We start from the raw sequence: 283,921 nt of genomic DNA, 5'->3' as shown, positions 1-283,921 counted from the left end.
GAACCGCATGAGAGTGGGGGAGACAGTCCAGACAGGTTTCTAGTTTTGTTTTTTAAGTCTGTGTGCAATGATGGTAATGGATTGCCCCAAGTGCTGGACCTGGGGGAGGTCCGAAACCCTGGCTTTTTGGAGCAGATGGGATGGCATCAGCAGGGACCTCAGTACGTGTTGGACCAAGTCCTAATGGAAGCCAGTCAGCCCAGCCTGGCTTTCCCCAGAGCCTGCCTGAGGGAGGCTCTCGCCTACCTGCCAGCTACAGCAATATGAAAATAGCCTCAATAAAACAGCAAGCCTTTTCCCATATGCTCTGGGAAGGAAGAGGAAAAGGAGAAACAGGGATTGCTGAAGCACAGTAGAGTGACGATGCAGATGAGCTCAGATAGTAAAATGGGAACAGACTCCCCCAGGCGCTCCCAGAATAATTCAGCCTTTCGCATACTGCGGCGCTGGGGTGCGTGCTGGGAGCAGGGAAGTGGTCCTCTCCCCAGGAATCCTTCCAGGCAACTCCCAGCTAATGGCAGAGGTCTCCTCCCTCAGGATTTTACAGTAGGCACGTTGTGACAGGGCACACTGAAAGTAGTTGCAACCCAAATAACAAGCAAAGGCAGCATAGAGGGTTGTTAGCTATCTGCCACCATGGTAAGGAATTAAAAAATAAGCCATGTGTATCATTAGCTTATCTGAGAAATCATTTTTACAAAGTCCGTGGTGAGGAGCACAGCTCCTGCATGTCTCACATCAACTCAAAAAGGCACAAAAGGGGCCAAAGGGAAGATCCCAAGTGCAACCTCTTGGACCACCCCAGCTCTCAGCATCTCCAACCACTGCCAGGACCGATGCTCAGCCTCACCCTGCCAAGCAGGCGGCCAAATCACCACCACCGCGCAGAGCTGGCGTGGCTGCTGTGGTGATGGAAGCATCTCAGTAACAGCAGAAAGCACCAGACTGCTGCAGGCAAATGGCTCGTTGAAATGACTAACAAAGCAGATGTTCCCGGAGAGCCTGGGAGCGTGACATGAGACAAGATACCTACTCACCGATGGCCGGGTACGTCAGGGAAATTCAGCAGCAGCTCCCAGCCCTGCTCCAGCATCGGGGCTGAGCCATGCCCTGTGCACCCCACTTACTGTGGAGTCACTGCAGTCCTGCTTGGCATCATCCAGCACTGACCCAGTATTGTTAATTTCACATATCAAAAAGATTTTGTCTTATCCTAAAAAAAAAAAAAATCCTTAAAAAAAAAAATAATCAGGCTGTTCTGATCTGAAGGAGCCACGCTGTTAAGAACTGACCACAGACACGTTAACTAGGTTTCCAGTAAAGTGTTTCAGAGTGATAATGTACCAGTTTCAATAGTGCATTTCAATGTAGTTTCATGCTGTAAGAAGATCTGATAATACTTCACAGACCATTCTTGGTTTGCCATTCTTTGTCATTACTCATTTTTCACAGCAGCTTTAGGTACACCAGTGTTTCAGATATGAGGTTGATAATGGTTTGTGCACAGGTCCCCAGAACTAGACAATGCGAATGACAGAAATGCCTCCAGTCATTTTAATAGACGAAAAGTCGAGACTAAACCAAATCCAGCAAAAATATCTGGACTCAGCAACTCTTCCTGACATCCTTCAGGAAAAGATCTGCAAAAACAGACTCAGCCACCCGAAACAAAAATGCTTGTAGGCTTTTACATCTCTCCTGGTAGTACTGTAGCTTACCAAAACCCCTGCCAAGGAACGTAATTCTGCTTCCACCAGCAGAGGAAAATGTTTCCACTTGGTTTTTATGCAGTGGAGTAATTTCTGAGATACTTGCAGTGGTGTAAATCATCAGACAGCCCTGCCTTAATCATAGCCGGGTGCTAATGGGAAGATTGACTGCAGCAGTGGTGCTATGCTGCAGCTCTGAGTAGTTCCCAGCACCTGAAACACCAGAGGTTTAATTGTCACACAGTCACCTGGCCCTCCCCTCCAGAGCCCATTTCAAACCTCGTTTGGACAAGTGCCCATCCCGCACCGTCCTCTCGAAACCCAGGGATTCACACCGGCACCCAGCTGGGTGTCACCCGCCCCGGCGTCACTCTTTCCATTAGCTTCTGCACGGACACGCTTTGCTCTTCGTGACGGAAATGTGTTCCACGGCTGCCAGCGTCCTCTCCTAGCTTCTGAAAATCTGGCTGCTCTTCACCATCTTAATTAGCGCAGTTCATTATCGACAGAAACCAGGGGCTGGTTACCCAGCAGGCTTGCCAGCCCTGCTGCTTGCGCAGCCCCAGCTCTGCAGTGCTGCTGACAAAATTAAAAATCTCTTTTCCTCAGTAAACTCTCCCAGGACTTCAGGATAGCCTGGGAGAGTGTCCTGCACCCTGAGACAATGCCTGAATCATCCTGATTTGGGGCATTGCCCACAACCGTCCCTCTGGAGCTGCTTTTGCCATTTTCTGTTACCTGCAGCCCAGCCCAGGGTGTCCCCAGTGCACAGCTCATCAGAAAGGGGACAGAGCCACCTCCCCAGGAGCATCCCCCCGGTGCTGTGGGTGGCCCTGGGCTCACTCTGTCCTCGCTAGATGTCCTCGGCTGGGTCATGGTCAGCTCCCGGCTGCGCAGGGTTGCGCGTCATAGAAAATGACAGTGCCTCAGCCACCGCCTTCATGGAGCAGATGTGACACATCTGTGTGACTCACCAATGGCAGTGCTGCCACCAAGCCAGGATTTCACCCAAAGAGGGTAAAGAAAAATGCAAAAAAGAGTGCCTTTTTTGTTTCCCTCCCCCCCCCCCAAGTAAGATTCACCTTTGTGGAAGGGGAAAAGTGTGGTGGAGGATCTCATACACCGACATAGCTGTTCTGTAGAAAATCATCAACTTAGTCACCGGGGGTGGGGTGGGGGGGGTGTTGAAGGTTAAATTCTTGCTTCTCCTTTTTTGATAAAATGTGAAGCATATTTTAGTTATCATAAATGGCATCTTCCCCAAAGGGAAATGCACATGTCAGGTCTCTACAGGTTGATAATACAGCTAAAGAGCAGCTTCTGCTCACTTGCCTTCAACTGTCCGGCAGCTGGTTTCAACAGCCACCTCCGTGTTCTCAGCAAAGTGTGTCTTCAAAAAGTGGTGGGTCCAGCCAAAGCGCCGCTGTGCTCAAACCCAGGCAGGTGCACAAGCGGTGTGTGATGCTAAGGACCAGCCCAGGGGAGCTCAGCGCATTCCTGCTAAATTCAGGAACTGGCTGGAGAATCAAATTGCTCTTGGGGAAATTCCCACCCCCCCCCCAAAACTGCAACAGCTCAGGAGTTATCAGAATGGTTCAGCAGCCCACGGCTTGGGCACGTCACTCTCTTGTGATCGTTTCATCAAGATCTCCCAGGCAGGGTGAATTTCAATGGTTTGAGTTTTTTCTTCTTTTCCCCACCGATGTTAAGGAAATTTTCTATCTCAGCAAAATTTGAGGTGTAGTTCCCTGAAAAGCACTGCCCTGCCATTGAAGACAAACAGAAGCATCCACAAGAGAATGATGTAAAGCCCAACGCACATGCCAAAACGTGCACTGGTCTCCAAACGTGCATGTATTTCACAGACTCACCTCTGCCAACGGAATTAAACACAGGCTGATTGAACGAGGCTTTCTCAGTTTCCAGGAGGTTTCATAAGCTTTTTGATGTGGGCATCTGACATATTAGCAATTGGGCTTCTCTAAGCAAACATAATGCTAATGTATAGAAAATGCTGAAGTACAATGAAGATTTCAAGCTGCCTAAGAAGCGCTGGCCTGCAAGGCTGCTGGGAGGACCAGCAGTTCACAGAGAAACGAATCTTTCCTGAAAGGTTTTTCTGCGGGACAGAGCTGTGATCACGGACTAAGAAAAATGCCCAAGCCAATCAAATTTCCACTTCCAAAACCCGCAAGTAGCCCCCACGCACATCTTCCCTGTAGAATATAGATTGTTTACTATGCTTGCTTCTAATTTATTTTTTTCCCCTCTCTTGCAATTAGTACTACAATCATAATTCTCATTACCAGCCATAGTGATGCTTCGCTTGTTGCTGCAGTCCTGGGGGGCTCCCATGGACACTGGGTTACACTGTTGATGGAGCAAGGTGGCCCCTTGGAAAGTGGGCATCTAAAAGAAAGAGACATGAGACAGAGGACCAGAGAGGAGACACAAATTTGCCACATTTGAAGAAAACAGCTCATTCCAAGGATAGGGATTTTCCATAGTGAGCCTGAGGATCCCCAGCTGAAGCCCGTGGATGCTGCCGCAACTCTAGAAGAGTTTGTGCAGACGGTTCTGGGGTGCTGTTCCCCACCAACGGGCTCTTCTTCAGAAAAGGGTTGCTAATGTTTAGAAAACTAAAGCTGAAGTTCTTTACTTGGAAAATTCAAATGAACAGTCCCAGAAAACGGCAGCAGTTCCCAGGCGCTCTCTGCAGCACGCGGAGATACAGAGTCACACAGAACGGCACGTGCGTCGTTATTGGGGGAACCATCTGCTCTCCTGGGTCACAAAGCGCAGCCAGGGCACGAGAGACGCCTCGTGCCAAAATACCAAACTATGTCCACCTCCTGCAAAGCTTCAGGCTTTGGATGGCCTGGCTTTTCACATAATCACAGCGATGCCCTGGAGGGAAGAGAAACACCCATCATGTAGGCTGCCGCTGCCACGGAGAGTGATGCCACCGAGAGCGATGCCACCGGCAACACTGGCACCGAGAGCGATGCCACCGGCAGTGCTGGCACCGGGCGCCAGGCAGCAGCGTAGCCAGTACCAGACCCTGCTCTGCTGAAGTGCATGTCCCTCTCGCCCGGCTCTCCTGTTCCTCCCATCCTTATTTTTGGAAGAACTAAAAACCGATGGGATAGCAAAAGTCACACAGAGTGTTTTTTACAGCACCTGGGCTTGGCCTGAGGTTTGAGCCAGTGAGCAAGCCGGCTGTCCCACACAGCGCTCGGGTTTGCCCAGGAGCACCAAATGTGCTGATGGTGCAGGCAATAAATGATGCCTAATAGAGGAGAAACTGAGTGCTTGCTGCTATCAGCTCCATTTTTAAATTATCTGGGGAGCAAATGAATCACTCCAATAGCCAGTCAGCGCTGTCATAGATTTAGCTTTCACCAAAACTGAAACTTATGTTTCAGTAAATTCACTGTGGATTCTGTACATAACCCAGCTCTTAAACTCAGGTTTCAGTTTTGGCTGGGTTAATATTGCCTTGGGTACATATTAACTCGGGACTTGAATCAGTCTCAATTTCACAACCGTGAGGGGCCAAATCTGGTTTCGCTGGTGCTGGAGGCATGTGAACCCTCACGGAGGCACCCCGAGAGCACTGCCTGCTCCAGCCCCAGCCCGAGGGCAGAGAGGGACTGGAGGGGAAAGACAGCAAAAAGGGCTCTTTTGCTGCCAAGTCACAGCCGCTCGGCTCCCTGCTCCCTCCCTTATTTGATAATACGTGGCCTGTGGAAATGAGCAAAAACCAGGCAAAGTGGCACCAAATCCCCTGGAGCAGGCATGAGGACAAGCCCACGCTGGGAAGTCTCCTGCGCTGTTCTCCCACCTCCTGTTTGCTTAATTCCTTTCATCCAGGCTGGCCTGGCAGAGGTGCGTCCCTCCCCGCACTGGAGCTGCACAGCCGCCCCCCAGCTCATCCAGCAAGGTGGCTTAATGAAGGACACTACCACTCGCCTAACGAGGAGCAACACAGAGCTCAGGCATGAAAAACAGTGCCCCAAGCAAAAGTCCTGGGGGGCAAAACCGTCAGGGCGCCAGGGGAGGATTTAGGGGGTGCAAGCTGCCCCGTGAGCGGTAGCTGCGGGGTAAGAGCACGGTCTGCCCAGACTGATCAGGATGATTTCTCCCCTGAGCTCTGCAGGGTGGCTGGAGGAGAAGCTGGGAGGGAAAAGCGCTGCCTTCTGGTAAATTCAAGGTGCTGCCCAGGAGGTGTGCGGGCAGAGCCACCGCTGCCGCGAGCACGCCCGGCAAGGGGCCATGCACAGCACCCGATCCCCCACGGAAACAGCTTCGGCCCCGGGATGAGCAGGAGCTGCCACGCGGCTGCCCCAGGGCTCCACCAGCCTCCCCAGGACACAACCCCCACTCACCAGGTGCATACTGAGACCTGCGTGTCCCCAGAGCCCCAAAGGGTTTGTCCCACCCCAAGCCTTGCACTGCCCTCAGTGGCAGGAGAGCCCCCTCTTTCACCATCCATCACAGCCACCGTTTGCTTCTGGGTATAAATTCCCGGAAAATCATGCTATGAGGCAAGGTTAATTTGTCCAGAGGTTTATCCTGTTATCAGCCTGCCCGTACAGCTCTGCCCTGGCCCCAGCACACATGGGGAGCATCGGCGTGTCCGTGGGACATCAGCGTTCCTACCGCAGCCCGGGCAGACCCACGCAGGCAGGACGAGCCCTCTGCTAACCAGAGCACCCTCTCAGCTCGGTGGAAAACTGAAGACTCAGTCACCTGCTGCACATTCCCCCACTGCACAAAGAAACCAGCAAAATCCCTTAAATCAGGGGCTTTGCCAGGTTGTAACTCTTACATTTGACTATATTTTCAGCAAACACACTGCCAGCCTCTTCCAAGGAGCGGGTGATGAACTGCCAGTCTCCTTTCCTGACAAGCAGCGGACAGCTAGCAGGGGAAGTTCACTTCAGATCCTTCTTCTTTTTTTTTTTTTTTTTTTTTTTTGTAATACCATTTGCAGTGAAAGGGGGTTTCCACCATCCAGGTTCATCTCCCACTTCCTAGTTACAGCCCTCAAAAGCTAATGGAAAGCAATAAGCAAAAAGGGACATAAGAGCCTGATCCCATTACTGAAGGAAACCTTCCTCAGACTTCCACAAAAAGATAAATCCTGGGCAAATTGCTGAAGAAGTGCAGTGAGACCGGTGCTGAGCAGGAGCGGAGCAGACAGCCCAGCTCCCATGGAGGGAAGCAGGTGTTACCCCTGGGCACAATGCCGTCTCAGTAATAGCTTTTCAGTTACTGAATTCTACTGCTTTCATAACTCAAGTTCACATTTGCTTTGGGTCTCTGTAATTAGGATACCTTGCAGGAGAAACAGCCAGTTTGTATCACTCCCTGTAAAAAAAAAAATTAAAAAATATAATAATGAAAAAGAGAGAGAAAACAGAAGGGAGATCTGAACATGGAGGTAGAAAATCTAAACAAAATACGTAAACCTCTTTGAAACCTCCGAAAAGCACATCTGATGGATCATTTTTTAATCAAAAAATCTCTGCTTACGTAGGCGAGGTCAAACTATGATCATTCTTTCCCCGCCTACCTGTGGCACAGCCCGACGCGCACCCTGTGCTGAGGCTGTTAATTAGAAATTCCTCAACTTAAAATAAACAGATTCACCGAGAGGAAAAAACTTCTAGTAATTCTGTTTTATTGCTTTTTCACTGAAAGGGCAGTGGTGTCAGCAAGAGCCTCCGGGCTGACAATTCTGGGAATTTGCATCATGAAACTTGTTCACTTTGGCGTCTGGGGGGGTTCTGAGATGCCAGGTCCAAGTGCAGCCACCGCTGTCACTTTGCTGGTTGAGTAACGCACCAGCTCAGACCCCGGCTTCAGCCTGTACAGAACGGGGAGTCCCAGGACTCATGGCGTTATCACACTAATGATTTTGGAGCAGAAAGCCACAGCGGGGGCACGCAGGGAAATCCCCAGGCAGCGCCGGAGATGCTGCAGCATCCCTCACGGCACCGGGGATGACCCGCCATCACGTGCCGTCACGTGCGGCATCGCCAGTTGCGGCATGTGCTTATCTGCGTGTTGCGGAGTGGAAAAGAAAACCCGGGATTTCTCAACCCACAGCATGAGCTGCTGGGCACCGTACAAAAAAAAAAAAACCAACAAAAAACCACCCCGAAACTCCACTGCGTGAGTGACCCAGCGTGGTGTTTGGCTTCAGGCCGAGGGTCCTGCTGCTGATGTGGAAAGTGAGTGAAGATGCCTCCGTAATCCACCCCGACGGTCACGTTACACTTCCGAGCAACTGGTTTGCATTATCTGATTTCTCAAACCATGATAAACAGTTCCTGTCTTACGACTATTCATAACTATAAATAGTTTGGATTTGTATTATTGGTCAGAGTGTCGATGCTAAATCGTGAAAGACAATATTGACCAGAAGATCCACACAGCCCAGTAAAACCAAAACTAGGAAAAAGAAACTCATCAAAACAGCACTTGTGAAATGACCTGTTCAAGACAGGGGTTGCTCAAAACTGCCTCTGTAGAATGTTAAAAAAAATAAATAAAAAGGCAGTGCAAGAGATATTTGGGTGAGTCAAAATGGACCATGTATTCAGGATTTTTTTGCCTACTTTTACCTTCTTAACTTCCCTGCAAACGAACTCATCTGAGATAGCTTCATTAGAATCATAGAAGTGTTTAGGTTGGAAAAAGCCTTTAAGATCGTCCAGTCCAGCCATCAACCCAGCACTGCCAAGGCCACCACTAACCCATGTCCCTGAGTGCCACATCTACATGTCATTTCAGCACCTCCAGGGATGCTGACTGCACCACATCCCTGCGCAGCCTCTTCTGATGTTTGACAAGCCTTTTGGTGAAGAGAGGGGTTTTTTCCTCATATTTAATCTAAACCACCCTTGGTGCAACTTGAGGCCATTTCGTCTCATCCTAGCGCTTGTCACTTGGGAGAAGAGACCGACCCCCGCCTTGCTACAGCCCCTGTCAGGCAGTTGGAGAGAGGGGTCAGGTCCCCCCCCCATTCTCCTCCTCTCCTGGCTGAACACCGCCGGTTCCCTCAGCTGTTCCTCACCAGACTTATGGTCCAGCCCCTGCACCAGCCCCGTTGCCCGTCTCCGGACACGCTCCAGCCCCTCAATGTCTTTCTTGCAGTGAGGGACCCACAGCCGAACAGAGCATCTGAGGTGCAGCCTCACCAGTGCTGAGCACAGGGGGACCATCACTGCCCTGGTCCTGCTGGCCACACTGTTTCAGGTACAAGCCAGGATGCTGTTGGCCTCCTTGGCCACCTGGGCACACTACTGGCTCATGTTTAGCCAGCACCAACCAGCCCCTCCAGGCAGCTTTCCAGCCCCTCTGCCCCAAGCCCGTGGCGGTGCATCCTCCCTGCTCGCTTGGAGCACACGCTCCCCACTCCCTGAAATGCCAGCGCTGAGATCTCATCGGTGTCTACATGGTCAGAAACAGGACGGGACAGTGAGCATAAGAATATCCCTGCCAACAACTTATTTCAGGAGGAAAGAAAAAGAGAAGAAAGGTAATAACACCTCTGTTTGTATCCGGTCCCTTGCAGAGGGGTGAGGGCAGCATCCTTCACCTGGCGGATGGCCCGATCCTGCTCCAATGGGCTCCTTAGAAGACCCAGCAACAAGAGGGTATTGCAGCAGCACCACCCTCACCCACAGCTCCGCACACCCCTCACAGAGTGGCTTGAAATGGCAAAGTACATGCAACCTGGGGGAAAAAAGCACAACTCGCTCTTCTGAGTTGGCAGAGGGCACCCTGAAGTCCCAGGGCAGGATATTAAATAGGGATGTTCTTCTCTAGCTACTTTATAGGCTGCTGTGGACTTGCAAATATTGGGAGTTTTATGTATGCAAATAAAAAAGTACAAATATTTCTCAGTTAAGTTAATCACAAAAACACTGACTCTACAGATGGGAGGAACTCACCATTACTCGATGCTTTTATGTGATGATTCCAGCTTCATTTAGATCAAATGGAAGTTCTGGACCTGCTAAGAATTTTTATGTAAGGCTCTTTCTATGTCATATTATAAGTCACATTAGAGGTCACAGTAATGTCTTCTATTCATGATTAGTAACCGATTTCTGGACACTTAGATGTTACAAGACAAAAAAATGAAATTACTTAAATTTCCAAAGAGTAATTTGGGATTTACCTGTTGAGGTCAATATGAATCACATTGCAAATTTTGACAAGGCTGCTACAAAGCAGGTTTCCAGAAGTGAAAAATCTGATGTCATGCATTGCCAGCACAAAAAATTCTTGAGAAAAAAAAAAAAAAAAGGCATCCACTTTATGCTTCACCCATCAGGAACTGTTAGTCATCAGTGATGGGGCCGCTGAGAGAGCATTGCTTCAAAACTGCTCTTCACACAAGGTGAATAAAAGGCCACCAAGTCTCCACTTCCCCCAGAGCATCACTGGCCGCAGATGTCCCAGATCTGAAGGGATGAGAAATGGGAAATTTTTGAAAAGGAAAGAAAGAAACACACCATTATGATAGCCTGGAAACCTGGGGGATCCTCCAAGCTATATCTAGAATAGATAGTGCTTAAAATGCACAATGTTTCTTTGTCTGAAAGCAATGGCAGAGACCAAGAAGGAAAAAAAAATAATAAAAAAAATAAAAAAGTAAAAACTTGCTCACATAATAGCTTGCCAACATAAGCAAGGCTACACACATAGGCAGCCCCTTTTAACAAGAACCATGAGATGCCACCCAGCTCCAGAGGACAGGACCCCTGAAGACCCCCGAGCCCCAGCCCTGCACGTGCAGGGTCAGCCAGCACAGGTTGCTCAGGACCATGTCCAGGACCAGCCTTTCCTCCTGGCACACTGTGGGGGAAAAGCATTTCCCTCGATGCCTCTGTTTTACAGCAGAAACATAATTCTGCTGTCCTGCTGAGCATCTCCTGTGAACCTGCCGCTCTTAGAAGTTTGTGGGAGGTGGGGTAAAAATGTGTGAATGGCTTTTGAGTAACACGCTTTCCTTCCTGAAATGATCTTCTTGGCAAACATGAAAGCTGTTTCCTAAAGGTTTAGAAATACACCCACATCCCCCGGACACTCTTTAGGAAAAGGTGCTTTATTCATTCATGCAACCACTCCGTAGTACTTGCAGAGTCAATGCCTTTCCACAGCAGTAAGCAAGAATGAGTCAGAGTGAAACTGCACCGTCAAGATCTCTGACACGGCAAAGGAAATACAGGTAAACACAGCAGAGTATCATCCGTGCGCAGGCTAGAGTTTCCTTTGTGGAATGGACACATCTGGCTTACGCTTGTACCAAAAAAAACCCACAAAAAAACCAAAAAAACAAAAAAAACCAACAGGTTCCAAAACAAGGAGGAGGGAATTGCACAAGGCAGAGAACTGCTCTGCACACTCTGGATGTCAAAGTGAAATGACCTCATGGGGACCCCCAGGTTGTTCAAAATAAGAGAAGGTTAGAAATGAGCAGGCAGGAAGGAAGGAGGGCTCCCGGTGCCGTGCTGGAGAGGATTCCCGTGTGCCCAAAGCCCCTTTGCTTAGCATCCCACAAAAATACCGGCACCTAAACCTACTGCTGAGGATGAGGAGTGATAGCTCCGCTGCAGGGGAGCCAGTTTGCAGAGCCCAGGGCTGCATCCTCCACCAAAGGGCGTGGGTTTAGCTCCGGGCTTTGGTCCAGGGCTGCATGCAGCCCTGCTCCAGGGCACTGGCTCCTGACAGCATCGCACCTGCTGACCTCACCACATCAGTTTTGGTGCCCTGATGACGCCGCACCAGCCAGCCAAGTCTTGGCAGTGAAGCTTTCTTGACCCGTGGCAGATTTGAGTTAAGCTAAAGGGTGCAAAACACTCTCCCAGGGTGGGAGCCAAGGGGGAAAGCAGGGAAAGGTGGGATCCTACCAGGGGAATGGGTCAGGTTTAAAACTACTTGGTTTTGTCCGAGCCACCTGCTGCTGCTCGCTCTGCTCCTTTCTCATAGCTTCTGTTGGCAGTCAAGAGGAAAAAACACCTGGCTGCAGGGGAAGAAAGGCGGGCGACCGGATCTGCTGTGATTCAGATGAACTAGTGTGCCTGCAGTGATTCACCGGGACCAGGCTTCCTCATCTCCTCAGAAAGAGGCAACATCAACAACAAAAGGAAAACAAATCAGAACACAAAACCCCAGATCGTTTCTGCCTCCAACCCTTTGATTACTAATATTTCATCCCCTTCACTCTTACTCACACATACGTTCACCGAACATGCCTCTCTCTTTCTCCTAAAAATAAAATTTCCAAAATCTAAATACATGGAAACCAACACTTGGCATTTTCCAGCTTTTTTGTTTTTTTTTTAACAAGTTCCTTCACAGAGGTTTGCAAATTCAACTTGGAAGAAATTCAGTTCAGTGAATGAAATGAAAAGTGATTTGTCCAAAGCAATGCATTGCAGGCAGCCTGGGAAGAGCACACTAGTTCAAGATAACACGGGAGCTTTCAGGGAAAATCCTCCGATTTCAGGAAAGCTGAAGTCATCTCCACTTTCTCCTTCTTGGATTTTCACATTTGTCAGTGAAATCTTTATCACAAGGGAAGCAGGGGTGAGTGTACTTGTATATATAGAATAAGAGCAGGGAAACGGAAAAGGAGATGTCAGAGATGGTAGTTTTATCAGAGCTGGGACAATAAGGCTCAGCTAAGCCAGTACACCCAGTTCACGGAGTCACCGCTGGGTTGCTTGGATGGGGCTCGTGTCCATCTCTAGGAAATGAAATCGGATTAAATAACCAGAAACACAAATATTTGTGACTCGCTTATACACTTTAAAACCACTCACCGATGTGAACGTAGTAGCTCCCATGGCACAAACCCTGTGCTGGGTGAGCAGCCAGGCAGCCGAGCACCAGCCCCGAGGGCCCTGAGCATCCCCAGCCGGGCTGGGCTCCTCCGCTCCATCCCAGCACCCCACAGAACTAATCCTGTTAGCGGTCAGACACACCACCAGCTGCAGTTCGGGAGCACAGCCTCTGAGCATGCTGAAGGCAGGGAGAATCCACACCAACTTCAGCAGATGTGTGCATTAACTGGAAAAAAAACCCAAAACAAAACAAAAAGTTAACATTTATTATGTGTATTCTCAGTATAGCATTAGAATGCCAAAGAAGGAGACAGTGTGTTATTAGAGGTTCATCAAAAGCAATGCTGCTGAATTATGCATGATGCTGGGGATCCTAAGTGCAGGTTTGATACAAAGCTTTAAAAATAGAAACACTTTTTTTTCCCCTGACAGTAGGGCATTCATCTGAAAATAAAAAGTCATGGTGAGAATGCAGAAGTAACCTCACACACAGCACCTTTTCTTCTTTGCATTGTATCTGAAGCTTTCCTCTTTAGCCACATTTAAATTTACAAGAAGCAAGCAATGAAAAAAAAAAATGCAGAGTCTAAGCACAAAAGATTTGATGGGGTGTGAGGAGAGGAGGGGGGTCAAGAGAACAGGAAACCCAAGTTGACGGGAAACCCAAGTGACATTTGGTTTTAATGAATGACTTAAAACCCCAATATTGCTCGCCAGGAAATGGGGAGAGGAAATTGAGCGATGTTTTGAGAGTATAAATTAGGGGCTCCATCAAGGTGAAGGCTGCAGATCTGCTCTTTACCCTCCTGTGAAATTCAGCTGAGAGCTGGACCAAGAGGCAAGCAGCCCATCTCCGCAGCATGCAAACCTGCCCAGCCCTGCTCTTGCTGCTCCTGGCTGCCAGCGCCCTGCCTGCCAGGTGCTCGCCCACCGAGCCCAGCTGCCTCCACTTCTCGGAGCTCCTGCCTGCAAAGCTCAAAGAGCTGAGGATGAAGTTTGAGGAAATTAAGGATTATTTTGTAAGTATAATCCTGCTAGTCTCTTCTTCTTGTTTTATTTTTTTGTTGTTGTTTTGGTTTGTTGGGGTTTTTTTTGCAAAGTTCAGTGATTTGGATGAGGAGGAAGACAGCTTCCTCTTGGCAGAAACGATTTGGTTGTGTATTGCATTACGGGCTGGTGGGGGTGAGCAAGAGAAGCTGGGTTTCATTGCTTGCTGAGAGACAATGTGCAAAGGCTTTCTTCCTAGTTTCAATCACAATGAGCTCGAGATTTCATAATGAATCCTTGTGAGCCTGACTGGCCAGGCTTCCCCCCAAGTGTTGCAGATGAAAGTATTCACTGAATTTATAGGTAGGAAATTGTCCCTTCTGCAGGGTGACCCAGGTCCAGCCTCGCTGAAGTCAATGCTAGAAGAAAAGGGAAATCTTTTGCTACAGACTTTTTCTTTGAAACAACCACAAAAGCCTGAACATGATGTTTTATGACTAGAGAAACGCTGCAGTAACTAGCACTTGCTTCAGTGCCTGTGGGAGGTCACGGCTTTGCACAGCTGCTAGCAGGACCCCGGGGCTGCTGAGGAAGCAGTACGAGATCTACTCAGAGCACCTAGTGCACCAGGGCTGATAGAGATGGTTGGTCGCATCTTTTGTTACTATTTTAACATCAGGTTGTTTTAGCAATAAAACAAGACAGTTCTCCAGATCCAACCTTAGGCTAACGTCCTGGCTTGCATTTATTATCAAACAAACACAGCCAAGACTTTAGATTTCAAGCTTGCTGTAGATCTCCCAGTTAACGTTGGGAAGGAATATTGTTAGCCTCTCAGGAAAGCTTTTAAGTAACTCGGTGCCATGGGGTGACGCTTTGGGTGTTGCCAGCCCACCCCACCGCAGCTCTCTGGGCTGTCAGAGCTGACGGTGCCACAGGGGTGCCGCAAGAACAAACACCCTCCGCAGATCCCTTCTCCCCCATTGACTGGAGACTTACAGGGATAAGGAAACCAGGGCGATTAAACCCTCCTGCCCGGGGCAGCTGGCGGGCAGACAGGCTGGGGGGGAGGGGTACCTCGCCCCAGGGGCTGCCCTGAGTTTGACACTCATCTGAGGAGGGATGCGGTTTGCATCAGCGCTCTTACACAAACACCCTTTGCAGGAGTTGCACAGGAACAAAATCAAGGGCAGGGAAGTCTGTGATTTTGTTACCTTGCTGCCTCGACTGAGCGGTGGTTGCACTGCAAGGTCCCCAACCGGAGCAGTGGTGACTCCTGCGCCTGGCGTCACCGCGCTGTGCACGCAGGTGGGCTGGCTGCTCTTTGCCTTTGCTTCAGCCGGACCGTCAATGCAAAGCAGCGAAACGACCGTTTGGCAAAGGCAAAGGGAGAAGTGTTGACTGCCCGACTAAAGCTCACGTTTCCATTGCATCCTTCCACAGCAATCGAAAGATGATGAACTCAGCATCCAGCTGCTCAGCTCTGAACTGCTAGATGAATTTAAGGTAAGAGTGATAACTCTCATCTAAGTCCCTTATCCTTCTTCATCCCTTGGCCAGTGTTTTGTAAGAAAGGAAGCAGATAGGAAATCAAGGCATTTCCCAATGTCACACAAGGTCAGTTCTCCAGCCCAGCAGTGACACGTGTGTCTGTGGCAGGGCTGACGCATGGTTCTCCCCACATTGCAGCCGCAGCCAGCAGTGCTGTCATGCTGCAAGTGCTTTGACCACCAGCACGATTTTGATTTTTAAAAACACCCACACACACCGGCACTGGTGGCTGGCCCCAACACGGTTACCTCCTCTCGCCCCAGGGGACCTTTGGCTGCCAGTCAGTGTCGGAGATGATGCGGTTCTACATGGAGGAGGTGCTGCCCAGCGCCATGAGGACCAGCACGCACCACCAGCAGAGCATGGGCGACCTGGGCAACCTGCTGCTCAGCCTGAAGGCGACAATGAGGCGCTGTGTGAGTGGGGCTCAGAGTCACGGGGGTGGGGATGACATCAGTGCAGGGTCGGTCTCAGACCAGCAGCAGTGTGGGGAGTGGGTGCTGGGTGTTCCCAGGAGCAGGGGGCAGAAGCATGGGTGTCAGGGTGGTGTGGAGGAGCAGGGCTGTGGGCTGGCAGCCCCTATAAGGATGGGGGTTCTCCTAGCCTTGGCTCTCCAGGCTTTCATCAGTTAAATAACGATGCTCAGAGACTCTGTTCACTTATTTGCAGCCAGCCTCACCTGACAGAGTCTGGCTGAGGAGATAAGGGGAGGGAGGGCAGAGGGTCCATCCCTTACCTGGGTGCTGGAGCAGCGCGGCTCGGTGCTGATGCCTCCTGAACCCACGCCTGGGGTGGCTGTGACCCCATCGCCTGCCGCAGGCTGAGTCAGACGGGACAAACCCTGCCTGGGGCAGGGCGCACCGCAGGGCTGCCCTCACCCAGGGCTGGCTGCGAGGGGCACGGGGCTGGGAAAGGGTTCAGGATCCATGCCTCAGATCACGCCAGGCTCCTTTCATCAGTGCACGGTGCAAAGCAGCCACAGTTACTGCCCCAGCGAGCCCCATGGCCGCATGGGGGGAAGGGGAAGGTGGAGACTGGTGGGGCGGCAGTGACGAGGGGCAGGAGGAGGGGAGAGTTGCTGCCACACACCCCGGGAAGGAAACCTGTGTGGTTGAAGCCGTTGCTCTTGTCTTTTTGCAGCACAGATTTTTCACGTGCGAGAAGAGGAGCAAAACCATAAAGCACATTAAGGAGACATTCAGTAAGGTGAGGTCACCGTTGGCGTGGCTGTGCTGAGGTGGGAGGGACCCGCTGTCCCAGTAGATTTTGCTGCTGGCTTCAACTTAGGACAGAGAACAGAACACGAAAAAAATCTGTAATTATATGAGTAACTAAGGCAGAGGAATCCAGAGCGCGATGCTTGAAGGAGCAGCCGCGGGTTCCCCAGAGGGGTGGGTAGAGAAGCTGGAGGTGTCGGTGGAAGCACAGTGTGTCTAGCGATCGCGCATCACCTACGGCGGCACGCTCAGGCTTCAATGGGCTCTGCTCTCACCTGCAGATGAACGAGAACGGAATCTACAAAGCCATGGGAGAGTTTGACATCTTCATCAACTACATCGAAGAGTACCTGCTGATGAAGAGAAGGAAGTGAGAACGCCTACGGGGCTGCACCTTTCACACAAAATCCTGCTGATTGTTTCAGAAACCACTTTAGGCTGCAAGAGCTCACAAGAGTTTTAAGTTATCTTAGGGTTCAAGCCAAGAATTACAGGTCAATAACTTCCAGATTAATGTTGTATTTAAAAGGGTCTGTTTAAACAACTGAATTTAATATTTATTACTTCTAATACCTCAGTGTTTATGTTTACAATATGTTTTGAAGAAAAGTGTGATGAGTTTGTAAATACTATTTATTGTTCAATGTTTTAATACTGGTTTTAGTAGTGCTATTTTATTCATAGCTTCTAAACACCCAAAGCAGGGTTCTTCTGGGGGGCAGATAATGAGCAGAGCTTATCCTGAGTCCAATTTCACCGAGCACAGTCACCTGAGCAGGAGCAATTCCAGCTCTGAGTTCAACAAACTTTAATTTTAAGCAAATGAGAGCTCTCCTCATGCTCTATCCCTCTATTTATTTATGCAATCAAATGTCTTTATGCATAACCATGTCACTGTCTGTCACAAGTTCTGCAGCTGGAACTAGGCTCTGAAATATTCAAAATTATTCCATGGCTTTGCACTGAGCAAAACAATCGTAAACGTAACCACAGGCATTTTTTTCTGGTGTGCATGAAAAGCAATGTGGGGGAGGACCCGCGCTCCTGCGAACCACGTGCAATCATGGTACAGCAGCAGATCAGTTAACCCCGCCTCTAGTCTTCAGCCTATATACTAGTCCAGGTTAAAGAAAAGTAAAAAAAGAAAATAGCAGTAAGAATGAAATGTTTGGTTCTAATAGAACTTGGCTTAAATGTTGCTAATGACTGACTTCCAGAGCTGCTGGGTCGGCCACTCTGCACTTTCTAAAGTTAATCTTACTATTTTCCAGTCTTTGATTGGGTGTTGTTGTTGTTGTTAGTTTTTCTTTCAGAAGATAGAGGATATTTAATTAACCACCATTTTAAGGTGGCATGGGTAATTTGCATTCAAATACATGAAGCTGCGTGCAGCACTGACAATATTGGATGCTGAGCCAGAGGAAATCGCCAAAACCCGGAGGCATTTGCTTCTAATATTTAGAAGTATTAGGGCACGAATATGATGAAACACTGTCAGTTTGTTGTTTGCTTTGTAAGTTACCACTGAAAAGAGGCTATTTATACTTGATTTATTCTATTTGTACATTTATGGTGACAGAGGGGCATTCCTGCTGGCAGTCTGCCCACACGGGAACTGGTTATCCCAGAGCAAGGGCAGCCCCAAAGCAGGAACGCTGCTCCGTGCGTCGCTCCTGCTGAAAGCAATCAGGTGGTGTGGGCTCAAGGGCAGTGTGGCAGCCAAACACTGTAACATCTAATTTATGCTTCTTACCAGGACACATTAAGCTCCTGTTGAGCCCACTCTGTACTTGTTTTTCCACCAAACGCCTGGATTTCGGTGTTGTAGGAGAAGCAAGGACAGCCTCAGAACTGCAGCAAGAGCCCAGAGTGGTTCCACTCCTGGGGAGGTCACGCTGACGGGGGGCACCGTGCCTTGGCCACGGCTTCTGTCAATCTGTGAACTTTTGCATGGTTATCTGTATGAAAAGAAATCTTCTATTTTTGCTAATAAAGACTTCCTAATGAATACAGCCTCTGTTCTGTTCTTGCAAGTTGTTAACAGGGTTGTAAATCAGCACCAGCGCATAGATGCTGTGCCCAGTGTCACCAGGCTGGGTGACACAGATCCAGGCAAGGAGGACCACCGAGGGTGCGTTGCAGGCATTAATGACCAGGGAAGTGAGAAGACCTGAGGTCCTCACATTTAAACACAAATTTCTGATTAAATACCTGCCACTGATTTCTTACAGTAGAGAAACACTGGCCCCACAGTACTCCATGGGTCACTCCGGCCTCTAACTCTAGCAAGTGTTTCAGCCATTGCCCTTTTCAGAGCAGCATTTACAGTCACATAACTCATTATGTGCCAAAAAGTCATCGCTAATCACCAGGGTTCAGCATCCCTGTGCCTCCCTTCCCCTGGTTTACAGGAGAGAGCACTGCTGCCTCTGTTTATCTACTGGGATGTTTTTAACTTCACATCTGCTCTCAGTCAGAGGCGGCCTTGATCCTAGATCAGACAGTAGATACTAGCTAAAAGCTAGAATAACATAAATTAACAACAGAACCGCTTGCTTGTCCTCAGGCTGGGGATTATGTACCTATGCACATGGATCCGTATGCACAGCAGCTGAATCCTGAACAAAACCGAGCTGGCACACACGTGGGAATTAACAGCTCTGTTACTAAGAAACCCGGAATTCAACCAGTGTCACCATTTCCAAACTCCAGCTCCCACCGACAGCCTGGGGCGGCTGCTGGCAGGTACTCACCTGGCCACGTTCCTGTCTCACTTTGGAGCCTCTTTTGCTTTCACTGCTCTTAGCCCTTGTCTTGCAAGTCCGGCAGACTCCAGGTGTTGCTTGGCAGCTGGGGTTCCTTTCCTAACTGCATTAGAAATGAAAAAAAAAAAATTCAGGTAATACGATAATTTCTAGACATCTGTTCCTGCCCAGACTTCAGTCTGGTGTTGGCCAGTGGAATTGCTGAATTTGCCCCAAAAGACTGTGTTCTCAGTAAAACCTGCACTTAGGGGCACTGCTCAAAGCTTCACCCCAGGCAGAGCTGGTCCACACGCTCCCCTGACCCTTCTGCACCTATTTTCCTCCCTTTTACATAGCTTTTCTTCCCTAGAGAGGCAGGGAAGAGCTCTCAGGTCGAGGCAGGAGCCCCAGGACCCTTGTGAGCGACACTGGTGCCAGGACCCTGTTCTGTGCGGAGAAAAGGGCAGCATCAGCTCAGCTGCGGTGAGTTTTTCAGTAAAGCTGTCACTCTGGTTAAAGTAACCACAGGAAAGAAGCAAAGGGGATGCCTCTTGCTGTATAAAGGTTTCCAGTTGCCTGATGCTACAGAAGTCATCTGAATCAGAAGAAAAACGGAGGCAAAGCAAGTCAGCAATCTGGACGGATCAGCTGCCTGCTGGCAGGGACATCAGCGTGGGAGGGGAGCTAGCACGACAGGGAGATACAGCTCCGCTCCTCCAAAACTGGGCTGGGAATCTGGAGGGGCTGCAGAAAGGAGCTGTGGGGGTCCCAGCCAGGGACACGGGTTCACTGGGGGGAGCGAGGAACAGGAGCCTGCAGACACGTAGTGCTAGATCACCGTGCAAGCCATGTGCAAAGAAGTCCATGCCATTTGTCACCAAAACACAGGCATGCCTGCGTCATGATGCAGATCTGGTGGGCAAAGTCATGCAGAGACACCTCTGACTAAACATACTGTCCCAGTCTCTGCTGGGATGGAGTTTGTTTTCTTCTTAGTAGCTGGTGCAGTGCTGTGGTTTGGTTTTGCTGTGAGAACAAGGTTGATGGGACACATGGGTTTAGCTGTTGCTGGGTGATGTTTGTACTAAGTCAAGGACTTTTCCGTTCCTTGGGCCCTGGCAGCGAGAGGGCTGGAGGGACACAGGGAATGGGGAGGGGACACAGCCAGGACAGCTGACCCAAACTGGCCAAAGGGCTATTCCATACCATACGGCGTCATGCTGAGTATATAAACTGGGGGAAGAAGGAAGGGGGGACACCCGGCATTATGGTATTTGTCTTCGCCAAGTAACCATTATGCATGCTAGAGCCCAGCTTCCCTGGGATGGCTGAGCACCTGCCTGCCCATGGGAAGTGGGGAATGAATTCCTTGCTTTGCCTTGCCTGCAAGCGCAGCTTTTGCTTTACCTACTAAACTGTTCTTATCTCAACCCTCGAGTTTTACATTCCTTTCCAATTCTCCTCCCCACACCTCTGGGTGCCAGGGGAGTGAGCAAGCAGCTGTGTGGTTCTTGGTTACCAGCCAGGGTTAAAATAAGACATGTATGTATCATCCCCAAGACATTTTAGGAAGGGTGTTCTGGAAATCCCAGCAGAAGCAGTCTGGGCAAGCAAAGACAGCATCTACCATGGAGAGATGACGTCTCCAGTGGAGGAGCAATTGCCATGATTCATTTCTGGCTGTGCCCTCAAGCAGCCTTTTCCCATTGCTAGACCAGCCCCGTCCACAGCAGTGCCTCCTTGCCAGGACATGCCACTTAAAAAAAAAAAAAAAGGGGGACCCCCCCCCCCCCCCAAGGGTAGCCTGCAGAGCTGAGACCCAAGACACCATTAAAGTCATCTAGGTGACTCACAATACCTACCTCATACCAGAATCACAGCACCAGCATCACCCAGCTCCCTGCTCACAGCATCTCGCCAGCCTGCACCCTGACCTGGCAGCAGCTCTGCAGACTCCCTTGGGTCCCAACGTCAACTAACGCATGCCAAAAACATCTACATTTTGGGGGGAAAATGACAGAAACCCCTCTTTTGCTATGGCAGCATGATGCTCTGTGCACGCAGCGGGTGAGCTGAGCTGAGCCAAGAGCTGGCATGCTGCTTCTGCTGTGATAAGGCCCCAGCATCCCTCCACAAAACGCAACAAGACAGTGCCCCCCTGCACACTTCTGCCATGTGCAGCCTTCTGCCGCTCCTGCAATGCTGAAGCTGCTGCAATGGGGTGGCTGCGTGCCCCAGCACGGTGCGTTATCCCCATCGCTTAGTGCTGATGTAGTTCCTGCGAATCTCAGTGTCAGTCTGGCTGTTACAGTAACAGCACAAGACTGTCACATAGATCGGAGGTGGTGGTTTTCTGGTTTTTTTTATCCCACAGAAAGAAATGGTTTCCTGGCTGGGTATCTTCTTCCGGATCGCTCAGCCCACTGCCTGCTCAGCAGCTCGGTACCTGGGAGCCTGAGTTACTCGCCCGCCCTGGGCTGAGGGGGCTGCCTGCCCACCCAGGCTGAGCTCCTCACCTGGCCAAACGCTGTGCCCTGACCAGTGCCAGAGACATTCCCGTATGGCACGGGCTGCATGGGGTTAAATCACTTTTGGGGTTAAAAAAAAAATACAATAAAGGTTCAAATATTATACCCTAGAGGAAAAGGACTGGGGATTTGGTCTAAATACAGAGAACGGAGGATTATCAGACCTGCAGTTCCCAAGGGGTGGTTGCACTGCTTTTGAAGAGCAGTCACCATCAGGCCAGAAGCGACCCTGCTGGGAACAGCATGGCCAATCCAGCCCATTATAACATAGCCAATACTACGTAAAAAAATCCCATTTCTCCCTCCCAGCATGCCCCATCGGTCAGTGCCACTGGTGCTGCTGCCTTCAGAGAGTAACACCAAAACCCACAGCTAATTTCCATTTTCCTCTTTAGAAAGTCCAGTCAGTCTCACCCAACGCAAGCTCCAGCTGTGGCTGAAGCCCCCTGTTTCCAACAGCCCGGTGCGGGGCTCAGCGGCACAGCACCGGCAGACAGGGACAGACAAACCACTGCGGCCAGCAAAGTCCAGGCTTGCCTAACCGCGCCACCACGCAGGCAGGGGGTTTCATGGTGAAACCGGCTGAGCTGCAGCGGGTGAATCACTGCCAGCGAGCGCCGGAGCAGGCGTGGTGCCAATCATCCCCACTGCCCGCAGCGTGGCATTTGCAAGATGCTGCAGTGCAGGCAGTCACTAACTCCTTCCACTTCCCACCCCCAACCCACCCCCTTTGGAAGGAATCCCAGCTCACAGGAAGGTGCAACACCCAGCCAAGAGAGAAGAAAGTGTGGATGCTGGGTTTGCACATGGAAAAAGTGGTTTCACAAGTGCTTTAGTTTCATTGCTGCAACTTGTACACAAGCACACGCAGACAAAACTCCTGAGGGCTGGAGAAGTGCCCGAGCATCAGCTGCTCCCTGGTACGTAAGGAAGTTTCACTTCAAATAAGGAACATGCCAAAAGCGGCAACACACATGAGCATCTGCTGCCTGAAGGAGCCGTTTCTTCTGCTTTTTCTTTTTTTCCCTGCAGAAACTTTCCTGAAAGCCGTAAGCACCTGGTGCTGGGCAGTAGGTACCTGTTGTCCCTCCGTCAGCTCCTGTTGGGCAGCACGGGGAGGGTGGGTGAGCTGATCCCACCTGCACCCATGGGACTGTCCCCTGATCACAGCAGGGCACACATAGATGGCTCCTCTCATGGGCTGGGCATGAGGAACAAAACCCCACTGGCCTCTTCCTTGTGACAGAAGAAAAAAAAAATGTGTCCCAGCATGAGGAAAATGAGCACCTTCCCTGGAACCCTTCAGCTTCCTGAAGGCAGGCTTTTCAAGGTTCAAGGACCTGGCTTTTCATGAGACGAGGGACCATAAACACCAAAGCAAACCAAGCAAACTCCGTTTTAACTATTTTTACATTGCAAAAGCTTTCAGAACTTTCCTGATTTAGGTTGTGGTTACAGTTAATGCCTGTTATTTAACCGGAGGTACCGCTCAGCCCCACGCAGCTCGTGCCTCTCCCGTGCCCTAGATTTTAGCAGCGTGTGACTGAAACTGGGGGTTTTGTAATGAAAGAGGTCAGGTGGAGCAGGCAGAACAGGGCAGCATGCCCCGGCGGGGCACACGCCTTACCCAAGGGGAGCAGGGGAAGCAGGCATGGCCCCGGCTTCACAGCCTGCCACTTTCTTATCTCGGCTGCGCCTGAGTGGCGAGAGCCTGACTAATACCGGGTACGAGAGGGCACAGGATTACTAAAGCCAGGGGCGTGATGCCACCAGCACCTCGCTCGCCACAGCCACACTTTCGGTGCTTGGGGACCTGGTTTCTGGGAAGGGTTCATCTCCATCTCCTGGGGCCAGCATCCCGTGGAGCCATTGGGGTACAGCTGGACGGCAGGACACCAGCCCTGAGCATCCCTTCGAACCCAGGCCACTGGCGCATCCCACCCTTCCCCGTGGGGCTGCACTCCCAGCAGCTCAGCAAGTGAAACGTGAGCCCCACACCTATTCATCTGTGCTCTGGTGTTACCCGTAATGTGGAGGAGCAGCAGCTCTGGCTGTCTCATAGCAAGAGGCACGCAGAGGCGTGCGTGTTTTGCACCGTGGCATGGGGTCTGGCACACGTGGGGCTGCCCTGACCTGGCTGTCAGCATTGCCAGGAGCTTTTTTGGTCTCAGCATCAGTGGGGGTAGCAAGCGGTGCTCCCACAGGGATCACACGCAAGGCTGATGAGTGGCTGCTCTTGCTTCCAAGGAGCAACAACAGTTGCTCAGTAAGTGCAGGCAGGTGCTGGCAGCATCAGTCCTGCCTGTGCCCCTCGCTGGGGACAGAGCCCAGGGTCCTGCATGCAGCAGCATGGGAGCCCTGCAGAGCTATAGGTTATATAGGAACAGGCCTCACTCCTCAGGGAAGACAAACAACCGTTCAACTGTCACTTTGTCCCCTGCAAAAGCCCAGCCATCAGTTTTGTGCCGCCTTTGAAGTTCAAGGGCAGATTATTTGGGAGGATTTCACCACCTGCCATGACTTCAATGTTTCTTCTCTACCACTGCGCAGCAGTTTGCCCAAGCCCTTTTCTGAGCTCTGCAGGTTCCTGCCACAAAATCATCTACTCTCCAACAGCATGGGAAGATACAAGGCAAATCATAAAAAAGAAGTATAGGTTAAAATACGCTCCCTGCCAAAAAGAGCCCTGAACAACAAAGAAGCACACTGATGGTGGGTGAGGCCCTGCCCCCAGCCATTGCCACCCTGCTTCACTAGTCAGGGTCCAGCATCCCAGTGCAGAGCTTCAGGAGCACCCACCTCTCTCTCCCGGTGCAGCACCAGGACAGCGATGGGAAGCCGGACCTGAGCAGCCCCAGGGCTGCAGCCCACGCTGCCCATCACCGACCCTCTGGGTTATACACATGGAGACGAGCAGCCCAGCAGGATGCATCTGAGGCAGGTGGAGGAGATGCACAAACCTGGAGGAAGCATCGTACCACTTCTGCTGCTGCCACGGATGCTGTTGAGAACAGAGAGCGAATTACAAACAGAACTGCTAAAAGAGGCTCTGGGGTAAGCAAAGCCAAGCAATTCCTCCGGTTGTACCCGCAGCTGGTGAACGGGGGGGTTGTGTGAGACCACGGAGACATTTGGGAGCGAACAAGCTGGTTCTCAGAAAGGTGCCTGTTTTCAGCGAAGCTCCTTTCCCATGGGGCGCTCTGGCCTCTGCCGCCAGCCAAGCCCCCAGCGCGCCCCACCGCCCGGCAAGATACCGAGCACCTTCCATCTGCATCTCCTCCGCACGCAGGCGGTTTCGCAATGACTAAGGGCTGGTTACCCTCGGCAATACAGAGACCCGCAGCAGGCTGGAGAAGCAGCCACCTAACAGGAACAGCAGCCGCTTGCCTTCCTCCCTTGCGCTAAATCGCTTTATCCTGATACATCCTGAGGCTTCAGGGAGGATTCAGGTCCTGATACTGAAACTCAGCCCCGAGGTGGTTCACAAGTCACCTGTCGGAGTGCGAAGCAGCAGACTGACAATGCGATGCCACAGACATGCGTGAACCTCGCGGTATTTTGGGGTCTTATCCCAACTGGCGATCTGTCGGTTTGTGAGAGTGCGGTACAGATGCACCAGCTCACTCTTGGGGTTATTAGATGGTGAGGCAGAGGAAGGAAGGGAATTTATTGACTTGGTTCCCATCCATACCAGCTCTTTGGATGCTTAAATCAGAGCGCTTCCTTGGGCTTTCTGATGGAAGAGGAGATGGAGATTCCAGCCTCCAATGCAGGGAGAAAACAGTTTGGTACAGGTGCCAATTCAGCAGTTTAACCCAGCCAGTTCTCATTTTCTACCCTCTGCCTTCTGTAATTCATTGCTTTTTGCCTCTTGGCAGGGTCTCTCCACCATTTCATCACACCCTGAAGCAAAAAAATAGTTGGTTTTCCTCCAGACAATGGAGCTGGACTACAAGGTTCCTTTTCTGGCAGCAGTGCCAATTTGCTTTTTCCCTGAGCTGAAACTTCGTTTCCTGAATCTTTTGCAACACTGACCCCAGCTGCTGCGCTCGGCACATCTCACACACCCTCTCCATAACCTGCTCCAGCTTCCCACTGCTGGGTCAGCCAGAGTTGCTCTGACTCTCAGAGCAGTGGGGAACGGCTTTGCCTGTCCTGGTTGGAAAAGGTGCTGCAGAAGTCCAGAGCAGGATTCCTGTGGACCTGTTCTAGCCTAATAGAACAAGTTCTGGAGAACATCTTACTGTTAGTCGTGAAAAGTACTTTTTGTTCCTGAGCACCTTACTTTTACAGCTGGGTTTAAATCATCAGCCACCACTGCCTGTCATTCTACAGTCAGCACCAGCAGCCCTCAGCAGGATTGCTCTAACCCTGGGTTCAAGCAAGCCTGATGCTAACGGGTCCTTTACCAGTCTGGTATTTTTGAGCATTAAGCAATTCAGCTTAATTCAGCAAAAAAGCACGGCTCATCCCAAGCTCAACAGCAGGAAATCCTGATGACCTTCTGGTGCACCAGATCCCAATTCTTAGAAAAATACAACCATCATCTGCTATTTCACGGCAAGTTTTGTTTTTCAAATTGTACAGCTTACCAGTACAATTTGTCCCTGGGGTCCAAACCAACCTAGGAGTGAAATGCAACCTAAGTCAAAGCCTACTTGGCCAACAGGAGATGGCAGTTAGCTTCCACTCGATCTACAGCAGGCTGGCAAGTACGGATATGGGTGTAAAAACATCTACTCTCAGTCATAATCCTTGTCATTAGAAAACTAAGGGCACTAGCAAAATAGCAACTGTGCCCAACTGCTCAGGGCTCCTCTAGTCTCAATTGCACAACGTGTCTTCCTGTCCCAGGCATCCACGCGGGCCCCGAGGACAGTTTGTCCCTCTGGGGTTGTCCAGGGTTGACCAACCCTGTGGGAGTGCAGCAAACGGCCGCTGCAGCCCCGGCTCGAGGAGGGGGAGATGCAGCGCTGCCAGCTCCCTGGGCCTCCCCTCTGCCCTTGCAAGAGCAGCAGCTACTTCTCACATCGACAGACTAGGAAACGGAGATCGTCGTGATTCATCTCTCAGGTAGCAGCAAACACTGATGATCTACCTGGAGCAGAGCCAGACTTTTGATTAAAACCAATCCCTCTGATAGTGAGAAATAGATTTTTTTTTTCCTTAGCAGGAAGTTTGCTACTAAAAATAAGAAGGTGGGGTGAGGAGAGAGGGTTTATTTTCCTACTAACTACTAAAAATTAAAAATGTTGTGGTAAATCTTTCAAATATTCCTTCAGAGTCAGCAGGTCACACGTACAGTCCCTTGATTTTGTGTGAAGTGTTGGGCAGCTACGTCACAGCTCATACGTACATGGATTATGCGGTGAACGAGGATGCGAAAAGGTTACCTTAAGTCAAAATTCAAGTTGAATTCTGCAGCTTCAGCTCCAAACCGAGGCACTACTATTGGCACAAACCATATCCCTTCTTCAGCATCTGCACAGCATGGGATGCAGTTGGATTCCCGCGAGATTTCATTTGCGACTGTGAAAGGATGCCCGTCCGATGGGGGGGCAGCGCAGGGAGGGGGGAGGGCTGTGGGAGCGAGTACCCCTCAGCCAGGGCTCCCCGCAGACCGAGCTCTGTCCTCAGCCTGCTCCAGATATCAGCTGTGGAGATGATCCTGTCCAAAACCTGAGTCCGAGCCATGGCAGGAGGCTTCTAGGACGTGGCTAAAAGAAAGCCAGCGTCATGGGAGCAAGGGCAAAGTCAGCGCAGGGAAGAGGCAGCGAAGTCATAAGCCAAATGCACAAGAGGACAACAGTCCTGAACACTCCCAGGAGACCTTAAATGAGGTTCAGAGGCAAGGCCTGGATGGTGGGGAGCCTCAAGAAGGAAGCTGCATGCTGCTTCTGGGTCATTTTGCATGGACCCAGGCATCTTCTGTGTCTAGAGCTACAAGATACAGCCTTTGAGGCCCAGGGATGCCCTTTGCCGTCTCCCTGTGACATTTCTCCACAGCTGCAAGCCCAGGGTGCCAGGAGAACACTTTGGAAGAGGACTGTATGAGAAGGCACTGGGGAAGGTGTTCAGCTAGAGGTCCTGGTTCTGGGAAGGAGTAGGAGCGATGGCCAAGGAGCCTGCTGCTGCAGGACGAGGGGACACTGAGGCACATTTTGGTGGAAGCTGAGCCGGGGGGTCCCTTGGGCCGGGCTGCGGGGAAGCACTTGTGCCTGCACTGCCAAGGCGGTGACACCGGAGCAGCCTCTGTTCGTCATTGTCACCCAAGGGCACTGACAGTCATCACCAGATCCAGAGGGTGGATGTGGGATTGCGTTGGCTGCATCACCACTCCTGGTTTCCAGTTAGGCTTGAAGTATTTTCAGAAAGAGTTAGCAAGAGAGCCTCTCACATGCATATCTCATTGCTCTTTATCTTGGCGGCTCATCTTCAGCTTGTACTTGAAATCAGCCATTTCTTCTCTTAAGTCAAGCAAAGGCCAGGATGAACGGGGTGACTTCAGTACAGGTGTATGTACAGAGATTGCAGGGGTGTTATGTGCCAGCTGGAGCTACCAAGGAGGAAATTAGCACCATCACAAATTCAGTTCTGGTCAACTCCCTCCTCTTGCCAAATTACTTGTAGTTTCAGAGCATCTCTGCTGCAAAAAGTGTGAAAAGAAGAAAGCACACAGGCTGGCGGAGCTGCTCAGCATCACAGCACCCAGTGCCCTGAGCCCCCCATCAGCCGCCCCAGCGTCGCAGCATCCTCACCCCCACGGGAGCTCTCCCGGCTGCAGAGACAAACCGCAGATTCCCCAGGGGAGCGAGCTCCGCTGCGGCAAATCCCGGGGGAAGCAGAGCAGCAAACCTGCTTTTCCCCCATGGGGATGCACCTCTGCCAGCCCAGCAGCGAGTGCTGCTGCCAGCGCGGGAGCCTCGGAGCTGGGGCTGGCACGGGCAGCGTGGGGGCTGCAAAACCCCTCTGCTAAACGGGGCCAAGGGAACTGGAAACAGCAGCGTGAAATGGCAACAGCAGCAGTACTTAGCTGGGTCACAAGGTAACGTGGGATCCCCCCAGCTCACAAGGCTCAGCTAGATCCTGTGTGAGGACCCAACCCTGCACCAGATCACTGGAGAGCCCAGGATACCTGCGTCATGGGTATGGGGGGGCACACAAACTCAGGGGGTGTGGGGGGTGTGTGCGTTGAGTGCTTATAAATCCAAACCTGCTTCAACAGCCCCAGCCCTGCCCAGAGCATCCCCACACTGATGCTGCCCCATGTCCTCAGGTTTCCATACTCCACTCCCACGGCAGCTAGCAGGGCTTGCAAAGGGTCATGCCCACCATCTCTCGCATGTCCCAGGTCAGCGCCTGATGCAAAGATTTTATATCCTGGCTCTCCTTTGAGTGCTTTTTCCCAAGCACCACGTGTAGCATCAGTGTCATCTCCCCCAGACAACACTGGATTCCCTCACACCGCTTTTCTTCACCCTTACCTGATACCGGCAAGCAAATGGCACCGAGCATTCCCCCGCTCACAGCTGCCCTCTCCTCTGTTCTTCACCCTATTTATTTACAGCACTTCATGAGCAAATCTAAAAATTTTGCTTTCAAACCTGAAGCAACAAAATATTGCTCTGCGTGAGTAATTCTCTGTTCTCACCCGACGCCCACACTGACCCAGCTATTCCTTTTAGTATCAACAACTTTACAGAAAACAGACCTCTGTTTTTATCCACCTCACCAGCCACTGTGAAAGCAGTGACAGAAAGGAAGAGTCTGGGTGCGGCAGCGAGCGCACAGCCCCTCTGACAAGGGATTTCTGCCGGGACGGGAGGGAGAAGCAGAGGGTGCAGGGGGGTGACACTGTACCCACCCCAGGGCTGGGACACACAGGAGAACCCGGGGAGCTGCAGTAGGACCACCCCCAGGAGACCTTTCTCCACTGCTGGCTTCAATACCAGTGCCAAAATGGGGGGGGGGGGGGGGGGGGGGGGGGGGGGTGTCATCATGCAGCCCCCAGAGCAATCCTGCAGTACAGGCAGCTGGGTGGCCACTGGCGCCTGCTCTCCTCTGCTCTTCCCTCCCCGAACAGACAGAAAACATTTCAAGCTGCAAATCTTCCCACTGGAGTTGAGATTTGTGTCAGTGAGCACTGTGATTTCCAGAACAAGCTCTCAGCAATAAAGGAAACCTGAACACCCCCCAAGACAACCTCAAGGTTTTATTACTAGGATTACATTTGTTTAGAAAATCTCTTTTTTTTTTTCCAAAACGTTGAACCTGCGCAAGCTCATCAGACCTAACGGCAGCTGTGGGCTGAGCCCCCGGAAAAATCTGCCTGCGCTTCTCACCTCGCAGTGCCGTGCGTATTTGTACAGTCCACATTTCCACTTTGGTAGAGCAAGCGGCATCGTGCAAACAGACACGATTTACTGTTAGGCTTTTAGGTATTAGCTCACTGTTTTGGAACTTGGCAGCTAAAGAAACGACTCCTCCCTGCTTGGCTTTTGCAAGGGGGATCGGAGGAGGTCACCAAAGCTCCTCTTCTTGTCCATCTCCAGCTCCCATCTCGCAACAGCTCTGTGGGATTTGATTTCATTCCTTCCTGCCCCATTGTGCAGCAGCATCCCGCAGCAGCATCCATCCCGCAGCAGCATGTCTTGGAGCAGCCCACGTACCCCCAGGAACAGGACAAACGCTCCTGAGCCTTCCCTGCTCAAGTGCTACACGGTCAGAGCCACCACTGCTCACACCCCAGTCACCTTCTTACCTGTTCTACCTCTGGCACCTTCTTACGCCAAACAGCAAGGTGCCACCCTGCACCCTCCATCCGAGAGGCACAGCCTTGCAGTTCAGGCAAAGATGGGACCTCGGGTTTGGGGTCTTGTGCCAGCCGCCCAGCACAGTGCAGGGACCCCACAGCTCCAGCCTCTCCTGCCTCCACTACACCCACGGGGGGAGGGGAGACGGCACCTCGACAGCCCATCCTGGTTTACAGCCCCCAGCCCATAACTGCAGCTCAGCATCATTTACACCTTGAAATAACACGACACGGAATTCCAGCCCGATTCCTTCCCCCACCCGCTGGACAGCGAGGGAGCATCCCAGGCGCTCAGCTCCAGGGCCCATCAGCTGCAGAGCCAGACACGGCACTGCCTAAAGGCAACCAGGCTGCTCGGCCACAAAACCCAACGCTGGGCTTGTTCTGCCCTGTCCAGCCCGCGGGCAACCACGAGCTATGGCAGCATGAGTCTCAGGGACAGAGCACCAGAGGTGATACGGGATGCTCAGGGTGAGGGGTGCCACAAGGCCAGGCTGGGTCCAGCGGTGCACCCCGCATCCCACGGATCGCACCGGCAAACTTGCCCTAACCCTCGCTCTTCACCGCCCGCACAAGGACAGCGCGTCAGGTTTTGCAAATGCCTTTAAAGCACCATGAAGAGATGCAGCCTACCAGGCGTTTCTAAGACAACTCAAATGTTTCCTCCTGACAGATACAACATCGAGCCGTTTGCCAGACACCAGCACGTAAAAAAGTGCTTGTTTAAGCATTTTTAAGTGCAAAGGGGTGGGTTTGCACCAGGCAGAGGCAGCTCCGAGTTCCACTTTCAGCCTCTCACGTTACACTTTGTGCAAACGCCGCTGCACAGTGGTAAGTGTTTTGCTAACTTCTTGAAAAGACAAAAGTTTTTCAGTCAGTGCATCTCCAAACCACAACATGTGCCGACAGTTGTACCGTGCTGCTGGCCCAGGGCTGCGGCTGGAATCAGCCACGTGGGACCTGCAGAGCTGCCGTGGGGAAACTCCATCCAGGCTGCTGCTCCTGCACGCATCCCTCCTGGCAGCACCCTGCACGGGGCTCAGCTAAACCCCATATGCAATGGAGGGGGGGAAGAAAATAGAAAAAACAACACAGGTTGGCAAAAAGCAGAGCAAGCCTCTTGTGAACCTGATTTCAAGGTCACCAGCAGCTGAGGCGTGGGGAGAAACTTGGGACTCCCAGGGCCAGAAGACTCGCAAGAAGGGAGCAGAGCTGTGTACCACCCCGGGACCCGCCGCTTCTGGATGAGGTTGAAGCTCCAGGTCCTTCAAGGGCTGACGCTGTCCTGTCCCCCTCCCCACTACCACTTGCACATCAGTTCCTGTCCCTGAACCTCAAAATTTGCCCTGGGTAAGCTGAAGGGAAACATTTCCACAGCAGCAGCAAGAGCTCGCCGGGCTGCCTTCAGAGGAGACACGTGAAGCAGAGGCAGGAAGGAAAAAGCGGGACCCACAGGACAGTCTGTCTGTCCAGCGGACCCACGGACACCGGGCAGCCCGGCAGGGCAGGCAGGTCTCACCAGCACCAACGCAGAACCCTCCCAGGCCAAGCGATGCTCGAAGCGGTGGCTTTGATGAGCTGCTCAGCACCGGGGCGATGCTGGGGAAGCCCCCGGGACCAGCCCCACTCTGCCCTTAGCACCGGGGGTCCCACACGAACAGCTGGACACAGCGCTGGGGTCTGGTGCAGCACCCCAAACCCAACGGCACAGGAGTGAGCACTGGAGAAGATTCAGACTGAATTTCACCCAAATGTAGATTGAAAATACCTCTGGGGGCTCCTGCAGCCTGTTGCATCCCATCAATCCCATTAAAACCAGCAAGAGGCAGCACAAGAGCCGGGGGTGATGATGTGGTTTGAGCAAAGGAGCCCCCAGTAACTGGGGGGAGCATTGGGGTACCCCCTCCAGCTCACCATGGCTGGTCCAAAACCTGCATCCTCTGCACCACAGCCCGCCTGCAGCCAACCTGCATCGTAGGGTGCACATCCCACCCCGCATTTCTGTATCCCTAAAAGCCCAGAGGTACCAAGACCCTCTCCAGCAGGATAGGAAAGGTTGGGAACCCACCCCCCCCCCCGGCCCACAAGTCCCCTTCCCACGCCCCCATCCCCAGCACTTACTGTCCCATCCCGGAGCACCAGCTGCTTCGCCCCAGGGATCTTGTGTGGTTCCAAGGTACCCAAGTGCCGCAGGCGAAGCAAAATCCCGCAGCCGGGTCAGCGGAGAGGTTTCGGCAGCTCTGGCAGTGGCACCGCAAGGCTCATTCAGCCAGTGCTGTTGGAAAATACAGCTCCATCGGCCGGAGCAAAAAGTACCCCAGCTCCAAGCATGAAATAATGAAACAAATAATCAGAGAAAGCCTTTGGTGTCACGCACTTGGAGCCCTCCTGCTCCGCCGATTGGCAAAGCTCGTGGGCAGCGCTCTCGTACTCCCACCTGCCCAGCGCTCAGCTCAGGGACCACAAACTCACCCGGGGAGATGCTTGGGGGTCCCCAGCCTGGGCTCAGAGCCTGGTCCTGAGTCCCCCAGGGAAAAGCCCCACGCAGGGGAAGCAGAGAAGTGATGGCTTGGAGTCAAACAACCTAACAGGACCCGTCCGAGCCCCTCCACAGCCCCTGCTGCTGCACCAGCATGCCCCGTGCTGCCCACCCCAGCAGCCCCCCACTGCTGCCCCACCAGCAGTAGCAGGAGGAGGAGGGTGAGCAGGGTGAGGAAGGCATCTGGGGATCTCGCCACTTCCTCCCCTCCTGCAAACACTGCAGCCGACGCTCGTACAAGCAACGGCAGCAGCTCCCAGCACCCCCGCAGCCATAAACCCCAGCACCGCACCCACTGCGCACCCCGGGGGTGCCAGCCCAGAGGTGACAGCGGGGACCCGGCACGGCCGTCGGCAGCCCCAGTCCCCAAGGCCACGCGTGGTCCAGCACCCACAGCCAGGCTGCCATGCTGGATGCGCAGTTCCCCCTGCCGGTACCCGGGCACAGCACCCACGGCCACGGGTCCCACGTCCCCAAAGCCCCAGCCAGGAGGGGCACACATGCTGGGGAGGCAAGTGACTGCCACAGCCACGAGGTCTCGAGCGCCTGTCCCCAGGCAAAGCGATTTTGCAAGGACCAAAATGTTGCGTCCTCAGAGAACAACCTGGGGGAGCTCAGCCTCTTGGGTGGAAAAAAAGCAATTTCAAGACATCAGGAGAGCGGCCGCCCAGCCTGGAGCACCGGGGTGTTTCTTTGCAGCCACACAAGCAAGGAAGAGAGACTGGGTGACGCATTAAGTGTCTTTAATCCAAGGGACTGAAGAGCAGACCAGGAAGATTAGTATAAGCCAACAGACAAAAATTTTTTAAAAAAAAAAAAAAAAAAAGGGATAAAAATTGGTTTTTAAAACAAATTAAAATTCCATACAGTGTCTAAAAGATCACCTAAAAACTAAACATTGCTTAAAATTTTTTTTTCCCCATTCAAACACATTTAACGCAGTGAAACGTTGTGACAAATAATAATAATAATAATAATAATAATTCATGGACTAAAGACTTCAGAGCAGCCGTCCTGCTCCCAGGAGTGGAGGAGCATTGCCAGCCCCCCAGCCCCGGGGGGGGGGGGGGGGCAGTGCTGCTGTCCCAGCTTGAGCTACGGCCCCGTGCCTTTTCCACCCCGCTCCACGCAGGACAGCATCTCCCCCAGGGGGACAGCATCTCCCCCAGGGGGACAGCATCTCCCCCAGGGGGACAGCATCTCCCCCAGGGGGACAGCATCTCCCCCAGGGCTGGGGGAGCGGGCAGAGGCGGCAGGGAAGCATCTGCTCCCCACGTCCCTGCAGAGCGGGGTAAAACAGGGGGCACTGGCCTCCTGCTCGCCCCGTTTCCCCCCCCCCCCCCCCTGCCCACCCCTGAGGTCAGAACTGGATTCCAGGCACAGGTACAGACTGCGGTGCCCACGGCGGGGGGCTGGGGGCCACACGCAGCTGCTCGCCCACGGACACGACACACACCCCACGCACAGACAGACAGTGACACAGACGGTGCTGGCGGGGAGCCCTGCGTGCCGCCCGGTAGAGGCAAGGCTTCCAGGCTGGGGAGGGAGGGGGGTTGGCTTTTGGCTACCGTGCTTTAAAAGCAGCAGTTTTCCAGCCAGCAAAGCAGCATGGCAGCCACAGGGACCCCCCCCCCTTCCCCACGCCAGCCCTGCCACACACAGCAGGACGGGGGAGCAGGCAGCTCTCCTTCCCCACCCCTAACCCATTCCCAAGCCCGAAGCCCATCCTTAGCCAGCATCCACACCAGGAACACACTGTCTGGCTTTCAGCTCTACAGTAGTTTTTAAAAAATATTTATATGTTATATACCCTAAAAAGGTCACCACAGGAATTTCCATGTCTTTGGAAGGAAGGAAAAAAGAAAAAAATCAAAACCATTTCACGAAAGAAAAAAAAATTATCCAATTACCAGCGGCGTTCACCTACAGGACAAAACCCCTGGCCGCAGCGTATGGATCTGACGGGGGAATCTTACCGCCTGCTCCAGCAAGGTCAGAAACACAGGTGAGTAGCTAAAAATAACTAGTCTGGTATAAATGTCTGAATTCCATGCGCTTGATATAACAGTCTGTCTCTTTTTGTCTTTTTTCTTAAAAAAAATATATATATAGTTATTGCTTTCTCAAGGGCCGGCGGGCGCGGGGCACCCTCAGTGGGGGAGCGCGGCAGGCTCGGTGGGGTTTGCTTTCTTCCGCCTCTTCATCAGCAAAGGGTTCGAGGAATCTTCGATTTTCTTGATCTTGATTTGTTCATAGTCCACTCGCATGGTGGCCAGCGCGCTCGTCATCTCCTCCTGCGGGCAGGAGGCACAGGCAGCGCCGTCAGCAACACCCCGCGCAGGCACAGCCCGCAGTCCCCCAGGACCCCCAGGGTGGCTGTCCCCCCTCCGAGCTCCCACAGGGACAAACTGCTGCAGCAGGGGCTGAGGGTCACACCGCCAATTTTTCCAGCCCTGTCCTGAGCACAGATCTCCCCGGGAGCCAGCACCCTCGCACCCAGCCCGAATTTGCCCCGTTTGTGATGAGAAGGCAGAAGCGGACAGTGCCCAGATGGCACCCGGGGCTCAGAGCGTTTCAGAGAGCAACAGAGGGAGGTTTTACCTTCACGTCCTCCCACAGATCCTTCTCCTCTTTCAGCACGCGGCTGGTGTGCAGCGGGGTCTGTGGCACCTGCATGGATTGCTGCCAAGAGCAGAGGAGTGTGAGCTGGGAGCCGCAGGCATCCCACCCCTGCCCCATCCTCATCCCCATCCCACCCTGCTGCCTCATCAACCCCGCACTCACCATGATCCAGGGGTGGTTCATGAACTCCGTTATCGTCATACGCTGGGTCGGGTCAGTCTTCAGCAGGTTGCGTATCAGCTGCTTAACTGGAAGGGTTTGGGCAGGGCTGAGCGTTAGTGGGTCCCAGGGGGCTCTCCCCATGCTCCAACCCGAGCCAGTGGCCCCATGGTGCCTGCATGCACCTCCTGTCCCCTCCGTGCCACAGAGCTCATCCTGGTCAAACCCTTCAGCCAAAGCCTCTCCAGCAAAGAGGCGAAGCTGCAGCATCACTGGGAGGTGGCCCACGCTTTCCCCCAGCCCTCGCAGCGCTGCTGGACACAGGGCTGGCCCCGATGGGAAACCTCAGCCTGGGGACAAGCCATCGCAGGCACCACATTTACCTTCCTCCGATACTTCGGACCATTCTGGATTGGGAAACTCGTACTGGCCCATTCGGATTCGCTTCTTCATGCCAGGTGAGATGGCCAGGCCGTGGTTGGAGTAGAAAGGGGGGTACCCACACAGCCTGCACCAGGGGAGGGAGCAGAGAGTCAGTGCGTTGCCCCAAAAGCCCCCCAGCAGCGCCTGTGGGGCACGGGGCAGTGCCAGGAGCAGGAGCAGCGCAGCTGGGAAAGGCTCAGCCCCACCAGCCAGCAAACAAGGTCAGAAGCTGCATCCCCGCTTCTGACCATGGCAGGACGGCGAGGGACCTGTCGGACTTACAGAATGTACATGATGACACCGAGGGACCACATGTCACAGGACTTGTCGTACTTCTCCGGGCCCAGCACCTCCGGGGCTGGTAAAGAGAGAAACAAAGTCCTGAGTCAAAGCGGCAGCGCCCGGTGAGAGGGACGTGACCATCCCACGGAGCTGCCCAAGAGCCGCCTGCAGCTCCGCACAGTCTCGGCAGCCCTGCTCAGAGCAGCGCCAGCGCTGCTGCATGGGCACCAGCACGGCCACGCAGGCAGCAGAGGCAGCAGCGGTGCAGGGTGGTGCCACCTTGCAGCCCCGAGCATGATGCAAGGGAGGCTGCAGCACGGGGGTGCAACGTATTGGCCACACACACCGACACCACGCTCATCGCAGCCCACCGAGGGGTGGCATGCAACCCCTGCACGCACCAGCGAGCTGCAAACCTGCACCCAAAGCAGCCCCCAGCCCCAGGCATCCCAGACAGGGCTCGCCCCCAACACCACGCAGGAGCTGAGGCTCCAGGCTGGATGCAGAGCTGATGGGCTGCACGTGGCACCTTCCAAAGCCCCCCGGCTCTGCCCTCCAGCCCTGCAAACCTGCAAGCTCAGGACCCCCAGCCACTTACCCACATAGTATGGCGTGTAACACGGAGTGGCCAAAGAGTTGTGCGTGGTGGTTTCTTTAGCAAAGCCAAAGTCCGTGAGTTTTAGCACAGCATTGGGCCTTTTGGAGGTGTACAAGAGGTTTTCCGGCTGTGAAAACACAGGGAAGAAGTGAGCAGAAGAGCCAGAGCAGCCTCAGCATTGCCACAGGCCAAGCGGGGCTCGGCATCGCTGTGTGAGCGTGCAGCACGTACCTTCACATCCCGGTGCGCAATGTTGATCGAGTGCAGGTACTGAATGGCTTCCCCAATGCTCTTCATTATCTCTGAAGCCTCTGAAGCAGCAAAACAAAATACATCAGAAGCGTTTGTAAGCAAGATAAAATGAGCACCATTCCCTGGGTCAGTCTGCCGACCAGGAGCCAAAGACTCTGGCTGAGGCCAAAGGGGTTTCCTCCACCTGAAGTCCCTCTTTCCAAGCAGGGCCCCCCCCACCACCCAACCACGGGTCAAATGCAAACAGAAGAGAAACTCCCAGGAGAAGGGATGGGGCAGGCTCCAGCCCCTGACCCCCCCCACCCAACTGCACAAGCCCCAAGGAGGGGCTCGCGCTGGGGCAGGGGGGCTGATCCAGCCCCCAGCACCAGTAGGGACCCCAAATCTGCAGGGAAAACAGCTGGGAAAGTTTTCCCCATGGGATGGGAAGCCAAGGGAGGCAATGGGCTCAGGGTTTGGGGTGTGCGGACACTTCTGGCCACAGGAGCAGCAGGGATGGGATCAATGAGCTGTATGAGAGCCACATCCCCTGGACTTCATGTTTTTTGAGAGGAGTGGGTGTTCCTGAAGGTGACTGAAGCTCCTGCCTGTGCTGGAGTGGGACGGACAGGGTGTGGGGGTGGCTGAGCAAACATCCCCTGCTCTCAAGCCAAGTGCAAAACCCCCACTGGGGATTCAAAAGAGCAACTGAGGGTTTGGACTGGACCAGAGACACTCCTACAAACATCCAGGCATGGTCAAAGACAAAACGCCTCGTCCCCACGGGCTCCATACCCCGTTCCGTGAAGGCCTGGTCTCCCCTGTCTTGAATTCGGCTGAAGAGCTCCCCGCCGTCCAGGCTGGAAGAGAAGCAGGCAGCGTTAGATGCTGCTGCATCCGTCTCACCACTGGTGCAAGTGGCACCGCAACCTCTGATGCTCAGCCAGGAGCTGCACAGCTCGGCAAGAAACAGCCCCCTTCTCCATCCCAAGCCCTTGGATCGGTGTTTCTGGGCACGGGGTGCTTCAGAGCTGCCTCCTTCCAGAAATAAGCGGGGCAGAGCCTCCGTGCTGGCAGCGGAGACGCTGGGTGCAAGCGGACGTGGTCTCCCCACCAGCCCACAGAAACACATTTACAGTAAAGACAGCAAACGTGGTGAGAACGCTCCCAGCACACCCAGCCCCATTTAGCTCACAAGCCAACCACCTCGCCGGCACACTAACCCCGTGCAGAAGTGCTGAGCAAAGACTGTGGCACAGGCGAGGCGTTAGCAGCACCGAGATGGGCTCACGGATAGGACGGGGGAGGCAGAGACTGAACCCCGCTGCAGCAAAGCAGGCGCTCACACAAGGTGTTGGAGAAGGACCGAGGAAAGCTTGGTGTGGTTCCCTCCCCAGCCAAAGGCTCCCCAGGTACCCTAAGGAAAAACCCAGCTCCCAGAGAGATCAGGAGTGAGATCGGGGATAATTCTCCATGAGAACAGGGATAACGGTGCTTCCTGTCCCTGCCTTATCTGACTTGAGCAGAAACGGCTCCCGGCTTCCCCAGCACAGATAGCATCTCCTGCCAGCGCCCTTGACATTTGCTGGACATGTGCAATACAGATCGTGTGCAGCTACCGCTGCACGGAGCGGACAAGGAGACACACCATGCTCACACTGAAAGTCAAACGCTGCCTTGTGATGGGTGTTACACCCAGAGCATCCCTCAGGCAGCGGGCAGCTACCGCGGAGAGACGCTGCAGGGAGCTGTCGTTGCCCTGGGGGACTTGTTTCCTACCCTTCAGCTACTGCTTTCTTCCCACACAAACAGATGTGCCACACAAACCTTTCCCATCCCTGGCTGCCCAGCGTCCTGGCGTGGTTCTCAGAAGCCTCTTCCCACACAAGAGCCGCTCGGGCAGCTGCCGCGCCGCCTGCCCCGGCGCTGCTCACAGTGCTCCTCGCACCCGCTGCCCCCCCGGGCAACCTACTGGCTTGCCAGAGGAGAGGTTTTGGCAAGGAAGCTGCATCAAATCACAGCTGCGGTTGGGATGTGGTTTCAATACTTTCCCCTTCATTCCTCCTCCTCCCCAGGTTATATCAAGCATCTACCCGAATCAGAGCCACTCAACTGCCGCTGCAAGAGATGCAACAGCGTTAGTAGATGCGCCAGCTCGGCTTGGCTGCGCGCTGCCCAGCCGACTCCACCGCAGGCTGCTGGGGTGCCAGGAACCCACCGACTACCCTGACTTTCGATGGTCAAAGTCAGTTTGGTTATGATCTACCTGCAGCGAGAACCACAGGCCCTAAGCCTCCCGACAGCCGAGTGAGTTTTCAGAATGACTCAGAGCCAGCACAGCTCCTGCCGTCCCTCCAACGCCAGCAGTGCAGCACCTCTTCCAGGGCTTGCATCCCTACGGCTTGCAGGCTGCAGCCCCCAGCACAGCATCTCCCTGGGGTCCCCAGCACCAGCGCAGGAAGGTGCTCACCCCACTTTTGGCATCACCCCATTGCCCTGCAGGGCTGTGGGTGCTCCTGTGGGTGCTCCTGTGGGCAGAGGCCACCCCGGGACTCACCACTCCATGACGATGAGCAGACACTTCCTCCCTTGGTAGAGGTTCTCGTAGACGTCCATGATGCGGACGATGTGCGCGCACTGCGACGCTCTCCAGTGCAGCTCCACTTCCCTGCGGGCCTTCGGGCAGTCCTGCAGCATCTGCGAGAGAAGCGAGACCCCGTCAGACCTGAGCCCCCACAAGAGCCGGGCCATGGCACCCCCGGGGCACACTGCCCACGCAGGGAGGACGCAGGGGACGGGGCCAAGCGTGGGTGCTCTCTGGGGGTGGCATCGAGGTGAGCTCCAGCACGCTCTGTGCAATGCCTCCATCCCCATCTAGTGGGAAGAGCGTGAAGCCACCCGCCCTCGTAAGCCTCTTGCCCTCTCCTCCAAGGCTACAAAAAGCTTATCCCGGCTGCCTACCCCCTCCCTGCACCCCCGAGATGCCACCCCGGTGCCCAGCCAGCCTGTGCCACCAACCAGCAAGACTTCCATACTGCATTTAGGAGCAAACTTCTGCACACTGGTACCTCCACCACTGTGCCCCGGGGTGTCACCCAGCACCCTGGCTCTCCTCTTGGCAGCCCCCCAGCAAGTGCCACCCACCCATCACCTCCCAGACACCAGGCTGCTGCTCAGTGGCACTGCCAGGACCCTCCTGCCCTTACACACGGCAGAAAAGCACCTTGCCACGGCTTCAGAGGCCACCAGCCCCCAGCCACACGTGCCTGCGGACCGGACAACACAAACAGCCAGATGTTGCCTAAACAGCAGCTTTTCTCCCAAGCAGCAGCAGCTCTTTAATGAGGCCTCTGCCCTTCCCAGAGACAACTCGCAGTCTCCAGGTGCAGGAAGGATTTGCTCATCTGCCACATACTATTAATTACCATGTTTATCAGGATAAACAACTGGCCTTAATTATTATACTTCTAAATATAGAGCAACAAATGTGTCTATCTTGAGCAGTTCATTTTCCTTCCTGTCTCCAGCAGCTCTTGGGGCCAGGCTCGCCGGAATGCCCCAGAGCAGTTCTGCACCTCGATGTTGCAGTGAGTAGGGACACGTGGAAATGCATCCCACCCCCCGTGTGCATCAGTGGGAAACAGCAGGTTTGGTCATTTTACCAAGAGAGAGACAGAAACTTACTTCTTGCCCCTCTGCCCTCTCCCCGCCGAGCTCCCAGGGCTGCTCCGCAAGGAAGAGGAGTGTCAGCCCCTGGGATGCTTCACAGGCTTGGCAGGACCCGAAGCGGTGCCCAGTGCATAGCAAGGACCCCTCTGCCACAGGGGGATTCTACAGGAGCAAGGTTTAACGCTTGCTGCAGCCCCAAAAGACACACACTGCCTGTGATAAACGAAATGCTTGCTGACAGCACTCGTGTAACAGCAATTTGCACTCCTGCCTGCAACGGGCCACTTGCCCTTAGCTGCAGGGCAAGGGACAAATAGGATGCACACTTCAGCCCCCTGCCCGTAAACCCTAAACCCAGTAGGTGGGGTTTGGTCTCACCTCTCCCACCTCCCCAGCTCTCCTGCTTCCCGAGGAAACCCGTGCAGGTGGACAGGGTGCAGGGTGGCTTCTGGTACCAAAACATCTGGGGGCTCAGCAAAGACCAAAGTAGCCAAGCCACCCTTTGCACAACCATTTGCACCGACAGCATCGATGCAAAAGGAAGGCAGGAGGCTGGACAGCCCTTTCCTACTTTGCCATTGCTTAATTACCCTAAAAACCAGATCCTGCCAAAGCCATAAGCAAACACAGCGCCAGTCCCCTCCCAGCAGCCACACAGGCAGGGAAGGGGCCTGGAGAAAAGCTTGGTTATTTGCAGCTCCGCTTCGAAAAGCCTGGCGTGGGGAGCCAGGAAGCTGAAGACTAAAAAACAATTTGTAATTACGCACTGGGAAAATTGAACAGCAGGAAGCAGACAGTTAACATCCTTCTGCACAAGACAAACAGGAGATGTACAGAAATATATATCCAATTTTTAGAGGTCACTCGGAGCGCTTTTAAAGGAGCTTAACTGTATTTCTAATGAACTAAGAGGCAGCAGCCTCCATTACCTGTACCAGCACAGCCCTGATGTTTGCTTTTGTACACAGGCACCTGCAGGCGAGCAAGCAGCTGCCCCGGCGCGCTCAGAACACGCCAGCTGCAGCTCAGCTGCACCACAGCCAGCTCCCTCTGCCACAGAGAGGCCATGGAGAGCCTGCTCGCCTGCCTGGGAGAGGATTAAACCTCATTAAGAGTCTGGTTTGGTCTATTTAGGAAATGTTCCCCGTGGCAGGTGACAGCGCCGTGACAAGGAGCTGAAGACCAGGTGCAATGAGGCTGCAGGGGGATGCGGGAGGGACGTGGCAATGCCCAAACCACGGCAGAAGCAACCCACAAGCTCAGCATCACCCACATGGCCTCCATCCTGCCCTCAGCACACAGCACCGGCTCCCTGCGCCCCAGGGTCGTGCTGAGCATGGCACAGGGGGGAAGGACCCTTCGGTCCTGGTCCAGGCACAGCGAGGGCAGCGCTTGCACCAGTTCCTCACCAGTTTCTCCTCAGCAGGTAGCTCCCACAGCCGATGACTCTCACTCCCTCCTGCGCTCCTTGGCCGCAGCCAGCAGTGAAACCACCGGTGGGTGACATCCTGGCGTGCCAAGTGTCGCTCTGGTCATGGGAACTCCACATCGAACGTATTTGGGGGTGTGTGGTAACACTGCTCGGGTCCCTAATTTAGCTCCAGTATCCAGGGCAGCTTATGGCTGCAACAAGATTTATATTTCTTGGCTTGCAACAAGGAGGCTGGGATGGGAAAAGCACCTCGTGTCTCCCTGAGGTTCAGCAAGGGTGAACTGCCCCTGTCCCACCCCAGCTGAGGGTACCACTCTGGGGACACCGTCCCCTCCCACCCAGCAGCTTCAGAAGCAGGAGATTTTGCAACAGCCGTAATCCCGAGCACAACCAGAGTTAACCCTTTGTAGAGGGGAGACGGCAGCAGATGGACAACCTGCTGGAAACCCCTGACAGCCCCCTGCTGCTCCCAGCGCAGCTTTTCCACCTCTGTCCTCTTCTTTTCCCCTTCCAAGGGAGAGCTTCTTGGAGATCATTGTTTCAGATAGGAAAGGCTGCGCCACCAGCTCGCTCTTGCTGGAGTGGAGGGCTCAGCACTGGGGCAGCAGCTGAGCCCAGCACCGAAGCGGACAGTAACCGGATCCCCAAGCTACACAAGCATCCCCAGGATGGGGCACAAGAGCAGCGCTGCGCAGGGGGCTCGGCCACCGCCTCCGAGCAAAACCAGGTCCCTCGAGCAGGGGAGTCGTGTGCGTTTCCCTTTACAGTGGTTACATGCTTTAGGTGCTAGCTTTGCAGCCAGCGCAGGTCTCTGAACCGCCTCTCATCATCAGAGAGCATCTCTGCGTCTGGGTGTCCCTTCAAGACTGCGAGGGACAGGGGACAACCAGGACAGCCATGCACCCCAGAACCCTGCACTGTCCTGTCTCACTTCCCACTGGGAAGGAGGGAGAGCAGGGAAAGAGCCACCCCACCCCACCGCGGTTAGGGAGGCAATTCAGCTCTCAGCCGTGTTTCAGCTCTCCTCGCTGCAGCTCGACACCTCTGCGATTTCGGCAGACGGCGTTTGCTGCCATCCTGCGCCTTGGCTCAGCCCGGCTCCCCCAGGAGCCGTTACACGCTGTGAGAGAAATTAGTTACGTGCAAAGCTAAACACACTCATTAGCTTCAATAAAACCCACAAGCCAAGGGCTCTGAAACTGGGCCCACCAGCACACGGCACAGCCCAGCCACTATGTGTGGGACCCCCACGGCAGCAAAGGCTCCTCCCAGGCTCCCACAGCAGCGCCGGGATTTTCACCATCTCTGAAAGACAAACCCTGGAAGCAGATGCTGAAAACAAACCAGAAAACAAAACAGCTCGCGGGGCATCTGCAGGGGGATGGCACCCACCCAGCAAACCCAAACCCGGCAAGCTGCCTCCACGGTGCAAGGAACAGGGCTGCTCCCCGCCTGCCACCGGGAAGGAGCTTCAGCAGAAATGAACGGGCTGGGGGCTCTGCCCCGTCTGCTCGGCAGCACGGCGAGCTGCATCTCATCCCCCACCATCTCACGCCGAGCACAGTGAAGGCAGGTGGGCATGGGGAAGGAAGGAAGATGCCGGAGAAAACAAGGGGGCTGGAGCCACCTGCACTCACGTTCCCTCACCCGCGCGCGTCCTCAGGCACCACTGATTCAGTCTCGCCGCCTCCTCCTGGGATGATGTGCCATGAATCACAGCGGGTTGGCAAAGGAAGCTCCCTCCTCCGCTGGCACGGCAGGAGGTCCCAAACGACCCCGTCCCAGTCCTGCTGCTACCCACCGTGGGTGCCACTGCAGCCCCGAAGGGTACTGCCCCTCGGCGAGCCACGAGAACTTGCTGTGATCACTCGGATCGGCAAAATACCCCTGTGCAAGAGCTTGCAAAGGGAAACTCACCTCCCATGGGCAATTTCCATGAAAACTGAGGATCAGGCGCATACTGGCATGCCAAGCTGTTCATTTTCCTGGGCTCCTCCTCTTTGCTCTGGCTTCACGCTCACCCCGGGCGCCCCAGCTGCTCTTGCAGGCAGGGTATTTTTATTTCTGTGTGTATTTTGATCACACCCAATTCCCCTCGGTTCCCAGCAAAGTAGCACAGGCTGCACGCCTCACCTCTGCGGCAACTGCCCCTCCAACAGCCTCCTGCAACAGGACCTGCAGGAGCGTGCCCACGCCACCTCGAGGAGCTCCCCTCGGGAGCTGTCTGCACCACGGGGGTTAAAATAAACTCTTCTTAAGTTGCAATAAAAATAAACCTACAGTGAAGAAAGGCAGGCTGTCATCCTCCCGAGTTTTCAGCCCAGAAGCAAAGCAGAGGTTCCCCTGCCTGTACTGCGCACTCCAGGTTCCCCTGACTGGGCTAGCACGGGGCAAGGAGCACTTTTTCCTAATAAAGCAAAAGGATTTCTCTTCAAAGGATTTGCCTCTTCTAATCCCTCCATGAGCCCTAGTTGCCAACTGGCATCAGCTGCTTCACACATTTGTGGAGCCAGCGCTGGATGCTTTGCACATGCTGTTCCCACCTCACAGCACCGGGAAGGTAAAGCCCCCCTGCCCCCCGCCACCGGTCCCCGGTGCCCACCCCACGAGGCACAGTGCTGGGGGACCTGGATTAAACTGATCACCTCCCCTGTGTCTGTCTACGGCCTCTAATGCCAGCCCATGCGGGGAGCCCCCGAGCAACCGCCCCGAAGCTGCCCCAGCATCTCTGCTGGGACGGTTCGGAGGGGACAAGCAGCAGAAGGGCACAGGAGCGGCAAAGCTTCGTTCCACTTTTGCTGTTTATGAACTCTAGAAGGGAAATAAAATCACGAGTCCCAAAGCCCCTGAGAGGAATTACGTTACCAAACGCAAGGGAATTGATAGTTCAATCACAATGCAGTAACGCGCAGCTCAGGAAATCTCCCCCACATCACCAACCTTTACCTTAAGCCCATCCCCACTGCTCGCATCCCCCGTGACCCAGCGATGGGACTTTCCCCAGCTGGGGATCAGTTCTGCTCCATGCAAGCACACAGAGCCGCACAGTCCCTGCCTGAAGAGCTTTGAGCCCCAAGAGACCAGGCAAAAGCCTCATCCTCACGTTTGTTTTGCCCGGGGAAAGCCAGAGAGGAGACGAGAGGTGACGTGTCTGGAGGAGGAGCCGCGCATGGGTCCTGCAGCGTCCTGCATGCAGCGTGCCCCAGCCTGCCACGCCAGGGTGCTATTTAGAAGGGTGGCCGCTGCTCCTGGATGAGATGGCTTCACCCAAGCCTCACGGTTTGCAAGGCAGGACAGTACCACCCACCTTCTGGAGGGATGCTGGTGGTGGCTGTGGTGCCCGGGCAGCCGCTGAGGCTTTGGCTGTTTGGGAAGGACACAAGCACAGCCGGCTCCATGCATCAGTGGCTTCATGCCCCACTGCCATGAACAAAAGGTCATCCTCCACATTTACTTTCCTCGGGGAAGATGGAGAGGTTGGAAAAAGCGTCCCAGTAAGACAGAATTATTCAGATTAGAAAGAGCTACACACGGAGCAAGACTGGAGATGCAATTCAGGCCGAGCAAACGTGAACTGACACACATGCTCGAGCTGCTCGGCTGCATTCTCCGAGCCTGAATTATCGGAGCGCTTGGAGGAAGACCCAGAGCCATCGCAGCGAGCGCGGGGAAAGCTTTCCCACCGTGCGGACCAAGATGAGCAATGAGCCAGGCACGAAGAGGCTGCATGTGCAAGGGGCAAGCTAAAAACCCTGCAAGCAGCAGCCAGCACGCTCGCGGGGGCAGATGTCGGAGCAGGCAGCCTCATCCCTGCTCCTGCGGGTGATTTTGCAACAGGGCAGAGGATGGAAACGGGGCGAGGGAAGAGGCAGCTATTGCACCACGCTTTCACAAGGAGACCCATCGCACCGCTCGCCTGCAACGGTTGCACAACCCTCCATGCCCTGCGTGCTGCCAGCTCCCCTGCCCACGGCTCCCATGGGGGTCCATGCCCACGACGGGATGCTCAGGACCCCCTGCCCTACAGCCCCCACCCCCACCGCCCAGGGCATCTGCTGAGCATTTCCCCGCTCTTCCCCACGACAGATGCAGCAGCTATTCAGCCTTTTCAGGCCGCAACAAAAGCCTCTCCAGGCACACAAAGGCGAGGAGCAGAAGAAAGGCTGGGGCTTAAATAAGAGCCACCTGCCAGGGGCCTGTGCACCCCGTGCAACTGGGGTGCTGCTCCCCAGCCAGCCCCGTTCTGCAGAGCCCATTTACCAGCAGCACAATTATTCTTGGCACGTTGATTTCAAAGAAATGAAGCTCCGAAGCGGGTACTCAGAGGCAGTGCCCTGGATGCTGAGGGAAGGGCCACCAGTGTGGTGGGGACATGGCGGGTGAGGGCAGAGGAGGAGATGGGGAGATAGGAGGGGGCTGCAAAACTCATGGGAAAAAGTCAAAGCAGGTAAATGGCAACAAGGCGGCAGCACGAAGCATCCGCGCTGACTCACAGCACCAGCAGCAGGCTGGAGCTGGTGCTTAATGAACAGAAATAAATAGTTTCAAGCTTCACGTATCCGAGAAAAACAAAATTTGGGGCCAATTCAGTCCCAGGTTTTTGTTTTGGGATCATCCTCTTCTCCCCGTACACCAGAAGCAGCACCAGGTTTCAGTGACTCACCCACTGCTTGTCTCTCGGGATGCTCCAGGGCTGGTGTTAGTGGCCCAGGTGAGACAGGCACTAGCCATGGTCAGCAAGGCTCCCACGTCCTGCTGTGCAGAGGGATGCCCAGGAGATCCCAGGGAGCAGACCTGGATGGAGCGATGGAGCCACCCCCCTGGCCAGGACCTCCAGGACCTCCCTGTGAATCCAACAGGGACAAAGGGGGACATGATGGCCAAAATACCCCAACCCAGCCCATCCCTTCCTACAGTCACCCAAGATGTCACTTCCCACCAGGAAGTCTGAGCAGGGAAAGGACTCGGGGCTGGGAGAAGCTGCAGCCCAGCTCTGGACAGAGCCGCTGCAGGGGGGGTGATGCTCAGAGACCCCTCTGCAAACCAAACCAGTGCATCCCGCACGCCTGTGCTGCAGCCCCTGCCAGGGGCACGCCGCAGCCACCGGGGCCTTTAACAAAGCGAAAGGAAAGTGAAAAGCCAGGGAGGGGCGGACGTCTTCATGTGAGACATGGCTGCAGCCAGCGGATCTGCTCCATGCACAACCCCTTTACTCCCACCTCTTCGCAAAGCTTCGGGGCTGGGGTCAGCTCCTCCTCCTCCCCAAGCCCCATCCCCTGCCAGATTTCCTACCGGAGCTGCCGAGCTCATCAACAGAAAGGGGCACATACGTGCTTTTATGATAGGAAGTGGTTGATATTCGCAGGTGTGATTAATACATTAGTAAACACTAATGTCAACCATTAACTCAGCGCTGACCTATGTCCCCCCCTGCACTTCCCTCCCACAGGCACAGCTTGAAAAAGCCCCTTATCGCGGCGCTGGCACGGCCATCTCTGCCAGCCCCCTGCCCCAGGCCAGGGGCTTTCCCTCACACGGCAGACGCAGACGGACGGACCAGCTCAGCCTCTGCCAGGCAGCCCACGGACAGCACCCGGAGCATCCTTCTGGGTGCCTTGCTCTGCATCAGCCTCGCCACAACCTTGGGGACACGACCCCACCATTACCTCTGACCCCAGGGGCAGCTTCGGGGTGATTCCACACACCGACATCCCAGAACTGCTTTTATTTTTGGACATGCCCACCCCTTCCTTAAGTGCACTGGAAGTGATTTAGGGGAGAGGCTCAGACCGCCCAGACCCACGCCTGCAAGCGGAGGAGCCGTGAAGCCCTGCCAGAAGCCCCACAAACATCCACTGCTTCCCGGCAGCTCCTGGGCTCATGCTTTGCACAAAAATGAAGTTTCTCGGGGCCCGACCCATGGGCAGGGCACCCTGCGGGACAGACGGGTGGCTGCCACCCCCTCCCAGCACAGTGATCCTGCCTGCTGCCTTTCAACACAGCAATTAGAGCAGTGAAAATATATATATATATATATATTATTTTTTTTTTAAAGAGGGAAAAAAACCAAACAAACCAAAACACAAAGCCGCACCAAGGCCAACCACTCTCGGAGCACCATCCATCCCCGGCGCTGGAAGCAGTACAGCCTCGGGATGCGTTTCTTCCACCCATGCCAAGACTAAGGAAGGTTTTGTTTACACACCCTTGAAGCTTGGTGACGACAGCACGTTTTGCATCATTCTGTCCTTCCCCCAGCCGTTTATTTAATAGAGTTTCACCCTCATCACAGGCTTTGTCAACACCAGGGCACAGCAAATACCTTCCTGAGATGATGCCAGGGATGCGCAGCCCAGTGGTGCCCCACCGGCAGCAGCTGTGCCTTTGCCGGGAGATCCCTGCAGGGCTGCAGAGAGGAGCATCCCCCTAGCAGCTGGGATGAAACCTCGGAGGCACCCAAGCAGAGCCAATCTAAGGGGTTGGCATCGTCCTCCTGCACGGTGCGCCTCAGGCACGATGTCCAAACGGGTTTGAGGCTGCCAGGGCCTCGGGGCTGTGACTGTGGCTCTTTCCCGTGTGAGATAAACAGCTCCCGTGCCGGGTGGCCGCCGCTTTTGTTGGCAGCGGAGCTTGTTGTGCACAGGGGATGGCCAGGACAGGAGCGACCCAGGGATCTCATGAGACGCCTTTGTCTGCCCAGGCGCTCAGTGAGGCAAGGGCCCCGCGACCACCACCGCCCTCCGCCTGGTGCTGCTCCCTCCGCCTCTCACGCGGCACAACAGATAAAAAACCTCCAACACGATCAGCTCCGATGCAGCTGGATTCACGAGCCCACCCCCGGGGACGCACAGGGCAGATGAGGCTCCAGCACACGTGGGGCAGGGAGAGGGGCTGCTGCAGCCGACCCGCAGCGAGGCGTGTGATGAGAAGGGATGCTAACGAAGGGGCAGAGGAAAAGGGGAGGATTGCACCCCACTGGGTGATGGAGAGCGGCTGAGCAGCGCGCACAGTCACACGCTCCCGCTTTTCCCACCACAGCAGTCAGTGTTTTAGGGGAAATCCTGGAGGCTGAAGCAATGCAATGAAGGGCCAAGAGCCTCCTGCCACCCCGCAAGCCCAAGGGGCCGAGCAGGGTGGTTCTCCTCCACCAGCCCCTCTTCCCTCCGCACCAGCCATCCAGAGACTCCTTCAGCCAGGAGGAAAACACAGTTGCGTTTCTATTTTTAAAAAGCCCTTCTTTGCATCCTGCTGGCACCTCATTAAAGCTCCCAGGACACGGTGACTATTATTAGCTCCCTCCAGGCTTTCGGCAGCCCCGAGAGCCTCCGCGGCACCTGTTGGCAGCAGCCGCGCGGCCCCAGAGCCCGGGAGGTTTGGTGAAGCCTGGACGGAGCCCAGGCCACCAGCATCCCAGTCAGCACCGTAACCTCAAAACACCTCAGCCAACAAGCGTGCAAAGCTCATCACCAAGCGCCTGGGTGCACACGCTTCTGAAAACACCATTGGAGGAGAAACCTGAACCCCCTCCGTGTAACCAAGAGGGGAGCACCGGTATCTCCCGTGAAGAGGTCCTGCCCAACACACAGCACAAAGCAAGGGATCGGCAGCGGAGGTTTTACGCTTTTGCATCTTTTTAATCTATAGCAAAGACACATGCGCTCTGGGAAAGACTCACTGATGCTCCCGTGGATGCCCAGTACCCCACTGCTAGACAGCGTTTACCAGCAGGGGCCTTGACTTCTTACCAAATACAACAGACAGCAAGGGCAGCACGTTGCACGCGTTTTGCCTGTTAGATTAGAACGGGAAAGGGCTAAGAGGATAAAAGCAGGGACATTTAAACAAACTGACAACAAAACCTACTCCTGCAGCGACTGCTGCTCCTCTGGCAGGCCGAGCTGTTCATCTCGGGTATTGCCATACCCAGCCTTTACAAAGAAAGCTCCCCTGACAGACAGCGTTACAGACACCAGCTCATCCCGGGGCAGCGTTAACCGGGGCCCGGGGGAGCAGAGGCAGCCCCAGGGCACAGGGTGGGCAGGGGGAAGCTGCTCCCTCCGGGCTGGCCAGGGGCTCCTGGGTCCTGCTTTGTATGAATTTAAGCTTTTTCAATCCCACTTATTCAGGAAAAGAGCTTAGGGCTGGGGGAAGCCAAAGAGCAGACAGGCCAGCTTTTGTGCAGCTCGGCCAGCCGCCCACCCGAGGGCTCCAGCAGCCCCCGCGTTTCCCAGTGCAAACCCTGCGGCACACTGGTGCACACTGGTACGCAGCAGTGCTGGTGCCCGTGTGGCCCCGCAAAACCTAAGCAACCTCGAGCCAGCAAAGCCTCCGTTTCCTAAGCAAGAGAGAGGAATTAAGTCTTGGAGACTAAATTGGAGACTTAATTCCAATGGCCCATATGAGCAGCACCCCACAACAAGTTACCCCCATCTTTCCCACAGCGAGGTTTAAGGCTCTTTCCAAGGCTGCTGGCATGGTTTGGGTTCAGGGTGGGTTCAAGATCCAGATGTTCACTGCTGGTTAGGAGTCAAGTCACTAAAACCTTTGAGGCATCACTGCATCCCAGCTGAACCCTCCCTCCAGTGACATTCGCCTGGTTGTTTCAGTGCAGTCTTTGGGGAGAAAGAAGCGTGAAAGGAATGTTTTAGTAAAAGCCAGAGGCGTGTGACCTGCCCAGCACAGGCTGCCCTGGCTGCCAGAAACTGGCAAAACTGAGTTAACACCTAGAGCAGCCAGAAAACTCCTTGCCCTGGTTAGCTGGACCCCGCAGGGCTCAAGCCCTCCCCGCCCTGCAGTTCCTCAAGGCGAAGCCCAGAATATCAGCCAAAATCACCGCATGCTGAGGCACACGGAAAGCATAGTCCTCCATGAACTCCAGAGCGCACGAGGCACAGACCTGCTCCGAAGCTCCTGGGGAGCAGCTCCAGCTCCCAGCCAGCCTGCCCCACGACCGCCCGGGAGGTGCCAGAGCTGTCAGCAGCATGCAGAGACCACACTTTAATCCATTCCTAAACTCCTCAGCATCTTACTCACCCAGGCTTCATCACTCCAGCATTTGCATCTCTAATGACACCCACCCGAGGCCAGGCTGGCCATCTCCTCCAGCAGCAAGGAGCTGGGGAATGGGAGCACTGGGACACTTCGAAAAATCCTGGAGGACCCGGAGTCACCCCCTCCTGAATCCCACCACCCACAGCACATCGCGCATCATGGCAGAGTTTTTCTTTATCAGCAACTCTTCCTTACAACAAAAGATACTGGGAGTTTCAACCCCAACGTGGAATTGGCAGGGTGGGAGAGGAGATGGAGAGGGAGGTGTCGGCAGCCCTGCTCCAGCACAGACGCAGAGCAAGGAACGGGGTCGTTCCTTGCGGGGAAAAGCACCAGGGACAAAAGCAAAGGCCTCCACAAGCTCCTGGGCCAGCAAGGGGGAAGGTGTCCTCTGCAGCAGCCCGGCCAGGTGCCCAGCCAAGGGCTGCAATGCCCCCAGGCTCCCCAGAACAGCCGTGTCCCCGCACTGACGCTGCCCTGCCGGCGGCACGGGAGGCACCCACCTGAAAACACCGGATTCGCAGCCCCGATGACTTCCAGCTGATAACCCGGGTTCAAGCTTCCTGGCAAGGCCGCCCTTCCCAGCGCGGCGGCACCGCCACTTACGCAAGAGCCGCCCAGGTTTGCTCAGCAATCTGCCCAGCGCAACGGGCAGCGAGGTTGCGAAATGGCTGAAGAGGAAGAGAGAGACGCACCAGAGCCTGGAGGAGGCCGGGCTGGCCGGAGGAGGCTGTTACCGGCAACGATGGCTCCCGTAGCCTGTCCGTACCCGAAAGCAGCGGCTACGGGAGCTGTGGGGCCGCGGGAGCCAGCACTCTGCTGGCGACAGGTCGCTGGCACCCACAGCGGCACCGCCTGTGAGCGAGCACAGCCCCTGCCCTTTTGCTAAAACTAGTGGAAATAGAACGTTAAAATTATATTTTAGATGCAATAAGGCCATCCTTACCAGTGAAAATAAAACCACACCCCTGTTACCAGACCATCTTCCCCTTGCTTTTTATTTTATTTATTATTTTTGTTAACTTGGGCTGAAGATAATGTGCATATTTTTCCGGGGGGGGGTTTGATGTGATTGTATCTGCTTTCCCCCCAGCCCAGCCAAGATACCCAGGATGCCATCCTCACTGCCGAGCAGCGCTGCTCAGACCCGGCTCCCGCTTGCACCTATGGGCGCAAGAAGCGATGAGCTGTGGCTACTGGAATTGCAGGCTGACAGGACATGCTGCCAAATTTCCACAGCAGCCCCAGTTTGCGTTCCAGCCGCACTTCCCTGAAAACACACATTTGGCAGGAGGTCCAAGAAGCCTTTCGAGAGGCTGTCCTAGCTCAGTGCCGCGCACCAGCGCCGGAGGACACCGGGAGGACAGCAGACGGGGAGAGCGCTGCTCTGTTTCCGAGCCCTCGGTAGAAGATGCTCCCACCCATGTGTGCCCACAGGAACCCCAGAGGTGCTGCAGCCCTTGGGACAGGGACAGCGCAGAGTCCCAAGCTGCTGTGACACAGATTTAGCCTGTTTCAGCGTGTGGCAACGACAGCCCCGAGCCCGATTTACCCCCCTGGTCTGGGGCCAACAGAGCTGGAGAGGTTGAACTCAAGGTGGGTGCCCAGCGGAGCCGGCTGCAGCCAGGGGCACGCAAAGCCAGGCAGCAAAGTCCATGGTGATGATGACGAAGAAACTGAGTCCATCCCTCCACTGATCCTAAATCTACAGCCCAAAGCGGGTAAGGATATCTAGCAAGAGCAGAGCCGCAAAGCCCCAGCCAGGCCGGGCGCCCCAGGAACATTCAGATCTGGGTTTGCGTTTTGAACTTTATCTCTAGTTTAGGCTACAGCTCGCTGGACGGCCAGGCACAGAATCACATGCGGCCCTGACGCCAACAGCTTGAATAATCTCATTACATATGACGGCAAACGCCGTGCCAGCTGCAGACGGCTCGAGCCAGCGCGCTCACCTGCCCTCTCCGCTGGGAGGGTGTACTTTGTCACAGCAAAGCCACGTACCGACGTAACACCATAATCCATGGGAAGATGCTGTCATCCTCCCCGGCAGCATCAGACTGAAGATGGAGCCACAGCGAAGCTCCACGTGCTCAGAGACAAACCACGCTGGTACCCCATCCTGTATCCCCCTCCCGACGGGGGGTACCGTCCCCACCACCCTCCAAATGGCATTTTTGTGGCTCACAGCATCTCCAGCAAAACTCGTGTTTCAGGTCTTCTCGGGTCAGGGGGATCTACCAGCACTCAAGGACTCACGCCCAACAGCCCATTCCTGAGGCCACGAAGGAAATGGCAAGTTAATGCACTATTAAACCTGCCGGCCACTATAATCCTTACCTCAAATTGGTAAGATCTTAAAAGGCTGAAATCTTTGAAATGACTCAGCCATGAGGTACAAAGAAACAACAGCTTAAAAGGCTGTTAAAGCTCTCTGCATTCAGGCTTACTCTTGCGTGCCCTGCTCTAACCCCGCACCCGCTCCCCATCCATCTCTGCTGGGGAACCAAAACGAGAGCCCTCTCCAAAACGAGCCTCCAGGCACCAGTCACGCACGCAGTCCTCGTGCCGTCCAGAGCTGCAAGGAGAATGTATTTTAGCATCCTGCAGCCATGAAAGATGAGGGGCATCCACGGAGGAGATGGGAACCACTTTCAGTGGGATATGAGTCTCAGGGGCCTTTGAATTCCAATGCCAATGTCACCACCAGAGATGACCACGATGCTCGACAGCTCTGGACCACGCTGTGACTGCCCAGGCTGGAAAGAGGTTTCCTGGGGAGCGGTCAGCTAACGCTGTGCTCCCATGCCAGCCTCTGGAGCTGGTGGAGGGATCGCCCGGTCCTCGCAGATCCACACCCCCCCAAACCCCCCCCTCCTCCCAAACCAAGCTCAGCCGGGTCCTGAAGACCATCTCCCGGGTCCTGCCTCAGCTCTGCTGCCCACACCCCTGCCCCACAGGGCAGTGGAGCCCAGCGGCACAGGGCAGACATGGAGCTGCTGGGGGGCATCTGGCCAACACGGGGCCCCCAGAGCTGGCCCGTACCGGACTGCGGCAGCCGTCCTCGCCCGCTGCAGACAGCCCCGGCGCAGCGGAGGGGAGGCAGCGCGTTATTCTTGGAAACCAGGAGGTGAGGTCATGCTGCCTGAATGCTGCAACTTGAGGCCAGACGCGCGGGGCCAGTTGTGCTTGGAGAAGAGCCTGACTTCTGCAGCGGGCGGCCAGGCGAGGGCTGTCTCTGCAGGTCAGGAAGCCAGTTACATTCGAAACTAGGAGGAGGAAAGGGTGTTTTTTAACGAAGGAGGGCTCTTTCCTCCCAGTTTCTCAGCAGACAGTGCAAACCCCGGCAAAGGGATGGGTTTTAAAAGAGCATTGGCTACTGCCTCTGCTGCAAAGCCCTTGGACCACCCCGGTGTGGAGCATATGAGCCCACCACGAAGGCTCAGGAGATGCCAGATGCCAAAGCCGGAGCCACGCTGCTCCCCCGTCCCACAGGGACGGCCACACAGCCACTTCCAACCTGGCCATGCCTCCAGATGCCTACCATATACCCGCACTACCCTGCAAGCTCCACATCACCCATCAGGAGTTCATCCATCCCATCAGATCCCAGAGCACATCCTGGAGGTTTCCGGGATGAGAACAGTCACCAACTCGCTCTTTCAGGCTTCCTCGGCAGGAACTTTCCCAGAGTTTTCATCACCCGTGCCTACCCACCATCCAACGAACGCGTCAGGACACCTAGCTCTCAGTCTGCACAGCATCAAATTATTATTTATACACTGCTTTAAATGCTTTGGAGCAGGGAGCACGTGTCTGATAAAGCTCAGCGCCTGCTCTGCACCGCGCGCTACCCGGAGGCAGAGCCAGCGCCGCCGCAGCCCCGCAGACAAGCGCGGTCCCACACATCAGGCTTTCCCAACACGAGCGCTGGCAGATGGCAGAAACCTCTCCACAGGCCAGCGGGAGCTCGCTGTGAATGATAAAATAATCATTTTACCTGGCTGTACTTGGCTATTAAATCACACACACAGGAGCTGTATTTCTGTCCTGCAGGACAGCTGCGCAGGAAGGATTCATTCTGGAGCAAGCAGCTCAGCTCCTAAGCCCGGTAGCGCTTCTGACACTGCAGGACCTTCAGTAAATCACTATATCTCAGTTCCCCACCTCTGAAAACGCAAGAAACACCGATCTTTTGCAAGACCTACGGCTGATAACATCAGATTATTAAGAGGAAGAACCCCACCACTTCCTGAGCATGTGCCAAAGCAAAAAACAAGCCCCTGCTCCCAGGCCACTATCAGCACATCTCACTCACAGGTTTGACTGCTCAGAACATGCAATCATAGAACCATTGAACGGTTTGGGTTGGAAGGGACCTTCCAGACCATCTGGTTCCCACCCCCTGCCACGGGCAGGGACACCTGCCACCAGCCCAGGTTGCTCCCAGCCCCGTCCAACCTGGTCCTGAACCCTTGCAGGGATGGGGCACCCACAGCTGCTCTGGGCACCCTTCTCCAGCGCCTCGCCGCCCTCACAGTGAAGAATTTCTTCCCAACGTCTGTCTAATCTAAGTCTACCCTCTTTCAGCTTAATGTATTTCTAAGAGATTACAGCAAATCCTAAATCGTTTAAACAAACTCAAACCCCAAGTCAGTCGACTCCTTTGGTCAGCGAGATAATAAACCACCGCCTTGGAAACATCCCAGTGATGTCACTAGACTTTCCACAGCTTTTCAATCATGGCTTGCAAAGGCGGCCACAGCAAAGACATTTCTGATTATATAAAACACAAGGTTAGAGGTAATTAAAATAATCCCCTCACGGAGAGTGGGGCAGAAGTACAGCAGACACACTGCGAGTTGCTTCCCGTGAGCGTGAGCCCAGGACCTTCATCTAACTCCATTGTTTAGGGGTTATTTTTCCAGCTGGATTTTCTGGGGGTTAAAGCATTTGATCTCAAGGGAAGCTGCAGGAAGCCACGGGCAACAGGGTGCTTTGCTCCCCGAAACATCTCTGCAAAACCCCTAGCCATGATGGCAGAGCGAGCACGAGGCCAGCAGCTACACCCTGGAACTGCTCGGTTCCCAGCTACGAGACACCTGCCCGATTTCCATGATGGGCATCTTACAAGAAAGAATAATGAACCACGACTGGCCTTTTTCCTTCTTTGCCATCAGAGGAACCATCGCTCACAGATTATCTGATGAGGCTGAGAGCGAGACTGAGAGTGTTTCACGAACGTGCCCCGAAGCACCAGGGATGCTCCAGAAACGGGGCTGCCAGAGAGGCGACAAACGTGCAAGCGCTCTCCAGGGCCCTGCAAAGCTCTTCCAGCTCTTCCAAAGCTCACCAGTCCAGGGGAGAATCTCCCGGTTTGAAGCTGGGGTTAGGAGTGAAGTTCATTAATGGGTTTTAAAGGAAACCTGCTCCACAAAGAGCTCCATCAAGCGACGCGTACGGCAGAGAAAAACTCACCACCTGCCATTCCTAGTCCCCACCTGCGATTTCCTCGCCAAATGAAGGCAGCCAGCCACCAACCCAGTATCTCGCCTCAAGATTAGTCTTAAAAGTGGTATTTGCAGTAGGCGAGACAGACCTCGCTCCCAGCCCCACCGCTGGAGCCTGCGTCACTAATGCCAATGGCCTGACCACAACGAACACCGCCAAGTCAGACCAGCAGTGACCTACATACAGCAGGCTTTGCAGAAATTACAAGCCTAATTTTGCCTAATAATAAATCACACCAGGGTACAAGGAAAAAAAGGGGAAGAAACCACCTAGACCTCGCATTTCAGTTCCATGCATCACCTCTTCGCAGACTTTATGTTCCCACCCTGCAGGTACATCGCCTCCCATCAGAGTCGGGTCACGGGTGCGTGGGACCATCAGTGGCCTGCTTCCCACCAGGTAATCCAGGGATGCCACACTCCAGGTATTGCTCATTACCAAAAAATACAATAAAAATTGTGGGTGGGAAACTGCAAAATAAACAATAATGATCTATATGAAAAGTAACGGCATATCTCCTGTTTTCACCTAGGTACTACACAGCAGACGAAACTACCATCCGTTAACGCGCACGTGGCATCATTTTATTTAATGGTGCATCCCTGCCACACACTACTGCACTGGAAGGAGAAGAAAATGGGCTGTAACATTTTCACCGCTTCTGGAACACTGTCTCCAAGCTGAAACTCTCCCGGAGCGCTGAAAAGTTATCTTAAGAAAAGTGACTCTCAGCAAAATCCTCACCTAAATGCCTCTCTCTGTTCGGGAGAAAGAGGTTTAACAGCATAATAGTCGCTCGTGATCCAAGAGGAAGCACAACATAACCAGAAGACACCGTTAATAGCAGGGAGACACACGACAGTTTCCCTCTGATGAAGGATCACGTTGTACAAGATTTTGGAAGAGTAAATGTAAAGAGCAACGTTCCAAATGGAAAGGTTTGCTGCACAACCCAAGCAGGCAGCACAGAGAGGTTTCAGCTGTGGCTGCTGGCGAGGGGCCATCGGGAGTCTTTTAAGCATCATCTGAAACATGACAACTCGATGCAATCACTCCCGCAGATCCTGCTTTAGGTCATCTTTCCACACTGATGCAGCCCATGAGTAATTCGGATCCAAATACCTCTCTGCAGGTCTCGAACAGGGACGTTATCCCGGCTGCATACCAGGGGAGGGGGTGAAGCCAGCACGCATCGCGTCTAGGGCAGTCACCCTCGCCAAGTTTGGGCTCAGCAGTTCAGGCCAAATATCATAATCAAATAACCCCAGCCTGTGGCTCGCGCTCACCAGGGCCAGCTGGGTACGCACCGGCTTGTCCAAGAGCCCAAGCTCACACGTTGCAGTTTTTAAGGTGCTGGAAGGAATCGCTTACAGTAGCAGCTGCGCTGCTCTTTGACAAGCCAGAGACGCGTCCAACTGCCCAGCACAACTCTTCCCTCCCCGGCAGCGATGTGCAAAGGGATCAGGGAAGAGGAGCAACACTTTTCCAAAGCGGAGGTTCAGCATCGAATATACCTCACCCACCAAGAGCTGCGCTGATGCTCTGCACCACCCTGCTAACATCCTGTGCTCCAGGATGCTTCTCAACAAACACCACGGCCAAGGACCCAACACAACCCATGGCAGTAAATCCCATCCCCGTCTCCCGCACCGCGCTCCGGTACGGGCAGGGTAACGGCCCCAACCGCCCTACCCGTGCTGGGGCAGAGAGGAACCGCCGGCATCGGGCTCTTCTGCCATCCTTCCCCTTTCAGGGCTGCAAAAGGGAAGTGCTGGAATCTGAGCTTTAAATACGTGAGTCAACGGCAGAAGCGAGGAGGAGACCGTCTGTCAAAACAGAAGAGGATTTCACTAATTTCCAACCGAACGAGATGACAATACATGTCGTCTCAGAGTACGACGCAGTGGGGGTCATGAGAAACGCCTGCGTTTCCAAAGGAAAAGTCAAACTTTTATCGCACAACTGCCTCCCCCCCCCCCCCCATCTTTAACCGCAGGGTTGCCGTCCCTTGCTGTCCCTTGCTGACCCCACCACTCCTGTGGCACTTGTGCCTCCAAAGCCCCCTGTCCATTCACTCATTCAGGTTAGGAATCCCCAATACCAACAGATGGGTTGCTCAAAAAACAAAAGAGGTGGGGGGTTACGGGTTTAGGTGGGGGTTCTGTAGCCTTCGCAGCTCTCAGGGTAACGCCGAGGGTTTGAACAGCTCATGTGTGGGCGCAAATTGCATCGACGCTGGAGAACACGACGCTCCCGCCGAGCAGACTGCCTGTACCCGCGGCACCCAGCGCCGTGCTCCGCAGCTCCGTGAAGCCGTTCAAACTTCCCGAAGTCTCTCCAGCAGGAAGACCCGCTCCCCGCTTTGCTCAAAAAGCTCGTTTGGAGCGAAGGAAAGCATCGCATCACCTGGTGCTAAACCACACGCCCTTGTATCCACCGTTTCACTACGCATCTTTCAAACAGCAGCAAGTTATGGATGAGGGATAAACGCTGAAATATTCCCTGTCGGGAGCGGGGGGCGACAGCCTGTCGGGAGCGGGGGGCGACAGCCTGTCGGGAGCGGGGGGCGACAGCCGCTTGGTACCACACGCCGCAGCCAGGAGTGACCTGCCACGGAATGGGACACGGGGCAGCCGGTGCCGGGGGGCTCAGCGCGGGGGGCGCTGCGTTTCGAGGTGCAAAGCCCAGGGGGGACTCCAGCCGGGCTCGGGTCTCCTCTCCGCTCCAGACCCCCCCGGGCAGGCTACCCACATGTCACCTCACTTCGTACCACACCAGAGAGCTGGAAAGCCATTCCGGGTGCTCCTTATGGTGTGTGGGGGGGAGTAAATATACACGTTAAAGCACAGCGGGACGGACGGGCAGCAGCCGGCCCCGCTGTCCGGCCGGCTCCGGAGCTGCCGCTCGCCCGTGCCTGCCCCCCGGGACCCCCCGGGCCGGCAGACCCCTCCCATCGCCGTCCGGCGGCGCCGCCGCTGCCCGCCCCTCCGGCCCCTTCCGCAGCACGGCGGCGGGGCGGGGGCAGCCCGGAGCCGCCCGCCCGGTGTGCCCGTGTTCCCCCCCCCCCCCGGTGTGTCCCCCCGCCCGGTGCCCGAGGTGCCCCCCCGCCCCCCGCACCTTGAGAGCGAACTTCTCCCCGCTCTTCTTACTGAAGATCTCCAAAACTTTCCCGTTGATGCCCAAGCCCAGCACTTGCGTGGTGACCTTGTAGTCGTCCGTGATGGCATTCTTCCGGATCTGCAGGCCGCCCTTCCCCGGGAACGGCGGCGGCGGCGCGGGCGGGGGGGCGGCGGGCGGCGGCGGCGGCGGCTGGGGCGGCGGCGGGCTGGGGAAGCCGGCGGGCGGCGGCGGTGCCCCGGGGAGCATGGCGGGCGGCGGGCGGGCCGCGCCGGGCGGGCGCCGGGGCTGGCGGCTGGGGGGGCCCGGGGGGGGGCCCGGGGGAGCGGGATGGGGCTGGGGGGGGGGTGGGGGGGGGTGAAGCAGCGCCGCCGCCACCGCCCCCCGCCGGTGCGCCCCGGCCCCGAGAAGAGCGATGGCTCCGGTGCGGCTCCTCCTCCCGCTGCCGGCGCGGCCCGGCTCTGATGTCAGCGCCTCGCCGCGGCCGGCCCCGGCCGCCGGGGGAGGGACGGGGCGGGGCGGGCACCGGGCCTGCGCCCGCTGGGGCGGGGGGGCGCCTCGGCCCGGCCCCGCCGCCCCCCCGCGCTCGCTGCCCGGGGGGAGCCAGCGCTCAGCCGGGGGGGCTGTCCCAGCCTGGGGGTGCCAGCAGGTCGTGGGGTTCCCAGCCCCGTTGCCTCCCCCCGACAGCTTCCTTCCCCCGCTGTCCCGGCAGCATCCCGACGGCGGCCGGGGGCAGCTCGGGGGGGGGGGGGGCGGCTCGCTGGCGCCCCAACACCCTGTTTGGGAGGGTCCGGATCCAGCTCCAGGGGGGGAAGAGGGGGTGCACAGCAGCACAGGCACCCAGAGCACCGGGGCCAAGGCAGGGAGCAGGAGCGGGTCCAGAAGGAATAAAGACCATCCCGAGGGTAACAGATCAACCCCCATTTCCACACTCAGAACCCCACAAAGACACCGGTGGGCTGAGAGGGGATCTGTGCCGAGGTGCAACGCGCCCCCACATCCAGCAAAAATCCAATGAACGTTTTTTCAGCCGGAACACAATGGGAAATCAAGACTTTTCATTTATCGACATGAAAATCCCAGCCTGCTTGTCACTGATAATCCCCCTTTTCTAAGTAAAGGACACTTGTTTTTTGACATTCATCCCTCTCCCACCCAGCTGTCCCACAACCGGCGGGGAGTCCGCCCTGGGGAAGGGAGATGAGGACGCGTGCCCCGAAGCCATCTCGGGAGCGAAGGGCAGAGCCCAGGGACCCCCTGCGGCCCAGCCTGGTGCACATCCAGCCGCGCACACAAGCCCACCTCCCGTGGCACAGCCGAGCAGCAGGACACTTGGTGGCTTGCAAGGTGACAAGCAGCCCCAGCCACAAGGCAGGCACAGGCTCTGCTCTTGCTGTGAACCATGAGGAGCTCTGGAAGCCCCTGAGATGCACTGATGGAAGGGTCCCGGTCAGTGACCGCAACCTCCATCTGCACCCATGTCAGCAGTTTCTGGTGTCACAAGGACAGAGCAAGCCATGGAAGCGGGACTTCCCTCTTCTATTTGCAACCAAATGAAAGCAATAGTAAAATAAAATCAGTACAACATGCAGGAGAGGGAACACCAGGCCCACGGTACACAAGACCCACATCAGGTCCTCAATAAGCAGTGTCTACCATGAGAAAGGAGAATCCAGAGCCTGAAAGGAACAGGACAGAGAAGGGCAAGCCACCATCTCCACCAGTCCCTACAGACCAGCAGAGCCGCAAGCAGCAGAGCAGGGAGCAGCTGGTCCCTGTCTGCCATCCCAGCACCTCCAGTAATCAGTAAGACCCCCTCAGATTTTTTTTAATCAAGCCAATAAAACCACTCACGCTCTTTAAAAAGACACTTTTAAACCAGTGACTGATCAATAGCTGGGGTGGAGCAGCAGATCCAGCTAATCAAAGTACGTCATTAGCAGCAAGAGACAGAGCGTCTGTCAGGAGGTGGCAGCGATAGTCACCAGATGGGAGGGTGAGTAAACCTACACCAGGCGCTGGCAGCTTTATAAATAAAACTCTTGTCGAGTTGCTGGTGCCTCTCGCTGCAGGACCCGAGTTTCCCCAGAAAACCGGCAGAGCGGCAGGAGCCCTTCGGCTCCCGGCACATCGCGGTGTAAGCGTTGATGGCCAGAAGGTTTCCTGCTGGGAAAGTGGATTAATTCTGGGACCTGCAGCATCTCCCAGAATCTCATCCTGCATTCTTCACCCCAATAAACAAGAGACTTTGGGGGTCACATCCAGCGTACCCTGTGACAACAGATCCCGGATCAGAGATGTTCGGAAGCTGCTCTGCGGGGTTTTCCCAGCCTTCGGCACCCGTACTCCGGCTCATCTCCACACGCTGGGGAAATGAGCCTTTAAGCCCAAGTTTTCCTTTATAGAGGAACCTGGTCAAAAGGAAATGGTTGACCCATTTCGCTACTGTTTCCTCTCGTTTCACTCGTATTTGCTTTGTAACCCGACCCTTCGCCATTTCAAAGATAAACAGGCTCCAGAGGAGGCCCCTTGGGAGCTCCAGTTCCCAGGTTTCCCATGGAAACCTCCGTGGTTACTCCTGGGAGGCGAGGGCCCTGCCTCTGTTACAGATCCCAGACTCGGGGTGGGCAGGGACCCCCTGGAGATCACCGAGTGCACCCCCCACCAGGGCAGGCTCTCCCAGGGCAGGCTGCACACAGTCCAGGCAGGTTTGGATGCCTCCAGAGAAGGAGACCCCACTGCCCCCCTGGGCAGCCCGTCCCAGAGTGCCGGCACCCTCATCGTAAGGAACTTTGTCCTCAGATTCAGAGGGAACCTCCTGTGCCGCAGGTTGTGCCCGTTGCCCCTGGTCCTGTTGCTGGGCACCACTGAAAAGAGCCTGGCCCCATCCTCCTGCTGCTCACCCTTAAGGTATTTGTAGTCATTGATAAGATCATAGAGTCACCCACCGGTTTGGGTTGGAAGGGACCCTAGAGACCACCCAGTGCCACCCCCTGCCATGGGCAGGGACACCTGCCACCAGCCCGGGCTGCTCCCAGCCCCGTCCAACCTGGTCCTGAACCCTTGCAGGGATGGGGCACCCACAGTGGCTCTGGGCACCCTGTGCCAGCACCTCACCGCCCTCACAGGGAAGAATTTCTTTCTAATATCTCATCTAAATCTCCCCTCTTTCAGCTTAAAGCCATTCCCCCCTGTCCTCTCACTACACACCCTTGCCCAAAGCCCCTCCCCAGCTTTCTCGTCTGCCCCTTCAGGCACTGGGAGCTGCTCCAGGGTCTCCCCGGAGCCTTCCCTGCCCCAGGCTGAAGAACCCCATCCCCAGCCTGTCCCCACAGCGGAGGGGCTCCAGCCCCCTGCCCATCTCCGTGGCCTCCTCTGGGCTCGCCCCAGCAGGTCCGTGTCCTCATGCCCCAGAGCTGAGCGCGGATCCCCTCGCAGCCCTCTCCCGGCTCACCAGGCCCAGCTCTCCCAGTCCTTCCTCATACTGGAGATGCTCCAGGCCCCTCATCATCCTCCCAGCCCCAGCCAGCCCGTTCCCAGTAGCTTCCCGAACTGGGAAGCCCAGAAGCGGGCAGGGGCAGCCCACCCTGCCCCGGCACACCCGCGTCCCGGCTGCGGGGGTCACCCCGGGCCGCAGACACCCCGGTGCCACCGCGGCCGAGCCGCCACCAGGTGGCCCCCGGCCCCCGCGCAGCCGCTGCCCGCCCCGGGGCGGGGGGGGGGGGTCGAGCCCCGGCACCTCCCGCCCGCCGGCTCCCTCCATCCGCCGCTCCCGCACGCCGAGGGGGGGGGGGGTGTCCATCCATCCGCCGCTGCCCCCATCGGAGGGGGGGAGGGGGCATCTATCCGCCGCTCCCGCACGCCGAGGGGGGTGGGGGTCCATCCATCCGCCGCCTCTCCTCCCGCCAGCCCGGGGTGGGGGGGAAGGTGTCTGCCCACCCCCAGCGGGGGTCGCTTTGCAACGTGCAGGGGGTACGGGACAAGCCGGGGGTTTAGGGTGCCTGGTGCAGGGTGGGATAAATAACCCACCAAAAAAAAAAAAAATAGAAAAACAACAAACAAAAAACGCTCAGACACCCTCCCCCCCCAAGGCTACAAACACCAAACCCAGCAGCAGTGACCTCCACTCCTCGGTCAAGATAAAATTTCATCCGGATGCAAATGGAAACGATTTTTCCCTTTCCAATCCCGTCTCCATTAGGGAGAAAAGCAATGCCCGGCAGCAGGCTTAGTTAACCACTTTCCCTAGCAAGTAATAAACTAATTGTTATTTGATTATAGCAGAGTTACCAGGAAAAATAGACCATGAAGATTAGGGTAACGATCATTAAGGTTGTACGCATCCTGTTCTCCCTGGGTAGAGTACCAGGCTGGTGAAAAGCCATCCCCCTTCAAAACTGGTAATACCTTTAAATAATCCTGCATGCTTTTCGGATAGGGGTAATAGAATTGAAAAGATGTTGTTAATCCCCATTACAGCTATTAATGTCGTTTGTAAAGCAACGGGAGGATGGGAACAAGGACAGGAGGCAGCACTGGAAGTGCGGCGTGGCAGGATTTTTCCCACGCGAAGGGAGCGCAGCACACTTGTGTGTGGGGAAGGGAGATGAGCCGGGGGTGCGAGGGGCCGCCCGCTGTGCCCCCAGCCCAGCTCTCCGGGATGCTCTGCACCGCTCCGGGAGCTCCAGCTCTGCTCCCACCAGCTGCTCCGCTCTCCCAGGAACCGGCTGCGTCTCAGTGTTTGGAGGTGATCCTTGTGCATGGTTTGCAAATCTATTTATAAAGCACTGTGGGATCTTTTAGGATGAAAGGAGCTATTATAACTTGGATTTATTATCCAACAAACCACCGTGAATTTTCTCCACTTCACCCTTTAGCTGCTCATCTCGAGACAAGCCTGAGCAACACCATTTAGGCAGAGACCCTCTGGGGGATGTTTCTGGCTGGCAGTATCAGTCCCTTGCCAGGGACATTCCCTGCTGACACCACTCTTCTGCGGGAGAAGGAGGAGAAATGCCCCTTGGCATATGGTGGAGAGAGGCGACAGCTCCAGTGTTGGGCTTCCCCTGGGCAGATTAGCACCCGGCAGGCTCCGGCGTTGCTCGCATGCCCGAGTGGGACAGCTCCGCAAACCCTTCCCGCTGGACATACTCTAGCTGACACACAGAGCCCATAATTGCAAGACACGTCAGGAAACATTGGTCAGGATTATATCTGTCTGATTGATGGGGATGAGGATTTTCCTCCCCTCCCCTGGCCAGCTGGCTGCCCCTACACACGGTGCAGGGGAGGATGCACACGCCGCGGGTGCTGAGCTCCGGAGCAGCGCTCAGCGAGACACGAGGGGCAGATCTTCGTGCCATGGGTGCATCTTACATGCGTCCACCTCCAGCAGCATCCCCACTGCCTCGGGGAGCGTCTAGGCCAAGGGTGGAGCACGTTAAAAACACACCAAAGCCCCCAGTGCTGACCCATTACGCTGCTTTTCTCAACACAGGGTGATTTTTCCACCTGGAAATTGTATCCTGATTCATTGCCCACAAGATGATGCCAAACGTACTTCCTTCACTCCCAGTCATAAAAACCACTACTCAGAAACACAGGAATATATATCTTCTAAAATAATTTGCTTTGAAAGGGACACAGTCCAACTGACAAGCAAAACCACAGATCCCACACAAGGGAACACAGACCTTGCAAGCAAATATTTTTGCCTAAAACATATCTGAGTGGCAAAGCAGCCCCACGGCCTCAGAGCAAAGAGCCATCAGCATCTCACCCTAGCCCTCACCTCACTTTTTCTAAAGGCATATTTTATTTATTTTCAAAGAAAATCCACAGCAATGCCACTATGGTGAGGGGATGGGATTTCAGCTCAGCAATCAGACCAAGAGTCTCTGATCTTTTCAATAAAAACGGGTCATGTACCGGGATCCTATCTGAGAGGCACCCAGTTCTCTGCAGCAACTGGGTCCATGCATGGCCCCTGTGGTCCTGGGGGTTCTCCAGCCATGCATGTCGCGTTTTGTAGGACAGAGCCGTCTGCTCTGCCACCCGCTGCCCCGATGACAGGGTGGGAAGGCAGATCCTGTCTCATGCCTCCACATCACTCATCACTATGTACAATTTAACTGGCAGCTCCAGAGCAGAGATAGGCAGCCCAGAGGCTCCTCTTTGAGTGCGAAATAACTCGGATGAACTTGAACAGACTCAGCTCCTCATCAGCAAGAGGTGGCACTGGAGCAGGTCAGGCTTTTGAGGTCAGAAGGGACCACACACTCCTGCACAGCACAGGGACCTCTTGCAGGGGCTCAGCCAGCAATAGCTGTGATCTGGAAAGATCGTCAGAGGCCCGACAGAAGGAAAGCAGCTAAACCAGACCCAGAGATGGACAGACAGTGTCCCCAGTGTTTCCCCAACCTTGAGCCTGTCAGCCAAGGGCGGGTGAGCCACAGGACACACCGCAGGATTTCGCAGGGACTCAGGGATGCCCTTACAGGCGCCAGCAGGAAGGGTGAGAAACATGGGATAAACTAGGAAAGGACACGGGATGGGCGCAAGGCCAGAGGCAGAGCAGCACACAGGGGTTACCGGCACCAGGCTGGGGCAAAGGGACTCAAACTGAGCACCCTGAGGCACATTGCCCTGGACAGCAGCTCTTCCCACGCTCCGGGGAGACAACAGGGCGAGAGCCCAGAGCAAGGCGCAGGAGAGGGGTCTGCACACCAGCCCGAGCTGAACCCAGCCTGGCAGGGTCCCCACAAGCCCCAGATGTGCCCCCTCCGTGTTGCCTCCCAGTGCACTTACATCTGCTGGCATCCACATCCAACCCAAATCCCTGCTGGACTGCCAGCAGGGAGGAGGCATTTGTGTGACAAGATTACAGAGATTAGCTCCCTTAGCATAAGCAGCTCCTGAGCTGGCCCTAATCCAGAGGGACATATGCAGCCCACACATCGCTGCCCTCTTCCCTGGGCTGTCCTGAAGGGCCCACACGAGCTGGAGGAGATGATTTGCACCAGTGCCTCTAGGTCACCGAGTGCTAGCAGGGGCCCTGAAAATGCTCCCAGCTCAGCCCCTGCTAACAGGACAGCTGCACTGGGATGGCTCTTTCTGCTCCCACCACCACCTCTCAGCCCAGTGCTTGCTCTAACGCGAGCACAGGCTCCTGGGGGCAAAGTTTGCCCTCTGTGTCTCAACACAGCCTCTCCAGGTGCTTTGTACAGCAAGCAAAGGCAGCACTACCCAGCTATAACCTAAAAACGCCCCACGTACACAACAGCAACTGCTCTCTGCAGGTTTCCTTCCACACAAACCCAGGCAGTTCTGCATCTTAGAGCGAACAGCTTTTTACACCCCACTGCCCAGTTTTCACCTGCAGAAGGCTTGTTGTGGGGAGCCCAACTTAGCTGCAAGCAGAGCCCAAAGCAAAGCACCGCAGAGCTCACAGGGCCGGGCTGCAGAACAAGCAGATGCTCCATCCTCAGCCCTGCAGCAGCACAGCTGCTCCCTGCAAGGAGGAAGGGCCAGCACAGCTGGAGGGATGCTTCTCCCATGGCAATTAATGGTATTAATTGCCAATAATCAGCAGCTGGGTCTCCTTGAACCCCAGGCACTCAGGTGTGTAAGCATGGAGCACTGCCTGCAGGGAGCGGGGAAAGGGGGGGGGGGGGTGCAACCTGTGAGAAAATATGAATTGTGTGAGCTCCTGAACCCACAGACCGGTGGCTGAGAAAGGCTGGGAGTGATGCCTCTGCGCAAGGCACGGAGCGGCCAAGGAGCTGCTTAGGCTGAGGGTCAGCACTGATGCAAGGAGCCACAGCTGGGGTGCAGGGACCCCCGCAGCCCCCACTCTGGCACAGCCAGGGCAGGGGGGGCGATACAAGAGGCTGGTGGTGGGTCCCCTCAAGCCTCGCACCCCACTGGCCCAGCCCTCGCCTTCGCCCCGGTGCTGGGGGCAGCGGGGTGCTGACAGGACTTTATCTGGGCTTCTGCACGTGGTGGAAAAACACTTGGGCCACTGAGCAAGAGGCTAAAAGCGCCTGGGGTCAGGCCAAGCAGCTGCTGGGGCCACGCTGGAAGGGCTTTGCCCTGAAACTGCTGCATCCACCCCGGCGTGCTTAAACCAACCACACGAGATTGCATTGCAGCAGGCTGGGACCTGGCATGCGGCGCGAGCCAGAAATAAAACTGTTTGTGTAGCAACTGAAAAAATAGCAACAGGAGCTAGGTGAGCTTTTTTTTTTTTTTTCTTTTTTTTTTTCCCCTCGGTCAGAAATACTTATTTATTTGGGTGGAAGAGATTTGTTTACATTTTAAAGGGGTTTTGCTTTGGGATGTGAGCTCCCCGGGCTGTGACCCAGAGCCTCTCTATGCTGCAAGCAGCAGTGGGGGTGCTTCCATGCAGGTCTGGGGCTCCCTGGCCCCAGCAACATCTGCGTAGCCCTTTCATGTACTTTTGGACACTGGTGTATACTGGGAGATGCTGGATACAGCACAAAACAGAGCCAGCAGGATTCAGATACAGGCTTGCACCAGGCTGTACCCCGTGTTTGGAAGATATCACCTGTATTGCTGTGTGGGAGCCCCTTCCCAGCTGTTATTCCCACCTTACGGGCAGGGAAAGGGAGTCAGAGAACTGACCTGGGCTCCTTCAGGTGGGCTTCGGGCTCAGCACCGAGCGCTGTGCCAACGCACCCTCTGCAGCGGCAAGGTCCGGGTGCAAGGAGCAAACTCCACGGCGGGCAGAGAGAAAGGCAGGTAGATAGATAGTCTGATAAGTGAGTCCAGACCAGTTATATACAAAATAAGAAAATAAGCACCCTGCAAGCACAGGGTCCCCCTGCTCTGGGGCTCAGGGCAACTCTCCCAGGGCTGCGGTTTCCTGCGTGAGCTGCAGCGGGCGAAGCACAAGGTCACCCCATGGCAGGGACAAACCTCCCGTGTCCCACACCTGCCATCCCTGCTGCTGGCGGTGCTCAACGCCTCGGCACTGACACGTAGGGAGAACTCCGCAAATGGCATCCAGGAGGTCAGACATGGAGAAAGGAGGGGGGAGCACGCCTGGAATCGGGTCCAAAAGCTGCATGTGGTGTGACCCTATGGGAAAGTAAAGCATCTCTTTGTAACATCACCACTTCCCAGAAAGAACCACGGAGCAAGACCAAAACCTGAGAAAGCATTTCATAGAGGCCCTCTTATCCACTGTGTGTAATTAGGCCTATCAGTGTGAACGGTGCATGAAGCTCCTGTTTTAGTTTAATAGAAAAAAAAAAAAAAAAAGACTCAGCAAAGAATATTTATAAAGGTTCGTGTCATTCTTGTGCGTTTCCCATCACATGGGGATGTGTCAAAGGATCATGCTTAGTCCTGCAAGTGCTGAAGAGGGGTCTGGAAATAGTTATAGTGAAGCATGTGATCCCACTAGACTGGGAAAAAGAAAAAAAAAAATCCAGCTTGGAGGTAGGTCTTGGCTTTTACCCTTTGGCCATCTTATTGCTTCTCCTAAGAACACCAGCAATGTCCCATGCAGCGAGAAATGAGACGATGAGGGAGGTAAAATGCCGCTGCACATGTAACTGCAGCCAGAACATGTAACCAAGCCCTCGGTGGTTCAGCTCCATGCAATTGTCATTGCAAAATACATCCTGAATCAGCACCAGCTGGCTGGAAAATGAAAGCCGGGCTGTTTGCTCCCCTCTTGCACCTCCCAAAATAACCAGCGGCTTCCCTGTACTCACCCCCAGGCACGCTTGCTCCCACCCTTCCCAGCAATTCAGCGGGTGCTGCAGCGGGCATGGCCAGCATGCCTGGCCCCATCCTCTCCGTGCCCCTAGAAGTGGAAGGATTAAAAGGGCATTTTTGAAGATCACCAAGGTGTAAGTGTCTGGAAAGTGCTGGAAAACCATTACCCCCTCCCAGTGCCCAGGGTCCCACGCGAAGGCTGCGCGGTGCTGTGGGGCACCTCCAGCAAAGAGGCAAACACCTCTTAAACCACCCCTGTTGTTTCCCCATTTATCTACATCTAAAGAAGAAATTAAGGACCTAAATTCTATCGGCGTGGAGCCAAAGGTAGGCGCAGCACATTTCTTCAGGCACCTCCAGAAGCCCAAGCCTGGAGGCAGCGACGAGTGCTGGGGGCTGCCCGTCTCCTGCCCCTGTCTCTCCCATGCCAGAGGAGCTGGCAGCATCAAGATCAAACGATGCCAAAGGCTTGTTACTCCCTGAGCTCCACACAGGGCAACAGCAATGAAGGGGATATACAGCTCATGTCCCAGAGATTCAGCCTCAGATGAAAAAATACCCCTCTCTGCTTGCTTGCACATATTTATTCTGTGCGTACAACTTTGAGAGCAGAGAAATCCTGGTGTAAATTACTTGCATGACCTTTCCTGTATGATGACTTTACAGCTGGCTGCCCACACCTCAAATATAATTTCATTTATGCCATCATCAACACTTGCTGGAGAGACTGGCAGCTTCTATCATTAACGTTATCGGTGCTACTGTCACCCAGCGTTGCGGCAGCAGCTGGGCAGGCGATGGGCACGCAGGCGGGCTCCGAAGGCATTACTGCATCACACAGCCCTGGGCGACGCAGGATGGGACGTTTTCAGGCAGGCCCGTGATAGTATTGATTAAAATACTTTTGTCCTCTCCTCATCCTTTCCCCACTCCAGCAGGAGCAGCACCAGCTGCTGTAGCCCCTGCTGAGCGTGGCAGGGTAGGAATCCTATTTTTCCAATTCTTTTTCCTGCCCTACAAGATCTCTTTCCAGGTGGCCAGCCACTGCACAGCCCTCAAAGGCCACCACACACAACGCTCCGCTCTTCCAGCTCCTTCTCCGCTACAACTTCTTGCACCTCCAGGGATGCGTGTCGGCAGCAGCCTCGCCCCAGCCAGAAAGCCCCCCAGGGCAAGAGCTGGCTTCATCACTTCTCGCCTGGAGATCCCCTTGTTCAGCCTCACCAGTCTCTAACGCGGTGCATCCAAGGTGCTCACAATGCAATTAAAAATGTGAAGAACCGCGTACTAAATTCAACCTGTTTTAAAAACAATGTCACTGGTCTTCACGACATCCTCCAACAGTAAATTCTGTGGGCTAATCAGGCACATGCTTTCTTTCTTTCAATCCCTTCTCAGCTATGCTTAATTACACTTAATTATGATGATCATGGTCTCTGCCTTCCTACCTACAATCCAGTTGCCCAGGAAAATGATGCTCTCCCAGACGCCTCTCCCCGGCTTGCAAAGCCAAATACCCAAGTTCCAGAGCCAGCAGGAGGAACGCAAACCCTCACATGGCTCCGCTCCTCGGCCGCCATAAGAAAGCTCCTCTCAGCAGTTAAGACCAAGCAGGCTTAATGCAGGCAGCTACTCCATCCCCGCAGAAACAGCCAACAAGCTGAATCACACTTAAGGGACCGTTCGTTAAAACCCATCACAAGAGGCGAGGGAAAAGCTGCGGAGCACTCGTCCCGACCACCCCATCCACCTGCAGTTCTGCACCGAAGCAGAGAGCTGGATCCCAAACCTTCCCTCGGCTCCAAGTTCAGACTTCACAGATGTGCAGCTGCTGGCTGCGACGGCACCGGTGCATCCCTGCAGTTACTGTGCCTGTATAAATGCCGGGGAGAGACAGAGGTGGGAGCACAGGAAAACACGTGGCATATGTCACGTGTGCTTTGGTCAAAGAACGTGCGTTCACGTCATGAGAAGGAAAGCGTCTTCAGAGGAAAAGACATTTCTGAGCATCTGTGCACGTGGCTGTCCTCAACGGCACTTGTAACGCCTGTTAGGCTAATTTGACAAGAGGAAAGAAAGCAAGCCCAACGCTGCCTACCATTCACTACGGTCTGTGCAGGAAGAACTTGGTTTATAAAAGGGCTTAGATGAATCATATGAAGACTAGTGCCAGTTTGCTAGCTGATGCTTGGAGAACACCCGTAGGCAAAATTCACCTTTTTGGCCCACGCAGCCTTGAGCCACACGCTGACCTGTAAGAACGGTGTGTGGAAGAGTCAAACCCAGTGCTCAGAAAGACCCCTGTGCAGGCTGACGTTTCCTTGACACCACCGTTCCAGCAGGCCGTTAACTCCAGGGCTGCCTAACGAGCCTGCCAGGCAGCTCCTGGCTGGCCATGCCGGCAGGAGCTGCAGCTCAGCCCAGCCCCAGCAGCCTGGAGAGGCTCCTTGTCGCTGGGAATGGAGCAGCCTCACCTCCTCCCCCTCCTTCCAGCCCAGCGAGCAGAAGGACCACCAGCAGAGGTAGCTTCACAGCTGTCTGGTGACCTGCGTACGAAGCAGGTCCAAGGGCAGAGCTCCTCTGGAGGGGAAAGCACGGCAACACCCTGCACACAGTGAGCCCCAGCATCATTAAGTTATTTATACCATTGCTGTTACTAAAAGATGCATCCCAAGTGTTCAGTCTAGTAATTTTGAGGCCCTTTGGAATGGCCCCAGGAAGTTCCTGGCTCTTATTTTCAGAAAAAATCAGGTCTCTTTAAAACTATCAAGCAGAAGACCCAAATCTGAAGCTCCAACACAGCCAGCCACCATTGAGAAGCCTTGGCTTACCGATATAAATTAGACAGACAGCTTAAAAAAAGCCCTCAGCCTGTGTCTTTAAAGCATCAGCAGGCAAAAATTAAACTGGACACATTTGTGCTAAGCAAATTGTGCTAAGGAGAAAGAAAAAAGCTAAACTCACTAGACTGTCGCAGCTGCTTTTTAAAGCACTTTGTGCTGAACAAGTCTGCTATGCGGCTCGGCATCGCACTCTTCCTAGGCAAAGGTCGACAAGTTAGACCCAGCAAACCAAAAGGAATATTGCCAAATGCAAGCAAAGCTCTGCTGCTGCCTGTCAAAATGATTCAAGAATCTCCCAGTTAATTTTTCCTCCAAGAAACCACGTTAATTAATGAACAGCAACAAGCAATAATGGATGGAATATGCCACACGAGCTACAACGGGCCAGACTCCAGGCTTCTGCCCCACAATCTGACTTTGTGCAGAGATGCAGATTTTATATCGACATCCAATTTCATATTGACATCCCTCTGCATAATTTAGGCAGGCAGAATTAGGTGAATACAGCTTTAGTATCAGCTTCCCCAGTTGCTCGGCTGGCATGAAACAGTGTTTCTCTTTACAGCACACTGTGCACCTCTAAACAGCAGAATTTGCAATACAATACCTGATCATATTACATCAATAAGCAGTACAGCATGGCAAGATAAGCTTATTTTTTTTTAGGTGAGGTGCTGTGCCTGAGAAAATGCCACTCAGTCATACGAAATCCTCATACAGACTGTCCCATGAAAGTCAGTGACCACAGCAGGCTGAGCAGGCACCATGCCTGCAGGCTACACGGCTACGCGTACGTATATACGTCTACTGTAAACAAAGACATTCGGAGAACACTTACATGTCTGCACGTACGTATTTTGTTACTGTTTTCAGACTTGTGAACTTTTTTTAATCAAACATTTGCTATTCATCCACATTAAAACAGGGGGGAAAAAACAGTCACTCTGTGCTGTCCACAAGCTTTCTGCATGTAACACACATTGTTTAATCATATCGGTCATAGCTAGAGACCTTTTTATTGCAGCATGATTTCATCTTCAAACTATTCCAATATCCACTTGTGTACAGTAGGTTACCCATTTATAGGTTTCTAATAAAAGCAAATCTTCCTTAAGTGGCTATTACTGGATTTCTCCTTCCAGCTGAGGGATAAGCAGAATCCTGGGCTTTAAAAAGATCTCTAGTGGGCTGAATAAGAAAGTGACAACTGAAGAATGTCATGGCAAAACTTCAATATGTTCTAATTACAGCACCATTAACGAGAAGAACATTTGTCAGATCGGAACATTCATCACGTTTAGCGTAGACACACTGAAATCATCTAGTCACATAAGAGTCTGAAAATTTTCTGCTTCTCTAGTTAAATGCTACAGGAGGTAGTGTGGCAATACAAGGTAAGTTGCACCATCTGGAAATAATTAATCCTTTTTTTAAAAAAAAATAAATCAAGGCCTTTTAGGAATCTGCACAGTCTGTTGCTAAAGAAAATTATGTATTTATTTTCTTTTAAAAATTAACTGAAATACAACTTTAGGAAATGCCTGTTTGTTACATTTAGATACATAGTTTGAGACTGACTTATTTCCAAAGTGTTCCTTCACAGAAAGCTATATTCACATGCACCTTAAATGTCTTCTACGTTCTCCACCATACTACACCTCATCACAATACTTACAATAAAAAGGCTAACCTGTAGATTTTTCAGACATTGACATTTAGTATGAACATCTGCAATGTAGAAGAAACCCTGAATAGTAATTTGATTGCACCAAGACAGATGTCGGCTGGTAAAATAATAAGGCACAGTACTATGTATAGGGAACATGGGTTATTCTTTTAGCAACACAGACTTACTGACCTAGCTAGCCCGTCTGCGAGAAGTGGGTTTGGATTAAAGTCACTGCACTCCGCGAGCACAGGGACAACGTTCACCTATCCAAGACTGCTCTGATGACCCCAAGGATTTTACACATTACAGCAGGAGTTAAACTGTGAGATGATCAGTGGAGTTTTAGAACATGCAAGGGCTCTTTTATGGGGAGGCTGAAGCATATACACTTCCCCCAAACCCTTATCAAACTCATAATAAAAAAAATAATCAAGTGGTATCTGTGATAAGCACTGGGTATAACAACACGATGTCCAGTTTTCAAAACTGCCAGGTACCCACAGTTCTGAGTGCTCAACACGTGCAAACGCTACAGGTTTTTTCATGGAAGTCTCTCAGCACGGTTTGTGTTGAACCTCAGCTGAGTGCTGCAGAGAAGTACCACAGATCTTTCCCTGTTATTTTGGCTCTCCACTTCCACAACAGTATTAAATTTTGGCAGGCAGGGGATTTGTATCAATCATTTCAGCAGAGATCTCTGGGTGCAGAATCAGCCTTTTGCTTGTATGGCTAGGATTAGTAAGACATTGCTGAGATCATCATGTATATGTTTCACAGCCAAAACAGCTATCAGTATTAAACAAGGAGAGAGAAAAAAAAAAAGCAAAAAAAAAAAAGCGCTGTAGTCTGCAGCAAACACCCCTTTAAAAAGGACCCTAGGTTTATTTTGGAGGTAGTTTTAAAGAGGATGACCATTGCAAAGAACCTCCACTGATAAAATTGCTGCTTAAAAAGTTTTCAACTGCATGAAAGTCCTAACAGGTCACAACACTTGTAAGCAAATTCAGATTGAGCAACACACTCACTCTTCCACAGAAGTCACTTTAAAGCTTTCCAGTTAGTCCGTGGTGAATTCTTAGGTCACCAGACAACTACAGTTCCTATTCAAGCTGGATGGGAAGGATAAAAAAAACACTCTAGTGAGGAGTATCTGTTGTACGCAGATCTCTAGAATCAGGTCACTGTTGTGAAACAAGCTTCACATTCAGCCGTCGGCGTTAGTAAGATCCAACCTGCAAAGAACTAAAGGCAGCTTGGGTGGGTGTCTCATCTGTGGTACTACGTTCCGCAGGGAAGAGGACTATTTCACTGTCCGCTGAGTCCCAATAAAAACAAGTTTCTCCCTGCAACTTGGACAGGCAGATATTTGGACCCCAGCATAAAAGCAATGTGTACCCGTCAGATGTGAAGCTCCTGCCTTGTCATTCGTTTCTATAAAAATTCTGCTAAACCAAACAGTTCCTAAAAATGCAGACAGTAACAGAGCATGTTATTTACAATACAGAGACTAACAGCATAGTAAAATGGAGGGAACATTATAAGGAACATTTTAAAACAAGTTTGGGTGACTTTTATAAACGGGATGTCTGTTTTGCTGTAGATCCAAGTAATTTGCATTTGTTTTGTGCTAACTTCCTAGGAGAACATGACTGAAGTTCCAGTGGAACCTCGCTAGTGCTGGCAGATTAACAAATCTGCCAAGCGAATTTACCACAAAAATAAAAGCTGCTCTGTTACTCTGTTTAGACAGGTTTAGCTTTAGACTACTTTTAACATTCTAACCAGTACCACAATGAAGGAAAATGGTGAATTTCTGGCGATTTCAGACCTCACTGTTGTTTAGCTTTCCAAAAATCAAAGCATGAATTTGTGGTTTGATCGCACGTCAGTGGAGACAGACACTGTGACCGTGACCACCCTTTATAAATGACACCGTCCAGTGGCACAGCCCACGGTCCAGCCCTCCACGCGCGGCTGTGGGCAATTCACAGGGAACTCAGCGAGTCAAGTGCTTGCAGGGACGATTCCTCAGCTCTCTCCCAGATACAAGATCTATTGGCTCACTTGGAGGGCTCTCCCAGTTCGAGAATACCGTGTCACACCACTGACTGAAAGCAAACATTTTATAAAGAAAATGGAGCTTAGTAATTGGAAATAAGACCAAAATATTCTTAGCTGTATTCCCTGGGTTCTGAGGAAGTCCTTTTCAATATAGTACAAATCTGCTGATGCTGCCTCCTTTTCCTTCTCACCTACTGTGGCTATACAGAGCCCCAACACAGTTAACTACGCACTTGATTTTAAAATATAGTAGTCCCAGGTAAGAAAGATCCAGTCTTAAACATAGACAATGCATAACGGGCACCTTGTGCAGTCAGGTCATGCTGAAGAATTTTCTATATAAAAAGCAACATTCTTGCCAGCCAATTACTTTATCTGCAGTTTTACAGCACCAACCTTAAGTGAGATTATTGCGTATACACCAGAGGCTGTTGTTACATTAGATTTGCCTCAGTAACTAGCTGCCAGAAGTCACAGAATGATTATTCTGCATTTGGCAATTTATTGATGAAAACGGTTTAGAACCAAGATACTGCTCTGTGTTCCTAAGAGAAGACCTGTTTGTACAGCTCCTAGCGTACCAACACTCGCCCGACTTCCACCAGGCTCCAGACACTACCGTCACTTTACAGTCTCTACATAATAAAGTGCTTTTCTATGCATCTTTCCTAACAAGGTATTGCTCCTGAAAGGTTCCTTTCTCCTCACTCAACAGGTGTATTTTGTAAAAATATGCATAGAGTAAAGGACAGAGGAGGAAGAAGAATGTTTCTGGTTTCTGAAAACTTGCAACATCTATTAGAGATTCTACTAAAAATCAATAGTATCTTCTGCCACTTCCCCCCCAAAATCCACTTCCCCGATTCTCCATTCAAATAAAACTTCATTCAGCCAAGCAAAATAAAAAAATACCAGCCATACATTATTTTTACATGAACTATAAACATACCATAGGCGCTGGTATTACTTGTAGCTGCACAGAAAAAGGTTAGACTGTTATTTTAATGTTATTACTAAGCTCAATGAATTTACACTTGTAAAACAAAAGAACTTGGAAAAGCTATGTACACGAGAACCTCAGTTCAAACAACAGTCCTGGAAAATTTGGAGCTTTGGTTGTGTCTTTTTATACAGGTCTCCACCCAACATTTCACCAGTGCTGTAATTAAACAGAGCAGAGGAGAAAATGCAGCCCCATCTTCTCAAAGGGAGGGTCCTGTACTGAACACATGGTCACCTTATCTTAAAAATCACCTGGATAATTCCTTTGTTTGTATACTGAAAGCCTCCTTGTTTTAACATTGAAAAAAGAACTGCTACAGAGAAACTCGTTAAATTTAAAACCTTCTGTTCATAAAAGCTCTATATTGTATTCAAAATTGTGTTCAGGCACCTGGCAAGAGATCAGATGTTTTTGCACATGGACTCGGGCCATGTGGCTGCAAGAAGCAACAACCCGAACAAGTTGTGCTGTTGTCATTACACGTCACACCACCTTTTCATGTTCTTGGAAGATAAAGGAAGAGGAAATACAAGCTCATATATTTAAAGAATGAGAAAACGTAGGCATCTCTCTCTCAAAGACCTGAAGAAATACGACTAGACATAAAACAATTCTTCCCATAACATATTTTCATTTGGATCTACCAGTTCTTGCACCTTATCAATCTTTCCTGGCACTTCACATTTTATGCTTCAAGTTCAGACAAGCTTCCAAATATTAGGCGAGCACCCCACCCCACCCCCATCATTTTCTAGTTACAGCCCTGGGCCTTAAAAATTTTCACTTGTCTGATAGGGGTGGCATGTTTGCTTTTTAATAAAAGAGCTCCATGTAAGTCAATGGAATTCACTCTACACACACACAAAAAAAATAATTTGTAAAATGACCAGAACGTCAAACATGGATGCAAAACAGCTCTTTAAGTTCAATGTTTTTGTGTTGGGAACAATACAGGAAAACAAACACGCACACACCTGGCAGAACTGATGATTTAAATTTGAGCTCCAAAGAAACATAGGATTGATTCATTAGCCCTGAACAAACTGGCCCACACATGATGGACCAGTTATGATCTTGAATTCCCCTACTGGCTTTCCATAAACTTTTAAGGGAAGTAGCAAGTGTACAGAAGTTAGGAGTTTTATTTAGATATATCCTGTACTTCATGGCATTTCTATGCTCCTTTAGAAAAAAAAAAAAAAATACTCAGATGATAAAATTTCAACACCAAACTCCTTTGGTGCCTATAACCCATGGTATTTTAAAAATCTCAGTCAGGATAGATAAGGGAAAAGCAGCACAGAGAAATAAAACTCTTCAAACATTAAGTTAGCAATTTGCAAGTAAGTTCCTAATGCATTATATTAACACGTTTGTGCTTTTGACAACAGATGTAAAAATTTCCCCAGAATAAAAAGAGTTCAGTTGGAGATTAACTGAAAATACGTACTTTGAATTGACTTCTCTTGCTCTTTTAAGCAAAAGAATCTGTTAAACTGTCCTGATAAGAAATAGATTGATTCCTAAAACAGCATTATTAGATAGCTCGTCTGCCAAACTGTCTTGTACTCAACAGCTGGGCTGACCTACCCAGTAATGTAATACGCACCACATTGAAAGTGAAACAATTGGAGAAAAATTAGCCCTTTAAACATGTACATTTTGACTGAACTTTTTATATTCAAGATTTAGCCTCTAATAAAAAGTAAATCCATTAAAAACCTCTGCATTTAACTTCCTTACACATTATTTAACAAACAATTAAAATACAAGGTATGTATTCTGGAAATACATAACACTATTAGCTGACCAGTTTGGGTAGCACAGTACATAGAGGTATACTGCCATTGGAGTCGGATGTTAAATTAGCCCTCAGCTTGTTGGCCACTCCAACTACGGGGGGCAACTTGGAACCTATTCCTGTGAAAGAACTTGTATAGCTAGAAATCCGTTTAGCGGAGGTTTTATCAGTGCTAGGTGGTTTGGGCATTCGTTTACAAATCCAAGGGTGCCTTAAAGCTTGATTCGGAGTCATGCGTGTGGAAGGATCCCAGCTGAGACATTCTTTTAAGAATTCTATAAACAAGGGATCGTCGCAGCCTTTTAGTGCCGTCACCCAGTCTTTGTTCCCTGGAGCGCCTCGTATTTTACCCCGGCGCGATCGACTCCCGTTGAGGGTCACTCTTCCATCTGCGTGTGTAGTTACAGTGCAGTAGCGAGGATGGCCCTTAGAGTTGATGAAGTTCTTGGCTCGCTTGGATTGATCCAAAAGCTTCTGAGGTGGCATCCCAAGAAGTTCCATCATACAAGCCAGTTGGTCTCCCTCATCCTCTCCAGGAAAAAGAGGGTATCCAGTCAATAGCTCCACCAGAATACAGCCAAAACTCCACATGTCTATGGGCATCCCATAGCGACTGCCCAAAATTACCTCTGGTGCCCGATAAAATCGGGATTGAATGTATGTGTAGACTCTTTGGTGCTCAAAACAGCTGGACCCAAAATCTATAACCTTGATTCCACTCCTCCCTTGCTGTTTTAGGAGGATATTTTCTGGCTTCAGGTCACAGTGTATGATTTTGTTTCTATAAAGGGCATCCAAACACTGCAGTATAGAGTGAGCAAACTTGCGCACCAGTTGGATACTGAAGCCCTGAAACTTATTTCTTTTAATCAGCTCATACAGGTTCATACTCAAGAGTTCAAAGGTCATACAGATGTGGTTCCGAAAGGTGAAGCTTTCCAGCATGTGAATAACATTCATACTGCCTGTTTTATCCTGCTTCTTCAGGTGCTCCAGAATCCGGATTTCTTCTGCCGCTTGGCGATGGAATCTCTTTTCATTGCGAACCATCTTTAAGGCTAAGTGTTGGTGAAGCTTGTGATCGTAGACTTTTGCAACTTGTCCAAAACTGCCCTTGCCAATGATTTTGAGTACTTCATACCGGTAGGCAAGATGGTCATGGGGCACGTGAATGTAGCTGCCTTGGTCATCATCGTAACCTCCATTGTTGGGACCGCCAATCACTCCTTGCCTCTTTTTTGCAGCTGGACCCACAAAGTAAATTTCAGAAAAATTAAATATCTCTTGCTGCTCATAAGCAGATAACTGATGTTTGTACTGTTTGACAGCTTGCTCCGGAGCTTGGGAAATGGCTTTATGTGCTTTTGAGGAACTACCACCACCTTTAGAAGTGCTTATTCCCTCTATACTTTTATCTTTTGTCAGGGAAGGGAGAGATCTTTCTGAACCAGTAATGCCTGCAGACTGAAGAGCATTACTCCTTCTGTTGCCAGAGTCCTCAAATAATTGCTCCACTTTGACCTGACTTCCAGTCAGAGGGTGATCCTTCATTGCAAGTTTGTTGCTAGAAATCTACAGATGGGGAGGGAAAAAAAACAACCACCTTTTAAAGGACAGACTAAGAATAAAATCAATACCACATGAAACAAAACCAGTAACTTTAACAGGGGTTTTTTGCATTTCTATCAGGAACAAATATAAAGCGTGGGACGTAAACTAACTCAAATTACAGGCATAGTTACAGAAGGGTACACAAAGAGAATGCAACATACTGAAACAAGCACTTGCACAAAGTTAGTGGTACTTTTTAAGTCCATAAAGGATAAACCCTAGCCAGTCACACACACAAAGACACAATACCTATCTTTACTAGCATGTACGGAGTCAGCAGATAGCTGGGGGAACAGCTATGTTTAGCTTTAACTGTGGGTGCAGCAAACAACCAACGACAGATGCAACTTGCACCTGTCTGAAACATGCAGCACAATGAACATGCAGGGAAGTGTCAGGAATATTGCAAAGACAAGCGTGCTGAAGGAAGACAAAGAAATGACAGCAGGAGATATTACGGCTGGTGTAACCAAGCTGAACAAGGAGCAAAGGATGACAGAGCAAGACAAGATAAACCATAGGTTTTTTTTCAACTCCCTGTGAAAGCATGATAGCTGCACAACTATCTTAAGACAGACTTGGAAGCTTTGAATAATCAAGAATATCTCTTACTCCAACTTAGTTGACAGCAGTCTGTAACCACTGCCTCTTACTACCATATGTTAAAATATTTACATCTGAAATGAATGCGTAGAAGGTGAGAAAAGCACTGTGAAATTTTTCAAGCTTGTTATTTTTACAATTTAGTAAACGCTGAAATCCCTGGAATTCAGTTCTTTACTAGAACAGCAGTTATTCCCCTTTTCTACTGACTGACGCTCCATGCTGATAGACAGCAAAGAGGTGTTGTCTTACCCTGTGCAACACTGAAGAAGCCATGACTAGAGTAGCAACATCTGTTTTCCATTTTGTCCTTTAATCTAAAAATAAAGATTTGAGACACATGCCAAACCGATTCCCTGAAAACCAAAATAACTACACAGGAATCAAACAAAAAATATAAATAAACCTGCAGATCCACAGCAATAAAACCAAATTCCTTTTTAGTTACATACAATCCAACATCTCGGCACAGTCAGTAAATAAGGGAAGTGAAAGTTCTTGCCAAAAACAACTAAACACGTCTTTTAAGAGTCTGTCTGTTGGTGCTGCTTTGAAATGTTAGCTCTTGCTCAAAAGCCCCCCAAAAATGGACACTTCCTGCAGAAGTCAGTCCTTGTCAATGGAGACCAGAGGCCATTGGATATATCCTCCAAAGTTCCACTACTCTGGGTCCTATCAACTAAAAAAATACAGTGTACTGTAAAAGACACGCCTTTCCAGAAAGTCTTAAATAAAAAAACAAAGCCCAACCCTGGTAACTTAGGATAAACGCCTTTTTGTCAGAGTCTGGCTGTACCCCGGAGATAAGAATGACATTTTCAGAACTGGCTAAAAGACTATTCAGGCCAGCAGACTCAAACAGTAAGTTTACAAATAAACAGAGAACATAAGCACAGAACAAGGTTCACACTCATTTGTTTTCTGAGCTTTTGGGGTAGGGGGATGAACCAAAACAAAACAAGCCTGTCCTACAGCAGAAGTCTTATTTTCACGTCGGCAATCAAAACTTGATATTCTTCCTAAATGGGTTTGGATTCTATGCACAACAGAAGCAGCTTTTTATCGCTGTGGTTCATGATAGACAGAACTGCACCCTTGCAGCCAGCCTCCCTGACGCAGAGCATTGCCATGGCAGGGCTCTGCGGAGCAGCCTTCTCTAGCTGGAGGAGCTAATTACCTACCAAGACTCCAAAACATGCTACTATATTGTGGAAATGCTACTTAACTATGTAAATTTCTTTCAAGTATTTGATTTCCAAAAAATGGTGTTAGTGGCTGCATGTCATCAAGTGTAGCAACATGATGAAGTGTGAAAGCCTTGCAAACAGTGCTAAATCTAAATAGTCTCCATCCAGGAGCAATAGCAACTCTGCTAATGCTGCCGTTCTCTAGCAAACATTTTGTACCTTTAAATCCCTAAATAAACAAAGATTTTGTTATTCCACGTATCCTGGAACTATTTCTTTAACGAGAAAACTATGGCTTTGGATCTCAAACTCGACTCAACAGCCATTCAAGTACCAAGAAGTTTCATTCTCAGGGGACTACCAAAATCATTTGCCACATGACGATGAGACACAAATACAGATCTATCTTAACCTGAACTCAGACGAGCTATGCTTATAGTCAGATGACTTCTGGGTAACATCAGCTATCTTTCAACAGCTTCCTTTCACAAATCACAGGCTGCACAGGTTTTGTTTTATTGATAAAGTGCTATTAGCAGCCAAGAAATTAGACTGACAACAAAAGTGGTGCCCTGTTGAAGATTTTCACATCCTTGCAAAACATCATTTTAATTGAGAAGGAAACAGTTAACCCAGTTCCTACACAACTGGGTTTTTGCAAAAGTGTGTATCAGTTACTTTCTGAATAATGAATTAAACCCATGTATTCTCAAAGCAGAGATATTTATGTTCTCTTAAACCAAGATGAAAAGAATGGACAGCTGTAGACACCAGAACTCTTCAATTCTCACGTAACACTACATCGTAGTACAAAAATCTTGCAAGGAGGAAACTGAACATCTCTTAATTCCAGATACCTTCCCCTTAAAACTGACCATCATGATTTCCATCCCTGCATCCTTCATCTCAGTTCCTGCTGGCAAGATACCACTATGGTTGTACTTTTTTGATGTGTCATCATGGTAAAACTAGGCATTTTATAATCCTTAATCTTGTCCTAAGAAGTTAACAGGCTTAGTGGCCAAAACACAGATGAAAAATAATATACACCAGTGAAGCAAAACATTCATAGAGTTATATTTGTGTCTAACTGGATAGTTCCATTCTACCAATTTCTGTTCAGTTACGATCTGAAGTTACACTACTATTTAAACACTGCAGTTTAAAAGTTCCCACATCCTGGGGGGGAGGAATAAATTAACACACTACTCTTCGAGTTCTACTACTCCACAAATCTCTAAATTTATTCTGCTCTCCCTCAAAATTGCCAAAAAGGGAAAACACAGACCCATGCTACTGAGTTTGCTCAGTGAACAGCACAGACCAAACTAATTACTAGTATCTGTTACAAGAAATTCCCACAAGGTGATGATTTTCAAATGCACTGCACTCAGTGAAACGTCTATTTTCACTTTTTAGAGAGTGGGGTTTTAAAAAGCTCAAGCTCCTTCACTTCTGCCAGAATACAGCAAGAGCCAAAACACATTTAAACACCATAAAAAGGTCAGATCGGCTAAACATGACCACAACCAGCTCACCTGAATCAATTTAAGGAAAGATACCATAACTGCACATCTGCTGAGGACACAGCACTTACAAAGAAGCAAATAAACACCTTCTGTTCGTACAGAGCTATTTTGCTAGCAAAGCGGCACATAATGCCAAAGTTTTCAGAGGAGAAAGATACTTTTGTTAGATGTTTGGCAGTCATGCAAACCCACACTGTTCCTTCTGCTGCTCCTAAGTACTTATCTCTTGGAATTTTCATGAGGGAAACTAAAATGGAAACGTGCAAGAAGTACGTGTGGATTTACATACTTACTGACATACAAGGTGACATGGCCGAACACTTCAACCTTTTGCAGAATAACTTTCCTGATTTAAACATGAGCTGAGCGAGGATAGCAAGACAGGATTTCTGAGGCTGCCTAGCAAGTTCTACATTCAGCACAGTAAATACCACATCATTTTTATGCTTAGCAAAAGCAACAGTGTTGATAAACTAGTAGAAATCTACAACATCCCACTAAATTTTTCTCAATAGGAAGACATCCAACTCCTTGATAGTTGCTGCTGCCAGACAACGCAAAGACACAGACAGCTTTCAAATACTCACATTAGGTCTTCCAAGGGAAGGAAGTCCCGAAGGGCTGAGTTCTTCATTTGTAGACTCTTGGTACCTAATCTGATCTATCCTCATATAGGAGTCATATAATCCATCTCCAAACCTGGCTGGAAACATCCCATACACAAACAGGTTAGTGACAACAATTCACGCCGATACAAATGCTGAAGCGTACCCCACTCAGTGCCGGGTAGTCCGTGAGATCATCACTTCATTCGTTTTTTAAATGATCTTTAGAATTTAACTATGGCTTGATGTTAACACCACAACAGAGTGCAAAGCCCTTGGGAAATCTTAACTGGCTATACTTTTAATTTAGAGCTCCTCTTTTTTTTTTTTTTAAATCAACTTCTGCACTGCAAAGATATCCTTAAGGTACACGAATTAACATACTCCCCATTTTCCCTTAAGTAGAATAATCCTGCACCAGCCCCATCAAGAACAACAGAAAAGGAGCATACACTGCAATTCTTGCCGGGACTACCCTTTAAAGTAGGTTATCCCTTAAAAACGCTGTGTGGGAATCACAGTTGGCAGGTCTGCCGCGGGGGGGGGCGGGGGTGCCGATGTGCGCGGCGCCTGTGGAACTCAGCTCTCGGCCGTTACAATTAAACTGCAAATAGTGTTAAAAACTTCCACCGCCGCGCTCAGGGCGGACCCCACAGCCCCGGGCCACCCCGGCGGGCCCGCAGCCGGGTGCGGGGCTCCCTCCCCGCGCTCGCCCTCCCTCAGGCCGCGGCCCGGCGGGACCCCCACGGCCTCCACCGGGGCGGGCCCGGGGCCGCCCCCGCCCGCTGCCCCCCGGGCCGGCCCCGCGGCCGCCGCCTCACCTGCGCCCAGGGGCGCCTCCGGCTTCCTGCCCAGCAGCATGGTGCCGGGGGGGGGGCGGCCCCCATCCCCCGCCGGGCCCCGCAGCCGCCGCTCGCCCGCGCTCCGCCGGTCAGCGCTGCCGCCGCCAGGCTGCGGCCGCCCGCCACCGGCCCGCCCGTTGCCACGGGAACGGCCCCCCCCGGCCCGCCCGCCGCCGGCCGGCGCCTGCGCAGTGGCGGCAGGGGGGGCGGAGGCGGCAGCGGGCCGGGCCGCGGGGCCTCTCGGCGCCGAGGGGCGGCCTGTCGCCGCGCCAGCCCCCTCCCCGCGGGCACTCGCTGCGTTTGTACCCGACACCTTCGCGTTTCATCGCGGCTTTCTCAGCCCCGCCCCCCACCCGGTGCGTTCCCGGTGCCCCCCGCCCCAGGGGACCCCTCAGCACAAAGCACTGAGGCGCTCGGAGGGGCAGGCTCCGCCAGAGACACCCCGCAGCGCCCCCGCGGGTCCGCGCCGGTCACCTCCCGGCTGTGGGGCGGCTGCGGGGCCCCTCGCACCGGCCCGGGGACCGCGGGGTCCCGGGCCGCAGCGGGCGGTCTCGGCCAGGCCGCGGGGAAGCGGTTTCCACCCGGACGCTTTTGTACCGCGGGACGGCGCCATGGCGGCTGCCGCGGCCTGAGGGGAGCGATCGCGGCGCCGGCCGGGCGCGCGGGCCCGCCATGTTCTCCAGGGCGTTCCGGGTGAGATCCAACACCGCCATCAAGGGGTCCGATCGGTGAGTGCTGGGCCGGAGCCCCCCGCCGCCCCCGGGGGGAGGCCCGCAGGCCGCGCTCCGCTGAGGGCAGCGGCTCCATCCCGCCTGCCGCGCTGGCTGTCCCGCTGCCCGGGCTGGGCCTGGAACCGGCCCGGGCTGGGCCTGGAACCGGGCCCGGCTGTGCCCCCAGCGAGCTGCGGGCAGGGCAGGCCGCGGCCTTTGTGATAAGCACAGCCTGCTGCTCTGAAAACGAACTGCCGCTTTTCCCCTTGAAGATGCTGACATAATTAAATTTAAATGAATTGTTGGGTCGAGGCCTGGCATATCCTTACTTTACTTTCATGTGCCTGCATAGGGGATGCCAGGCTGACTGGCTGATCTTTTAGACTCACTTGGCGCTTCTGTGAATGACCACACAACCCCCCCTGGTGCCTGTCACCGTCTCTTAAACATCACTTAAAACTGGGGGGAGGGAGATCTGGCTGCACCCCTGCCCCTCCGTGCGGGCTGAGCAAGGCCCACACTCCCACATCTGTGCTCGGGCGCTCTGAGCAATAATGAAATCACGGTGCAAAATGAAGACAATGGCAGCAGCAGGAGCTGTAAGCAGATGTTTCAGGAAGATTATGAGCAGGGCAAGCACGTTTGGCCTTTTTCCAGTATTCTTCCAGCATACAACTGGTAAACCCAGACACAAATGCTTTGAATTATCTTCTGTGAAAAAGTGAGAATCTCATGAACAGCCAGCAAAATGGTAACTACTGATCTAGGAATCATTTTGAGGGAGATTGTCTAGACAGCTTTGTAACACATTTGTGATTTTATCATTACAGGAGAAAACTGCGAACTGATGTTGCAGCAGCTTTTCCTAACCTTAGTGCTGAACAATTGACTGAGTTTATTCCAAACAAGGAAGAGCTTAACGTCATCAAAATATACTGTCACAAAGGGGAGGCCGTCACTGTTTACATGAATAACAGGAACCCAATACTGTTTGAAATTGAGAAAGCTCTGTATCCAACAGGTATGGGGAGTGGACTAGAATAATCCTCCCTCTTTACTTAGTGGGCACCAACCTTTCCCCAAAAGATTTCCTTGTGTCCGTCTTAAGTACTTATCCTATCACCAAAGTACCGGTACACTTCGTAATCTTTGGTGTGTTTATTCTACCAACATCTTCGCAAAATCAGCGGCATTTCTAGATTCTTTCTGCAAAAAGAAAAGTGATGTGCTCAGAGGTTAGAAACCAGGAAACAAGTCTTTCAAGTCATAGTTTAGCATCTTAGCCTGTTTTCTTTCTTTTGTCCATTGTAAGGTGTAATTGCAAGAAGTGTGATGTCCACTTCCAGGCAGCCCTGGAACTAGACAATTGTCCCGATATTCTATGCTTTTATTTTTCCCATGCCCAGCAATTCTTCCCTGTTAGGGTAGCATTTTAGCTCAAAGTGTCCTTGCTTTAAGGTAAATAATGCAAACATCTGTGTGCAAATTCATCTGTGTCCTTTATACTATTCACAGGAGCTTGAATTAACTAGCAGTTTATTTTTCTCTTATCACATCTACTGTTGTTCAGACTTCAGATTTCGTGATTACCTGAGTCACAGGAGAGTGTTTATTTGTAATTAGTGTTGTACTGCTTAGTCTTAAAGATGGGAAGAGGCAACAACTAGAGAAGTTTTTAATGATACATCTTTAAATTTGGTTCTGTTTTGGGACAGTGTACACTCTGTGGGTCTACCCAGATCTTCTCCCTGCTTTTTCAACATGGCCCCCAGTGCTACAGAAACTAGCAGGAGGAGCAGGTAAGAGGGCTAGAACTTGGTCACATTGCATTGCAAAAAGGAGTTGCATTCAGGGCTTTTTTGATGTTACCTTTCCCAGTGGCAAAAATGTACCTGCAACAAAAAACTATAAAGAATTAAGTACTCGAAAGTAATTCATTAATTATTTCCTAAAAATCATTTCCTAAAAAGGAAAATAAATTAGCTGTAAAAAGGTTTGTGAATGAAACAAAGTAGGTTAAGCTGTTTAAATGCAGTAACCTGTTCCATGTGGAAGTCTTGGATTTGGAAATACCTTCTCAGGGTGATCAGCAACTCTGAGTTGGGACAAGAACTGCCTGTGTCATTGGCCTGTCTTTTTTATAACTTGAGCAGGCGAATTCCTTTGCTGCCACCCTGCCTTCTGTCAATTCAGATATGGATAAGCAGTGAGTTTATATTAGAACCTGCAATTGTAATCGCTGTCAAGCAAATTGTGGATTGTGCAGGTGATGTTGGATTTGAATTCCTGGATTACTGGCTCTGTCACCTAATTATGGATCAAGACTAACAAGAAAGGAGTCTCTTTTTTCTAGAACCTGCTTTGGATGCAGTTCAGACTTGGGAGAATCGGGTCTTTATAAATTCCAAATTGCTGAACTGCTCAACCAGATAAAAATTGCAGCCACTGCAGCCTTAGTCTGTAAATGGAAGCGTACGTGTAGGAAGAGACGTCTTTTTTCCATTACACCGTATCTAAAGTAGAACTCAAATCCCTCTGTTTACTTTGTTTGCTTTTGGGGAAATAAAGTGCTTGAATGTGTAGCTGTGATAGACATCTGAGCAAGCCTTGTTGCTGACTTGTAGTGACCTAGTTTCTGGGGGGAAAAAAAAAGTCTTGCTAATGGGGGAAGGACATTGCTGAAAGAGGGCTGCAGGTCATTCATCTCCCATGGCAACCAGGCTACCTCTGGGTACATTCCAAAGATAAGAAGCTGGCCACCGAGACAATGGCCAACAAAGGCAGAGGGAGGAGAGGTAGAACCACATCTCAGAAAGAAGAGGAAAAGCATGAGACTATCCAGTGCTGCAGAGGGAGGGAGCAGATTTAGGGAGTGTTCAGTTACTAAGAGGAGAAAGAAGGTGGTGCTATTCGCGGTATCTGTTCTGTGAATTCAAGTAGCTACTGTCTGCCCTATATATTTACATAATATACACATGCTGCTTACCTTGTCACGTTAAAGTCTTTGTGTGATTTCTATCCTCAGAGATGTGGAGCCTTGGTTGCAATTGCAGAGTTCATTCTAGATTTGCTGAATGTAGTTGTGACAGTGAATGGGAGGAAAAATATTGTTGGCTTCTTCAGCATACACATTAAATCTATGATGCTGAGAAAAATGTGAGATGCCTTCAAAACCAAACCATGGAACACAGGTCAGTCCATGAGACTGCAAGCTCTAGACAAGTAGCTGCTATGAGGGAGAGCAGATGCTCTTTACATAATTCTGTGATGACGTGATGCTGTACGTGCAGCATGGAAAACTGTTCTTTATTCACATGCCAGTTTATTCATCCCAGGTATGGGAAGCAGAAGGAAGTGCACCAGAAGGTGTACTGTTTCTGTCCAGATTAGCAAGGAGATGGTTAAGGCTGCTTCCTCATGCTGAGGAGAGTTCACAGCCGGCTGCAGCTCTCCTGTCAGATCAGGAGGATTGGGTCCAGTGACAAATTTTAGGCATTCTCTCTTCAGGGAGAGAGCTGCTGGGATAACCTGCCCTTGGGACAGGAAAGAGTAAATGGGTAGCTCCAGAAACATCTTGTTCCTTTCCCTTTCTTTGCTATTAATGAAGAGTAATGTTCTTTAGGTTGGGAGCTCATACCTTTCTGTTAAAAATAGTACTCCTTTCGGGCCTGACAGGGCAAGGGGCTGTGCACACACAGCTCTAATGCACTTCTGGGGGGATGTGCCCAGCACCCTTGTAAATTGGATCCCTTACTCCACGTGGTGGTAGCAAGAAGTGCTGCCTTACTAGGAGAAACAAAAGAATCGGGTTTTATCTGGCATGTGCTCAGCTATTAACAGGCTTGTGTTTTTGCTGAGTAACAGGAGGGACGGGGGTGGAGGAGGTAGTGGCTGGGCCTTTCATTGAGAAACGGATGTGCTTTATTCTTTTTTTCAGATCTGATGCTGCCAGGAGTTGTAGTGCCATCTTCTGGCCTCCCTCAAGTGGAGCGGGGCACGCTCTGTGCTGTCACCCTCTTGGGAAACAGGTACGGCGGATTCTTTAGTCCTGTTTTTTTTAGAAACTGAAAATTAAGTGAAGCTGTTTTTACAGGAAGACTCTGGGGGTTTTGAGGAAATAAAAGCAGAATTGTTCTCGTGCATTTGATGCCTTGTGGGCCTATGGAAAATACAGTGGGCAAAAAAAAAATCCACTTAAATTTCTGGGTTAGGATACGTTTGAGCTCCAGTAGACAGCTTCGCAGATCGGTTCTCTTGGACCTGTAGGGGCAGAACTGGTAGATTTGTTTTGAAACAGAGTAATTTTTTTAACAAAAGATTGTATTCTGCACAGTTGTCTTTTTGTCTATGAGGAAATTCAGAGTGAGGGAGCAGTGCTAAAGCTGTTGGGTTTTTCCCCCACTGCTAGTCTTTTTTGGCAGTGCATATGCTGCTTGTACTTCATTAAAGTAAAGAATGTGTCACTGCAGAACCTTCACTTCAGTATCACAGCTGCACATACCCTTGGCATTCTTTAGAAGACTTTACGTACCAGAAAGATAACCAGAATGTACCTAGATGCTTTATAAAAAAGCAGGTTGTAAAGAACAAGGACATCATAAAAGAAATTCACTGTATCGCAGTGGCACACTCTGTCTTTGTCCAAGTAGCACAGTGTGCTTGTGCCACCCTGCTGTAATATTCCCTTCTTTTCCCAGAGCTCCAGTAGCAGTTGCAGTTGCCACTATGTCCACTGCGGAGATGCTGGCTGCTGGAATGAAAGGGAAGGGCTTTGCTGTGTTGCATACTTACACGGATCACCTCTGGTGGGTATATTGCCAGGCATTCAGTAAAATGTGTCACAAGTCTCGTGTGTTTACTATAATCAAAATCTGTGCCCTAGTAAGCTTAATCTGTTAGTTCAACATACCGAGTTCTTTGGGTACAGTTTAGATATGACCATATTAAGATTTCAGCTACACGTTTTTGATGACCACAGTTTTCTGATAGAAGCAGGTGTCTGTCCTGACATCTAGCCATGATAGACATATTGGAAATAGATATCTAAAATTATTCACTTGATTCAGTTCCTTGAACCTGAGTGTAATTATTACAGAAATAGAATCGTTTAGATTGGAAAAGGCTTTTAAGATCATCAAATCCAATCATTAACCCAACACTGCCAAGCCCACCACTAAACCACGTCCCTAAGCACCACAGCTACAAGTCTTTTAAATACCCACAGGGATGGTGACTTCAACCCCTTCCCTGGGCAGCCTGTTCCAATGCTTTCGGTGAAGACATTTTTCCTTATATCCAATCTAAACCTCCCCTGCGGAACTTGAAGTCATTTCCTCTTGTCCTGTCACTTGCAACTTGGAAGAAGACCCACAACTTCCCTGTTGCTCTGATTTTAGAACATCATCTTGTTCTCTAAAAAGTGACCTTTGAATTGTTTTTGTTTAAAAATGGTCAGCTGTGCCAGTCTTAACCAAATAAATGAGTTGCTCTGCATTTGGATTCAACTAGGCTGCTCAGTTTTAAATTAAGATTCATGGGGGGAACATAGAGCTATGGAGGAAAATGAGTTAACAATAAATCTTACCATTTTGAGAATGCGGAAAAAGATCCATGCAGCTGCCAGTGCATGGATCAGGGTGACATTTGTTCATTGTCCTGTGGGTTTCAAAGCTGTAAACAGAAAGCTATGTTATGCTTTTTCTTCCTTTTATAGGGAATATGGTGACAAATCTTGTCCTCCTACCTTAGCTCCCTTGGTAACAGATTCTGCTGAAAAGGAGAGTGCTGGAGATGAGGAAGAGATGGAGGGGAGAGAGCCTGTCATCAGCTTCTCCACTGACCCGTTGCAGCATGTGGACGTTGGTGATTTGAGCCTGAAGGAGCGAGATGGTTGTGCAGTACTGATGGGAAAGGAGGAACCCCATGAGAACAGGGCTGCAGAAACAGCTGGGGATGCCAGCACAGAGGGTCGGCAGGAACCTGAAGACAGTAGGACTCCACAAGGTATTTTTGCCTACAAATGAAACCAGACTATGCCCCTTTGGTTTGCTGAAGCTGCTCACTGTGAGAACGGGGTACAGACAGTTCTGAAAGAAAGTCTGAAAGAAATGAATGCTGTGTTCTGAAAGAGAGACCACTCATGGCTTGCTTGTCCTTTTTTTTTTTTTTTTTTTTTTACCTGCAGAGCAAATGGACACATTATTTAATCAGTGCTTTTTTCATGCCTTAAAATGCAAAGTAAAGAAGTCAGATCTCCCTCTGCTCACCAGCACATTTCTACGCAGCCATATGTTCTCATGCTGGTATGTGGTAAGAAGGTTGTCTTTGGATGTGCATGCTGAGGTTTTGTCTTTAAAACTGTGGAAATCGAGTGTGATATTGAGGGTGAAGTTTCTGACTAAAAAGTAAAATTCAGTCCTTATCTAAGGTTATCTAAGGTTGTGCTCACTTCTTACATCAAATACTTTGATGTAAGGATTGTCCAGACCAAGATAGGCACTTGGTAACTAACTTGAGTTGGCTGACAATTGTTTCAAGATTGGTTAGCCACTTAAATGCCTGTTTGCCTACCTACAGGAACATCAGCACTACTTTCACTTATCATGTTCTATTTATTAGCTTGTTTGAAGTAATTCTTTCTGTGTGTGGTTTGTATTTCCACTGTTAAGAAACTTCTAGCATAAGTAGCAAGATTTAAGAAGAAATGACGGGTGACTTATAACTAAAGAACTTTTCAAAAATCCATTTGTAGCCCTGCTGGACAACAACTGGACATAAAGAAATCAAGCTATAAGAAGGTGAGATTTTTCTGTCAGTTGTATGCATTAATGTAAATAAGAAATGGAAAGAGAGAAAAAGCTTGACGTCAAAATTGTTCAAGTGTTAGTAAAACAGACAAACGGAAAAACCTAGAAGCTGTTCTTTAAAAGCCAAGTTCTTCTCAACTCTCTGCTCCTGCGGGATCCAGGGAGAAAAGTAATCTTCCTGAAAGCATGAGCTTTGTTCTGCTTTGCGTGTAGCTAATGCTATCTGCCACTATATACTGTGATAGCTAATAAAGGGATCTCATTGGACGATGCAATTACTTGCAAGAAGACACCATTCCTTTTCTAAAGCTGTTAATAAACAAAAATGAGGAGAAAGGAGACGGTGTTGTCCCTGATGCATAGGTGACAAGCAAAGACAAAGCACGTGGCCAAAGATCTCACAGGAGTCCATGTGAGATGTGCTGTGATTTGGCTAGGAACATCACAGAGCAAACAGATGGCAGACCTACAAAAGGAACATTGCTTGTACTGTTTTAGAGGCAGACAGAGCCACTCACTCTCCATAGCAGTTGTGTTTAGAGAAGCAAAGGTGGTGGTGGGTATGTGTGTTAAAAAAAGTTTTTCTGATTTAGCAAGTAACTTTAGGGCAGTCAGAAACACCTGAACAAGAATTTAAAATGCTTGACTCCACGTTTCTGATTGTTGCTTCCTTCAGTTCTCTAAATTCCTGCAATGTATGCAGCAGCAGAAGATCTTACAAGTGAAGGAGCTAAACAAAGGTGTGGAGAGCATCGTGGAAGTGGACTGGAGACATCCAGAGTACGTAGAATATTGTAGTCTTTAAAAAAGTTGGTAGTCTGTGAAAGAAGGGAGCAGAATCTGCTGCTTCCAGATCCATTACCTGTACTCTGAATTCGTTTTCTGAATGGCTGTAGCAGCCTTCGCTTCCTAATCTTACTATGTTAGGAAGGGGGTTTATACCCTGCTGCTGTACAACGTTGCTTATGTTTCCTGCTCTTGTAAAGTTCTTCCAAGTAAACTATATTCTTCCTTCTTTACTCAGGGGCATGGAGCATGCTTAAAGTCTGATGCCAGTGTCATGATTTCCACCTTTCCTTTCTTGTTAGTTGTACATTCATCCATAGAATTTAAGATCAAAAAGGACTGTTAAATGATCTGAAAGCTGCATATGGCTCTTTATCCTTGTGGGTGTACAAATTTTCCACAGAAGCAGCTTTGAAAACATTAGGGAGGATTCAATTCACTGCAATTTGTTGCAGTGTTACAATGACAAATTTCTGGCTTCTAGTAATAAAAGAGTTGCATTATCAAGCCTGTTAGCAGTCACTAAAAAGCATATTCCTTTGACAGTGTCTTGATAGTTTGTGTGAGTGAGTTTGTTGTTGGGGGAAGGGAGGCAAGAATGAAGGATGAAACCCATCAGGCAGTTTTCCATCTATTTATAATGGTATGACTGTTTTATGCCATTCCAGTTTAACCAGGTCTCCCCCTCCCCATTCCAGCTTTGTGCTGGGACAACTCATTGTTCAGCTTTGAAATGAACTTAACCTGTCTAAACAATAACTCCGATAAAAAGATGACACCACTACTGAAAAAATGCTCATGAAACTACAGTCTTAGAATGTCATATAGGATTAAATCAAGTACTTTGCAAAATCAGAAGCCAAAGTTGTAATCTCAGGAAAATGAAACAAAAATAAAAAATGCTTTTCCATTACACATACTGATTTGCACAAACAATTTGACCCTTTCAGTTACTTATTACCCATTTCCTCTATCACTGTTTCCATTATCATTCTAAAGACTAATATAGTTACCTCACACCAAGAACATCCTGCTCATTCCTTCTGCATATCGGTACATCAGCTCTCTCTCGGAATTTCCCAGTGGGCCTGAAGCTTCCTGTTATGTAATGTCTCCTTGACAACTAATGGAGCAGAGAATATTTCTGTAGATATAAGCATATCTTTTCTCCTGCATTTGGAAAGAAGCAGAATTACTTTGACTTTTTGCATTAACTTTTCTCTCATTATACTTAGCCTTATCGTTAGGAGGCAGGCATACTCAAGCTCGGTTTGTCAATTCTCTTACCTTGAAGGTAAAAGGATGTGCAGCTCTCATCAGTGAAATGAGACTCCAGCTCCTGACTGATACAGTTCTTCCCTGTCTCTTCCAGAACCATCATTTATCAGTGACCACTGAAGAACTGTTCCAGCTTTTAAATGTCTGTACATTTGTGGAGAGTGCAGCTGGGGTTTTTTAAATTTAATTCTAGTGATTCCGTGCAATGGGGCTGCGTCCTGTGAATTATGGCAGTTGTCTCTAATTATCGGAGTCAAATACTCTTAGAATAGCTGGAGAGATTTACTTTTTCCCCAACATATGTGGCTCAGAGTGAAAAGTGTTTTAATCTCCTGAGTTAAGGTGCTTATTTTTTGTGCATCTTTGAAATGTGTGCAAGGACAAATTCAGTAATTGCAGCTAGTGCTCCAACATACTGTTCTTTCCTTACGTCCTTTAATCCACAAGCCTCCACTGTTCAATGGAATGCATTTGGAGGAACTTTTTGTGCGACTCTGCTAGGTTTTAGTTTCTCAGTGAAATGGAAGTGGTAAGTTTCAATCCCTTTTACTCACACCAAGTAATTCTCATTTCAGCATTAAAGCATTTGCAGTACCTGAAGGATTTTCTTCAGCCTCTACTGCCCAAGACAGCAAGAGTGAAGACAGAGAACAAGTGTACCATGCTCCTGAAATTATTCCACTTTATGGGGTCTCAACAAAAATGATCCCGCTCTTTCAGGAATCTGGACACAGGTAAGCACTAGAAAAGTACAACAAAATCATTGCTACATGAAGAGAGAGACTGACAAGCCTATGCTGTTACCGTTTTTTAGCCCTCATGGGGAGGGCCCTGTGATGCTGTCAGGAAAAACGATGGGAATCAAGAATGTATTCGTTGCTTCACAAAGGGAAGAAGGATAAGCAGCTGTGACAACTGTGTTCAGCAAGTACCGTACACCACTTCTCCCACAGCGGAGGAGGCGATAGCTCAAGTGTCAAAATCGATATATTTTACTTGGATTGTCTTAATTTGCCATTGGATAAAGCATATTCTGCCCACCCACAGTATGGTTTACTTAAAAGAGGATGCCCAGATAATTAAAGAACTCACTTGCCTCCTGGTGCCCTAGTCATGTCTGTTCCAATGTAGTTTGGAGGGCGCTCAGTGGCAGCCTTTCTTCAGCTGAGCACTTTTGTACAAGTTATCCGCAGTCCCCTCAAGTCAGAGGTGCCATTAGGGTCATCCTGCCAAACTAGGCTCCCAGAACCAACGGGTTTAGAGGCTCTGTAATTACTGCTGTGAGCCTTTTGTCTGGTTTACAGCAGCATAGATGTAACAAGAAATCACTCCCTAGCAGATGCATTTCAGTATTGAGCTATTGCTACCAAGTGTAGGTCAGGTTAGTTGCCATCCTGTCTTAGTGACAGAACCCAACGCTTAACTACTTCAGAGTAGTATGTTAAAAGGTGAAGTTTTCTTTCTCTTTAGAAAAGGCAGCATCCTCTCGAGCAGCGAGGTGAGAAACATCATCATTAACTATGTGAAGACTAATGAGTTGGTTGATGAAACTAACAAAAAGTAAGTAGACAGGGAGGTTGTCCTACCCTGCTTCCACAGGAGATGCTGAAGTTAGAGGAAGAACATGAGCTTGTCTGCTTCTAAAGTTTGGTTTTGTTTTGCAGCTTTGTAAAGGTGAATGCCATTCTGTGTGACTGTCTGTTAGACAAATCGGAACAAGATGAAATCTCAAACCTTAAATGGGATGACCTTTTCAGCAGGTGACTTTTCCCAGCGTAGTGTTTCAGTACTGTGCGGATTTATTGTGTGCAACTCAAAGCCATGTATTATCGGAGCTACCCAAGTTCTAACTTCCTGCTGGTAATACAGCAACAAAATATCCAGAGACCTTCACTTCAAGGATCTCTAATTCTTCATTTAAAAAGCATCTAGCATTAACTGTTGTTGTTAGGGGGGGTTTGTTTACCTGTTAACCACTTACCAGGGAAGGCTTCCTAAACAAACAGTGCCTGGTTCTGTTCATAATCTGTATTTATATATTTACAAAGCCATTCTTCGCAATAGATAGCTGAACATGCACTTTCTAGGTGGCAGTAGTCATCCTGCTCTTCATGTGCAGCACAACTTCTGCATTTATAACCTAAACCCACCTTTTAAATCCAAGAGGCCTGAGTATCTGACACAAGACCATTGTTCCCATATACTGAAAAACTTTGCTTAAATATCCCCAGTGTCTTACTTGCCTTGAGCCACTTCTCCACATGATGCTTCTGAGGCACCTCCAGCAGCTTCCTTTCTTTCTGAAGCCCAGTTTGCTCACAGAACAGTAACACAGTTTATGCTGAATTTTAAACTGAAGTTGCTTCATGGATCTGTGGACAATATAGCTGAACAATAGCTTCAAGGCAAAATTAAAGAAGGTTTTCCTTTACAAGAACCAATTTATAAATTTTTACCAGTAACAATCATCTAAGCTACAATTTTTGCAAGCCCGTAGACTAGTTTTCTTTTTAGTCAGTCCCTCTCTTAAGTGATAGCTAGGATGGAAGTCTTTGCATGAGATCATCATGCATGATCTTCTTAAGATACCAGTGCTTCTCACCTGTATAATCTTGGCTTTCCTGCAGTCTCAAGAACCTGTGAGAGGCTGCAGTGGAAAAGCACAGTCATCATCAGCCTTGCTGTACTGTACAGACTAATTGGATGTATAAACTTTGTTCAGGTGCCTTGAACGACTGCAGCCCTTACACCAGGTGACATTTTTTGGACAAGAACCCATCGTGAGGAAAGGAAACATTGAGCCCATCGACATAACTATAGCACAAAGATCATCAAATAAGAAGGTAAAAACCCTAAAATTAAGGGGTTTGAGCAGAATTCAGTTTCTGAGAGCAGCTTTGGCAGCTCGTTTTTCTGGGATGAATGAGACTTGACTTGCTAATACCTACAGCAGTGATGTTTGCAACAATTACTAAACCCCATAGGTGACAATTATCAAGAACCTCGAGCTGTATGGTCTAGACCCACAGTGTGTGGCCAACATTCTGCAACAAAAAGTACAAGCCAGTGCCACCATCACACCAGTACCAGGAACAAAAGACAGAGTTCAGGTCCAGATCCAAGGCAACCAAATCCATCATCTGGCCAAGATGCTGCTAGGTAAGTAAACTCGAACTGGGCCGGGACTGGTTACAGCAAGATACAGATTTTAATTCTTGAGCTTTGAATATTTACCTGAAGTGAACTCTTGGTTATGTTGCAGAAGAATACCAGCTACCTCGGAAATATATTCAAGGCCTTGAGAAGGCTCCAAAGCTTGGCCGCAAGAAGTAGGAGAAAAATCTACTGTAGGAATTACTCAGATCTCATTATTTATAGAAACGTTCTGCCAGCAAATCAAGGATAATGTACAGGCCATATTCACTCAAGAAATGAGTCCTGGATGTTTACAAGGTCTGGGATTCACCCAAATAATAATATTGCTCCAGTTGTTCATTTTTCATAAAAATAAAAAGCTGAATAAAACCCTTGGCATTATCCTTTTCCGTCTGTTTTCTAAAAGTTCTTGATGGTGCACCGGTTTTCTGGTTACAGTGCCTTTTGGCTAGTTTAACATTCCTGCTTTGCATCTTTTAGCAAAGGCATGGTAAGAGAACCTCCCCTGACACGTAAGCAAAGTCCATTCCAACACATTATCCTGGAACAGTCCGGTGTGTTCTGCCATAGACTGTGTCTGTCCAAAGTAAACACCATTTGGGTTTAGATTTTATCCTTTTAAACATTTCCAGGTATTCATACCAGACATTGCAACACTGAGAATGAACTCTTATTACCTGGATTTTGTATCATTTATATCATGTATATAATTTTTTATATATATATACACACATTTTTATGTACAACATTAACTGTAGCTTTATCATAGGTACACATGGGTAGCAGTTCTGTCAAATCCAGCTAAAACATTAAGAGAAGATTAATAACACTTTGGTCAGGTTTCACAGGGGTGGATGTTCTGTACCTCTTTAGCTGAAGCTTAAACACTTTACAGTAGGGATAAGAAATTTAAATTCACCTCTAGGAAGGATTCCTGTTTTTCCCTTCAGACTTAATACATGAAAGTTCCATAGGAGGGCGCCAGAAAAAGAAGTTAAGGAGATTTCTTTAATTATTGACAGTTTTATTATCGTTGTCTTTTACACTGTCTGCGTGTGAACAAGTAGTTTCAGAACCTTCAAAAAAGCTGGAAGTGAGACATTTTTTAAAAATGCCATAGAATTACTAGGGAGTAGTAAAAATAAATTACAGCATTGCAAAAATGCATTTCACTTTGCCATAGAAGCTTTACTATTCTATTCTATACACATTATTTTACATGTTTTACAATAGACATGAAAAATCAACTCACACAAACTAGGCAAGACAATATACTAACCAAAGGCACTGCACTGCCAACAGTATTTTGCGCTTAAGGAAGGGGCCAGTGCTTCTATCCTAGACACAGCTCAACCACTGAGAATTCGAGTTTCAAAATCTACTGATTCTTAAAATGCCCCGTATTTTGAAAAACCAAAAGAAACAGCCCTCCTCTCCGCAGGAGGTTTTCAGCAGCATTCACGGTAATTGCATAAGAAGCCATGCCTTCTACAAAATGTCAAAGACATGCTGGGTTCCAGGAGGGGAGAGGGAGACGGTCACCAAAACTCCAGTAGAAAACAACGACGACGACAACGAAAAAGGAATCTTTACAACTTTTAGCCAGAAAGAGAAGGGATTTAAAAACAAGCGTCTGGATCATACTTCTCAGAACCAATGGCAGTTTTTACAGCGTTCTTCCTCTTGGCTGAAGAGAAGTATTTCTACGGTGCTTTCAAGACTCAAAGCACTAGATAAATGTTACTTAAATTACTTCACAGGTGCACAGTGAAGTAGTATGTGTTCTCGTAAATGGACAAACAGCCCCAGAGCGTGAAACCCGCCGCTCTGGGCTGCTGCCACGTTGTTAAAGGTCATCTGGGTGTAGAGTACAGTACAGCTGGGAGGCCTGTCCTGCACCGCGTGCCCGAGGCCATAGCCCTGTTAGCAAACCCTTCTACACTGCTGACTAAAACAGGAGCTGAACTAAGCTTGCAGAAAGTGGCAGTTATACAAACCGAGGGGCTGTAAGTGATGCAGTTACTCTCTTGCAGTTTATGAACAAACATACTCAAGAATAAGTTGGGGGAGGGGGGAAAAAATCCCAATCGCCTTCAAGAAAGAAACAAAAGAGTTCCTCATCCCTCTACAGACAACAGCAGCCTCATCACAGTACTTCAGGGAACTGGGGGACAGGACTGGCAAGGCCTCTTGACAAAAGCCCCTTTCAAACTCTTCCTTAGCCCAAATGCAAAGTTTTCATGCTTAAGGGGAAAAAAAAGGCACTGAGGTAAATTTTAGACTCTTCCGCATCATCTCTGTTGTGTTACCTGACAACCTGCTGCCTCCCTCCCCACTTCACGCAGGTGGGGTCACAGCACCCTGCAACGAGCTCGAAGGGACTCGGGTTCATCAAGTCAACACGAAACCCTCTCACATGCTCCAGCCAACCCCAGCTAGTGTCACCGTTCCCTTTTCACCTTTGTGGCGGTGCCCTGTGCAGACAGAGGGAAGACTGAACCCGGCTGCGTGCAGCGTGCTCGGTGCAGAGCGCTGCGAGTAAACGCGGGGACCCTCCTCTCTCAGACTGGCATCCCCCGAGCCCTCCGAGCCCTCCCACGATCCCTGCATGGCGGCAGCAAGATGAGGGGTTCTGCTCAGAGTCACGGCAGTAGCTGACGCTCCAGCTCAAGGATTTTTATGAAGGCTGCACAGTGCGTGCGTCGGAGATAGTGGGGAGCCCTGAGGGAGGGGAGAGAGCCTGTCCTCTCCTAGCTCCACGTAGAGAGCGAGATCTGGTCACCTTCCTGGACGTGCCGGCAGAGCACCGGTTGTGAGCGGGGAGGGAGGGGAGGAGAACACGACACATACAGGGTGGCGCAGGGAGGAAGAGGATGGTGTGTCATGGACAGGAGGGGTGCAAGGAGGGTTACCAGGAGGAAGCGTGGTATGACAGTGGTGGGCAGAAAGCATCTGAGACTAATAGTTCCCTTACTCTTCCTGGTACCAAGGCTCTCCCGTGCAGGCAGCCTGTGCTCTTGGTGCTGCCTCCGCACCCTGGCCCTGCTGAGGCTCCTCTCCCTCGGTGCCAGCCCTGGTCATAGTTCAAAATCAGTTTGCTTTGTGAAAGGAGTTTTTAGTTTTCCTGGGTTAGTCTGTTGGACATGTATTGCTAAACATTCAATATCGAACCGTCAGCCTATGCCCCAACCATCACTCTTCCAACAATTTCTTAAAACATAGCTCCCAATTACCACAGAATAGAAAAATGGTAAAACACTGGCTAACTTAGCTAAGCATCAGGGGTATTTGCTTTAATTCACATCTGCTTTCAAAACTGGAAGTTAAATAGAACCAAAATGGATGCCTCTTCCTGGAACTACTATTACCGAGTTTCAATAATACTTACTAACAGACTGTTTGGGTGTTGCAGCTGCCTTGCTGTCATAACTTTACATCTCCCTGGCTACGTTAGCCCTGACAAGTCCGTCCGGCATTGCTTACAGCTGCAACACCCACGTGGTTTGGTGCAACAACCTCCTCCACCATCGCTGCTGCTTCCTGCGCTCTACTTACGAAACAAGAACTGGGCCACGTGGGCGCGCGCAGGGAGCCGCAGCACCTCCGAACAAGAACAAGCAAGTTGCTGGGAGGAGTGTGAACAGCAAGTGTTACCCTGCTCAAAACATAAGCCAGTAGACATTCCTCTTGGGTTTAACACGGAGCATTTTCCTCAAAGCTTTTCCGTCAGATGGTCCAGCTGAAAAGCGAAGCAGCAGCCAGCTGTGTTTGGTTTGTTGACCGGCGCAGTTTTAAAACAGGCTTCCCATTCTTAGACTGGCTCTGGTCCTGGGATAAGAGGTTTCAGAAGAAGAAAATGCAGTATGCTCATTTTATGGATGCTGTGAGCCAGTCCTTAATGGAGGATGAAGAGGGAGAGCGACTACTATAAGGTGTCCTGAGAAGTGTCTTTCTATTTTAAAAATAACTAGCTTAGTCTGATGCCCAGTGCCCCCCCAAGGGTTATCCAGGCTTGCCTCTGGCTTCTTTCAAGGTCTGTTGCAGTCTCTGTTTAAACTTCTCATACTTCCTTTGCACTTGCTGGATTTTGTCCTTTTCTTCTTTGTCCAGTATCATCAAGAAGTTCTGGAGCTCCGGGATGGAGAACGCATCCCACTGCAAAGACAGTAGAAACAGAGGGAAAGTAAGCACACACCATTCACCTTACTGCTTTTGTGGGGTTTTACCTCCTGAATCTCTGAAAAGGAACAAAAAAAAAAAAAAAAAAAAAAAAAAGACATTTAAACATGTATCTGATCCCCAGGGAGCCTAATCTCACAGCATCACGTTGCGAGAGAGAGGGGAATAGTGGGCTACAGCATAAAGGACCGTCTTTATGCTGAGACTCAGGGACTGAGTCCTGAGCCCCTGAGACAGCAGATTTAATCGAAATCATCTTTACTCAGGTGAATTAAAGCTCCCACCACAAGAGATGGCACAGGTCCCGAAGGAACCAAAATGTATATGGGACTGATTGATGTAGCATTTGCCTGCACTGCTTGTTACGAAAGGGGAGCGAAGTCCCAGCAGGAGCCCGTGCTCCTTATTTTATTGCAAAGTGATCAAAACTGTTTGAGCTTCAGTAAAGCTCTTGGCACAGGACGCCAGCAGACAGGCTGCTCCGGCTGTCACCCGCACCAGCGTCGGGCTGGCGGCGAGGAACAGGCAGGCCACCGGCTGATGGCTGTGAGCGCTTCACAAATAACTACTGCTTTATGTCTGCTCAGCACTGCCGCGGCAAGCCGGCATTCCTGCAGCATCCTTACCCGCCGCAGTCCCGCTCCTGGTGGGAGGCGGAATCCTGCGGGCTGCAGCAGCTCCCAACATTTGCTTTCATTGTGGTGGCAAGCACCATCGCAACCAAACACAAACGGCGGGTTTATTACCTGAGCGTCCCCGGCTTCTACTTAAATTAGTGGATTACTTATAACAGTGTTTAGCCAAGCTAATTATTGAGGATTAACTCTGGGGTGGCGTAGCTTGGTTCTATAAACAGATTATAGGTTGGCCATCAAAACTGGCTTTGCTATTTTCACAGCTCAAGTTGAAATTTTTTAAAACCATGAGCCATAAACGACCAAAAAAAATTATTATTTTTTTTTTTTTAAAGTAAAGTACAAACAGTCCATTCAGCTGATAATTCAAGTCTGGAGAAAAGCCAGTACCTCACTCAGTATTTTAGAAGGCAAAGCCAGCCCCACAGAGGGATGCGGCCTTGCTGGCATGGCATGGCTGCACCCACGCTGCCTCTGCTGCACGCCTCCCGGCTCTGCAACACTGCTGCGTGCTCTGCAACGCTGCGAGCGCTCCAGCAAAAACCGAGGGCAAGAGTCATTGACGTACCTCAACTTCCCCCGTCTCATTTTCCTTCAGCACGAAGCTGAGCGCATCTGTGTCGGGGCCCGCCAGCAGCCGGAGGTACAGGGGGTACTCGGTGAGGGGGAGCTTCTGGAAGAGCACTGCAAGGGGAGAGCAGACAGCCACGGTGAGATCACAGCTGCCAGGGCAGAGGAAGGCTCAGGAGGTCAACTGGAGCAGGTAAAAGCGGTTCATGCTGCTCAGGATCACAGTGAAAGTAGCACAGTCTCTAAGACAGATCTGTAACGATCTTTGTTAGGTGGCTTCAGACCCCTTCTGAAGAGTAGCAATTCCCCATGAACTTAAGCAGCATCACCTCCAGTGGAGGTCCGGCCATTTATTCACCTGCCTGACACACCGCGGAGTCCAGGAGAATGCTTTGGGTGTGTTTCTGCAACACAACATAGTAAGCCAAACCAATGGGCCACAGGAAAGCTGGTGGGTCCGAGGGCGCAAACTCACCTTGCCCATCTTTCCGCATCTCCTTGAAAAGTGCAAACTTCTGAGGATTATCCACCACCATAAATTTCTTCAGGAGCCCCTGGATCACCTCGCTCACGGTGGTTGTGCTGCTGATGTGGAGCTGCTTGATGGCATCCAGCGGCAGGTAGAACGAGGTTCTCTTGTCTGTCATATCAGCCAGGTTCACCTCCTTGAGGGCATCGTAGATGGACTGGGGCCGGATCCCTGCTGGGACCGTCACGGGGCGGCGCAGTTTCAAATGCACTTTAATGAAACCTGTGTACGTCCCATCGTCGTTCTAAAGCAAAGGAGAGGGGGTCAGGCTCCAAGGAGTCTTCCCACTCCTTCCCCCTGCTACAAGGGGCTTTCTGGTCTACAGTGCTGCAGCCTGTGGGGTGACTGCAGGACTTCCCACCCCTCAGTACGGCTAGGAGCTTGAGAGTTTCTTATTAATCATGTAAAAAGCAACCAGTAATTTTGGGTTAGTCTCTGTTGATTTTCTCCTGTTCCTCCCACTTGGTAGTGACTCAGACCTTCCTTGTGTCTGCGCGATCTTGTCTTATTTAAAACCAACACTGCTACAACTCAGTCATGGAAACCATTACATGTAATTTGTAGTTGCACTTAAGTGAGGATTTGAAACCTCTGGGAAGGTCTCCACCCCCATTCAGCAGGATCTCCCAATTCTATTCCTCATGATTTATTCCCCACTTACGACATTGTCATATCTCCATGTAGTAAATCATCATTCAAGATCAGCCTGTCTCACAACAGGTCCCTCACCCTACCCTCCGCTCTGCAAAAATGCAGAAACCAAGGGAAAAGCCTGGCTCTGTACGGACTGCCCATGCCACGGGACCGGTGCCAGCAGCACTCCCGTGGTCCCACGAAGGGCCACCACGAGCACCTGAGCCCAGTCGAGTCCCAGGACTGTGTTTCTGCTAAACCTCAAGCCAAAGAACTCAGGAGTAAACATCTGGGTCCCAAATGACTCCTGTAAGTCAAGGGGTGATAAAACCCAGTGGGTGAGACATTCCAGCAGAAGTTACTGTGCAGCCTTCACAAAGGAAAGCGTTGTAACATCTACTTTTTAAAATAAATGTCAGGTTTATTTTCTGATGTTAGCAAGGCAGTTACGTAGCTGCTGTTACTGGAAGTTCTACAATTTAGTTATTTCACTTTATGAGAAGCTTTTCCCCGTACTCTGTAAGATCCTCTGAAGTTTGTACCTTTGCGATACTCCAGCTGGTAAAAGAGGTTATTTCCTTGTCTTCTCACCACACACCAAGGCTTTACTTACAGGTGGTGATAAGTGAGTTTGCAATCAAAGCTTCAAAATATAAGGCATCCACTGTTGGTCTTAGACCTCTGCTTAAGCCCACCTGGCAGTGGAGAGGAGAAAAGCATCTCCTCCTAGAAAGGCTTTGTGTTTCTAAATCCACTTCACATTACTAAATCCACCTGGTGTTTCTAAATCCGCCTTGCGACAGGTGCTGAACTGCAGCGCCGCAGCCCCAGCGTCACCGCGACACATCCCCGATGTGGGCTCACCGGCTCGTGGCAACTCATTCGCAGCACAGGCTGGTAACAGATCACCGTGCCACAGATCGCCATGCCACAGATCACCGTGCCAAGGATCTCCCAGGCGAGAAGGGATGGAGGCAGGGAAGGGTTACCTCTAGTGTGGGTGACTAACACTAATGGAACCCAAGGAGGAAAGAGCAGGAGAAAAAGCAGATCGGGTAAGGAAAACAAGAAAACCCCGACAGCCCCAAGCCCTCTTGCTTGGAGGAACCTTCCTCCAGCCCAGCTCAGTTCACAGCCAGAGAAACCAGCATCACTTCCTGCATATTAGGTAAACAGGGCCCAATACGTACCAGCTTCATCAACAGGCAGTTTGTAACTTTTGCATTGTATTTTTCGATTTTCTGTTTGATCTCCTGGATGGTCGGAGGCTCGCGTTTTTCTTCTTCTACTGTTTGTGTTACATTCTGAAATCAGAAGAGACAGGCTTCAGCTGTTGGATGTGTTGGGTAACGCTGCACCTGCTCTGCTCTCCTTTTTCTTAGGAAACACAGGAACAAAGAGCCTGTGCAGATCCTGAGCTCACGCTGGCAGCGATGGTGCAGGTGGAGATGGTCTGTACGGCCAAGAGGCTGAATGTGCACGATGCCACATCCCTGCCCCAAACCACCTCTGTACACCAGTAACAGCCAGTGGAGGGTAACCCAAACCCCACCAGTTAGTGGGATGCAGGGGCAGAACAGTAAAGATGTCCCAATACAAACCAGGGCAAAGAATCCAGCCTCCAAAACCTGTTTAAAAAAAAAAAACAACAGGGAAAAAAAAAAAAGCCACCTGCACCTGCTGAGCATTGCTCTGCTTCTTACAATGTCATTGTGGGGGGGAATAAAAATCACATCCTAATCCTAGTATCCATGGCTCTGCCTACCCAAGCCAGGCACCCCCTTAAAAACCTGGGGTGCTTCTCAACCAGCTTCCAGCAGGCTCACCCAAGCAACACCTGAAGTTAAATCCCTGCTGGACCGCTCCTCACTGCTCTTGTCCAAAGCTTTGGAAGTTATAGCTCGAAGCAGTAAAATCGCACAAGCAGCAAGCTGGCTGTGTGATTAATAAGTCAGTCACTGCAAACCCAGTCCAGGCATCCCAGCCTGTGTCAGAAACCACTCAGCGTCGGCCCGCGCGTGGGCTTGCCGGGAGGATGACGGCAGCTGCTGCTCACCCAGGTTTGTGGGAATTTCCTCATGGGTGGCCAAGCAACAGATTGGGCACATAGGTGGGTTTTACATGCAGGTCAGATGTGGAAATGTCACTAATGAATAACAGGAAAACATGATCCTGTAGCAGAGAGGCAGCTTGTGGGAGCTTCCCAAATGCAGCCCAGGGTTTGGAGTGTTTGAGCAGCAAGGCAACGGCTGGGCTTGTGTAACGTGCCGGAGCAGAGCCCAGCGCTGCCGGCAGCACGGGCTGAGCCGAGCTGGGACGGGGGGCAGAGGCCAGCCCAGGAGGATGCTGCCATGGGGTCGGAGCAGCTGCAAGACCTGCACAAGAGGGGAGCAGGACCATAGTGCCCATTACTGGCTGTCTAAAACAGGAAAAGGACAGTGCTTTCTGCAGAAGAGCCAGGGCACGCATCTTGGGGCTATGCTGGAGCAAAACGTGCAAAGCACCGCTGCGCCCTGCCCACCCCTGCGCCCCACTGCTCCCACACGGCCCCAAGGAGAGCTCTCTGGCCACCATCGAATGGCATCAAAAGCAGGTGACATGGCTCATAGCAAGGTTTGTGGGATGCCAGCCATCTTCCTCCAGGGACATGTGAGATGGAAAGAGCAGGAGCAGTGTTGGGGGAGCCGGCCGGCAGGCTCTGGTGAGGCACCGGCACCGTGCAGTCGCAGATGGTTTTCTGCGGGGAAGGTTTGCAGCAGCCTGGAGCCAGAGCCTGAGCCACGCTCCCACCTCCCATCTGCCCAAGCGCCGCCGCACAGGCTGCCAAGGCCCACGGACACCCTGCAAACAAAATGTCAGGATGCGATCCTCCATCGTGGCCGGCGTGACAGCAGAGCCCAGGCGCTGCAGGAACACACGAACCAGCGAGCTCTTCTCCGAAAACCTGCTAGAAAGCAGGAAAGGGCGTGCCAGCACATACGGGCAGGGATTTTGTGTGTTCCCACTCTAAGAGTTCCAAGTGCAGCCCCGGCAGGTGCAGAGCCCCTTGAGGCTCCTGGGGCTGTCCCTGAGTGCTGGTGCTTTGCCTGCATCATGCAGGAGGAGCAAGGAGGGGAGGGAAACCCAGAGCACAAAATTAAAGATACCAAGCCACAGCCATGCCCCCAGGATGCAGCAAGTGCTTCTGGGGACACCCCCCTGCATCCCATCCCTGGGGACTACGGCAACAAGCCCGAAGCAGGTATTCGGGACAAAGCACCTGCTCACCTGCAGCATCCATCTAGAACAGTCTGTTGCAGAGTTAATGGCTCCTATAATCCAGAGATGGAAGCAAGGACTTGTGTGACCCTGAAGTAAACTGCAAATCACAAGTAGGCTAAGAAAATCTATTCTAAAAAAAAAATTAAAATACAGGGAGCTAAACTAACCCAGGAGTTCCCAGCTGCACGATAAAGCCCAGCAGCCACGTTTGGGTCTCCTCATGGGAAACAACCTGCTGCAAGGACAGGACCGCAGCGACTGCACAGCAGCTCCCAGCCTGCGGGGCCACGGGGCTGAGCAGCGTTCCCCACGAGGTACCGCAGCTGAACTCCTGCCCAGAGCACGGCTCCCACTAGGGATGCCAGTCACGGCAAACCCCGCTGCCAGATGCAAACCAGCAGCAAGAATTGCAGCCTGCAGCAATACCTGCTCTTCACTTCTTTGCTGGAGCTCTTCACCAGCCGCTGCCTCGCCAGCAGCAGGACACGGGTCCAACAGTGGCATCCAAGGAGCTTCGATGACTTTATTGCCACAAGACCACTGGAAACTCCCTACACGAGGCTCATCTCGTGGTTCAAGGTCTGACACCACTGTATTAGCCTGGGCTACCCAAAGCCCTTCAGCGGAGGGGCTTTCCACCCAGCCGGGAGAGCAGGTCTCCTCGAAAGCATAGCCTTCAGCATCCCAGACCTGGACCTGCTGCAAACAAGCCTGCATGCATCTTGGGCTATGCTCACTGGGCTGGATTTCCCAGCGCCGCGCTCTGCTGCCTTTCCATAACTCACCACCTTCCCCAGAGACAGGCTGGGAATACATTTTGCCAGCGCTGCCTGAAACAGCAAGCAGCGCTCCCATATTTTATATGGGCTCGCTCAGAAGTTAGCATTAGCGGAGAGCAGAAAGCGTGAAGGGATGTGCTATCAAGGCCAGTAAGGCTCAGAATGAAAATTGTAACCTCTAAGAAGGAAAAAAAGAAAAGCAAAAAACAAAAAAAAAGAGCAAGATTTCAGAGCAAAGCCTGCCTCTTCCCAGGCAGTCCCACAGCACACACGACAAGGATGCAGCAAGCTGTAAATAAGCCAGCATTGCCCAAGGCTAGCTGTGATATTTCTTTTAGGTGGAGAATCAAGCACAGGACAGACTGAAATCCTGGTTGCAATCTGGCAAGACAGCTACAGTCCTGGGAGTTGAGAGCCCCAAATTTATCATCAAGCAATTCCCAAGTGAGAGTTCACAATTTCTGCTTGAGACTGGCAAACAGTACGAGATCTCTTGAAACACCACTCTGGAGCAGTAACCCAGCAGAGGAACGTTGACTTTGTATTACAGTCTCCTCCTTGTTCAGTGCCTTAAGAAAATAAAAGCGAAGCTTTTCTGAGGTATTTAAGAATTGCATATAAACATCCACTTATCACAACGCCAACTTCCACTGCACAATCCGTCAGTCTTTAGGTGCGTGCTTTGCTGCAATCTATTGACTGCAATAGGTCTTACATGGCTGCACACAGGTGCTGAGCTGGTGCAGGAGTCTTTAAAAATAATGCCAAGGGTAGAGATTTTCAAAAGTAAGAAATGAAAAGAGGGGGGGTTAGGGATGAAAAAATGACCAGAAACTTCCCTTTTAAGTTAACGGAAGATGTGCACTCAGAAATTCTCCACTTCGTCATGTCACGTGTTTCACAGCGCTGGGGACAGGCACAGCCGTGCTGCCACCCACCAGGGCTGGCCCCCACCCCAGTCGTAGCAGGAGACCCCTCGGCACCATCCCCTCCTGCATGCAAAGAGACTTATAGCTGCACCTCACAGCTGCAGGGGTAAGGCATGCCGCGCACGTACGCTGCACTTCACCCGCGGCACAAACACAACCCGGCGCAGACCAGCATCCATCCAGACACGCATGGCAAAAGCAAACAGAGCGGCTCAGTCCATCCCTGTCACTGCAATTTGCTTCTCCCCAGTGGGGCACATCCCTCCCCTCTTGTGACGGTTCCAGCTGAGGAAACCAGCGTGTGCCAGCTATTAAGAGCTTTGGGAGCAGCTCGTGCGCTGATGCCACCCGGTTTCCATGGAGGACGCACGGTGCACCCAGGACCGCAGGAGCCTGGGGTGGTGATGGTCCCCTGGGCGTCACAGCAGGCACAAGGCAGGCACTAATTGCTTCATGCTCCAGGGAACCTAAATCACTCACAGCAGGAGGAGCGGGAAGCCCAGCTCGGGAACACGGTCCTGGTGGCAGAACATCACAGGTCTCACACTGTGTCCCCATGCAACTCCAGCAACAAACCGCTGCCCAGCCCCTGGCATCCTGCCTTCCCCCGTGTGCATCTTGGCAGACAGATGTACCGGCTGGTCTCTCAGCTTGCTCAGCCCCCCAACACCCCCAGCACACCCCAATCCTTGCAAAACACTCGTACTCCTCCAGCCAGGCACAGGGCAGACTGTGCTGCAGAGCCCTGTGCCTTCCCAGCACCCCCACAGCAGTGTGACCCTGCTGAGGCATCCATAGCTGCCTTGCTGCTGCTCCAGGAGGTTGAATTTTGCTCCCAGGAGCAGGAATCGGCCGACACCTGGGATATGCTGCTGTGGCAGGAGGGCAGTTGTGCCCCTCTCGCCTGCTGCTCCTGCATGGCAGCGCTGGGGGAGGCAGGAGGCAGCTCAGTTCCCACCTGCACCAAAGTTTTGCCAAACCTCTGCCGCCTTCTGCCCATCCCGCAGCTTCGTGATGCTCAGAGCCTAGTCTGGGAAAACACTGGGAAAGAAACACTGCCCCTAATTTCTCTATTTACCACATCTATTTGTTTTGATTAACCCAAACATAAACCAAAGCATTCACAGACACCAGGATCGTACTGCACACAGGAGCGTACCAGCACCCGCTGCTCAGCCAGCCCGGCCAAGCCCTGAGAGCAGCACAGCACCCCTGGCACGACGAGCCTTCGTCTGCTGCTGGGAGAGTCAACACCCTGGTGTAAGGATTGCCCCAAGGACACAGGGTTCCAACCCTTGGCCATCACACCTCTGACAGTTCACACGATGGTGCAGCCACAGCTCCAGGTAACAGGTTGTTCTCTCCCCTTCCATGCGCCATTATAATTGATAAAAGAAACCCTGCATTAGGACAATTTGACAACTACGGGTTTTAGCGGCTGTATTATGTTCTCTTAGGGTCATTTATTAAGTCATCTTCCACCCAGTGTGGAATTAATTTGCTTTCATTAATCTCCCAGTGTCAGTGACAGATGGTTTAACTGTTTCCACTGCAGCACAATTTAAAGCATGCAGAGAGCAACCAAACTGCTCTGGAAAACAAACCCAGCGACCTTGCACAGGGCTCCCGGCTCCACCAGCAGCTGAGACCCAGCCATGGATTTAAAGATGCATCTCTGAAACAGAAGGTTGTGTGTATGGCAGAAACCAGCCCGGGACTCCCAGGTACTTTATCCCTTGCACGTCAACTGTGGTGCAAAAACCAAACCAGAAGTTACCACTTCCACAGTGCTCATGTCTAAGTGGGCTTGAAATGTAGCTAGGCCAGTTCTTGTAGCCGCTTTGATTTTAAAAGGAAAACTGCAAAGCACTGTGAGAGTCAGCTGGACCAGCACTGCCACAAAACACTGCCACAAAACACTGCCAGCGCTGCGAAAAACAATTCGTTTCCCCCCCCGAGACGGGAGCAATCCTACTGCACCAGCCTGTCCCAGCTCACCTTCCCCCTACACCCTCAGACTCCAGGAAGAGAAAGTTTTAATCATCTCTCTGTGCAGCGACCCCGCCGTGGGGCTGACAGGCACCGTGCACAGGGCAGTGCCTGGATAAAACCCGAGGGACCCACTCAGTCCGTGGCCAAGCGGCAAGGCTGCCGGAGCAGAACTAACACACCCAGCTGGCTGTCCCGTGGGACCCAGCGCGGTGCTATCCTGACTCTGGCAGCTATTTAGGGTCTGGGGAGCCCTGTGAGACCATAAAGGTGGCTCCGAGGGTCCCCCCTTCACCTCTCCTTGCCGTTCATGGCAGTGATGCTCTGGCACGGCTCTGAGCTCCCCGGAGTGACCACAGCATCCATCCCCAACCCCCTGCATGCTCCATGGCTCAAGACTCTGCTTTTCTGTTTTATAAACCAGAACCTGCCCGCAAGCAGGACCTGCACCAGCCCAGCAGCACCAGCACCACAGCTGGGGGACCCTGGGAAAAGAAGCGCTGCTCCTTCCATCACACATGATTAGATCAGCTACTTCTTGCTCTTCAGAAATGTACCCAGACCTCCGGTTTTGCAAAGTTTCTGGTGCAGAATATGCAATTCTGCCTGAAGGAAGAAAAACAGAAGCTATTAACCATAAACCGTTGCCACATTTCCTGTTGTACCAGGACAGGAGGAAACAAGCTGTTAACAAAACAAGAGCTCAGTAGCTCTGCCTGCACCTAAACTCTGGCAACCGCTGCTGGACCGGTGGCTCTCCTGGCTGGAACTCAGGGAAGAGCCACCCCCTGGGGATGGCCTGGCTGCATGGCACGACATCTGCCTGCCAGCCTGCAAAACCAGCACGTTCCCATCGCCTCCATCGTGCCACCCTCATGTGCAACTGGCAGGAAAGCGATGGCGAGCCTGGAGCTCCAGGGTGCTCCTACTCCTGCCCTGTTAGAAACCTGATGCAGAACGCTGCACGGTCACAGATGCCAGAGGTTAACTACCACTCAGCCCGCTGGCATCATTTAAACTCAGCAGGCAGCGTGTTTACCATCCCCTATGAAACTGCCATAAAGTAACTTGCAGACAGCCGTGGCCCACAGCGAGACAGCCACCCACGGGCTGCGCAGGATCAGCCCGGTGGCCTGGGGTACCCGCAGCAGCACAGAGGGATGAACCCCGCCGCGTCCTCTCCCTGCCCATCACAGCCCACTGCACACAGGCTCCCCTTCCGTAACCTACATTATTTCTCAGTGGTAGGAAACAGCGATTGTAATAAATGACTTGAGCCTCATCTGGCACTTGGGCTAATGCTCGGCAGGATAAAGGCTGCCCAGAGCAGTGCCTGGGAAGCGGTGGGCGGCTGTGATGCACAATGCCCATTGCCCCCAGCGAGTTAGCCACACCGTCCTCCCCTTTGCAATCTACTACTCATCTAATGAGCCATGAGCTTGTAACAGGCTATTACGGGGGAGGTAAAAAACCCATGGGCCATCATGACTACGGTGACACGCTCTCAAAAGAGTGATTCTAAGCCAAGAAAGGCAACAACAAAGCCTCTGTGGCAGATTTTTTCTATTCTTGGAGGGGTTTTTATTTCATTGGTTTGTCAGGAGGGACGTGCTCCACGTCCAGCTGGCGAGTGTCCTTCCTACAGCCTCTCACCTTGCAGAAGTCAACCCTCAATTTAAAAACCTTTTTAAAACAAGCAAAGGCAGCAGCTCACGTCGGGCCTCTGTGTTGGGAATAAGAGCTCTAGGTGGGACCCGGGAGCTTTCCGACACTGCAGAGGGGATGGTGCCCCCTCCCCACGGCTCCCCATCCCACCGCAGCCCCAGTTGGCACCAAGGAGCCGGGGCACAGTTACAGCTTGGATGCGCAGCTCAGGAGGAGGAAGATGGGCAGCTCACAAACCGTGGCTCTGCTAACCATAAAACTAGGCATGGAAAGGCACCATAGATAGAAAGGCTGAGTGTGCACTTCCACGGGACACTCCTTGGAGCAAGGGCTGCTTCCCTGCAGCCACAAACCAGCCTCAGAGACACTATCCCTGGCCCCTCTCTCCCAGCCAATTTTCCTCACCAGCTATTTAGTTAATGAATTTGAATAGCAGAACGGTGGAGATGGATTTGGCCCAACATCACCACATTCTTGGCAATGACTGTCTTATCTAGAGCAGGAGCGGCCAAGTCCTCCCTGGTGTGCACGGGCACAGGTCCATCGCCATTTACATCAGCAATGCTGTGACAACTGGCATCCCCAAAAACACAGCCCAAGCTCTCCCTTTGGCTCCTGTGTTTGGATTGCAAGAGTATTTCAAAGACCTGCTCCGAAGCGATTTTACGCCTCAGCGCATCAATCCTCAATTCTTCTGCTTATTAAGGAAAGATTTGCCTTAAAACATCAGAAAACAAAACCTGGAGAAATGCAGCTAAGTGCTGCTCACCGGGGAGCCGCAGTTTGGAGGAGCATCACCAGCTCATGCCCTGTGACCACCACCACACTGCAGCACAAAGGACCGGAGGGAAATGTGAACACTTCAAATTTGAGCCAGAAAGATGAGAACCGGCAGCTCAGAACTGTAAATCCAGCTGCAGCAGGGAGCAGTGGTGGCTGGGGGCAGCGGGGCTGGGGCAGCACCACACAGCCCCATCACAGTCACCGGAGAGATGGGTCATCTCTGCTGGTGCACAGCTCTCCATCACTGCCCCTTCACCGCGCGCCCCCATGGCTCACAGCATTACATGGGGAAAGGATCCCCTGCTCAAGCGCAGACAGGCAGGGAGAACAATCATACAACAGATCTGGGGGGGGAAAAAAAAAAAAAGAAAAAAAAAAGAAACCCCAACATATTTCACTCCCTTTGAGAAATTCAAGTGAGATGCTGCGGTTTACTTTGGGGTTCAGAGGAAAACGCAGAAGACAGGAGAGCAGTGCATCTCTGGAGAAGGGGAGAAGGATTGTTGCTGCATTTCAGAGGTTAGAGGCAAGTGAAGAGGGGCTCGGTGTTTTGATTGCCATGGAGATTTCACTTAGAAACCGTTTTTCCTGCCACATCCCTGCTCAGCAGCGAGAACTGAGCAGGTCCTCCCAGAGAGCTCCATCTCAGGGGGCCTGGGCTGGACAGGACCCCATGGGTGCTCAGCCACCCCACTCTGTGTGCACAGACCAGCCTGGTGAGACCCCGGCCTGGATCAAGGAGGCTGGGTGGATCAAAGGGATCTGTTGATCCTCAGCAGCAGATATTGGGGGACCAATCACAGCCTTAAAGAGCCAGGAAAAGCCCCCTCCCCCCTGGCAGAAGAGGTGCCCTGGGCCACCCCAGGCTGTGCCAGACCCCCTGCAGACCCGCCTCCCCTCTGGAATCACTCTGTTCTCCCACACTTCGGAGACGACAGGCCAAGGACAGGACCCTGCGCTGGTCCCTCAGCTCTGGCTCCTTCTGCATCGCACCAGGCAGAGCGATGCTCCCTTTGCCCACCCAGCACAGGCAACGTGAACGCTGACGGTTACCTGCAACCCACGAACTGGCACAGATGCTGCACCTGATGGCCAGCCACTTCTGGGACTTCGTTTCTCCAAGGCTGGACGGGATCTTGGAGACCACCTCATCCAGCCCCTGGCTGGGTTTTGAGCACCTCCAGGGATACAGTCCCCATCGCAGGTACCACTGCACACTGCCACCGTGGAGGGCACAAAGAGAGGGAGCAAACAGCCGTGGGGCCAAAACACCGCTGCGTGTCCTGCATCTCCCCGTGCCCAAGCTCACGTAACTCCCCGCCGGCCACCCCCTCCCACACAGCAACCCCTCCGTGGTGGTCTCTGCTGGGAGCCCCAGATCCACCAGCACCTGGTAGCATAGCAACACCGCCCGTGCATCCCACCATCCCACCACCACCACCACCTCCACAGCCTCCCTCCTCTTCAGCAGGGAAGGCTTTTGCTTGCTGGGTTACCCCAGCTCACCTTGTTCAGGGACTCCTAAGCCAGGAGCTGGTCCCATCATCCCCATCCCTAAATCCCACCCTGGATCCCACCCTGGGTGAAACTACATTCCTGTTTCTCACAATTCCTACAGTCCCTCTCATGTTTTCTATCCTTGGACAGAAACGTGCCCCTTTCCCCTGATCCAGCCCTCCCGGCAGCCACTGATGCAGGACTCAGAAGAGCAATTTGGCAGAGTTTTAAGCCATCGTGCTCCAGGCAGAAGCCACTGAAGCCACTCGGCTGAAGAGTCACAAAAATGCCAAGTAATAGATCTCCTGGAATGAGGTCACATCTGAGATGTAAAAGGGTTCTTTTCTAATGAAGAGTGATTGCACTGATGGTTCTGAAAATAAAAAGGAATTACAGAATTCCTAGAAAGAGGCTCTTCAGACTAATACAGTTACATCAATCAGAAAAATTGTTTCTCTATTCACAGCAATCAAATTCCACTCTATTGTTTTAAATGGTGGGAGGCCTCTATGTCCCCACCTACAGAGATTGTTTCCTAGGTCTTTTAAGACATTCATCCCCAAGTTACCCGTATTTAGCTTATTCCTGCCCATGCTCACGGGCTGGTGCCTGCTGCTGCTGCAGCGCTGGCCACACTGTGCATCCTGGGCTCGGGAATCATTCCTGGGCATCTAAGATCAGAGGAATGTTGCTGTTCCCCAGCGCACCTGGCAGCCTAACTCACTTTCAGGACCAAGCTGATGTTTTCTGCCCACGGCCAGGAGCAGGTACTGTACTTGGTGGTGAAAAGCAATGCTGTTGGCACACGCTGCCCTTGCAGCGATGGAAATATTCCACACTCAATAACATCGCTCAAGAGAAGATGCCAAGCAAAAAAGTGGGGACAGGGAGTGAAGCATAACCCAGGGGGGATGTCCACCCTGGGGCTGTGCCTGTCCCTGTCCCTCTGCTTTGCTGCCTGCTCCCCAGGAACATGCTCTCCTTGCTGCCCTCCACCTGCCATCCAGCCCAGCCTCACCACACCACTGCCTCCTCCTCCTCCTCCTCCCCACCATGCCCCATGCTCCTGCAGGACCTGCACCACCAGCAGCATGCCACAAACCTCCCAAAACGTTCTCCCCTCGAGGCCTGAGGATGGTTTCCACCTCTAGCCGGAGAAATCCAAGAAGGACCCACCTCCGCACACAGATCCTTTACACAACATCATCTGCTTAAAGAGCAAATGTGTGGGGTTTGGGTTTTTTGTTTTTTTTTTTTTCCTTCACACACAGGAACCATTTCCTCCCCATGACACCAAACCCCCAAAAGGCTCCATCTTCTCTAGCGGCCAGGAGGTCTGCCACCCATGCTGGCCACATCCAGGTGAGGAGCCAGCCAAAAAGGGGCTGCAGCAGCCCCTGACCCCTCTGCACAGGAGAGCTCCCGAGCACGAGCGTGATCAGGCTGATTTTGGAAGGTAGCTGAGGATCTGCAGTGCCCTGGCTCAAAAAGAACAGCATTAAAACGCCATGGAGCACAGCGCCTATTGCACTAACGCTGCGATCTTTCACATCTCCTACACAACTGAATCATCAAACGACATTTAAAAACCAGCAGTACGTGTCGGTTAATCATAGCAAGAGGGAGCTGCTGGCTAAAAGGGAATATCCCATGTTAAACCCAAGGGAGCATTTCTTCCAAGAAATTAAAATAATATCGCCAGTTGATTGGAACTCTCCCCCAAAGTAACTCCCCCCGCCAAGGGGAACAGCCCAGGTCGCCGGGAGAGCCCCCAGCACCCCGCGCTGCAGCAAGCTGAACCCCAAAGCACCTGCTGAGGATTGCAGCTCAGCAGCCTGGGGCGTGCAAATACAGCAGAGCCTGAGCAGAAGCGCCTCGGTGCTGATGGTTTACAGGGGAATTTCTAAGTAAAAAAGCTGCTCCCCGGGCCAGATCTCATCTCTGGGTGCCACAGGGCTCTGGTTCCTGAGCGAAACCCCCGCTTCCGCAGCGGCGCCTTCTCCTTTTATGCTCAGTTCTGGTTGGGGCCCCAAAGTTTATAGCAGGGATGTTTGTTGCTTTTTGGATTTTTTTTTAAAAATAAAACACTTTAAAAAGATGAAGCAGCTTTGTCAATGTTACTGATACAGAAATCTCATCCTGGGGTGCAACACTGGCCAGCCAAGCACTCCCTCCTCCTCTAAGGCAGGTACATATGCACCCAAGCACCCAGAAAAGGACCAGATTCATCACTGTGTTAATAAATTTGCAGATTAATTTAGTCCTGTAACTTTCCCATCTCCCAGGTCCAGTTTTCACCAGTGGTGCCTATTTTGCAAGGCCAAACCACAGGTCCCTGGCCAGCAGCCCGACCCATGGATGACAGCTAGCAGGGCTGCTGCCTGCCCCCCCCCAAAGCTGAAAAAACACACTTGGAGTTGGCTCCTCCGCCGTGGTTCCTCGGGGAAGGGGCCAAGCCAGCATGCTAAAGGTTGAGACATGGCTGAGAAAAATCTGCAGCCGCACAGACCCCCTGCATGGAGTGGGGACCCTGGAAGAGGCGGACAGAGCCTTCCTCCCCGCCAGCGGCTCTGCCCTGACTCCAGCTGCAAGCTCATTTTGGCAGCACCTGCAGCCAAACGTGCAGGAACACTGACATCTCCCTTCACCAGCAACCCCCCCGCCGCCTCCCACCCAGCACAGCCCTTCTCACTAGTTTTTAAGCTGTTACCTTGGCAGGAACCTTGTTCGGCGTGCTCCGGAAGAAAGAGGTTTTTGCTGTGAAAAAGCAATCCTCGAGGTCTTCATCCAAGCTGCAGTACCCGCTGCTCATGGTCATCGAAGCCCAGCAAAGGTGAGAGGCTGAGCGTGCACGGGGCTCGCCGGGGGGCTCGGGGGGCCGGCGACCATCAGCGGTCCCTGCTCCGGCTCCCGCACCAGCAGCGAGCCCGCTCTCACATCCTCAGCTCGCCGGCGCTTATCTGCAATAGCTCCTTCTGCTCATCCTCCAGAGCCAGCGGAGCTATTTCTCTTTAACAGGCAGCCGTGCCGGCTAACCCTTCCCTCTCCTCCTCCACCCGCCTTCCTGCGCAGCAGCGCTGGGGCAGCATGGAAGGGGCCGAGCGGCGAGTTTGCTCCCACTCTTGGCACCCAGCTTCGCTCACCGCCCGCGGTCTGGTCCCACGGGCGCCCGCGCAGCATCGCCTCCCCTTCCTGCGCTCGCCCCACAGCGCGCAGCCCTGCCACTTCCTCTTGCAAAATTTCTCACCCTGCGGCACACCAGGGCCCAGGCGCTGGGCTTGTCCCCGGGTACCCCCACACCTCCTCCGCTACCCAAAATCCATCGCCAGGGCAGGCTGGCCTCTTGCTCCTTCCCTGGCAGCACAACCTGGAGAGCGGCGTTGCATCTGCTGTCCCAGGGAAGCAAACCCCGGACCGAGCCTGACCACGCTGGTGGTGGGGAAGGGGGGAGGCTGGCAAGGATGTGGCCTCAGACCCTCCTCAGGGGTGCTGGGAGCCCCTGGTCATCACGCTGCAGGAGGCAGTGGGTGCCTCTCTGCTCTGCAGCTAATTTTAGAGCAGTGGGAGTGATCGCAGCAGTGCTGGCACCCGGCTGAGGCAGCTTCGATTGCAGCCCAGGAAAAAGCCATTCAGCTCCTCAGTCCCGTTTGCAAGAAGCGCTCGCTCCAGACTGATTAAAATGCTGTGTTGGCCTTGGAAAGAGCCTCAGAGCAACAGCACCATCCCAGCTCCCCTCTCCCCTTGCAGCCCTGTGGAAACCCAGGCCGGCACAGACCCATCCCCAGAGCTGCTTCCTCCATCCCACTCTCCCCTGGCCCCTGCAGGGCCCCCACCATCCCACTAACACCCTGTGTTCTGCCCAGCAGCTTTTGAAGCAGCTGTGACCTTCCTCCTCGGTGAAGATGACAGGTATTTCTGGAGCCGGGCAGGGGAAGGGCTCCACTCCCCCCAGGCTATCCTCCTCCCTCGGTGGGGGCTCCCAGGAGGGGCTGCGCATCCATGGGGTTGCAGCACATCCCGGCACAGGCTCTCCCTACCCACCTGGAAACCGACGTGTGTGCACAGGCAGGCTGGGGGGACTAAAGAAAAGCCTGGCACACCGTGTTAAAAAGGACTCTGCTTAGGCAACAGTATTAGCCTACAGGCTAACAACTCTCTATCATGCTTCAGAAAAGGAAGAGGGAACAAGGTCCGAGAGTATCATGTCGCTGAATAAATCCATCCGACGCCCACACTTGAAATACTTCATGCAAGACCCGGCCAGCCCATCCAAGAAAGAATAAAGAATTGCAAGAGGTACCACGAAGGGCAGGGTAGGCAAGATCCAGGGAGGTTTCCATGCCTGGGGCCAGCCTGGATCTGGAAAGGAAGGACTAGAAAGAACATAGACACGACTGAGAGCTACAAAATCGTGGGAGATGTTCACAGGAAGAGTGCAGTAAGGAGGAGTGCTTTTCCAGGCCACGCACGATCAGATTTGCAGAACTTATCACTAGGTGTGCTGGCGGTGGATGTGCAAAGTCAGACTCCTCAGAAGGAGCTCACTGACAGCAACTACAAGTGACAGTTCAGACACAACCCCAAGGAGCGCCCACAGCACTGCTCACAGGGAGGCCACGGCAGCACCACGCCATCCTCGCCCTGGCGTTCCTGCTCTCTCCCTCAGCATCCACCAGCTGAGAAGAGAGGAGGCACCCTGTGCCCGGATAGCTGCTCTTATGTTAATTCCTTTGTGCCCTTTTCAGGGCACGACTCTCCCCATCGCTAGGTGCAGTTTGCACGTCAGGCTGGCGAGCACGGAGAGCTCCGCACCCCGCTCCCCCGCTTGGCTACCTGCAGCAGGACCAGTGGCAAACCCCTCCTGCAAACGGGAGCGATCGCTCGCTCCTCCAGCTCACAGGGCTCCTTTGACTGGTCCAAAAGGGCCCCAAGATCTTCGTACAAGCTACCATCCACGCACGAAAACCTCTTCCCCTCTTGATGGCTTGCAGACGGTGTTTCATACCCTCCCATCTGTATCTGCTAGCTGAAGGACTTGAATTGCTACCAGCTTTTGATAGCTCTGTACCCCACAGCCTGCAGCACCCCGGGAATACAAACCGGGACACCAATGCAAAGACTAGCAAGAGGACACAACACCTGCATCTCAAAGAGGAAGGCAAGAATCCCAACGGCAGCAACTTGTAACAATGCAAATAAATAAGCTATCCTCTTAGCAGCATGCGTACTTCTGCAGTGGCACAAACCTCCTCGGCTTCACAGAGCTATATTTAGAAGAGAAAGAGGCTTGAAGTCAAGCACACACGACACAGTGAGCGTTGGGCCGATGAACGGCATGGGCATCCTCACGGAAGCTTCAGCCCCGAGTGTTTCCCATGGAAACAGGGTGCAGCCAGTTTTGCAGGGCCCCATGCGAAGCTGGATGCACCCCCGCTGCATTGCTCCATGTGCTTCTTCCAGGACCCCTCGCTTTTCCATGGCGGTTCACCTGCCAGGGAGATGTGCTCCACAAAAAAAAACAACCACGGAAAAAAACCCCAAGCAATGTTGACCCATTGGTTCAGCAGCAGCTCCGGTGAACGGTGAGCTGCACGACAACCCTCAGAGGACCCGCTCACCAGTGACCGGCACCAGTTCGGAGGTGGGAAGCGCATACCAGCTCTGCCAAAAGCAGGGACCAAGCTCCTGGTGCTGCCAAGACCAGCAGGGACTCCTGCCGGCTTTCACGGAGGCTTCATTTCACGCAGGGAGGCTAATCTGGGACCCAAATGTAACGCACTCTTAAATACTTTGTTGGATCAAAGCCCAAATTATTAATGCCTGGTATTACATGGCAACAGGGCTTAACTAGGTGATATTAAAGCAGCTGTTCCTGATGCTCCTAGTTTGCTTACATTTGATACTACTATTGAATGACTTTCAACTATGCTAGCTATTAGAATCACCGAACGGTTTGGGTTGGAAGGGACCTGACAGACCATCTGGTTCCCACCCCCTGCCACAGGCAGGGACACCTGCCACCAGCCCAGGTTGCTCCCAGCCCCGTCCAACCTGGTCCTGAACCCTTCCAGGGATGGGGCACCCACAGTGGCTCTGGGCACCCTGTGCCAGCACCTCGTCACCCTCACAGCAAAGAATTTCTTCTTAATATCTAATCTAAATCCTAATTTAAGTTTCTTGTGTTTTCAGTGTGCAATCCCCCCCGCAGTGTATTCAGGCACCCTATTACTCTCCTTTCTGCAACACTGACACCGTTTCCCCTCCACCCTCCTCCTTCCAAGCAGCAGAACTCGCCTGGCCCACAAAAGCACACCGGGAGTGTGGCTGCGTGCTCAGCTTCATGGGCTCCAAGCAAGCAAACCTGAAGATGATTTTTCCTTGATTACCCATTATCCACCAATGAAAACAGAGCTTTATTGCAGCAATTCACCCTCTTCACCCTCAAACAAGCCCACGTACCCCCTGCCCCCCCCCCCCCCCCCCCCCCCCCAGCCTCACAGCCTTTCCCAGCACAGGTAATGAGACCTCTGCCCACGCTTTGCCATGCGGAGGGTTCGGAGCAGGGATTCCTGGCCGGCACCTCAGGATGGGTTTATGGATTTCTGTTTGCTGCTGTAATTGGAAAGACTTTTGTTTCGTTGGCACAAAATGCCTCCCCCCTTCCCGGGATCACACCAGAGACGTGTCAGGGTGATGAATTGCCACGAAGCGCAGGCTCTGTGTTTATTATTAGCACCATCAATAACCCCCGGCTGGTGTTATCACCCTGAAGAAGAAAAAAGCCTTTCTAATTTTTCTAAAATCCAAGCTTTTCTCGTGCTGCTGGGGGAAGCCCAACAGCATCCGAAGGAGATGTAAACACACACAAGTCTGGCTCTTCAAACAACCTCAGGGCTCAGTGGAGAAGCCATTCGGAGTCCCTTTGCAATGCGTAACTTCCAAGATAAATCCCACCTAACTTCAGGCTCCCCCTGACCCTTTCCTGCAGAGCAGCACAGCCAACAACCAAACCCACCACTGGCTGCTCACACACCCAACGGAAACCCCGTGTCACCTTTGAAAAACATTTATTCTTTGAAAAACCGCACCACTCCATTTCCAGTGTTGCACAAACGCAGCAAGGTCTTCCAATACAAGGAATATAAAGGCATGGTTATAATGGAGAAAATACAGATTTTTTAAAAGCATATAGAGATCGAAAAGGCTCTGTGCAAGTCAAATCCAGTGCAGCCAGGTTTCTAAGCTGTGTTTTAAGCTTCCAGCATTAAGCATCTCACATCTCAACCCGTGTGGCACCGTGCAGTCCTGCTGTGCCCCACTGCACGTGCTGCAGCTTGTCCCAGCAGACACCCAAGCCGGGCATCACCGGTACCATGGGACCCTCGGGTGGGGGTTAAGCAAACAACTAAACCTTCCTGGAGTAGCCCTGGGGATTAGTGCACATCCCTAATAACAGACTGAAGAGTCTCAATCCCCCAGACGAGTGAAACTCTTAAAACAAGGCTATCAACCTGAAGCTCCTTACAAAATCCATGCTCACACTGCCAAGATGCAGGTGAAATGCACCCTCTTGCTGCTCCTCTTCGAGCACTTTGCTGGGACACAATTTAATGCCGGTATCGACCCTCCCTTGCAGGCACCTGGGCATGGCCGGGCTGCAGCGTGGGGCCCGACATCCCTGGGGGACGCCGCTCCTCCCCTGCTCTGTTCCAGGCAGCCTGGCCAGGCTGACAGCAGCGTTTTAAACATGACACAGCTCCACACACACCTTTACGGCGAGGGGGACGCCCCCACGTACAACCTCCAGCGTGCCAGCTCGCACCCACGCAGGATCCAGGTGGGCAGGATGCACACAGTATATACGCGACTCATCAGTGAGCGCTGCCCGGCTCGGCCGGACCGATGGGCTGACCTCCCCGACAAGACCTCCCTGCTGGAAAACCCGCCAGGAGCAAGAAATCGGGTCTCTGAAGGAGATGCCATTGGTCACCACGAGGCTGCCGGCCCCCGCGGAGCCCCCTCCCCAGCGTACCTGGCTGCAGGGCGGCAGCAGGGTGCTCTCGGGCGAGAGCTGGCTCTGGCACTGGCCCGGCCGACGGCAATCCAGCTGGATGAGGCTGCGGCATTCCTGGTGGCACGTGTATCTGCAGTCTGCACAGGAGAGAAAGGAGACAGTGAGGCACCCAAGAGCCGCAGCCTGCTGTCGAGGAGCAGCGGGGGAACCCCAGGAAGGGACCAGGCTCCTGCCAGAGGGCAGATGGATGCTCATGGGCACTGGCACAGCCGGAGCTGTCAGCCAGGCACATGTCCTCACTCGGGCACGCTCCTGCAGGTGGGGAGAGGTACCAGGATGCCTCATCCAGAGCAAAAATTGCTCCCACACCCTCTCCCCAGGGAAACCTGTGTTTCTTGCTGCAATGCTGCAGCATGGGCAGCGTTCCTGCCTTGCATCCTGCTGCCTTTCCCCCGATCTGCTGGCATGCTGACGTACAAAGTAAAAAATATGCTCAAGTCCCACCAAACCATGTGGTACCCGGCTCCTCAGCTGTGCTCCCTGGAGACATCACCTGCACAGCGCCTGCAGCGAAAGCTCGGCCACTTCACCCAGAAAGGATGCTTCATCTTCTAGCATCAGGAGGGAAAAAATATCTTTGTATTGGACAGAAGTCAAACTATTTAAGTTCACTAAACATGAACAACTCAAGGGCCAGTTACAGTGACTGAGGCATGGATCTACCATCAGGCTGCCAAAAAGCCACCCCTGGAGAGGGTACGGAGATGTCCTGGGCCCTGGCAAAGGCTGTGAGCTCCCATCGCCAGCGCACACTGCCCAGGAGCAGTAAGGCGTTGATGTAGCCTGTTTTCTTTGGATGCTGACCTGTCCTGTGAGACATTAACTAGTTTAAGGTAGGAATTGCACAGACACCTCTGCGAAGCCCAGGTTTAACCTGTTCAGGCACAGGGTCCCAGAGCGGCAGCATTCGGCACAGCCAGCTCCATCTACCAGACACAACAGTTAGCACGTATCGGTGGCTATCGCTCCCCCAGCCCTTTTTTTCCAAGCCCTGACTTTTCTATACTTGCCTGACCGCAACTACCAACATCCTTCTACTTTAACAGCCCTTCTGATCCTTTTTAATTTTTAACTGTTGTACAAACAGCATTAAATTTACTTTTTACACTACCCAAAATTCCAGAGCGGTCACCGACCTCAAAAAAAAAAAAAAAAAAAAATCCTAAAACCAAAGCAAGAAAGCTTACTCCACAGGAGGCAGGACCGAGTGCCCATCCCTGCACCAGCCCTGCCACCCCGCTTCAAGCCAGCAAGCTTGTATTTTAAATACCTTTCTTTTTTCTTTTCTTTTTTTTCTTTAGCATTTGGGTCATTGGGTTTGAATATCTGGGGCTTGCAGGAAAGCAAAGGAATATCCCATGTTTGCTCTGGAAATAGTGATCTCTGCTCAGCTCTGCCGAGCACTCACAGGCGGGAATGCCTGAGAATGAACGAGTGGAGCTGAGCCACTGCTGGGAGCTGGTGCCTGAGGGGGGAAAACATCAATCTCCAGGGGAAACAGGGAAATAATTTATCATTTTACATTCATCTGGCAGGAGCTGTCTATCATACTCCTATTCCAAAGCAGTTGTCTCAAGTAAGCCTGGGGGAAAGCAGGGAGACTTGCTTTTTTTTTTTTTTTTTTTTTAATTAGAGATAAGCTGCACAGTTACATGGTAATTTCATGCGTGACCTTTTGAGCAACTGGAACAGCCTTTTAATAGGGGACATTCGCCAAGCCTTTGCTGGAGCTGCCAATTTGAGATTGCTCTAGTTGCAGGTTCACCTTGAGCATCTGGCACCAGCAGAAAGTCCCTTCTGTCTACTTGGTCCATGGTTTCCAGACCCTGGACCTCAGCCTGCTGGGGCGGGAAGGCTCAAGCATCTTAGGCGAAGGAGGCACACAGCGAGAGGGCTGAAATACGTAATACAGACCACAGAAATTACAATTCCTAAGCACACCTCTCTGGATCAGGCCCATCGTGGCCAAGCACTTCTTTACAGGATTTAAGTATGACACCTCCTTAGTCACCATCACCTATTAACAGACCTAATCACTCCGTATCCGGCAGGGAACACTAATTTTAGAAACCCAGCACAGCTTTAGGAAGCAGTCACGTGACAAGTTTGCTAAGAGGAGCAGGATGCCTCCACTCACGCTTTAAGATAATTTCCATTCAAGTCAAACAAAGTAACACTTGGAAATGTAGTTTCTTTTTTTTTTTAAAAAAAAAAAAAAAAAGTCAGATCATGATACTGTGAAAAACTTTGGTGGCTGAAAGGAATTTCCCTGGTTTTACAGATAAAGTTTCTCAGGGGGATAAAGCTGGATAGAGCAAAACCATTCAATACAGATGCCCATCTAGGTGCCTAAATATAGGACTGCAGTCATCCTGCCCACCGCATCCTCCCACTCCCACCTCCCGAATACCACACAGATGCTATGGGGCGTCTTTCCATCCAACCCATGTGTAAGCCCCAGGTCTGTAGGCTCAGGACACAGCAGGAGGAGGCACAGGGCTGTGGCAGTCACCAGATCCCAGCCCCAGCCACGACAGAGGCTCCAAGAACCTGACCCCAGCCAGGCTTCCACCTAAAGGAAAACCTCCTGCAACCCCAAAGCAACACCACATGGGAGATCATGTAGGATTGCCCCCCAAATTAGGATGGAGAAGGTCTAAAGTGTCTCTTCAACTCTTTTCTGGCCGAAGTTTGTAGTTCCTGCAGCGGTGCTGGGGGATTGTCCAGGTGAGAACACCCACATCACCCCAGGGCTGCCAGCCCTGGCACACACGGGACCGCTGAGCAGGCGTGCTTCAAAGTGAGCTACAAAAACCCCTTGTGTGATGTTAAAATGAAATTGCAGGAGTTACCTGGAAGCTCTGGTTCCTGGTCATTAAGGATCCTGCCATTCATTTGAAAAAAAAAAAAAAAAAGGGGAGGGGGGGGGCAGGGAGGATGAGGGTGCAAATAAATTTGCTCCCAGTATCACCAAAGTTAAGGAAAATCGTTGAAGCATGACCCAGCTGCCTCGGGAAGGCTCAGAGCCACCAAAGAGAGAAAAATAAACCATCCTGAGCTTTGAAAGCGGCCGTGAGGCTCCGCAGGTGTTTGAGCGCTGGAAACGGACCCTGTTGGAGAACAGTGACTTCTTCCATGCGCGTTCCAGCTCCGGGATCCTTCAGCCTGTCCCACCCGCCTTCAAACGCAGGCTGTGCCAGGCTGGGTTCGCTGAGCCGTGCCAGGCTGGGTTCACCAGGCTGTACCACCTCAGGTGGAGGGCTCGGTGCCTCTGCCCTCGCTCCGAGCAGCCGCCCCATGTCACTCGGGGTGACCTCAGGCACGGCTGTGGGATGCAGCCCCACGACATCACGAGAGCCGGTGTCTCCTCTGGGCACAAAGGGTCAGGGCAGGACCTGCGGCATCGCCACCAGCTCCAGCATTCCCAGAGCGAATGCAGGGGAGGGTCTTGGCTTTCCCGTGAAGTGCTTCCTGACACCCCCCAGCAACGATCCGGCCTCGTTCCTGCCCCAAGCCTGCGGCTTCATCACTGGAGGCCTCAGCAGGTTTAGGTGTAAATCAGGTGGTTTGGGTTCTGTTTTTCACAGGTAAAACCCCAGGGTGGTCTTTGCTTGTTCAGAGCAGACAAGACCCCTCCAGTGACAGCCACCCCTCTGAGAGGTCCCTGCATCACTGCAGGATCCGGAGGGCAAACCCCGCGGCCAGGCAGATGCTCTCAAGCCATTATTTACTAAAAGTCAAATTTTCCTTTCGAGTGGCAAACGCAGCACCACCGATGCCCCACGCTGCACCGATGCCCCACATTGCACTGCAGCACAGCACGCCTGCAAGAGCCGGGCAGCAGGAGCCAGAGCAGATGCTGAAACCACCCAGTGCCACCAGCACGGTGGCCAGAGTGCATGCCAGCCCCGTGCCAGCCCCGTGCCAGCCCCGTGCCAGCCCCGTTACCTGCTGGGCAGGATCCCAGGTGGCCGTGCATCACCGGCCATGCTCTGCAGCACTGACAGGGCAGCACCGCAGGGATCGATCCCTTCACATCTAGCAGCAGCCCGCCAGCAAATACGCCCAAACACACTGATTTACACCACCACCTACCTCTGACCAGCAAGACCTCCCTGCTCGACCTCCTCAGCAACCGCAGTCCCTCGGACCAAGCCTTGGACTTGGGAAAATGCCTGAATATTTTGCGAATTCTCTTTGTCACGAGCCCAAAGCAGGCGGCTGCCCCCGCCTTCCCGTCTGCCATCCTTGCGGGAGATCGATCGCTCCCCGGGCACGCGGAGCCGGGCGGGCAGCTCCTCGATGCCGAACGCCGCCGAGATGCAACGTGCATCGGCGCAAGCTACGCCTGCTGCCACGAGAGGCCTTTCCTCCCACGGAGATAAAACATGGACATTGTCCATTGACAATCCGCTGCCGTTTGAGGGATTTATTTATTTCATTTTTGAGCAATGAGGCAACACGCAGCTCAGAGCTTGTGCATCTCTGGGCTTGTCCTGTTAGCCATGGAAAACTTTCTATTTCTGGGGCTTTTTGCTTGATAAGATAAAACAACCCAACGGAAGAGATTAGAGAGAGAAAGCGCAGGACCCAGACGTATGCTGGGAGGCCTCTTTCCAATATCCTCTCTCCACTTTGCTGCTTTTCCCCTGCAGCCTGCTGAAGCTTAAGGGGGAGGGGAAAAAAAGCCCCCAACATTTAATCAAAGGTGCAATTAAAGGAATACACTGAGATTAACCATATTTATAACATCGCTTTAAAAACTGCACATGGTTTGCTAGGGTTTTAGATTGACACTACCGTCCTTTCACAGCATCTATCAGTTACAACCACACCAGGTGTCAAATGATGGAGTGGGACGTAAACATCAGTTTGACAGCATGCTCGAAATCTGCCACTTTGTACCCTCTACATCGTGACTGTCCCCTCTCTGCTCAGCTCCTCTTACAGACTGGCTTTCCAGCACCCTGCGCAACACGTTCTTGCATTTCTACAGGGAGTAACAAAGGTGTAATTGAACTAATCCTAAAAATCACACCAAGCAGCGTAAGCAATGAGTTAACACAGAGCGCTTTCTTATTCAGCCCTGGCTGTCCCCACACCCAGACAGCATCTCTTCAGCGATACCCATCCCTTCTGCCCACACCGAGAGCAGAAAACTCAGCTAAACCCACCAGGCCAGGGACGAAGCAGGGGGAGACAAGAGACACCCCAAAAACTAACCTGCCATGGAGGCGCTGGAGCCTTGGCTGGTGTGTCTCTCCATGAATCCTTCCCAAGGGCTGGACTGCAGATGGAAGGTGACCCTGCAGACCTGTGCCGCTCCAGGAGCCCCAGCACCCCACCACACAGCTCTGGGCAGGTCACTGCTCCCCCCACACCTCCGCCCCCCTGGCCAGCAAACGCCCTGCCCCGGGGAGCCCCAGCACCTCACCCTGTCCTCACCTGACCCCAGCAGCACCCGCCTGGCAAGCGCCAGCCCAACCTGCCCGAGTCACCGGCGAGCAGGAGAAGCCTCAGGAATCCGTCTGGACCAGCCAGATAGGACAGAAATGCAAAGCACCGCGGGTCCTATGAACTGCTAGCAATTATTATTTACAGAAATGCAAAGCACTGCTGGTCCTATGAACTGCCAGCAATTATTATTTACACCAATTATTATTTAGCTCTTGGTTAGCAAGACCAGAGACACGAGGGAGTGTGGGAGGACCTGTTGGAAGAAGATAACATGAAAAACTACCGTGTCCCGGAAAGCGCCAGTGGCATGAGCCCTCATCCCTGCGAGGCTGAGCTCGCTAAAGAATTTGTTATCTCAAGCAAACATCTACTTGCAAACCAGTAATATTAGAACTGTAGTTTGCTCTACAAACGAAATAAAAATGGTGTGTGTTTAACCAGTTTCCTCCTTCAGGCAGCAAGTCATGATTCAGCGCAGTACTTGAGGACTGAACTACCTGCTCTGAGAGATACGGGTGGCCTCAGCCCAGGAGATAAACCCAAACGGACACTGAAGTGCTCTGCTGACCAGGTCCGTGTTGCAAGATTTAAGGATCAAACCCTGGCTTCAGGTACAACTGCATGTGCCACCACCGTCACCAGGGCGCTGGAACGTGCTCCGAGGTTCCCCCGAGGCAGCGCCCCACAGCCAGCCTTCCGGCAGGAAGCGCTGGGAGCTGGAATCATTTCCTTGAGAAGCAGCACTTCAGCCCACAAACGCCCTGTTTTGGTAACACCGTGGTCATCAGCACCAAGACGCAGGCCATCGGTCGGGGTGGGCACCCAATTCCAGCCACCAGCAGCCCTGCGCCAGTGGCTCCCACCACCGCACCACCTGCCTACGGTCACTCCACCTGCAATAGGTGCATCCCACTTAACCCACGTGGGCCAAAGAAACAACTCCACCGGACTACACCAGGCAATACGTGGGTAGTAAATCGTGTCCCCAGCTGCCAGGTAGAGAGAGGCCATGGGGGAGCCCCACCAGCACAGGCACGGGGCCAGCGCACCCCCGGGGTGAGCACCCCAACCTCACCAGAGGATGGAGCGAGCTGAAGGAGCGGGCACGCTGCTGAGCCATCGCTGGGACGGGTCTTACTGCGGGTTTCACTAATGGCTGTGGTGCCAGAAACAGGAATTTCTTATCAGCACCTGCATCACGGGCACAGCAAGGATAAGAAAGTCCCCCAGGAAGAACTGGCCCATCTCAGGGTGAGCTGGCACGGAAAGGGAGCAAAGCAGCTGATCCACACCCAGGTTAGGCTCCTACGTAATTCTTCTGCCTCAAGCCATAAGATCCCCGGTCATCAGTGACCAGCCCACCCCAGGCAGCACAGAGGGACCCTGAGTCACCGGCGTGATGCTGCCAGGAAAAAAAATAAATGCAACTGCAACCCTGAGACTGCGCCAGCGGAGATACTGAGAGCCAGGGAAGCAATCGAGCCATCAGCCAAAGCCCGACCCACCGCTGCCCTGTCTGGTGCTGCTCCCACCGCTACCCACCCAAACCCTTCTCACCGGGAAGCTGCCCCCAGCACAGAGCTCAGCCTGGTTTCTCCTCTGCCCCAGCTCCAAAACGAAATAAAGCACGCAGAGGGCTTTGAAGCTGCATTAGTCACCATCTGCCCTACCAGAACAAACACCAAAAGAACCCACAGCAAAGATGCACCTCTGCAACCTGCCCATCCAGCTCCCTTCTCCCCTCTCATAGCAGGAAAAGCTGCCGGCAGCAGGGCACAGTTACGCTCCTACAGTGGTTTATTTATTTATTTTTTTATATATTCACTCAGGCTTTGAAAGGTGCCAGCAGCACCAAGCCACATACATTAGCTAGAAGATATTCAAGATACAGCATATAATGGCACAGCCACTCCTCATGAGCAATTGCATTCGCTCTGGGACTGAAATCAAGTATTTTTTTATCGAACGCCAGCAGGACAGCCTGGGGTCCGTCGCTCCTGGGCTCCCACTTCCCCATCCCTTTGCGCTGATGCCCATGGAAGCAGCATGCCTGGTGTCTGTCACGCACAGGCCAGACCCAGACGCTCCGGATCAAGGCACTGAAAAGGCTCCCAATGTCTCAGACATCATCTTCGTCAGCCCCAGATGCAGCACCCACAGGTGGCACTGGAGCTAAAACCTCGGTAAGAGCCTGTCCGCCACCTCCAGAGCCACGGGACTGATCCAGGACAGCCGAAACCCATCAGCTGCCCAAGGGAAGCCACCCAAGGGGATCCTTTTCCAGATTCTGGGACTTGCCAGGTCTCGGCCCCCACCCCTCCCATCCAGGCCCCCGACTGGAAGAGGAACCGCAGCACACACATCCCACGTTAGCCTTGGAAAGCCAGCTCCGCGCCGCTCGAGAAAGGGGAAATGGAGCCCAGGGGATTTCAGCGCGTCTCTGGTTGGCACAAAAAAAGACGTGGCCAACCCACCTCGCCCCAGCTCCGCAGCGGGGCCAGCTCCCACTGCCCCTTCCCAGCCCTCCAAGCCTGCTGCAGACAGCGTGTCCCCCCTCACCGGGGCCAGACACCGTCACACGTGGGATGCTGTGCCCGCGGCATGGACAGGAAGGACACGGACCGTTTGGGGAGGGAGGAGGAATAAATGCCACCTTCACATGTTACTACAGACGGTCAGGTCTGATGTAAATAAAAATAGACTAGAGCTGTACAAACAAAAACCTGAGTATCCTCAGGCTGCAAGTCAAAAGCAAACAAGCAGCAATTCTGCATCAGAAGAAAAAGAAATATTCACCACGGGAGGATAGCACGCCCCGTCTGCAGCTCTTGGGCATTTTTGAAAGGATACGCTATCGGGATGACAGGGAATGCAGATGATGTTATAAGCGTCTCCACTGAAGTTTCCCTCCCCTCCCAGCCTGGCTGTTTGGGGAATTTTAGAGGCAGAACTACTCCCACAGTCTGAATAATTCTCCTCTGAAATGAAAAGGGAAATAGTGTTCTTTGAGATTTGTTTCAATATAACTATCGAAAAAAAATCCTGCCAGAGGAAAAGTCCCCCAAAACAACTATTTATAGTTATTTGCAACACCACAAGATTCCGTCACTTATTACTTTAGATCAGGATTTTGAAAGCCGCAGCCCAGTACCTCACCTCGCACATGAGCCCTGTGACAGCTTTGCAGGATGGCTGGTGACAGACAAGAGCCCCAACAAAATCTGGTTTGCTTCAAATAAACCCACGCTATTTTTTTAACCCCGTTCCATCCCGCATTTGCTCCAGCGTGCCAGGCACAGCACCACTGCCAGCCCCAGGGAAAACACTGGCCCTTACCGGGCTTCCAGGGAGTTAATCGGGGGTGGCAGGCAGAAAGCAAAGGTACACACCAGCCAAACGTCTTTCCATCACCCTCCTTCAAACAGCGCTCCAGACAGCGAGTTCACCGGCATATTCCTGTGTCACGTTGTGCCGGCCGCGTGCTGACGGCTGGGTTACGTTTAATTAACAGCAGTCAGTGCTAAAACCTTAATGCGACGCAGCAGGGCCATATGGCACGACTGTCTCTCCCAATCGCCCTTCATTTCCAAACGGCACCGGCAGGCACGTGTAAGCGCCCTGCTCATGCCGCGCCATGCAAATCGCGGCTAGAAACATTTAATTGATTCATAATCTAAGGAAAGCCAAGCGTAAGAAGCACAACAGGCTGAGTGAGGGACTAATTGCCCTGGTGAGGCTGGTGTTATAGCATGTGCCTGACATGACACACACACACACACCCCCCCAAACAAACAAACCAGCAAATGAGCAACGAAGCCTCCTCCTGAGCCACCAGCTGGGCACCCAGCCCAGCACCTGGGGCGGGATGCAGCTCCTTCCCTTGCCCCAGTAACCACCAGTACCAGCTACCTGCCCTCCACACTGACACCAAGGGCACCCTCAGCTGGCTACGGGTGATCTTTTAAGCCTGAGCTAAACGGCGTTGGCTTTAGCAGCTTCTGCCGAAAATCAGGAGGCTCAGCTGACCCCAGCCAGCAAATCTTGGAGCTGCCCAAGCCCCAGCGCTGCAGCTGCATCCCAAACGGCAGCTCCCACCCAGCCCGCAGCGGGACGTGCCGAGGCCGAGCTGGGAAGGCGCAGTTCCACTGCCAGCAGCCAGCACAGCACACGCCACCGCGCTACCCATGACACACGTTTGCTCAGACCTCCCCGCCCCCCCCCCCGCACCACCACGGGTGTCACTGACCCCCACTGACGGGGGTCATGTCATGTCTTCCCAAGGCCCACGCAAACGCCTGGTGGCCCGAGCACAGCGCCCAGGGCTATGGGACAGGGAGCGTGTGCTGCTGCACGGCCGTGGCACCGTCACCTCGTTTGCCCCCCCGGGTCCCCTCCCACGCGATAGGAACATTAATTAATTAATCTCTCCCGCAGAACGAAGGGATGAACGCAGCATGTCTGACTTGGGGGATATGCGTCCTGGGGAATCGCGCTGGTGTGAGTGCTCTTACCCAGGGAGTAAGCAAGGCAAACCAAGCCCAGCAAGGCGTGCGATCAGTTTACTCTTTCTAGAGGAATTTACACCTCACCGTAAAGCTTTAGAGACACAAACCCAGCTCACCGGGACCTGCTGCCGAGCGCTGATGCCAGCCCTTTCCCAACCCTGCGCACCCGCCGATAACCTCCGCTTTCCCGGAAAAGCCTCACTTCCCAACCCCACCGGGCAGCCCCCCGCGCCCTGCCCCCCGCCCTACCCCGTGCCCACGGCCCCTTTGCGGGGAGACCCCGGCCAGGTCCCCTCGCCCGCCCAGCCCCTGTAGAGCGCGGTAGCGCGGGGGGGGGGCAGCGATCCGCAGCCCGGTGCGGAGCCCCCCGCAGCCGCAGCGGGGGAGAAGGGGGGGGGAGAGGGTGTCGCTGCGGGAGCAGGGGTGCGGAGAGAGCGGGGTGCGGAGAGAGCGGGGCTGCGGGCAGAGCGGGGTGCGGGGACAGCGGGGTGCGGGGACAGCGGGGGTGCCGCTGCGGCCAGAGCGGGGTGCGGGCAGAGCGGGGTGCGGGCAGCGCCGGGCAGGGCTGCAGCGTGGGATGAAGCGCCCGGGCAGAGATGAGGTCAGGGGTGCGGGGCGCAGGCAGGGCGCAGGCAGGGCGCAGGCAGCACTCACGGTCGCAGCGCAGGGCTCGCTCCCGCACCGCCTCCCCGCACAGGTCGCACCAGCCGCGGCGCGGGGGGCGCAGGGCGAAGCGGTGCCCGCGCCCCGCCGGCTCCCGCGGCGCCGCGAAGATGCTCCGCACGTCGGGCAGCAGCCGCGGGGCCCCCCCCCGCCTCCGCAGGCGCCGCCGCGCAGCCCGCGCCCCGCCGGGGCTCCCGGGGGCCATCGGCTCGGCGGCGGCGGGCGGCGGGCGGGGGCACGGCCCCACGGGCGGCCACGCCATGGGCTGGGAGCGCCGGGCGGGATGGGGCAGCGCAGGCGCCTTGCACCGGCCTGGGGGGAGGAGACACGGCGGGGGGGGGGACACCGGGACCTGCCGTGCACCGTCTGTGGAGACTGCCCCCCCCCACCAGAGGACGGACCCTCGGGCCCACTCCCCGCGGGACCCATTGCCCCTAGCGCACACACACACACGGTGCGGTTCTTCCTCGTGGAAACTCCTCTCCCCGCGGGATTCCCCGCCCCCCCGCAGCACCCTCCCCCGTGGGAATCCCCCCACCCCACCCCCCGAAACACCCTCCCCCCCCCGCCGGGGGTGTCCGGGGGAGCGCGTACATCCCCCGCGGTGGGATGTTCAGGGGCTTTCTCCACATCTGCTGCAGGAGCCACATCCCAGCCCGGGCTTTGTCCCCACGGGAGCGGGCAGGTCACGCGTGGGGCACTAGATTACACACGGCTGGTGCAGACCCTCTCCTGGCACAAGGCGTGTGCGTGGCCCAGGCTGCCAGCCTGGAAGGAATGGCCTTTCCCCACTGCGGTGACAGCAGGGCTCGGGAGCCACGCTCCGGGCCGGGAGCTGAAGCCATTACCTCTCCCAAAGGAGGCTCCTGTGGTTGTGGGAAATGCGAAAAGGAAAATATTACAGCCAAATTCTGAAGCGGCTCCAGCGCTGCAGCTCCAAGGACAGCCGTGCCTGGCTAGCTCACTTGCAAACCTCTCCCCTGGGCGAAGGGGGCTTTGGGGGGGCACGAACAGGGGTGGCTGGCCCGGGTGTGGTGTGGTGGTCACTGCTGCTCTGCCAGCGTGACTGCTAAGCGGCCCCCTCGTCCTCTGAACACGAGGGATGCGAAGGTCCCCTGCCACCCTAACACCTTCCCCCGCGGCTGGAAGAGGCTGGAGCTGCTGCCCCTTTCCCCCTGGTGCCGATGGAGCCCAGCACACAGAGAGGATGACACGGTCACCCCGAGTTGTGCAGAGCGTGACTGGCCTCGTGGGTTAGCCATCTGACCCAGAGCATCCCTTCCCTGCTGGGCTCGGTTGTGCCGGTTTGAAATACGTAACTCAGACGGGAATTGCCCCTGGATTTCCTCGGTTTGCCTGACAGCAACTGGGCAAAGAGGCGGCTGCGGTGGGGGCAGTGCTGGGCTGTGTGAATCCTGGTTTCTGGGCTCACAGGAATCTGAATTTGATGTCTCTCATGAATTCCTGAGGACAGGATAAGCCAAGGATACCTAAATCCTTTTCAAGGATTCTAATTTGAAGGATGGATTAAAAACACTGGCTCTGAGTTACAAAAGACTAGTGCCATAAGCAGTCACTAACAAGAGCTTCAAACCAAAGGAAGAATAATGCAGCTTGGAAAATTCTAGTTTTGTACTGCACTAAGTAGCAAGATTAATTTTTGGAAGGTCTTTTTCTTCCCTATTCAGAATCCTGATTCACTTTCATGCGTCCTCTGCTTCTGCCTGAGAACAGCAGCAGATTTATTCCTGGGTAAATTGTTTCCCCAAACCTCAGTATTTTAGTCTGTGATCTCCCCAGATTCTTAATTGTGTAAGGAATCACCTGCAAGAAAGCAAATGCTATTTCTGAAGGCAAAAACCTACCTGGCACCTGGCTGAGGACCTGCTCAAACCATTCTGGACATTTGTTTTTCCAGTGCCGTCCCAGGGCACGGTTTCAGACCCAGGAGGGAGGCAGGAGGGAATCCCCTGCCGCTTGCAGGGGCCTTCGGTTCCTCTCGCCCCCGAGGAAGTCCCCGGCACCTGGGAGCCAGGCGGCCGCAGCGAGGGACACGCACAGCCTGACTGCAGGTTGCAGGCATCTTCCCGGGAGATGCTCCAGCAGAGGCCGGCATCCCCAGAGAAAGCCCTCCCCAGTGCCGGAGGACCCTCTGCCCACGGGTCACACGCCTTGGCCCCTTCCTGCTGGCAGCGGTGCCAGAGCCGGCCGGGGAAGCTGCAGAGCTCAGCTCCTGGTGCAAATAAATGTAGTATTTTCTGTCAGCACAGGAAGCTTCGGCTTCTACCTGCACAAGAGATGGGCAGAGTCATTATCCTCCTCAGCTGTCTCTGCAGGCAATCAGCTCTGACAGCACAGGACGATCTTTTAGTCCAAGGGTTAAAATATTTGAGGAGAAAAACCTAATTAACATTGGCAGGAAAATTCCCGTTTCATTTGGATTCCGGGAGTCCCCTTTGCAGCTGCTGTGTTATGGCAGTTTAAGCATGACAAGGGCTATTAGCAAAACCTCTTTTTTCTTTTTGCCAAGAAATAAATCCTTTTTTGTTGAAGCCAAACATGTTCCAGGTCAAACGCTCAGCCGGTACGAATCAGCGCAGCTCCACTGAACCCGAGGAAGTGCGGCAGGACACCCTGCCTGGGCTCCCTGCCCTGTCCCTACAGGGGATGTCAGTGAATTTGAACTGGATTAAAAATAATGTTCATTATAAAACTAAGAGAATCCTAGAAAATAATTTGTGGGAGAAAAGCTTTTAAGTGATGGCTTAGTTCCACCTCTTCTACAGTAAGTAGTTGGGTCTGACAGTCAGGATGTTGGTTTTTGGTTTTTACAATTAACATGAATGGGAACATCTGGTGCCAGATTCCACTCGGGAAGGTTTCCTGGGCGAGGGGAGCTCCTGGGTGTGCTTGGCCTGTTCTTACAAGAAAGCGAAGCTTGGCACAGCCCTGGAGCTGCCGCTCCTTGCTCGTTTTGCTCCCTCGCTGAGACTCGAGGCAGTGCTGCAGCACGATGTTCAGCTCCAGGAATGCACCATTTCCCAGGAATGCACCATTTTGCCTTATGTCCCCCTGTGTCCCCCAGCAGAGATTAGAGATCTTTGCTGCCACGTCGATCCCAGGAGCATCCACGGCAGGCAGCCCCTTGCCCAGCCCTTGCTGCAGCTCTGCCTCTGGGTGCCATCAGACTGGGAGTCCCAGCACCTAGGGGCTGCGGGCAACCAGAATAGCCGTGGCAGGAGGCTTTTAGTGCAGCTAATAACATGTGTCACCTCCAGAAAAGAGGCTGGAGAAGGAACTGGAGGAAAGGTGAAGGGCAGAGCTGGGTGATTCATTTTCTGCAGAGGGACAGGTCCAGGCAGGCACTCTGAGCATCCCTACTGCCGTTGAGTCAGACACGTTCGCTTGCCCAGGGATGGCTCAGCATCTCCTTCCAGATGCAGCGTCAGTCCCTGGGAGGTGCAGCAAGTCTCTCACCCTTGGACTTTGCTGGTGCCGGTGTTCCCGAAGCCCTGGCTCCCAGTCCCTGCTCCAACCTCCTTTAATCCCAGCAGCCCGTTTGCACACTGGCAGTAACCAGGCAAGCACAGAGGGAAGGGCCGTATGCAAGGGACAAGAATGAATCCAAACATTTCCCAACCCAACTGCCCATGCCTCCCACGCCACAGACCACGGGGCCGGGAGGGACCTGCGCGTCCCCTGTGAGTGTCAGTAGCACAGTCCCCTTCCCTAGGGGAGTGTTTGGGGGGCAGGGGCTCACCAGGGAGCCCAGGGCAGGGATTTATGTGTCTTTGCACTGGTAGGGGTGGGAAGAGCCAAGGCAATTCTGCCCATCGGTCTGCCAGGAGCCTCCCAGGTGTAACTAACCGTGTCTGAGCCTGGCTGGCTGGGAGTTATCGCCCTGCCTGGCTTCGGCTGCAGCCTGGGATGTGGGGTCAGCGTTGGGATGACAACCCATAAATCACGCTGGGGACAGGCAGGAAAAGGTGGACAGAGGAGCAGCATGCCTGACTCTTCCCACAAAGAGCTCCATGATAACTATCTAATGCTCACGGATCCCAAGACCCCCGGCTCCCCATATCGCTGCTCCACACGCTGCTGCTGGCAAGCAGCTGACTCAGCCGATAACCGGAGGATTACGGCTCCTCATAAAACCCAAGGTCAAAAACCAGTAGGAAAATCAGAGCATAATAACTACACCTAACAAAAGGGCTGGTGCAGCCCCGATGTGGAGCATGGGGGTCCTTCTGCAGCTCTCTGTGCACTTCCCGGGGGGGCAATGAGGTGGAGGTAACGTGTTTTCCCGCCAATCCCATTTCTCTGGAGCGTAACAGGAGTGACGTGTTGGGCACGGTCTTCCCAGGGCAGCTCCACACGCTCACAGCCAGCCCCACAGAGCACCCGCTTGGGTCCCTCCTGTCCCTGTCCCAGCTTTGCCACCCCAGCTGCCGTCACCTCCACAGATGAATGCATCCTTTCACCCTGCAGAGAGGTGGATGCTTAGGATTTCTTTTCCTCTTTCACTTAAAAGAAAAAGGAATATCCCTGCCTTCTCTTGCAGAGATGTGTCTGGAGAACGTTCATGGGTGCCCTTTCATCTGCAATTTTGCCTTGGCATTCAGCAGCATCCCCGGGTTCGGTGGCTGGAGCCACAGTTTCAGTTCAGGCTTGTTTGGAGAAGGCACACACCCCCACGTGCATAAACACAGAACTCAGTTGCATTTATAGAAACATACCAAAAAAAGAGAGGCCTCCCTTGGCTTCCCATTCCGATACCCCTGAGCAGCCCAGGCACGGTGCTGGGCTGGAGGTGAAGCCCTGAAGCAGGAGGGGAGGCTGCAGTGCCCGTGGGCAGAGGTCTGTGGCTTTTGTCTTCCCTGGGCTCTCACCTCTGGGCAGAGCACTGGAGCCATTCTGTGCTGGGTCCGGTCTCTCATCCATCGGGCACAGCATCCCTCCTGCCCTGGACCCCTGCCCCGCTCCACAAAGCCTCAGGGAGCAGGCGTACGTTAAAAATGGGAGTAATCCCTAAAGGAGTAAGAGGGCCTAATTTATCGGTCTAGCCTCTTCATCATCCAATGTGGTGATACAGAGAAGCTAGAAAAACAAGTCCTTCAAGTACATTTTAAAAGAACAAAAAAAAAAAACCAAACCAAAACCCACCCAATTTTCTGGTCACACTTTTGAAGGCTCAAGGCTTGCAAGCCACTCAAAGCTAATGCTGGTGTAATGCTGGTGAACTGTGCAAAAGTGCTGGAGCGAGAGGTAGGACACAGAGAGCTCCTCCAGCACGAATGTCAAACGCCTCCGTCGCTCTGGCCCCGAAGTGCCGTACGTGTTCCCTGCTGGGGGAAGTGGTTTGCTTCAGCAGCTGCAAATTCACCATCTCTCAAATGCCGGGAGTGGGGGCAGCCCCACTCAACCTGCAGACACAAAACCAGAGGCTTTAGGTTAGGGAGGGCTCGCCTGGGCTCATGCAGTCCCAAACTACAGTTTGGGCTGGACACTAATCGTTGGGCTGGCTCCTGTGCCTCTTGGGCTAAGCTCTTCATACCGAGAGCACACCAGACCTTTCTGATCCCCTTATTCACAGTGGACGTGCTGCAACAACACAGGTGGTCCTACAAAAACAGGGCTGGGCTGAGTCACCCATTTCTTTTTTTCTTTCAAAATCTGATCTGAAACTCTCTGACATTTTGATACGCGTATTCACGTTGTTGATTTGCATCAAGATCCCCCCCAAAAAAACCAAAAAAGGCTGCATAGGAAGAAACGCAGAGGGGTTTGTCAGCAGTAGGTTGCTGGGTTTTGCACTGAGTTTCATCCAGAAAGTTTCTACTTCTCCGTGGCAGTCAGCAGCTGCCAGTGCTGAGCAGCACAGGAAGAAGGCTGGAAAGATGGTGTAGAAATGACATAACATTTGCAGAAGTTCATGTTTAAGCTTCCAAGATAAATAAATTCTCTTTGCTGCCAGATCATGATGTAAACTCAGTGCCATTAAAACCCCCATGTGAACCAGCCCCAGGAGTAGCTGCGGTTGTGCTCGGCACCAGGCATGGCTGCCCATGCTGAAGCTCATCCATGGGCTCCCATGGAGCCCACCCAGACCCACCACCGCTTCCCAGGTCTGCACGGCCACGTCTGGTGTTAGGGCCAGGAATTGCCGCTCGGAGCAGCGTCTCTGGGTGCCTTCACTCACCTCTCGATGATGCTGTTGTTGAACTGGAGATCACAAGTTACTGACCTCATCTGCTCCAGGAGCTCCTGCATCCTGCCGGGGACACAAGCAGCCCCTTACCCCCGTGCTGCTCAGCACCCCACCCCCCGCAGGACCCCCTCTGGCAGGGACCCCCCCCCACCCTGGGTCACTGAGCCAGCATCACACTCGGCAGGGCCACGGTGATGGGCTGAATGCAGAGTGTCCCCACAGCCACAGAGCCCTCGCCCAACGCTCGCCCTGTTGCTCGTGCCCAGGATGAGCAGTAGCAGATCCCGCTTCTCCCTGGGGAACTGAGCTGTCGGCAAAAGCCTCTTCCAAAGGACCCACCGAAAGGCCATCTCCTGGCGTGCCTGGCTCAGACGGACGGGCAAAGGTGCAGGAGGAACCGGGGCCAAGCTCCGTTTCTCTGTCTGGAGAAACCTGTCCAGAGCCTGCAGAGGGAGAGACGTGGCAGCCCCTGGCAGGCAGCGGGCTGTCTGCGGTGCTGTGCCCGCCGGTGCTGCAGCGCCTGCCCCCCCCAGGACAAAACTTGGGGAAACGATGCCTACATAGCCACGGCCAGCACATCCACTTCGGGACAAATGAAATAAAATAACCAGAGGACCAGAGCATCTACCAGGTGGCTTGTCAGGTAACCCATCCTGAGAGCTGGAGGTGAAGCATCATTTTTCTACTGCTGCTGTTCCTGTTTACTGGGTACCGATCCCCCCGGGGCCCCCACCCCAGACCAGGGATGTCACTGCTGGGGCTTTATCCATTCCTTGCCCACGTAGTGGGGGGAAGCAAGCTCTCCAGTGTGGATCACCCACAGAGAGCTGCAGCAAGCTGTTCACAGATCCTCTGGTGTTTCCCTGCTCCAGACGCACAGGGTGGGCGCTGGGAAGGGGAGCAGCAGCGTTAGGGGGAAGCAGGGAGAGGGTGGGCAGCAGCATCCCGGCAGGACCCCGCGCGGGCACCTACGCTCTGCAGGCAGTCCTGGCACTCCATCGTCTCCACACTGCAGGTGCTGATGCGGTTGCTGAGCCTCTTCAGATGCTTCTTTATCTCACAAACCTTCCTAGAAAGAAAAACGACAACAAAATTCAAAATTCCCGGTCAATGTTCAGCAGCAGTGTGGGTATTTTTTTTTTTTTTTAATTGTGTGTGGTTTAATTCTGTACTGCTTTCAGCAAACCTTTCTGGATCCAAGTTAAAATCCTGAAGGAAAGCAAATGAGTCACAACAGCGTTGTAGTTATGGCTGCAGCTCTGCTAATAGCCACTGTAGGCCAGGTTATCCAAATAACACTAATAGCAAATTAATTGGAGAAAATGTTGCTTATATGAGACAGCTCAAGCTCATCACTTCTGCCCTAAGTGCTGCACCGGCCGGTCCTCTGTGTCTCGTGGGGGACTGAGCATGTACTCGGAAAGGGTCCTCGGGTTTGCATTTCTTTTTGCATGCTCTCCCTTCGCATTTGAAGTGTATTGGAGGGCAGAAAATTTGCCCCTCGAGCACGTTCCCGGGGCCAGCCTCAGTGCAGGCAGCACCACTGATGCTGGAGGGGACGGTGTGACCAGTGATCCCTCCGCTCTGCCCCAGTCTCTGGATTTTCGAGGGGGGGCAACTGCTCTGCTCCTGCCAGGGTGTTGGGGCCCTGGGGTGGAGGTGCCATGCTGCCAGCGAGCTGTATAAAGATAGGTTTGGTTTGGCTTTAGGAAAAAAAAAAAAAAAAGAAAAAAGAAAAAAAAGGAAAGAATATTTAAGGTGACCGCTCCACCTCCGGTCCCCAGAAAAACAGCCCCCACACCACAAACCCTGGCTGCTAGCAGGAAGAACAGGACAATTAAAACTGAAGTAACAGTGAATTAAAAATATCCAGCTGTGACTCATGATGCCTTCTCCTTAAGGACAGAAAACCAGTGACAAAAATACTCCAGAAAAGCACACAGAAGCTTTTCCTCCCTGCGAGCAGAGGTAAAAGCCTGGCTTTAGTGCAGATTCCTGGGCTGCTGCATCCCGTGGGGCTCCATACGCAGGAGGAATCTCACCCCGAGACAAGATTCCCGCTGAAGCCAAGGGGAGATTTTGTGGCCCCGTGATGGGACATGGCCATGGGTGACAGCTTCTGTCCCCAAAGCAAAACCTGCCTGCAGGTGAGGGTCTGCAGCACGGACCTCCCCCCCCCCCCCCCCCAGCTGCACAAGCTGAGGCTGGAAAAGGGGAGAAGCAGGGAGAGGGCGGGCACTGCCTGCTGCTCCTGGGGCACTCCAGAGCACCTGGGACAAACTTCTAGCCTAAAAATCCTCCCCCTAGTAAATCCTATGCAGGGCTACTCCGCACCAGAACTAGGGGCCAGGTCAAAAGCTGGATTTAATTCTAAAGCATCACAGCAAATCATTCTTCTTCCACCCACGCTGGCAGCCCAGGGGATGAATGCTCCTCTCTAAAAGCAACCTTGCAATAAAAGTAATTTCTGCGGCATCCTCCTCCCCCAGCTGCCCCCCCCCACCCCCACCCCTGCTCTTTGCTGCTGTGATAGTCGGTGGCTTGCACTCAATCATGGCAAGGTAATCTGCTCTATGCCTTACTCCCCAAACACCATTTAACAGAAAATCATGCCTAATGAGTAGATCTCTTCATCTCAATAGCAATTTTGTCCTGATAAAATAACCTCTCCTAGTCAGAGAGTGAGGAAACCAGCTGCCTGAACTCAAGCTGCAAGTTTAGGGGGATTTTTTAAAAAAACAACCACAAACTTAAAACAAGAGGGCAGAAATACACGGCAGGGGAAAGAACCAGCGTATGCAGCAGGACTTCTAGCACTCACAGAGCTGCTTCTTTAAGGTCTTATTACCTGTTTACGAGTCCCTCAGCAGCAGTTAACAATAACATCATCTCCATCCATGTCTCAATACTCAATCAATAGCTGAGAGCACTGGGAAGCCCTGGACTAGTGGAAAGCCTCCTCCCTGAAAGCCAGAGCCCCCAGACCCCAGGCGAGAGCTGGGCAGGGGCTGGTACCTCATCCTGCTGCCATGGAGGGCCAGGGCCTCCTGGTACCGCTGGACACAGTTGTCCTGGAAAATCAACAGAACCTTCCTGGCCAGATGCCCTAAATTCACCCTAAAATGAGACAAAAAGAGAGAACACCATTATTTCCTTAAATGCATGAAAATGGACATCACAGTTCTCATGGCAGGAGACCGAAAGCTGGCTCTTGAATGGAGGAGGGGGCACGGGGTGCTCAGCAGTGAATTTTCCATCAGTGTTACGGAGGAAACAAAACCTAATTGTGATGAAGAGGAGAGGGAGGTTTCGGGGGCCAGGGGGCCGCAGGCAGGGATGCTCAGCTGGGCTGTCATCCCCACCCCTGGGGCACTTCTGAGAAGTCTTTGCCCTGGAGTTTAAGGCAAATGTCCAAGGTTAGACTGAAGATCGATTAAGATATAGAAGCTGCCTGTTAAATTTCACCGTCCATACCATACATTGAAGTGTGCGTTTTATTTCTTGCCCGTGTTAAATCCCCCTGGTTTCAGCAGAACCCCAAAAGAGGATTTTTAGAGGCACAAAAGCCATCAGAGACTTTACTCCCACTGAAAGTTAAGCAGATATGAAGGCATAGACACTTTCTAGATCAGCCTCTCAGCAAATAAATGGCCATAAAATGCATGAGCACTGTGTGAGCAATAGCCTGAAATGTGCTTATCCCTGCAGACCCACGCAGGGATCTGGCCCAGCAGCAACTCCCTGTCCCCAAGTCTGCAGAGGTTTTCCCACATCTTCATCTGAAATAGCTGGTAGCTTGAGAACTTCGCTGCGAAAGGTCCTGCATCGATGAACCATCCAAGAAGCCGCTTATAGGTGCCCCCTCTCAGCGTTAGTGACCCAGGAACATTTGACATCCCCTTGGGATTCAACCCCAAACCCCAAACACCTGTCTGGCTGCAGCACGGGGCAAGTCCTTGGAAGGGGAGACGGTCGGGACTTACTTATCCAGCTTGTGTATTTGTTCCTCGTTGTAGCCCAGCCCTGGGGAGGAAAGAAGCTGGTCACCACGTTTTCCTCCTCATAACCGAATAGACGGGCAATTCCACAACACACAGAGATCACTCAAAGGGCTTTTCAGGGCTGCAGCCCCTGGGACTACTGTCACGGCACAGAAATAATCACTAAAGCCAGCAAACTGAAATAATCCATTTTTCTACCAGGCCAGCGCAGGGAGATTCCTGCTGCAGCCCCATGCCCCATGCCCCCGGGGGACACCATCCCTGTCACTTACGCAGACACATCCTGGCCTTCTTGAACTGCTTGTAGATCAGCTGCATCTTCTCCAGGCAGCACTCGATCTGCCGGATGCTGCATTCGGGACAGGGGAGGAGGAAGGGCATGAGGTCGGGGTGAAATCAGCACTTTGGGGCGATGCTGTAACTAGGGGACACGGCTGCCACCCACGCCTGTACATAGGGGCACCACGCAATACCACACGTGTGTGCACAGGGCTGTGGAAAGGTGTTTGAGTGGCTGTTTGGGCACATGCAGCGACGTCTGCTCAATCCGGCCGGAGAACAGCAGAGCGTTGGCAGGGATTTTGGTAAAACCGGTGCTACGAACCTTTTGTCTTCGTGCACTTGCTGCCTGTGCTTCACCAGTTCAGACAAAATGCCATCCAGCACCCCTTGAAAGTCAAAGATGCTGTGGGAGCACTGAGAGAGCTCCTCGGCGACCTGCGGGTGAGGAGGAAGGTCGGGCTGGCTGCTCCGAACGCTGCCTGTGCCTGCGGGTGCTCCTGGCCCCGCGCCCACCGGGCTCACCCGCTGCAGCCTTGTCTTCACCATGGCCACGTCCTTCGGAGCCAGCACCCCACTGCCGGCAGGAGCAGCTTCGTACCTGAAAAAAGTCCGAAAATGAATATTCCTTAAGCAGAGCATAAGCCGGAGGCAGCCGTCACCTGGGCAAAGAAAATCCATCCCATGGTGGAAGCAGCACCAGGGTCCCCGGGGGAGCTGGGCAGCGTTTGCTCGGGCAGTAACTCTGCGTTCAGGGTACTGGAACTGAGCCACCAGATGCAAAGTGCTGACACGGGGAAAAAAACCCTCACCCCGTTGTGTCCAATTTGTTCCAAAATTGTTAGCTTTGTACCCACTGGCTTTACGCCAGATCAGATGTTGCCTGCCTCCCTGCAGCTGGCATGGGATGTAACGCCAAGTGGTGCACGCTGGCTAAGTCAGCAGAAATACGCCTGATCCGGACCGTGTTCGAAGGGATGGATAAGCCAGCAGCATCCAGCTGCAGCATTAGTGCTCTTGGCACTACAGCCCTGCGCTAATCCGGCTGGAGTCAATGGGAACCATGTGTCCCTATCTTTTCAGATGAAATGGAAATTAAGAGACTTGCTAAATTGAAAAGAATAAAAGAACAGCAACCCAGCAGGAAAGAATTTTCCACCACAATAGCAACAAAACAGAAAAGCAAAATAACTGTGAGCTACTTTAGATAAAATGGGTTCAGCTTTCCCTGGGGCAGCGCGGGTGGGAGTGGGCGCATCGGTTATGGGGAGGAGAGCCCGGGGTCTCCCTGTAATTCAGCCCCTGATGAACGCTGCGTTAGTGGAGCCTCTGGAATGGGAACCCAGCCCCTCGGACGGTGCGGCCAGGCGGGATGCCAGCTCGGTGGGAACGCGGCACGATGGGCTGCCACCCTCCCGGCACTGCCCGATGCTCCCCGCGCTCGGCTCTCCGGGGCTGCTTGCAGGGGTCAGGGCCGGTGACGGTGGCCAGAGCCCAGTGGGGACTGGGCAGCTGATGCCACCCTGCCTGTTATTTGCACTCTGCTGGCAGCGGTGGCTCTTTCCCCCTTTCCCACATGCTGGCAGCAGCAAGCCCTGTCTCCTCACACTTTGCAGCTCATGGGCTGTAACAGTCTGAAAACGCTGGAGCAAGAGCCAGGGAACAGGGACTTAATTCTGGGCTGCAGTGAAACCAGGGACCGATCGTTACAAACTGAAGCAGAGGGAGAAGCAGCAGAGCGGCTCATTTCCCACAGCCTCCACAAACAGTGAAAAAAGCCTCTTACCTTCCAGCTACCAGCTCCTTCCTGGAATTTTACTTATTTCTGATTTTTCAGGCACCTTTAAGAGTCCCACATCTTATCTGCAGCAGCCTCAGCGCAGCGCTGCTGCCTGCCCCAGCCCAGAGCCTGCACCCCAAAGGCTCCAAAGCCACACTTACAGCCCATGGATCTTCACCTCAGTCAGCTGCAGGCAGGCGAGCACAGAGAGAGCCCCTCTCCTCTGCTCCAAAATCCTCGAGCAATCTGTTTTCAGGTTCCCACTGCCAAGAAAGAAAACAGTCCATCCGCCGTGGTCCCCGGCAGCCTGGCCTCCATCCCAGGGCCAGCCGCCGTGGTAGGGGGTTAGGATGGAGCCAGTGGCTCCTCTCGGGGTGGATGCTTGTGAGAAAATGGGGGGGGTGGATGCATGTAAAACTGGGTGCAGCTCACAGGCAGGAGGGCTCTCACCCACTCAGCACCATCCTGCCAGTGCACAAAAAGCTCCTGCCCCAAAGGAAATGGGCGGGACAGTGAAAATGCACAATGAAAATAGTAATAGTAATAATAACAATAACGCTGTTTTCCTCAGCATCTCCTAAACTGGGAAAAGTGACCCAAAAGTAACAAATGGGGACAGGAGCATCCTCATGGCACTAAACGGTATCTTCCTACAGGTCCAACTCCCTCACAGCCTGGCACAGGGGACACGCTGGCCACTGGGCTCCCTCCCAGTACCCCATGACCACGTCCCACCAGACCCAGCGGTCCTGCACCCTCTGGAAGAGGCTGGAAAACCCTGAGCGGTTTAAACTCCTAAAGCAGAACCCTCTGGGCGCTGGGCAGGGATGGGTGCCCCCCGCGTCGCCCCCACTCACATCACCCAGTGGAGACCTCTGGCCAGCAGCTCCCGGCAGCGCCGCAGGGCCCGGGCGATGCGCAGCGTCTGGTGCGTGGCACCCACCGCGCTCTGCAAAGCAAAGGGCACTGCTGGTGGCTGTGCCCCGTGGCTGGGGCTGCCCTGGCACCGCCGACACCGCGCCTACCTTGGCTGCACCGCAGTCGGCCACCACGTCTACCTTGGGGGCGAACTTTGGGAACTCGAGTGCCGCTGGAAAGACAGACGGAGGTCAGGGTGCTTTGGGAGTGAGCTGGGAGACCCCGAGCCGTGGCTGCAGCCCCACAGGGACATCCCACACCCGCCGAAGCAAACCCTGCAGCTGCTCAGGACTTCAGGCACAGGAGCAGCTGCGATGCTGGAGGCTTAGCGCAGCCCTCCAAGATATTTTGGAAACACAGACAAAGGCACGAACCACCCAGTGTGGCCGGCAGACATGGAGGAACTGCACACAGCAGAGGAAAACTGACCCTGAAACCTCCAAATCCTACCCTGGCATCATAACCTTCCACCCCCTGCTGTGCACTGGCATCTATTAGGATAATAATTAAAGCAAATCTCTCTTACGGCACCTACACCGCATGCTGTGATGCATCTCCAAGCCAACAGTACTCACGGTCTCTGTATCTGACTCCTGGGACGTCTTCTGGCTGCTCAGCGGTGCTCAGCAAGGTCAGAGGGTTGTACTCTGTGGTTTTGCAGAAATTATGAGCTTGTAGATTAGGATCTAACTCGTACAGATGACCTTCAAAAAAGTATTCTTGATGGTGAGGGACTATGTTTGTTTGTTTGAAGACGGCATCTAAAAACTTGGTAGTACTGAATGAAAAGAAACGGGGAAATGAAAAAGAAAAGGACGGGGAATAAGCGATGAGGTGAGTGCTGAGAGTACCATCACTTTAACAGCCTGCCACCTTCTTCTCAGAGCTAAACACCCCACAGGGTCAGCAGAGCCCCAGACAGCATCCCTGGGGCTCTCCATGTGCTGTGCCAGGAGCCAACAGCTCCCTGTTAGCACACGCCCCGGCAAAGGCTGGTTTTAACCTGGCTTAACTGTGGTGCAAAGGGAACGGGCGCTCCCCCCACGTTCACCTACTGAAACAAGGGGGCGAGGGTCCTGAGCTCGATTCTCAAATCTGCTTTTAATGTGACTTCGGCATCCTTACGTGTTGTAGGAGTGGATGTAGATGCGATGTGAGGAAGCTTGCTGCAGGGAGAAGACGTCAACCACGATCCTGTGCAAAATGTCATTGGTTTCTGCAAAAAACTGGTCGAATCCCCAGCATTTCTCCTGATCCGCCTCCAGGATGTTGGCCAAAATGGGTATCAGCTGGTCCTTCAGCCCCCTGCAGCAGCAGAAATGTTTGCACAGGGCGGCATAACCCTGAGCCACAAACTCAGGGTGCTGAGCACCCGCACCGATGGAGCCGCTGCCCTCTCTGGTACCCCCATTTCCCGGCTGTAAAGCAAAGACCTGGTGTGGGAACTGTGACACCCGCAGCTGGAAAGCTCGTCTGCCTCATTAAGCCTTCCCATTTGGTCCGAGGCGGGATGCCCTCTCCAGCCACTGTGCCAGGACACGAGAGCCAGAGCCCAGCCCGGCAGGGGACACTCACGCGGAGAGCTGGCAGGTGACAGGCAGCTCGTAGCTCCACTCGATGCTCCCGTTCTCCTGCCTCTGGACCCCTGCGATGGCTCCAGGAGGCTTCTCGGTGGTGATTTTGTACCTGTTGAAAGGATGCTGCTTGCAGCTGAACCGGGGCGAGTGACACCTGGGCACTACGTCCCTCGGGTTCAGCGAAGAGGGAAAGGGCAGAGCACGGATGGGCTGGGAAAGGCACGATTCACAGAAAGGGAAAAAATACACAGAGGAAAAATACTGCAAGAAACAGTCAAAAACTTCCCAGCAAACAGTAGCCCTGCCTCCTCTTTCAGCTGTTTAGCCACAAAGTCATGAGAATGCATTTTGAGGGCAAATGTGGTAAATGGGACAAAGACCCGTTACCACACTGCACACGCGCCCTCCCCACGGGCTGCATTTCGGGGCTTTTCAGGCTACACGGGATTAAACGAGCAGCAAACTACAGCGCACAGTGTCACGGGGCTGCTGGCACGCACCAAGCCCCAGCCAGGTTCTCCTGCAGCCCCCAGGGCCACCAGCCACGGTCCCACCTCCCCACGCAGCAGCACCAGCCCTCCCCAGCGGACACGGTACCTACATGATCTCCTTGTTCCTGCGAGGTCCCCCGAAGGGGACAAAGGGGAGGCTGCCAGTGGCAGCGTGGTAGAAGGTGACGCCAATGCTCCAGAGGTCAACGGTGACACCGTACGCCTTCTGCTGCGGCTTGCGCAGGACCGCTCGCTCGTACATGTCCGGGTGCTGCAGGGATGAAGCAGAGAGCGCTGCAGCCAGCATCAAGCCTTGGGCGTTGGGAATGAACGCTGGCTGCTGGCTTTGGCCTCTTCTACTGCGGGATCCTCCAAATAAAACGTCACTGGTAACTCTACAACGAAAATGCTGAGCCCTCCCTCTTCGGAAAACGTGGCCCCTTTGAGACTGGGCTCTCCGAGTCCTCCCTACAGGTTGCCCCACTGTTGGATGGAGGGATGGGGACCAGCTTCGCCCAGGACTCCCAGTGGTCACCAGACTGGCGACCCGCTGTTACTCACGAGATACTCCTCCGTCCCGTAGACAGACACAAACTTTTCATCATCATCCAGCTCTCGGGCAGCCCCAAAATCCGTCAGCTTATAGACGCTCTGCCCATCTTCCCCCATCAGCCGCATGATGTTGCCGGGTTTGATGTCTCTGTGCACCACGCCGTTCTCCCGGAGATGGTTCATTCCTGCCACTGGGTGCAAGGTGGGAAGGCAGTGTTCGTGCGCGGGGCTGGAGCACAAAAGCCTCCAGAGGGTTTTGCTTAAATGCAGGAACATAAGAAGGGCCGGAGAGGGGATGAGCCCCGAGGCTGGCTGTGCTTAAATGGGACCAGCATGACCGGGGGATGGAGAGGGTGAACGAGCACAGGGTTGGGCGCTGCCCTCGTGCTCCTCCATCACGGGGCACAGCCTGTTCCCCCAGCCGCTTCCCGGCGCAGGTCTGCCAGGAGAAACCCTCAGGCTTCCCCCGAACACCAAGCTTGCAACCCCCCCCTTCAGAGGGGCGATCTGTGCCCGTCAGCCCCCACGTCCACAGCCCGGGGCCAGTGCCCACAGGGTCCCACCAGCGCCATGACGTCCCCAGCCCGCAGCGCCTTGCCCAGGGCTGTACCGGGGGGGGTGGGGGCAGCTCCCCATCACGGGCTGGGGGCACAAGGACCCCCGCACTCACCTACGCACTGCAGCACGATGAGGAACTCAGACTCAGCCAAGCCGAAGGCATTTGCTGGGTCCTCCAGCACGTTCAGCAAGCTGCCGCTCGAGCAGTACTCCATCACCAGCACCTTCTGCTTGGTGCTGCCCTGCGGCGGGGAGCAGGCGTCAGGGCTCGGCCGACCCTATGTCCCAGCTGGTGGCCTGTCCCCACCCCCCCCCGGCAGAACAAGGTCCCCTCCCTCAGCTGGCGGGTCCCTGGGTTTCTCCTGCTCAGACAAACAAGTGTTGGAGAATGTCCCCGCTGTGCCACGCGACTGGCTGGGGGACAACAGCCGGTCACATCTGAGCTGCAGAGCAGTGACCCAGTGCTACCAGTGGACCTAGTGCTACCAGTGGACCCAGTGCTACCAGTGTTCCCAGCGCTTGAAAGGCTGGTGGTGCGGAGCCAGAGGGAGGTGGGAGGAGGAGGCAGCCTGGGACCGCTGCTCCTCACACCAGCTCCACATCACCAGCCCAGCTGCGGTCCCCTTACCGTCTCCTCCACGGCAAATAATTTGACAATGTTTTTATGGTTCAGCTTCCTCAGCATCTCGAACTCTCTCATCTGGACCTCCTGGGGCCGGAGGTAGCTGGCATTATTAAAAACCTTCACAGCAACCAGCTCTCCTGATTTCTGGGAAAAAGAGGAAAAAGAGAAAAAGGAAATGGGAGGGGACACCATCCATGCCCTAAGCAGCTCCTCACCGCTCCCACATCCCGCTCGGGATGAAACCACGCTGACACTACAACGTCTTTTCTGAACAGGCGTCCCACAGCCTTCGCTGCCTCCGCTGCCGAAGCAAACCGCTGATACTCACCTCCCCTTGCTTCCTGCCCCTGAAGCCCACGTGCTGCGTGTCAGTGTGTTTATTCAGCTTCATAACAAGTTGGTGGCTCGAGCTGCAGCCGGCAGCTCCCTGCCTGCTCCCTGCCCGCTCCCTGCCCGTTCCCCCGGGGATGGGGCTGTTTCCAACCCCCCTGCGAAGCCGCCCCTCCTGCCCCACGCCGTGCACAGACAGCTTGCTCAATGAACTTCAAAGGCCAGCAAGGCGGAGAGGCTCTATTCCAACACTGGCAAGTGTTTGCATGAAATATGCAAATCACCGAGGACGGGGTTTTCAAAACCTCTGGGCATTCCCCTGCAAACAGCTCCTTCCCCCTGCCATGCAGCTGGTGCACAGGACCTGGCTGCCAGCACCCCAAAAGCTGCCCCGGCCCCACAGACCTGAGCCGGTGCCTGCAGCCGGGAAGGAGCCAAAGAAAAAATGAAAATAAAACCCAAAGCCGCCCCCAGCGCTGCCAGCGGCCGGGGAGCTGCTGGGAGGGTGAGCAGAGGGCAGCGCAGGCGTCCCCGCGCCGTGGGGCAGGAGGGATGGGGGCACGGGGACACCGTGGCGTTGGGGTGGCTGTCCCCCCCGCTGCCCCCGCTCACCTTGTTGCGGGCTTTGTAGACGCAGGCCGTGGCTCCCTGGCCCAGGAGGTCCTCGGTGCTCCAGAGGTAGTTGGGTGTGCTCTGCATCTCCAGCAGCACCGCTGCGGGGGCAGCACAGGGGTCACCCCGGGGGCCGCTGGCCTCTGCCAGCCCTGACACCAGACCCCAGCGTGGGTCTGTCCTTGCCGGGCAATGGTCGAGGCAAAAAAGCCGGCTGGGGGATCAATTTGGCAGGCAGCTGCCAGCCTCCTACCTCGCCAGCGCCGAGCGGGCAGCACCAGGCGAAGGGCTGCGCATGGGCTGGAGCTGTTGGCGCTGCCACAAACCACCCTGTGGCTGGGACCTGCCGGGGCTGGCAGCAAAACACTGACAGATGCAAAAAAATACGAGCAAACAAATGCCGAGCTGCAAGGTGGTGTGAGGCACCTCCCCGCCCCGAGAACAGAAACCTATGGGATTGCAAAACCCGCTCTGCAAGCATCAGCTGCGGCTGGAGGAGGAAATGCTTCAGCTTCCTGCTCGAGAAAAAAAATTCCCAGTTGCAGTCATCCCCAGACAGGCTGGGCTCCGCTGGCTCTGTGGCCGGGGCTGGGATGGACTTTGGTAACAGCAGCTGGTGCTGAGCACTGACCACCACGCAGCCCTGCCTGGGGCAGGGAGATGGGAAGCAGGATCGGATCGGGATCTGCAGGCAGGTTCTGCGTTCAGCCTTTGTTAGCTGTGCCGGGCACCTGTGGTGCCCAGGGCTGGTGCTCAGGACACAGCATCGCACGTCGGGATGCGTTTGCCAGGAGCTGCTGCCACCGTCCTGCTTTACAGAGCCGCTGGCTGCTCCAGGCGGGTGCTCACCAGCTGTGCCAGCTGCCATGCACGGTGCAGAGGCTTCCCGCTCCAGCTGCAGGGATGGCTCCCGCAGGAGCGCAGCTCCCCATCCCCGGGGCAGCCCGTGAGCAGGTCAAACTGCTCATAGTAAAGTGCAGGCAAGGAGGGAGGAAGCAGGTGCAACAGAGCCAACAACCCTGAGCCTCCCCCAGCCGCAAACCCATCCCCCACGCACGCGAAACAACTGATGCAGCCGGACCCAACTCTGGCAAACACTTCCAGAGGGTCTCAGAGATGCGCAGAGGGGAGATTTCAGGGTATTCCTCGGCTCCGACAGCGGCTCCTCCCAAGCCGCACCTCCAGCATCACTCTCACTGGGAATCATGCAGCGATTCACATCGATCCGGTAGATCCAGACCTTACCTCAGCCAGAAAAGGCGAAGGTGGCTGTGCTGGGGCTGAGCTCGCTGTGCCCCACTGAACATGGCCACTGTCCATCCCACGTCATCAGCGGGCAGCACCCCATGGTCCTCACGGCAGGGCCATGGCACAGCCCCCACTGGGGACCCAACCCAGAGCTGCAGCAGCACCTCCATGGGATGTCCCCACAGGGGGACCAGGACCACCAAACCCTTGGCACCTGGCTTGGCCAGGGTGGGAAGCAGCAGGCAGAGCAGGCAGGGGTTCATGGCATGGGCTGGAAGCTGGGATGCAGGGGGAGATGCAGGGCAGGATGTGGGATGCAGGACAGGGTGGGATGTAGGATGCAGGGTGCAGGGTGGGATGCGGGGTGCAGGGCAGGGTGGGATGCAGGATGCAGGGCAGGGTGGGATGCAGGATACAGAGCGGGATGGGGGATGCAGGATGCAGGGCAGGGTGGGATGCAGGATGCAGAGCGGGATGTGGGATGCAGAGCAGGTGCACGGTGGGATGTGGAATGCAGGATGCAGAGCCAGGTAGGATGTGGGATGTGGGGTGCAGGATGCAGAGCGGGATGTGGGATGCAGAGCAGGGTGCAGGGTGGGATGTGGAATGCAGGATGCAGAGCCAGGTAGGATGTGGCATGTGGGGTGCTCGGGGCACACCCCCACTGTGTGCACAGAGCAGAGCAGGGCTGCTCACACCTCCTAGCTCAGGGACACGCACGCCTCACCCATGGCAGCGCCAGCAGCCAGGGTCTCACTAGCAGGAATTATTTCTGGCTGGCGTGGACGTGCGCCTGAAGGCCCTGTCCTCACAAAATGAAGCCTGCAAAGGTGTGCGAGTACATCAGCTTGTGGTGCCTCCAAAAACCGATACACCACTTCACCAGCCTGCACACAAACTCTGCACCTAACTAGTTTCCTAATTACTCCTGAGCTTTATTTCCCAGCCACGTGCCAATCTGCCTGAGAAACCCACGGGAGAGCTACTGAGCTGACAAACCGAGGCACGGGCTGGCCCTTGCCCCCGGCTTATCGAAAGGGTGTCCCGGGCTGGCGCCAGGCAGCGGAGTCCAGGGCAGCGTGCAGCCGAGTGACGTGAGCGCAACCAAGTGAAACTTTAAATCGCTTTGATCAAAGTCATTTTGCTGCAGCTTGGCGAACAGGAAGAGAAAGGGAGGGGGTGACTTCTTCAGGTCGTTTCCAGCCGTACTTTCTGTGCATGCTGCAACCGTGTCCTTCAGCCTGTGCTTGTGTCCCCCCCCCCTGCAAGGGGACCATCACTCCGCCCACCCAGCATCGGCTGTGGGCACAGGCGGCAGATGCGGCGTGGGTACATGCTGGCTGGGCTGCTGTGGGGTGTCCCTCACGCCCCCAGAAGATCATGGGTTTGAGCTGGAGATGCTCGAGAAGCCTTTCCCCACGCAGAAAAAAAGCGCAGCTCATTTCTCATCTCCGACCGCTACTGAAACTGTAGATCAGAGCAGTTAAGACAAGGAAGAGGGGCCAGTAAAACCTCTGGAGGGAAATTCCAGCGGAGTTTCTCCCAGAGCTGCCCAAAGGCCAAGAGCTGCTGTAGGTGCGATGGTGCCTCGTGCCCCACGTGGCCTCACAAATTCAGCTCCTGCACAGGACCTCAGCAGCAAGAAAGGGGCACGTCCTGCTGTTTGGTGCTTTACTGCAAAAAGAAACTGAAACAAAGATTTTTTTAAAGGCAGAAAAGCCAGGCTCAGGCGTTTTCTGAGGCTTCTGACCCGCACATGTTGCTTCAGCTTTCGCTGAAGGGTGAGCAGACTTGGGCCAGTGAGGGGTGAAGACAGACAGGAAGGAAATCATTAAAATATCTTATAACACCTCAAAAAAAAATTATTTCCAGGTTGTGCTACAAGTCTTTTTACATAGTTATCCACAGGCGTGCCCGAAAGGGAAACCAACACACTGATCCTGAAACCAACATCGCTGATGCTGGGATGGTGCCAGCCCGCGGCGCCCAGGGGCTCCAAGACATCCCAGTTACCCCAGCAGCTCTCCTGGCCAGTTGCACAGTCAGATCCAGCCTCAGCGGGAGATCCCAGTCCAATCCCAAGAACTCACCCACCGAGTTGTGCCTGGCTCCTTTCAGACCCCCTTATCCTTTCTTTTGCTGCCCCTTTCGATTTCACAGCTTATTTCCTTCCCCTGGTTGCCCCACCAGCGGATTTTACCCTCCCCATCTCCAGGCTGGTGCCCGAATCCCATCTGACCTGCTCAGCCTCTTTGCATCCATGGTCAGGAACTGGGAAATCCGGCTTAATCCTGCTTAACACCAAAGGTGGTAAGGATCCCCGGGCCGTGATAAATCCTGCGTGATGCTCTTATGGGCTGGGAGTACCAAAACAGGGTCTTGAAACTAAAATTGTGTAAAAATAATTTGTTCCAGCTGGTGGCAGCAAAACCTAAAACATAAAGTGCAAGCAGCAGCTCTGCCTGCAGCAGGCACCTTCTTGTCCTTGGGGGTCTTGGGACAGAAAAGCAGGGCACAGCCCCTGGCTGCTGTGGTCCCCACGCTGTCCCTGTGCCAACCCTGCTGCTGGGCACACGCCGGGCAGGGGACACATCCATGGGAGGCTGCTGCTTGGGGGGTGGCCCCAGGGGAAGCCTTCATGGGGGCACCCATGGCTGGGGGGCTGCACATCTGCTGCATGCTGGCTTGCACACCCAGCTGCATGCCAAGCTGCATGCCAGGCTGCGCACCCAGCCAGCTGCATGCAAGGCGGGGTATGCGGCTGCACATCTGGCTACATGCAAAGCTGCGGACCCAGTTGTGTGCGAGGCTGCACACCCGGCTGCATGCAAAGCTGCATGCCAGGCTGCACACCCGGCTGCATGCAAGACTGCACACTCGGCTGCATGCAAAGCTGCATGCCAGGCTGCACACCCGGCTGCATGCAAGACTGCACACCCGGCTGCATGCAAAGCTGCGTGCAAGGCTGCACATCTGGCTGCATGCAAGACTGCACACCCGGCTGCATGCAAAGCTGCGTGCAAGGCTGCACATCTGGCTGCATGCAAAGCTGCGGACCCAGTTGTGTGCGAGGCTGCACACCCGGCTGCATGCAAAGCTGCGTGCAAGGCTGCACATCTGGCTGCATGCAAAGCTGCGGACCCAGTTGTGTGCGAGGCTGCACACCCGGCTGCATGCAAAGCTGCATGCAAGGCTGCCCACCCACCCAGCTGCATGCCAGACTGCACATCTGGCTGCATGCAAAGCTGCGGACCCAGTTGTGTGCGAGGCTTTACACCCGGCTGCATGCAAAGCTGTGTGCAAGGCTGCACACCCAGCCAGCTGCATGCAAGACTGCACATCTGGCTGCATGCAAAGCTGCGGACCCAGTTGTGTGCGAGGCTTTACACCTGGCTACATGCAAAGCTGCGGACCCAGTTGTGTGCGAGGCTGCACACCCGGCTGCATGCATGGCCGCACACCTGGCTTCGCCCTGGCCTGCAGCCCAGCCATCCCAGCAGAGCAAAGCCGTGCCCAGGCAGTGCCCGGCCGCGGGTCCCAGCTCAGCACAGCCCCATCCTACGGTTACCCCAACCCCCACCCCCACCCTGTTTGGTTGCTGAACCCAAACCTACAGCTGGGGGGGGGGGGGGGGGGACTCGAGCTGCAGGTTGGGGGAACCGATGCGATCAGAAGGGTTTAATGGATTCATTACAGCGGCCCCCGCTGATGGCAAATCAGGACCCATCGGTGTCATCCGATCCCCAGCCAATGCCCCCACCACCCAGCCGGGGGGACCCGTGTCCCCCAGAAACCAACGGAGGCTAGCAGAAGGGCCACTCAGGCAGGATCCCCCCGGCTGCCACTTGCCAAGGTGGCCACTGGCTCACCAGGCCCCTTGGGGCCATCCTGGTGCAGGCAGAGCCCCCATGGGCAGCACTTGGGCCACCCAAGGGCCACCTACCCAAGGGCTACCCAAGGTGGGCACTTGGCTGTGCCAGCCCTGGGCCAGGGTCTGCACTGCAACTTCAGTTGAATGTGGATGTGGGGCAGGAGCCCCCCAACCCACACAGACGAGGTTTGTAAACAACCCCCTTCCCCCGAGCTGCCCCGCAGCTGGACTGGAGGTGGCACAGGCAGGTGGCAAAGGCACCGTGACAGCCCCAAACTGCTGCCCCTGGATTAAAAAAAACCAAATTGTGCGTTAGAGGCACGTTAGCTGCAAGGTAGACCTGGACTCTGCAGAAAACGGATGTTTTCCCATCAAAACAAGGTTCTGCAGCAGCGACTCGAGACACGCCAGGCAGCTACTGTGATTTCACCTACTGAATTATGGAGGAAAAGCACCCTGGGTTTCCAGCCCTTGCACCCCTACAGCAGCTGCGTTTAGAGGAGAACGTGGGATGTAACCCACGCAGGGGGAGCAGCTGCCTGAGCCCCCTTCCTTGCCCTGGTCCCCAGGGAGCATGGGATGCTCCATCCCTGCAGGATGCTCCAACACCACAGGAGCCCACCCCGGGGACAGAGGGGTCCCTTGTCCCCAGCTGACTCCCAGCATAGCACAAAACTGCTCGGTTAAACATCAAACCTCGCTGTAAATAATTAATTCCTTGCAACCTAAACAAAGAGAATCCAAAATTACAAAACCCTGATGCCGCTTCCCCACCGCGCTCTGGAAAAGGCACGCTACAAACTGAGACTGGGGAAGGCCGGTAACAATAACCATCCCATCCATAATCTCAACCTTAAATCCTCTTTCCCAGAGCCTGCCGGAGGCCCATCCTCTCCAGGAAAATGACGAAGATTAAGCATTTTAAAATCAGGTCATTGCAAGGGAAGTGTGTGCTCTACTGAATCTTGTTATCGCGGGTAGGTGTGTGCAAGCCCAGGGTGGGGGCTCTGCTCGTGGCCGGTGTTGGAAGCACCACAGCCCCATCACCCGCTCCTCCGACCCCGCTACCGCCGTGCCACGGGCCAGGCTCCTTCCCCCCCCCCCGAGCACCCCTGTGCCCACGGACACGGTGTAGTTCCGCATCCTGCGGGTTCTTCTTCACCCACTTACCGGTGCCGGCTGCCATTGAAAGAAAATCCCCCCGAATTCCCAGCAGCCAGAGCTGCTGCCGAGGACGGCACCCGCCAGCGATGCCCATCCCTCGGTCAAACCCAGGCACACGCTCGCTCTGTGCATCACGTACCGGTGTCCATAGGTCAGTCTTTCCACCATACCCAAAACATTTATTTCTCCAAAACTATTGCTAATGACAATGGATACATTTTGTTGCCCCAGTATGGATTTAACATTTCCAACACATATACGCCTAATACTGTACAATACTGTACCAAAAGGGAAAAAAAGGATGTACCTCCATATTGTACAGAGTTATATATACAAAGTACAATTTTACACAGTTTAATATATACACCATATATATATTGGTGTAGAAGACATGGAACAATGGAAACCGTTTTAGCAAGAACATTCCATCCCACCACTAAACAACTGCCGTCAATAAACCCCTGAACCCCAACGCACCATCGAGCCCGAGCCCATGACTGCAGGACCGAGGCTTCAGCCCGACACAGAAAACAAAAGATTTCCAGACTTTGCGACCGAACTTCCCTACGTTACAGCAGAACCACGACATCACTGCGATCCTTTAAAACGCGTCAGAGATGGTTGTCGATAATTGCCCTATATTTGGCTACATCGAGCTGGTCTTTTGAAGAACCTGCTGCTCACAAGTATTGCTCCAGCAGTTTGGCACGCTCATGAGTCCAATCCCTTTGGACTCGGCTTACTCGAACGACAGGACTCTGCCTGGAGAGAAAGGCTGGTGAAGTCCGCTTCAGAAGTAAGGTTACTAAGTGCCTTTAAAAGAAAGGGTCTATCTATTATTTCCATTGCAAACTGCTAAATATTTACCCTGTATGAAGCTTGGTAGATCAAGTATTAGTACAGGAGGGAGCTGCCCTCCCTTCTCCACCTTCACCTCTTTTTGGCCCATCGTTGAAAAAAACAACACTCTCTTGTCTCAAACTACGTTATAGGAAGCACAAAATGTAACAGGAAAAAACCCACCAAAAACCCACACAACCAAACTCCAAACCACCACCTCACATTTTCCAGGGCTTGCATCGCTGTCTCGGCATCTCTAGATGCACCGAAATAGCCTCCTAGAACCAAGCCCGGAAAATAATTCATCTGCCCTCTGGCAGGGCGGGCGGTGGAGGCAGAGCGATTACAACCACCCCCAGACCATTGCACCCCCTCGAGCCTTGGTGGGCACAAGGCAGCGGGTCAAGTATTTTTTTTTCTTTTGTTGGTTTGTTTTTTTGTTTTTTGGGTTTTGTGTTTTTTTTTTTTTTTTTTTTTTTTGTGTTTTTTCCTCCCCCCCCCCCCCCAAGTACCAGGTTGTCACACACACACACACACGCAGAGAGAAGCAGAAAGCTGATCTGGAGAGAGAATGATCTTTGAAAGGGATATGTAAAGCTCAGACCCCAGAGCTTGGCGTTTGCCCAGACCCCGAGGCTGGAAGCATCCCGCAGAGATCCAGCCAGGAGAGTGAGCATCACTGCCCTCCACACCGCCTCCAGCGCTACCCATCCGCTAAAGAAACAGCTTTATCTCTACAACTGCATTTGTGGGATGGTAGCCAAGGCCAGATTAGCCCGCAAAAAGGCTAATTATTGGTGTGAAAACTAAAAAAAAAAATTAAAAAAAATCTCTCAAAATAAATAATCCCCAGCTTGTTAAAACTCAATTTCTGTTCTGGACAGGCTCATTAGTGATGGGAGTGCCCAAATGCTTCTGTTTTCCTTCTAGTTTTTTTTGTTTTGTTTAATTTTAAAGCAGTTTTCCTAGCATGCAGTTCACAGACCAGTGAGTAAGCGTACTTATACTTCACAGCACACCCCTATACAGCCAGGGCTCCATCCTGCCCGGCACAGGCACCCCCAGCCTGGCCCACTGACCAGCACCACGCACCCAAACTCAAGAGGGGTAAAGCACCGAAGCCTGATGCGCTGGATAGGGACCAGGCAGCTCCGCTTCTTACCGAGCTGAGCAGACGAATCGCCTCAATGGGTATTTTTCCATCATTACTATTGCCTTACTAGCAACTATGCCCTGCTGAGAGCACAGCCTCCTTTACGTGTTCCTACAATATGTATTTCATCAGGCGACAGAGCATTCCAGTCCATCCAGTACAGTCTGCAAAGGATCTGAAGTGCTAACTAGAGACATCAATTTCTATCGAAGAACATCTCTCAAATGCTTAACAAAACCTATACAACGTTCAACTGAGTTCAACTGAATTTGAGGTTTTGACACACAAATAAGGCAGCAAACTCCATCTGCAATGACCACCTCTTTTGTCTTAATATTGCTAGAGCTCTTCCACGCGCGCAGGCGAGCAGCCAGGCGACCACTTGCTCTGCACCAAGGGCAAGGTGGGGGGCTGGAACAGATAGAATTTCTTGCCAAACTCTGAAGTGTTTTGATTCGGTAAATAAATTTATGAGAAGTTGGTTATCTTAACCTACTTTTATGCAAGAACAATCTTGCCTTAAAAGAAAGAAAGAAAGAAAGAAAGAAAGAAAAAAAAAAAAATCAACAAAAACTCCCCAAACCCAACATATGAGGTATTCATCACAGGAAACCCAAAGACTCTTTTTGAACAGGTATCAAAATACATACATATACAACAATTATTTTTTTTCCTGCTGTCACAGTGTACTCTAATTAATCATTTTCACTGAAACAAAATATCCAGTACAGATAGAGAGAGTTTGCTCATGTTCCACTGCTTTGACATGAAGAACAAATTTACAATTTATAAACTGCGAGCCTTTGGATTACCTCGGAGAGGCAGAAATTTCGCGATCGTTAAAGCACACTGCTCAATTCCCAACTAGGGAAATAAAACATAAAAGGTTAGAGCTTCAAAAACTATTAAGATTGATCACCTAAAATCGTAATTTTATTTTAAAAGTTTTGGTTTGGATTATTTCAATCCAACATCTGATGAACAAGAACTCTTTGTTCATACAAAGCACTATCAAACAGACATAACGTTATTCCAGTTATCAAACACTTCTTGTCTTTATATTTGACACAAACATTACATAAAAGTCATGAAAGAGAATTTCCATGGAAGAGCTAATATTTCTTCGGAATATGAAGATATGAAGTAACATTGATACCTCCCCAAGCAAACCACCGTGTCGTCCTTGTCCACCCTGCGTCGCCCTCTCCTACAAGCTGCCCGCTGGTTTTGCAGGGAGCAGTGCCAGCATTTCCAGTTACTCTTTCCCACCTCTCCCGCAGCGACTGGTCATAAAACACTTGTGGCAAATGTTCTCTCAGCCTTGTGTGTTCACAGAGTGAAGCACAGAAGCTAAAAGTTCCTCCCCCCCCCCCCGCCCCCCGCTTTTTCTGCTCTCCCACGTGTGTGTTTGTGTGTGTGTGCGCGCGTGTGCGTGAATTTTCTGCTGGCTGGCCAGACCCAGAGCAGGTGGAAGAGGAAGGACGATCTTCAGCCTGCCATATTGCTTGCTGTAAGTGTAAGTGTCAATCACAGTGCACACCAAAATTCCAGTTGAGTTGCTCGATATACAGGTTATCCTGCTAAGCATATTCCCCTTGACAGTAGGATTGTCCCAGAGCTGTGGATGCTAGAGATAAGCACAGTAATTCATATACAGACAGTTGCTGTTACAGTAACCTGAAGTCTTTTTTTTTTTTTTTATCTTTTTTTTTTTTTAAATCTCTTAATTTCCATTCATACTTCAGACCTCGAAGATAGAAAAGAGCATCTCTTCCAAATGTGCTGTGCGTGGCTGGACACTTATTCTTAGAAACATGAATGCTAGGCATAAAAATATAAAGAAAATAAGGCATTACAAATGAGTCGGAAGTAAATTTACAGAGATCCTGCTCCTGACACAGATTAGCTTTGGTCTTTCACGACCAAAAAAGAAAATAAAACCAAAAAACTCCCTACTTAAAAGTAAATGCCAGAAAGTTCTGCCTGAGCAAAAAATTACAAGTTTAATTCTGTTTTTCCCCAAAAGAACAAGTGATTCCTTGGTGGCAGAAGTCCATCAGAACCTGAGAACGAAGGTCGCTGGTCGCACTGTTGGGGATCTTCCCCTGCGCGAGGAACAGGGTAAGGTCCAGTGACAGTCTCACACGTACCGCGGCGCTTCCCAAGGGGAACTGCTGCTACAGATCAGCTAAGGAGAAGTGAATAATAAAGAGCGTTCTCACCAAAAGCTTTCCCATGTTCCCCAGTTTTCATATGTTCTCAATTTAGGACACAGAGAAAGTTGGCGTTTCTAAAAACCATCATCAATATGGATATTTTACTTCTGTAGAGACGGGGGGTGTGTGGGGATGGACAGGGACACCATAAAGCCCTGTTCCTTTCTTCGAGTAACATCCTAAATGAATCAGAAAAGTACATCTCAAACTGTTCTTAGAAACGTAAGTTTTCTTTCTTCTTTTTTAATTACTAAGCGCCAATTAAAACAACATGGCAGTCACAAGGAAGCTAACTGTGAGAAACCCACAAATTTAAAAGAAACTCAGCTAAATGGGAGAGAAAAATGACTTTTCTTTTCTTGTCCTTGCCTGAATTTGATGAAAACTTAAGATGTGCAGCTTTTTTTAAATCCCAGAAAAGTTGGGGAACCAGGTGAACTGAAGGTCAGCCAGAGTCTCCTCTCTTGCAGGACTGCGAGATCTTCTTTACCGTTGTAAAGCGGCACACGCCTTTTTTTGTTTTGTTGGTTTTTTTTTTCCCTAATTTTTCTTTTTTTTAAAATTAAATAAACGTTAGCATTGTGGAAAATTCCGAGTAGAGTACAAAAGAGTTCATGCAGCCTGCTAGCGGCTGAAGCATTTGCTGCCTACCATATAAATACAAATACTTAGAATTCATTCACATGGCTGCGGAGTCCTACGGAGGCATGCCAGTCTACCAAGGAACACGTCGGGAAGCCACTCCAGAAGCTGCATGCTGCCACATCACCGTCCCCAGCAGCGGCTCCTACGCCGCTCTATAAGAGCGGAGATCCCTAAAGCAGGTCACAGCGGTCACAGCCACTGCCCGAAGCGTTTGCAACCAGAAAAAGGGAGCAGATACAAAGCTTGAGAACTTCCGACTGAAGTTTTTACAGTGCTTGTAACTGGGATTTTGGTAAGGATCCATCTTGATATGTGACCAAAACAAGAATGTGTGCGTTAGTAAATGAACTCCCGTCAGAGTACACTTAGTTTTCAAAAGTTAACTTGCTTTTTTTACATTCAGTCTCCCGAGACCACACACCACATCACAGCCTATGGGGCTGAAAATTACACTGAAAAACAATAAAGCTGTTTTTAAATATGGGAGAGCAAAGGGGAAAAACAGCTAGATTGTCCATAAGCAACAACTGGGCTCTTTCTTATGCTCCTAAACCTTAGGAACATGTTTGTTTATATTTGCACAGACACGTATTACGTATAACTCCACAAAATCTAAGAGTGTTCCAGAGTAAACTATTTTCCATGACAAGTGTCGACTAAAGCATGAGGTTGGATGGCCAACAGCTTTGGCCCTGGGGGGGAGGAATGGGGGAGCAAACAAACAAAACCAGAGGATGTGATGGAAGTTGAGACAGACCCTTAACCACCGTGGCACCAGCGGGCGACGTAATAATAATAATAATAATAATGCACAAGAAACAGGCATGTCCAAGCTCCACGTAACCAGTGGCACCAAAACATGCAATAGACTAAAATCTATCCTATTGTTTCCCTGTGATAAATGAAACACAGAATATATAAGTCACTACACCAGTATTCAAAAACATGATGCCGCTGAGTATTTCTTTCAGCGGCCGAACACTTGAACAAGGCATCAGCTAGAAACCAAGATCCAATTCATCGCTTTTTGTGTGTTTTCCTCCTCAGCTTCACAGTGACCCAATACTGGATTTCCTAAGCGTGGCGTGAACTGTTTTGCCTTACGAACATCACTGACGCGGGGACATGGGACGAGGTTGTTACCACTCAGTTCACTCCCAGGAAGCGCTCCCAGCAGTTAAGTAGCAGTTCGCAACTAACCTTCAGCAGAAGTCCAAAAATTAGTTAAATAGGAATTTTCATGTCTTTAGCAGAGTTCTCTTCATCTGAAACAATACAGCTGTATCCACAGAGCAGCACCAAGTTTATCAGACAGTACAGGACTTGTCAGTGGGCTGCTGAGATGCAGAGGAGGCAACGCCAGGGCTCGTGGTGGTTGTTTTGGGGAAAACTGTCGGCTTCGGCCGCGTCGCCGGAGGTTTCACCTGGGTGGCCATTTTGACCGACTTCACCGGCCTGAAGGTGCACGGTATGTCGCCGGCTGTGCTAGCGCTGCGCTGGAAAGCTGGTTCAGTGTCCTTGAGGATCTGAGTGTGCAGAGGGCTGGAAGGTTCTGAGGTGGGGGCCACCACCGGAGACGTTTTCAAAGGCTCCAGGGTGTCGAGGACAACATCTGGCGTGTGCTTTACGCTGCTTTGCCTTTCCAGCTCCCGCAGCTCGTTCAGGGCAGAGTTCATAGTAGCTTCAATATCCTGCAAACACAAAAGAGAAACTGAGTGAGTAACAGAACCCCGACACAAAAACACAGAGATAAAAGCCAGCCTTTGAGAACGACGTCTTTGTTTTCAGCCTGTAAACACCAACGCTCAAATCCACTGGCAGGTCAAGGACCTTTAGGCGTCAAAGCGAAACCCACGCCAAACTCCACAGCGTTACATGCTAAAGCCAATACGCAGTAATATTTTCCATCGACAGGGATCAGAATCATTACTAGCACTTTCTCGATGCTAATCCGGTCCTTTATTGGTCCTGACGCTGCTTGGACTTCAAAGACGAGTACAATCCCAAAGTGCAGCAACAAACAGAACAGCACACGATTCAAAGCATTAGCATCGCTTCTTGTACTTTATTTCACACGTGAGATTCAGGAGAGTAAATTCTCGAAGAAAGAATTGATGATTTTGACAGTGGCTGATGGGCCACACACCAATGGCGAAATCCTTGCGTGTTCTTGCTGCCTCATGGGTTTTCCTGCTGGCCCAGCTGTCTTCCCTTCCCAGAAAGGTATTACACAGGACGCAAAATTTTAGCATTTCAGAAAACACGGAGGATACCAGAAACGGGGATAGAAATTCAAGGTGGCACTTCTACTTCCTCTTCTAAAATATTACAGTCGTTAACAAAGAACGTTCGAGATACCAACGTGGCTTTTTCTGTTCTCGGCCGCAGCCCGCACCGCGGAGCCCACTGGTGCGCCCCGTTCACCAGAGAACAGAGGAGCTCAGCCGTTCGGTGACTCATGCTTTGGCTGCAGCTTTTCAGCTTCCTTAGAGGTTTTGCAGGGGTGGGGAAGGTAAATCAGTGAAGGGATGGTGGAAGGAACCAGAGACAGTAATCTGACACCCCCCGTCTATCTGGAGGCCAGGCAGATTTACTTAGGAAGTTCGGAAAAGACATAAAATGCACCGTGGTTATTAGATGGTGTTTGAACAGATTCGACAGGGCAAAGAGAAACCCTGATTTAACACTTTTTTTCCACACCTCCCTCCCCTTTTTCTTTTTCTCCCCAGACTCTTCTCCAGTGAAAACAACGGAGTTAACATTCTGGCAGGAAGAGGAGACAGAACAACTTTAGTTGGAGCTTAATTGAAAAAAGAAAGAAACTGATTTATGTCAACCGAAGCTTTGGAAGGACAATGAAATATGGAGACAACAAGAACCACATATTACAATTCCACTGTAACAAACGGGCTAAAGATATTTGTAATGGCAAAATACAGCTTTCCACCAGAAAACTTATCAGATTTTTATTTAGGCCTATTTATTACTTGGCATTTCTGTTTTGTCAATAAAAATTATGTTTAATTTTCACCTCTCTTCCCCTAGCTTCTTAGAAACCTACAGACTCCTGCACCAGGCAGAGAAGTCAGGTCTCCCAGGGCTGGCTTTGTAATCGGAGCCCCAAGCATTCCTTGCCATGCGTCCTGCAAACAGCTGGTATAGGCAACATACATGTGCAGGCACGAACCGCTTGGAGGGGGAGAAGGGGATAAAAGATCCTTCATAGGAGAGGGAAATGGGTAACATTCACATCGTTCACCCCGTTAGTAGCTGTCACTTGTCTGAGTCAAAGCCCGACTTCCAACTGTTTTCTGTTCTACGGGTGAAACCACAGATGCAGGGATGCGGAGGCACCACGCGCGTTTTGTGTTAACAGCAGTCACTGCTCTGGCAGCGTGTAGTCCCGGACACGGGGATGGGACAGATCCAGGACGGGACAGATCCCTGGGAATGGAGATGCAGAGAACAGGCACAAACAATCTCCATTCAAACTTGCCTGCCTCAAAACTAGCAAAGACTAAGAAAAATACCAAGAACCACCTTGGCCTTGGAGCTGCACAGCAGGAATCCACAAAGACTCTTTCCTTGTTGCCTGGTCAGCGTGCAGAGCCAGTCCCCAAAGCAGAGCTCTTTGCAAAGTTAAAGCACAGCTTTAACATCCACATCGGAGCCTGCCCTCATTTCAAGGCACTTGTCTAAGGAAGTAATGAAAACGAGCAGTATCGTGACCAAAGTTGGTTTCTCATCACATCCCGGACCCTGGGAGCACACGAAGATACCGCTGTGAGTACAACTCGGCAGCCTGCTTTTCTTTTGACTGTACTACTCCATATGCTTCCAATGTCTAACCACAGGCAAGTCTGCACAACTGACAGGAGAATGTTAAATTGACACTAAATACTTGACTTTGCTCACGTCTTGAAGTTATGATTGTTTAATTTTTTTGCCGACAGCTTTGGAATCTGTGTAACCTTTTGAAATGGACGTTTTTATTGTTGAAACTAAGTTCTGAATAACGAACTGGGTCAAGTCTTTATGGAGGAAGGACCTGACTGTTTATCTTCGCTCCTGAAAGCCGTCTCAGTGACTTACACGCAGTGAGGCTGGAAGACGAAACTCAAGCTGTGCAGTAAGTTAATACTGCATCGAGAGAAGGGAAGGGGTACGAGATGACATCAGACTTTGCATTAAAACACCTCATTGTATCCAGCATCCGCTAGAGTTTCCAAAGCAAACCACTCCAACTTACCTGTGCAATAACTTCAGGGTCCATGGGCCGATGGTTGTTGAAGCTCTTGGACCTCCCTGCTGTCACAGTTTTCCGGATCTGTGGGCTGTCTATCCTGTTCTTCAGAGACGAGTGTCGGCTGATAGAATTGAGGCTGCCGTGGCCACTGATGGAGCATTTATCTGGAACCTCCTTGGGAAGACTTTGGCTCATAATGGGCTGAGATGAGGGTCTGGAACCGGCTATGGCTCCTGGGGAGGCTGGTTCTGCCATTGAACTACCTAGTCCATGGCTGTCACTTTGACGGAAGGCTCTTCTGATGCTGCCTGACTCTGGTTTCTTTCTTTGCCTTCAGTCACAAAAGCAAAACAAGTCAATACAAGCAGGTACACATAACGAGCTGTAATTTGAAGACATCCCCCCAAAACAACACAGAGGACAATGGGAAGAGACAAAGATACCCGGATTACAAAAACACCCAGGATTTTAGGAGTCGTGGTGAAACAGTAGAATTATAAATCATTCCAGATTAACACTTCTAACAAGAAGACTGAGTTCCTGGCAGCTGCGCACATTCATAGCAAAAACAGAAAACTTGGATGGAATGTAATTAACTTGGTCAAGAGGAAAAGAATTTATACTTGAACAAAAAAAACCCTCTGTGCCATCAACAGGTTTTGATGATGTGTTTTTATTATATTAGAAGAGCAGAGCTACAATTTTTGACTGGAGGACACAGTATAAGTCTACTAAGCTCCTGGCCCAAGGCATCAAGTTATTATTTTCAGAGATTGGCAAGCAAAGAGCCCCATAGGTTGGGGTTAATGATCATTTCCAATATTTGCTGGTGGTAATAGATGTTTCTTTTTCATTGCCTTAGCAGGACCACATGGCATTATCTACGTAGGGCTACAGATATACCAAAAGATGATGTCAAATGGATAAGCTGGTCCAAACAATTTAGTTTCCACCCCAGCACCATGCAGACTGACAGCACGATTCCACTCAAATCATATGAAGGCCAATGCAGCAGAATACTTTATGCCATAGGTCTGAAGCTTGGCATCCATTATACAGGGAAGGATCCATTTATATATAGCACCAGCCCCATGAATAACTGCAAGAAAGTGTTAACTCCAGTAGGATTTTGGCATCCAAATAATAATTCAGTGGGTGGCACAACTGTCATTGCGAAACCATCTGATTTAATTTTGCCCAAGTCTGTTCACACATAGGTCAGAAGATTCATTCCTAAAGAAAAAACAACAAAATGAGTCTTATGCTACTATTGCTAAATATCAGTTTCCCTAGTAAAGGGAGAAAAAACCTGGAGGGGACATTACCCAGGCTTCTTAAAAACACTACATACAACGCTACCAAAACCAGCAGATGGTGCAGCTCCAACACAGGTCTGTTCATTATACAAATCTTTCCGTAACTGACAGAATGGCATACTTCAATGGCTCAGACAATAAATATCATAAAAGAAAGCCCAGATCCCAAGCTGATGCAGATTACCTAATGAAGCTATGTTATCAGTGGAGCTCTGCCAACTCCCCTAAACTAAGGGCCAGGCTCTGTGTAGGACATTAGCAGGTCCAAACCTTTAAAAAGGATGCATTTCTGTTAATTTAACAGCATGTAGCCTGTAAAGGCATTAACTGAAGGTTAAAAATATCCACCCCCACAAAACTGTACTTATCATTATTAACACCTTCACTGCACAATAGGGAGAGGTGGGGGGTTTTAATACTAAGGAAATAATGAGAAAGATACGGGGGATAAGCCTGCTTTAAAATCATTAATAACAGTTCAAGAAATTTAGTCTATTACTAGCTTAATTTTGCAGGTTTTTTACTATGTTGAGCATTGGCTAAAGTAACAGTTTCTTATTGAGGAGGTAAAGTTAGAGCAACAGGGAGGTGGGTTGTTTCACTTGCAAACATATGGTTAGTAACCTAAGGTGAGAAGTGCTGGAGAAACGGAAGAATGTTACAGGCAGTGCCAGATGGTGGGACTCAAGGTATGTCATTTAGCACAAAAAGTGACACTAGTTTCTGAAGGAATTGTCCCCTACCCCATAAAACAAAACATGTTAAATTTAACGAGACATAACAAATCACAGAACATAACAACGAATATGAACACACGATTACAAGAACTCATTCTGCTATTCCCCTCCCTTTCTCTGTGTGCTTAGCTTATAAAATAGGACATATTTGGGAAAATGGGAACAGATGGCACCTTGGGGATAGGGAAAAGAAGCCAGTGGGGTTTTAAATGAGCATTGGCCACACTGGTGGCAGAGAGATAGAGAAAGAGAGAGAGAGAGAAACAGCCAAATATGAGCAAGTTTTAAGAGGGGGAAGCAGAGAAAAAATGGTGGCAGTGCTCATTAGTTCATCTTTTTCAGGGAAAGAAGTATTCTACTGGACTCGTCACCAAGATCCTTACAGTTAAGTAAAATAACGCAAGGCTGTTCTTACTTGTTGATGTTTGCAAGGTAAATATCTGCGACGTGACCCCCACTTGGGCAACTGGCACCAGCTCTAGCAGTCACTTTTTCTTCCGGTGGCTCAGAATTTATTTCTATTTCAGACTTCGGACTGGATCTTTCAGAGATACCATCCTCACTAGGAAGGAGGAGGGAAGGAAATCACAACCAAAACAGGACCAGCAGCACTGAATTTCAAATACAGCGCTGCGTAAGTAAATATACACACAGGACAACAGCACTGTGCTAGCACCTTTCTCTTCGGAATCTTTACGTATCTTTCAAAGGAGAGAGCCTGATTTCTGTGAGCGACCTGGAGATCCCAGCTCTGCATCTTTTAACAGGCTGGCAGCACCAGAACAATTTTTGTGTCACGTCTCCACACGCGTGGACACCTACACCTCTGCGCTCTGCTTATTTCAAGAGGACTCCCTTCTTGCAGGGACAGTGGGAGGACGAACTCTCCCCACCTGGTGTCAACATCTTGACACAAACACTCCATTCCACACCTGAGTTTTAAGCAAGCCCATCTTGCAGATGGGCTTAAAGTATAACATACGTGTCTTGAACGACGATATACTGATGAGGAATAAGGCCGTCAATTCCATTGTGGCGTCCCTCCCACCAGTCATCTGAGGCCCGCTGATAGAGTAAGAGAGAAGCTCCTTTTTTAAAGGACAGCTCTCGTGCAGTCCTGCCAATGTAGTCGAACTTCGCTATTGCTTCTATGGGCTCACACTCTAGGAGATAGAAGGGAATAAACAATAATTCACTAAACACTTGGGCTCAGGTAAGTATTCGACAGTTTAAACCTAACATAAACCAGTGTATGACAAGAGCATGGAAGAGGATAAAGTGTTGCTTGTTAAGGCAGCAGAGGGTTGAAGCAGAAAGATTCAGAGGGGAACCCCTATAATATGAGGACGTTGCAATTTCAGCATTTACCTAATATCTACGTGGTGGACACATTCACATTTTCCACGCAATAAACCCACTTACATCAATTTGAGTGTACAAAGATGGATGTGGCAACGGCAAAATTAGTCTCTCATTAAAATAAATAAAAAAAAAAATTCAAAGCTAGGTAGCAATCGGGTACGTTCCAGACAAAAATCTGCCTACGGTACGCTTTCTTAAAGGCAGCTAAACTAAACCTCCTGGGCAGGTAGAGCTGTTATTAGCATTTAAGGGCGGAAAACATCCTCAGAGTCCAAGCTGCTTCAGAAATAAAGCACCTATTCAGAAGGAAACTTCTGCTGCCTGTGAGGTTCACCTGACCCAGGAGACCGGATTCTGGCACCGCGGGAGGCCACGCTATTCATCGAACTGTCATGGAAGCAAACGAAAACATTCAGTGCCTCCACCGCTGCGGTTTGCGCAGTGATGAGGAGAGCAAGCTGCTCCCCTGGGCTGCACCGTGCATGCTGAGCACGGCGGCACTACGCTCCGAGCTCACATCGCCCCCCATCCCACTGCTCCGACCTGAACAGCTCACAGAAGAACCACCGCCATGCTGTGTCTGCAGCCGGCCGCTAAGCTGGGTCCCTGTAGCACTCTGATATTATACAGGGGGACAATTATGGGCATTCAGACGCTCAGAAAAATCAATATGAAATTCATGTGGATTATTTTTAAGACTTAGAAAAATCTGGTATTGGTTGAGTCTAAATATGTATTAAGCCAGCTCCCAATTCTAGGCAGGAATCAGGGGAACGGAGAGGAGCTCAACCACACAGCCCCGGTGGACTTCAGCCTCTAATTACTTTAAAGGAGCTTTAACACAGCCAAGCTGTCCATGAAAATCGCGTTCTTTCCTGGAGAAAGAAATATGTAGTTCCTCTTCCTGGACAAGGAAAGATAGGCCATTCCATACAGAGATCTCCTCTGCATCGCAGCAAGCTTCTACAGCACAAGAGCCAGCCAAAAAGGACTGGAAGGCCAAAGATGAGCCACAGCTTTTACCATTGTTCCTTGGGAGAGCATTAGGTCTCCTCAAGAATTAGGTCTCCAAGGCTGCCCACAGGCAGGCAAAGTAGCAGCTGGGCTGGGGAACGCAGAGCGTACATCCCTCCGAGTGAGGTGATGCTGCAGTGCCACCGGCTCCTCAGCTGGTCCGGGGGAGCAGGGCAGAAACATCACTCAAAGGGCCCCGTCAGCATCGGTAGTTACAAAGCACAAAGTGACCAAGTGCTGAGGGCAATTAGCAACAGGATCTACTAGACTGACCTCTAACCATTAGTTTCTCCATTACTAAACCAGACAGCTCAGGACTCTTCAGATCCCACGTTTCAGGTAAGCCCGTGGCCGGCCTCACGCGAATCCCGTTATCAGCCCTCAGCAACCAGCGAGTGATTTGCAAGGGTGAGAAAAGCCTGGCCCATGTTTGCAGCTTGATAGCTGCCTTGCCCAGACTCCCCAAAGCACATGGTTATCTGGTTTTGGCTCCTTCTTTCCCCTTGCTTGTTTTGCCTCCGGAGCCAGCTTCTTCATAACACTAGAAAACCGATAATGCTGTTTTTGGTGTCCCCCTCCATTTACGAAGGGGATGGGAGTGTGGTTTTGTAAATTCCATCTGTTTCATTAAGAAGTGTTTATTGTTCCAGATGAGTGCGGCACTCAGGTTTCTTATGTTTCCAATTTGCTTTTTAGGACTCTGGCTTTCGTCCAGAGAAGTGATTTTAGACTCTAATTTCCAGTAGCTTTTTCCTACTACACTTATGCTCGGAGAAGAAAGCTGTGTGAATAAAGAGCTATAAGGCTAAGCCAAACAATCACCCTTGCCAGTCTGACAGCCTGTGCAGGAAAGCGGCAGTTTAAAATCTTTTCACTCATACACATAATTTAACAAACATACGACCTGCTTGTCTATCAGCATTTCTGACCTCCTACACCTGTCTCAAACCGCAGAGTCCACTCGCTTGTCCAGCGAGGCTGGCTGAACAGCACGGATGCTCTGCAAAACACGACCTCTCCCCCCATCCCCAAACCAATTCCTCCCTTCAGGGAAGGCGGCTGGGATGACAGCTTTATTTTGGGAGGACTAAGTGCCAGCCTCACGGAAGAGCTACAGGAGCAAGTGCTTGCTCACATCTAAAGACTGAAGGAGTGCGAAAACCCTATGATCTCCCGTCCCACTGAGTCAGAGATGTACGCTGCCCTTCTGACAAGCACGCCTGAGGTGTGACACTGCAAAGCTCAATTAGAAGGACGCGAGACTCAGTTAACCAGAACTTGTTGCTCCTTCAAAGAGATAGAGGCCCAGCTCCCTCCTCTGCTTTGCTGCCAAACACTCCCTCCCAAATGCTTCCTATGGAATATTCCATGTAGGTTGCAGAACTCCATCCAAAACGCCTCCAAATTTTACCTTGCTCAGGGGCCCCACGCAATCTAGTTCCAGAGGCTGCAAGACAGTGTCCTTCTCTAATCTTTTAACTGCTCATTTTCTCACCATTGTACCCTCTCAGCCACACAAGGGATCTAAAAATCCCATACGAAATCAGTGCAAGTACACACCACTGTGTATCGCTCTGCAGGCTTTAGTCCCAGGCTTTACAGATGCAGGAGAAGTTAGCCTTTCCTTCATCACAGCAAATGTAACTGTACCTAAAGAAGGAGCAATCTCAAAAAGGACATGTCTTCATGCATTTTTAAGAAGCTAACACTTTTTCAGAAAGAACACACGGTTCAAGACGGCAAACTCGTGTTTCATTCCTGTAGGCTTTGTGTTTCCCCCCAACAAACCTTGGTAAGGAGTCAGGGTGGCAGTGCTTGACCTTGTGAGGGAGAACGGATTTTCCAGTGTTTCCAGCAGTGCTCAACATGGTCTACTTTGTTACTGGTGTGTGAACACCATGGAACCGTTTAGGCTGAAAAAGACCTTTAAGATCATTGAGCCATGAAGCCAGCAGGAGCCGGCAATGCCATGGGAAAGGTTAGTGAGGCAACTGCTGGAGCCAAGAGCAAAAAGCAGCACAGGAGCACGTGGCAGGGCTATTGAGCAAATTCCTGAAGAACCAGCTCAAAAAAGGATGTCACCTAATTCTAAGGAATGCTGCCTTCTTCCCACCTTTACAACTGAGGCCATCACAAATAAAACCATTGCAGCACCTACTTAAGACAACTGCACGGGGCCAAAACCCAAGAACAAAACCATACTGTGTCCTGCTGCGGTCAGTCTGCTTTACCTGCTGGTCAGTAGATTTGGGGATCTTATTCCCTCTGCTGTGGATGGGGCTCACATGCAGCTGTTCCCCCCATCACAGGGGGAGGCTTTGGAAGTATCAACGACAGCCACTCAAAGACTGCAGTGTCACCTTTTGCTTAGGAAATATTGTGAGATTCTCAGCGTTGGCACCCCTTTTCACGGATCAGACAAGAAATGTAACAGTTTCCTCAAGGAGAGCCAAAAATTATAACTAAGAGGCCACCAGGACCCTCTGCCCTAAAACCTGGCTCTCATTGGAAGAGGAATTGGTTTTGATTTTGTTTTCCTTGCTTCCTTAAAGCAGAACCACTGGGGCTTAAACCACTCCCAATTCCCTTGCCAAAGCTACCAACAGGGGAAATGCCTGGCACATGTGGAGGGGAGTGGGAGTGCATGCTGAAACATATCCAGCCTTTGGCTCTACGCTTCCCCCATGACTTCCAACTCTAAGATCCTTCTCGGGTACAGATGAGCTCAGTCATGCAAGTGTGGAGTGTGCCCAGGCCTGCTGCAAAGATGAGATACTCCCGAAAAGAAGGGATGTTTTAAAAATAGTCAGGTAACTTCTAAAGGTCCCTGTCAAGCCTGTACATTTTTACTTTTTTTGGCATCAAATGCTATATGTGATGTTTAAAGTGACTATTCAGATTTAAACTCCACTTTGGATCCAACGTTGAACTTAAATTGCAAGGCACGGCCTTCTCTGCCTCCCCCCCAAGCAGGCTGCAGCCGTTAACCAAGGAGTTCATAGATTTTGCATACCATCATCACTGGTGTGGTGTTCAGCCGTAACGTCCTGAACAGAGTCTTCTGTCGAGGCTCTCTCTCCATGAGGACTTTCACTACAACAGAAGGAAACAGAAACGGTGCTTTACATCAGCAGAAGTTGAGTTTCCTCATTTACAACAATCAAAGATAACTTAACTAGGAACATCCATATCGGAAGTCAATACCCAGGTTCCGCTGTGACAGACACTTTGCGGATGTATTTGCACATACTGAAGTCGCTGTGTCTAGAAATCAAGCTAAGTTCTTATTTGATCAAGCAAACCGAACATTTTCTTTAACCTTCTTGTATGCTAACAAAAAGGTCCAACTCCAGGTGTTAGAACCTGGACATCTGGAGATGCTGAGAAGTCAAGACAGCAGTGGCATGTTGGGTCTAGCTCCTCTCCGCCATGCCAGAATTATTGCCTCAGCTGTATTCTCCATTGCTCTAATTAGCTCATTAGATGTCTGATGAGATAGCTGCCACTTCCTACTTCCTAGGGGAAATTATTTCTCAATTCATAATGATATTTCCAGGTCTGAGTTTGTCATCTCCCTCCTTCCCTTTTATCATTCATTCCACTGAACAACTCCCATAGCCAGATTAATTACCTGGAATCTTTATTTACAGAGCACCTAAACCACCAAGAGTTCTCGTTTGTGTTTTCCATGAAGAAAAGCTTTGAAAGCATCAATAGACAACAAGTGGCAACCAAAGGTTATGTTTTTATAAGAAGCTACATGAGCAGTTCCCTCAGGACAGGAGCAGAAAGGAAACTGGAAGAGGATCCATTGCCTCTCCCGAGCAGCTCCCCGGACCCGCTGCCAGCTGGCAGCGCTGCCTGCCTGCCCTGCCTGCTTGACTTAGGAGAGAAAAAAAAAAAAAAGTGAAAAAAAAAAAAAGTGCTTGCTCCTCATCTTACCAGACGCTGTTGCTAAAGACAGAACCGCATTTGCTGCACTCTTACGCTGTAGCTCGTTAAAAGGGGATTTTTAATTCTCTCCACACAGTGCTAACTTCATCCCTTGCTTTGGCCTTGCAACGGTTAAAGTAAGTGATCATGGACGTGCAGGGCTCTCCCTTTGGTCGCCCACCTCCCATAATCTTTGAACGGAGAGAAAAAAAGGGGAAGGGGTAAAGTGTTTGAATCATTCTGGTGTCTCATTATGCTTAATCCGCATGACACGAAGCTGCCCTACCATCTTCTGAGTCAGTACCTCAGGAATCAACCTTTCCCGTCCTTTGCAAGCGCCTTTATGCTACTTAATAAAGTTTACAGAAGAATCTGAAGCCAAACGGAGGTCCCGAGAGGAACACAGCATTGAGGGCTAAAGTTTCACACAGACTGTGAAGTAATGTCGCATACAGCCAACGCTAAAGATCCAAATACTGCACAAAGACCACGTGTTTCTTCCTATCCAACAGCACTTTCCACCAAAAAACCATGTCCTTGCTGCAGGCTCAGTGTCTCTGTTGCGTGAGCCCCGGGATGCTGCAGTGGGAAGTGCCAGACTGCTGGGTTTCACCCCAAGGGCCCCGAAAGTGCCAGCAGCGTGTACCACCAGCGGAATGCCGTGCAAGCCGAGCATCCATAAGCTATCTCCTTCCCTGCGATTCCGCTGGTTTCACTTGCCGTATGCAGGGCTCCTGGACCCTCCCCACGCTGTCCTCGTGCAGTCTCAGCCAGACAGACGCAGCACAGTCCCAGGCTTGACTCAAAGGCAGTATTTCAAAGACGCCTGCAGCACAGACCTGGATTTGTCATAAACTCTGAACCCTGCCCTACCCTCCCCTGCCCCAGGCAAGCTGTTTCAAAGTTCCTCGGCAGCTGCCGGCTCGCAGCGAGAGCGCAGGCACGAGGCGCAGAGCACACGAGCCATGGCGCTGAGCCCGGGCAGCCTCCACGCCAAAGCACCGTCTGCGAGTTCCCCGGCACCACGACGGCTCAGCCCAGTGGAGCGGCACCGGGAGATGGCCAGCATCGCAGGCTCCGCTCCCCGATGGATCAGCTGAAGTACAAGGGTTCGCTCTGCCGCTTGCACGCTTCGCGGCGAGGAGCCCTATGGGCAACACCTACAGCCCCCCACACACCTACAGCGGTTCACTCTGCCGCTTGCACGCTTTGCAGCAAGGAGCCCTATGGGCAAAACCTAACAACTATCTAAATACCAGGGCTATGAGAAGGCTTGAATGGGAACCAGATGCTTCTTCCTGGCTTTCGGCAGCCTCCCTTGCTTGCTTCTACCCTCCTCTGCTTAACAGGGTCTCAGGTCATGGTGGTTAGGAAAGGCAATGAAGAAAAAACAAACACCTTCAGAAAATCGGTATTACCTTCCAGGACATTCTGCCTCCTACATGCTCACGTGAAGTATCACCCGTACCGAACACGTCCCATTTTTATTCCCTTCACCTTATGGGACAAAACCTCTTGTCAAAGTTAATGTGTTTCTTTAAGGTCATAAACATTCTTAGATTATTTTTCCCCCCCTCTACAATTCTTTCACATATAACATCAGCTAAAGACATCAAAGTGAAGGGTAAAATTATCAGAATTTCCAAAAGAGGCTCTGGCAAGTCTTCTGCACACAGCAGCTAGAGTGGAGGAGCCTTTCCTCGTCGCACGTACGGGGAGTGAGCTGATGGTTAAAGCTACTCTGAAACAAGCCGGGGAAGCAAGGCTAGCTCTGTCACCAGGCTGACATCAGTTACAAAACTTACTTATTTTAGTATATTAAAATAATCATTTGCATTCTTGGGACACTGGAGGAGGGAAGGAGCAGGGGGAGAAGCAAGACAGTTTAACATTCCTCATTCTCAGAGGGAGAGATCAGCTTGGCCAGTAGGAAAGAAAACACCTACTTTCCTTCCCCCACTCCCCAACCTTCCACCTCAGATGACAGGAGCCGCTCTGGCTGAATTGCTTCCAGATGTGGCTTTCAGACTGAACACGCGGCCGGGCCTCTTGAGCTTTAAGCTGGATGGAAATGGTGATTTTGCATTCCTCCCTCTTCCCTCCCCCACCACCAGTGCTGCCCTGAAAATTAAACCATGCCACAGCTTTCTAGGTTCAGTTGCAAGTGACCCCTGCATCTGAAGAAAAAAAAAAAAGAAAGAAAGAAAGAAAGAAAAAGGCAAAAGCAGAAGAGAAAAAGAAAAGGCAAAAGCAGGAGGGAAAAAAAGGGAAGAAGAAAAAACTGATTTTGGCAGCTACCATACAACATCCAAGTAAATCCCTACACAACCTTGCCCTTTAAGATAAGTGAGCTAGGTTTGACAACTGAATAGCTACTTTCTACCAGCTTATTACTTTTTAAGTTGATGACTCTCCAGAGATACTAGAGCCACATTCTCTTCCATAAAACAGATTTCTGAAAGCCTGGGCCAGATGCTTACATCCAGAATTAGACAACGCAGAACGCATGACTGTAGCAAGCTAATCTGTAAATAAATATCCACCCATTCATTTTCTCCTCAGTGGTACGTATCATACCAATAATCCTCTGTGTTTCCACCTCTGCTATAGACTGGACCTTCCAGCTCCCTTGGTCCTGGGAAGATGTTCTCATGTTGGATGATGATGGTTTTGATCAATTCGTTGACATGAGCTTGGCAAGAGACTTGATCATGACCTTCAGGCACAGACATCAGTGTTGGCCCAAAGCAGATGGCTAAATTGTAGGGATCCATCATGTTCTCTTCACTGAACTGAGACAAACTGCAAGAGACAGAAGTGGGGAGGAGGGTTAACAGCAGAAACCATCACCATCATCTGCCCGAGAACACACAGCTGAGCTCGGAAGGTTTGCTGTGGGCTTCCTGCTGTTTAAAGCTGATCAGCTGGGACGTGAACATTCTGGGTCTGTGTGAAAAATGAGATACTAATGGCATCTACAGAGAAATTAAATAGAAATCGCAAAGGGAATCTGAAAGCTTGAGACTACGTGAAAAGTATTGGGTGCTGACTTTACAAGGAGAGGACATTAATCTTTGTCTTTAATTCTTCTGTATTATTTTTCTTCATAGCCCACTTGCAGCCCAGCACTCAATACCAGAGTTTTATCAGGTCCCCTCTGCCTAAGTGCCTGTGATCAAGCAGAGTGTTACGTCCTTTCTCTGAGGCCAAGGAGCTTCTCAAGTGGGCCTTGTTTGGGACTCTTCTTCAGGATTTCCCAGCCAATCTGAATCTTAGAGTTTCCATATGGTACAATTTTTTAAAACAATTTTTAGCTCACTACATTTTTGTCCCAAACCTACAATTTAAGTCTTTCAGGTACCAATTAAAGACTCAACAGAAAACTAAGTTCCACAACAATTCCCCTTGAAACTCCCTGTTTTCTAGATCACTACTTGTGATTAAAAGCTACTGAGACTGGTAAGTCACATTTCACTGACTCCAACAGTGACACCTGTGAAATAAACCCTCTGCTTTCCAAACAGAAATAACCACTTGAATATATGGATAGGTTTAGTAAATGTCCTGCTCCACTTTAATACAAATCTTTACCTAAAACCTCAAATTCTGACACTGTCTCATTTTAATGTAAGGAATAAGATGTTAATCAAAAGTAGCTGATGAACTGTGGCTTTACAGAAGTAGACAGTAAGCTTCAGGTCTTTGTGAGGTCAAAATATTGTCTTACAGTTTTATTTCTCCTTCACCTAAATGGTATTCAAAGGGCTTTGACAATGTATATGTAGCCTTCTGGTTAGGACATTTTTCCTTTATGCTACCTCAGGTGTCAAGACCACGTTACTGCACGAAGCTACTGAGTCCTTGCTGCCAAGCTATGCAACGAACCAGCCAGATGGAGTGTTTTAAAAAAAAAAAATACATTCAACTCTCTACCACTCACAGTACTCGGTACCTAGTGCTCCTTGCTGGTGTGGAACCCAGTTTGACTCTTTCATATCGCTTTTTGTTTGGATTACCAGCACATTATTCACTGTCATTCCCGGAACTCCTTTAAGATTGTATTCGTATCATTGGGATGAATTTCAGCAAGGTTGAAAAGCCCAGGAAGGCAGACGAAACAAAGCTACTGCAGCATCTGTACCTCGAGCTGCTGCTCAGATCACACGCAGCAGCATTAAGGCTGGCTCTGTCGTTCATCACGGTTTATACCAAGTACTGCAGCAGGGCCAGGGTGCTCTCAAGGATACTCACTGATTGAGGAATGCAAAGAGGTATCTCATTACGATCAGGGTGGTCTTCGGCAGGTTCAGAAGCACCTTGCGGATGTGGAGTGCCCTCTCTTGTAAATTATCCATTGCTGAAAGGAAGAGAGAGCACCACAGGGTCACTGTCCCACCGTACCCACACAACTTGCCACTGAGTCCAAATGCAGCCAGCATACCATGACAGTTCCTGCGCAAACTCTTAAGGGTGGCAGCCACAGAGCAGCAGGAGGAGGAAAGAAGGGTCTGCCCATTTTCCAGATCCTCCGGCACTGGCCGGCATGGGAATGCAAAGGCTGCAGAACCTGCTGGCGAAGCCGCTGACAATGAAAGTCCCTGAACACGTGAAAACTTCACTGCAATTCCTTCCTAGCGTGGGAGCGCTGGATGTCATCTGTTTCAGTAGTTCTGGCACAATAGCTCATTCAAGTTAGCTTCGAAAGGTGGGTGTTTAAAAAAGAAATTGTATAACACTCAAAGCAAAATTAACATAGTTAAACGGTGAGGCAAAAAGCTCTGTGTGCTGCAGCCTACTGAGAAATAAGTGGGCAGCATAAATCATCTCAGATGGGAGAACTTATTTGGAAGCAGATTTTACTTTTCATATAATGTGAATTCAACTCTGTGAATGCATTTATCAGGAGAAGAAAACCACAAACCGTTTTAGAAACAGTTATCTTCTGCTTTACTTCAAAGGCTGCCACTGCAAAGGCCATTTCACTGCTTGGACAACAGAATCATTCTTCGATTCTGAAGGACAAGGCAATAGTCAAGGCCATTTAAAACGAGGTTGTTCACATCCAAAAACCCCACAACCCTCTCCCTACCAGAGCCACCTTTAAAACCCATCAAAAACGTTAACAAAACAACTGCGACCGCCTTCATGATTGATATTCTTTAACAGGAGGCAACAGATGGCCCCTCACGGTTATGAGGCTACAAGGTAACATGCCCGATACCTCGCCAGCTAAAGAGAGCACGCAGAAGCATGGCAGCAGACATACAGGCAGCGTGCATCTATCAAAGCTGGGGAAAACACACAGGGCAAGAAACCCTGCTGGCAGTCCCTGCTTCTGACAGTGCGCTCCTGATGCCTTCTGATGAGAAGTCTTAAAGACTGTTTTTTCAGAAGTGGAGGTTTTTGGTTTATTCTGTCTTAAAAGAATCCTGTCAGGAAGCACTGTCTCAGAAAAATCCGTGACACAGTCCTTAAAATGTATTAATTTCTATCTCCTTGTATCTCTGAGCTAATTCATAAAAAAATTGTTACCAGAATAAGGATAGCTGTGAGCAGGTAACTGCCCAGACTCTGGCTAATAGAGACCAGGATACCAGTGCAACACAAGCCCAAAGTAACCACAAAAAGCTCATTTCTGAGTCAGGAATAAGCAGGAGGGGAGGAGAGGAAAGTGGGAGATTAGAAAAATTAATCCGATTTCTTTTTGGATCTCCATATACTTACTGACACAGGCAATCAGATCATGAAAGATATCCTTGGGGAAGAGAGGGTGCTCCAACCCTCGAAAATAAAGCTTCAGAACTCCTGCTATTGAATCCATGTCATGGTCATTCTGGTCCCCAGCCAATGGATCTTCCCCTTCGTGATAAACAAAAAAAAGCAGGCAAGAAAAATCAGAATACTGGAGAAAAGTATCAGACTGGAAGGATGCACCTCAGCTGGATAAAAGGATTTACGCAGCACAAAATTAATCCCACCTACTCCAACTGCGTGAGGTAGAGAGATCTCTCCTGTGCATCGCAGTGGAGAAGGGAAGCCTCTGACAGCAATCCCGGGAGACCTGGGACAGCTTTCCATCACGCAGATTACAGCCCGACCCCGGAGTGCCTGGCTCATGCCCGTGGAGGGTGGTGGGGCTCCCGGAGCAGCAGCAACACTTCCAGGCTCTGAGCTCCGGGTATTTTGGTGGGGTGTGAACTTCACAGATCCACCAGCGAGGGGAACATGACCGGAGTCCAGGAGCAGCTCTTTGTGCACGCTCACAACTGAAGCAAAGGCGGATTCAGCGGACACACGAGAGACCACTGAGCATCGCACGCTTGGCTCAGCGGGATGCAGACATCTGATGTTGAAATGGCGGGGGGTGGGGTGTTTCTGGGACAGATAATTTGTCACTGCAAATATGCCACAGTTTGTCTGTATTACAAAAGAAAAGATGCCCACTTAAGGAGTTGTTCCCTAGGGAAAACTCCCTATCAGATATAATTAGATTTAATGATGGGGCAATTCTCAAATTGAAGCTATATATATCCATTATGTGACTGAAATTACCAAAGCTTGCCTATTACCTTAATAACACACAGGATAATAAATGGGCCACTACAAACCAGAGCATTACGCTTGATATTAACTGCCACCAAGGGTTCTGGATGAAGTAATAAACTGCAGAGACGTTATTGTTGACTCTGTCAGTTCTGTATATCATATGCTTTATAGAGACAAGTGTGATGAAGAAAAAGAAAGTCACCTTTTTATTTCTGCATGTTAATGCTGGAACAACTGGCTATTTTCCCAAGCTGACTGGTATTTCCTTTGTGTAAAAAAGGAGTCCGATTCCGACATCAAGCCCTTACCTCCGGCCTATGATACACATTTCCGCTTCCTCTATCTTTGAGGATTTTAATTCTCAGGTAGATGGAGTTGAAGACAGATGAAATTAGATGCCACGTTTCACACGTTTTTCATTAAACCTCTCTCCTCCCACAAGCAAAAGAAACTTGCTATGCCTTATCAATTACTCCTCATCTCTTCCAACAGCAAACACAGAAACACGCTAGCTATATTCTTTCAGAGTGATGTATTCAGGGAATTAACACAAGCCCTGTTTTCAGTGACCCAGGCAAGACTGCGGAGATGGCTGCAAGGACCGCCTGAAGAGCAAGCTCTTCTGAACCTGCTCTGCTAGGGAGAGCAGCCCAGCTAGAAGCTGATGAGTCAGGAAGCTCCCAGCCGTTCTTTGCCTTTGTATGGAATGGTTCTTCACATAGAAAATCAAATCTATTAAAAGCTATGTCAAGTTAACAGTGTCTTGAAATTTACTCTCTCACTTGCTGATATTAAGAATAAATGTAGCCAAGCTGTGCCTCAAAAGAACACAGAAAATGTAAAATTTCATCTGCTAGCAGCCAGCCTATTCATGAAGAACCGGGGGGAGAGGGTAGGAACAGGCAGCTACACCCAGTAATGATATCCTCTGTATCCTTTAGTGTTACGAATAATCAATAAGCTATCAGACATGAGAGAAGATTGAATTCAGAATATTTATTATACAGACACTCTCCAAGATATAAACCATAACGCCAAACAATTGAATATTCAAGGTTAATGAGCACTAGGGAAGCGTTTGGGCCAGGCTTGCTTAGGAAACGCAAAAATCAACAGAAAAAATACAGCAAGTTGCATTCAAATCAGGCCATTTCAGAATATTTAAAAACAAACTCATACAGTTGGCAATAATTTCCAAGATACTGGAATAGATCTTCCTTACCTCTCTCAAATGCATTTTTTATGTCATTCACTTCAACTTGTGACCCAGACACTCTGAATATTCCTTCATGCTGCAAACCTGTAAGACAATAAGAGATGCTGGTAACAATAAGGGAAGATAAACTGGCACCTTCATCAGCTACAGCATATATGAGAAAGGAAACGGACAACAAGCAGAAGTGTGCCGTTTTAAAAGCCATCTTTCCCTTACATGTCCAGGTACATATAGAATATGGAAAAACAGAACTCAGCACACAGAGAAAAAAATTCTAAACCTTCTTCGTAAACTGACAGAATAACTGGGTTATAAAAGCCATGCATGTTAACTTTTACCCTGAAGGATCCCCAAGGGATTTTACAACCCAGAGAAAGTCATAAAGACGTGGTATATCAGCCAGAAGTAAAATACAGCTAACTACACAAGGAAGCAGTTTATTTTGCAAGAGCAATACCGCAAAGGCCCAGAGCAAATCAGCCAATTGTAACGGGAGCATTTAATTACCCCAGCACGACCTGCTATCTAGGGTTTTAGGATAGTCTTTAAGACATTCCTGCTAAAAAGCAAGCATTAGCAGCATCATTAAAACCAATTATCAAGCAGGCGAGATGTTCCAATATACTACCATCGTGACACTTTTGCTGGTACATGTAAGATGAGCAGCAACCGTTACAAATCAACTAACGAACAAAGTATATGCTTCACATAGGGAAATCAACTCCCATTCACATTTTGTGAATTTATTTATTTTTTTGTGAAACAAGGAACATTGCAATGTCTTCGCTTTATTTATAATAATGGCTATAAACTAATAAGCTCTCTTGAATGCATCTGTAGCGTCTTCCTCTCAATTCCTGCGCCTGTTTTTATCACAACGCAGCGAAACCTTTGCGGTACGTGGCTGTATCTGGTGGCTGTGACACACAGCTATGAACAGTGCAAAGAAACAATCCCAAGTGCAGAGAAGCAAGAAGGAAAATGACATTCATCCCACACCTACGCACCAAAACATTAGAAATGTCAGTCAGGCTACCTCCAACAAAATTCATCCCTGCAATGTAAGTGCGTCAGGCAGGCAGTTTTATGATTTCTTCTGCCAAACATGGGTTTGCTGCACAAAAATCACATTACTTCTAACTCCAAACTTACCTTTATGCCATCGTCTGACACTCATGCAGGAATCAGTTGAGTCTGTTGGAGATCTAAGCTAACCCAGGAATATAAATCTAAAAAGTAAAAATCTCCCAATGGCCCTGATTTGGTTTGTTTTGCAATTTGGTTTCAACGATTTTTCCAGCAAACGTCCAAGTATGGCCTTAATGAAGGATTATAGCACTTGGTTCTTCCAAGTGATGATGAAAATGGGACTCTAGATTATAGTTTCTAAAATAGTAATTAAACAAGGAAAATGAAACGGGACCTACTATCTGGCTCTGTGTCTTGGTTAATGAAGATAAATTCAACCTCTTTCTACATATGTTAATTAACAGCTGTTTCACATGCTACTAACAAATGATATCAATTAAAAATGAAAACAAATTACAATAAATGTATGAAGTCTCTCACAGCATTCAAGGCTGTGAAGTTTACCTTGAAAACAGGTATAAATCATCTCATTGTGGCAATGAGTAAGCAATTAATTCGCTACTGGACCTCCTACATTCAAATACTTTAAAAGTATTCCTCCTCTAGGAAGACGGCTATTACTGTTGACGAAGGCCACATTTCAGGGCTCACAGCAAGGTGAGTGGAGGTGAGGCACGAGTGGCATCTAAGGATGGGAACTGTGTTTAACAAGAAACAAAGGGATAGTGCCGGAAGAACAACATTTGCAAGGTCAGTTATTTGGAAAAGCGATCACACACGCAATACCAACTATGCAGCCACAAAATTAGCATGACTTTGTCCTGCAGTCTCTAGGATCCCTCTGCACAAGCACTGTGTCCCGAGCTACACAGAATATTTTTCAGAAGGCTTCTACATCACTGTTCTTTTTAGAGGAAAATCACAGGACACCTTTTCTCCATAAACTCACCGTGTCTGCTAATGAATCGTATGCAGCTCTCCACGACCAGGGGAATAGCTTGCGAGGAATCCTGTGCGAAGAGAAATTTAAGTAAGAGCAGTCAGAATGCAGAGTAATGGTAGAAGCGAAGAGGGGGAAAGTAAGAAAAAAAAAAAAAAGAGAATGGAAATCAAATCTGTCCTCTCATCTGCCACATTCTGCTTCCATACATTCCAGACATGTGTAGTAAATAGCACATCAGTGCCTTTGGTTACAGTCCACTGAGTAAGGTGCACCATACAAGTACCCACTCATGGAAAACACTGTCGTCAGCCCAAGGCCCAACCACAGTAAAACCTTCTAGATCGCCAGTTTCCAGCTTAAACAACTTTAATTGAGACTTTTGGTATGGAAACAAGACTTTAACACTTCCCTACTCTCTGCTTCACAGGATCACAGATTATTTTTCAGACAACCGAATTTCTGCAGCGTCTGCAGTTCTTCCTCCCATTTTGGAGAACAGCAACTAAGCAACAGAAGCGCTGCAGTTTGCTTAAGGTCAGATGCCAGTGATTAAAATTACCATGTGATTAAAACTTCCAAGTTTCTGTTATGCCTATAGCCTCTTCCCAGTAGTCTTAGACAGCAGTGCCTCTAATTTATATCAGAATGCTCACTTGTTAGGATGCTACAGTATCGCATCTCGATCAGTTCAAAAAGATGACAGTCCTCTGCTCAAAAAAAATAAGAAGCAAACCAGTTCAACCCTTTTCCTAATTTGTTTAGGTTTAATGTTTTTGGTTTTCTTTTTTTTTTTTAATTGAAATGTCACATAACTTGGTCATATAGTGACAATAATTTCTCTACTAATTGGCCATGGCCAGCTACAACTAGTTTTCTATACGTTGCACAGAACAGCACCAACCAATTAAGGATACTTCAGAAGCCATTCTGCCGCTCAGCTGGCCCCTGAGACATGCTTTATTAATAACCATCCGAACAGCATTACAGCCTCCCCAGACTTATTTTTGAGTTTGACAGTAGGAACTCAAAGTAGTACATATTCTGGGTTCCCAGCAGAAATAAAAACTCTCAGAGCAGTTATGTTTTAAACTGTCAGGTCACAATCAAAAAAGCCCACTAAAACCACATGCAAGCAATTTCATGCAGGTTACTGCGAGATTTGGATTGAGTGCTTGCGAACAGATTAGTTTTTAATTTAGGTTTCCAAACCAGAGACTCGAGTCAGAATATGCTTCTGAGACACCTCAAGAACTACTTGGGAAAATGGCAATCAAGACACACGCAGAGTTCATTTTCAGCACCGGGAAGGACCATTTTGAGAACATAAATAAAGGGGCAACAATTAAGCTCAGAAAATGAAAGGTTTTGACAGCAAAACCACAACTTGCACTGTTACTCGCTTTCCAACATACAGAGATCCTAAAAACTAAAGCTGCAGCTCAAGACAGACTTATCAAATGAACTTCCAAGCCAAATTTTACCTTTATAGTATCAACAAGAATTATTTTCATTTTCCCCTGTCTCAACGAAACACATTTTAGTTCATCAGGTACTAAAAAGTAACGGATTATCCACCACAGCCAGGGGAAACAAAGCGTCACTCTCATAAGTCTTTATTACAAGAAGGCTCAACCAACAAGCGGTTACTGGTTTAATAGCCTTGCAGTGGGATACCAGGGAAAATAAAGGGAAACAGGACAAAGAAAAAACAGCATGAAACCTATAAACCATAACTGTCCAGACGGCTCAAGGCTGTTTGGCATTTTTGGTTCCAGGTCTGTCAAAAGACAGAGCAAAATTATTTTAAAATTTTGTCAAAGAAAATGAACCAAGGCTGTGGATCCATGTTTTATTGATTTCAGTTACTGAACGAGCAGGCACCAGTTCCACTTGAAGACTGAAAAGGTCCATGTAATTGAGGGAGGGAAGGGTAAAAATGCCCGTTTTCCATCTATCCTCCCCTACACAAACATGCACTTATCCCTGTTCCATTACTTAAGGAAATGTTTATTACCTGCTTCCTTATGGTGGAGCTGCGCCTGCCGCTGATGAGATCAGAACCACCCATTGGTGCAGGAGGAAAAAAAACCACAGAAAAGTCAAGATAATTCTCTATTATCATCAGTTCATTCATTCCATATTTCAAACCATGCATATTTCGGAGGAGGGAAGGAGCCAGATATACAAGTCAATCATAATGACTTAGTCTCATTCAATTCACGGAACTTCAGAAAGATTTTAAGTGACTTTAAATCACCAAAAGCCTGAAATAGACCCAAGGCAGTCCACTGCTTTGACAGAAGATTACCCTTGACATTTTAATTCCAACCATATGGAAACCTGTTATATAGGGCTCCTTGTTCAAGATGAAGTTTGTTATAAATTGCACATAGCTGTTCTCTGAAAGAGCCACTCGACAGAGAGGAGAAGCAGGTGGGAGCACGCGCGTTCCTACTGTGCCGTTAACAGCTGCCATTGTGCAGTCTTTATTATAGTTTCTGATAAGACTTCAAATAAATAAATAACACAAACGCCCTCAAACACCAGCACACACAAGCCGGGCTAAGCCTTTTCCAGTATAAACCGTGATGGTCTCATTTATTTGTGTTGGTAGACGAACAGGAAAGAGCCTCGTTTTGCCAGGATTTCTCCCTCAAAATTTATTAGTGGGGTTTAAAATTCCTACAGTTTCTTGTAAAAATGAAGCATGAGAGATAATAGTAGAGGCCATAATGTATCATGCAAGCCAATTCCCTGCTAGGGCAGATGGCTGCTGAATTATAAATAAGGTGATTAGAACTGTGATTTTTAAGACGACTGTACAATGCGTTAATTCAGAGGAAATTCCTTTTATAAAAATCAAAAACACCCAATGAAAAAAAAGAAATCAGATTCCATGGGCTGTCACAGACAATAAGGTCTATTTTAAACTATTAGCAGCAATGATTCTTTGATATTTAAAATTGTTTCATGATGAATAATATTTTATTATTACAGATGTCAGGCTCTAATTAGGACCTGTCAGCTATGCTTTGCCGTAAAGAATGTGAAAAGTAGTAATGACTCTAGATCAGTGGTAATCACCTTCCTTTTGTTAACAAGGCAGGATGATGCACAGCCCCTGCTCCAGCTCCTCGTGCCCGGCGGAGCCCCCTGAATCCATCAATTTGGAGATGGAGATTTGTTATGTTTTATAAAAACCCCATCAGGAGAAGCTTAGTTATGGTTCTGTGATTGCTCCTAATTATAAGTGAAAAGTTTATTCTCCATGGCCTCTATACTGCTGCAATCCAGTTCCACGGTGCCGCAGAGAGCGTCAATGGGATAAAGTGTTTTCCAGTTTATGTTACTCAGCCCCGTGCACTGGCTGTGTGGGTAAACCCTGCAGAGCCACCCATCCCACCTCCAATACACACACAGGAACGTATTTATAAAAATCTGAGTTTGAAGAATACTTCTCTGGGTGACAGCGCCAAATTAAACAGTTTCTCACACCTGCCCATCCCCTTCCTGATCCGGATTAAATGCACTGAGGCAAGAAAAAAAAAATGCAAGACCTCCACACAAACCTTTCCCTCTCCCTTGGTTATTTTTAACCCCCATCAGCTTCCAACCTGTTGCAACAGGCAGCCCTGCCAGCAGGTGTACTGCCACAACTGCAGCAGCAGCAAGCAAGGAGCAGGCACTGCATCAGAAGAAATACTCGTTACCCACCTGACCAGAGGTTACTAAATGTATATATAAAGCTGCAACCCCACCTCGCACTGATGTAGGTAGGATATTTAAAGCCACACGAACTAGCAGAAATCTGCTTATGTATTAGCTAAATGAGTTATCTTTTTCTAGCAGATACATATCCTGGGCTGGTAACTGATCTAGAATGGCAGCGACCAATTTGCATCTGATTTTCCTTAAAAAACGATCCCCTGAACCGCACCTACCTGGCAAGGGAGCAGTCAGTCCGTTGACCTGTTAAGAAAACAAAGAAATACAGCATTAGGAGAAAGGAATGGGAAAACACTTCCAACAGCTTTGTAAAGGCAGTTTTCGAAGGAGCTGGAGGACAAGAACCATTGGGGAGGGAGGGGGCAGCTCCGGGGGGCTGGACAGTGGCTGCCTCCCGCAGGGGCACGGCTGGGCAGCCCACCGAAGCCCACCCCTGCCGGCACAGCTCTGTCGCAGCCGACCAGGAAACATAGCAAACGGCTCAGGCTGCCCAAGGGACTCTTCCTTTGGAAAGTATTGTTTTTGAAAATGAGTTCCCTGTGCGTTCTAATTGTTGACTTCTGCTGCCAAAAAACTGGGCTTGTCAACCTCTCCCTCCCTCCCCCTTCCCAGGGGAACTGGTGGGGCGAGAGATTATACTTTATAAAGCCACTTACTAAGATTGAAAACATTCACAGATTTGTTAGCCCACAGACTGAACGTGCTGGCATTAAGCTATTTTGGGAGACAGACGTTTAATGGTATTTTCCACAAACATTTATAAATATAAAAACGTTCCATTAACTTGCACCGAGTTTGCAAGGAAGTGGCCAAGCTAACAACTATTGCTAAAGCAGGCAACATTTTAAAATAGCACAACAAGGAGTAAGAGAGACAGAAAACTAGTATGTGCCGTTGGGAATTGTGCAGGCCAGATCTGTTGCTGGAATAGATCATCATCAGCGAAAGCACACTGATTTACAAGAGCTGCAAATCCACCTTCCCTACAGTTGTCTTCCTGCTCCTGGGGAGATGTAAGAATGAACAAGGGAAACGTCTAATTGCTGATGGCTGACAATTAGTTGAACACATCTTGATAAGTCACTTTCCTCTCCCCACGTAAAGCCAAAACAGTGCATAATTTACATGAAAATGTTATTCTGAAGCAGAACTTCCAGCCACCTGTCCCATTTCATCACAGAATATTCATACATATAAATTACATGGCTGCAGCAACATCAAGGGGCTCCTACGTTAGGGTGACAAATGTGTACAGTAGGCAGGGACATAATTACTTGTAGATAGGAAGACTTGCTGCTATTTTTATTACTGGAACTTGTCATCTTTAGATTAAGGCAATTTGCACAAGGACTAATAAATGTCACCTGAGGATGGGGCAAAGAAGAATAAAAACTGTAACAAAACCATGAATTTTCCAGGGACTGAAGACACGCAGCTGTATGCACATTTCTCAGTAAAGCTTCTAACCGTGCTCCAGGGAGTTGTGAAAGGAATTTTATTTGCCCATTTCCCAATTAAGTGACATTTTATGGATAAGTCTAGGCACAGTCCCCAGTTTGTACCATTAACCTGCTCATGCGGTTTTGGAGACGAAACGTATCTCCCTTTCTCAGCTCCTTTTGATCTCACAGATTGACAGAAGCGATTTCTTTTTTTTTTTTTTTTTCAGAACCTACTGGAGCTCACCCTGACACACACTAGGTCCCTTCACAGAGTGACTAAGAAAGCTCCGGTTTGCAAAGCAACCGCAAGAAAACAGAAGCAGCCTTTAAATCTACATAGCAGTACAGAAATTGCATTTAATTTCCTCATCTTTTCCCCCCACCACAGCTTGAGATGGGTTCAAGGGGCAGGCAGGTTAAGAGGAAATAGGTCTCGGCATGCAGAGGTCAGCTACGATCCAGGAATGTGATTAGTCACAGGGGCAGCACGGGTGTCATTTGGAGACATTTAGAGGCAGAAGAAAAATACCCTAAGGACACAGATCTTTAGCTTCACCCACCCTTTCTGCAGGACAGCCGAAGAGATGAGCAACTTTAAACAATAAACTTCAAAACAACGGCAACCTTCTTGCCTTACCTTCCAGCAGTTTGGGTCTGATAAACATAAACCTCTTAATTACTGTAGCAATAAGTATTTTATTTTTATAGTGCATTTTTAAACTGAAAGCAAAGCACTTCAAAGACCACATGCTGTTTAAGTTTTCATTCAGAAGATTTGCACACCATAAACTGTGGGGAGTCCAGTTAAGTTACATATCAAAACATGAGCCCTGCTCCAGCATATAAACCCAGGAATGAGTTGAGCCATTTTTCGACCTGACGTTTAGATTGTTAAAACCTTAAAACCTTCTCCTCTGCAAATACGAGGCAGACAGGTTTCTATGGAAACTTGGATACATAGTTTAAGCGTGTTTGGCCAACAGGATTTGCCCATACCATGAAGGGAAAGAAATCTTCCTTTGTTCTGACACTAATAGCAAATGCATATTCAGTTCTGGCTGCTGCCCCTTGACTAATGCCCTCTAGATAGGCAACATATTTTACATGCTCTGAAATTTGCTATTTATTCTCCTACTAAAAGCCCATGCTCACATACATTAGTTTGGTCTGGATTGAACCCACAGAGGTGAGAAGCAGCTAAACTACCACACAAACAAAACTTTTGACCAGCCTAACAAGGCAATGCTTCTCAACCGATCAGTAAACTGTAAATCACAAGGTTTAACCCCAACACTGAAATCACAAGGTTTAACCCCAACACTGAAATCACAAGGTTTAACCCCAACACTGAAATCACAAGGTTTAACCCCAACACTGAAATCACAAGGTTTAACCCCAACACTGAAATCACAAGGTTTAACCCCAACACTGAAATCACAAGGTTTAACCCCAACACTGAAATCACAAGGTTTAACCCCAACACTGAAATCACAAGGTTTAACCCCAACACTGAAATCACAAGGTTTAACCCCAACACTGAAATCACAAGGTTTAACCCCAACACTGAAATCACAAGGTTTAACCCCAACACTGAAATCACAAGGTTTAACCCCAACACTGAAATCACAAGGTTTAACCCCAACACTGAAATCACAAGGTTTAACCCCAACACTGAAATCACAAGGTTTAACCCCAACACTGAAATCACAAGGTTTAACCCCAACACTGAAATCACAAGCGAGAAGCAGAATGTGCATGTACGGGGAGGGGACAGGATGAACGAGTGGGCATATGCTTCATTTTAACAAATAAGTGATGCACATTAGTGATTCATTAAGCATTTTCTGTTCACGAATAATCAAGCAGCCATCTAGGTCATTTGGCTTCTCCATCACTCAGATCAGAAAAATAAATTTATAAAACATGAGCGTGTCCATTTTGCATCGGTAATCCAAGACTCGGACTCAGTCAGCTGACTAATTCAATAAGTGCAATAGCCTGGCTAATAGCAGTGACGAGCAGGGCCCAGACTCACTTTCTCCCAGGGTCTTCTGAAGAAGGTCGTGTTTGGCTTGGAGCTTCGTTATCAGGTTCCTGCCTTCCAGATACTCCTTCATTTTCTGTGAAGGTGGGTAAAAAAAAACAAGATCATGAGAGGCCAATTAATTTCTACAGTTGCATCTTTTGGTTACTGGATTCTGGACATGACGCTGAAGTACAGAATTACACCGACATTTACAGGGCAAAGGACGATCTAGGCATTACTGGTTTACATATCGAGGCAAATCTGAAGCTCGGTCCGTACATATCCGCAGTGCGATTTCTATTGTTTCACTGTGGAATCAGCTGAATGTTTGGCATCTTTTAAGACATCTGAGAAGCTGTCATGCATCTCCCCTGCAGACAGGGCGAAATGGAAATGCATTTCCCTCACACGTCACAGGCAACTGAATGAGCAATCTGTTTTAACAAACTAAAAGGCTGCTACTGTGCTTATTCTCTCACTTAACCTCTCTCACCCCACTTTACTTGTCAAATAGTGCGTCTGCCTCCATGCTGGATGATACACAGGATTGCAGGGGGGGGGCACAGGACAAAACAAATAAAGATATTATTTAAGTTCAGATTTGTTCTCTCGGTGAAATACTATAGTGGTGCAGTCATTTTTCCCCACTTCTTTCCGATTTTTCACAGCTCTGCAAATGCTGGGTTTTTTACAGCTCTTTCATCTCTTGTTTTGCAGTTCAGAACAGCATTATTTATCTCTGCCGTATGGTTCAGAACAGTATAAAATACTCTGCTGTATGGTAGCTGTCTGCATTATAATTAGGACGTTTTTATACTCAAAAATACATAAATAGCACACAACTCTTCGGAATCATGAGGTATTTTAAAAATTCAGCTAGCAAAATGAACACAAAGACAGGATTCTCATTTAACAATTAAATATTCCAGTTTTGCCTTCAGCTTTCCCCAGTTCTACCCATTTTCTTCCAGTTCTGGTCTAGTATTGCCAAATGAAGACTGCAAATCCTTGAAGTGGAGAAGAGTATTTGAGAAATGAGACTGCCTGGACCCTGCCTGTCCTCTGCAGGTCAGAGCAATGGCAGCCTCCACGCAAGACGTAAAGAACCAAGAAGCAATATATACATACACATACACTGCAGCAGTACTGAGGGTGGGGGGGAAACCTTCCAGGAGTTAACGAAGTTTCCACTGTGGGCTCTCCAGCAGCAGTATGTACCAACACGACAGAGAAAAATGGCTGAGCTGAGGGCTTTAATTAACTGTCAAAAGCCCGTGTTTTATGTCCCTCTGGTTGACAACATTAGAAGAAAAAATTCACAAGAATTAAATCCCTTTGGAGAATCTCAGCACTTCCTGCTTCCTATACTAATGCTTCAACTTTTTTGTTGTTGTTTTAGAAGAAAACAGGAAGTGTGAACACTGCTGGAAAAAAAACCCACAAACCCATATTTTTTGGAATTTCCCTGTAGAATCTGTTTGCCAGCCAAGCCCCAACTATGTATTTTGCACAATCAATTACATTTTCACATCAAATTTTGACAGAAGAAAACACGAAGAGTATAAGCTGCAAAAATAACCAGAGAATTTGAAGCGGGGATTTTAGGATAAATCTGGTTCTGGGAGGTGCTGAGCTCCCCATCTCAAAGTCATGATCAGGCAAAGAGACAGAAGGGCCAGAAGGCTCAGCTCCAAATAGCTCAAACAGAAGCTTAAGGATCAGCAAATCAACTTGATTCAGAAGAGAGTTAAGCCTCCCTTTGAAGCAGAAATAAGAATTTAAGCTCAGCCTACTGGTAACTGTGGTTCAGCGAGCGGGTCAGGGCAGGGACCTGCTGCTGGCACTCGCAGATGCCCTGGCTGATCGCTCCGGCTTCAAGGTATTTGCAGTGGTCACGTTAACAACGCTGCCCACCCGCAGATGGGCACCAGGGGTTGTTTTAAAGGAAAAAAAGGTTCCTGTGCAGTGCAGTATTTCATGTGTCTTTTCATTTAATTCCTCATGCCTAACGTTCTGTACTCTGCCTCTTACAAGTACACTTAAAAAAAAAAAAGTAATTTCAAAATGAAGCTTCAGGCTTTTTTCAATGAATTAAAGATCCATTAGCATTTGATTTCTGGCTTTGTAAAAACAGTCACCAAAAGAAAATAATCAAACTACAGAACTCCTAAGGATTTCATTTCTGGCAGAGCACAGCTGGAGTCGGACTAAGTACAATCAGACACAAAGCAGCAGAAACATCCTCAAGTCACATTATTTCTGTATTGTAAAAACTAAGAGGTGGAGATCTCTCGTTCGCCAGAGATGGTAAGTATTTTGCACCTACCACCTCCTCAAAACCAAGCGCCTTTGACACCCTCTCTGAGCCCAAACTCATTGCAGTGTTTTTCCAGGGAGAAGCTGCTGTCAGGTGGCATACGTAATGAAGCGAAATGCAAACTAGACCGTATCTTCCTGCCTTGGGGGAAAGGAGATTTTATGCTTTTGAGGCTATAAAGAAAAACAGTTTCTGCCACTGTCCCACATCCTTAACTGTCTCCAATCTGGAAAGCTCAGCAGTTTTCCTCCCTCCCTCCACCCCCCAAAGAATAACTTCAAACAAGGCACTCTATTGAAGGAGCGGGTGGATCAGATCCCCGCGCCGCTGCGAGCGACAGAACGTGGGAACAGTGGCACACTGGCACAGCCAGCGCAGCGTTTCTATAGGACTGATTAGCAGGGGAACTTTACATAATACTTACCCCTGTCTTAAGGGATGGGTAATAATAAATTTACATTAATTTTTAAAGCACTTCACAGAATGAGCATCATACCACGTTTTAATCTTCCTAGAGGAAGTTCTTCTCAATGAAGAACTAAAATCATCCCCCATTTTAGAGGTAAAAAAGAATCAAATCATTCATTCCCCTTTTCCCTTCTCAGGTAGGGCGGAGTGCCAAGCTGTATTACAATTAGCGGTACAATTTCAGCTCTCACAGGCATCCTCACACGAGCGAGCTCCGCTCTGCTGGCTCAGGAAGCAGGACTGTAGCCATGGCAGCAGTGGGTACCCACCTGCCAGGCACCCAGGACACATCCCCAAATTTCAGCTCCCTGAAGTCACCGCTGCTTCCTCGCTTTGGCTACCTGCATTCGCTCAGCGCTGAAGTCAGTTGCCCTTCCTATGCTTTCCACTGACGTGGGGAAGTTTAAACTTCTATTCTGAATACAGATCTTCCTTCAAAGCCCTAACAACAGGGCCATCGCAGCTCCAGCGTGCAGTGATATGCCTCTAGTGGAAATACAGATTATACCAGCATAGAGATACTACAGTCAGTACTCCCTCAATTAAATTCCCATGGCGGCATCACTATATTTACTTAAGAGCTCTGCCTAGCTAACAATGCAGTATGTGGATTTTCCAACTTGAGTTACATAATAATATAGGATATTCTTTCAAATTAGTATTCTTCTTTCCATTCACATCGCTCATCATAAGGTAAGAGGGGCTTTAGATCTCTGTTCTGCACGACACTTTGTTTTCCCCCTTACACAAAGAAGGCCTCGCCCACATTGCTACACAGCTCTGCCCTCCATCTCGCTAGTGCTCATCTGAGCATTTTCTCATATACCAAAAAGCCTGCTCCTTACAGATTCAAATCTTCAAATCCTTATAAAGGATATTTCTAAGTCCGGTCAATAGTAGATCAGTTGAGCATCTGATTAGGCTGGTTACAGAGCCCCCCTCCCAAACAGCTTTGTGCTGCTGACAGTGACTTTACCCACGCTGCGCAGGACACGACAGGTTGCACACCTCTGCTTACTGGGACGGCTCTGCCGCCCTGCTGCAACCTCGTTGCTCTGCAGCAGGACACCAACGCGATGAAACAGAAAAATATTATACCCAAATAGAGTCCTGGGTTTGGTCTCCTATTTGAACTTACAATGGCCCCTCTTTGGAGAGGGAACGGTTAAGAGTTCAATTCAAAATCTTTTTTCTGGTTTCATAACCCTAGGGGCAGGGTGGTCAATCCCTTTTTTGTAATCCCAATTTTTCTAAGTCCAGGCCCGACAGAAACCAGCTACTGTAATTTGCCACAGAAACTTCAGACTTTTAATAAGCAACACCATTCTTGGAAGAGGAATGTAAAGGGCATTAAGTACAGCAAAAGATACCCAAAGAAATGACAAGGTAACCAGGATAAGAGGTATGATTTTCTTCTGCTGTTCTGAAATATTTTTAAAATGGAAATGAATTCAACAGTTTAACATAAATCTAATTTAAGAAAAAACATATAGACTGGCATGAAATTCAATATAAAAAGCTCTTAGCATCTTGTCAAAATGCATCGACTCAACTAAAAGCTTATGTGAGCTGAAAGTGTAAGATGATAAAAAAAAATGAAAAAGCTAAACATTCTTTTAGTTTGTATTGGTTTTGAAAATTGATATTTACCAGCTATTAAGTTCTTTCTCAATTCCTTTTTAGATGCAGAAGAAATAAAATTTGGGGGGTAGTGGTCTTGGTGTTTGTTGTGGTTTGGTTTTGGGTTTTTTTGTTTTGTTTCGGTTTGTTGAGGTTTTGTTACACAATTTATCCACAGGCTAAGTTTGCATCAACAAAAGGTATCCCAATATATCTGTAAGGAATTCAAAGCACCTGTTTTTAAAACCTAATATGCTTACTCTGCTTGTCCAAAATCAGTTACAGAAGCATGTTTATAAGATGATAGCATCACTTTGTACTCTCTTGTGAGCATAATTCTAAATGCATTGTACGTGCTCATACTGAAAATTAACTCCTTACTGTGAAATAAAACTGCTCTGTCTCCTGCTGGTTGGCCCGTCTCTTGGCAATGCTTGGTTTGCTCATGAACGTTTCCGAGACAGTGGATTTAACAGACTCCATCGAGTTGCTATACTGAAAGCAGTCAGAGACATCAAAGTCCTCTATCGTGACTATATCCTGGATTGTCTGGAGCGTAGCTTCCATAGTCTTCTTAACCTGTTCAGCAAGAATGAGAGTATTTAAAAAATGAAGACAGTACACTGCAAATTAAAAACAGAGGTAGTAAGTACCCTGAAGCATTTCACTTATAAACAGATATTACTGGTTTCATACCCTGTGTGCCATAACGAAGGTGCTCATTAACAGCCCAGTCCACATAAAGGGCTGGCAGCACACAGAACCTGCCAGGTGTAGGATAACAGCTGTAATCTTACAGGCTGGGATGAAGCGGAGATGTAAAGAAATTTAACCTCAAAGCAAAGAGTGCTGGAAGAAAGATCTTTTAATAGTCTTCTGTAACTACATTCACTGGGCATCAAATGTTAGATATTAAAAACAGGACTCTGCAGCACTGTAAATTTTTACTGAAGGCCAGAATCTGCTTCCTAGATACAAAGCAGTGGCATGTTTTGCCCAAGGAGTATTAAAAATTCTCGAACACAGAGGTGCAGATCAGGTATTCTGACCTGTCCCTGAACAAATGCCATTGATCTAGTCTTCTCATCTTAGACAACCAATTAAACAAAATAGCTCTTACCTTAGGTTATGCAAATTCACCTCCTTCACTTCAAAACATTAAACTCCTCTTTTTTTCTTAGCTATCCAAATACAACTTTTGCGCCATAGCCAGTCCTATCAGCTTAAGGATGGAAAAAGAGGTACATGGGGGTATTTCAAAGGATCCTCTCCACACACCTAACTTTCACACAAGATCACGCACTAATGTACTGTTGGCCTCAGCTGTTTTAGTGAATTTTACCACAAGTCCTCATAAAAAGAGGATCACAGCAACTAGATTCTTCATTAACTAGTCCCTGCTCCACACTGGAAGCAGTAAGATGGTTGTTGATTTTTGATTAGCTCACCTCTTCATTTTCAATCTTAAGCGTAGATAATCTAGACTGCAGCTGCTGGCACCTCTGCACCAACTCGCTCTGGACTGGTTGTTGGGCACATAGCTGCGACTCCTGGAAAAGAAACAGCACCGCTTTTAGAGGGCTAGGGAAAAACCCCACATAACCAAGAACATTGCAATACTTCATTCAATTATTATAAGCAAACATCTTCCCAAGTGCTTTATTTTAAAACTCTGTAACCCTGGATTTCAACCAGTGGAAAAGGTCCATGTTCTACCAAATTGCAGTTCCCTTCCTGACAGTACTGATAAGTGGGCAAGAGAGATAACATGAACATCAAAGACGAACTAGAAAAAACTAGCTGCTTTCCATAATTTAAACTTGTCACGTGTTTTGAAAGTCTGAAGGTGCTTCATCACAGATATTAGGCTAAATCATGCTGCTCATCAAGAAGAATTTGGTTCACGTATTAGCTAAGCATCCTGGGGCAGGGGTGTAAAGTGGCTGAGCTCGCTCGGCTGAACTACCTGTACGCTACAGCAACAGGTATGATTCACTGCTTGATGTATTCAGAGGAGTTGAAATAAAAAAAAAGAACAGGTTAGGGACCTGTCAGATATGCCAGAACGCTGGGTTTCCCTGTACTGTTAAGAACTAGTCTCATTTCACAGCATGAGGCAGCTTTTCCTTTTTTTTTAGGTTGGTTGGTTTTTCAAAAAGGAAAAGGTTGACCTCATTGCATAAGGCTATTTTTTAAAGACAGAAATGGGAATTGGAGTTTTATCACACACGTGTGCATATACCATCATATATTCAATTTGGTGTACGCAAGACCACCGCAACAAGACCATCAGCCTGCATTTCTGAACGCTCATTCGGCCTTGAGAAGAACCAGGATAAATGACTCGGCGAACACGAGCTGTTAACTGAATGACAGTCTGCAGGTCATTCTTTTTCTTCCCACAGTCTCAAAGAATACTACCAAAGCACAGAAAAAATGAGAAAGGTCATTTGCAGTCTGAGGGTTTCACTTAAGAGGAAAAAGACAAAGAGGCACCTTAAGCAGCAATTGTAATTCTTAGACCCAAAGAAGAGGCTGTCTGCAAGAGACCATCCTTACAGTGTTTCGGAGAATAATCTAGAAATCCAACCAATTGACCTAAATTATTACATTGTACATGTGTTCCCATTTAGAACCGGTTTCAGCTTGTGCGACTTTAAACAGTTCCCAGATGAGTAACCACATCTTGATAAACCTATAAAGAGAGAGATTTTCATTGCCAAAAAAGTCCTCCGACTGCCTTGTCTCACAATGAAGATGCATAAAGCACCACTACAAATCATTTGTGCTCTAAGATTACACACTCAAATGCCTCAAAAACCAGCATTTAAGTTTCTTATCTCGTTGCCCCTTTAAATCTCTAACTTCAGGGTCTGTCTCAGGGCGCAAGGGTTGAATGAGAGGTTAAAACAGAGTTTCCTGTCCACATTGAGTAATACACTTAAATAAGTGTTTTCATTTTCAGTAGCTTTGATAGTAACACTCAGACATCCGTGCCATGAGCCTCTCCTTACTCTCCATCTCAGCTCCCTTTTCCAAGGCTCCCCTCTCCATCCCCAAAACAGAACCAAACAGGTGGCCTTTTAGTGGGTCTATCTATCAAAGACAAGGGAAGTAAACAGGCAGAGCTGCAAGTGTTTACAGAGCCGGAGGCAGAACATAAACTGACCATATCACCCATGTGCGGCTGAAACTCGAACTTCATGGGCGGACAGAAGACATTGTTGTACATCTCCATCAGGCGCTGCTTATCGCTGTTGGCATCCAGGTTCTCAACAGCGTTTTCAATGGCATCCAGACCCTCATGCTTTGACTGCTCCAGGTTTAGCTCAGCAGACAAGAATGTCCTGAGAGCTCTGTTGAGGCTAGCGTGGTATCCCAGGTCACAACACTGCTGGAAAAACACACACAATTCTATATGAAAAAGTGAAGAAATTCTGGAATAGAAATAAAAATGTTTCTGAAGCCAGAAGTCATATAAATGGATAACAAGTCGTAGATATTTTATCATCATCTGGGTACCAGAGCGGTCCCACAGCTCTCACTGATTGCAGAGGGATCTTGACCAGGCGTCCTCAGAGCTGGCCCTAAACAGAACTCTCAGCCTATAATCCCATACAAATTTCAACACCATCTTGTAACTAGTTGCCAAGACAACTACAGCTTAAACTATTGTAACAGTTTGTGGAGTGCTTGTGGAGTACTACAGACTTCCTTTCATGCAAAAGTACCCTAGAAGTGGGTATGCTCAATAGTACAGAAAGGTGTTTCTCTAAATTCTAACCTTACTTCTAGGGGCAGTGACTCCCACCGAACACAGTCCTAAAATCCTTCAGTAAAATTATTCAAAGAGGAAAACGAGGTACTAGAGTACTATCTGAAGAAACAAGACACAGGAGTTGGATCATCCGTATCTAAATAATTCCACCCAGGATACAGAAAACTGCTTATTTCAACGTACTTCAGGAAGCAAGAACATGACCTGTACATCACAGGCATAAAGAACAGAGTCATCCAAAAAAGCAAGCAGTGGTCGGATGGGATGACTTCATTGCTGGGGTGAAACAGAAGAGCAAAAACTTTCTAGCAGAAAGTGGTCGTGGTCAAGAATTTCCTGGCTATTACTGACACCAGGATGATGTCACTGGAAGACAATCAAGCAGCTTCATCTCCACCATGGCTGCGCAGCCAAGTTTTAAATGTTTCAGAAGGGAGAAAGGCGCTTTTCATTAGCTGATCAGAAACAGCCTGAGTTTTTCAGACATCTAATAAAGTGAGCAAGGAGCCCACCTTCTTGGAATTACAAACAAGATTACATACACTAGGAGAATATCCAAAAAAGAAAGAAAGAGACCATCTGCTTGATTGCTGTGCTGCTCTGTAAGCAAAATTCACATGAAATCTCCTCCTCACCCATCATTTGGGTCTCATCACTGTCATTGTGTGCAAACGCAAAAGAAAAAGCTGGGGGGGGGGGGGGGGGCGGGGAGGGGAACTGGAGGGGTGGAGGGAGAGAGAAGAGCCTGACTACTGGACCATTCCCCGTTTTCACAGAATTTCTGTCACCAAGTGCTGCTAGATGCCTGGTTCCTGTGCCAACAAGCTGTGGCAGGTGTGGAGTCTTGTAAAAAGAGCTGCAGTTGCTGGTTAGGCTGGAGGCAGCGAATTAAAGGACATTACATTCAATCAGAAAGAACAAAAAACAGCCAAAAAAACAACAAAAGATGCTTGATTGAGAACTTGCACGTGGGAGGCAGTCTTGGATCAACAGCCACTCAAAGCTACTGCTCTTCTGCATGCACATTACAGTGCTATTCTCTGCAGTAATCTGGGGAAAGGCAACCTGAGCTGGGCCAACGGTCCAGCCAGGATCAGGATCAGCTCCATTTATCAGGAGCAGTCGCTCCTTTTCCCCTCCTACGGCAGGCTGGACAGTTGCACACCCATCCACCAGGGTGACCACCTTGTCCTCTGCCTGCTCGCCCTCCTCCAGCAAACATCCGTGTCTGGCAGGAACGTCGAGCTGCTGCACAAGGGGAGTTCACTGGTGGGACTGGAAAGTCAAATGGGACTTAATATTTTATACCCCACCTCACTGAGCAGCAGGACTACATTAAGACAGCAAAGTTTTGGGGCTTTATGTTATTGAAGCCAGTGACATAAAACATTTTTCAGCCCACTCCCCTACTTTAACATTTTTAAAGAACAAGCATACCATGTTTATAAATGTATCAGTCTTGCCACCCCTTTTCTGGGTTATATAAATGTTTGATGGAATCGTTCTCCAAGGAAATCAATTTTTTATAAGAATTTAATGATAACTCATTCAAATTCACTTCCCGACATGACAGCTGATTAACCCTTTGCCAGTTAGCAGTTTTCAAATGGGCCCAAGCTAAAAGATTTAAGGAGAAAGAGCCCTCTGTTTTAAAATGCAGTTTACATTTGGAAAGGAGAGTATGAAATTCTAGAGTAAACAGCAGCAGGATACCCATTCCTAGAAGAGCAGGGTAAGCTTTAGGTTTCACACACGCGCATTTTTTTCTTTAAGTTCTGTCCTAGTGACCCTTTTGTAAATACGAGTTCATACAAACCTCCCCATTACTGTAATATTTCATTAGCATCAAAGAGCTGCCTCAGTCCCCAAAGTCAGGAAATTCAAAACTACTGGGCTATGTCAGGAACAATTTATTGCTCTTAACTCACAACGAAGAATTAACTCACTGTTATCCTCCATGCACATTGGAGGGGGAACACAATGTGTTGCATAAACATGACAAGTTTCACGCTATTTGGCCTAACACAATCTACTTATAAGTAACTCTGAAGATTGCTTTTATACTGTATTTCAAAATCCAATACCATCAAATTATTAGATCAAGGAAAAGAATTAAGACCTGGCTTAAAAATCACATTTTTCTTTAAGTCAGATGCTTCAGATAACCATCGCTGGTTATAATTGTTAATTTTCGATCCTTCAGGATCAAAGGGATTAGTAAATCTATATTCCCTATGTCTGAACAATGAGATAACCGGATTCCATCTCCTGTGCTCCCAGGCAAGTCCCACATTTTTCCATGCCTTCTGAAAACAGAGCAGATAATGCTTTTCTTCTAAAGATTGTGAGAACTTGCAATGTAGTGTTAAATCGAATGCTTCGAGGAACACAAGGGGGTTAACATGGCCACAGACCCACCCAGAGCCACGGCTCCTCTCTAGGAACAGCGACAAATCCATGAAACGCCGAAGCTAGGCTTCTCGCCTTGTACCACCACCTACCATGCCCCAGAGACGGCGGGGGCTATCTGGTGAGAGCAGCACTCCCCTCACAGCTGGAGAACCTGGATTTGTGAAGGTACTACTTAACAGATCTCAGGTCAGTGCTTAAAAGTTGTTACAGGTTTACAAAATCCAAACGGATTCTTTAAGATACATGACTCATGAAAGCGTACTAAGGCGGCTGTTAGCAGACAACTGAACCAAGCACATTCACAGTGTTTGGGGAAGGACTTATATATAGGATTTTAAAAGAAAAAAAAAATTAAGATAACTGATTTACACTGATGTCAGTGAAATTAATACCCATCTTGTATGTAAATATACAGAAAGTCATCATTTGTTAAAAAAACATGGTGGCACAATGCAAGCTGAGCAAATGTTAACCAAAAGAGGTCCCCTAAACAGGCAGCAGGTGTAAATGAAACATGCCTCTTCAGTACAGCAATTTTGCAAAAGATGACATTTTGAAATAACAGTATTTTTCAAAACCATCGAGCACTGACAATCCTGGCATCCAAAGGACAGGTTTAAATAAATACCTAGCAGAAGTGCACTTCATGTGATTTTATGATCAGCTGAATAAATGTATTACATATACTGTTATGTATTATAATAGCTGACTAATTAATAGTGATCTGAGCGCTCTTTATTGCCTGTGTCTAGAGACACTTCTGTTCATTACTCCCCCCTTCTACAAAGACAGTTCCCTTCAGGCTTTGCAGTTGAGTCTTTCTAACAGTGACAGCAGCGGGCTGTCCTTGGCAAGCAGAAGATGATCAAGGAACAGCCAGTGACCCAGACAACGCACTCGGTGCATTTGGTACTCCAGTCCTGCAGGCTAAAGTGGGCAGTGACGTATTTGTGAAAAATCTCAGGATTCCTAACTGGCTTTTCTGAGTTTTCCAAGAGGAAAGATGGGGTTTTCTGTTGTGCATTTTACTAAGAGCAGAAGTGATGCCCCCGGAACACTGGGGGAACAGAGAGCTTGCAGGCAACGGGGAAACATGCTCCCTCCACCTTCTGCTCCATTACCCAGCTTCTGCAGGGAGTGTTCTGAGGAAAGGGGGGACTGGCTTCTATAGCCAGTTTTTGTCTTTGTTTCTTTGCACAGACAGACTGTGGAGGGGCAAGCAGTGGAACCTCCATCACTGCTGACACTCCTCTGACACCTATCAGAGCTGGACTGGAAGTGCTCTGCAGTCCCACTGACAGAAGAAACGCATCAAGGAAGTTGCTGTAGAGCTGCTGTGTCAGGGTATCAGAGAATGGAAGGTCTAAAAAGCAGCAAGGTTTGTCCCTCCTGTGGAATACACTAGAGAAAAAGTTAACCTTGAAATACAGGGAATTTTTCAAACCAAGTTAAAAGCGGCTTTAGAAAATGCTTCTGTCCTTGATTTCTTTTACCAACTGGTATATTGTTTTTACAGTTAACTTTCTTTTTTTAAATCTGCTTCTGAGTTATAATCTTGTGGGTTAGCTTAAAATAGTAAATAGAAAATGTCAAGAAACAGTGCGATACTGAAGCAGAGTTTCATTTTAACTAAGCAACTCCTCCTTCGACACATTTCAATGCCAGGTGCAAGCTTCTATCTGTGTAATAAACTCCAAGTTAGCCATCTAAGAAAAGCTCACTTAACAGCTTAATGACCAATTATCATGCCTGTTGTTACCCTCTAAGCTGCCCATCCAAGACCCATCCCATCCCTCCACAGCTGTACAGAGGTTACCAGTTGTGCTGGTACAGAAGATGTTGAAGGAGAGGCACGCCTGAGGGTTAATGGCAATGATATTCATTGCAGGCACCCAAGCAGCAGCACTTACATCAATGAGATCAGACAGGTCGTGAATGTAATACTTGAATACAGATGCATTGGTGGCTTCCAGAGCTAGCAGATACTCATTTCTTGCCTTAATAGCCTTCAGTCTGTTTTCAGTGTACTTCGCTTGGCGCTAAAAGAGAACCAAAACCAGAATGCATTTTAAAAAGGGGTGTAGCAGGCATAGTAGCGTTCTTGGTAACACCAGAAGATACTATACAAATCTCACTCTGCTCACACAGGTTTTATTTTTCATTTGGATTCCAGTTTTATTAAGACTCAAAGGCACAGAATTTAGATAAATTATTTAGATGTTTTTAAGCATTTCTACACTAGACAGCTTTGCATTTAAAGTCTTCTCTTAAAACAGGCTGCAGATTGGCAAAGATTAAGGGAAGAACGAAGGAACAAGGTGGGTTTATGAGGTTATGGCCCAGCTCCAGCACTGCTAGAGCAGCTGCTAGTAGCCTGTAGGTAGTCTGAGGGCTGCCGCAGGCACCCCACCTCTTCCAACAGAAGCCAGGCCTAAACTTGGTCCTCTCAGAGCCTAAATCAATCCAAAAATAACTCTTAACCTTCTGTTGGTTTGAATCTTAGTGCCAACTGACCGACTGCTAAGGCATCTGGCTCTGCCTATGAGGTCAGCTTGGGACTGGACATCTCCCTGTACCACAGGTCAGATCTAAAGCTGGTATGAAATGGTAAACAAAATCTTGTACTCTGTACGAGAAAAAAACATCAACCATGACTTCTAAGGCGGCCATTGTTACTTTCCTACTCTCACCTTGTTTCAGCTTTCTGCGCCATGCCTGTATAAACTGGGATAATACAAAACACTGTATCTGATTGTCCTAAGAGAAACCTGGTGCTAGCTTTTGCCTGTCCTAAATCTGATTGTCCAAAACTTGTACATAAGCTGAGACTTGCATTTGAATGTCACAAAGGACAGAACTCAGTAGCTCCTCTGCTGAACTACCGCAAAGGTCCCCTCCTCAGGCACCCCACACAGGCAGTAGCAACGCTATGGAAGTACCTTCTCCTTCATTTTCTCTATTTTTTTGACAGAGCTTCGCCGAACATGTTTTTCTTCAAACTTGACATTGGAAGTTGAGTCAGGGGAGCGTGGCGTCTGCTTGTCCTCTTGTTTCACCGACTTCCCAATCTGCTTTTCTTCCTGCTTCTCTGCTTCTTTCAGTTTGCTCTGAGCACTAATGCTGTCAGCATTGTACATATGGTAGGTTTTCATGACCTGCAGAAAATGATACGCAAGAGTCAGAGTACCACAGTTCAATTTGCAGAGGAGGAAATTGGTTTACCTAGCCTACAAACTAGGCATACAGATGTTTTTGCCTTATTTTATCTGCACAACCAAGTCTTAGGAAGAACAGTAATACATATATCTGGAAAGCACAAAAGCTAGGAGGGAAGAAAAAAATCCTAAGAAAAAAGTCACATGCTGCAAACCTTGCTGGTTTTTGGTTTGGTGGTTTTTTTTTTTTTAAATTTGTCCAATGCACTCCCCAAAACTGTAAGTTTCTTTAACATAACTCTTTCATAATAGTTGTTCATCACGTTTATATTAATGCAAGATATTGTACTAAGTAGGCAAAGGCATTTGGACAGTGACCAGCAAATCAGATCTGGTTGCTATTGCGAGTCAGAAATATCTAAGCCAGCAGAATACTCAGGGAAATTTCACATCTCAAAAAAGCATTACAGAAGATGCACAAATGAAAGTGTGGCTCTCAAAATGAATCTGAAATCAAAGTGGATTATTTCACAGCTGCTTCTTTGTTTAACTTTGGCATGCGCCTTCTTGTACAATCCAATAAAGGAGTCCTAAAACCCAAAAAAAGATACAGACTAAATCCAGCCTCCTTACTATTCAAACAAAATTATACACCAACGTTGGAAAATGATAGCTTTTCATCAGCAGGTAAGGTTTCAGAAGGGATGCCTATCAGTCTTTCATCTGGATGAATCAGTCCTTTAAACATCACAAGTCTCGAGGAACTGTATGCAAATCAATAGTCTGAACAGAATGGCTGCAACAACAACTCCAGTTCCATTTGTTTAAATCAAATTTGCTATGTAAAAATACTTTTATTCACCTTATGTAATAAAAATATTAATAAAAGAATCTGGTTCTTTTGCTCAGGGAGAGCTGGACCCCGTACTATATGGACAACTGTTATTACAGCACATTTTTTATAAGTATAGATAAATATCCCCCAAAGCCATAAAACCCTCTCATTTGTTTCACAGGATATTCATATCTAGCTTTGTGTTAAGAACACAGAAACAAAAAAATAAGGGACATAATCTACAAACTAGCTTTTTAATCCACAAATGCAAAGCAACGCAATTCATATACCAAGGCAAACATTATTATGAAGTGAAGTTTGATAGGAGGCAAAAAAACCGCACACAGCTGCATAAAGACACCCCAGTAGTGTCATTCCAGCACTAATAAAGAACCCCCCTTGCAAACCATTAGATTTATTTCAGATGAAAACCTATTTATACCTATTTCACCTTAGTTTGAACCATAACATCATTTTACGTAAGTAGGACGCATGCTCTCTCTTTATGCAGTGATCAGCAAAGATTCTCAGATACAAAGAGACGTTGTATTTAAACATGAAAGGGAATGTGAATGCAGCCAGTATTAAAGAGAGACTTTCTGAATAATTTACACACACACACTTTCAGCTCCTGCATATGCTTAGACTATAAAGCAGGCATCTATAATAATAGATGCAAAGTAGCTGCTTTTCCTCTATCATTGGAAGTGGAACTGGCAGAAAGCAACAGAAGCAGAAAAAGAAATCACAATTTTAATGATTTTATGCTGCTAACTGTGCCACATTGGCAACTACAAGCTCTGCCTGCCCCGTGTTTGGCAGTGGGGTCACTGTCGGCTTGCTAGTGCCTGCTGCAGGCAACAGCACAGTCAAGGACTGACTGCACAGGACAATTCAGGACAAAAACTTACAGGTTGTAACAATCCACTATGTTTTATCCGTGCAGGGAAACTGAAGTCTTTGTCCACATCCATTTTGCCTGAAAACAGGGATTTTGCCAATCCTTTGGGTACTCTGCAAAACTAGTATTTCTAGAAGTACCAATAAAAGCAATCCCACCAGTGATGAAGTTGAGTCCAGCAAGAAATACCTTTGAATATGATCAGCGGAAGTGGTTTTTGCAAAGGAAAATAAATTTTCTGGTGAAGGGACAATTTAAAAGTTTTACAGCAGAAGGAATGCACAAATAGATTCCAAGTTCCTAGAATGGACATTAAAAAAGTTAATAGCCTATATCACTTTATCAAAGGCAGAGCTCTGGAAGATATCCCTTCCAGTAATAAAGGAATTATCAGGACTCAGTATTTGGCTCAATGATCTGTCAGAGCCTGGCATGTAGAAATGATTACATGCGTCTATGGAAACTCCACTAACCAGCCACCTTATCAACTTCAGTGCCCTGTGAACCTGGATTAGAAATAAATCTCAGTTCCTAAAAGTCTGTGTTTAGAGACAAATCTATATTCTTCCTTAGGATCCCGTCCAAGTGCATGACTCAAAAGTTGAATCAGACTGTGCCCTCAAATAAAAAAAATAATCTCTGGACTAGGCAGCGCTGATGACAAGCACTGCTACATTTACAAAGCCACCTTCATACCCAAAGTAAATTGTCTGCCTTTCAGGAACACGAGCACAATGCAGTTCGCTCACGCTATTGTAAAACCAAGGCTGTACCGGCTACAGAGACCATACATCGAAACACAGGTCAGCTTCAAAGTGCCTGCAGCTCCCACACTGCTCATTCCCGGCTTTCCTGTCAAGGAACAAAAACCCTCTTTGCCCACAGAAAAGACTCAGTAATGCTAAACACTAACCCAGAAAAGGAGGAAAATCATGACGTGGATTCAGTGTCTCGCCTCTTCAACTGCCAATTCAGAAGCAAGAACATTTCTCCTACTCCTGAGCTCCCTTTTTCCTACAAGATTAGTCTGAATATTTGGCTTCAACACTCTAATGAAGTAATTGCTTGATATACATTTCATTGATGTAAGAAATTTCAGGGAAACCCCTACTAACACTCTAGCATCAGTATTAATACCGAATTTCATCACAAGGTTCATATCCCACGGCTTGAGAAACATCCCTGGATCATCTTTTGAAAGAACAAAGGAAAGAACGTGTACCTCAGTATAATGACCCAATGTATCATTAAGGAAGGACAAAAGAAAAGACATTTTGAGCAACAAAACCATGTGTAGGTTCTGCTTTTAAAAGACAACTAGCTCAGTAACAGCTGCAGAAAGCAAAAATTTAATCAAACAACAGGCTTTTCCATTCATCTATGTGAAAAGAAAAATCCCCAAGCAGCATATGAAGTTTTATGAACGCATTCCTTCTCCTTCCCAAGGCAGTGCCTTGTTCTTGGTGTCTCCAACTGAGAAGCAAAAAGCACAGATGGAAGACTATTACTCTAAAGGGAGCTGTTTCGCTGAAAAAATTGAGGAACAAACAAACATAGTGGGTCCCCCCGCTGAAGCTGTGTGCTGCCTTTTGTATGCTGAGACCACACAAAACCACGGACTGAAGATCTTTAGCGTTATTTGGTAATAATTCTCATATCTTTTACTCTTTTTAAAACCAACGCTGCAGCTAGTAGCAGGTGTGCATTAAGGTGAGATCTTTGACAAGTGGAGCCAACACTTACAGAGCTGAAACAATATAAGAATAGAGTGAAAAAGGGAGATTTATGGTGCTTTATAGACTGGTGAACACAAGCTGCCTCTAACTGCAAAGACTGCGGACATTTATCAGTTTTGGTGCTTAATCTCTGCTGTAACAGCAGGCTGGGAGAAGTCAAACACTTCTTCCTTCTGCCTGAAAAGATTCCAAGAAGTCAGTTTGATTTACCGTGTAGAGTTCATTCAAGACCTTCATCAAGTCTTCCTGGAGCTGCAATCCCACTTCCTTGCTCTGCAACAAAACAGAGAAATGAAAGTTAATTGGGGAAGACTGTAAAAAGGTGGAGGAAGTGAGCATGCTCCACATCTACAAATAATCTAGGCTCAATTAAGCACCGCTATTTATGCTAGCAAATCCAGTAACGACTCAGCCCAGAGCCACTTATGGTCAAGTTGTACAAACAGTACTAATAAACTGAAACGTTATATATGCACAGTCAGAAAAGCCTTACAGTATGGAGTCAGGGAAATTTCCAGCAAACATGGGATTTTCAACATTACAAGCCAGGAAACACATAGATTTGCCCATTTTAGCAGGATCAAGCAAGAATACAGGACAGCTTGGAAGCTGAAGAAACGCAGGATAAGAAAGCAAACACGAATGATCTCCCTTTCTTGAACATCACATGACAAAATGGGCAATATTTCGATTTTGCTGATGTAAGGTACCTCCTTGACAAAGCCAGACCTTGAGGCTGTGATGACAGCCAGCCGCCACCTCCTTCACGCTCCCATCTCTCCAGACAGTCCTGCTGGTCTTTCCTTTGACCTTGCATCTATTCCCAGACCTTCAGTACCGCCAGCCCAGCCCCTCCTAGCCTTATTCCTTGTCCTTCGAACATGTAGGTTGCCAGTGGCACCTCATCATAACAATTCTTGAGGAAACAAGGTTGCTCAGATGGGGTCTGGCGAGGTGTTACAACTTATGGAGATGGATACAGGAGGGAAACCTTACTGCAGTGTCTGCCAGCTCTCACTTGATAGGCTGTGTGCACAGATTATTAAATCTGTTTCCTGGATTGACGAGGACAACAGTCACTCTTGGATAGTGGAGTGGAAATGGCTTGCTGAAGAAGCGTTTGTCACAGAGACGTCTGGAGAAGGAGGGAGATGCAGTACCAGCAGGCAAAAAGACCTGCTGTTGAGCACAGGAGATGCTTTGGTCCTTCGTGCTGACTGTATCTAAAAGACTATACCGAGCAACAGTCTGTTTTTGACCATAGTGTTAATGTCAATGTATTTATTTTTTTAGTTTTGTATGATAAAGCCAGAGTTAAAAAAACCCAAACAAACAACAAACATTTTCAGATGCACATTCTCTCTTCTGTGAGTCTGTGAGATTCACCAGAAGTTTACCTTTTCTTCCACAAATACCACAATAGCCTGCTACACCCCCTTCGCCTCCTCTGGCAAATGTTCCTTCACTTCTGTATTTCATCACAAACCACCACTGTCAACACTGGGGAAAAAAATTTACTATTGACAGGGCTTTGCACGCATACAATTCCCATTGCCATTTAAGTTTTAAATCAACATGGGATTTACCTCAATAGGCAAAGCAATTGGCTTTTTTTTTTTTTTTTAACTACAAGGACTACGGTACAATTTAACCATATCAATACAAATCATTCTGTCCTGCAGGAAACTGGCATTTGTTAGCTGCCTGGTTAAACCTAGGTTAAACTCATGAACTTGTTTCCTTCACTGAAACAGCAGAATGAAAAGAAAAAAAAAAAAAGATGCAGATGAAAAAAAGAAAAAGATAAAAAGGTGACTGCTTGTCAAAACCAGCTGACACCTAAACTAGCCTGCAGCTGAGTGTCAGATTTTCCTTACTAGGTAACAAGCAGCCAGCTCTTCTACACTGGGTGCAACTTGCAACTGAACTCAACTACTGCATGAGGAGCCGGTGCCGGCACATATTTAGCTTTAGCAAAATACAGGAACAGGAACAGATAGCTTCTGGTTTTCTAATAAGACATGGAAATGCCCAAAGACGCGCATCCATAATTACCGACGACGGCATCTCTGTATGCAAAACCCTCTTTGAAGAGACATTTCTGCATGCAATAGAGCTTGTGTGCAAAGGAGGGCGAAGCAACTTCCTTAATGAGTTCAATGGTACTATTAATCTTCACGCCATTAAGAGATGGGATTTCACGCTATAACTGTCACTGTTTGCATTCTGAAGAGCTTCCTTGAGAAAAGCTGAGAAATTCAGACACATCAAAAAGCACACTGAGCCAGCATCGCTGACACACCTTGCAGAGCAAAGCAAAGGTGCAGCCACACATCCAGCCCTGCTGTCCCCAGCTGCCACGCAGACAGTCTTAACAAATCCCATATTTCTATAGCAGGAGTATAAACGATCAAGAAAAATGCCTGTATTTGTAATACAATTTACATCTTTCAGCCTACAGTTATTGAAAGAGATTAAAGCCAATAAAGTTACCGTTAGACCCAAACAGATGTTTCTTTTCTTGCTGTTGAAGACTCCAAGAAGCTATGTCTCAACTGTTATCCTGCTCACCCAAGCAGGCTGCTGAAATGATTTTAACTTACTGCTTCAGCCCTGTTCTGTGGTGCACATTATCATGCCTCATCATCCCTTTGAAATTCCAGGAAAACCTGTACTGTTTCTGACAGGGAGCTGGTTATCATCCCTGCCTTGTAGCAAGCAGCCAAGATTGCCACATATTGTAAAAAAAAAAAAAAAAAAAAGCGGAGTATCTGTTGAGTTCAGAGAATTATACAACGCACTCTTTAAGGTGGGGAAAAAAAAAAAGAAATAGGAGGGGAAATGGGAGAGGTCAATTATCAACTCTTTATAAAAAGCCATATGTTAGGGCAAAAACACAACTGAAGGAGAAGGCTCCCTCAAAAAACCCAAACTTGAGGATATCGGGCAATTATTTCTCACTTGAAGCATGGTACAGCCCACCGAAGGAGGGACAGGCCTTCGAGTCAACCTCGTAAGCTGGGTATCAAAATAGGGGCGGGAAGAGAAGTACAACACAGAGCTGTCTTTGTCAGCCGTCAGACAAAAATGTTTCCCTCAGCCTGGTGGCAGGGAAGGAATGGTACCCGCAGCTCTGGAGAGCGCAGGGATAAGCTACCGGGAGGCCTATCCCCAAGGTTTTTGTTGTAGCATCTCCCTCAACGGACGGAGAGGTGGGAATAGACAGACACACTGGGATTTGTTACCTTGTCAAAAACACAAACCCAACAGCACACACTATCCAGAGGGAAAGACGGATCCACCCTCCGAGTGACATTCACTAATGATGTCTCTGCCTGGGCTGCATGGGAGCCAGCCAGCTTCTTTGCTCCTATGAAACGTTTAACCGGAAAAACCCCCAAGTTACTAATATTTAATGACAGAAATCTCAGAAACGCAGTCTTAGACCTTGCAGTACATCTTTAATATTTTCAAACCCCTAATTTCATAGCTCTAATCATTCTGAGGTGCAGGAAAGCGATAAAGCACATCAAATTCCTCTTTTTCCCAAGGTGTTTTATTAATAAAAGACATCCAAGGTGGGTAATTGGAGAAGCCAAGGAAGAGAGCAGAGGTCTTGTCTCTCTAAACTAACATTTCTACTCACACACACACAAAAACGTCAGGCTTACTAAAGCAGCGTTTGCCTGGTTGAGCCTTCATGCTCTGCATGTTAGAGGTGTATAATACCTAGTGGGTCAAGCAAATTTGATAGATTCAAGATCATTTATGCCTACAATGTTCAGGAAAAGAAAAAGATAAAGAGATAATGCAGGCAAACCCACACTCAAACCAGCACTTCTGCTGAAGTAGTCAAGATAGCATTAAGCCATGAGAAAAACCCCAGATACTGATAAATTAAAACACAAAAAGATTACATAATTACATTTAAACTTATCCTTTCCTGAATACCATCCAATTCAACAGTGCTCAGATTTTACTGTGTTTCTGAGGTGACAGATGTTTTATTACAGACTGTGTACGTTGTGACCCCTCCGGACCAGCCTTGGATTTCGCTGGTGGCAGCGCAATGAGACATATGAACAGAAGCGTCCAAGGCCAGGTCCTCTGCATTTTCATACATTCCAGTCCCGTGTTCCTAAACTTGCTCCCCAGGTGGGCAGATGTGCTGCTGGAAGTGCCCGACACAAACACTGACAAAGGGAAGCATTTTGCTTTTTCTGAGGAGTCTTTTAATTTAAAGAACAGAAAAAAGTTGGTGATTCCCAGTCTCCAAGAGAGTCTGCAGAAACGTTATCTACAGTTCTGCAGTCTCTGAAAAAAGAAAAAAGCTGAAGCTGCTGCTTATCACCGCAGTGATACGGGTCGCAAAGATTTTATGACTGGCTTTTTCTCAACATTGGAGATGATTAATGAAAGTGACTGGCTGGGTCTGCTTTAAATGCCCTGAGCACTGAACTTTTCACACAGAAGGAGCTTTTCAGCGGCACGTTTCACTGTGCTGCTTAAACTGCCTGGACTGGACCAATCATCTGCTTTTCAGCCGGCTTTTTTCAGCCCATTTGCTTATTTCTTGCATAAAATTGCTCATTCACTGTATAAACTGCTGAAGCATCAATTATGTGAAATAGATTAAAATGAATATTTTAATGCATATTCAGGTTGAAGAAGAAAAGAAGTGTAAGTGCCAAATTGTCAAAACACAAAACTCTTTGTGCTTCCAAATGAGCTCTCAAGAAAGAAACTGCCAGATTGCTGGACTGGAAAAAACCTTACATTAAGATGAAGGTAAGATAGATCACAGGTGTCATGAAAACAAGAGCTATGCAATGAACACTGTTAATTTAAAGCTGCTGCCCGTACCAATTCCACCCCAAAAAAAAAAAAAAAAAAAAAGACTTAGGAGAAAAAAGCTGAGCTAGCTGACCCTGAAAAATGAAAATACATTTGGAGGAAGCAGAACAGTTAGCTCAGGAAAGTCAAAAGAAAACGGCTTTCACATTAGCAAAAAAAGTTGTTGCTCAAGTGCTGCAGAGGGTGGTGGACCTGATGGACAAAGAGAACTTTTCTGAGGTTCCGTGAAGTTCAAAGCACATCCAGATTTGAGCCTGCTGATCTTAACCATTGCCATACAGGCGTAAGAGATTTCAAGATCATGCTAGAATGTGGCATGGAATTATGAATAAAATGCTCACCAAGGAAAAACAACAACACAGTCTCTGCAGTTGCAAACGTCTCTAGGTATCATTTTCCATTTCAACATCAAATTCTGTGTTATGGTTTTCAAAGGCAGACAGTTTAGAATGATTCATTTTCTGAACAGTCTTCCAGGCAAAAGCAAAAGAACATTTGGTAAGTTTTGTTATTACCTTCTCCTGGCTGTAGCTGCAAGTAAAGTCTATGTGTACATCCTTTAAAAACCTTGAGGAAGGGCTTACGCAAAAAAATGTTATCTAATTGGCTCCAATAACAAACTGTGTGTATGCGGGGAGGGGGTGTCCCCACAAACCTTGTCTCTTTATCGCATCAGGGCTAGACACTTGTCCTCATGATCTGGGAGATTATCTAGTTTGATGTGCATCTCTAACACTCTCGGAAGATGGCAGATGCGGGAGCCCACCACCCCCCGATGCTGGGGGAGAGCAGGGTGCCAGCACCACCTCCCCTGCACTGCTGATCAGCAGTTAACACTGGCTTCCTGATCTCTGCAAATCAGCGAAATGATCAGCGGCACGCAACAGAACAAGAAAGTCATTTCAACACAGTGACAATAACCGGTGCCCAGGAGCATTAACTTGCAACCTCCGTGGTTTTCTCACAAGCTGCCTTTCTCAAGGTTTTTCTTCAGCCCGAAACAGGAAAGCAAAAGAAGCTGCCCAAAGTGTGCGTGCGTGCACATGCATAAACATACACGCTCACACATGCACACATACTCCTTTGTTACAACAGAGTGTATATGCACCATGTGCAGAGCTGTAGGTTGCTGCCACCCCTTGCTGGAACATAAATTCCCAGCACGCCGTGCCAGCTTCTCAACGGCCTCTTTGTTCCAGCCCTCCTCCCCTCCACCTCCCCTCTAATTTAATCAAGATGTTTTTGGGATCTACTGCAGCACTCGCTTGGCTGTTCCGCATTCCACCAAACATTAACGACTTCAGCTTCAAAATATTTAGGGGGGATAATAAATATGAGAGCTAAGGAATGTTGTCAAGATTTTATGCCCAGGATCTCAAGCCTCAGTAACGTAGTTCCAAATCTGATAGAAAGATGGTACGGCTTCAAAACAAACATACCGTGAAGTTCACGAGACGCTTTCTGTATAAACTCAAAAATAGCAAGGAAGCACTCAGAAACCACTGATGGGAGACTGCGTAACACATCAAGAGATTTTATCTAATACGTTGCCTAAAATTATGTCAGCTAGTGGCAAGGCTGGAACTAGAACCCAAATCTGCTGATTCTGAAGACCGCTCTAACAAGACCGTTTCTCTATACCTTTTAAAAGGGAATAATCACATATACACAGGTGGAAAGCAAACATTAAATGTTCCAAAGTTTCTTGAATGAACAGCAGGAGCTGGGAGGCAAGTGGATTGAGTTCTTGCTGAGAACCAGCGAGGAAATTTGCAGGAGTGCAAGAACCTTTTTACTCCTGTCTAAATCCAAGTTACAATACAGGGTTATTTATTATGCATTAGTTAACATCACTTAGGATGTCTGTTAAAGAGAAGGCTTGCCAGATAAAATTTTCCAAGATCATACACACAGCACTTAAACAGAACTTGCTCATTAAAGTTTAGAATTTTTTATAGCTAGATTCTTGATAATGTTTTTTTTTTTTAAGAAGGCCTGCCTTTAATGCATTTGCATGCAGTAGCAAATACAATTTATCACTTTCATGATCTCATCTAAACCGTCAACTGGCTTCACTGTATAGAAGTACATCACATGACCCCACAGTCTGTAAAGACTTCTTCTAAAGCTTCAAACTCTCAAAAATTTAAAGAAAAGCTAGGAAAACAAGAATCTATGTCATACAATATATATGCATTTTTTGGCTGACAGATCATCAGTTTTCAGTTTAATGATCCATTATGCAATGGTCAGTCACATTTAAATTACAGTTCTATTATCCAGTTTTCTCTACCATTTCACTAGTGATTTGTTTCACCGCTATGTCAGTCATAAGGAATTTTCCTTATTGAAGTGGAATACTGTACTCTGAAAAGCCATTGCTACGTGAAACCACGTCACACTACTGCCTCCCATACTGTGGGCTGGAAGGGCTGCTCCCAAACAACCCCCACCCCCTTTTTCTTCCTTTTTTTTTTTTCCCCACTCCTTTTTGCAGAATTCTGTGTTGATCATATTGAATCTTGGGCTTCAGGCACTCAGTCCCAACAAACCAAGCAATTTTATGGCTGAGAGCATTCATTCTTGTTGTGAAGTCAGCTACATTTGCCCTCGCTGAAGGAGCCACACGTGAAATAGGCTTCAGAAGGTGGCAAGACCTACCAGCCACTAGTGAAGTCCTGTAAAATACTGGACGTAATGCTCTATATTTCTGCTCACAGTTTTAATGCTCTGCATGACAGCTTTGTGCACTGACTTCCCCCAACACCCTTTTTCAAGCTGCTGCGATGTCTCTCTAGGAAAAACCGACCAGAAGGATCAGAGTGAATGAATGACCTGGAGCACAGAGGTGCTGTTACCTTGTTCCTGGCTGACCCGAATTCACACTGCAGCAAAATAAAGGCAAGCGTAGTAGTATAGTGAAAGAAAAACATGAACATACAAGTAACAAAAACCAAAATGCAGTAACAACGGACTACTTTCACACATTAAACAGGCTCAAATGCAGTGCATTCCTTGGCCAATCTATACACAGAGGTGACATTTTTTAGCTTGTTAACAGACACAGTAAAATTACTCCAGCTGTAGCCTTCGGTATTCACCACATCACCCTGGGCAACAGGCTCCCATCGCATCGTTGTACCTGACCGGGTACGAAGTGTTAGAGGCATAACAGAAACCACCCACCCCAATTACAGGTGAGGGAATCAAATCCAAACTGACTTAAAAGCACCACACAAATTATTTCACTCCCTCTCCCTTCTCCCATTCCAACCGTTCTAAAAATAAGCAGGTAGGAAAAACGGGAGATTTCATCTCCTCAGTGAGAAAGCACACAATATCATTTCACAATAGGTCTCTGTGTCCTTTACATTTTGGGAAAAGAGTAAGAACTCAACATTACTATTCCATAAGGCACCTAAGGCAGAGGAAGACGCAGTGGGTAAGGATGCAAGCATGAGAGCAGGGATATAGCACGTACATACCAACTCTGCACCTCACTCACAGTTTTACTGATGCCATTTGTATATTTATGCATTTACACTGCTATGGAGAAACAGTTTTACAAATGCTCAGCATTTTGGCCACTGCATTTCCTTCCTGTGCATGGCTTTTCCATGTGTGGTATATTTTAAGATTTTTCATATTGTGGTACCAATGCAGCCATAAGACATACTGCAGCTGTAAAGTAGGTCATCTTAAGCATAGACCCCCTTAAGAGAATTAATAATTCTTCTTCCTTGATTACTGCAAGGCTTATAACCAACTCATTGTGGATTTTTCATTTCACATCAAACACTGTGCAGTGTACTAGTAGATAAATGTTTTTTTTTTTCCATGATCAAAGGTATTAAACAGGAAGCGAATTTCAAATCCTCAGTTTTGTTTTCTTCTTTCCTTACAGGGTTTTCTCCCCATAAATATCACAACTGAACCTGATACAAGAGTTGAAAGGCATGCTGTGCTCTCAAAGGAAGATCTGTAGGGCAACTACCCCTCCCTGTCCCCACTGCTCTATACAGAGGTGACACGTCCACCAGAACAAGCCTGACAGCTGGGCAGGACAGGGTTACTGCTCCCAGCACCTCCAGTGAGCCTCCCAGTTAACACTGCTGCAAGGAGCCCCAAGTTAAAAATAGAGCAGATGTATGTTTTAAACTCAGTAGGACCCACGCTGCATGAGAGGTACGTGTCACAGCAAGGCAGGCAGATGCTGAGAAGGTACCTGGCTCTGTTCAGAGGCACAGCACTAGAAAGCAGCTGACCAACAGCCATGGCCTGTCCTGAGGCCCCTATAGACACAGGAACTTAGACATTTGCAGAATAAATATGCTTTTCTTCCTATTAATACTCTCCGATTACTTCAGAATTTTGTTATGTAAAAATCTGTCGCATTGAAAAAAAGCCAGTTTGTTCAGTAACTACTCGAATTGACTGGGGTTTCCATAGCCCACTCTTAGGTTTTTGTTTTTTTTTTCTCCCCTTCAATTTGAACAAGACTATCAGTCTGCTTCTAGGGAACTCTCAAAGAGACAACAGAGAGAGTGATTAAAGACACCAAATTAAAGAGACTGTTTCTCAAAAGGCTATACGTGTATAAATAATACCAAGGGATCCCACTAAAAAAGATACGTCCGTAGGCAAGAAAACCTGATAACCACGTAAGAAACAGAAAGGTTGTACAATGAGGAGAAATCAAGGGCCACATTCAAATGACAGGGTGACAGGGGGATAAAGTGAAAGGGAGAGAAGGGGAAATCAAAACAGCAATCAGCTCAAATGGAAAAATGTTTTGAATACATATATATAAATATATAAATAAAAAGGGCCAGTCTGAAGAAGGGTAAGCAGGAAGAAATCAAAGGAGCGCTCTCCACAGAAGTAGATGGAGGAATGAAAAGGAGCGTGCACGAGAACAGGCACTGAGATCAAAGCACGACGGTCTTCCAGGAGAGGGAGAGGTGACCAGAATAGCAATGCTGGGTGGCACACGGGCTTTAAACTTCAAACTTGTATGAAACCCAGGGCTAAATCATTAACTGTTGGACAAATAAGAAAATATTACCTCCTTCCCAAGGTGTAAGAATTTGCTATTAGGACAATTCCACCAGTTCTCCCCATTTTATTTGCTCAAAAGAGCCGTTATTTATTCCACCATTTATCTTCCTACTCTTTTGTAGTAGCACAGAATTACACTGACACCATTCCTGGGGCCAGTGGCGCTGCTGAAGCCAAACGTCAGATCCCCACCGACACCAACGGGACTCATCTGCACGAGCGCTATAGCAGCAAGCCCCTTCCTGACAACAGCTTTCACTGAAATGGAAAAATGTTTCCTCAGGAGAAACCAACACAAAGGGCACAGAAAAAGAGTACACTCTTCAAAGGATACCTACACCTTAGGTTGCAAGTCTCCAGTAAGATATAAAACCACGTTTGGTTTTGCAGGGAGAACTAACTGAGGAAGTAAACAAATCCGAGAGGCAGGAAAAAATGGGGCTGACACATACTGTACATCCAGCACCACTTCAGTGCTGGCTTTGGCAGCAAACCCAGCTTCTCTTATCAGCAAAGATACCTTTGAAGTGGCTGGCAAGCTTCCATCTAACACTCAAACAATTAAGACCCTCCACATCGTAACACAGCCCTGGAGTGGGATCTCTTCATCATAAAACACGAACCGAAAAACTGTGAGACACAAACAAAGCCACAGACCACGCAGGCTTTCCACAGCACTGCGAATCCGTACGCTGCAAACAAACTCTCTGAAAACCTGTGTGCACCACACTAATGCAGCTAAGCCTCTCAGAGCTCGCTCACATTTGGGGTTTGATAGGGACCCTGGAATTTGCCTGCCACAGCTTCACAGAAAGTTCTGAAGCATCGCACAGTAGCACTATTTTCCACATAGCTCCTCTATAAACTACCTCTCTTTCAAGACTGCTAAGAACTTCTGCTAGAAGCAAGACTGCTAAGAACCGCTGCTAGAACTTCAGAAATTCACTGATCTCAAGACAGAGCCATCCAAGCTGGACTGTCAGCAGCGCTGTGCCCTTTGCACGACTGGTCTGAGTGGTCCAAGAGTGAACACACAAGAATCTGTCCCAGCCTGAGGAACCTCCACCGCAGCTGCTGGAAGAGACCAACCCTCATCGCCACCGCTAATGATGCTCTTCCTGGGCTGCCCACCTCAGGCTCCGCGCTGCTCCAGCTGCACCACAGCCAGCTCCCACACCGCTTGCCTCCGCACCCCCACGGCCCTGGAGGATGTGCTTCCTTCCCAGCACCGACCTTATCACACCCATCCAGGCCCTTTGCAGCCTTAAGGCTGGATTAAGGCCACACGCTGTGCTTAGGTCTCTCTCATCTGAAAAAGCTCAGCACTTCAGAGGGTGTGAGATACAGCAACTCAAGAGTTTAGCAACAAAAGGGATCTTAAGCACAGCCTTTTCACCCAGCCTGTCCTTCCAAGCTCACCTGCTCAATCCCAGCACGACACAAAGCACTGATTCAGGAAAGCCCTGAGTTATGAATGGCCCAAGAAAAGGATCTTGTGCCTCGGGTTTTTATTTCAACTGACCTCAGCAAACAAGGATGGCTATCCTCTCCATATTTCATAGCATTATTGACCACCCAGTGAGCAGCTCCTAAATGTAAGTTACTAGAACCTGCAATCAGCCAGGTACACGTGTAACCTTTTTCAAAAGGTATTTTCCAAACAGAAGTGTACAAAATAACGTTCCTCAGACTTTCAAACAATAAACTGTCCTTGTTTTTAAACAGAGACTCCCTGTGTAGCATGAGACAAGGATAGAGCTCCCAAACCAGCAGCAAGATCAGCAGTACAGTTCCAACACCTACAATTTCCATTAGAAATCAGCAAAAACCAAGGTCCTGGGTTAGGCCAAGCCCGAGTGCCCTAACAGCATCACAGCTAAGGCTCTTCCTCCTGCAGGTTGCGTTTCATTAACCTGTGCTGCATTTTAATTTGACTATACTGCATGCGTTAGACCAGGCAGGAGATAGTGTAGAATCAGTGAATGAGCTGGAATGGCCGCACGGCACAAGAGAGGCAGGAAACTCAGGTCTCAGAAGTAATACAGCCAGTTATTTCACTGACGTAGCCTGGCTAATTAGATCTGTGGAGAAGCTACACAAATTTCCTGAGATGTAGCACCACACTAATGCAGCTATGCCTCTCAGAGCTCGCTCACATTTGGGTTTTGATAGGGACCCTGGAATTTGCCCTCCACAGCTTCACAGAAAGTTCTGAAGCATCGCACAGTAGCACTATTTTCCACATAGCTCCTCTATAAACTACCTCTCTTTCAAGACTGCTAAAAAGTGCTTAATTTTCCAAACTGCCACATACTGTGGTAGCTCTTCTCCATTAAAAATGGGAAAGGATGTCTCAAAAGTTTAAAAAAGGATGGGAGAAACTATGGGGAGGGGGAGAAAAATGTTCTTTCAGATTTTCTCATCAACAGAACTAATTTCCCTTTGGGCTAGCATGGTTTTAACTTCCGGTTAGAGGCAGAAAAATATATACCACTCCTAAATATCTTGCCAAGTCAATTATTTCCCTTCAATACCTACAGATACTGATCAGAAAGGTATCCTGGCTTCACTAGCGGCTTGCTGAGCAGCCCTGGATAAGTGACTTCATCCACTTGTCCCTGGTTTTTCATCCAGGGAAAGGTGCCATTTGTCTGCTTACGGTCCAGAGACATTCTGAAGTTTGTTTGTACTGCTCTTGGGACACACTGAGTACTACAAGAATGCTACACAGGGGTTTTATAAGCAGGCAGCATTAAAAAAAAAATATCCATGGGATATAAAGCTGATTTGCAATATTTTAACTGCACACTATACCTGTTTTCTAGCCTACAGTAGCTTTTGCACCAATTCATGCTGCTTCTTGCAGCTCAAGAAGGTAAAAGGTTTAGTAAAAAGGCACGAGTCGCGGCAGAGTCAAGTTCAGCCAAATTTCTCTCTCAGCTGCTATCTTACTCAACTATGTGACACTCTAGATAAGAGAGGATGCGGTTTTTGTTTTTAACCACCCAGCACAAGTGGCATAGTAAACTAATACCTGCTTTGGCCTTCAGCCAGTTTGGTATGCCTGGCAAACAGTTGGACAATGAGCAGTTGGAATTTAGTAACAAATGCCTTCTGTTTGCACAAATTAATACAGAGTTTGCATTTGGTCTGTGAGAAAGAAAACAGACCAACGACAACATACCCCTCGGGGTTTTTTTGTTTGATTTTGTTCAAGCTCTACTGCCCAAAATAAAATAAAACAGGGTAAAACCATGCTTATGCAAGGGGCTGAAAATTAAGACTCTAGTTTCCAGCCAAACTGGGATAATATCCATTTCCATGTACTACTTTGCCGAGCCATTTTCTCGGCCACCTTCCTCAAGCACACCCCTTGTTGAAATTCAGTGGAGAGATTACTTCTCCTTTGGAAGGATTAGAGGAATTGAAGAGTAACTGCCATTCAATAATCCCGTGTAAGTATCTAATCAACCATAATGTAATTACCGGAAAGTTTTAAAAGGTCAAAAAGGCCTTAGCGTGACATTAGTTGAAAAAGAGAAGGTTCCTCCTCTGCTTGAGCAATGTCTTAAAAAAAGAAGCAAAAGAGAAACAGAATGTAACATCTGAATATACTTTTCATACTCTGTTGTTATCCATTACAAATTCCAAAAACACGCAGAGGACCAGGAACACAACAGTGCACTTACACTTATTTTCATTCTCCTATAGAAATCAGTTGCCAACACACACAAATACTTGCTGTAAAAGAGCAAATGCATCCCGCTCTCCAGGCAACACAGAAGAAGATGCTGCTCCTTCAAGTGCATCTTGACTTTAAGTATCACACACAACATTGAGCACAGTTCATTTTCTAGCAGCCTAAACTGACCGCATTATATAGACTGTCTTTACCAGTTAAAGCAATATAGGTATGTTAAGAAGCATCTGAACGCTTTCCTCAAGACATTTCACAAGATTGTCAAGACCAGAGTGAAAAGCCAATGAGGCCTCCAATTACTGCTGACTGCACCTGAACAGATTTTAATTTTCAAGTCACATGCTACTCACGTGACTTTTTTAATGAGAACTGGCAGCACTGAAGGTAAAAAGACAGACATGAAAGTATGCTAGGATATTTTTATCAAAAGTGTTCCTCTTCCATTTCTCTCTCAGAGGCAATGTGATTTAGGGTGAGTCTCCACAGAAGAATTCTTTAGAAAGCTCGAGTCCTTCTGCAGCCCCCTTCTCTAGGCCTTGCAATAGTAGAAATAATTTTCCAAGATCATGACACATTGCAAGGGGGTGGCAAGTGGGGGAAGAGAAACTGCTTTCAAAGTTAAGGCTTGCAATGTTTTTAACATGTTAACTAGCAGGTGTTACAGCAATTGATAAATCTCTGAAGAGACATGGCATTACCATTTAATAGGAGCTTCAAAGCTTCCATATCATGTTTCTTCAACTGGAAGGACAGATTCTTAACAAAAAAATACCCTCCCACTCTGTCCCACCTTTTTTTCCCAGGTGGAAATCAAAGGGAGAGAAAGGGGACAGGGCTAACAAGAGACCTCAGCTGTATTTTCTCCTTTTTCCAGAAAAGGACAATGCATCCTTTTATTATCTAGCACTGTAGGAATTCTCCCTATTTTTTCTTTTAGCAGTAGTTTCTCCTCAGTGGCTGTTATAGATTTGTCTTTAGAGAGGTGCTCTTGACTACCTATATTCAGAGTTGAAGACCCAGAGGGTTTCTGCATATTTAATAAAAGTTTCAAAATGCATACGAAACGGTGAGCAGGGTACAAGGAAAAGACATGGCCTGAATTTAGACCAACAAATCTCAACTGACCACTTTGGGGAAAATCCTAAACCACCAGAAGAATAACAAAATAAAGAAATCAAAAGTAAGCCAAGCAGAGTTATCCAGAGAGAGGAAAAAGTGTTGGGCATAGTCAACAATGAACTGATCCACCAGAAGTAACAGCTAACACTGTATTTCAGAAGAGCCAAACAAAAAGGCATGTGCTGTAGCAGTCAGTTACCTTCTTGAACAGGCGCCCCGAATCTTCGCTGACCTGGACAAAGCGCGGGATGATGTTGTTGAGATAGATGTCACTCAGGGTGGTGTGATCCCTGCTCTCCCGCTTCACTTGATTCAGCAGGAGATTCCAGCAATTGACTGGTGATAGCACATTCTGATCCTTCCTATAAAGGACACAAAATAGAAACAAGAATTGGATAGGACTTTACCTGAAGTAGACAAAATTACTCTGTTCATGGTGTTCTATAAAAGGTAGAAACCCAGCTATGGGACATATGGATTTGCTGAGAGAAAGGAGAGCAGAGGAAGGCTATAAAATGACTATTGCACATACAGAAAATACGCCTTCAATTATGCATGACTACATTCACATGGCCATGGGCTCCTGTCCCCCAACAAGCAGATCAGTCAAATGCAAGCTACAGTACGCCAAATGTAGGCTTTAATTTTTTCTTTTGAATCCAATATTTCATACATAAATTACAGTGCCTGAGGGAGAGTGATGGCTCCAGTGTCTGACAATAGGTTTCACAGCACTGTCCCAGGCATTTGTGACTTAACCACAATAAAAAGATTCCAAGCATCCAGTTAGCCAAATAGCATCTGCATAGGAAGCAAAATGTTATGTTTCATGTACAAAACCAATTATGTGCAAGCATCTATATCTGTCCTGAGCAAAAGAGAAAGCAACATTTTTACCACCTTTATTTTCTCATCATTGAGCTTTCTCCACGTTATTATGGCTGACTCACTCTGCACCCTGCAAATAAGCAATACAAAGGGCAAAAGGAGAGACGAGAGGAACCTCAGTTTATTTGGATCAACATTTCATCTACTGAAAGGAGTAAGTAATTTCTTTAAGGTACAACTTCATACTAGATGAAATCAAGGACATGAGCAGTGATTTTGCATGCTCCTCCAGCAGCCCCGCAGCAGCGTTTGGAGCTGGCAGACCTAGGTGTAGTCTTAACTGCCTCATTCACTTCTCTCTAGATCTGTTTATCATTTGTTTACAGTATAAATAATACTTACGTAGAAAAAAAGCAAGTCAGATCTCTGGTGGAAAGCCAAAGCTCTTCTTGACTATTGCGCGCAACTATCACATTTCTTTCCTCTTAAAAGAAATGCAGTTTAATTTCTGTTAGAAAAGGGAGCATCCTGCACTTAAAAGGACCACAATCTCTTCTGCAAGAAATGTCTGACATTGTGAAAACCTGAAAATTAAGCCATGGCAGACTTTCATTACCCTTCTCATGACATCAGCGGTTGGATTTGTAGTGCAGTATGGATAATTTTAGATAAAGAAGAATAGTTTCAGAACAGCTGATCTTGATGCTTTGTTTCTTTTCCTTAGAAAAAATGTAAAGCTCAGGAAATGACTACAGCTTGTGATCTGGACTGCTTCAAGGTTTTAGAGTGCGCGTGTGTGTGTGTGTGTGTGTGTGTGGTGGGAGAGGGCATATAAAAAGGATTCTGGACTTTTAGTTCTCTTGGTGTTTTGAATAATAATAAAAAAAAAATAAAATGTGAGAAGGCATAGAGTTTATTTAGAGACAATACTTTCCTTCGTACTCTAGTGTCCTGTATTGCAGATGCTGCTGACACACAGAACCAGATGGAATGATCAAAATGCAGAACTGTACAAGGTTGAAACTGCCAGATGTTAAGCTGTATCAATCAAATAGTTGCCCCTGCGTCTGCAATCAGTGTTTTCAGCATACCGTTTGCTTTGTTAATATGCCAGAGAGCTAATGAGTAACTGTGAGACCCAGCTACTCGACCTGTGAATCTACCGGTACTGACCCAGCTGCAGCCGCCCTCAAAGGGCACAGTGCAGACAAGGAGCCGTATGCTCCAACTCCTGCCAAAAAGACATAAAAGCCACCACCACAAGAAAAAGTAATGTACGCATTAAGGTTTGGGTGGTTGGGGTTTTATTATTATTATTATTAGTTAGATGAGACAAGAAATAACACCCAGCTTTCTTCCACTAAAGAGAGGGCAGCAGGAGGAAAGGCACCTCCAGAAAGAGCGCCTCCAAGGAGCAGGGCTGGGTCAGAGGTGTACAGTACAGTATCAAAAGATGCTAAAAATCGGTTTGCTTCTTTACACCAATAATATAAAACTACTTTGCACACTGGCTTAGTATTTGCCCTCTAAAGCTGGAAGGGCTACAGCAAGTGAAAATTAATCAACTACCATAAAAAGCCTGCGAATGAAACTTAGGAACAAAAAGCTCAAGCTCTCCAGCAGCTGATCTTGCTCTAGTCTGTTACTGCTTCATTGCTTTGCTGCATCGCTCTTTTCCTAAGACTAGCGCAGGCACAGATCTCTAAGCAGCCAAAAGTCCAGCTGCATGCAGCCGCTAACTTGCCTTCTCAGGCTTTGTACCATTCATCTACATGAACTGCCAACCCAAAAACTCAACGGTTTTGATCCTGCCTACCTCCCACCACATTCTCCACCTCGTTATGAATTTTTGCTGTCTGCTCCACTAAGGGCACCTGGCTGTTCACGGTTGTCCCCACTGAGGTGTCAGTTCAACCCCACCTTGAGTAGCTTGCAAGAGCTGTGAGCAACAAGGACCAAGGGTTACGAGTATAAAGAATACATGCAAGGGACCAGAGAGCAGCACGGTGAGTGCCTTGCTTTCCAAAGAAAACTAAAGCACCAAATGGGAACCAGAAGAGATGCAATAGTTAACTGGACAATTCCCAGCTGTCCAGGCTGCCCTACCACAACACCCGAAGCTATTCTAAGGCAGCACATAGCACAAATACCAAGAGCCCATGAAAAGCATGGTGAGTAAAATTGCTGGTGTCTAATGGCGCCAGATGGGTTGTTGACACACTCCGTGTGGTTAGACATGAAAGGCCATCCTGCAGGAAAAAATAATCACAACCCACATGCTTCCAATCCGTGACCAGGATTGTCACCTTTGGGTCTGTGCAGTGAGCGCCGCACCCTGAGCTCACCCTCATGCAACCACAGCTCTGCACACTTCAAGATTATTTTTTTTGTTTAAATTCCTTTAATTTCTTGGTGTCTGTTGATTTCACTAACCCCTTCAGTACCTCATTAAAGTGGTACGTCTTGCTTTTGTACAGGTTCATTGTTTTCATGGCAAGGATTTTACAGGAAGCGAGACAAAAACTCTCCTTCATTATTTGCTGGTGACAATTTTCCTAGCACTGGCCAAAAGCAGATCAAGGCAGGCTTTAAGACAGAAATGAAACAGAAAAGGAAAGAGGCAGTTACTTGCTTCAAACCTTCCAAGTAGCCTTTAAAACTACACATGCATTAACTGTTAAAGCACCTCTACAAATGCAGCATTTTCTGGGGTGGAACATGGCAACAGTTTTCACAACACAGAGCAGAAGTTACACAACTGTTTACAACAGACCCTTTTCTATCATAACCACAAGCAGATGGCAGGGAAACAAATTGCGATTTTCATTAACCATTTCAATTCTCAAAGGAGCTGGCAAATATACGCTGCTTCCAGTTCCGTGTCACCACAGAGAAGGGCTGAAAAAGGGAAGGAAAATATGAAATAGGGACTGCTGGGTATAATTGAGAGTGAGCTCGATTTCCACAGATTCCACAGCATGACTGGAGTCAGTATTCGCCCTTAAGTAGTAAAATTGATGAGATCAACCCAAAACTTCAGGACCTGGGTATGAACTTTCCTGAAGTGCTGGCGATTTCACATTCACAACAACTGTTTGACTCAAACTTCCCCCGCAAGCAGAGGAGGAGGAGGAAGAAGATGCCAAGATCCAGGTTTATTTCAAGCACTATTTATCCTTGTTTAAAGATCGTGTAATGATAGTGAATCTGGGGAGTTTATTTAGGTTAGCCTAAATTACACCAGATCACAGCAATCGGGGGTGTTTGGGAGCAGGAAGAGGAAGTTGTGCACGGATTTTTAAGGAACCACAAAGTATGAAGCTCTGTGGTTTCTTGGGTGTTATCTTGATCGGGTCCTGTGCAACTTCCACTTCAAAGGTTTTAGTCTCAAAAAGATGAGAGGGGAAGATTGAGTCCCAAGTATCTGAACTGTCTTAATTAAATTACTCATTCATACACGGAACTCACAGACAATCCAAGCCTTACCTGCTTTAAGGCAAGCAGGAGAGAGCGACAACGGCCAGCGATGCTTAGTTTGGCATTGACCCTGTTCAGAGCAGCAGCAGCAAAATTATCTTTAAAACGAACTCCTCCCCCTACACTAGATTAAAACCAAACCACACCACACCCACTAACCAGGAATAGGAATATTGGGTTTCCATAAGAGCATAAGACAAAGGAATGAGTCACATGAAAATATTAAATAGAAAGAGAGAAACACTTAAATTAACATAGGCACATCACATTATCCGCGTAAACAGAAAACTTTTCTGGCCATCCTTCCTTCAAACAGGTTTCTAGGAGAGTCTCTTGGTGGTACATACAAAAACCAAAGTTTCCTGTTCCATCCCCCTGCCCCCCTCAAATATTCAGGTTCTGTTTCCTAGAGGTGTGCCACAGACATTTCCAGACCTGGTACACCCCGAAGTAATGATCAAGACCCTGGGAACAGAGAAACTGATTTATTTCCCACCCTGCACACACTACCTTTCCCATCTCTAACAGTGATCCGTGGGCTCAGGTCTCTGAACCCTACAGGGTGCACGCTCTGCAGAACTGACCTCCTGCCCAGCTCACCTGAACTACCTGCCAGAATAAAGTACGAGGTCAAGGGAGAAATGAAAAACTTATTTTCATATCTGTGCAACTGTCAAGTCCATCCTGCAAACCACCACAGCTAGAGCTAGGCCAAGTGTTAGAGCACAGACATTGTTTCTGTAGATACTTTTTCAAACCTATCTTAATTTTGTCCTCTGCAGTACGCTGTGTGAGAGTAGCTATAATCATACCAATGCACGCAGCGTGATACTGAGGTCACTGATATGATGAAAAACACCACAAAGATCCTCCCTGAGGTTTAACATCAATTTTTTCTAGTCACGTATCCCAAAGCTCTCCAGGTTCAATGAGGTCACTGAATAAATGAATTTCTAAGCTTCACGCTAAGAAAAAAAATCTCCAAATGTTGCTATTTGAAAGACTCAGAAGAAGTGTTCGGGACTCTGCTCCATCAAAAAGAATCACAAGTCAAAATAAACTACGATAGTATTTAGCGATTAAAACACCAAAGTCCACATGACCCCCAATGCTTTTGTCAATAACTCCCTCACAGCCTCTATCACCTCTCTCCTTTAAAGGAAATCATTTCACCGTCAAGGGAACTAAAGTTGAACTTCTCTGCAAGCTGCTCATTCAAATCAATGCTTGATTTCCCCTTAAAGTCTTCCTGACACAGCCCAGTGTTAACTGCAAATTTTGAGAATTACAAGCATGGACGTACACGCTGCTCCCTGCCCTTCTCTTCCAAAAGATTCCAGTTATGAACATCTGTTGTTTACAAGTGCTCAGCCTGAAGGTTGCCAGACTTATTCTGCATCTTCTACTTTCAAGGCAAAGGCTGCCAGAAAGCCATCTGAATTTCATGCTGGGATATCCTGGACATTCAGCTCTCCAGCTGACAATTGCTACTCAGTATCCTACTTCCAAAGATAATCTTGATTTAAAATACAGCCTTAAAATAGCATTGTCTTTTCATTTTTTCTTTTCTTTTTTCTTCCCCCACCCCCATTTTCTCCCTTGAAAGGAATCACTCGAGGTTTTTGCCATGGTTTTTATATTGTTAACTGATTATTTGAATAAGCAGATGCCTTTAGGACAAAATCACATTAAAACAGGAGGACTGAAGTCTGGAGCTAAAGGTCCCAGGGTTTCACGGCAGCGGGCAAACGCCTTCCTCTGAGGATGGAAGTCAGACCCCCATCCAGCACTGCTGCCTGCAGGGACCCCTCAGACCCAGCAGGCAAGACTGACACCTGCTGAGATGGATGCTCTGATTTAACCGCTGCACAAGAGACCTTTAGTTAAGCAGATCTTTAAGGAGCAATGACTATACCAAACCTCTTACAAGTGCTTGTTGGTCAGAACTGGAATTATAAGCCTTGACTGTTCAATGCCGGTTTTTTCCCCTTCAGTCCTCACATCTTGCACAAGGGTATTTACCAATGGGCACTGAAGAGGCTTTACCAAATACATATGTATTTTATATGACTATTCTCTTTAATAGTCTGTTCTAATCGAAAAAAATATTTTTAAAAGAGAATAGGCAAAGTGAGGTCTGACAGCCACGGTAGAGTAGTTAAAAGCAAGTAAAACCTGGGATATATCCAACTGCCATCAACGTGTATGTCACCTTGGCTAAACCAATCTGTTCCCCTTCTTCGAAGATATAAAACGAGAATAACATACACCTACCTCTGTAAATCATTTTAAGATGCTCCAGTGAAGCTAGCTTCAAACTGTGCAATGCGCAAACACCCTTTCAGTCCATCACCAGCTATACACAGCTTGCTGTCAAGACCCAACCACCTACGTTTCAAAACCCATATGGAAAACGTAGCCACCTGATCAGCTCACCCTCTGATGCAGCCACATCTAAGAAAAATCAACCCCATGCAATGCGTCTGTTAGAAACCCAACACAAGCCTGCACTTCACACTGCTCTGTGTGCTTTTACCAGCTTGGGGATGGATGGTGGAGGAAGCCACACAATCCAATTTCAAGGGTCAGACTGAAGCCTCCTGCCCTTGACAGCATTCCCTTAAATGAACACATTTGGAGCAACTTGGCAATTACATAATAGCTATTGAGCATGAAAGCACATGCAAATTACAGGGTTACTGCCTGACAGGTTTCCTCCTTGACAATGTTTTATGAGATCTAAAATCGGCGAGTGACATGGTAAGCAGCCACCGAATGATACGGTACCTTCCAACATAATTATCATGTTATCGAAAGAACATGCTATTACTGTATATTTATAGGGTCACAGCCAGGCAATTACAGAGTAGCCACCCGCCTGTGCACATCTCATAGTCATGTAATACCAGGCTCCTTCGGAGGAGAAATCTGAGGGCTGGCTTTGATCAAATGGTCTTCTGGGGGCTTCCAAATGAGATTACAGCTTCAGCATCTACAGAAAAGATACCAGCCAAGTTACTCTTCGCTGTTCAGACAGAGCAGTGCTGGGGAGAGGTAATTATAATTGGGACTGCTCCCTTACTGATCCCTGAGGTATTCTGACACATTCCTGGATGTTACAGCCAGCAGACACCAATGACCGACTATGTAATAGATGGAGCCACCCAGGACAGACAGCTTCACAGCCGTGTGCCACTGCTGTGACAAATACTGCCCACAGACCCAGCAGCCTTAAGAGGTTTTTGTTATTTTCCTCTATTCCAGCTCTTGACCAAATGAACAACTTGTACATTTGGGACTCAAACCTTGCAGGGGTAACACTTTCCAAGAGCAAGATGGTTTTCTGCTAGAAGATATCCGCTGCTAATGTAAGTGAAACCAGGAGCCTGAGCAGCAATGTCTTTCTCTCTGCAAAGCAAGATGAAACTCATGCTCAGTAACACTTTTCCGAGTATTTCATGCTATGCCCTGGACTTGACCAGAAAAGCACAGACATTTAATTCAAGAGTTCACATGAAACTTTTATATGCAGATAAAATCATCTGTCCAATTCAGGCTACGCTCAACAGCAAGGATATTTGAGGTCATTTTTGTCCAGGTACAACTTTATAAAGGCTAAAGTACCAACAGCTCAAAAAGTGGGAGCAGGGGTCCACATGAGCAAAATGCATTAGAACAAAAAAAACACCAACCACCAAGACTTCTAAAAAACCCTGTAGTGTCAGTCAGCATATTTAATTCACATAAAGCATGACACCATGTAGGATTCTGCTCGTATATGGTAAAAACTTCCACATTAAAAAGTCACTCAATCTCAAAATAGGAAGCTATATACAACAGTATATAACATATATACAACTTTCCCAACACTGAAAGCTGAATACAAAAGCGTTGCTGATGGGGGGTTGCATATCATGTAATACAAAGGAAACCACCTCAATTTTAACCAGGAATAACTATTAATAAACAGAAGACAACCAATCATCATGCAGAGGAAAATCATAGACACATCATTTCTTTAGTGCCGTCCTAAAGGCATATGCAGAATATACACAGTTTATAGTTACGAGAACACTTTCACTGTAAAGGAAAAGAAAAAAATACTTCAGGCAATTATAGCTCTATAGATACAATGAATAATTCTTCTCCAACCTGTCAAATAGCTATGCTTGGGAGTCATGCTTTCCCAACAACATAGCACAATGTGCGTTTTAAATGAGAACTAAAGTAAACTACATCAAAGCTGTACAGAAAGGAAGCTAAAATGATGCCTACTTTAATGGCTTTCACAAAAAGAGCTTTAGTGGAAAGGGGAAGGTGATACATCCCCATATCCCTCCAAACACAGCAACAACAACAGAAGAACAAAAATACACACAATGGCCTGACCCAAACAATGCTAAAAGTGACACTGTGCTTTGGGTGGAGGCAAACCCAGATGGATCCTTTCAGACCAATCTGTCCAAAGCAGAAGTGATTCAGATCCCAAGACTGCTTTTGCTCGGTGTTTTCCCCAGCTGCTACCCTGACAACAAAACCCAACAATCTTGTGCACTGCCCAGATGTCAGCAACAGGAGCCCCATGGCTGTGGCTTCATGCTGGCCACCTACTCGCTAAGCTGCTGTCTCCATGCCACGCAGCCTGCACCAGGCCCTTCTTCACCCAGCGGTCCTGTCCTGCATTCCCCTTCCTGGCAAAAGCACCTGCATCCTTTCCTCCAGGCAGGAGTCAGTAGTAAATCAGGCGGCTTTGAATCCACGAAACCACGTTCCATATGCATTAGTCATCCCAACTCAAGCAGCTAAGTGGGGAACAACCAAAGCAGGATTGTCAGACCTACCTGTAAATAATGTTTCAAGCAGGTGAGACAATTGATTGTCAATAAGGACATCTTTAAATTTTAGTTGAGTCCCATCAGCTAGGGATCACACACAGAGCACAGCTCTATTTGGAAATACTATTGGCCTTACTTCTCTACTGTTTTGAAGTGATAGCAGCAGAGATACAACACTCAAACCCTGCACTGAGTATGTGTAGGATATTGAAAACAGAGGGCTGCAATGGCAGATCACAGCACATAACTGATTAGAAACAGATACCCTTAAGAAAACAGACCAAAGCCCCTGACACTGAAGGAAATCCTGGCTTTGTCTGTCAAATCTGGTGTACAGCTTTGCCCACCTTCCCAAGAAAATTAGACCTTTTAGATGTGCCAATTTTTACCATTCCATTCCCTATTGACAACATACGACCTGCCAAGAATTACTGAAATGAAGTTACCAACCATGCTATGTAAAAACATGAAATAGGCTCTGTGTTTAACACAAACTTGGGACACGTTTTATTCCGACGTGCACGACAGTGCTGGTACCTACATTCACCATATAGTCTCTTTTTTACATTCCTACCCTTATAACCACATCTACAGGGGGAAAAGGGCAAAACCAAAGGCAAATACTCTACTTGAATTGCTGGTCTTTGGTGCTCCTAGTTTTAGCCAGGAATCTCTCAGCCAACTTCTCCAAATTCCTTGAGTAATCCATCTCAATTTCTGCCTTCTTGCGGAAGAAATCCTGCAAGTCCTGCAGTAACTGGACGCGAAGCTCACACTGCTGGTCAAGGCATTTCAGCTGCTCTACCAATTGGGCACGGATCTCTGTAACAAATAAAAGCACTGAAGATTAAACAAAATCCCGTTAAAGAAAACACCATAAAAATTCTCCAGTCAAATACAGTTAAAAATACGTTCCCTCATTCGTACTATGTCAGCAAAGCTCCATTACGATTAACCGTATCTGCAGCAGACAATGATTGCAGTTGCATCTCGGATGCACCGGTCGCAGGAAAGCCATCCACAAACCTGCAATCCAGCACACAGACCTACAAGCAAAGCTTTACTGCTGAAGAGTGCATCAATTACAAGTGTCGAGTGCATTTTTGGCATCAAGAAGAAGTGGTCACTGCCTAAAAATGTACTGAATCTCAGTCTGGAAAAAGGGCTGTATGCTGCAATACCCCATGTCAGCTCAGAAAATCACTTCAGGGAATTTCTGTAAAATTCCTTTGCAGACTACTCTTGATGCAGAAACAAGACATTGCACATACTGGGGCACTCCCCAAAGGCACCAATTTCAGATTATTCAGTTAGTTACTGAGTCTCCAGCTGTGCAGCTCTCATTTATAAACCTAGCCATTGAAACAGATAAAGCCAGACCTTCGGAGAGCCAACATGATAGCGCTTCCCATTAGGGAATTATCTCCAGGAAGACTATTTTTCTTTTTAAAATATATGCAAGTGGCATACATCTAAAGGATCCATAAAGTACACAGATACAGGTGTTAATATTACGCATAATTACTGAAGATATCTGTTTGTATTAACACAGTATTTTACGCTTTTCAAGCATTTTACAAATATGAAAACTTCTCAGATTAGCCCTTCAAGCCAGGGTATTCTCCTCTTCTTACTGATGCTGAATTTGAGGAAGAGAATATTGTAATGATTTGCTCATGGTCAAACAGGACAAGAAAACACAGCAGACGTGTGTCAGTCAGTCTAAAAATGCAGAAATATTCAGTGATGCAGCTAGTAGAGGTTATTTGGCTTTTATACAGGCAATAAACTCAACATGAAAACAATAAAATATGCACTTTCATCTAAAGGTCTTTGAGCACTCAAATTTTAGAGATGCCTGCTACTGCTTGACTGTTATTGCTGCTCTTCACAAAGGTTTTCAGAGACGTGTTGTTCCAAGCTGCATTCAGAATTGGCAATAAAATCAGTAACATTCAGGTCTTCCGCATGCACGGCTTTGTATCTATGCGTTGCAACTGCAGGCACCCCCAACTTTGTCACCACAACTGAAGACTGGTATAGTTTTCCAAATGCAATTTTTTAATCAACTACTTCATTGCTAATTCCTGAGATACATAATAATAGAGGCTAGCTTGGCCTCCTCAGTATGCTTGTCCCTTTGCCCAGAAAAAGCGTACCATCTGGGCCTCTGAGCGCTTTACTCTTGCCATGCTCTATGAGTATCAGTTGCCTTGAATCGTGCTCACATCTGCGGCAACAAACAGTTTCAGGGGGGCCAGGATTTGCAATGAAGAAAGCACGCATCTTTATTTTAGGGACTCCAAAACCCAAAACACGTGTATACAAATACGGCTCCTAGTTAGGCTTGCCAGAAAAAAAAAAACACAAACAAACCAACACAACCCAACAAAAAAAACAAACCAAAAAAACCCACAACAAAACTGTGAAAATGTGGGGTTTCAAGCTTGAAGATGACCTTGATTAGCACTTTAATTTGGTAGTATCACTTCTTTGAGACTGCAGTACCCAGAGGCTTCTGTAGCTTATTGTGCTGAGAAAATACAGGCAGCAAGGTCATAATACAGAACAAAACAAGAGCAGGCAAAACTGTGACATGTGGGCAAAGCTAGTCAAGTTTACTTTTTTTCTCAGGAGAGAATGTTAGAAAACTGAAAACTTCTGTCTCTTCATCAGGAAACACAACTACAAGAAAATACACAGGCTTGAGTTGTCCACATACTTCTTTAATCAAAACCACTTCAGCCCGCCCATTTCTCTGGGTCCAGGGAAGCCCAGGCTACGCTTTCCCCTCCAGCCCGGGTGGCTGCAGCTGGAAGGGTGCAGGTTCACCCCTAGGCAGTGACCAGCACCATCTGGTCCTCCTGCCAGGGCTGGCTGGAGAAACAAACCCTGAGGAAGCTACAAGGAACCTCTACCCTAGCGCGCTCACAAGGGCACAACCCTCGGTCCGCAGGGAAGGTGGCACGGGGCGGTGTGAGCAGCGCTAGGTAACACCTGCGTCCTGCATTTCTTGCAAGTCTGTGGGATTTCTGTGTTTGCTCAGTTCCAGCTAGCAATAGTATTTCAGGATCAGCAGGGGCTGGGAGTTGCATGGGGAAAGAATGAATACTTAAACACATTAGATCTGCTAGCACTTATTTAAAAATTTGCTGTTGATGCTCAACATATGCTATATACATCTCCATTCAGCTCAGTCCCCAAACTACTAATGAATTTGCAAAATTCTACACCAGCAACAGGTTTAGTCACGTGCAATGCAAACAAGACAACCCCATTCTCCCTGCAGCTTTGTCATTAAGACTTTCATACAGAAAAGAAGGTGAGGTAGCTAGACGACAGCAGCACCAAAATGCAGAGTACCATAGTGTTTCCTTGCTGCAGTGAATCAGTCTGCCTAGTCCTTAAGCTGACACTCACCTGCAGGTCTGACATTCAAGAAAGAACATCCTTCAAGGCAAGGACTATTAGAGAGCTCTTCCTCCCTTTGTGTCTTCTCCTCCACCCCTTCCTCAACAAAAGGGATGGTCCCAAACATGGAAACAACTCTATGACCTTTTCAGAAGTCCCTGGGCAAAGACATTATTTTAATAAGCTGTGGCTTATTTCCTAGACCCATGAAAAGGTATCCCACAAAGAAAATACTTGAGCAGATTTGTCATTTTCTGCTAAGCAGATAAAGAAAGAGACACAGAATTCAAAGGCAGCCAATCTCTTCCTTGCGTGTGATATATCTATTTGTGCATTTAGGGCTTGATGATCTGCACAGTGTTATTTTTTTTCTGAAAAAGTCAGCTACCCTATTAGCATGGATGTTTAAAAAGAGGAGTGGGGTAGGAAGAGAATATATGAGATACAGCTCCGACACGTAATGGTGTGGCCACCCACCCTTCCCTGTGCTACAACCGATGGATCTTTTACAAGGGTGACAATGGCAAACTCTGACATTCTTGATCGAGAAACTAGCTCCAGGATCAAAAGCACCACTTCAAAAAACCCCAGTATTTCTCAAAAACTAGAAGATAACCACATCACATGCATTTTAATTATAAAATTACGACAAAGCTCAAGTTTTTGGCTCTCGAGGTGGGATACTTCACACACAGCTCTCCTGCTAAACAGCCGCAAGAACTGGTAACCTTTTCCTTTAGTAAGAAATGTGATATCGGCACTTTTTCTTTATAAATAAACTCAGTGTTTTTTGAGGGAAACAGTGACAGCTGATCGGGCTGCCCGCAGGGGAACAATAAGCTATTCAGCTCCAGCTTATCGAGTCTGCGGCGCTGGGCTGGAGAAGGGCAACCTTGCTCATCTTTCAAAAACACACTACACAGTACTTTGCCACAAAATAAAATCAAGAATGCAGGAATTTCCTGAGGCTTACTGGGCTTTCTAGAGTATAAAGTGTCTGCTTGTTTTCCCATTGCTTACACAAGCAAAAGATATTTTTTTCCCGGACTTACTCTGAGAACGCACCATGGCAGAGCCAGAAGCTGTGTGTGCTCTAACCCACGGGTCACCGTATTACACGGGACCTTTTTATGTCTGGAGTCACAACAACCACTTTAATTTTGAATTCACTGCTTTTGCATCTTTTAATTTACACAGGTTATTAGGTTAACAGCCACTTAAAACACCAAAAAGCTTTCCACCTCCTTTCCTTTTCTAACACCTGTAGACCTTGGAGATCCCACCCACTGTGATCATTCAAGACAAGGAACAGCCTCCTGAAGACTGTGCTCCTCCTGCCAACGCTTCAAGTGCCTGAAGGTGAATAAACACGTTTAATTCAAGGTCAAGGTACCTGCAGCAGAAATTAGGATTGAGCACCAGGTATTCTTATTCTCACACCAAGCCCTACCCTGTATTGCAAAATCCTTTCTATTATATTTCAAGCTCACGTGGCTGACAACTACATAATCAAAACGTCCTAGTACCAACAGGAAAGTTTTCCATCCGTTTAAAACAAACCATTTATTCATTTCTATCACCAGATCACAAAGTCACCTAGGTCACAGAGGGACAGAGTATTGTATAATGCTAGACAGTTGCATAATTTTACTTTTACCCTTTCTGCAACTACCTTTTCCACATTCCCTGTGGCACTCAGCAGGCATGCCCAGTTATTAATGAATTCAAACTGTAAGAAAGGATCTTTTACATTCTGTACTGTAGTCACACCTGTCGTTCTCAACATTTCTAATCTATTTGATTTTTTTTTTTTCCTTTTTAAATTCTGAAGCATATAGAGTATTGATAGGCACAAGCGATATGAAGGTAACCATCCCCAAATAAAATGCTGGTATTTAAGTGATAGTGTCTCTAATACTTCCATGGAAAGGTCATCACCAGTAGTTCCTATTATAGGTAAGTTAAGAGATGCGCTACATTTTTAACCTACCACCATACCTGGTCGTATCTTTAAAAAAACTGGATGATCTTCATTAACTGATTGTTCCTGCTTGAAAAAGCCTGCTAGTGAGTATCTAGGTGGCTAGTTACAGGATAAGTGTAAGGTCCCAAAACACTCCTACCCTACAATCTTGGGAAGGATCCAGTAAACAAAATTAACAGTAGGCTATCCTTAGTTTAATAATTTAAAAAAAAATTACTTTTCACACTTGAGCAAATAAGACTAGCAGTGCAATCATGGACCTCTACTGAACAGTGGGGGCTTCTCAAACTACACTGAACAGGAGAGGGTTTCTGCAAAGCTCCTGGCAAGAACCTGCACTGTCATAAAACCATTATTGCCAGAGCAGGCAGATATAGACACTCTGACTGGAACCATACCTGGCTCTTTTACAGCACGCAATGTTCAGCTTCTGAAAAAGAATTTACCAAAATGATTTTTTTTAGCCTTAAGCACCCTATAAACTAAAGTTGGAAGTACAGAAACAAAGAAATTTCTGTACCAACTTGTTCATTCTTCGGTAGGTCATGTATAAAGCTAGAAGAATGAACTTGGACCCAGGAGACCTCCTTGCCCAGTCAACTCACGCACTCTAAGCAACGTTCCTGCTCCAAGCAGGATCACTTCCTTAGGCAGGGTTTCAACTCTTCCCAGCGATAAGCTTTAACTGCTCCAACTGGATAGCAACACGGTGAATCACAGCCTGCACAGCACAGAGTACCAGGAGAAGACACAAGCAGCCCGAGCTGCTTTTCAGTATCTAGCTACATCTCCACGTATCTGCACTGGAGCTTTCTCAAGATGTTCCCACCCCTACCCCAAATGCCATGCTGTATAAGAAGATGACAAGCTTGGGAAAGGAGTGGGATGACAACAAAACAGAACCACCAACCCCCAGCTCCCGCCCAGATTAAAGAGCAATCCTCTCACCCACACAAATCCGCTCCAACTGGCAGAGCTGAACTCAAAAACCATCCGTGCTCTCGCCTTGACTCAGTGGTCCCCCACGGCCGCTTTGTGAGGAGCGGTCCTCCTCCCGTGTTAATGCCACGTAAGTCTAGTACAAGCAGGAGGCAGGTCAAAATCAAGGTAAAACTGAACCAAACCACGAACAGCAAGGTGGAAGTCAGCAGATTCAAAGCCTTTGCATGCAGCTCGGTTACCCCTGACTTTTCAGGACCCCCACCCCTGTACACAAGAAGCGATTGTGTAGAAGGACTGGAAGACATCAAGCATTAAATTGCACGTGCAGCTCTAAGTATTATCTCTCGTGCTGCTAAGTAGCCTAAGAAAGACAAAGCAGTCCAACAGGAGCAAAATCTCCACTTCACACAGAAAATCTGAGCAGTAATTTTAGATCTTGTGCTTTGTCTGTGACCAGTTTCTTGAATCCCCATCTGCTGAAAGCTGCCACGCACTTGGGTGCTGAACATCAGAGAAAGACAGCATCAGTGGCACTGGCGCCCACCTGCCTCACTTTGCAAACCTTTAAGATTACAGTTTAGGTTGACCTTAACGCTCTTTCAGTTTCAAAAAATTAAAACCAACCAACACTACAGCTTCCAGTAAAAGTTAAACCCACTGAAATGTATAAATAAAGTTTAGAAAATGCTTTGGATTACAGATTTTTACATATTCCCAGCACGTTACTGATTGCTAAGAATTGTCCACATTTCTTCTACCGTCACATATAAGAAAGGCTGTAGTCCAAAAGTGAAAGACTTTGTAGTTTTGTGAAAATAGCCTCAGTATTTTTTTGGTACACGACTACAAATAGGGCTGTAACAAATGACAGACAACAGCCCAACAACCTATGGCTGGGAGGTTTAATGACTTAGAAAAGCCTTTATACAGTAACAGGAAGAACTTCATGGAACAAACTGCGCTGCTAGCTGAAAGCTGTTGGTCATTCAGAGCCTTAAAAACCTCCCTGGTAATTTAAAAACTAGGCTTTGAAGTGAAAATGATATAAGAGGAAAAAATACAGTCTTCTGTGTATAACTAGAGCCAGGAGTGAGATTCAGGTTCACAATCCTGCCAGAAACCGAATACCCTGGAAAAGGTATATTTTTCTTTAAAAAACAGAATATACCTTACCTATTTGAGAAATACTAGCATTGGGTAATACACATTGACAAGAATCCCTTTATAGTTATAAATACATAACCAGAACTGCAGGTGTTAGTAGCTGAAGTTCTTTCTAATACAGATTGATAAAATGTTTTGAGGTGTAAGATGAGTGCTTGAAGTTTTGAATTAGCGAAGTAAAAGAAGAGGATGCAAGACTCGCTTAAAAGTGAAAATTATGGCTAGTCTCAGCGAAGTACTGAGGACACATCTCCTATTTCCGTATCTACATCATAATACATTTGCACAGCGAATTACTTGGGTCTACCAGCTTTTCTAGGCACAACAGAAGTGTCACAGGAGCAAGGCAGCCAATGCTTTCTGCATTTATTACAGTTGTGCAACGCCTCCAATTACAACTGGTAGCTTGGAAATTTTGCAGCTTTAAGCACCCTTCAACCAGAATCCCATTGAACACAGCAAGCCTATACATTGGTTTTCCATACCCATAAACACTCATTTGCAATTCACAGACGGCAAACTGATGCAAGGCTTCAGATCTGCAAAGCTTTTAAGCAAATGCTTGAAATTGTCAACATGTTTAATTGCATAAAGTTGCCAAGGCATTTAATTCACACAGAATTCAAATTAAATAGTCAGATATTTTTTTTCTTAATGAAATAGCCATGAGTGTCTCCTTTGCTATTATCAAAACACAGTCCATGCTGTTGACTTTTCAGGGAGGATGTTTAAAAACAGAATCCAGGTTAAATTACCCTGTGCAGGAATTCACTGCTCCAATTCTAATAGCAGAGCATAGCTAACTCCCCCTGTGTGCACGAGCAAAGTCCTCGTCTTTGTAACTAGTCCATAGTACACATACAAACTCTGATAAACGGTAACATGTCGAAGTACATGGGGCAATATTTTAAGGTTCTCCAACTGTTTATTCAAAACAAATAAAAGTGTATCGATTCATTTCAAGTGAGTGAAAATCCAAAACCTGCACGCAAGCAGCAGGAGCATTGCAACTACTTCTGCCTACAGGAAGTTTCACAGCTATTTTAGGATTGTCTGTGCTCAGTTAAAGGTTTCCCCCAGATGACATCAAGAAAAAAAAAAAAACCACCACCACCACAAACCAAACCTCACACAAACTTTTGTTTACACATTCCCACTTAATAAATGCTGGATAAAATACTACGAGCAAGTAGCAAAACTACATTTTATCACTGGTCTGCAGCATGGATTTCTATAATAAACAAATTAAAACTCATTTTGACACATGGGCTATTAGCATTAATCAAAAGCCACACACACACACCCCAGTTCACATTTTCAAGTACTCAGAAAATAGTTGGGGCTGACAAACTCCCCGTAGCCTCTGGTAAAAAGTGTCCCAAGCGCCTGTGCTCTTGGGGAGGCAGAAATTGCTTTGGGCCCACTGAGCAACCTGAAATAGTTTGTTCTCCAAACAACATTTTAATAGTTATTTGAATGGCTTCCTCTCATGCAGGGTGATGAGGCCAACACTACATAGATGGCCAAAAATGTGGTGAACCAATGCAAGGGGGGGTTTTTTGCCTGCTTTAAATGCCCCTTCTGCTTCTGGCCCAAGGCAAACCAAGTCTCCCTGAAGCACCAGACCAGGTGTTTTTCATCACACTCTCCCACTGACCACTCAAACCATTCTCCCAGAAATAGGAGATTCTCTCCTCAAACAGCATTGTGTTAATTACAAAAAAAGGTAGTCAGCAGTGCAAGGAGCCTGGCCTTGTGCTCCCAGTTATAGGAAGCCAACAACAGGCAATAAATGCAGTAAGGAATAAAGCTAAGCACACCTTGGATGCATTTTCAATCAAATTACTCCCAATTTCTCACAAAACCAAGGATGGCTACCACTAAAATGTAAGTTTCTGATTCCTTTCTGGGAGAGGACAGGAGTTGGGATCTCCACCAGGTATTGCCCAAGGTGCTCATGTGCCAAGGAACCAAAGCTTAACTCCTGCTCCCCCAGCAGCCCCAGGATCACCCCTGTCACCCCAACCACCCTCCGTTTCCAGATGTCCAGCATGCTACTGGCACCACTATTTAACATTTTAAACGTCACAAAAAAAGTTATGAAGGAATGAAAAAAATCAAGTTCAGGGATAGCTGACGAGCAGCAATCGATCCTGGTCTTCCCCATGCAGCATCAGAGAGTAAGAATTAAACAGACTGACTGAAAAGTGTGGGAAATGTACAGAAACACCCTTCAGAAACCATGTTAATTCATTTACAAGCAATGAGCCGCCTGGGCGTGGAGAGAGGGAGGGAGCCAGGTACTCATGGCTCTTCATTTGAAAACAGGAGGAGATTTGAATGAAGAATGTTGTACTGCAGTGTTTCACAGTGCACAAAGGAAGTTAAATTCCTTTGCAAAGGGAGAGGCTGGCACATGCTTTCAACATAAATGTCTATTTATTCTAGAATGGAAATCCATCAGGAAGAGACAGCAGAACAGGTCCGTGAGACAAAAGCAGAGTTAAGATGGGGCTGACCCAGCTGAGCGCCGCCAGCGCAGGGTGCACCGGCTCTTGCCCCACCGTCCAGAAACACCCCAGCCCTGTGCAAGATGAGGGCTGCAGGACACCTCCACACAGGACCATTGATTCATTTCTTGATGCTATCAAGAGCATCCACAGAAAGCAGTGTGGAAAACCATTCCTTACTGAAAAAAAGCCAGAACAACAACAAGCAGCTAGAACTATGTCCCAAAATCACCACGAAGCAAGAGATGGAGGATCATTCCGCATTTCGTCATTCTGCAGGATGCTAGCACTTCTCTGCTTTACACAAAACACACCAAAAAAACCCACCCCAAAAAACTGGAAAAGTGGATTTTTAAATGCAGAATTATCAGCATTACCTTTAGTTTTAGTTCAGATGCAACAAAAGACAAAGTGGGGCTGGTTACCTCTATTTTGCTGAGTTGATGAAGAACCAGCTTTTGTCTATGCCACTAACTTACCTGACACCAGATGTTAAGAGAGAAACTCTCTACTCTTAATTTCTGCAACCCTGCTTCAGGCTATTATACGCCCACCTTCATAGGCAATCTTGGGTACCTACAGTGCCACTACCTTTTATTGTCCAAGCAGGACAACTCAACTCCATTCCAAACACTCCTACACCTTTAACAAATAATTAAGCCTGTGTCTCGCTTTCTCCATTTTTAAAGCTACTCAGGATACCCGACATGAGAGCTCTGTGTTTAATAAGAGTCAAGCCTAAACAGCATCCATCAGTTAACATTCACCTCCCATTCCCCAAACACACTCCTTGAGCGACAGTGGCAGAACTTTTTTCAAGAAGAGCTCAAAAATAGGTGGAGGTCTTTTTTTTTTTCCCCAAAAATCTATGAGTACCATAATTCAGAAAGGTGGACTTTAGAGTGAGGATTTCCCCCCCCGCCCCCTTCTCATTTTAAAAAATAATTCTGGCACATTCTTCCCAGCTGTTGTTTCTACTAGTCTCTGCTGTGCTTTCCTGGCTGATTTTAGAGCTAGTTTCTTTGCAGCCCCACAGCAGCCCGTCACAACCCCTGTCCCTCCTGAAGCCTGCTCCCCTGCCACACAACATCGAGGAGCTTTTTAATAACCACAGCTCCAGCCCCGGACTTTACATATGTCTTCATTCTAAGCATTAAGATTTCCTCTGCTAGCGGTGATTAAAACAGAAGTGAAACAACTGCTTCCTCTCACCTACAGGTTTTTTTTTTTTTTCCCCCTGAAGTGTTTCAGCTGCATTATGTCAAATATTGTGAGGGGTTTATTTTAATGGTGGAACAGTACTAAACTGAATTGAATTATTCATCAGAAACGTGTAATGCGATCATTATTTCTGGCATCTGCTGTACGTTCTTACTGCCTCAATTCACTTCAGGAATCCCAAATTAAACTCACTATACATCACTGGACTACTACATTCATATGCATCCACACACAGAAACATCTATAGATGAGAAAGTAGCATCCATACACACACAGCCACATGAAATCCTCCACAGCGCTAATTGTTTCCTCAGGAAAACCATCCAGACGGACCAAATTCCCCAGACCCAACTCCCAGCTGCCTTTGGTCCTACTGCAAAAAGCTTAGTTCATTTGACATCATCATTTTCCATTTCTCTGTCAAGGGTGCCCCAAAGGTTAAGTAAAGTTTGGAAGTGCTGAAAGATACTGGGATGCAAGAACCCAAAAGAAGTTATTAATCTTAAAAATTATTACTTCTTCCCAATTTGTAAGACCTGATAGTTACACTATTAGACATAAGTATTTCATGCAAAGTAACATCAAGTGTATTTTCCAAATCAATAAAATTGCTAGAACAAAAGTGGCAATTTACGACCTCTGTGTTTTAATCTCTTCAATCAAACAAAAATCCTTTGGTGAATTATGTCATATATTTAGAGATACAAACTGAATGATTAATGCTGGTGCCCGATTTAATTTCATGTCAGGATTTATTCTCCTCCCTCTCCTCTTTGGTAACTAACACGTTAACATGCATAAATGATCAAGAAATAAATGAAGAGAAACAAAAAGGGACATACAAACACTTCTTGAGCACAGCACAGTAAATTAGATTTCAGAATCACTTCCAGTAGACTGCCAAATTCCCTGGCTGTCTTAGGCAGCTAGGGGAAAGACAGATAAATATGAGTTTGGTTTTTTAATTGCATCAATGATTTTGATCCTTGCTTTGTATTTAAGCAGATATTTTAAAAAAAAAAAAAAACAGCATCAACTGACCTGGAATTTTTTACAGAAAAAAGTGAACAGGGTGAGGCTTCATTTTACAATCCAGTAACTATGCAACAGCAGAAGATAACCTTTGGTTAGCACCACTATTCCAGAGGCATCCTGAAGCTGCCATGGAAATGAACACTGTGCCCTGGTGCCGCCAATGCGTTCCCGTCCCGGTCCTCAGTCTCACTTAGATAAACCCGCTTCGGAGCTGCCGCCATCCAAACGCAGACATTAGATCTGAAACCCTCCCACGTCCTTGCACACCTCCCAGCTCCTGCTGCTGAGGGTCCCCAGGAGACGCGAGGCTGGATGTGCTCCTGGCTGACCTGTCACATCGCACCGGGGACAGACCCACCTGGTCGGTCACGAATAACCCAGCGACCACCCGAGCCCGCTGCAGGCCAGCAGCCCGGAGACTTGTACAAGTGAACCATGAAGGATCTCTGCAGCCCTCCTCCTTCCCGTTTCCCTTCCTGCTGGAACACCAAGTAAGGCTCTCAGTCCATCGAGAAGACAGACAACTGTCCAAAGAAGTCAACAAGGTGAGTCAAATATATTTCAGCAGCCTGATCGAGTTGTCACTGCCTCCCTGTCAGTCCCAGCAGAGACACTGCAGTGTGTGTTTCTGGGAGGTTTTGAGAACTATTAATTAACCATAAACATTCCAGGAGAGGTGAATAACAAGCATCATTACAGACATTTCACAGATGATGTCAACAAGATCAAAAAGGTCCAAGTTATGCCCGCGGTACCAGCGGACACTGATGACTGTAGCTAGTTTCCACCGCAGCAGCCTCTTATTTTCCCCACTGTAATAACTAACACCTGCCATTAAACCAAAACCATCACAGGAAATCAAAGTAAAGCCTCTCTAAACTGGTATGAGAATTTACGATAAGTCAGTCTTAACGTAAGAAATCATGTTTACATAAGAAATCAAATTGGAGCATTGTTTTTAATTCATATATAAGCATAATTTAAAACCACAAAAAAAGTTTATGTTAAAAAGTTTTGTTCCAGTCTCCCTGTTGTGTTCTGGCTTTGTTCACATTCCTAAGAAGCTTACACCAGAAATACTCGGTGAAAGCAAAGGTATCCCAAGCAGGCTTTTCCTACACGATCATAAGAAACATAGAAGTCATTCCTGTAGTTATAAATATTCAGCTGTGTAAGTGAAGGACTGCTGTCTTTAAAGGAGCTTACATTTTACTTTATAGCACCTCTTGTAAAGAGGTAAATGAGTATTTGACTGAGCCTGCAAAGCTCAAATTACGTGAATCATCATTTTTCTATCGGTTCATTGTCGGCTACAGCAACACCCATTAATCAGTGCAGCTCAGACCAGATCAGGAACAAGGAGATGCTTATTTTCCATGTACCTTTGTCAGAAAACCGACACCAAAAATCGGGTCCTTCTTTTTACACACACATGCACGTACGCTTTAACATTTAGAAATCATTTATATGGCTCCAACTTCTACAACAAATCACCCAAAGTTCAGTAACAGCAAACAATACCACATACACTGTTTGGAAGACATGAGGTTCTACCTAGTTTCTGCACAATAGGTAACTTCTACAGTAAAAATGAAACTAAAATCTTAATCTGAAAATTTGTTTCTTCTCTGCTCCCCCCCAACCCCTCTGGGGAAAACCACCTACTTCCCAGAAAAACCTTTTTCCAAAGAAACACAGATGCAACCCACCACACAAATTGCAGCCGTTCATTAAGATGATCACATAGAAATATGACTAATAGTCAAAAGAAAACCCTGTTTTTCAAATATATATAACTTTGAATCAGTTGAAGCCAGAGTACGAAACACAAAAGCAGGCACTAATCTGAATTCCCAGTACTAATTAGATAACAGAATCGATAAAGAATTCCCTGAAATCAAGCATCCTGTACCACAGACACCACGTACATGTTCACCGAAAAGCGGAATGTTGTCCAGTGTCATTTCCTTCCACTTCTCACGAGTGAAAAGGAGCCTTTTTATCTAACAGATGGAAATGGGGACAGAGGGAAGGAAACAATCCCGCTCTCAACAAGCATTTGAAAGACTGGGCAAAATCAGAGAAAATGTTAGAAATACTTGAAAGCTGCACAGAAGTTAAAGCTGTGCAGGATTTGACACTTCTAGAAAAATTCAGCCCCTAGATAACAAAAATGATCACTCTTTAAAAAACACATTAGGAAACAAGTCCTTCAGCACCTATCAATATCAGAAAGCTCTTCCCTCTAAGCAGAAACCAGAGCACAAACAGAGCCGCACACGTTTCCCAGAGGCAGGAAGCGAAAGCCCTTTTGTGCAAAAGTGGGAGAGAAACGTGTGTGTTCCGTACGCCTCAAAGCAGGAGGAGGGGGAGCACCGGCAGGGAGGCTCTGCTCCAGCATCCCCAACAGAAGAGTGTGCAGCCGGGAGCTTTACTCTTCTGCTGACATCAGGTGGATTTTAGCTTCTGCTGCCAATAGGCAGCAACACAGGAGGGTGTAAGAATGTCTGATAAACTGGACCCTCTGCCCAGAGATCTGCCTCCGAGCCTCAGCTGGCAGCAGGGAGATGGGCATGACCAGGAGTCGCAGCAGTGCTGATGTATTTCACCGAAAGAGCAGAAAAAAATTGCCTTGGCGGTAACTCTTGGACTATCTCTGGGTTCATGTCCTGGCTTCCCCTCACACTTGCAAGCACTGGAACCTCTCCTGACCACTGTGCTGCACCAAAGTAGTTTCCATGCCTGGCCAAGTGCTTCTCCTTCCAGTCCCCAGTATCTGACCTCACCAGTTTACCTTTGGTGGTTTGAACACCCTAAAGGTCTGCACTACAGCTCTTTTTCTTCCTTTTTGAATTGGATGCCCAAAAGACAATAGTGAGTTCAGAATTTTTTTGTTTTTCCATGCAGACCGATCCCGGCAGGAGAACTGCCACATCATGTCTCCTCCGTACAGCTCAAGCTCTACCCAAGCCCTTATTAGCAACTCTTCACTTTTCATTTACTTAATGCAACTCCGCAAAAATAATTCAGTACCCAGAAAACACCCCCAAAAAAATGTTTTAAATTTTAAGATTTATTAGAGCCATTTGGACAGGAGGAAACCAAAGCACACGTAACCCATTCACTGTAGCAATTCAGATGCTGGGTGTGACTTATTTACCCAGACTATTTGAAGCTCCAGCGATCTGCCAAAAGGAGCCCCTGAACCAGCGCCGTGCGGCACCAGCCAAAGTCAACATGGAAGCCAGGAGCAAAGCATTCAGCATCGGCTCTTCCGCCAGCCTCGCTACAAGGAATGTTTATGTTGGTTCATTTACCAGTGACTTAAAACAACACACCCAAATAAACCAACCAACCAGCCCAGCACAGAAATACTAGGAGTAGCTAGGAGGCTTCTAAGCGCCAACTGTTTCGTGGGCCGGTCATTCTCAGTTTCAGTGTGAATTCAGGTTACTTCAAGACATCTCTCCATCCTTCCTTTGAAAAAACCACTTCAATACAGAGAAAGGAAAGGTCTTTCAGTGGCATGCCAGTTTATCCAGAGATTTAAGCAGCCCAGGAATATCCATGCTTCTCAGTCTCATTAAAATTCCAGAGATGGTGGAGCATTTTGTTTGGTTTTGTGGGGGTTTGGTTTGGGTTTTTCTGGGAAATATACATACTTAACAAAAGCCTGTGTCAGGAAGGGCTATGAATAACACTGTCTTAATGATATGGAGCAAGGAAATAAATGGTGTAGTAAAATCTCCATGGATAAAGTTACCTGTGTAACTTTCAATAAAATTTATTTAAATTTGAATTATATGCTGACAACACCTCAGGTAAATTAGGAAATCCAGTTATTGACACCCTTGAATTATGGATTATCAATACAAGACATTTCATTTTCTTTTATTGCTTATTACATGTATAAATCATTAATGCCATGAAGCTGCGACTGATATTTGTAAATCTCATAGTGGTGAACTGTTATCATCAAGAGAGACTCCTGCAAAGAGCCAGGACAGATGGATTTCTTATCACCATTTAAAATCCAACACTTTCACAGGAACATCAGAATAACTTACAGTGGGAAATGAGCAGTGAAAGCTTCAGATGCCCTGGTCCTATTTTCGTTTTCAAGAGAATGAATGGTAATTTCCCATTAACATGAGAGACCTGTTCTTTTACTGCTATAAAGCCATCAACTATCTGAACAGAACGAGTAACCTTATCAAAGCAAGACACTGTACCTTACAGTCTGACTCGCACTGAAACCATCTGGACAAAACATTCAGACAAGAGCTTTAAAAAAACTCCAACATCTTGAAATAAATTGCCAGACAGGATTACACAAAATGATCTGTTGAACATGTTGGAGACTGCCAGAAAATCTTTGAAAGCAGACAGAGGGTAGGAAACGTGTATCCTTTGGGGATCCACTTACGACTTATCTTTTTGCATTTCAACATTTTCAGATATAAAACCCAAGAGCAGGTAATGCACTGGGGGTTAAAGGGAGCCAGCAGTCCTACAGTGTCTTAAAAGACATTAAAGGATCAGGTCACCATTTGCTATAAGAATTGGTTCCCCATTTCCCTTAAGCCATTGCCATGTAGAAGCAATTCTGGACCCACCAACCCATCGTCACCAGCTGCTTTTCTAAGTTACACCAGCTATCTCCCAACACCAGTATCGTGCCACTGTTTCTTCTTACCAGCCAGAACAAAGAAAGATGCAGACCCCGGGTATTCTTGCTCATTTCTACCTCTATTTCCCCTGACAGCAATCGTTCCAGCTACTAAATAAGAACTTAGTTCTTAGGTTTGATTATCCAGGGTAGGTTTCATCCTTTATCTGCCAAAGCAGATGCACCTATACAGACAAACCACTGAATACAGTTGAGTTTCACATTTGCCTTTCCCATTAATGAGTCCATACGTCATTTGCCAAAGGACACGGAGATAAAGTCAGCCTAACTTTCCACTACTCCCCCTGACAGCTTAATTACAGCCTCAAATTTGGAGCAAGCCATGACAACTTCCCATTTGTTTCCACATTTCATTTTTATGACACTCCAACATCTGCAGAGGATGCTGTAATTAAAAAGGAATAAAATTATGTTTAAAAAAAACTGGATGCAATCAGCTTATTTGCCTGAAGAAAACTGATTACAGGGCAAGTGAGCCAGTACGGATGCTCTTCAGAAAGAGTGAGTAGTCAGCCAGCAAACTTTACAGTTCTGAATTACATACACTACTACAACTCCAAAAAATAAAGCTTAAGAGAAGCAAAGCAGACACTCCGTCTTGGTCTTATGTATTACATTGTTTTAAAAACCCCAGGGTTTTTTGTTTGATAAATTCCAGCAGTGTGCTGTTAAGTTAATACTAGGGGGAAGTTGAGGTTGAGCTTCGGGAAAGGCAAAAGGACATCATGCAGAAGAAAACAGAGAGAAAAAAGGATAAATCAAAGTGTATTTTTGCTATTAAACATCCAGCAAGAGGAAAAAAGACACTAAGAAATGCAGTGAAGGGAAATTAGTGATACTGCTGTATCATTGCAAAGGAAGCAAGAACACAAATGTAAAGTGTCACGTGTACCAACATGGCAACAGCCCATTTCCCTGCAGGGCAAACACCTACCCCCTGCCCCGTCCCGTATTTAGGGAGTACAACAACTAAGACTCCCATCCCTAAGCTTGCATTCTCCCTTGTTCCTCTTCCTGTGTCTGCAGACAGGGCAGACTAAAAAGAACTGAAAGAAAATCCCCTGCATTTAACAGCACTGTGTTCAGGACAGCTGCTGACATTACATTTGGCTGTCCCACAGCATGGCTGGAAGTTTACTCTATGTTGGACTGGGAATACCATCACACTGATGCCTTAAGCTTATCTCATTAATCGTTGCAGCATCCCTACTTACAAGTAACCTACACTGCAAGCCAGAAGTGCAAAACCTCCTCAAGATCAGGATGTCCAGCTTTTAATCTCCTCCTACAGTGTACCTAAGGACCCATTGCATGGGGAGGCAGTCAAGCCAATCAACCTGAAGACAGCCTGATACATTCCAGCTTTCCACCTCAGTCCAACTTGAAAAACTTGATTTTTAGCCACCGTGACACTCAGCAGCACTCCTGCACATCCTCGTAGATGATGTACGGAAGGACTGGACTGAAACAAACAGCTCCGCATTTGGAGCTTGCATCAGCAACGTACTCAGCAATGCAAATGATCTTCCTCAAATTCAAGAGCCTGCAGAGGAAGAAGTCAAAGTCAATGTGCTGGTGACAGCGGCTGCTTCTCCTACGGCTGAGGCTGACAGCAGCCCCTGGAAGCAGAAGCGTGCAGCAGCTTGCTTACCGAAAGCCCCGCACTTAAAAACGAAGTTTTAAGAGAAACCATTTCTCCCCCTATACTTTATAGTGAAGATTTTAGATGGCCATCCTCCAAGAGGAGAGTTTCAGTGCAAATCTCCATCGCTGCAGATTGCGCTGAACAATGCCATGGTTTAGCCCCATCACTCCTCTGCTCAATATTTCTTCCGGGATTTCAGCCCAATTTAAGGGCTGTTGGTGCAGACTGCCTGATGGATACACTCTCCCAATCACCATACGCTTCACCCTAAGTGCTGATTCTTGCTGCAGCATATACCACAACTATCTACATTTTAATACTAGTTTGTACTTTCCTTGATTTCTCAATATACTCAAAATAGAATGAACAGAAAATCCTTTCCTCAAGAGGTTTCGGTTCCCTCTTTCCGAAAACTGCGTCAACGACTTATGACAAGACTGTTCCTTGTCTGACATGTTCAGATCTCCAAAAGTGGACACATGCCAATTATTCTTTGAGGCTGAACTTAGTATTTTTGAAAGTCAAAGATCAATTACCATTAACTATACAAGACTGCGGACCAAACCAGAAGAAAGCATGATACAATGCTGATGGAAAACCCGACCAAAATTTCACTCTGTAAACAAGCCAGATAAAGGGCTATTAAAGTTCATATTCAAATAATAAAATTACATTCAATGCTGTGGGACAGCTGGGATTGTTTCTTAGGTGCCAGATATGTCATTTCAGCATATCCAAAATGTCCAGAGGGTTTGCACTAGGAAAAGTTCAACTTTAAGACATTTTTCTGGTATAATGCTATATCTGACTACAAAAAAGGCAAATCTGTCCTCCTCCTAATGCCAGAGTGTGCTGCTCGATTTGTGTAGCCGCTGCTTTTTTCTTCTAAAGGCTGGGAAGGTAAAGGGACAAAGGCATCAGGAAACCAGACTTGGAAAAGTCACTTCATGGACCATGTTGCTAAAAATATGATGTCGTTTTACCTACAGCTTCAAATTGGATTTTATTTTGCAATGTAAATATTTAAATGCTGTCTCTTGCCCTGACCCATGCAGTTGTCAGAAATGGAATGCCCTTGAAACGGAGGCTCTCTCTTACTCAGACACATCTGTGGATGTGTAACTTGAGTAACCTGTGCCAGATTACAGCTTACTTTCTTGTAAAGAAGTTACACCTGCTCAGTCAAAAAAACCTGTTTCTTAAAAATTAAGGTTTTGTTACTCCTAAACAGAGCAATGGATTGAGTCAGCAAAATGCCAAGAAATCCTGTTCATTTCTGACATCAGCCAAGGTCAAGATGAACTCCACTCAGCTGCATCGGCTTCCCCCGGAGCCCTGGGAGTTTTTGGCTTTTGAGTAATACCTACACAGATCATCGCCTTTCTTTTGCAGGCATAAACCTCCTTTTGAAAAGGGAAACATTTACAAAATTTATCAAGACAGCCATATTTTGAACGTACAGTTACTCTTCTTTGTAAAAACTGTCACTTTGCAAGCACTTAATGGGGAAAAACATACAGCCTGTTACACAGCCTTAAACCTTATCCCATGCAAGCAGAATTTGTAAGTCTGCTTTAAAAGCAGTCACTTAGCAGCCATTTTCCTTCATAACCTCCACTGTCCCCAGCAAAGAAAAATAGCAAGAGGTCTCCAATGAGGAGTGTTAAGAGAAGGACATCCTGAAAGACCTCTGGCTCTCCCAATTAAAAACATCACTTGCAGACAATGGCCCAAACGTGAGGCAACGTCCACGGCTTTTCATTCCGGCTATTGTCATCTAATAATAGCCCTGCAGAGCCCCCACGACCCAGGCTGGCCGCATTGTACGCCCTCACTCTTTGCCTCCCCATCAGAGAGCTATTTAAAGTATAAAATGAGCAAGTTTCTCTTTGAACGTCAGCTCTGGATGGGAAGTAGAGCTAATGCAGTCTTTCGAGATTGCTGGATTTTAAAAACCCTGCCCACTAACTAAGCTGTGCAGAGTGGATCTCTTCTTTAAAAACAATCGTAAAGGAAATAAGTTGCTAAGAAAAGTACAGCAGCGTGGGTAGGAAAAACTGCACAGAACACCACGCTTCTCTGTAAGCCAGCACCTTCCCAACGGGACCCGGCTGCTACTAGATCCAGGCCACTGCCATTTTCAACCTCGTTAAGGTTTTAAAGAGTGTCCACGATAGATGGAGGCACAGAGAAGTACAGAAGAGATAGTGCCCAGTGAATTGTCCTCATACAGTAAATATATCCCAGTTACAACCACTACCTCCTGGTATACCTGCAATAAGCCAGCAATTCAGTAATTTTATTTTTTTTTTTATCGAGTTACCTGAAAAGGTTTATAAAAGTACTAAAATCTCACTATGCTCTCTGATCCAGCATCATTCCTATACTAATAAAGATGACAGGTACTGAGTAAATCAGGCAAAATCATAGGGCAAGTCAGTCACAGGCGCTGAAATCAGAAGCTGCGCCTCTGCTTTCCAAGAACAAGACAACACTAGCTGAACTCCCTCAGTTATAAGGAAATCAAAATATATCAAAACCAGTAGGCACATACTGGGAGTGAATGCCATTGCCTAGCGATACTGCACACATCTCAGCACGAATTTGTAATTATTTATGAAGTGATATCCCATTCACAAAATAAAGCAACGTACTTTGGTTATTTCTATAAACATTTGTTTTTGATTCGTAACTGACAGGGAAATATCAGCCTTTAGAAAAAAAAGAAGATGTTACTTAAGCCCCAGGAGCCCCATCACAGCCTCAGTGCTCTAAGACATCTGCAAAAGCCCAAGACACAATTTCTTCTTCTATCTGCAGCCGTGCAGAGCCAAAAGCTCCTCCCAGCTCCAGTCTGGGTCCAGAAGAGCAGAGAAGTGATTCATCCTCCCACTCTCCATCCAGGCTCCTGCTTCTCTGCCAGAACTGCCAGGAGGAGTGGGAGCCCACCACCTTTGGCAGCATGGTGCAACCCATCAGCAAGACAGGAGTCACTCCCAGCTCTTCCGACAGTGTGAACATTTGGTGACATTTCAATTGCTACACACGGGGAATGAATTTGAATCAGGACCTAAAAAAGATGAAGGTTGAGTCATCCACACTGACTTCTCACTCATTAAAGTAAATTTTACTTATTCCCAATTCACAGCTTGCTACATATGAACAGTACATTAAAGAAAACATAGTTAAGGAACCCTTTAGCAAACAATAAAAAAAGCCAGCCCCCAAATGTGAACTCACTGATACCCAGCTCTCTTCTGCTTACTGTGTTAACTGGACTCCTCACTTTATCTAGAACAACCCTGCCAACAGGAGAAGTTAAACTAACCTCTATCCAAATAAAAATGACAGCAATTAAGCCATTAACAAGTTGCTTGGCTTGATTAAAAAGAAAGAAAAAAAAAAAAAAGAGTTCAAGCTATGAACCTGTAATATTAAATCTCATTTTTAAGCCCTCCTAGGGAGAAACCACTGCTTGCTGTTAAAACTCTCCAAAGGCCTGAATGGATGGTTACAGAACTCATGTGCAAAAAAGCTGCACCTAGCTGAGCAAAAGAATTAAAAATAACCTCCCAAAAAAACCCCACACCAAAAAGCTAATCGTAGGTGGGTAAAAATATTAACTTGGGCAATGAAAGAAACAGTCTGCACTATTCATTTATTTAGACTAACCACGTTATTAACCAATTTGCCATCAGTAATAACAGACATAGCCACTGTCACCACTATGCAGAGAACATCCATTTTATAAAACATCTTAGTATGAACAGTCTAACCTCAAACCAAGCTAAGGCACATCGAAAACAAAATCATTAAGGAACCAGGCAAGGAACAGTTACCAACAAGGTAAAGCAGATTTTTATTCACTCCCCACACACTCTTGCTTTCCTCAAACACATCCGATGCTTTGTATCTTTCTCCTTGTCTATTCTAGTCCCAGCTGACAATATTAACACCTTCATCTGGCTTAACAGCTTTTGGGAGCATTGAGAAAGCATCCTACAAATGCAGCTTTTGACAAAAGCGGGCCCCACAGCAGCCTCCCTGACCCTTCTCCTGCTGGACAAAATAAAGGGGTCAGAAAGCAAGAGGCAATTCCCAGCACCACACATTAAAACCAAGGAGAAGGTCCCGGCAGCACAAGGGCTCTTCTGTTTGCTCTGGCACAACCCCTCTTCCCCACAAACACAAAAAAGACATCCCCCAGGACCGAGCGAGTCCACCCCAAGGAACCCGAGCACTTCATACACAAGAAAAGGACATGGAACCAGTCCCCATACAGTCTGCCGTGACAAGCATTTCCTGCTCGCTCTACCACCAAGAGAAACATTTCACATTCACAAGCTTTCTGTTATTTAAACTGAAGGTCTTCACAAAGCTCTGAAGTTCAGCTTCAGTGGGAACAGCGAAGGCTTGCTTCAACACTAAGTATTTCTCACAGATGTAGGCAAGTGTCAATGAAACCCTGGCACAAGAGGCGGTGAAATGAGCATCTCTCTCAGTGTTCTCAACTGGTCTCTCTTCCTGGCAGCTTAAAAAGATTTAGAATTTAAAATATAAATTTGATGTTTAGGGCTGGCAATCCAGTATCTTTGCCAGCCCTTTAGTTCACATAAGCCTTTAACTCCCAAAAATAAATCTTAAAGAAAACATTCATTCAAGACTCAGTCCCAGCGGAGCAAGAAGAACTTTGGAAGAATCATAAAAACTGGCACTTAAAAATAGCAAACCTGTTTATTTGTGTTAGGAAATTTCAGGGGAGTGTTTATTTCCTACTTACTACCCAAACCATTTCCCAATGGCACAAGTCAGGGAGGAAGAAAAAAGAAGGGAGAAAGGAGTCAAAAGAAGTGATATTGTATGAACACATTTCAGCTACCTGACGATCCAATGCAGGATTGTACAAACTGATTCATTCACGGAATTGTTTTTGACTGTTCTTCACAGTAAACTCCACTGAGTTTTACGTGAGCAGTGAGCTGCATTCCCTGCTCCCTGTTTGCACTCAGAACAGCGAGCATCTCTTGACTCCACAGCCATCTCATTCAAAACAATGCCGGGATTTGTCATTCTGTCACCTCCAAAGTACCAAACGAACAAAAAAATAAAAAAGTAAAACCACTATGCAATTATCTCCTCTGTCCAAGTAACTTTTCTTAAAAAGCAAAGGCACATCCTTTCCAGCCGTGCAGGCTGCACTGCCAGACACACATTTTACAACAACAACAAAAAAAAAGCGTTCAGTGTTCTCTCAACATGTTTCAAGATCTGTAACTGAATCCCATAAATCTCACTGGAGACCTTGATTTAGGTCATTTCGAGTAATTCACTACCATTTAATCTTTTTACCTACTTTCCATCTACCTTCAAACACAATGCCATTCCACTGTGCAAGATCTGCTCAAAGACCTAATTCAGCGACCCAAAGAACACAGACTCCTCAAAGCAGATCTGCATTGATGGCACCAAATGCAGGAGGATGCCTCTCCTCACCCAAGGGGAAAACAGCACCCACAAACCTTCGGCACTGTCAGACTGGTGAAAAAGCTGATTTAGCCTGGATGTTCTTTCCGTGATCATAAACCCCATAAAGCTATTTGAAAAGAAAGTAAATTTAAAGAGAAAAGAAAGTAAATTCTTATTACATGCATATTATAAATACAGTTATACCCAGCAATACTTCACTTTATTTAGCTTCAAAGTAGCTGAGGAATAACATCTATAATGCTTAAAATATGCCACAGGAAGTTTCAGAATCAGAGAATTCTCCAAAAGACAACCCCAGCTTCTGGGCTTGTTTTTTTTTTTAAAATACCAAAGATGCAAGAGCTCTCAATTACAAGTATTATGTATGAACATCCTGACTTTCACTGATAGGCAGGAGGTCACCTCAAGACTGAAACCTGAGTTAAGTTGTGAAGTGAAAGAGGACTTTAAAAAGTGATGTAGCCATAAAATATGAACTGCAAGAGACTTATGATACAGCTGAATAGTTCTTTAGCATATTGAAAAGAACAGGCATTTTGTTTGGGCTACTTAAAAAACAAACTCACTTCTCCCAAGTAAATAAGTACTTCATACACTGACAGATAAAAAATAAAAGCTTTCCACATATCTGATAAAAACTACTCTATGTAAAAGAAATTAGAACACCTGTGCTCCAAAAAGTTAATGGTCAACAGATTTTAATATTATTGCCATAAGCTAAAAGCATGTAGTGAGGCTTCGGGGGGACCTTTGTTTTGTTAACTAAAGCTTTAGGAGAGGCACAGGAGTAGAAGAAAAAAAAAAAAGTCAGGGAAGGAAAAGGAACCTGTTTTCCTTGAACATCTGAGAGCCTTCAGTGCAGACAGTTGAATTTATTCTTCCTATCACTGTGAAAGACTCAAAGTAGTGCTGAAAACACAGCGTAACCTTTCCAGGTCAGACAGTCCAAGCAAGACTGGCTGAATACTGATCACTTCAAACAAAAACAAACAAAAAAATCAACGTACTCTTTCCTATAGATACACGCAGCTCTCATCCTCTGCATGCACCTTTCCATCTCAGATCTCAAAGCAACCTCCTTCTCAAAATGAAAGACATTGATCTTTTAGATCTTTAAATGTGTTTAAGTAGTCAACATATAAATAACTTCTTACAGCAAGGCCAGCAGCAAACCTTTCAAAAGATCCAGAATCCTTAAACGAAAGGTAACAGCAAATTAGCAGCACTTTCCTGCCAACCATAGCAGCTGGCCATGCTGCTCGGGGTTTCATAGAGGGTGGGGCATGAATGAGAACTATTTGCACCAAGCCTAATCATAAAACCACTGAAACGATGCGAGTGAGCTGGAAAAGGCAACAGAGTACCCAGAAAATTATAGCTGCTCTTTCAGCTTACAGCAAGTATTTATTATGGGACTTCACAAGTTACAGATGCTGCTTTCTGGAGAAACCTCCAGCAGCAGAAAAACAACATACATACTCATCCACTCCATACATGTTGGTCTGCAAATGGCAAGCTCCTTCTCAAAACACTGATGGCATCGTCTCTCCCAGGCTGTAGTACTGTAATACTGCTCCCATGGGTGCGCCTTAAGCTCAAACTAGAAATTAATCTCTAACAGTCAAGCAAATTTATAAATCGCAGCAAGAATGACCAACTCTTAGAATATGTTAACCAGAAACTAACTTGGAAGATTCCGAATAAAACAAAACCCCAAAACCAAACCAAACCACTTTCTCATTTGCTGGCAACAGCTGTCACTGCTTTCAAGACATAAAAGAAGGCTTTACTTATTGGGATTTTCCAGAGAGGCCAGTGCCAGAATTTGTTCCCTTGTTTTAAATCTGAAGCAAATCTATCACCTGAAACTAAGCTACTACCCGAATCCCCGGGGGCATGTTTGGAGGGGGCATTTTTAGCCAAGATTTTTGGGGAGAGAGAATGAAAGGCTGAAGTTAATGGAAGCAAGGAGCCCTTCACAGCTATCTCCTGTCAAGTTCATTATGATGGGGATGGGGAAAATAATTTGATTTAAAGCCTAAGCAAAGATTAATTTCTTAAGTATGAGGACAATGCATATGAATGTTTGGCATGAGACAACTGGGCTAAATAAAAGGATTTCTCTTACACTTTTGGGTAATTTATCATTACAGGCAGAAATTAATCATGTAATGGACAGTAACAACAGCATATGGATTGATAAAAGATCAAACCAACCTCAGAAAATACAGGCAATCTGGATGGGGTAAGAGCACATGGAGGGAGAAAAGGCAACTTAGCGATCGGTAGCAAGACTTCACGCCACACAGGACATAAAATCAACACTCAAGGGGTCCAACAGTCAGCTCCAAGGGGTACCTAGCCCAAGTTCTGAGTTTAACCAACAACTCTGTTCAGCAGCGCTGACATCTTTGGTAACGTATTAAATTCCCTGCTGAGAAACCTTACACATTTGTTTAATGCAGACAAAACCTGGACTTGCGAACAGTTGTACTAGAGTAACCAGAAACTAATAATGTCACAGTTCTGATTAACCCAACAGAGATTAGCATATTTAAGCCTCTCCTAGCATGTGTGGGGGTGCTGTCTGTCCTCCATTTTCCTGGTTTTTTTTTTCATTTTTATAGCACAACTCATGAAGGCTCACAAGAGCCAAAAAAAGAAAAGGAAAAAAAAGAAACAGAACAAGAAGTATCCAGAGTTTGTAGACATTCAGCTCCAGGGGGAAAACACAAGAGCGCAATTTCATTCATAGCAAGTTAAGTTTCCATCCAAACATCATTACTGTATCCTGTGACCTTTGTAGTGTTGCATTTGTTCCTCCCTCCATACGGCACAGAAACCCTTTCCCCCTCCCTTTCCCAGCTGCACACTTTTAAGTCGTTTACTGGCAAAGTCTTTTGTTCATATTTCAGCATCTTTTGCAGTACTGGAGTCCACCCCATTGCACTGGGACACAGACTGGTACAAGCAGCCCACCATGCAACAGAAATACTGGTGGTTTACAGATTTATTTATTTTTTTTTAAGGGTAAATGGGATGAAGCAGGCTTCCTTCTTCATCAGATGGAGAGAACACAGAAAAGTTAGCAAGAGTTACTTTCATTAAAGAGACCAAAGCAAAACTAGGCTTCTTTCCAAAACCACTTCACAGAGATATTCATTTATTAAATTTCTGAGTAACTGGTTATCGAACGCAGGGGAAAAACCTTCATGGACCTGCTCAGAGCTCTGTACCTCCACAGTCCATAAAACACTTAGTACGCTATGGTTTGTCATTATCATTCATTAATATATCCACTGCACATATTAACAAAAATGGAGACTGTTTTTTTTTCACGGTAATAATGGCTGCAGCTTTCTTACACATTTTCTGTCCTGAGCTTTCAAAAGCACTCCACATTCATCAGACAGGACTCTTCAAAACCCATCTGTAACAAAGCTGCTTTATGATCCACTGAACTGAATTTACACCTACTGATGACAAAAAATAAAATAAATAAATCAAAGAACTTTACCAGTGGATTTGCAAAACCCAAAGCAGGCACGTCAGCATCTTAGTAAACCTCACTCTGCCTTGCCTTTGTGCTGTGTGTCCAAATTCTGCTTTACAGGCATATGATACCACTATGGGTTTCCAAAAAGGTGGAAGAACATCAGTTTTCTGGAAAGCTTCATTTCTACTCACTGATCAGAACTGCCTGGATGGTTATTCACAGAGTCATCAATAGCCTTAGGAGAAGTTAACTTGTCATAGTTGTGATATCCAAGTAAAACACTTCAGACAGCCTTCCCCAGATGCATTGGGATGGAGGAAGAATTGTCGTATGCCAGTGAGCACGCAACAGCTACCATCTGGCTGTGGTTGCTGCAGTCTGCCCAAGCTGAGCAACTACATCTGGCAGCTGAGTGTAAGTTTCTTGGACCCATAATCCTGTCCCTGTGTAAAACTTCTTCATATTTCAATAACAAAGAGTGCTAATGAAACACGTGAATAACACTTTTTCTCCCCCGCCCCCCCCCCCCCTCCCCCCCGCAAATGCAAGAACATCATATAAAATGTGTTTTGGATACCAGATACTTCTAGCAGTAGAATAGCCATAACACTGCTCCAGTGTTAACCTGCATGAAGAAAAGGATTTCGTGGAATTTCCTGTAACAACTAACTTTGCAAATTAAGTGCTAACAAGTAGGAGCATCCTCAAATACACAACAGTAATTTATCCCACTATATTTAAACCTCATCCAACAGGCATCTTAAATATTCCCCAAATAAAGGCATAATCATACATAACATGTACGGTCCAGAAAGTTCCTTGAAATTGTCCATCAGTTTGGTTTCCTCCTACCTTGCACGGATCACTCCCTCTCTGCTGAGGAGGGGAACGAGGGGATCAATTAATGCCTAAATACAAGGTTGACACACAGAAATGACAATCCCTACCTCATTTCATTGAGATCACTAAACCAAAGAGCAATTGCTGTGAAGGACTTACTACCACAAACTGGCTTTCCCCTTGATTTCTCACCGCTAAGCCTCCAGCAGCACCAGCCAGCAGCATATTTTATTACTGCAATATCCAGACACACTCTGAACTGAACGGGCTGGCGATTAAAACATCGGCATTTGCCACACTACCTTCAGCACCAACCTCACGACTTCTAGAAGTGGTGGAATACAGCAGAGATGGGAAACTGGGAGGGTTAAAAATGGGAAACAGAATGGCACCCCGTCCATCACCAAATCTCAAGCAGCAACTGCTGATGGGGGGGAGGGGTGGGGGGACGACCTTCACATGTTATAGCAATAGCTTAAAGCCCTGCACTCTCGCCTACTGTAGGGATCAATGATGATGTGACCAGCAGCCAAACTAATGTGGTTTTCAGCCTTCCCTCATGCCACTGGCACGCCACGCAGAGACTAAAAACCAAAAGAGAACAGAAAAATATCTTTCGAAACAATCCCATTTCTAGAATAAGCACTAGTTTGTGCTGCTAATCACCCTCTCCATTTTCAGACAGCAAATAAAAGCTACAGCAAGAAAACCACATTCATTATCCTCTACACTTTGCCTTACGAGAACTTGCCGATGACATGGAACTGTTTTGATGGACCAAGACTTAGGATCTTCGGTTAGAAAACAATCGATCCACTTGTTCAGAGCGAGAGGTCTAACAATTCTGGCAGATACAGGTCTGTTGGGAACAAACCCCTTCCTTGCAGGACCGTCAGAGCATGCTTCTTGCAGTGGGACTGGACTGCTGTCCAAAGAAAGAGTCAGGGACTAATTCCCAGGCAACAACTGTTGTTATTTTAAGTAGATTCAATCTGCAAGCACTTCCCATCTATAAATTGCATAGCTCCATGGCTTACTCTCTGCATGAAAACCATTGTCCAATGACAGCAGTACAAAACCAAACTAAGAACTCTTCCCTGCTTAAAAGAAGGGAAGCCAAAATGCTCTTCCTGGAAAGTCCTATGATATAAAAAACAACAACCAACTTCAAAATTAGTAGGACTGACCAAATCACCCTGCCACAGTGCTTCATGACTGTAGATTAAAATCCACTCTTGGTTTAGAGTTAATCTGTTTATTTGGCTCCTTCTCAAGAGACAAAAAGCCAGGAGCTGCTCATATGCCACAGGATAAGACAGCTCCCCTGGCCTAATTCAGCCAATTTCACAGCAATAAATGTGAAGCAAAAGTTGTCTCTGTGGCATGCTGAAAACACTTCAGAGCTAAAAACTTTTGCACCACATTTAGCAACACCTTGAAGGAAAATGTTGGAGAAGAAGCACTCATTAAAGGAGAGGGGGGAACCCTACAAACGTTCTGAGAATTTGCTGTAGTTCATGCCAAAGATTTACTGCACTACTCTGTGCAGCATGCTGCAGCATACAAAAGGGTGCACACCAGATCAAACACGGCTGTGCCAGGCGTATCAGCTGAGATTTACACCCAGACACACCTCATTTTATGTTTATACTTGCTTCTATTTCTGCTGCTTTGCTTGGTTAAAGAACAGCAAACGCTGGGCTTGTTTCTCACGACATGGGTATCCTCATGGCGCTGCCTGTCACCAACTCTTTCCTAGGCTCACCGCAGGCTGCCTACTGCCATCCTAACATCATCCCCACACTGCTTCAGAGCACAAGCAGCACTCCCAAATAACCCTAGCTCTTGTAAACACATGACCCTTTTACATTCAGAATTGCAGAGAAAGTGATTTCCCCCCCCTCCTTAATTCCCAGCCCCTTACTTCTTTCCAAGCAACAGCTCTCACCGTATCAACTCAAAGCAAAATGACTGGGTCAGAAGCTTTGGAGTTTAACGCCAGTAAATAGTTAGTTTGATGGCAAGAAATTAATATTTTCAACTATTCAAATCCATTTGCAGCATCTACTTGGAAGAAATACCAGCTGAACTTGCTTGACACAGTTATTCTATATCCACGCGTCTTTTCTGACTTTAAACACTCACCTCAAGTTTCCCTGACCACTACCTACAGATTTCACAAAAAGAAGGTCCTGTGCTGTCTTCTGTAATATTACAGAAAAGAAGAAAGAGAAAGCCGAGATGAAGAATGGTCTCTAATGATGGAATTCCTGTGAAGTCAAGACCCTTTCTCCCATTTTTCTCCCATACCTTTTCATCCCTCAGCAAATCAAACCATAACTCTGCATTTGCTTCCATCGCCTACAGAACGTTGACAATATTCAGAGACCAGCACTCCCATGATGTTGTAGAAATTCTCAGAGAAAGCATGAAATCTGCAAAAGTCATACAAAAATGAACTAAATAAAGTCGTAAGTAACGAATATCAACTGTGCAAAGCATAGCAAAAGCTATTCAAAAGAACATGTGTTTAAACATACTTTCCATCTCAACAAAGGTTTAGATTTTTCACTCTTCATAAAGACAGCTGAAGAAGTTGACCAGGCAAGTAGATTCTTCCAAGTAAATTCCCAAAATGGGCAAAAATTAGTAAGCATTAAAAACATAAAAAGAGAAGTCAAGCCTTTTAACTAAAAGAAAAAGGGAAAGTTACTAATGCGTACCCTTACCACGAAAGGAAATCATTTAGAGCTAAGGAAAAATGTTGTGGGGCTCCCTTAGTTGGAAGTTAGGGAAAACTGGCTATCACTAGTAAACTTTTTATAGAAACCCTACTGGAGTTACACTGGCAATTCCTTCTGCTTTTGGAAGAAACTGCAACACTTAAGTGGACTGAGTCTTTTGGTCAGCTTTGGTCTCTAGCCTTGCAATATGTGATGAATCTGCAGCAGAGATATTTTGGAGATGGAGAGGAAAGAAGGAATACCCTGCATTCTTTCACCTCTTCCCATCCTCGTTAGCAATCCATTAGTAAGAACTGTACATAGGACAAAAAGAAATACAAACTATTGCTGTAACATCAAACCGGTCTCCCAACAGCCCCTTCCCCCTCTCTGGCAGCAGGCTGCCTCGTTGGCCCAATCCAGCTCCAAAACTCAAGGGATTAGCACTATCAAGGACTGCAGAAAAACAGATGATTCTACTGCAATTCCATAGCTGGAGTTTGGAGCAAGTCATTGTTGCAAACAAATGGAATCACTTATGCGCAGAGAGGAATTATTAACTGTAAAAACCCCTTAAAAGGTAGTTTTACATTTTAAATGTAAATGGTAATCCAATACATACAAACTCAAAATCTCAAGATTCAAAACTATTCCACTCAACCACAGCAGGGTGCATGGCTGAAAAGTCTATTTACACGGTGTATTAAACAGGCGTTGCCAAAGAAGTGGCCAACAGCTCAGCCGTAACTCTCAAAAGCACACATACGTGGTGCTAGGATCTGCAGTCATAGCGTGCAGTGACCAGCTTGGTGACCTGAAGAGAATACAAGAGAAATCATAGATACGCAATGTCAACAGTACTGAAAATCCCCAGGTGCACAGGTTTAGCAACAAAATAAATCAGTGATTTTAACTCATCGATCTAAAAATCGGAATATAATTCTACAAACACCTCTTTCTAGACAAGTGCTGCATGTATAAACGTTCAACAGTGGCGAGAAATGCCAGTTCTGTTTCAAATCACCACCGAAAGCATCACACTTCCTTTCCAGCCCTCCAAATTACAGCTGCTGACCCAGTCACAGCTACTTTTGCAATCTTTCACGCGGAGAAGGTCTGTACCACTCCTACGGGTTTACCAGGATTAAAAACTGCCGGCCACCATTCAGGGTGCTCAGAGGATGTACCGTGCAAACAAGATCTTTATGCAGCATTTGAGACAAAAGGTCACAATCAGATTGAATACACTATCAGTCCTTCAACCCAGCGAGGAAAAAGGGATTGATCTGAAATTTATCAGCAATTTAGGGGAGATTAAAAATAAAGTTTTAGACCTTACAGTAGCCTGAATCTGAGGGCAGCTGGGACATTTGCCTGAAGTTCTTCTTATCAGGCGTCTTCTCTTAGTTCAAGATACACTCAGCTAAATAACCACGCAAGCACCTCCGTGCTGTGCTCGCTCCTGCTATAAATTACCTCATCTATTTTTCATATTCCTAGCGCTTTTTGGACTGTGCTGCAAGGTCTGCAAGAGGTACATTTTAACCTTTGCTAGAGACTACTCAAGGACAGAAGTGGCTTATGAAACCTCACTGCGTAAAAAATTTCAGTATTAAATTTCTGTAGCCTGAACCACGAAGCTATTTACTGAAGCTTTATACAAACTAATTAAATATAAGGCTCTCAAGGGACATGAGTAGAAAGAAAAAAAAAGAATTAGAAGATAAATCACTGGCTTTTCTTTCCTCAGCAAATGTACACTCCAATTTAATACATTAAACCAAAAAATGGTCTGACAGTCCTTGGTCGGGCAGATAGGCAGCATCCAAATCTCACATGGAACACGCTGCACAGCATAAATTAATTATCTCTGCTTTACCGCAACTTGCACAAAGGAATTGGGAGAGACAATCCAGACAAGGGGATGAGCTTGAGATATCAAAGGCTCCATATGGAGACCACAGAATCTCACTTTCCAGCTTCACAGAACTCATAATCTTTGTGAGCACATGGTACAGAAACGTATCAAAGCAGCACTTCCCTCCCCTGCTGACCCCATGTCATCTTGTCAGGAGAATTCCTACCGCATGACACGCAGCCATTTCAGAGTTTCCTCAAAGAGAGGCACTCAACAAGTCTTGCAAGAAGAGCCCACTAACACTGGCAACCTCTCCTCACCAACAGCGTGAAACATCGAAGCGCAGAGAGCACAGCCATGGAACAGAACACAATGCAGATTTTGCTTGCATCACCTACAGGCAAAAGACTCAAGGTCAATGCAGTTGTTGAGGAAAGCCACCCTGTTTGGACCTCTGCTGGTTAATTCACTTCTGCAGAAGGCAGAAACTTGGTAGTTGAACCTCCAAATACTAGGAGCCATGGGATCACTGGACAATTCAGGTTGGGAGGGAGCTCAGGAGGTCATCCAGCCCCATCTCTGGCAGTCAGCTGTAAGGTCAGACCAAGTAACTCAAGGCCATATGCAGCCTGGTTCCAGCAGCCTCCGAGGATGGATGCACTGCACCAGTACCTACAGGCTGCAGAGCTTGTCCTCAACCACGCTGCACAAGTCATTAGGAAGAAACACATCTCTCCCTCCACGTCCCCTGACCACTGCACGGTAGGTTTGATGTATAAGAGGTAAATAGTCTCCATCTTCAGAAACTCTTTTCATCCTAATGTTGATTTCCCCTGCCATTAGCTGCATGCACAAACCACGGGAAGAGCTAACTCCAACCCAAAAGAGGTGAAGAACCAGCTGCTGGGAAGAAGAAACTGGGGAGACAACAAATACCCATAGCTCACAGCCATGGAAGAACAGAAAGTTTCACTCACTCATCAACACCCTGTCACCCCTACACACCTTTTAGACGAAAAATTACCAAGTTCATTCAGCAACAGAAAATAAGAAGTTTTGCATAACAATGACCTATTAACCATAATCAGAAACTGTTTAAAGAATAGTTTGGTTAACAACTTAAGACTAATAAATTTTTAAACAAAGCTTCAACTTTCTATTAGTAATAAAGTGCTTAAGTACATGTTTGTGGATTAATGGTTTTAAACGAAGCCACCAAACACGGTTTCCAACCCACAGCCAGTACGGAGTGTAGGGGGGAGGGGGGGGAAACACAGTCAGTTTTGAAATGCCAGTAAAAATACCAGAGTTTCTTCATCTGAGGAAGAGCTGATACCTGACAATTTCTGTAGCATGCCAACACCTGATTCATCTCACTCCCACAGCGACTGCTTCATGGCATCATTTCACAACAGAAAAGATAGCAAACAACCCATGATCAGAGTTAACACCATTTCTACACTGTTCCCGCAGCTGAAGACAGAATTTGATCAGGACACCAAAATTTTTATGCAAGGACCATGGTAAGTTTAATGACTAGGCAGCACTACACTTTCGGATTTAAGCATGTCTTTAGTACCACCTCATCTTCCCACTGTTACAGAGACACCAGCGCATCTCTGGAATTACAGAGGCACGAGGTTTTACCACTCATGATAGCTTCCCTATAGAGCCAAATCACCATCCAACTCGGAACAGAGGTGTCTATAAAATGTAAAGCAAGGTTCATGAAATTTTAAGAGGAGCGTATAACTTCAAAGTCTCCCCCCAGACCTGAAAAGCAGGGGGATGATGATCCCTGTTGTCAAAGCAGCCTGTGAAAGGCTGAAGAAAGAGGGGTAAAGGAAGCTCTCCTCTGTACTTCGAAACAAGTGAGGTGATGGAGATTGTTACCATACTGTCACGTGTATTTTGGCCCACCTTCACCTCTCTCTCAAGGGAAGAGCAGGAGATGGATCAGCACCTCCCATTAACCACTTCTGGAGTCCCCTGCGCAGGGAAAGCTGAACTGCAAGAGGGATGAACAGCCCAAACAAACTCATAGCTGCCCTTGCCACTAATCCAGGAAGGAAACCCCTTTCCCCAGCTCCTCGTCATCCGTTTACATACTTCCAGTCTTCTTAACCTCACATATTTAAAATAGGCACATTTTATAAGGCAAAAAGCAAAAGAAATCTGTATGACACTACAACAACTCACTTTTGAGACCACATTTACAGGCTAATTGACAGGTCTCTGCACAAATACCGCAAGAGATGAACTGAGTTTTGGCAGTCATGGTCTCTGCACACAGGGAAGGCTCATTTCCATTCTACACATCTTGTTGGTCTCTTTTTTTGAAAAGGAAGGGAAAGATTTTTTTTCTTTTCTAATGCGTAAAAAACCTGGGAGATGAGAAGATGCACTTTACTAATTCTAAAGCCTTGTTTCTTATTATTGAGTCCAATTCACAAATATTGTGACTACAAGCTTGTATCTATCACACACATTTTGATGGGGTAAATAATGAAAGAACATATAAGCCTCTAATTTTACACTGGCTTCAATTCCCATTTCCAAAGACAGCTAGAAAACAGGAATAGAAACTACACTACTAAGAAAGAAACATGCTCTTCTCCATTTTTAACTTTAAGAACATGAAAATAATAATAAAAAAACAGAATAAACTCTTACTCAGCTTTATATTTGCTCAGGTAAGCATTTTTCACATATATGTCAAAACTACTTCTAGGTACAGAGTACTAGGGTCAGTGTAGGACACGCATCTTGTAGGACATGTTTTAATGATTTGCAACCAGCCAGCTGCCCCCTCCCCCCCCACTCCCCAGTAGGAAAAATTATTACGTACCTAATTGTAAAAGAATATTTTAATTGGCAGTTTTAATCTAGGTTTCCTATCCCGATTTAAATCACATTTTTTTAAATCACATTGATTCAACTCAATCAACCCTGCCCACAGGCCATCTTTCCTGTGTGCTAGGAGCATACCAAGCAAGTTTTAACCAATTAGATAAATCACTAAATCTTGTAACTTCTTAACAGCGATAGCAAGCCATACACATGCCATAATTATTCTTTCAAATACACATTATCTTGAAAATAAGAAGCCAAGTAGACATTTCACCTTTTTTTTTTTCTACCTAGGGCACATGATAGCCTGAAACCCAGCCAACTGAATTTTGCAGAAGACTTGCACAATCATTGCAAATATGCCTCTGACTCCTTATTGCCTTCCTTATGATAATGGGAATAACACTGATGCATTAGTTATATTCATTTCTATATGTATGCATATATGTGTGCATATACACGCACACACACTGCAACCTTAAGGTGTTACACTCAAGAGCACACTAAGAAAAACCAGACAGTAACATTACAGACTCACCAAGAGCAAAATCCCGAATAATGGAACTTTCTAGCACAAACAGCTTTACAGGGACCCTCAGCATGGTCCCCGTTACTACCAGTGGAAATATGCTCCTCTGACACTACACAGATTTTTAAAAAGATTCCCTTGATAGGAGGAGGATTAAAAAGCAATTAACTGGCTCTCATATTTCAAATGCAGAGCCATGTTTTAGAACAGCAGACAGAAGAATATGGATCTCTCAGAACTCAAAAATTTGTTATATTCCATAAAAAAACCCCTTACCGTGATACCTTAAAAAGGCAATAACCATAGCAGGAACCTATCCCATAGGGACAAGAAAAAGCATTGCAAACCCGATCCAGCATTGTATTATGAAAAAGCCCTGCAAATTCCAGGCAATCTGCAAATGATTTCCCCCTTCCCCACCCAAACATCCACTGCAAACTCCTACAATTGCAAGTCAGGACTGCAATAGCGAAGAGATGATAATAAAACCATTCCTACCTTTAACTTGAGTGTCATATTCAGCTATGATCTCCTTATCCTTTTTGAATTTTGCTGGCGACGTCATGTTTTCTCTTCCAAAAAGATTAACCTCAAAACAGATCCACCAGAACACAAGATATAAATGCAATTTCTCTCCTCTCAATGCAATGCCTTGATTTCTTGCTTGTCCTTCCCCCCACAAAAAGGGAAAAAAAAAAAATCAGTCCATGGAGAGAGGGTGTGAGACGGCGCGCAGCAGCAGCAAAATGCAGATGTTAAGATATCAGTGGATGGAAGAGGCAGCAGTTTTGTCTCCCTGCACCAAAACCTTTAGCAGCAGCATCAGACTAGCGAGATCCTGCAGCCCCCAAAGGCTCTTCCTGATTGCTAACGTTAATAGCACAGCCAGGGAGTGGAAGTCCTTCCGCACAACATGTTTTGTGTGGGTTTGGTTTGCCTTTTTTTTTTTTTTCTTCTAAATGGGCTCAGAGATGATGCAAATCAAATCCCAAACGCGAGCAGGAACGGAGGACAAGAAGCCGTTTTCTTTGGTTTGTTTGCCTGCAAATACAAAAGAAATATATATATATATATTTAGAAAATTACAGCTTGCAGCCAGCAGGCACAAGACGCGCTGCCAAAAATTTGTGATGGCAAGAAAAGCTGCCCTGACATTGCAAATTGTCCTTTAAGCAGCAGCGTGAGGTTAGAAATGCAGCCCGACCAGGTAACCCAGGGAAGACGCCTACACGGCGGCCAGGCCCAAGGGGGGGCAGAAGGGGCTCAGGGGGAAAGCGGGGTCCCCCGGGGAGCCAGCCTAGGAGGGGGAAAGCGCTTCCCCGGAGGGGCGGCACGGCGGGGGCTGCACACAGCATCTCCCGCCGCAGACCCGCCCCAGCCCCGCGGCTCCCGCACGCCAGGGCGGCCCCGTCCGCGGCTGCTCCCCCGGCAGCTCCGGCCCTGGGGGGCTGCCGGTATCCCGGCTTCCTCCAGCGGCCCCAGGGCCGGTGCGGGGGTCGGAGCCGGCGCGGGGCGCCGCAGCGCGGCATGTGCGGGGCGGAGGGGAACCCGCCCGCCGGCGGGACACAACTTTTCTCCCGTCTTCCCTATTTATTTGTTAAAATTTTTTCCCCCTTATTTTCAGGAGCGGGAGGGGGTCAGGCTGCAGCCCCCGCGGAAGATGCGCCTATGGAAGGAAGAAATAAATAAACACGGCACCCGCCGGATCCGCATCCCGCCCGGGAAGAACAATGAGGGCGGCGGAGAGAGGAAGCGTGGGGGGGTCCCGGGGGGGGCCGGGGCTGAGGGACGCGGCCCCGCGCCCCGCCTCAGGGCCGCGCTGAGGGGAGACTGGGGGGAGGCGGCGGGGGCAGCCCGCGGCCCCTCGGCGGGCTGGCAGAGGAGGGGAGGGGGCCCAGCGGCCGGGCGGGGCGATTACCTGGGCGCTGCGGAGCCGCCTCCCCGCCTCCCGCAGCCGGGCGTCCTCCGGCCGCTGCTGCCCGCCACCCGGTCCCCCTCACCGGCCCGCCACCGCCCCGCCGCGCCGCCCGCCCAGTCAGCGGAGAGCACTGAGCCGGAGCGACGGGCGCCGCGGCCAATTAGGTGGCTACATTCCTCCGCTGGGCCCACCCCCCTTCCCGCCGCCTGGCACCCTTTGCACCGCCCCGCCAGGACGGGGTGGGCGGAGCCCGGCGGAGCGCCTGAGCCTCCGCCCCAAGGACAGCGCAGGGGCGGGGCGAGTCATGCAAAGAGACCGCCAATGGGAGCGAGGCAGGGCGTGCCTCTCCACCAATAGCCAGGCGGTAGGGGTGGTGCCACCTGTCTCCTCCAACGGCTTGCAACGATAGGGTGGGCCCCGCCACTGATTTCCACTAATCAGGTTGGGGGGCGGGGCTTTCCGCGCCCAATGGGAGACTGAGGTCGGGAATTCAAACTGACAGGTGGGAGCGTGGCTGTTGACGGCTCCGGGACGGGACGGGACGGGACGGGATCGGAGCGGCGGGGCCTGGCCCGGCCCGGCGGTGCCCGCCCGCCATGTCGGCCAGCAGCTGCACCTTCGAGGACCGGTGCGTGGCCGTGCTGTGCTGCCGCTTCTGCCAGCAGGTGCTGAGCTCGCGGGGGATGAAGGCCGTTCTGCTGGCGGACACCGACACCGACCTCTACTCCACCGACATCCCGCCTTCGGGGTAAGCGCCGGGCCGGCGCGAGGGGGGGGGGGGGGGCGGGGGACGGCTGGACCCCACGGATCCCTCTGGTGGGGCACGACCACGGCCCCGAGGCCCCGCATGGCCGGCCGGGAGCTGCAGGCTGGCACCCCCGGGGGGCTGTGCCCTACCCCCGGGGGGCTGCGACCTACCGCCAGGACTGCGGCCTACGCCCCCCGCGATCCCGGGGGATCAGTGGCATAATCCGCTGTCACCGGGAGAGCGGCCTCGCAGCACGCCATTCAAGCCCTTCCTCCATTTCCAGTTCCACAGGGCTCGCCTTCAGCCCTGGGGCAGCGAGGCTGGCCCTTGTCTAGTAAATAAAAAGTCTAATTTAATCTGTTCGTGGGGAAGACGTAGGCCCGGGAAGCCACGGGGAGTTCCTCCAGCTCCTTCCTTAAGCAAAGGTTAGAACTGGAAATAAATGCCTGCAAACAGAACAAACCTGCTCTTGCGCAGGTTCCAGAATGACTCCCCTCCACGTCGGCTGTGTGTTGCTTTCCCATTGCAATATTTGAATACTAAGGAAGTAAGATTGCAAAATAACATGTTAATAAGAAGGGTTAAAAAGGAGATAAGAAATCAAAGGTTTGGTTTTAAATGGCCTAGCCTTTAAGCTATCGTTCTGTAGTCTTAGCTGAGATTCACCAGGAACTATGGTGACGGCTGTGATCAGATTTCTGACTGATAGGGCCACGCTGCCAGCAGCCAGCCCCGAGTGTGCGAGTGATGGTGAGTGCTCAGAGAAGTGGCATTTTCTGGCCTGATTTGAGAGGACTAGAGATACTGTCATGTAACGTCATATGGGTCTCTGTTTCCATATGAGTGTGGCTGGTAGCTGATAGGAAAACGGAACTGTGTGGTCTTGGGAGAGTTTAAAAACAAAACAAACCAACACAGCAGACTGCAGTGGTAACATCGCTTTGCTGTGACTTCAGACCTGTATTATCAATACAGTACAGTTGTAGTCATAGCTGCATCTAAATTCAGTATTTTCACTTTCTTCCTATCTAGTACTGTTGATTTCATTGGAACCTGCTATTTTACCGAAATCTGCAAATGCAAACTGAAGAACATCGCGTGTTTAAAGTGGTAAGAATGCCATTCCGTGACACTAACGCCTCCTCCAGCACGCTGCAATACTGTTTCATCTTCTCACTGTAGACTACTGCAGTGCAAGAGTTAAGGGATGAATGAACAGATTGCATACTGTATTTCAAATTTAATGCTGCTTGATAGAAACTCAGCCCACTACTTCTGGGCATGGCTGCCAGTCTATTTCTGTGCAAGTCCCAAGTGGAAATGTGACAACCTTGTCAGTAGTCTGAGTATATGGGAAGGCTTGCGTGCCACCTGCCTGATTAAATGTCTGCTTCAACACTGAGATAATTGTGTGAATAAGGCCGCAGTAAGAAGTAGTTACTCATATTCTAATTAATAGAACATCCTCTTGGCAGATCTAGTTGTTGCTAGCAGATGGAACATGCTGTCACTAAAGTTCTTGGAGTTCTTTTATCCTCTTTATTAGTGCCTGATATTTAAGAGTAAAAACAACAAGTCTCAAATAACTCACAGTTATCTGAGATGATCCTTTCAGCTTCATAAGCAAGACTTTTACCTTGTTCAAGTTTAAGCGATGGGGGGCTGTGATAGGAGCACAGTATTTTATTTTTTAAACAGGAGAAACAAGTATCTCACCAGAGTGCACAACTGAGAAGTAGAAAGATGGTTGGTTGAGGTTTCAGCCTAGGAGAGTAGACAAGGCTTTGATAGTCTCTGTCTCATTACTCCTACTACTGATACTCTCCTGTGCACAGTGCTTCTGTACAGATGGATTTTGTGTGCGTGATGAACTTCTATGTTGATTCCAATGGAATCACTGGCTTTCCAAATAAAAAAATAAAAAAAATTCCACCACCATTTGTTGGTATGTAAACTAATCTGGATTACACAATTTAGGTTACTAAATGGTTCTCTATGCCAAAGATCTAAAACTTAGATATTCTGAACTCCTGACAGATGTTCCCTGAATACGTAAGATGCTTGTTTAACTATGTTCCCTTAACTTTATGAAAATTTACATAATGGTCTGGTACTGTGGCTATTTAACATTAGTTTGAGCTGGAAAAGCCAACAACATCTATCTTCTCATCAGACATTTGTGTCGCTCATGATTTCACTTGTCTTTCTAGTGGTAACATTGTCGGTTATCATGTGATTTCTCCCTGCAAACCTTGCCTGCTGTCCTGTAATAATGGCCACTTCTGGATGTTTCATAGCCAAGCCGTCTTCGGCATCAACAGACTAGACCCTTCTGGTAAGGAACACATATGTTTCCTTCTCTTCCCTAAAATCTTTAATCCTAAGTGCACCTTCTAATGAGGCATCTCGATATAGTTAAAGCATATGGAGGGAGTGTAACATATGGAGGAATAAGGCAAGCGTTACTGTATTGCTAATCTAGCAAACTACTTTGGGGGAGGTAGTTGTAGCTACTTTGTAAATGAAAATTTCTAAGTGGAAATTTAGCTTCATCAGAAAGTTTAACCTACCCCCTTTTCTGGGCAGAAGTCAGGATTTTCTGAAGCAATATTATAACTAGTATAAACACAGCTACCAGCTGCTATTTATAGCGGTATGTATAGCTTTACGGGGCTATTAGGCAGCTGTCCAATGGGCACTCTTTTTGGGTGAGTCATGTTGTCACTTTGACCCTATATAACTGAGTCCTCATTAGCTCAAGCTGAAGTTAGAGCTCGTGCTAGCTAGTTTCTTCAGCTAGATGTTGTTTGGATGCCAAGTGTCTAGCATAATTTGCCTTGAGTCCTCAGGAATGCATAGCATTCTGACAAATCATATCTCCTCCTTGCAGATGGGAGTAACTTATTGTCTAAGCCTTTCAGTGTCACCTGTGTCTCACATCAATGCATTTAAAAATAAGTCAGCCATGAGGGGATTATCAATAGCTACAGGAATTAGCTGTAGAAATACATCTGTGAGCAGGGACTTATTCTTTGAGTGATGCTGTAAATACCACCACTCACAAGATCACTTTGGAAGACACTAGGAAAGCATCTAGCTAAATATATCACGAACATGACTTACCAGGTTTTTCAATTACTAGAGTAGTTATTTTCTCCGAAAATAGACAGTCGTGCAACTTAAAAATAAGGTCGCAATCCAAAAATACTTTTTCTTTCCCCCCCCGCCCCCCCCCCCCGTCTTCTTACTTCCTTCCCACCAGGTGTAAATGTATTGCTTTGGGGCAACTTGCCGGATTTGGAGGAAAGCACAGATGAAGATACGTCCTGCATCTCTGAGGAGGAGTATATCAGATAAATGTTATCTACAATCTACTACAGTATCTTCATTATATTGCTGTTTGGTTTGGATTTTTTTGTTCCTGCTGGCCCATCAGAGTTTAAACAATATAGGAAACCAGGAAATCTGGAAAACAATCCTAAAAAGGAAGGTATCGGCTTCCTCTCTCACTGTAGCCTTCCACAGACTCTTGATTCTGCCTAGCGTGTATCTTCTGAGTAAAGACATGCCTTGATTAGACCTAGAAATGCAGATGGAAGGTGCATTTACTGAGACCTAGGTCTGTTTTGTTTTTTTACAGTTGATAATCCTTCTCAACTGTATTTTTTCTTCTTTCCTAAAACATTATTCACAGAGTCTTTCAGTTGCTGTAAGTACAGCTTAAAAATCTTAATAATCAGGCTGATCGACAAAGTTCTGAAAGAGCTCTGCTTTTGTGGTCGGACGGATCATTGTCCCGGGCTTCTATTCTGAGTATACAGAGTTGCTGAATAAGTGGCTTAAAGTATTGGACCTTTGGCTCTATGATCTGGCTCTTCTGCTTTTAGCAGCTTGTTCTCTGGGCATCTGAGGCATGCTAGGATGCTCCTGAATGCGGACTGGGAAGCTATCTTGCACAGCTTTTCCATCTCATCTTTCTGTACTTTTAGGATCATGTTTCTGAGATCAAGCTCATTTTTTTTCCCCCCCTCTAATAAAACCTCAGTAATTGCTACATATACTTAATGTCTAATAGAACTTCAAGACTACACTGGAGTTTTTCTTAAGGTCAACAATCAAATCCATCCAGTTTTAAGTGTTATTTTTTTCGTCTTCTAGGGTAGGCATCCCTCCAAAGCAGAAATCTGTCATCTGATTGAGTCTTTATAGAGAAAGAAAAAGAAAAGAGATCAGGTTAAATATTTGGTGTTCATGCCTAACCTTATGTTCTGAAGCGCACACAATCTGGTTCTTGTAAGAACTAAAGGATTCAAAGCTTATTATCCAAATTGTTACAGCCATGGTATTTAACTTATGAACTAAATACTGTCCCCTTCAGCAAGTCACCTGAAGGATCACCTTTAGAAAATTCAAGGTACAATCATATAAGAGAACAGAGTACATTTTTAAATTTGGATTGACACTGAGTAAGTCATTCTATAGCCTCCTGTGATACTTGGAAGAGGTGCAATGACAGCAGGTCTGAATTGTCTTATTATTTTTACTGCATGTTATATATTTCTTAATTAACATACTACCTCTTCTGCATTGTTTAAATGTATATTGGTATGTATATATATGCGTGGGTGTATGTCTTGTTTTGACTTCCTGTGTTATGTCTGCTCATTAAATAGATGTTTTGGACTATATAATCTTCTGGGCTTTAATTAATATGGATGTGTAATGATAATCAGAACAATGAAAGAGCATCTTGTATTAAACTAGTTGAATAATTAGGTTCTTACTACTATGATGTTGATTTAGAGACCCCCAAAACATCACCTCCTTTTTACACTGACAAACCTGACAGTTTCTCAGTCTTAAAAGTGTTTAGTCAGTTAAATCTTCCATAACACCACATTGCATTTTTTGCCAGTTTTCTGTGCTGCATGAATTTGATCATGTTGTGGCTACAGTATTAAGCTGGCAAGGTGACTTTCTCACACAAAGACTTTCCAACAGAATTCATGAGCTAAAAATACTTTTGATTGTTGGGGTTTTTTATAAGTAGCACAATAGTTCAAATAGATTTCCCATAATGTAATTCTGCTTTGTTGCAAGTTTAACACTTGCCATTTATAACCTTTGCAGTTTTGAGCCAGCCCTGTGTAGTGGCAGAGCTGACTGTTGAGCTCTTCTCCCACAGAGAAGTTAAGAGGACTATAATTTCTTCACATCAAGTCAATAATTCTGTTTTTGCTCCCTATCTGTTTGTACACAGAGAACTGGAAGTTCTGCTATGAACTACTTTAATTACACAGGCCTGTTTGAGCTAGTTCATCTCAACCAGGCATCAGCTTGAAATAAAAAATGAGCCAACTTTTAAGTAAGTTCAGTTTTTGTTTTTTTGACAATAAAGAAGTTCTAGGTATTATATACAAAGTAAACAAACATCATCTATTGCCCCAGCTGTCCTGAACATTATGGAACAAACTAATCATGTCTAGGGCTACTTCTTTCCAGCTGAAATTAAAAGTACTGACTGAGCAGTTTGTGGTAAAGCCACTGCTCCTTATTCACAGGGCCCTAATGTTATGGGTTAAGTTTGCAGGGATCAGCCTGTGTAGGGAAATACTTTCTGGGTTGATAGATATATCTGACATTAAACAGCTGGCACAAAACCAGATCAATATTTCTAGAAACACTCCCAAGTACTTCACCCCACCCAAGGCTTTGTTTGAAATAAAACAACTCAGGTCTCTACGGGGTTTTTGTTTGTATGCCTCGACATACAAGGTACGTATGTTGTAGCACAACCCTGGAATCTGTTGTGAATCGTTTGGAAGGTGATGGCTGCAAGGCATTTGGTATAAAAATGCTGGACATTAAGACACATAATGTCCAGAATTAATATATCAGCAGGGTTCAACTGCCTGACAGATCTGTGGTCAGTCTGAACGAGAAAAAGCTGGACGGCTGTTGTCATCTTTGGTGTAAGGGTGTTAATGAAATTCAAAAGCAGAGCACAAAGCTGAAAAACAAGAACTGAGTCCTAAGGCCTTTCTCTTCTGCTCATTAAGGTGCACAATGCAAGTAATTAAAGAACTTTAGTCTCTCTAATCAGATCTGGTTTTAATCAGAAGGGACTGAACACCAGGCAAAGGGCCTTGAGTCTAAAATGTAAAGTCAGTGCTTCTGCAAGATTTCCAAAGTCTGCTGGCACTAACAGAACAGCCAAAATTGATGCAGTTATCCTTAGTACCCACAGCACTGCATCTGCTGCAGGGCGCACATCGGTCACAGTGTGCCCGGCACATTCCCAGCAGCTCTGCAGCTACACGATATTGAGTAACGCAGACTTGTAGGTTCAGGGTCACAGACTTGTTTGCATGAAAACATTCGAAAGCAGGATTCCAAAAGCCACTGAGGATAAATAACTTTGATTTGATTTTTAAATCACAGGGACCTCTGTAATCACGCTGCCATAGATGGTCAACCATTTTCTTTCCTGCAACGCATTATCTGCACTGCACAATATTAGCTGGAAGGGTAGGAGAAAGTCATATCCAGACAGTGATAAATTGATTCCCTTTCATATTAAATAAGACTTACTAGAAAAAACACATTTAAATATTCTTCATTATTCCAGTACAGAGTAATGCCTAATCATGATCTTACATTTATGTAGCACCATTCATCCCAAAATGCTTTACAATGACAAACAGTTCAGAATTCTTTTACCCTTGAACTGCAGCCAAGTGCAGGATGTAAAGCAGCTGCCGAGGAGACAGCATGCTGCAAGGACCACGGTAAGCATGACTCTGTAATGAAATGCAGTATGTGATCTCTATCAGTATAAACCGATACGTTGATTCTTGAGGGAGGTTCAGCCTGAAAGACACTCTCTTCTTACACAGCCCGGAATGCAGCTCATCCACTGCGAGCCAGATGACAGATGGGTCCCTGTTCCTAGGACAGAACCTGGAGTCCCAAGGTTCAATCAGTGGAAGAGCCCGACATTCAGAGACGGGAATTACTAAGCTCTCTCTTATGTTGTGCTCTTCTCTCTGGCATGCAAGAGCTGGCATGCTTTTTAAAGTCAAGTAAAATGGTCATTTATTATAAATCACCCAATTACTTTGTCGTGAGAGGTCATTGTTACATATTTTATTGCGTTTGCAGTCTCTGTGGTTTCTGAAAGCATACCCCAAGGAACAGCACATATCCCAAGTAAACAGCCTTTGTGTGCTATTATTTGGATTAAGGGAGTGTCTCCAGGCTAGTATAGTATAACATCCACGGGTGCCAATTGTGCAAGAAACTGTACGAGCAAAGCGACTTGCAGACTCAGAGAACTTGCCCTGTAAACAAAGCAGCCCAGGGATGGCAAGGGAACGGCTCTATCGGAGAGGGAATGACTCTACCGGAGAGGGAACGGCTCTATCGGAGAGGGAACGGCTCTATCAGCAATCAGAGATAAAGCCGAAGCCATGTAAGCCTGAAGAGGAGACTCCTTAGTTCCAAGCCTACAACAGAGATCCGAGCCGTGCCTGTTCCTGCAGCTATGGATCGCGTCTTCCTATTCCAACAGGCATTTGCAAGTCTATGAATAGATTCAGCTCTTCCAGCACACATGCTCCATCACCTCGTACTTACAGCAAGGAATTTTCCCTATGCTGGTGTTTCTGGGTTTCTGCCGCGTTATTAGGCTTTACTCTTGCTCTATCACACAAAGGAGATTGATCTAGCCTCTAGCCAAACACCCGTAAAAAGCCCACAAAGAAAACAGGTTATTCCAAACCTGTACAGATACAGCATTCATAGAACTAAGAGATCCACGCTGCAATTTATGCGGATTACAAGAACGACAAGAGAGAAAAGCAGGATGCCTGCCTGGAACATCTCCTGTGAAATTAACTCCAAGTCGTTGATGCACCACCCAAAACTCCCTCTTCTCATCAGGAAATATCAACCACGCTATTCTCTGAAAAAGCATCAGCATTTCCAAGCAGCTATTAGCCAGGGGGACGTTTTAGCTGCTTTGCTGTCTGCAGCGTCTCTTGTCATCTTGCATGCGTGACACAAGCTTAACAAAGTGAGTCTGCACTCTATTGATTTCTCATTAGAAAGCATGCCTTGCATTTTGGACAGCAAGAGGGGGAAAAAAACCAACAGGGAACAAAGCTGGTCAAATAGAAGCCAAACAATCTCTGGTGCTTCACTTCTTATGTCGTCTGAATGCTGACAGCTTGATGTCTCTGGGTAATGCCACACAAGGGAAATTAGCACCATAGCACTCTTAGGCACTGCCATCTGCATGTCAACGTATGTAGAAATTTGTGCAGGCAGTTATAAAGCCAGACTGATAAAAAGGACTTGATCTTTTGCATTTCTCTGACTACACTTATTTCCTGGAGGAAAGTGCTAATTAAAAATAACCCAGTATCGTTCCAACATAACTGCAGCCGCACTAGGCTTCTTCCCTGCTGTGCTATGGCAGAAGCTTATTAGTTCATCCCACTCCAGCATATGGCAGGTTTTGGAATAGGAAATTTCCACTATCAGAGGAGACAACGCTAAAAATACAGGTGTTTTGGGACCCTCACCCTAACTCAGAAGGGAACATAAAACCAAAGAGAAACTGCTCCTGTGTCTAACGGGCACATCTGACAGTTCCATACACAAAAGCAAGCTAATAAGAATTAAATTTTTAAAAAATTGATCTGATTTTGCCTCTTCCTATCGTCTGTCTGCCTCTCAGCCAACACAACACTCCCCAGGTAAGCAAAGAGGTTTCAGGACCAAAGGACACAGAGAAAACTGAGAATACAAAGCTCACACGCCCTTTGTCTACACTTTCTGGAGGTTTCGCCAGTAGCTATTCTTTTATTAGCGATTTGTTTGTCTTCATTTTAAAAAAGTGTAAGTATCTATTCAGTTCTGAGACTAGCAAAACTTCAACAAGCAGGAATCTGGTCTCTCCTTTCTGCTGTGCTTACAGAACAGACCCAGAAAGCTTTTCAGCAGACGTTGGCAATGGAAGAGCTGCAAACTAGCTTGCAGCAAGCTGCTTTGGACGCGAAGGGTGCCAGGCTTCGTCGTCGGTATTGCAAGCAGACTTTGGCCTGAATTAAAAACACAGTGTGTGAAGCTAGAGAACCAAAACCATTTGAAGACGGCACAGATAGGATCTGCGCCTGAAAACAGGAGTGAGAATGCACCTTCACCAGCCAGATATTCAGGGAAAACGGTGCCGGGCTGCTATGCCAGATGCAAAACCGAGCTCCTTTCAATGACAGAATTTTTAAACCACTTCAGAGCCACTTGCTTTGACCAACTCTCTTATTCATCACCGTGTAAGTGGACACACAGAGAGAAGTAGCTGGTTTCAGACCACCAGAATACCAAAGCTGCAATAGTTTCCTCACGAGGTGGTCGGGGAAGCCAACGCAACCAGAGGATTATTTGGTTAATAATGCAGATGGAATAACCGGGGTCACATTTGAGGGAAGATTGTGAAAGCTGCTGCAGATTCACCCCAGCATCCACTCGGATGTTAATGAGCGCCTCAAATATTTGGAAAAAATTAAGCAATCTGCTGTTGTGCAAAGGCCCATCACAAGACTTTCCACAACGTCGCTCTGCTTTTTATTGGACCCCAGGCTGGAAGTGCATTTTGCCCTGTAAAGTTAATTTTACTCTGCTTCACATTTTACCCAAAGTCCAAATTGCTTTCTTTGTAGCTTTGAATTTAAAATTCAGATAAATACATTTTTTTTCAATCTCACCTGCTACCAGAGGCAGCATTCATAAGTGCCAGGAAGTATATATTCAGCAGAATATATCTATTTTTTTTTATTCCAGTCCTTATGGGAAATCAAAATTTTAAAACTGCTTAAAAGCAACTGGCCACTATAAGAAACCTTTTACCTTATTAACTGGATTCCCAGTCTGATCTGATACAAACATGCCAGCGATGCATGAACTCGAATCGCTCCTTACCTTCGTGCCACTCTGATGGCACAAAGCAATTCTCAGCAAATTGAGCAGCGCTTGCTGCAAGTCAATCACAAAAATCATAGGGCTTAATAACAAGCAGCTTTCGGGTGGCGGCAGGCACTTTGATAACAACCTGCCACTCTTCCTGCATCACTCGAGCCTCCTCTCGCTCCTGCCAGGGGGTTCAAACCATGGGCACTGATGGCTTTGGCATTAATTGCAGTGTACGTTGCCAGACCTGACAACGTTGCTTTCCCCTCCCAGCGCCTTGCTTGTGTCTCTCAAGCAGTCACATCCATCGCGTACCGAACTGGCTAGCAGGAGAGGCCAGGTGGATCCAAGCTTGCTCTTTTCCAAAGCCCAGGGGAAAGCGGCGCAGTTATCCCCGTGCTCTAATGCCCCTAATAATAAGTTTGATTTTATAGGCTCCGTATTCTCCCCAGCCTCCCAGCAGAGATCAAAGACAGCTATGTCTGGGTGTGTGCATGCACATACATGCATGGAGAAGACACATTAATTACGGTCTGAAAATTTCTCTGCTAGAAAAAGAACTGGTTCCCTCTTTGTCACTTACCTCTCCCCCACAAAAACTCACGCTGGCCCAATTTACTCCTTGAAAACAAGCCTGGATTGCAAATGACCCAGGGAGAGGAGGCACCGACTGAGCGTACCTTGGCTGAGAAACGGGCGCTTTGAAGAAGAGACACTC

The 283,921-nt window shown here is 48.6% G+C and overlaps 8 protein-coding genes and 1 long non-coding RNA gene across 23 annotated transcripts; 3 read left to right on the top strand and 6 right to left on the bottom strand.

The window, feature by feature from the left end:
* Positions 1-6,262: 6,262 nt before the first annotated feature.
* On the bottom strand, positions 6,263-16,181 carry LOC119158636. Of its 2 annotated transcripts, XR_005107926.1 has the most exons (4): positions 15,849-16,181; positions 12,554-12,800; positions 9,674-10,189; positions 6,263-7,082 (listed from the first exon to the last, which is right to left on the bottom strand). It is a non-coding gene; the product is annotated as an uncharacterized LOC119158636 (long non-coding RNA). The 2 variants fall into 2 exon arrangements; XR_005107925.1 differs by lacking the exons at positions 6,263-7,082; positions 9,674-10,189 and adding an exon at positions 12,071-12,477 and having other exon boundaries at positions 15,849-16,160.
* Positions 13,329-17,553, top strand: IL10 (interleukin 10). The gene is made up of 5 exons (XM_037410824.1): positions 13,329-13,593; positions 15,005-15,067; positions 15,376-15,528; positions 16,253-16,318; positions 16,611-17,553. Exons 1-5 carry the CDS (start codon positions 13,435-13,437, stop codon positions 16,701-16,703), a joined length of 534 nt encoding a protein of 177 aa, XP_037266721.1. The 5' UTR covers positions 13,329-13,434; the 3' UTR covers positions 16,704-17,553.
* Positions 17,554-33,678: 16,125 nt separating this feature from the next.
* MAPKAPK2 (MAPK activated protein kinase 2) lies at positions 33,679-60,293 on the bottom strand. 4 transcript variants are annotated; one of them, XM_037410858.1, is made up of 10 exons: positions 60,045-60,293; positions 39,825-39,964; positions 38,063-38,127; positions 37,268-37,347; positions 37,037-37,163; positions 36,439-36,514; positions 36,117-36,241; positions 35,737-35,822; positions 35,554-35,634; positions 33,679-35,246 (listed from the first exon to the last, which is right to left on the bottom strand). In XM_037410858.1, exons 1-10 carry the CDS (start codon positions 60,291-60,293, stop codon positions 35,103-35,105), a joined length of 1,173 nt encoding a protein of 390 aa, XP_037266755.1. In that variant the 3' UTR covers positions 33,679-35,102. The 4 variants fall into 4 exon arrangements, with proteins under 4 accessions (XP_037266755.1, XP_037266757.1, XP_037266756.1 ...); XM_037410860.1 differs by lacking the exon at positions 60,045-60,293 and adding an exon at positions 47,661-47,693 and having other exon boundaries at positions 34,956-35,246; XM_037410859.1 differs by lacking the exon at positions 60,045-60,293 and adding an exon at positions 47,588-47,676 and having other exon boundaries at positions 34,956-35,246.
* A 13,553-nt stretch (positions 60,294-73,846) lies between these two features.
* DYRK3 (dual specificity tyrosine phosphorylation regulated kinase 3) lies at positions 73,847-85,654 on the bottom strand. 3 transcript variants are annotated; one of them, XM_037410855.1, is made up of 3 exons: positions 85,522-85,654; positions 84,683-84,798; positions 73,847-80,737 (listed from the first exon to the last, which is right to left on the bottom strand). In XM_037410855.1, exons 1-3 carry the CDS (start codon positions 85,559-85,561, stop codon positions 79,166-79,168), a joined length of 1,728 nt encoding a protein of 575 aa, XP_037266752.1. In that variant the 5' UTR covers positions 85,562-85,654; the 3' UTR covers positions 73,847-79,165. The 3 variants fall into 3 exon arrangements, with proteins under 3 accessions (XP_037266752.1, XP_037266753.1, XP_037266754.1); XM_037410856.1 differs by lacking the exon at positions 85,522-85,654 and adding an exon at positions 85,153-85,397; XM_037410857.1 differs by lacking the exon at positions 85,522-85,654 and adding an exon at positions 81,632-81,696 and having other exon boundaries at positions 84,683-84,754.
* Positions 85,655-85,756: 102 nt separating this feature from the next.
* EIF2D (eukaryotic translation initiation factor 2D) lies at positions 85,757-98,661 on the top strand. 3 transcript variants are annotated; one of them, XM_037410852.1, is made up of 15 exons: positions 85,758-86,270; positions 87,083-87,273; positions 87,968-88,051; positions 90,190-90,280; positions 90,950-91,057; positions 91,966-92,255; positions 92,437-92,554; positions 93,004-93,049; positions 93,735-93,838; positions 95,698-95,856; positions 96,593-96,682; positions 96,787-96,882; positions 97,845-97,965; positions 98,107-98,281; positions 98,385-98,661. In XM_037410852.1, the coding sequence occupies exons 1-15, from the start codon at positions 86,215-86,217 to the stop codon at positions 98,453-98,455; spliced, it is 1,800 nt and encodes a 599-aa protein (XP_037266749.1). In that variant the 5' UTR covers positions 85,758-86,214; the 3' UTR covers positions 98,456-98,661. The 3 variants fall into 3 exon arrangements, with proteins under 3 accessions (XP_037266750.1, XP_037266749.1, XP_037266751.1); XM_037410853.1 differs by lacking the exon at positions 96,593-96,682 and having other exon boundaries at positions 85,757-86,270; XM_037410854.1 differs by lacking the exons at positions 85,758-86,270; positions 87,083-87,273 and adding an exon at positions 89,278-89,443.
* Positions 98,662-99,280: 619 nt separating this feature from the next.
* On the bottom strand, positions 99,281-124,961 carry RASSF5 (Ras association domain family member 5). 2 transcript variants are annotated; one of them, XM_037410452.1, is made up of 6 exons: positions 124,295-124,961; positions 123,760-123,878; positions 106,015-106,128; positions 104,138-104,435; positions 103,661-103,776; positions 99,281-102,433 (listed from the first exon to the last, which is right to left on the bottom strand). In XM_037410452.1, the coding sequence occupies exons 1-6, from the start codon at positions 124,347-124,349 to the stop codon at positions 102,281-102,283; spliced, it is 855 nt and encodes a 284-aa protein (XP_037266349.1). In that variant the 5' UTR covers positions 124,350-124,961; the 3' UTR covers positions 99,281-102,280. The 2 variants fall into 2 exon arrangements, with proteins under 2 accessions (XP_037266349.1, XP_037266350.1); XM_037410453.1 differs by lacking the exons at positions 123,760-123,878; positions 124,295-124,961 and adding an exon at positions 118,438-118,877.
* A 14,165-nt stretch (positions 124,962-139,126) lies between these two features.
* On the bottom strand, positions 139,127-152,914 carry IKBKE (inhibitor of nuclear factor kappa B kinase subunit epsilon). Of its 3 annotated transcripts, none has more exons than XM_037410719.1 (21): positions 152,611-152,914; positions 152,358-152,458; positions 151,419-151,559; positions 150,903-151,032; positions 150,242-150,423; positions 149,791-149,951; positions 149,188-149,298; positions 148,738-148,806; positions 148,188-148,390; positions 147,720-147,784; positions 147,552-147,643; positions 146,856-146,957; positions 145,440-145,515; positions 145,240-145,352; positions 144,908-144,984; positions 144,618-144,657; positions 143,650-143,751; positions 141,607-141,703; positions 140,974-141,077; positions 140,626-140,697; positions 139,127-139,849 (listed from the first exon to the last, which is right to left on the bottom strand). In XM_037410719.1, exons 2-21 carry the CDS (start codon positions 152,442-152,444, stop codon positions 139,816-139,818), a joined length of 2,058 nt encoding a protein of 685 aa, XP_037266616.1. In that variant the 5' UTR covers positions 152,445-152,458; positions 152,611-152,914; the 3' UTR covers positions 139,127-139,815. The 3 variants fall into 3 exon arrangements, with proteins under 3 accessions (XP_037266616.1, XP_037266614.1, XP_037266615.1); XM_037410717.1 differs by having other exon boundaries at positions 148,738-148,917; positions 152,611-152,913; XM_037410718.1 differs by lacking the exon at positions 152,611-152,914 and having other exon boundaries at positions 148,738-148,917; positions 152,358-152,596.
* An 8,205-nt stretch (positions 152,915-161,119) lies between these two features.
* Positions 161,120-272,568, bottom strand: SRGAP2 (SLIT-ROBO Rho GTPase activating protein 2). 4 transcript variants are annotated; one of them, XM_037410262.1, is made up of 23 exons: positions 272,487-272,568; positions 271,067-271,609; positions 234,813-235,005; positions 225,243-225,405; positions 210,523-210,585; positions 206,625-206,840; positions 205,596-205,724; positions 200,665-200,889; positions 198,944-199,045; positions 197,877-198,074; positions 193,100-193,184; positions 189,838-189,865; positions 187,911-187,941; positions 185,903-185,963; positions 183,871-183,948; positions 181,827-181,961; positions 180,354-180,459; positions 178,680-178,904; positions 175,183-175,262; positions 170,776-170,956; positions 170,209-170,355; positions 167,744-168,071; positions 161,120-165,185 (listed from the first exon to the last, which is right to left on the bottom strand). In XM_037410262.1, the coding sequence occupies exons 2-23, from the start codon at positions 271,131-271,133 to the stop codon at positions 164,802-164,804; spliced, it is 3,225 nt and encodes a 1,074-aa protein (XP_037266159.1). In that variant the 5' UTR covers positions 271,134-271,609; positions 272,487-272,568; the 3' UTR covers positions 161,120-164,801. The 4 variants fall into 4 exon arrangements, with proteins under 4 accessions (XP_037266159.1, XP_037266161.1, XP_037266160.1 ...); XM_037410264.1 differs by having other exon boundaries at positions 200,665-200,886; XM_037410263.1 differs by lacking the exon at positions 272,487-272,568 and adding an exon at positions 272,267-272,339.
* A 409-nt stretch (positions 272,569-272,977) lies between these two features.
* On the top strand, positions 272,978-277,922 carry FAM72A (family with sequence similarity 72 member A). Its single transcript, XM_037410266.1, has 4 exons — positions 272,978-273,234; positions 274,267-274,344; positions 275,445-275,569; positions 276,497-277,922. The coding sequence occupies exons 1-4, from the start codon at positions 273,083-273,085 to the stop codon at positions 276,589-276,591; spliced, it is 450 nt and encodes a 149-aa protein (XP_037266163.1). The 5' UTR covers positions 272,978-273,082; the 3' UTR covers positions 276,592-277,922.
* Positions 277,923-283,921: the final 5,999 nt, after the last annotated feature.

Source organism: Falco rusticolus, chromosome 17 (genome assembly GCF_015220075.1).
Source record: "Falco rusticolus isolate bFalRus1 chromosome 17, bFalRus1.pri, whole genome shotgun sequence".
In the NCBI taxonomy this organism is placed as follows: domain Eukaryota; kingdom Metazoa; phylum Chordata; class Aves; order Falconiformes; family Falconidae; genus Falco; species Falco rusticolus.
Note: the sequence above shows the minus strand (reverse complement) of the source record. Positions and strands in the feature narration are given on the sequence as shown.

Coding starts and splice junctions, on each gene's coding strand:
- IL10 (XM_037410824.1), top strand. CDS start 13,435: ATGCAAACCTGCCCAGCCCTGCTCTTGCTGCTCCTGGCTGCCAGCGCC. Junction 15,068..15,375: donor AACTGCTAGATGAATTTAAG/GTAAGAGTGATA, acceptor CTCTCGCCCCAG/GGGACCTTTGGCTGCCAGTC. Junction 15,529..16,252: donor AGGCGACAATGAGGCGCTGT/GTGAGTGGGGCT, acceptor GTCTTTTTGCAG/CACAGATTTTTCACGTGCGA.
- MAPKAPK2 (XM_037410858.1), bottom strand. CDS start 60,293: ATGCTCCCCGGGGCACCGCCGCCGCCCGCCGGCTTCCCCAGCCCGCCG. Junction 37,164..37,267: donor TTGCGCACCGGGATGTGAAG/GTACGTGCTGCA, acceptor GTGTTTTCACAG/CCGGAAAACCTCTTGTACAC. Junction 35,823..36,116: donor GTCCGAAGTATCGGAGGAAG/GTAAATGTGGTG, acceptor AAACCCTTCCAG/TTAAGCAGCTGATACGCAAC.
- DYRK3 (XM_037410855.1), bottom strand. CDS start 85,561: ATGCTGCTGGGCAGGAAGCCGGAGGCGCCCCTGGGCGCAG. Junction 84,799..85,521: donor GGAGGCGCCCCTGGGCGCAG/GTGAGGCGGCGG, acceptor GGATGTTTCCAG/CCAGGTTTGGAGATGGATTA. Junction 80,738..84,682: donor CTTCCCTTGGAAGACCTAAT/GTGAGTATTTGA, acceptor CCCCATCTGTAG/ATTTCTAGCAACAAACTTGC.
- EIF2D (XM_037410852.1), top strand. CDS start 86,215: ATGTTCTCCAGGGCGTTCCGGGTGAGATCCAACACCGCCATCAAGGGG. Junction 96,683..96,786: donor GTTGATGAAACTAACAAAAA/GTAAGTAGACAG, acceptor TTTGTTTTGCAG/CTTTGTAAAGGTGAATGCCA. Junction 97,966..98,106: donor AAAGATCATCAAATAAGAAG/GTAAAAACCCTA, acceptor TAAACCCCATAG/GTGACAATTATCAAGAACCT.
- RASSF5 (XM_037410452.1), bottom strand. CDS start 124,349: ATGAAGCATCCTTTCTGGGTGAAGTGGCCGAGCTTTCGCTGCAGGCGC. Junction 104,436..106,014: donor ACTGCCTGTTGATGAAGCTG/GTACGTATTGGG, acceptor CCTTTGCTTTAG/AACGACGATGGGACGTACAC. Junction 102,434..103,660: donor ATGAGACGGGGGAAGTTGAG/GTACGTCAATGA, acceptor CTGTCTTTGCAG/TGGGATGCGTTCTCCATCCC.
- IKBKE (XM_037410717.1), bottom strand. CDS start 152,444: ATGCAGAGCACACCCAACTACCTCTGGAGCACCGAGGACCTCCTGGGC. Junction 143,752..144,617: donor CAAATACACAAGCTGGATAA/GTAAGTCCCGAC, acceptor GTCTCATTTTAG/GGTGAATTTAGGGCATCTGG. Junction 141,704..143,649: donor CTCCATGGCAGCAGGATGAG/GTACCAGCCCCT, acceptor TTTTCTTTCTAG/GAAGGTTTGTGAGATAAAGA.
- SRGAP2 (XM_037410262.1), bottom strand. CDS start 271,133: ATGACGTCGCCAGCAAAATTCAAAAAGGATAAGGAGATCATAGCTGAA. Junction 199,046..200,664: donor AGCCGCACATGGGTGATATG/GTCAGTTTATGT, acceptor TTTCTTTTCCAG/GAGTCGCAGCTATGTGCCCA. Junction 183,949..185,902: donor ACGATTCATTAGCAGACACG/GTGAGTTTATGG, acceptor ATTGTCTTACAG/GTTTGCAGCATGAAGGAATA.
- FAM72A (XM_037410266.1), top strand. CDS start 273,083: ATGTCGGCCAGCAGCTGCACCTTCGAGGACCGGTGCGTGGCCGTGCTG. Junction 274,345..275,444: donor AACATCGCGTGTTTAAAGTG/GTAAGAATGCCA, acceptor TTGTCTTTCTAG/TGGTAACATTGTCGGTTATC. Junction 275,570..276,496: donor CAACAGACTAGACCCTTCTG/GTAAGGAACACA, acceptor CCTTCCCACCAG/GTGTAAATGTATTGCTTTGG.